This window comes from Hyla sarda, chromosome 11, assembly GCF_029499605.1.
Source record: "Hyla sarda isolate aHylSar1 chromosome 11, aHylSar1.hap1, whole genome shotgun sequence".
Classification (NCBI taxonomy): domain Eukaryota; kingdom Metazoa; phylum Chordata; class Amphibia; order Anura; family Hylidae; genus Hyla; species Hyla sarda.
The window spans coordinates 72,533,563-72,821,920 of record NC_079199.1 but is presented as its reverse complement, the minus strand read 5'-3'; the positions used below and the strand labels follow the sequence as shown (position 1 = coordinate 72,821,920).

Genomic DNA, 288,358 nt, shown 5'->3' with positions numbered 1-288,358 from the left:
CGGCCATCTTGGCGTGAGTGCTGGTCCTGAAGATATCCGGGATGGACGGCGATAATCCCTGTGATAGAGGCTATAGTTTCTTAGAGGATCGGGACATACTCATAATGATGCAGGTGAGTAATCCGCTGCTTTGGAGCCGTAAAACGGTGCTTAGAGTGGCTGAAGGCTGAAGCCGGCATGGAGCCCACATCAAGTGCGACTGTCCCGGTGAGCTGCGCGCATTCGCCTCCCCGGTGTGGCAGTTTTTCATCAAACATCCAGTGGAGGTTACCATGGCCACATGCAAGATGTGTCGGCAGAAGGGGAGGCATGACCAGGGTCCCAGTGTCAGCACCACGGCCCTGCATCAACATATGCAGCGTCATCATAAAGCGGCCTGGGAGAACCATGGCTCCAATGTGGTGGTCCAGCCTGCTACATCACCCAGTAGCACGCTGCTCCTTCTTTCAGCCAGCCAAGGCTCCACCACCTCAGCCAAAGGGAGATGTGTGTCATACCCATCTTTTGTCGTTCCAGATGCTCCTGCTCCTCCTACTTCGAATCAGTCATTCCACCATCAATCCATTGGCGAAGCCATGTCCAAGAGACAACAGTATGTGCCCACTCATCCAACGGCGCAGAAGCCGAATATGCTCCTGTCCAAGTTGCTGATGCTGCAGTCCCTCCCTTTTCAAGTGATGGACTTTGCACCTTTCAGAGAACTGATGGCTTGTGCTGAGCCGAGGTAGAGAGTCCAAAGCAGTCATTTATTTGCAAAGAAGGCAGTACCAGCCCTGCACAATTTCGTCTGTCCGTGTGTACCAAAGTGCACGGCAGCACTGACGTCGTGAGCTGTAACTATGGTCAGGGACAAAACATGTCTTTTACAGCCCTCTGGGTGAATGTGGTTCCTGCACAGCCACAACACCAACTTGGACATGTCACGCCGCTTCCTCCTCCATGTTCTAAGGCCGTTGGTCCTGTGACCTCCTCATCCTCCACCATGTCCTCAGCCTTCACTGCACGGACAAGTCTCAGTGCCCCTTCAGCATACCATGTGTGCAGGGCACAGAGGTGTCACTCTGTTCTTCATATGGTGTGCCTTGGCAAACGGAGTCACACAGGGGAGGAACTGCTGAAAGTCATTCTTAAAGAAATCGGAGCATGGCTTACTCCATGAAAACTGGAAATGGGAACCATGGTGACTGACAACGGGAAGAACATCTTGTCTGCGCTGCGACAAGGAAGGCTGAGCCGTGTGCCCTACATGGCACACGTGTTCAATCTGGTTGTTAAGGGGTTCCTGAAGTGTTCCCCACCCCATTTGCAAGACATCGTAACAATGGGAAGGAAACTGTGCATGCACTTCAGCCACTCGTAGACCACAAAGCACACCCTCCTTGAGCTGCAACGTCTGATTTGCGACGTTGCCACACGTTGGAATTCCACCCTCCATATGTTGGACCGACTATACGAATAGAGAAAAGCCATCACAGATTTCTTGATGATCCAAGCGGATAGGGGTACTCCCCTGTGTATCTTCAATGTCAACCAGTGGCAGCTCAGGCTCTTTGAGGAAGCCACGTTATTAGTCAGTCGTCAGGATTACGGGATTAAAAACGTCATTCCACTGCTTCATTTCCTACAACACGTATTGGAAACGATGGCTGGTCAGGGCACTGGAGACCTGGCGCCTACATCTCACGGCCACATAAGCCCTGTGGGGGCTGAAAAGGAGGAGGGGGAGGGGCACAATGGAGCACAGTTTAGGTTTCACGAAATGGGTGGTTTTTCTAGTCATTTGACAGGAGAGGAAGAGCAATAGCTGCCAGAGGAGCCAGAGGGTTATGAGGAAGACGAGACAGAAGACCCAGACACACCAAGGCAGTATGCAGTGTAGATGGAGGCAGGGAGTCCCTCTGAGTCACTTGCACAAATGGCACTATGCATGCTCAGTTGCTTGAGTAGTGATCGCCGAATTGTCACCATTCGGCAGCGGGATGACTTCTGGCTCTCCACCTTATTGGACCCTCGCTTCCGGCTCAGAATGGGGGCCTTTTTTACACCCACTGAGCTGCAGGACAAACTGACTTACTACAGAGACATCCTTTGTATTCAGTTGGCCGATGCCTATCAGCACCATAGCCCCTTCCTCTCGCAGGTCTGACTCGGGGGGCACTCTGCGCTCACCTTCCACTGCCATGGCTACTGAGGAGAGGTGGTGTGGCAGGAGCAGTACCAGTACCATCAATAGCAGCCTGAGTCTACAGTCGCTGATGAGTACCTTTCTTCACCCGCATAGTGAAGCAACTCATCAGCAGCAGGTAGACCTGAAGCAGGACCTGAACCAGCAGGTGGTGGCATACTTTGACATGCCAACACACATTGAAGATCCATTGGACTTCTGGGCAGTCAAACTTGATTTGTGGCCGCAACTAGCAGAGTTTGCCCTGGAAAAGCTGTCCTGCCCGGCCAGTAGTGTGCAATCAGAGCGGGTGTTTAGTGCGGCAGGGGCGATAGTCACTCCAAGGAGAACTCGTCTGTCCTCGATAAATGTGGAGAGACTGACCTTTGTGAAGATGAATCAGGCATGGATCAGCCAGGATTTCCACCCACCAATGCCTGATGCATAGGCTGACCATGGTGCCACACCAACACTTCATAAATATGGATAGTGCCAAACAGATTTAAGACGCTGCTCCCCAGTTACAAACATTCCTCAGCATCAGACCTTTTTTCACCCACGTTCGTCACCGGGTCACTTTCAGGACTCCTGATGCTGCTGCTGCTGCTGCCACCTCAAGGCTGTCTCATTCTGTCACCATATGTTCTCCTCATGCTGCCGCCACCTCCAGGCTGTGCCATTCAGCCACTATATGGTCTCCTCATGCTGCCGCCCCCTCTACGATGTGTCTTTCTACCACCATATGGTCTCCTCTTGCTGCCGTAAACTCCAGGCTGTGCCATTCAGCCACTACATGTTCTCCTCATGCTGACGCCAACTCCAGGCTGTGTCATTCAGCCACTATATGGCCGTCTCTTTCTGCTCCCAATTCCAGGCTTTGTCATTTTGCCAGATTATGGTCGCCTCATGCTGCTGCCACCTCTAGGCTCTGTCATTGTGCCGCCATGTGACTCCTTGTTAGATTGGGTTTTGTGGTCATACAGTATTAGTTCAAAGTAAACGTTGGGACATTAAACTTGGGAATTTAATATTAATCTTAAATTTAACTGTTAAAAAAATCTATGTAATCTTTCCAAGACTGAGGCCCTATTTTCATCGACTTCATATTACCTGTGGAATTATCACAAGAATCCAATGAAACCGCTTGGAGCAATAACAATGAACCATAACTGATTAAATGAAACATTTGCACTTTCACAGTCAGGGGGGCGCTGAGAGCCAGGTATCTCGCGTGGTTGGGGACCGCCAGCTTGATGCTCACCAGAATGTGTAATCAAAAATGTTTAATTAATTCAAATTAAATAAAATAAAAATTACATAAAAAATCTGCCACATCCAGATGTGGTCCCCACTCCACTGATGCCAATTTGGAGTGTTTAAAACTGTTTCAGTTCCATTATGTATCTATATGCCTTCAAATCTGACAAAGAGGCTCCTAACCAATGAAACGCTTAATGTTAAGTTAATAAAGATATTTGTGAAGATACTACACTTTTCTTTGACTTGTGGATCGCACCATAGACCTGTTTTTTTTCTACTCTATATCCATGGCTGAAAATCTCCTAGTGCCTAGCTCACCGAGTGCACAGAAGTAATTATTGATGGCCGCGCTGTCTGTACAGTAGACAGCACACGCCGTACACAGTACAGAAGCCGGAACTACCATTACTTTACTGACATGTGTCTCTGCTCCGAGTGGGGCTGAGCTTTGCCCAGGCAACATTGTATACCTCTTGCTCAGTCAGTAGATTTATCATCCACAAACTCGGGTATTCCACAAGGCAAAAAGGTGTTTATTCATGCAGGTAAATACAAGGGATAACGCATTTCGAGGGGCGGAGACCCCCTCTTCGTCAGATCCAATACTGATCAGGGATAGGCTCAATTCTTATTTATACAAAAAAAGCCTGTGAGATTACCTCAACGGATCGTGTTACAAAACTACCATATACAACATAATAAAATTCTATTGGGTTTGTTACACATGTTAGGACTCAGAAATACAGATAAAAGATACCTGTTACAGACCTTACTATAAAAAAGAAAAACACTTATTTAATTTATTTAATTCACTTTGTAAAAGGAGTTTCAGGTGGCTCACATGTTGGGCCACCTAGGACTATAACTGAGCTCAGTGGTCTAGTAAAATAGTTCCTGGGGAGGTGAGAAAAGCGCAGCAGGTATCAGCCGGCCGTGCGGGAGATGGGAGACTTGTCCCACTTGCAAATATGCCTCAGGCAGACATCTGTTGGCTGCACCGGCAGTTTGCTGTCAAACATGTATACCACAGCGGGAGCTATGCATTTCGGTCATTTGAGTCTCTTGCTCAGTCAGGAAAGACTTAAAGGTGTACTCTGGTGGAAAACTATTTTCTTTAAAAGTTACAGGTGCCAGAAAGGTAACAGATTTGTAAATTACTTTGATTTAAAAATCTTAATAATTCCAGTACTTTTCAGCTGCTTTATGCTTCAGAGAAAGTTATTTTCTTTTTGATTGAACGTCTTTTCTGTCTGACCACAGTGCTCACTGCTGACACCTCTGTCCATGTCAGGAACTGTCCAGAGTAGAAGCAAATCCCCATAGCAAACCTCTCCTTCTCCAGACAGTTCCTGACATGGACAGAGGTGTCAGCAGAGAGCAATGTGGTCAGACATAAAATAAATTAAAAAAGAAAAGAGCTTCTTCTGTGGTATACATCAACTGATAAGTACTGAAAGGATTAAGGTTTTTAAATAGACTTTTTTTTTTAGATATGTAAATGCTTTGGACTACATTGGATTTGATAGATTACATCGATGGCCAGCGTTTTTTTGTTATCTTTTTTCAATAAAATGGTTAACAAGTGTTTTGGGGGAGACCATTACTAAGTGAGCCAGAAATACAGCTAGCAATAATCTCACATTTTTACCCCTGTATTCACTGATGCTCCAGGGCCTGGGTGGTAGCATGCTGGCGTTATTTAGCCTGGAGAGGGCAAAAAATGGCTCTTGACCACCCTGGTAATGTCAAACTGCTGCTTGTTTTCTATCATGCTTTTAAAATTCATTTATTTATTTTTGAAAAATAAAAAAAGCTGTTAATCCTATAGAAATCCATGGAAGAAAAAAAGCCAAGTATCTATGGAAGAAAAAAAAAAAAGTACCCCATGCAACCATTTTTGAAAACTGTTAAAAAAAAATGCCACAAAGGGTGAAAAATCTGGCAAAGGAAAAAAACATGTCATGTTTCCCTATTGATTCCCAGCTAACATCTGTCCATGACATTTTGCCAATAAAAATGTCACGTGGCCTATTTGGCTTTTTTTGGTGTTTTAACCGCATTGCCTCAAGCTGATTTTATATTACATTATCAAACCATTTAGGCTAGGTTTCCACACAGGGTTTTTTCTGGCATTTTTTTGAATACTGCCACTGCAATTTATGAGCTTAAGCCAGAAGTGTATGCAAAAGGAATGAGAAATATAATTGAAGGAGGCTAGGTCTCCACACAGGTTTTCTCTGGCGTGTTTTTGGAAAACTCCCACTGCAGTTTTTGAGCCAAAGTCAGAAGTAGATCCAGTAGGAAGTAGAAGTATGAACACTTCAGAGAAAACCTGTGTGGAAACCTAGCCTCCTTCATTTATATTTCCCATTCCTTTTGCATACACTTCTGTCGAAATTTGTCACATGAAAAGTTGCAGGCTTGCCCATTTTTGGCGACATTTCATTTTGAATGTTTAAATTTCATTACCAAGAAGTGTTCTTATTTAGAGAACTTTGTGCAGTGGTCACTGATTTATCATGTGCAACTTTTTGTGAGATGTTGCACAGGACAGATTTAGAAGTTATCACAGGGCAGGTAAACCCTGCCCTATAGAACTACTGAAAAGGCTCAATGTGACAATTGTTATAAGGTCTGTACGCCATTTGATACAAATGTCACATGGCCACCACTTCTCTTCAACATTTACCAAAATGATGTAGAACAGTTTAATGGGGAATCAAAGTAAGTGTGGCATTTGCTGAGACATCTGTGCTCTTAACAAGTCCAAAGCTGATACCAGGCTTCCTATATGGCCCATTTGGGGACAGCCTAGAGGTGGCAGCCGATTTTAACCACATTGCCTCAAGCAGATTTTCTATTACAAGAGTAAGTACATGGGGAGATTTATCAAAACCTGTGCAGTGGAAAAGCTGACCAGTTGCCCTTAGCAACCAATCAGATCACTTCTTATTTTTCACAGGCCTCTTTAAAAATGAAAGAAGTAATCTGATTGGTTGCTATGGTCAACTGGTCAACTTTTCCTCTGCACAGGTTTTGATAAAATCTCCCTCATATTACTTCAATTACTAATCTGTATATTGTTTCTAAACATATTCTCTGGGCTGTGCAAGAAGTAATGATAGTCTTCTCTAATACTTCTTACATCATGTTGTTATCTTGTTCTTCCCTGGGTCTTTTTTACTTTAGAGTGTCACAGCTGAAACAAATCTTTAGCTGACTTGTGTGGGAGTGAAGAACGTATGGCATGCAGTAAGGACTGAAAAAGACAGCTGCACGAACATAGAGCATCATTATGAATACATAACATTCCCCTCACTCATTCTCTTCCACTGTACTGCTTAGGACTCTTCTGGGCCAAACACGTAGGAAGGACTTTGGGGCAATTTAATAACAGGTTTAGAGCTTTTTTTTTTTCGCTTTTTTTTTTTTTTGAAAAAAAAAAGTTACAGAAATGTCTCTGTTTTTGCTAAATTGCTTTTAACAAAAATAATTTTAGTACATACTTTTGATTTCTCACTTTGCAGTGGTTGTGAATCATGAAGTGTGACTTTTCTTTAAATTCGCAAGTTTGTCTTAAAACTATTAATTTGTTGAAAATCAGCGTACAACACCTGGCAACACTGGCTGTTGAGAGCATTTAAAAAAAAGTTGCACATTTATTGTACAACGGGGTTAAAAAGTCACATAAAAGTCACAAAGAAAGCATACAAAGTGGTTTTCTGAAGTGTTATATTGTTACACATAAACCATCAAAAAACAGCAAAACATTAAAAAAATTTAAATATAAATAAAAAGGCTGTGAAGTGGCTACACACAGACACATTTATAAATATAGATGTAATGTGAATGTGTTTGTATCTGTGTAATGTGTATGATGTGTGTATGCAAGTACATACAATATACAGTAAAATCTCCCTTAGTGGACACTTCCCATTAAGGGACACCTCCCAATAGCGGACAGTTTATAACTCACCGGCAGAGTCCCATAAGACTTAATGTATTTGCACCCTCCGAATAAGAGGCATTCCCAATAGGGATCGTGGACACACTCAATAGGGGGCAAAACATTCCCAATAGGGAAAAAAAATACACCCAATAGGGGACAAAACACTCCCAATAGGGGACAACCAGGCTTATGTGCCGCCCTACCTTGTACATAGGGCTGCCGTCAGGGAGGTACAGCCAATACCCCAGTAAGTGGCTTGGGTTCCCAGGGGGGCCTGCTCCCTGCTGGACCCCCCTGTAGCAGCCCAAGCACACCCCTTGTGCCAAATCATTCCCCCTGTGCCAAATCATTCCCTCATCCCCATGCCAAATCACCCCCCCCCCCCCATGCCAAATCATTCCTCCATTCCCTCATCCCCTTGTTCTTCTTACTTCTTACCTGGCCAGCAGGCAGTGATGAGTGACACTCCTCTGTGCTTCTCTTAGTGAGGACAGTAACGGCCGTGAGCGGTGGCGGCGGCTGTCCAAAAGTGACGAGTGACGCTCCTCTGCATATCACTCACTGAAATGACGAGTGACATATGGAGCATCACTTGTCACTGCTGGCAGCCGCCGCTGCCCTCATTGAGTGAAGTGCAGAGGAGTGTCAGTCGTCACTTCGGGCAGATGCCACTGATCACGGCCGTCACTGTCCTCACTGAGTGAAGCGCAAAGGAGCGTCACTCATCACTGCCTGCTGGCCACGTAAGAAGTAAGAAGAACAGGGTCATGAGGGAATGATTTGGCATTGCGAGGGGAATGATTTGGCGTTACTTTTCCTAATTAATTACCGTATTTATCGGTGTATAACACACACTTTTTAGGCTAACATTTTTAGCCTAAAGTCTATGTGCATGTTATACGCCGATACACCCCCAGGAAAGGCAGGGGGAGAGAGGCCGTCGCTGCCGGGCAGCGGCGCCGATAGCCAGGGGGAGAGAAGGGCCGGCAGCAGGGCTCTAGACCCCAGGAAAGGCAGGGGGAGAGAAGCAGGCAGCGACGGCCTCTCTCCCCCTGCCTTTCCTGGGGGTGTATCGGGGTGTACACACACACGCACCCTCATTTTACCATGGATATTTGGGTAAAAAACTTTGTTTGCCCAAATATCCTTGGTAAAATGAGGGTGCGTGTTATAGGCCGGTGCGTGGTATACCCCGATAAATACGGTATATTGCTGAGATTTTTTTAAAGTCTTATTACAGAGCAAAATTATTTATTAATATTTAGCTTTTTATCGTGTTTTGTAGGTAATTAAATTCTGGAGTGAGTACAAAACAGTATTCTGTCATTTACAAAGATGTTTAAGCCTTTTTTTCCCCAATAGGGGACCTCTCCCAATAGTGGTCACTCTTTTATTCCCCTATTGGGAGATTCTACTGTATATTGTGTGTGTGTGTGTGTGGATATATATATATATATATATAGCAAAAAAGTGAAGAAGCGGCACTCCAGAATCAAATGAAGGTTGTGTTTATTCACCAATCATGTGCAGAGATGCGACGTTTCAGCCTCACAATGAGGCTTTTCTCAAGCAATTATCATGTGTTACATCACTTCCTTTTATATCAAAAAACAGTGTGACATCATTGTCTCATATACATATAATAACAAAACAATTGCAGTGCAAATATTCGCCATCAGTGGCAATACCTTTCCATATAAATAAATCCAGTGCACAGTGACATTATAAAACAACATATTCCAATATATATCGTGCTATATAAAGCATCATCGCATATAAATCATACATCGTTATTGTATAATTTCACCTCAGTACTGCAGTAATGTTTTTATTGGACAGCAGTGGCTTCCTCTGTTGTATCCTCCCACGAAATCCATTCTTGTTTAGTGTTTTACATATCGTAGATTAGCTAACAAGGATGTTAGCCTATGCCAGAGACTTTTTTGTAAGTCCTTAGCAGACACTCTAGGATTCTTCTTCACATCATTGAGCAGTCTGCGCTGTGCTCTTGCAGTCGTCTTTACAGGACGGCCACTCCTAGGGAGAGTAGCAGCAGTGCTGAACTTTCTCCATTCATAGACAATTTGTCTTACCGTGGACTTATGAACAGCAAGACTTTTGGAGATACTTTTATAATCCTTTACAGCTTTATGCAAGTCATCAATTCCTAATCAAAGGTCTTCTGAGAGCTCTTTTGTGCGAGGCATCATTCACATCAGGCAATGCTTCTTGTGAAAAGAAAACCCAGAACTGGTGGGGTTTTTTTTATAGGGCAGGGCAGCTGTAACAAACACCTCCAATGTCATCTCATTGATTGGACTCCAGTTGGATGACACCTCACTCCAATTAGTTCTTGGAGATGTCATTAGTCTAGGGGTTCACATACTTTTCCCTCCTGCACTGTGAATGTTCACATGGTGTGTTCAATAAAAACTTGGTAAGATTTAATTCTATGTGTGTTATTAGTTTAAGCAAACTGTGATTGTCTATGGTTGTGACTTAGATAAAGCTCACATTTTATGACCAATTTATATATATACAAATTCCAAAAATAAGCAGCACATCAAAAAAAATGAAGGTCTGTAGGCAGGGTGCACGCATGCTGGAGCCATGGTCCTCTGGTTCCTTAGTAATAACAGTAGTAATATGCAGCACACCGAAATGTCATGCAAAGTGCTTTATTCCATGTGGTACAAAAGCGACGTTTCGCCGGCCTCACGCCAGCATTCTCAAGTGAGGCCGGCGTGAGGCCGGCGAAACGTCGCTTTTGTACCACATGGAATAAAGCACTTTGCATGACATTTCGGTCTGCTGCATATTACTACTGTTATATATATATATATATATATATATATATATATATATATATATTTGTGTGTGTGGGCACTCAGTGATTATAATTTAGAAAGCCTCAGGGCTCCTAGGGTCCTAAAGCCACACAAAATGTTCTGCTGTAGCCCCTACTCTAAGATCCCTGGGCAATTCCCATTTTCCAGTGGCATAGCATAAAGACGCCAGCTCCCTGTTCTTACTCTCCCTTGTAGCCACAGGTCGCATCAGGTCTAGCTGGCAACATATACAGCTCATGTTATGGATAATAAATACAAAATGAAGATCATTCTTCTAATATGGTGGTTGAATCCTGTACTACGCGCTGTATGACCATCCCCTTTTGGCACAGAGAAAATATGATGAAATGCTTATGTAAAGTAGCCTGCTAACCAATTAGAATGCTTACACAATGTGCTACGCCCTACTGAAGGATATATCTTGTGTGCACGCTATACAATAAATCCGGGAACCATTTTGACTCAATTGTGTGTCAATGTGTTGTTCCCCATGCACGTATTATCTTATTTGGCTCAGGACATCAACCTGGAGCAGTAACTTGGAACGCATCCAAAACAGTTGGTGCCCAACGTGGGGCTCGAGGTGGTCACTTCTGACCGAGCAACCCTGCATGCCGGAGGACAGGATAATCAACAAACATTGGCACTGCAGCCAGTAAATCAGGGTAAAAGTGATAGTTAGTCTGACGTCTGGTGTGGGAGTCACGGTCAGCTCAGCAGAGTGCATCCTCGAGGAGCTTGAGTGAGAACCCTGGTCTGAGAGCAGGTTGATATTCTGTTAATTTATCGGTGGAATCTTACTCCTGTGTGATATTGAAACTTCTGAAGTGTGAGGTACTTCTCAAAATCCTGTATTGAAAGCAGCCCAGTGTCTGATTCAAGGACAGAAGGGGAAAAGGCAGCAGAAGAGGCAGTCAAAGGTGTATGTATATATATATATATATATATATATATATATATATATATATATATATAGGTGTATATATTATAAATCACATTTACAATACACATAGGGAGCTGAGAGAGAAGTCCCCAGTAGGTACGAGAGATGGGCAATAAATTAATTGTGCCAAAGAGATTTACTGTTCTTCTGTGCAGTATGTAGCAGACAAATTCTTAAGTTGGAAAAGTGTTATGAAATAATTAAAGACAAAAAAGGAGTGCTCCATGGTGTAATAACGCCAAATCATGCAAGACGCTCAATGTAAATGTGTGCTTACCAGAGGAGGTTGTGCAAGGGCCAGCACAACATGGGTAAAGGTATGTAGTAATGATCCACTGCTGCCGCTCCACAAATAGGGCACAGAAAAAACAATCACCTCCAAGGAAGGGTGGAACTCAGGCACTGAAGGACCAGGCAATTCTCAGGACAACATAACATTTATAACATTTATTCCCAGTATGCAACCCGTTTCGCGCATAAACGCTTCATCAGGCATATGGACAGGGGAACAGGAAACACTATTTATACACTCCAAACAAGATTAACCCCTCATTGTCAGACACAATCATCCAATGGGGGAGTGACAACATACAACAAAAATTAACCATTCACTGTGTCTGGTTAACCATTAATCAACCATAGCAGCAGAACATAAAGGTGCACTCAAATTTAAAGTGCCAACATGCGCTAATAGTAAACCCCAAATATTTACAGGGTCCATAAGGGGCATACAATATGATAAAAATATGTATTATATTATAATATAATACAATACATAAATGTGAGTGCACCTTTATGTTCTGCTGCTCTGGTTGATTAATGGTTAACCAGACACAGTGAATGGTTAATTTTTGTTGTATGTTGTCACTCCCCCATTGGATGATTGTGTCTGACAATGAGGGGTTAATCTTGTTTGGAGTGTATAAATAGTGTTTCCTGTTCCCCTGCCCATGTGCCTGATGAAGCGATTATGCGCGAAACGCGTTGCATACTGGGAATAAATGTTATGTTGTCCTGAGAATTGCCTGGTCCTTCAGCGCTGGAGTTCCACCCTTCCTTGGAGGTGATTGTTTTTTCTATGAAATAATTAAGGGAGGAATACTTAATTTAGTGACGTGGCAGAGTCTCCTCTGAGAGAAGCAAGGCAAACTGGAGGATTATGATTTAGAGACACGGTCTGTGTGTGGCTGAACTGTAGTATAGAATTTGAAAAGACAGGGGGCAGCAAATTTATGATGGGCTGCCACAGCCCTATAATGGCACGGAAAAAAAGAGGAGGGATGGGTGTGTAGTGTATGTGATCAACAGAAACCCTCCGAGAGACTTGTTTCTTTTGTGGAGCTTGACACCCACACTGCCACACTATCATGAGTACCGCCCCTGTCCCTGGCGCAGCACCATCTATTCCCCAGCCGAGGGGGGCCGCGAGTAGGTTTTAATATACAGTGTATGTTCTTCCCTTACTGTGTGCACACTGCAGGTGCACACAGACAGATTGAGAATGGGTGATGCCAGAGTGGCATTAGAATGACTAATACTATGGGAAGAGAGACACACTGATACTTTTAACCCTTTGTTTCTTTTGGTGTTTTGAATTACTAATAAAGATTACAGTTTTAAATATATGGGAAATTTAGGGGATTAGTGGATCATCTCTTTGGTGATCTTTTGGGAAATTGGTTTAAAGCAACCCTCCATATATTGGTCCTTGATTGGATTATCTATTCCCCAGCCAGCGCCTCAGGCTGGTCTCTTAATTTCCCTTGGGCCAAACCCTTGTGTCAATCCAATCTCTCTCTTCCCAGTTATAAATCCTGACTACTTGCCGCCCTGAACAGAGAATGCTAGATATGCAAGCCCTGGTTCAGATAGCAAAGGGATTGGAAGTCTCCACTAAGAGGCAAAAGACAGCTGTGCTGGCAGCCATGACTGGAAGTCCTGAGGATCTGCCCCCAACCAGACGCTGTTTTTGGTGCTGCAAACCTGGTCACATAAAGAGGAACTGCTGCAATCTTTACCTATGGGCCGTCCACAAAGCTGCACAAGATGAGTCCAACATCTCCCTCCACAACAGCATAGGAAGTCAGCAAGCCAGTGACATTAAGGGAAACTGTGTGTATGGCCCTAAAAACTCCCCCACAAGTAACACTCACAGTGGGAGGGTGGGAACTTCCCTTCCTGGTCAACACTGGTGCAGCATGCAGTGTTCTACATAATCAGGCCATACCTCGCTCCTGGTTTACTGATATGCATCTTCCTTGTACAGGGCTTGAGGGGACTGTTCAGCACAACTCTATTACGCACCCTCTCCCGCTTACCTCGCTGCAGCTTCACAACTTACAGCCATCTCTAAGCAAGTCATGTCTCTACTTGAAAGTGGAGCAATCACACTGACAACGTCCCCATGTAATACACCTTTTTACCCAGTTCAGAAGAAGCATGAGAAAGGAAGACTTGTAGAATACCGCATGGTGCAAGACCTACAGACAGTAAATGAGGTTACTGTGATGGCATCCCTCCTCCCGCTATCTTCACTGTGATCGATTTGGCCAACGCTTACTTCTAAATCTTTCTGGCAAAGACTGCCAGTTTCAGTTTGCCTTCACCCATGATGGAGGCCAATACACTTGGACAGTGATGTCACAAGGGGCCCAAAATAGCCCTTCATCCTTCAGCAAAGCCATGGTCTCTGTACTCGAACCTTGGCAAGCCCAACAACCAGAAGTTGGAGGTCCTACAATACGTGGATGACCTGCTACTCTGTGCTCCTGACCAGGCAGTCGGCCTCCACACCACCACTTCACTCTTGACTTTCCTGGCGGATTCAGGCTGAAACTCCAACTTAGTCTTCCTAAATTGGTTTTCCTAGGCCACTGCATCAGCCAAGGAGCCAAACACCTTACGGACTAAGGGTGTAAGGCCATCTCTGATATCCATGAACCGGGAACTTCACACCAGCTTCAAACTTTCTTGGGCCTTGTCTCCTATTGTCGCACATGGATACAGGGTGCCTCCCTCCTCATGCAACCAGTGTGTGGCTGCATTCTCAGGGATCCTCGAACACCCTTCTTACTCACTGCAGCTGCTGTCCACTCCTTTCACTCACTCAAGGCCTCCATTTCCTCTGAACCAGCACTGGGTATCCCCAATTATGCCCTTCCATTCCGGCTCTATGTTACGGAAAGACAAGGCCACGCCTGTCCTCACCCAAGCTCACGGAGGCCAGAATCTACTTGGGATACTACATTTGTACACTGTAACCTTAGTGGCCCCTTCTTGTGTTGGAGCTGTGCACTCAGCCAGTTCCCCCCTGGATGCAACCTCTTACATAGTGCTTGGACACCCTCTTACAGTTCTGGCTCCTCATGACATCTCAGCCATTCTTCAGCAAATTCACCCACGGCACCTCACAGCTACCCGTCACCTATGACTCCAGTGCAATCTACTGCTACCGGACAACATTAAAATTCAGCGCTGTCACATTCTTAACCCAGCTGCTCTTCTTCCTCTACCAAGGGGGTAGTGTGAGCAGAAGGATGAAGTAAACAAAATTGACCTCACAGGCAGAAGAAGTACTTCAAGAACAAGATCTCTGGGCTTCCACAGAATCCCTTTATGGTGGGGAACCACATGACTGCCTCACATTGATGGACGATGAAGTTGGACCACCTCCTACTGTGCAAGATACACCCTTGGACCACCCAGACCACGTGTGGTTCATGGATATCTCCTGGTTTGCGGATGACAAGGGCAGGCACCATTCTGGCTTTGCAGTAACATCTGAGCACCAAGTGTTGCACATGGAACAGTTATGGCCAGATCAGTCTGCCCATCAGGCTGAATTACGGGCTTTGACACAAGCTTGCAAGATGGCGTAGGATGCATGCAATGGAATTGTCAGCAGTACTACTGCCAAAACAGGTGGCAAGAGGGAATGCACTGGTGGATCAAGTGGCAAAGAAGGCGGAAGTGGGAGAGAAAAAAGTGGGAGGCAAAGGAAAGGAAGAGACTGCTGTCTGCTTAATGGAAACCAAACAAGAGGATCCATAGCAAGTCTCATGGGGACCTATTACAGAAGATGCAAGAGCATGAAAATCAGGATGAGAAGGAAATGTGGAAGAAGAGAGGAGCATCTCAGGAAGGATCTGGACTATGGACTCGAGAAGAAAGTGTGCTTACCCCGAGGATTGTATCCATTGATTGCAGCTCTGGCTCATGTACCCACTCATCCATCCAAAACCACCATGAAGGATCTGATGAGCAAATTGTGGATTGCTCCAGGAATCACAACAGCCCTGGTCAAGTACTGTCAATCCTGTCTTATCTGTGCAGAAGGCAATCCAGCAAGGTATGAGCCAACTCCCACCATATGGAAAATACTAGGGTCTCACTTAGCCTTCCACACACCCTACTACAGACCTCAGAGCAGTAGCAAGGTGGAAAGACTAAATGGAATTCTAAAATCAAAACTGCTTAAAATGATGAGAAAAACGGGCATGAATTGGGTGCAGAATCTACCAATAGCCCTGTTTAGTTTAAGGCACACCCTAAAGTCCCCACACAAGTTAACTCCATATGAGATACTGTTTGGGTCCAGTCCTAGATTTGGGGTTTATTACCCACAACAAATGCAGTTGAAATATTAGTCAATGGCCAAATATGTTGCTGAAATTAACAAACAACTGTCTAACATAGATGGTTGAGTGTTTGCTTCACTTCCAGATCCTGATCTTATAAAAAGGCACACATTCTCTCAAGCCTGGCAACTGGGTCTTGACAAAGAAACACATTAGCAACACTCTTGTACCCAGATATGATGGTCCGTACTAGGTTCTATTAACCACGCCAACCTCAGCCAAAATAGAAGGGAAGCCCACCTGGGGCTTCCCTTCCAGTTCCTGATCTTATTAAAAGGCACACATTCCCTCAAGCCTGGTGACTGGGTCTTGACAAAGAAACACATTAGCAGCACTCTTGTACCCAGATATGATGGTCTGTACTAGGTTCTGTTTACCACGTCTGACAAGTTGATTAAAGTGATTCTGACTGCCGATCAATATATATTAATACTTATATATTTATATGACATATATAATACTGAAAAAAGATATTTGTTATCTACTTTTAACCTCTATATCCAGCTTGCTCTTTGCTTCCAACTAAGATTGAGACCTTGGAATGACGCCAGGAGGCCCAAGATGAGCCGTCAGAAGACAAAACATTTGAAGCAGATACAGCTTGTATGGAAGGACAAAGATCTGAGTTTATCCAGTCTGAGTGAAAAGAGCTGCATAAATGAACTTTGGCCAAGAAATAAATAAATGCTTAAATATGCTAATATATAGAGATAAGCTCAACTAACCAATCAAAATGTAACATGATGATTTTGATGTCATAACTAATCTCCCTCTTTTGTCAAATGTAAAAACTAATGTGCTTCCATAAAATAAAGGCAGAACTTTCTTTGAGAACTCTCTCAGCAAGAAAACTCAGAGTCCCCAAGTGTTATCAGAAAGAGTTTTATACCAACATATTGTCTGCTGTATATTTCTTTATGTCGACACTCAGCACTATACAGCTGCAGTCACGCACATTTTAAGGCCTCTTCCGCAACCATCCTTGACAGTTGGTGTCAGAAGTGGGATTCTGTTCCCTGGACCACACTCGAGGGAAGAGCCAAGTCTGGTGGACCGACACCTCTAACCGTCCAGGGCGATCTAGGGCTGTTCGACCAGGGCCTGATCAACTCCACGGAACGCTGTAAGTCTACTGATTTCTTTATAAATTTGTAGCTTATCTGTGTTCATCGAACGGCTCTACAAGCCTGGGGGATGGTTTTTCTCGACCTACGAGGTCTAGCCCAAACGACGGATGATCTCCCTGCTGTGTGTGGTCTCAAGAGTTCTGAGAGTTTTTTGTCGTAAGTGACTGACTGCAGCTGTTAAAATCTAAATTCGAAGCCAGAGGACAGGGAAAATTTCTGTCAAATTTTTTTGCAGCCTCGTGTAAACAACCCCCCCTTTCTCTGGCTTACTGTGAACACATCAGTTTTGCAAGGCAAAGCATTCCTAAACAAAGTGAAATGCACTGTTTAATAAGATTTCTTTGGATTTTTGAGCTTTAGGATATCTAACAGACATTCTAGATTTGGAGAATATCTTGTTTGGATTTTGGTTTGTTACATTTTTAGATCTACTCAGTAGATATGGTCAAGGGACTTAAAAAGTGCCATACTTCATGCGCTATTGCTAAAGAAAGATATTTGGAGGAGGAATGCAGAGATAAAAAGGGGAAAGTGACTATGTTTTTGTACTACAAAGATAAAGAGCTATCACTGCCCTATAATGATGGTGATCCTAACTGTTGGGTATGTCTCCATTGTGGTCAGCAAAACCTGCCCTCAGCAAAAACCTGTGTTTCCTGTGGCCAAGCCCGACCTTTAAATGCTGCTCCTTGTACTGCCACAGCCCCTCCCTATACTGCAAAAATGGACCTCCCCAAAATGCACTCGCCCAGCTATATCCCATTCTACCTCCTTCTAGTGGTGGCCATGTTGCTACACCCACTTTCTCTGCTGGCAGCCACCTTGGTCTACTAGGAAGTACTGCTGCACTCACTTCCTCTGCTGTCAGCCATCTTGGCTCAGCCAATCTACCTACTCCCTGTAATGGTCTCTCCTCCTGTACACCCAAACAGGATGCCCAAGCACTTGATCTCTTTCCCGCTATGACTCAAGATGGGGGTTACTTTGTACCCAATGACCAGATCACTGGCCTATACCCAAATCAAACCCAAACACTCTGCGCCCAGCCCCCACCAGAAAACCCTGAACTTGATTCTGCTAATAATTGCTGGGCCTCACCAAGAAGTCATACCTCTCTTCCTAGTGAAGACAATCCTCCAGCCCAAGAAGAACCTCATGCACTGTTTCATTCTCCTACCAATGATGATCATCTTCAGCCCCCAGGAAAGATACCACTTTCACCTGTTAATACAATCACACCTACTGTGATGCAATTTCACGAGCCTCGTAATACCTCCAACAGTAACATGTACCAAACCATTAGACCAAGTATGGTGTCTGAAAATTTTCAACCGGCTCATGAAACAAAGATCTGGAATAACACTTTACTCCGGATTGGCATGGGTTCCATAGAAACCCAGCGAGTGCAAGCTATAGTTAACCCTGCAAATTCACATCTTCAGCATAATGATGGCCTTGCTGCTGACCTAGTGCATGCAGGGGGGCCTCGCATACAGCATGACTCTGATCTGTTGGTAATGTATAAAGGGCCCATTGCAACCTCCCAACTGGCCATTACAGGTTCTGGGACACTGTCTTGCTACATGATAATACATGATGTGGGTCCCAGATATTCCTCTGCCCAACTTGATGCCTGCATGAAACATAGAAACATAGAATGTGTCGGCAGATAAGAACCATTTGGCCCATCTAGTCTTCCCAATAATCTGAATACTATGAATAGTCCCTGGCCCTATCTTATATGAAGGAAAGCCTTATGCTTATCCCATGCATGTTTAACCCCTTAAGGACCAAGGGGGTTTTCCGTTTTTGCATTTTCGCTTTTTGCTCCTTGCCTTTAAAAAGTCATAACTCTTTCAATTTTGCACCTAAAAATCCATATTATGGCTTATTTTTTGCGCCACCAATTCTAATTTGTAATGACAGTCATTGTGGCCAAAAATCTATGGTGAAACGGAAAAAAAAATCATTGTGAGACAAAATTGAAAAAAAAACCGCTGTTTTGTAACTTTTGGGGGCTTCCGTTTCTACGTAGTACATTTTTTGGTAAAAATGACACCTGATATTTATTCTGTAGGTCCAAATGGTTAAAATGATACCCTACTTATATAGGTTTAATTTTGTTGTACTTCTGGAAAAAATCATAACTTCATGCAGGAAAATTAATACGTTTAAAATTGTCATTTCTGACCCCTATAACTTTTTTATTTTTCCGTGTATGGGGTGTGTTGAGGGCTCATTTTTTGCGCCGTGATCTGAACTTTTTAACGGTACCATTTTTGCATTGATAGGACTTATTGAATTTTTTTGCGCGCACGCCATTGACCGTGCGGTTTAATTAACTATATATTTTTATAATTCCGACATTTCCGCACGCGGCGATACCATATATGTTTATTTTTATTTACACTGTGTTTTTTTTTTTATAGGGAAGGGGTTAAATGATATTTATTCACTTTTTTTCCCCACTTTTTTGCAGTGTTATAGCTCCCATAGGGAGCTATATCACACTGATCTTTATCATTGATCACTGGTTTCTCATAAGAAACCAGTGATCGATGATTCTGCCGCTTGACTGCTCCTGCCTGGATCTCAGGCACTGAGCAGTCATTCGGTGATCGGACAGCGAGGAGGCAGGGCCCTCCCGCTGTCCTGTAAGCTGTTCGGGATGCCGCGATTTTGCCGCGGCTATCCCGAACAGCCCACTGAGCTAACCGGCATGGTTTCAGTTTCACTTTAGATGCGGCATTCAACTTTGAACGCCGCGTCTAAAGGGTTAATAGCGTGCGGCACAGCGATCAATGCCGCGCGCTATTAGCCACGAGTCCCGACTGTTGTTAGAGGCCGGGCCCAACCCGCTATGACGTGGGGCCACGCCGTGGCCCCGTGTTATAGATCGGGAGTGGACACATGACGTTCCAGTACATCATGTGTCCTTAAGGGGTTAAACTCCTTCACTGTATTTGCAGCAACCACTTCTGCAGGAAGGCTATTCCATGCATCCACTACTCTCTCAGTAAAATAATACTTTCTGATATTACTTTTAAACCTTTGCCCCTCTAATTTAAGACTATGTCCTCTAGTGGTAGTTTTTCTTCTTTTAAATATGCTCTCCTCCTCATATCCCCTCTGTCGCTTCTTTCTTCCAAGCTATACATGTTAAGGTCCTTTAACCTTTCCTGGTAAGTTTTATCCGGCAATCCATGTACTAGGTTAGTAGCTCTTCTCTGAACTCTCTCTAGAGTATCTATATCCTTTTGAAGATGCGGCCTCCAGTACTGCGCACAATACTCTATGTGAGGTCTCACCAGTGCTCTGTACAGCGGCATGAGCACTTCTCTCTTTCTACTGCTTATACCTCTCCCTATAAATCCTAGCATTCTGCTAGCGTTTCCTGCTGCTCTATTACATTGTCTTCCTACCTTTAAGTCTTCTGAAATAATTACTCCTAAATCCCTCTCCTCAGATACTGAGGTCAGGGCTGTGTCAAATATTCTATATTCTGCCCGAGGATTTTTACGCCCCAGGTGCATTATTTTTCACTTATCCACATAAAATTTCAGTTGCCAGAGTTCTGACCATTCTTCTAGTTTGCCTAAATCCTTTTCCATTTGGCGGATCCCTCCAGGAACATCAACCCTGTTACATATCTTTGTGTCAGCAAAAAGACATACCTTACCATCGAGACCTTCTGTAATATCACTAATGAAGATGAGGCAGCTTGAGGCAGCAATACACCGCATTCTTGATTTAGCTATAAAGAAGGATATTTCCACTCTGGCCATTCCACCCATCAATTCTGGTCTCTTTGTATTTTTCCCTGATATCTGTGCCAAGGTAATGGCGTCCAGTATTAAGGATTACAAGCCAGTACCAACATTGCAAGAAATCAGGCTTAATCTCTAAAACATACGAAACAGTCCAAGCTCTGGTGAGTGCTGTCAACTTGCTCAATCAACCCAACCTCTTGGGTAAATACCCAATGCCACATGATGATTCAGAAAACCGACAACATGTCTTACCCAGATCCACGTCACCTAAACTCTTGCCCATGCAGCCTAATGATTCCAGAGATCTCCTGCATGGTTTTGGTGAACCCAGTCCACCGCAAACTATGGCAATACAACTTACCTATAGTGGTGGAAATAATGGGTCTGAAAAAGCTCTTTCAGAGACTCTTTATAAATATGTTCCCTTTACCCCAGTGCAAGTAAATAATCTCCTAACCCAATTCCCGAACCCAGAAAAACAGCCAATGCCTTTATACAGAAGAATCAAGCAAATCCAACAAACCTATTCATCAGTATGGAAGGATTTATCTAATCTAGTCTCTATCAGAACTGAAGATGCCTTCTGGCCTATCATTTCCACCAGCCTTGATAGCTCTGCTATTATAGAGGAGAAAACATACTCTTCTGGAATGGAATTCTGCTGACAACTACAAGCCTGGGCCAGAGACAGACTAGCTTTAAGCTCCCCCAATTTCTGTGATGCCTCTTAGGAACCTACGGAATCAGCTGAAAAGTTTTTCTCCAGACTACTTAATCTGTTCTAGTATCAAGGTTATGACCTGGGAAGCAAATTCCATAAGAAACTTCTCATTAGCACCTTTGTTACTGGCCTCCATGATGCTACCAAGAAAAGAAAATTTGACCGTGTAGTAGGAGATGTCGGCGCTGGATAGAGGAACCAGGAGGAGTGCAGCATAAAATCAAGTTGGGTTTATTAGATGCAACGCGTTTCGCTGCGCATGCGCAGCTTCATCAGGCATGGCAAGGTTGGGTTCACAGGAGGTATAAATACCTCCAAGTGTTAACCCTTTATGTTACATGAAATTATACATATCAAAAAGGTATAACAATCAGAATATATAAACACCACATGAGATACATATCACTATTCATATCATATGTTTAAACAACAATTAAAACATTATAACATAAGTATTGTAAATAAAATGTCACAAATCATTGTATATGTACATAAAAATTGTTTGTAGGGGGTTAATATCCTCCAGGTACACCGGCCGCAAACCTCGTAAATCAATTTCAGGAACCTGGATCTCAAGGCGAGGTTACGGAGTGTGAATGGTGAGCTTAGAAAAAGGCAATAGAAAAACAATAAAAATCTTTTATATACACAAATTTGTGGATTATAGAACTGAAATATACAAGTCCGTCAAGTCAGATCCACAACATGCTGCCCCCACAGGAGTTTCCAAACCACCGTCCGAAGGCGCGTGGATTATGGAACCCCACATGGTGAGAAGGCAGTGTGTGAATACCGGCCGATGAACCAATAGATCCTCAAATTATCTAAAGACACGCCTCACACCGAGACGATCTTGGTAGGGATGGAAAAAGGGAAAAGGGGAAGGAGGGGCCGTGAACACAAGGCGCAGATGGTAATACCGTAGCGTGTGTATATAGAGCGACTAAATTTATATAGAAAAAGCTTTTTTTTTATAAAAATGTACATATACAATATTTGTTGTACAGATAACTTCATAGATTACAAAAAAATAGAAAAAGAAATAAGTGCATATAATGTGGACAAGCACCGATGGAACAAATTAGGTTTTATCCTACCTAACTGTCTCTATACATTCATTAAATCCGTAAGGGGTTAAAGTTTGAAGTTTGTGGATCCAAAAGGATTCCCTATTGATTAGTTTTTGATATCTATTGGGTGTATTGGGTAAGATAGATTCTAAAATGATTAATTTTAATGATTCTGTATTTTTATTGTGTACAGTGAGTAACTTTAACCCCTTACGGATTTAATGAATGTATAGAGACAGGTAGGATAAAAACTAATTTGTTCCATTGGTGCTTGTCCACATTATATGCACTTATTTCTTTTTCTATTTTTTTGTAATCTATGAAGTTATCTGTACAACAAATATTGTAAATGTACATTTTTATAAAAAAAAAAGCTTTTTCTATATAAATTTAGTCGCTCTATATACACACGCTACGGTATTACCATCTGCGCCTTGTGTTCACGGCCCCTCCTTCCCCTTTTCCTTCCCTACCAAGATCGTCTCGGTGTGAGGCGTGTCTGTAGATAATTTGAGGATCTATTGGTTCATCGGCCGGTATTCACACACTGCCTTCTCACCATGTGGGGTTCCATAATCCACGCGCCTTCGGACGGTGGTTTGGAAACTCCTGTGGGGGCGGCATGTTGTGGATCTGACTTGACGGACTTGTATATTTCAGTTCTATAATCCACAAATTTGTGTATATAAAAGATTTTTATTGTTTCTCTATTGCCTTTTTCTAAGCTCACCATTCACACTCCGTAACCTCGCCTTGAGATCCAGGTTCCTGAAATTGATTTACGAGGTTTCCGGCCGGTGTACCTGGAGGATATTAACCCCCTACAAACTATTTTTATGTACATATACAATGATTTGTGACATTTTATTTACAATACTAATGTTATAATGTTTTAATTGCTGTTTAAACATATGATATGAATAGTGATATGTATCTCATGTGGTGTTTATATATTCTGATTGTTATACCTTTTTGATATGTATATTTTCATGTAACATAAAGGGTTAACACTTGGAGGTATTTATACCTCCTGTGAACCCAACCTTGCCATGCCTGATGAAGCTGCGCATGCGCAGCGAAGCGCGTTGCATCTAATAAACCCAACTTGATTTTATGCTGCACTCCTCCTGGTTCCTCTATCCAGCGCCGACATCTCCTACTACACGGTCAAATTTGCTTATCTACTGCCTCTTAGGAGGGCTGCGGATGAGGACACAAGCATTTACAGGCGCTTCCCATTGTTGTGTGTGTGCACACAACCAACTCTGGTAAGCGGCGTGGGATAGATCGTTTCCCTTCCCTATAGGCCTGACCTGCTGATCCCGCACATGGAGCGCCTTCTGCTTTCCTTTTAGATTAGCTACCAAGAAAAGGAATACGGACACGGGGCCTGAATATGTAGAACTTGAACCAAAACAGCTTTTACTCATTGTCAAAGCTATTGAAAAGCAAACTGAAGTGGCACCTACTAAGAAACGCTCAGATGTGGCAGTCTATCAAGATGCACCTATGATGCTTAATGCTACAGAGCAATACCCAGTTCAGAATTATGTCCCTCAGTTCCAAACCGTTCCTGCTCAGTACAGTGTTACAAATTATGCCCCTCGAAGACCACCACATGCTACAGATGTGGTAAACTCGGACATGTCGAGTGAAACTGCAGAACCAGACTTCCTCCTACCAACTATCGAATGGATTCAGCCACTGCAAAACCAATGATGTCACAAATTTTTTTTTTTTTAACTTGTTTTATTGAAGATTGAATAAAGCATATACAATAGCTCCACACAGTGGTCAATTGCATGACAGTATAAAGGAATATATAGAAAAAAGAAAGTTTACAATCACACAGGATCACAGAGACTCACCATCCCGTCAGTGTAGAGCAACAGCAGCACAAAAAAACCCAACCAATTAACACAGAACAAAACTAAAAGCACTAGCACATAATGAAACAAATCATGAGCAGGGACTCATTGCATAGATCAGCTGTCACGCCGAGCGCTCCGGGTGCCGCTGCCTTCCCGGAGCGCTCACGGCGTTCCTCTGGCTGCATCGCTCCGGTCGGCATTGCTGACCGCGAGCGCTGCTCTCTGGTCCCCGGAGGGGACGCGATCCGAGGTACGGCTCGTGTCCGCCCTCGGATTGCGCCCCGTCTCTCTCACCTCTCGCTCCTGTCTGCTTCCTCCTAGCGCGCGTGGTCCCGCTCCCTAGGGCGCACGCGCGCCGACTTGCTTAAATTTAAAGGGCCAGTGCACCACTAATTGGTGCCTGGCCCAATCACGCCCTAATGTATAAAAACCCACTTCCCCTTCCTCTCCTCGCCGGATCTTGTTGCCTTGTGCACTGAGAAAGCGTTATACTGTGTCCCAAGCCTGTGTACCTAGACCTTCTGCTGTTGCCCCTGACTACGAACCTTGCTGCCTGCCCTGACCTTCTGCTTCGTCTGACCTCGCCTCTGTTTAGTCCTTGTGTACCGCGCCAGTCTCAGCTGCCAGAGAGGTCGAGTCGCTACTGGGGAACACGACCTGGTAGTTACTGCCGCAGCAAGTCCATCCTGCTTTGCGGCGGGCTCTGGTGAACACCAGTAACTGCTTAGAACCGATTCCCCAGTACGGCCCGCATCATCGCCTCTCTGGTACAGGGGATCCACCTCCAGTGTCATCACCAGCCGCTAGCCCGGATCCTGACAGTAGATCCGGCCATGGATCCCGCTGAGGTACCGCTGCCAAGCCTCACTGATCTCACCTCCGTGGTTGCCCAGCAGTCCCAGCAAATTGCTCAACAAGGACAACAGCTGTCGCAGTTGACTGCCATGATTCAACAGCTCCTGCCTCCACAGCCTCAACCGCCAGCTCCAGCATCTCCTCCTCTCCCAGCTGCTGCTTCTTCCACTAGAGTCCGCCTGTCTCTCCCAGATAAGTTTGACGGGGACTCTAAAAATTGCCGGGGATTCCTGTCTCAATGCTCCCTGAACTTGGAGATGTTGTCTGACCAATTCCCCACTGAACGGTCTAAGGTGGCGTTCGTCGTCAGTCTACTTTCCGGGAAGGCCTTGGCCTGGGCCACGCCGCTTTGGGACCGCAATGATCCTGCCACTGCCTCAGTCCAGTCCTTCTTTTCTGAAGTCTGCAGTGTCTTTGAGGAACCTGCCCGTGCCTCATCCGCAGAAACTGCTTTACTGAACCTTGTCCAAGGATACTCAACCGTGGGCGAATATGCCATACAGTTCCGGACTTTGGCCGCTGAGTTGGCCTGGAACAATGAAGCTCTCTGCGCGACCTTTAAAAAAGGTTTATCCAGCCATATCAAGGATTGTCTGGCCGCACGAGAGATACCCTCCTCCCTGACTGAACTAATCCACCTGGCTACCCGCATTGATATGCGCTACATTGATAGACGTCAGGAGCTCCGCCAGGAGAAAGATCTCGTTCGCACCAGGCGATACCCGCGCCTGGCTCCTCTCTTCCAGCATCCTTTGCAGCCTGTTACTGTGCCTCCCGCTGAGGAGGCCATGCAAGTGGACCGGTCTCGCCTGACCCAGCAAGAGAGGACTCGCCGGAGGAACGAGAACTTATGCCTATACTGTGCAAGCTCTGAACATTTCCTAAAGGACTGTCCCATTCGTCCTCAGCGTCAGGGAAACGCTCGCACCTAGTGATCGTGGGAGAGGCGTCACTGGGTGTAAATTCTTCCTCTCCACGCCTGACTATTCCAGTGCGGATTTCTCCAGCTGATAAAGCCTCCTTCTCTGCGGAGGCATTCTTGGACTCTGGTTCAACTGGAAATTTCATAAAAGCCTCCTTCATTAACCGGTTTAACATCCCTGTTATCCGTCTAGTCAAGCCCTTCTACATTTCCTCAGTTAACGGAGAACACCTGAATTCTACCGTGCGTTACCGCACGGCCCCCGTACGCATGACCGTGGTGGTTCTCCATCAAGAAAGGATTGAGTTCTTTGTCCTGCCTAATTGCACCTCAGACATCCTCCTTGGCTTACCCTGGCTCCAGCGGCATTCTCCTACCCTCGACTGGACCACGGGGGACATACAATCCTGGGGTTCTTCCTGCCACTCTCGCTGCCTTCAGTCGCTTCCCACCAGCCAAGTCTCTGTTGCTTCTCCTTTGCTCGGTCTTCCAAAGGCCTATCAAGACTTTTCTGACGTCTTTTGCAAAAAGCAGGCAGAGGTCCTACCACCAGATAGGCCCTACGACTGCCCTATTGACTTGCTCCCTGGGACCACGCCGCCCCGTGGCAGGATTTACCCTCTCTCCGCTCCTGAAACGGAGGCCATGACGGAATATATTCAGGAGAATCTCAAAAAAGGTTTCATCAGGGAGTCTTCTTCTCCTGCTGGAGCAGGATTCTTCTTTGTTGCCAAGAAGGATGGATCGCTACGCCCTTGTATTGACTACCACGGGCTCAATAAGATCACCATAAAGAACCGCTACCCTCTGCCACTCATCTCGTAACTCTTTGACCGGCTGCGCGGAGCAAAGATTTTTACCAAGCTTGACCTCAGGGGCGCGTACAATCTCATCAGAATTCGTGAAGGAGATGAGTGGAAAACTGCTTTTAACACTAGAGATGGTCACTTCGAATACCTGGTCATGCCATTCGGTCTTTGCAACGCCCCCGCAGTCTTCCAAGACTTTGTCAATGAGATCTTCCGGGACTTGTTGTATACCTGCGTGGTGGTCTATCTCGATGACATTCTAATCTTCTCCTCCAACCTAGAGGAACATCGCCTCCATGTTCGCCAAGTGCTCCAGCGCCTCCGAGTTAACCATCTCTATGCCAAAATTGAGAAATGCCCCTTTGAACGTACCTGTCTTCCTTTCCTAGGATATCTGGTCTCTGGACAGGGTCTTCAAATGGACCCTGATAAGCTCTCCGCAGTCTTGGATTGGCCACGCCCCTCTGGACTTCGCTCTATCCAGCGCTTCCTCGGATTCGCTAATTACTACCGTCAGTTTATCCCCCACTTCTCCACTATCGTGGCCCCCATAGTGGCCTTGACCAAGAAAGATGCGAATCCGAGATCCTGGCCTTCCCAAGCAGAAGCAGCTTTTACTCGCCTTAAGGCCGCCTTCGCCTGCGCACCAGTCTTGACCAGGCCTGATCCTCTGAAGCCATTCTTCCTCGAGGTGGATGCCTCTTCAGTTGGAGCCGGAGCGGTTCTTCTTCAGAAAAGTGTTAAAGGGAAAAACGTCACCTGCGTTTTTTTCTCTAAAACATTTTCCCCTCCTGAAAAAAATTACGCTATTGGTGACCGAGAATTGCTGGCCATTAAAATGGCACTCGAGGAGTGAAGGCATCTCCTGGAAGGGTCTCTCCACCCGATCACCATCTACACTGACCACAAAATCTGTCATACCTGAAGTCCGTCCAGCGTTTAAATCCTCACCAGGCCAGGTGGTCATTGTTCTTCGCTCGCTTTAATTTCCAGATACATTTTCGTCCTGCAGACAAGAATGTCAGGGCGGATGCCCTTTCTCGTTCCACTGATGCCACGGAGGCAGAAACCGCTCCTCAACACATCGTTTCCCCTGAGTGTCTGATCTCTGCTGCTCCGGCTTCCCTGGCACCAGTTCCTCCAGGAAAAACCTTTGTCCCTCCACGTCTTCGCCTCCGGATTCTCAAATGGGGTCACTCCTCCCACCTGGCAGGTCATGCTGGAGTCAAAAAATCCACTCAGTTGATTGCCAGACACTATTGGTGGCCTTCCCTTGAAAAAGATGTAACTGACTTCGTACGCTCCTGTACTGTCTGCGCACGTGATAAAATTCCTCGCCAAAGACCCACGGGTCTTCTTCTTCCTCTGCCAGTTCCTGAACAGCCTTGGTCACACATAGCGATGGACTTCGTCACTGACCTTCCTGTATCCCATGGCAACACTGTCATCTGGGTGGTCGTTGATCGATTCTCCAAAATGGCCCATTTCGTTCCTCTCCCTGGCCTTCCTTCTGCGCCACAATTGGCAAAGCATTTTTTTTGCTCATTTTTCGTCTCCACGGACTGCCTACACATATCGTCTCCGATAGAGGCGTTCAATTCGTCTCGAAATTCTGGAGAGCACTCTGCACCCAATTAAAGATTAAATTGAATTTTTCCTCCGCCTACCACCCGCAATCTAATGGACAAGTGGAGAGAGTAAACCAAATTCTTGGTGACTACCTGCAACATTTTGTCTCCTCCCGCTAAGATGATTGGGTTGACCTGTTACCCTGGGCCCAATTTTCGTACAATTTCAAAGACTCTGAGTCATTCGCCAAGTCTCCATTCTTTGTGGTGTACGGCCGTCACCCACTTCCCCCCCTCCCTATCCCCACTTTGTCTGGAGTCCCTGCCGTAGATGATTTGACCCGGGACTTTTCCTCTATCTTGAAGGAGACTCAGAGGTCGCTCTCGCTGGCCTCCTCTCATATGAAGAAACACGCGGACAAGAAGAGAAGAATTCCTCCTGTCTTTGCCCCTGGTGACAAAGTGTGGCTCTCTGCCAAATATATTCGGTTCCGTGTCCCTAGCTACAAGCTGGGTCCACGTTACCTCGGGCCAATCAGGGTCAAAAGTCAAATCAACCCTGTCTCTTACAAGCTTCATCTTCCTCCTTCTCTTCGTATTCCTAACTCCTTTCATGTTTCCCTCCTCAAGCCTCTCATTCTTAACCGCTTTTCTCCCAAGGTCACCGTTCCTGCTCCTGTCTCGGGCTCCTCTGACGTCTTCTCGGTTAAAGAGATTCTCGCTTCAAAGTTTGTCAGAGGTAAAAAAAAAATTCTTGTTGATTGGGAGAATTGTGGCCCCGAGGAGAGGTCTTGGGAGCCAGAGGACAATATTCTAGACAAAGAACTCATCTACAGATTCCTCGGCTCCAAGAAGAGGGGGAGACCCAAGGGGGGGGGTACTGTCACGCCGAGCGCTCCAGGTGCCGCTGCCTTCCCGGAGCGCTCACGGCGTTCCTCTGGCTGCAGCGCTCCGGTCGGCATTGCTGACCGCGAGCGCTGCTCTCTGGTCCCCGGAGGGGACGCGATCCGAGGTACGGCTCGTGTCCGCCCTCGGATTGCGCCCCGTCTCTCTCACCTCTCACTCCCGTCTGCTTCCTCCCGGCGCGCGGGCCCGCTCCATAGGGCGCGCGGCGCGCCGACTTGCTTAAATTTAAAGGGCCAGTGCACCACTAATTGGTGCCTGGCCCAATCACGCCCTAATGTATAAAAACCCACTTCCCCTTCCTCTCCTCGCCGGATCTTGTTGCCTTGTGCCCTGAGAAAGCGTTATACTGTGTCCCAAGCCTGTGTACCTAGACCTTCTGCTGTTGCCCCTGACTACGAACCTCGCTGCCTGCCCTGACCTTCTGCTTCGTCTGACCTCGCCTCTGTTTAGTCCTTGTGTACCGCGCCAGTCTCAGCTGCCAGAGAGGTCGAGTCGCTACTGGGGAACACGACCTGGTAGTTACTGCCGCAACAAGTCCATTCTGCTTTGCGGCGGGCTCTGGTGAACACCAGTAACTGCTTAGAACCGATTCCCCAGTACGGCCCGCATCATCGCCTCTCTGGTACAGGGGATCAACCTCCAGTGTCATCACCAGCCGCTAGCCCGGATCCTGACATCAGCTACTGTAAAAACTAAGGGTCCGGGAAGGAACCTCAAAAACCTGCTGATCTCCCATAGCAATGGAGATCAGAGAGGCAGGAAGAAAGCAGAGTTACAGAAAGGGGAGGAGAACAGAGATATAGAAAGGAGGAAAAGGGGAACCAAGAGCACTAGAGGACAGTAAAGAAGTGAATGCTGAGGGGGAGTATCTGGCAAGGGGAGAGTTACACCAGGAGTCCCATACCTTGAGGAACTTGTCAGGGCATTTCCTATGCTTAAAGACCAACTTCCCATCCTTCCCATTTTATGTAAACGTATCAGAGTAAGATAACAATGGTGGATGATATAATGTTGAATCAATTTATTATTAGCAGCTGGAGAAACCGTTAAGTGAGAGGATAAAACCTCCGACCAGTCCTCCGCCGTGAGTGAAGGGACGCATGCCTTCCAATAGGCCTTCGCAAAGTCAGTAATGTTCGCAATTTTGAACCTAGTGAGATGCGTGTAAAGCATGGAAATTAACCCTAGCGGTCCCTGGGACCGGAGAATGCAAATAAGGGGATATGTCGATATGGGAGGTCTCGGGGAGGGGAATTGAGCAGTCAAGGCGTTTCTCAGCTGTAGGTATCTCTAAAAGGCCTCCCGAGGGACCCTATTGTCAGTTTGGAGTTGATACAATACAGGAATTTAGGTGCACTACTTTGGTAGATGTATAGAATGACATTGGCTATCCCTCAACACTGATGTTAAAATTGAGACATTCGCCAGTATATCCTTATATGAAGGACATATCAGAGCCCGCAAACCAATGCCAAGGTTTGGGACCTAACCCCAAATGCGGTTGTGCATTTATACTGGGGGATCAGATCCTGGCCTTGTATTCCGTTGATAGGGGCGATTCCCAGCATAAAAATGCATACAATGGAGGATGCCTGCAGCCGACTACAAGTGCCACAATAGAATCCTACACCAGATAGACGGTGTGGATGTGTAACAAATAGAATAATACAATACAGGAATTTAACATCAGTGTTGAAGGATAGCCAATGTCATTGTATACATCTACCACAGTACATATGGTAAGTGTGGCACAGCTCACTCGGTCGCCCCTCCCACGTCCTGGACAGAACCGAACCTTGGTTCACGTGTAAATGCAAAGAAACAGATGTCCAGCACGGATGTCAAGCAATACGAAATTTCTTTATTCAGCCATAACGCAAAGTGATGACAGGTGATGCGTTTCGGCCGCAATCAATGGCCTTAGTCTTACAAACATGGAGTGCAAATGGATCTCTTTTATGGAGGGGAAGAGTGGGCATCCGCCCATGGGAAGCCATCCCAGGGTTTAACCCACTGTTTCCCTGCATATAACACACATTATAAAAACGCATGAAAATGTGAACAGTGACCAAAGAAAAGATTTTTTAAAACATGAAAAACATGTAAAAAAAGGAGGAGTTGTTTGTATACAAAATTATTAAAATTTGTAGTTACTCCAAATTATGTCGGACTCCTATACATAAATATGTGTGTAGCAGCACAAGACAATTTTTAATTTTTCATTAATAAAATTAACTTGTGAATGCCAACTATTTCTCTTTAGATTTATATATATTATAGGGCAGGTGCCGCAACACACATAAAGAAAACCTTCTTACTTTATCTTAAGTCCTGCATATACAATCAATAGAATGATATTTCAATATTTATCAATCATAGTATATTGAACAATCGACCAAACTTGATTATATGAGTATCATTAAAAGGGGGTATGTAAATTTATAAATAAAGAAATCCTAATGTGAGGTGACGGAAGGGAAGAAAATTTAATAGTACAGAATTACATTGTCTTAAATTAAGACCGGATGGATTTCTGGTTTGCAATTTTATAATCCAAAATACTTCCCTATCTAATAATTTTTGTTTGATGTTACCTCCTCTCACATTTTGGGTAACCCTTTCAATACCCTGAAGGCTGAGACCAGAAAAATTACACTCATGGCTTTCGGCAAAATGCCTACTTACCATGGAAAGATGTCTGGATTGGAAGTGGGGTATATCCGACAGGTGTTTTCTGATCCTAGCCTTCAGGGGATTGGTGGTACATCCTACATATTGTAACTGGCAAATCTCACATGTCATAAGATACACTACATTATTCGTATTGCAATTTATGTATTCTGACGTATTGTAAGTTTCTTTAGTTACAGTAGAAAAAAATGTTCTGCTGTTTTTCATGATCTTGCAGCATATACACTTAAGATGTCCACATTTAAAGTTCCCTTTAGTATTCAACCAAGTGGGTTTCTTGATTTCTCTGGAACTTAATAAACTGGGGGATACACATTGACCTATGGTTTTCGCCCTACGTGACACACATTTGTATCCATGTTCAAATGTTTTGATATAATGATTATCATTAGCTACCATGGGAATATATTTTTCCACAATTTTGCAGATTTGTTCAAAATTCTGACTATATGTTGTTGAAAAGATCAATGGTTTGATTTCTTTATTTTTAGTTTGGTTTCTGGAAGTATTTTTGCCATAAATCAAATCTGTACTGTTTTTTTTCCTGGCAATACTTCGTGCTCTGTCCAAAGACCATTTTTGGTACCCTATTTGTTTTAACCTTTCTGATACATCTTGAGCCTCCCGTTCAAATATTTCAGGTGTAGAACTATTCCTTCTGGCCCTAATCATTTCTCCCACCGGTAGGTTTTTAACCACATGGGGGGATGGCATGATCCTGCCTGAAAAATAGAATTGGTGGCCAAATCCTTGTGATAGGTAGACGTGACGACTTCATGGCCCTCCACGTCTCCCTTCAGCCTTAAATCTAGGAAGCTGACCTCAGACTCATCACAATAAAGTGTGAATCCGAGGTTGCAAGGATTCAGATTGAGATATTGGCCAAACTGGTGTATGGTCGGCATAGACGACTCCCCGATAAACAGGAGGTCGTCTGTGTACCGACCATACCATAGGATGTGCTCCTTGTGTGGATTCTGCTCAGAAAACAAAAACATTTTCTCCCACCAGCACATGTAAATATTTGCCAGGGAAGGCGAGAATTTTGCACCCATAGACGCTCCGGTGATCTGCAGAAAATATTCACCATCAAACATAAAAAAATTGTGGGTTAGTAAATAATCTACCACCGAAATTATAAAATTCTGCAGATCACCGAAGTATGGGGCATAAACAGACAAAAACCATTTCAAGGCAATCAATGCCTCTCTATGCGGAATTACTGAATGTAGGGCTGTGACATCAGCCATTATCCATCTCATCCTGGGTTCCCATCAGATGTTGTCCATAGCAACCAGGATGTCCCTGGTATCTTGAAGGAAACCCGGGATGAGAGGGACCAACGGCTGAAGTCTGGAGTCAACCCACTCACACAATCTCTCGTTGAGTGAGCCGATTCCGGCCACAATTGGCCACATTGGAGGGGGAAATTTGTTCTTGTGGACCTTTGGGAGTGAGTGAAATATGGCCATGACCGGGTTAATTACCTTGATATAATCTGCCTCCTTAGAGGTCAAATGGCCTTCACTCACTCCCAAGTCCACAAGAGTGTATAACTGAGTTTTGAATTGTGGTGTCGGATCAGCTTTTAATGATCTATAAGTATTAGAATCGGATAGAATATCCATATTTAATTGTTTATATAATTTGCTGTCCAACACCACAATTCCCCCACCTTTGTCCGCTCCACGAATCACTATCTCCCTAATTTCAGTCAGTTCTTGTAAAGCTTTTTTCTCTTCTTTATTTAAGTTATTCTTGACATGTGGTATATTAACTGCTGAAGTTCCGAAAGAGTAGAGAGCTCTGCAAAAGTGAGACCCTCAACTCTACCGGAAAACTCAGCCGAACCTGCTGGGGGCTGAAGATTAGCAAAAATGACATTATGTTCAATATTAACTGCTGATGTATCATTTATATTCAAATTATCATATCCAACAACAGGCTCGACCACAGAAAAATCACCGACAGTGCCCTGACCCTCGTTCCCTCCCTCCGCCCCCCTCCCCAAGTTCAAAATTAGTCCATCTACCACAGTAATGCACCTAAATTCCTGTATTGTATTATTCTAATTGTTACACATCCACACCATCTATCTGGTGTAGTATTCTATTCTGGCACTTGTAGTCCGCTGCAGGCATCCTCCATTGTATGCATTTTTATGCTGGGGATCGCCCCTAGCAACGGACTACAAGGGCAGGATCTGCTCCCCCAGTATAAATGCTCAACCGCATTTGGGGTTGAGCATCTCCAGCCATTTGAGACCACGTTTTTTGTTGCAGTTTGGAGTTGAGTAAACAATTTCAAAATGTCCTGCTGATACAGATCCCCCACCAGGGCCACCCCATGAGTCAACCAAAATTGAGGATCCAAAGCCTCCGTCAGGTGGGGGAAATGATGGTTGTGCCAGAGGGGCAGGTCGCCTTTTATGTCAGTGAATGAGGTAAGTGTTTGCGCCTGACGCCAGAACCTGCACCGCCAACTTATGTAGGGGAAGGAGTTTACGTTTGCATGGGGGCCACCTTCCAAAAAGGAGCGCATGGAAGTGAGCCCCAAAAAGGAAGCAAGGTGGAGCTTGCGGGGTGTCCGAAGAGACCCAATGCCAAAGATAACGCAGTTGGCCTGCCAAGTAATTCGATTTGAAGTCAGGGAGTGCAGACCCTCCGAGATCCTTAGGTCTCTGCATGGTGGAAAGTTTAAGTTTGGACCTGCCTGAACCCAAAATGAAAGAGGGAAGTAGAGAGTCAAGAGATTTAAAAAAGGATATAGGGACAGGATTGGAAGAGTGTTCCAGAAAATATAGTATTTTGGGGAGGACAATCATCTTTACTAAGTTCACCCTACCCGGGACCGCCAGAGGGAGAGCCCCCCAAACCTGAAACTTACATTTAACATAATTCAGAAGGGGCATAACATTAACCCGAAGATCCTGAAGAGGGTCCCTGTTCATGACAATACCCAAATATTTAAATTGGGACATAACAGGCAAACCACATAGAGTCAAGGGCATATAAGTAGATTTCGCCCAATTAATGCGGAGGCCTGAAAAAGTCCAAAATCTATCAATCCCAGAAATAGCATAAGGGAGTGTGTCACTAGGCCTAGACATAAACAGAACCATATCGTTGGCATATAAGCCGAGGCGGTCCTCCCTCCCGTCTATAGTAATGTCATGGTGAAACGGATCCTGGCAAAGGAGAAGGGCCAAGGGCTCCACCGCCACCGCAAAAAGAAGCGACGACAGCGGACACCCCTGTCGAGTTCCCCTACTCAAGGTAAACTGTTCCAAAAGAAGGCCATTAACAAGTACACGAGCCCAGGGAGAGGAATACAAAATGGACACCCATTTGATGAAACGGGGACCAAAGCCAAAACGTGCTAGGACTTCCGCAACATAAACCCATTCTACAGGATCAAAGACCTTGGCAGCATCAAGAGAGGCCAAGGCCTAAACCTCATTCAGCGCTCCCCCAATTTGGATCCTGGACCCTCTGGATATTCTCCGAGGTAGATTTACCGGGTATAAAGCCCGTCTGGTCCCCATGTATAATAGAAAATATAACTTTGTTCAGCCTATTTGCAAGAATTTTCGTGAGAATCTTATTATCAACATTGACCAAAGAGATGGGTCTATAAGAACTACACTCAAGGGGGTCCTTATCCGATTTCAAAAGTACCACCACATTAGCATCATATAAAGAAGATGGAAGGCTTTTGGTCTCAAAGGCATAATCATACATGGCATTTAAAGGCAATCGTAAAAGAGAAACGTACCGGGAATAAACCTCTACCAGCAAGCCATCAGGGCCGGGCGCCTTACCATTCTGCATATCACCAAAAGCATCAGATATCTCTTCCACCGTAATAGGAGATTCTAAGAGGGAGACAAATCTGCAGCCAACACCGGGAACTGAATGGTGTCTAGAAAGCAGGTCAATTCCTCTGAAGAGTATGGCACCTGAGAGGCATATAGGGTGGAATAGAATCGGGCAAAGCGCTGAGTGATCAGTGAGTTATCTACTAATACTTGACCAGTCTCAGAAGTTATCCTAAGGATCGGGGGGTTGCCGGGTTCTGTTTAACCAGGTGGGCTAACAGTTTACTGGACTGGTTACCGTGCTCAAAATAGAATTGTTTAGAAAAAAATTATTTACGATTCATTTTTTCATTAAGATGAAGCATATTCTGGCGACCAGTAGTAAGCCAGGCATGCTTATTGGCCTCTGTAGGATCAGCTACATATGCAGCTTCTATCACAAAACCATTTTAAAGGGGTTCTCCGGTGCTTACACATCTTTTCCCCTATCCAAAGATAGGGGATAAGATGCCTGATCACGGGAGTCCCGCCGCTGGGGACCCCCGGGATCATGCACGCGGCACCCCATTTGTAATCAGTCCCCGGAGTGTGTTCACTCCGGGACTGATTACAGGCGACCACCGGGCTGGCGGTGTGTGACATCATGCCTCCGCCCTGTGTGATGTCACGCTCCGCCCCTCAATGCAAGCCTACGGGAGGGGGCGTGACAGCTACGGGGTGCCGCGTGCATGATCTCGGGGGTCCCCAGCGGCGGGACTCTCGCGATCAGGCATCTTATCCCCTGTCCTTTGGATAGGAGAAAAGATGTGTAAGCACCGGAGAACCCCTTTAATATGGACCAACAACAATCTGGACCTCTCCCTGGACACCCAAACCACTCCAGGATGAATCAACAATGGACACCTGACAACAGAATGACTCCACAGAATCCGGCTAATCATGTTTCATCTGGAAATTATCAACAATCTGGATGTGAGAATAATCCTCACTCCTCCTACTATTCAGACTTCCAGCAACTATCTTATCGTCCTCTATTGGACAATAGTGTTGAGCGGCATAGGCCATATTCGAATTCGCGAATATTCGCGAATATATGGACGAATATTCGTCATATATTCGCGAATATTCGCATATTCGTAATATCCCGTTTTATTTTCGCATGTACAAAAAATTTGCGTATGCGAAAATTAAAGCATAGGTAAAAATTCGTATATGCGAAAATTAGCATATGCAAATTTTCTTATATGCGAAAATTCGCACACCAGTCTCACACTGTAGTATTAGAGACTCCTTTACACCACACAAGCTGAAAGCAGAGAGGGATGATCACTGTGATGTGTACTGTGAAAAAAAAAAACGAATATTCGTAATTACGAATATATGGCGCTATATTCGGGAATTCGCGAATAAAATTTGCATTGCGAATATTCGCGAGCAACACTATAGGACAAAGGAAAGTCTTTCCCCACACTTATCTCTCAAGTACATACTTATACCGACTTTACTAAATCAGGACCAACCTCTTTTGTGAATCTTTCAGTCAGTGGCAAAACTCTTCCTTTTCTAGTTGACACAGGTGCAGACAGATCTGTAATACGCTCTAAAGACCTACCGTGTACTTCCCTTATCTCTTCTGATCGCCTTTCTTGTGTGGGCATAGATGGCACACCTGTTGCTACAAACCTCACCCACCCTATACCTATTGGAGCACAGCAGGACATCCATTTATGACTGCTTATATCATATACTTGTCCACTCAATCTTTTAGGCACTGATTTACTCCTAAATCTCAAAGTCACAATAATATATGAGGATGATGGCATGCACCTTGAATTATCCCAACCACTCACACCTGAAGAACTTAGTGTTCTGCAAGCCTCTCCACTGATGGTCATGAACATTCCAACAAAGACTATACCCGATATCTGCAACAAATTCCTGACCGTGCCTGGTCCAAAGGCCCAGATGATATTGGACTCTTGCCTGTTCCACCTGTTAAGGTATTTTTGAAACCTGGTGCCAAGATTCCAAAAGTACCCCAATATCCACTAAGAGCCAATGAAGAAGCTTCTCTATCTGAACAAGTTACAACTCTTCTCAAGAAGGGAGCGTTAATCAAATGTTTCACCAGCAAACACCCCTTTGTTTCCAGTCAAGAAGAAGACCCAAAAAGGATAACCTGAGAAGTTCCGCATGGTACATGATCTTCGTGTCGTTAATGCTGCCACAATTCTAGCTACTCCCATTGTTCCCAACGCACATACTCAGAACTCCCCCAATCACTTTTCTCAACCCTTATCCACTTGTCTGGGTCCATGGGTACGCACCCATCATAATGTGACTTTACTTCAATACGTGGATGACCTTCTACTCTGTGCCACATCGCACGGTGAGTGTGCCACCACTTCAGTTGATCTACTATCTTTCCTTGCTTCAATCAACTGCAAGGTGTCCCTTGAAAAATTTCAGTGGGCACAACAAAAAGTAGTCTCCTAGGACATTGTATCTCTCAAAGTGTTAAACACCTGGCAGAAGACAATGGATTCCGGATGCCTCAGCACTGATGCAACCTCTGTATGATGCCATTCCAGCTATATCTCAGAAGCAACCACTTTCATGGGAAGCCATACAGTGTTTGAACCGTCTAAAAGAACTTATCATGTCCGCTCCAGCACTTGGAATCCCAAACTATGAACTACTGTTTTATCTGTTTCTCTCTGAAACCAAGGGCCATGCCTCTGGAGTCCTTTGCACAAAAACAGGGAGACAAATTGAGACCTTTGGGATACTACTCATGCAGACTAGAGCCTGTTGCATGAACTGCACCAACCTGCTTTCCAGCTGTGATAGCAGCAAAAGACCCTTTGAACAAGACCTCAGACATCATTCTTGGACATTCTATCATTATCCTCGCTCCACATGATCTGAAAGTTCTTTTAACTCAATGCCAAAGAAATCCACTTTCTCTGCAAAGACAAGTGAGGCTTCAATGCTCGCTCTTACTCCCGGATAATGTCTCTCTTCAAAGATGCACAATCCTGGGAGGGTGGGGGGTGTAGATGGATAAGAAAAAGAAACCGAACAAAATGATGAAGACCATGGTGACCCTGAGCACAATTGTTTAGAGGTTATGGAAATGGAGACAGCACATTTACCAACGGTCCAAGAAACACCATTGGACAATGCAACCTAATAACATGCATGCGTCATATGTCTTAGGGGGGATTAAACTGACAGAGTCACTTGTAGTGAAGGATCTGGGTGTACTTGTAGATCACAGACTACAGAATAGCATGCAATGTCAGGCTGCTGCTTCCAAGGCCGGCAGGATATTGTCATGTATAAAAAGAGGCATGGATTCGAGGGACAGGGACATAATACTAATTGGGGCCTGGCCCAATCTTCCTAATTAGCTCCCACCTGCTCTATGTGAATAAAAACTCACTTCCCCTTCCTGTCCTTGCCGGATCTTGTTGCCTTAGAGCCCTGTGAAAGCGTTTAGTGTGTTCCCAAGCCTGTGTACCCAGACCTTCTGCTGTTGCCCCTGACTACGACTCTTGCTGCCTGCCCTGACCTTCTGCTACGTCCGACCTTGCTCTTGCCTTGTCCCTGTGTACCGCGCCTGTCTCAGCTGTCAGTTGGGGTTGAGTCGCTATCGGGTGGAACGACCTGGGGGTTACCTGCCGCTGCAAGTCCATCCCGCTTTGCGGCAGGCTTTGGTGAAAACCAGTAACCCCTTAGACTCCGTTCCCCTGGTACGGCCCACGCCATCACCCCACTAACACAGAGGATACACCTCCAGTGTCCTCGCTGCATACCAGTCCGGATCCTGACATGTATATTTCTTTGTCTACATTCAGAATTAAGCAGAAGCAGTCACGCACATTTTAAGGGCTTTTCCGCAACCATCTTTGACACGCCCACCTCTGCCAAGATAGAAGAGAAGCCCACCTGGATCTCTTTGCATCACATTGCAAGAAGTTCAAAAGTAGTCTGTTCAAAAGTAGTCTGGTTACAGAACAAAAAATTCACCATGTTATTTGTGTGGTTATTGGGGTTACAGCGGGTAGCCATAGTACAGTCCTCACCCCAGGTGTTCTGGGTAAATACCTCCTCTCCCATAGCCACTTGAGATTTTGATGTATGTCAGGTCATGACCTGTCTTAAGGGTACCACTATATATAAGGGGGTCTGTGTACTATATGTGTGTCCCTAACTCACGCCATAAATGGTGTGAGTACTGGTCCCTGGCAGCATGGGACACGGGAGATGATTGGGGATGTTTATTTTGTATATGGGGATTTCAAACTTAGAACCAGGCTGGAATCCAGCTGGACAGGTCAATGTGTCCTGACAAAAGCAGTCATGCCCTTCCACATCATCTCAGCTCGTGACCTTGTCAATCCTTGGACATACAGTATACCAAGCACCGGGCCAAGAGGTCAGTTCCAGGTTCTTTCGATACACACACACACACACACACACATATATATATATATTAGAGATGAGCAAACTTTTCCAAAATTCGATTCAGCCGATTCGCCGAATTTTCCGAAAAAGTTTGTTTCGATCTGAAATTATTTGCTGCGAATCTATATTAAAAAAGGCTATTTCTAGCCTACAGACCGCCTCAATAGGGGTATAGAACACTTTGCTGTGTTCTAACACGCATATGGAGTGTGATGGGGTAGTGAAATAATACTGTTATTCAGAATAACATGCAGATTACCGGCATCGCTTTTAGAATCACTGCCACAGAGCGGCACAATGACAGAGCCTGGAGGTGGTATCAGTGTGAGGAGACCATATAGTGGCTGAATGACACAGCGTGGAGGTGTTGGCAGCATGAGGACACCATATAGTGGCTGAATGACACAGCGTGGAGGTGTTGGCAGCATGAGGAGACCATATAGTGGCTGAATGGCACAGCTTGGATGAGGCTGAAGCATGAGGACACCATATAGTGGCTGAATGACACAGAGTGGAGGTGTTGGCAGCATGAGAACACCATATAGTGGCTGAATGACACAGCGTGGAGGTGTTGGCAGCATGAGGACACCATATAGTGGATGAATGGCACAGCCCGGAGTTGCCAGCAGCATGAGTAGGCACTAGGCCTTCACAATCCCTAAGATTAAAAGATGAATTTAGAAATTTAAACCAAAGATATTGGATAGCGGGTGCTACCTATGATAAAATTTTATTTCCCAGACCCAGGCCCAGTAGCGGCATCAGTAAACCATATATTGCCTGATAGACACAGCCTGGAGTTGGCTGATGCATGAGTACACACCAGGGCTTCACAATCCCCCCCCCCCCCCAAAAACACCACAATTTTAGAAATTTTTGAAGAAGATTTTGGATAGTGGGTGCTACCTATGATAAAATTTTAATTCCCAGACCCAGGCCCAGCAGCGGCATCATTAAACCATATATTGCCTGGAGTTGGTTGAAGCATGAGGAGACCATTGAAATGTGTGATTTTTTAATTTGAAATTTAAATCAAAGTTTGAGTGTCCTGGACCCCGGCGTGTGGGTACAAAGGACCAAATCTAACAAGCCCCCACAGGGCTCATGTGGCCGTGAGATGTAGGCGCAACGTCTCCATTGGCCTTACCTGCCATTATTTCCAAGACTTTTCGCCAAGGCAAACCATGTGAAGAATGTGACACCGCCGTGCCCTGCACACATGGAATGCTGAAGGGCCACTGAGACTTGTTCGGGCAGTGGAGGCTTAGGACACAGTGGAGGATGTGGAGGCAGAGTTGCACACTGTCCAACGGGCTGACAGAGTGGAGCAGGAAGCAGCATGAGTACACAAGAGGGGTACACAACCCCTAAAATTAAAAGGTGAACATTAAAATATCTATTGAAGGTGCATGTTAGATAGTGCTACCATCCAAAAATGTAAGGCCCAAGCCCAGAAGCATCAGGAAGCCAAGTAATTCCTGAAACACAAAGGAGCAGTCAGGAGCAGTACACCCGAGGGTTTCACAACCCCTTGCATTAAGCATGTATTTAGCTACTGCTAAACTTCCAAAAATTAAAGGCACAAGGCCAGAAGCATCAGTGTGGCAAGTAGTCCCTGAAAGAGACACAGGATGAGTCAGGAGCAGGCATTCGTAGTATCCAAGAGGGTTTCATAACCCTAATTGATAACCCAAGAGGGTTTCATAACCATAATTGTGAAGTGTTGGTGTAGCAGCATGGTCAATCTAGTCTGAGGCATCTGGCATTGATGGCTGGAAATCCTGGCTGATCCTCCCTGATTCATCTTAACAAAGGTCAGTCTCTCCACATTTTTCGTGGACAGACGCCTTGGGGTGACTATGGCCCCAGCCGCACTAAACACCCACTCTGATGGCACACTACTGGCCGGGCAGGACAGCTTTTCCATGGCAAGCTCTGCTAGTTGCGGCCATAAATCAAGTTTGGCTGTTCAGAAGTCCAGTGGATCTTCAATGTTTGTTGGCATGGCCATGTCAAGGTATGCCACTACCTGCTGGTTCAGGTCCTGCTCCATGTCTACCTGCTACTGATGAGTTGCTTCACTATGCGGGTGAAGAAAGCTACTCATCAGCAACTGTAGTCTCGGGCTGCTCCTGATGGAGCTGGTACTGCTTCTGCCACCTCTCCCCTCCCATGCAGCCATGGCAGTGGAAGGTGAGCTCAGAGGGCACCCCGAGTCAGACCTGCGAGTGGATGGACCATGTCGCCCATAGGCATCGGCCAACTGACTACGTAGGATCTCTCTGTAGTAGGTCAGTTTGTCCTCCCTCTCAGTTGGGTGTAATAAAAGGCCCCCATTCTGGGACGGTAGCGAGGGTCCAATAAAGTGGAGAGCCAGAAGTCATCCCGCTGCCTCCACCTCCACTGCATACTGCCACGGTGTGTCTGGGTCCTCTGTCTTGCCTTCCTCATAATCCTCTAGCTCCTCTGGCTGCTTCTGCTCCTCCTCTCCTGTCCGATGACTAGAAACACCGGCCATCTCATCCAACCTAAACTGTGTTCCAATCTGTCCCCTCATCCTCCTCCTCCAGTTCAGCCCCCACCGGGCTCATGTAGCTTTGAGATGTAGGCGCAACGTCTCCATTGCCGTGACCAGCCATCGTTCCAATCATTTGTTGTAGGAAATGTAGGAGTGGAATTACGTAGTTCATGCCGTAATCCAGCCAATTTACAAATAATGTGGCTTCCTCAAAGGGCCTCAGCAAACGGCAGGTGTCACGTAGGAGCTGCCACTGGTTCACATTAAAGTTACACAGGGGGTTACTCCTATCTTCTTGGATCATCAAGAAATCAGTGATGGCTTTTCTTTGTTCGTATAGTCTGTCCAACATATGGAGGATGGAATTCCAATGTGTGGCAACGTTCTAACACTGCAGCTCAAGGAGGGTGTGCTTTGCGGTGTACGAGTGGCTGAAGTGCATGCACAGTTTCCTTGCCATTTTCAGGATGTTTTGCAAATGGGGTGAAGACTTGAGGAAGTGCTTGACAACCAGATTTAACACATGTGCCATGCAGGGCACATGTTTCAAACTTCCTTGTCGCAGCGCGGACACGGTGTTCTTCCCGTTGTCGGTCACCATGGTTCCCATTTCCAGATTTCATGGATTAAGCCATACTCAGATTTCTTGACGAGTTAATTTTATCAGTTCCACCCCTGTCTGACTCCGTTCGCCAAGGCAAACCATGTGAAGAACAGCGTGACACCTGGTACACATGGTACGATGAAGGGCCACCGAGATTTGTATGTGCAGTGGTGGCCGAGGACACAGTGGAGGATTAGGAGACGGAGTCGCACACTGTAACAGGACCAACTGCCTGAGAGCGAGAGCGTGGAGGAGGAAGCGGCGTGACCTGTCCTAGTTGCTGTTGTGGCTGTGCAGGAACCACATTTACCCAGTGGGCCGTTAAAGACAAGTATTGTCCCTGCCCGAAGTTACAGCTCCACACGTCGGCACTGCCGTGCACTTTTGAACACACCAACAGGCTCAAGCACTGGCCCACCTTCTCTTGTACAAACTTCTGCAGGGCTGGTACTGCCTTATTCGCAAAGAAATGATGGCTTGGGACTCTCCACCTCGGCTCGGCACAAGCCATCAATTCTCTGAAAGGTGCAGAGTCCACCACTTGAAAAGGGAGGGACTGCAGCACCAGCAACTTATACAGGAGCACATTCAACTTCTGCACCGTTGGATGAGTGGGGCGCATACTGTTGTCTCTTGGACATGGCTTCACCGATGGATTGTTGGTGGAATGGCTGACTAAAAGCGGGAAAAGCAGGAGCATCTGGAGCGACAGAAGGAGGGTTTGACACACAGCTCCCTTCGGCTGAGGTGGTGGAGCCTTGGCTGGATGAAGGAGGGACCTTATGGCCACTGGGTGATGCAGCAGCCTGGACCACTACATCGGAGCCACAGTTCTCCCAGGCCGCTTTATGGTGGCAAAGCATGTGTTGACGCAGGGCCGTGGTGCCGACATTGGGACCCTGGCCACGCTTCACCTTCTGCCGACATATCTTGCATGTGGCTACGTGAAGCTCCTCCGGATGCCTGATGAAAAACTGCTACACCGCCGAGTAGCAAATTTTCCCAACTACAGACCGCACTAATTGACTGCTACTGGCGCCGTCTCCAGGAACCCCTGTTCCACTACCTCCCGGAAAGGTAGGCTGCTGCGATACAGGTGGTCTCCCCTGGGCACGTTTGGCCCCAGAATTTCCACTCCTGTCACCATGCTGAATGCCAACCGTGCTACCGTTTTGCTGTCTCAGCTGCTGCCTCAAGGGCAACCTGCAACTCTCTTCTCCTGATGATGATGAAGCCCCTTTTGCCCCCGGCTCCCAATTGCGATCGGCTTCATCATCATCAACAGGTGTATGCACGTTACTGATGTCCTCCTCAGGTTCCCCAACAGTGTCTGCTTCAGGACCCTGAACCCTGGCAACACCGCCTCCCATGTCACTCTCCGCATCACTACTTGGCCGCCTAGCGGAGCAAATGGCGCATGTTTCATCCCCTTCTTGGCTGGGCAGTAGCTGCTGACTGTCCTCTATTAGATCATCCTCAGTAAATAGTGGAGCTGAACTCACAGCATAAGATAATTCTCTAGAAGAGGGAACAGCATAGGACAAAGGCAATGGGAGGACAGGGACTGCCATGCCAACTGAGGGTTTTGTCTGAGGAACCCACCGACTGTTGACTGGGGGTGTCAGATGTCACTTGTGATGAAGTGGATGAGCGTGTTAACCAATCGACAACGGCAGATGGGTTGCTGGTCGAGACACGACCGCTGGCTGATAATGGGAGCTCAGGCCTCTCGCTGTGACTCCTGCTGCCACTCACCCCTAGTCTGCTGCCTCCTCTGCCTGAAGTATTTAGGCCTCTGCAACTCATCTGTTCATGTCCTAGCACTTCTCTGCCTGACATACTTAGTGCGTATATGAGGGTATTACAATACGCTTCACTACTCTTTAAACAGTATTTGTCTAGAACAGCAGCAGGTGATTTTTTTTTGGCTGTCCTTTCACAGTATGTAGGCCCTTGACAGATTAACAGGTACAAAATGGTACACTAATTATATGTACGTATGCGGTATGCACTGATGAGGGCAGAAAAATGCACAACAATACGCAGAAAAAAATCCGTATTTTTGTAAAACACCAGCCTGTGAGTACTATTGTTTGGACTTTCACAGTTTGTAGGCCCTTGACAGATTAACAGGTACAAAATGGTAGACTACTTGGATGTACGTATGTGGTATGCACTGATGAAGGCCGAAAAATTTGCAACAATATGCAGAAAAAAATCTGTATTTTTGGAAAACACCAGCAGGACTTTTCCTGTATCTAGACTTGTTACAGATACAAAATAGTAGACTGCTTTGATGTAGGTATGTGGTATGCACGGATGAGGGCAGACAAATGCACTACAGTCCACTGAAAAAATGTATTTGTGAACAGCAGCAGGACACAACAGTGCAGCACCACAAAAAACAAACAAACAGGGATTAAACCCTAAATTGCACTCTGTCACAGAGTGTTAAGAATGGTGTGCAGTCTACAAACAATTCTAAGCAGCAGATGATTTGTGGAGCAAAAAAAAGCACAGAATTGCGCTGAAAAATAAGGTGATGAGATGGTTCATAAAGTTCAGGCAGCTTGTTGATATGTATGAGGCAACAAAAAGCTGTCTGCCCCTCTCTGATGAAATGCTCAATAACGTGAATAGGAGGTTTATATATCGTAAGATCCTTCTCAGTGAGAACACCAAAGCACTGCACTCCTGTCTGTCTACAATGCTGATGTGACTAGCAGTTGCAGTGGTACGCTCTGGTATAAGCAATTCACACACACTCAGTCCGTCCTCTCTCTCTGAGTGCATGGATGAAATGAGCAGCAGCAAGATGGCTGCCGATTATATAGGGCTGTGACATCATAGGGGTCAATGAATGCTGATAGGCTGCATCTCGCATGTGATTCAGGGTCATCCCGCCTACCTCCCTTCCCGCCGTACTTTCCCGCCCTCCCATAATCCCCTGCATAGGCGTGCGCACGGGGTGTGCCGGGTGTGCCCAGGCACACCCTAATCCAGTGGCGTTGCGACCCGGGTGCGGCCCGCACCGGGTGACAACAAGATGCCCCGCAGCACCCCCCATCTGTGCCCGACCGTCCTTCACCAGCCCAGACCCCCCCCCCGCTGTGCGGTGCGCCTGTCCGTCAGGCGCACCGCACAGCGCTGCCTCCTGCTCCTTTTTGTGCCCGGCTCCGCTCTGGCTCACCTTCAGTTGGTCCGGGATTTGTATTTCCGCGCGTTATTGCCGTCACATGACCATCAGGACGTCACGCTGTATTCAAGGACGCCGGCCCCAGAGCGTGACGTGACGGTACGTGGCTCGCAGGATTACCGCGCAGAGTGAGTGAATGTTATTTCAACCTGCCTACTGGGTCTGGGGGGAGCGGGTTAATCTGGGGCACCGTACTATCTTCCTACAGGGGGGGTCATCAGGGGGGTACTACCTTCTAACAGGGTGGGGGGATAGGGTTAATCTGGGGGGTACTGCATTCCTACAGGGGGGGAGAGGGGGTTAAACTGGGGGGTACTACCATCCTACTGGGGGGGGTCATCAGGGGGAGTACTACCTTCTAACAGGGTGGCGGGATAGGGTTAATCTGGGGTTACTGCATTCCTACAGGGGGGAGAGGGGGTTAAACTGGGGGGTACTACCATCCTACTGGGGGGGGGGGGTCATCAGGGGGGGTACTACCTTCTAACAGGGTGGGGGGATAGGGTTAATATGGGGGGTACTGCATTCCTACAGGGGGGGGGAGAGGGGGGTAAACTGGGGGGTACTACCATCCTACTGGGGGGGGATCATCAGGGGGGTACTACCTTCTAACAGGGTGGGGGGATAGGGTTAATCTGGGGGGTACTGCATTCCTACAGGGGGGAGAGGGGGTTAAACTGGGGGGTACTACCATCCTACTGGGGGGGGGGTCATCAGGGGGGGTACTACCTTCTAACAGGGTGGGGGGATAGGGTTAATCTGGGGGGTACTGCATTCCTACAGGGGGGGAGAGGGGGTTAAACTGGGGGGTACTACCATCCTACTGGGGGGGGGTCATCAAAGGGGTACTACTTTCTAACAGGGTGGGGGGATAGGGTTAATCTGGGGGTACTGCATTCCTACAGGGGGAGAGGGTGTTAAACTGGGGGGGTACTACCATCCTACTGGGGGGGGGTCATCAGGGGGGGTACTACCTTCTAACAGGGTGGGGGGATAGGGTTAATGTGGGGGTACTGCATTCCTACAGGGGGGAGAGGGGGTTAAACTGGGGGGTACTACCATCCTACTGGGGGGGGGGTCATCAGGGGGGTACTACCTTCTAACAGGGTGGGGGGATAGGGTTAATCTGGGGGGTACTGCATTCCTACAGGGGGGGAGAGGGGGTTAAACTGGGGGGGTACTACCATCCTACTGGGGGGGGGGGTCATCAGGGGGGGTACTACCTTCTAACAGGGTGGGGGGATAGGGTTAATCTGGGGGGTACTGCATTCCTACAGGGGGGGAGAGGGGGTTAAACTGGGGGGTACTACCATCCTACTGGGGGGGGGGTCATCAGGGGGGGTACTACCTTCTAACAGGGTGGGGGGATAGGGTTAATCTGGGGGGTACTGCATTCCTACAGGGGGGAGAGGAGGTTAAACTGGGGGGTACTACCATCCTACTGGGGGGGGGGGTCATCAGGAGGGTACTACCTTCTAACAGGGTGGGGGATAGGGTTAATCTGGGGGGTACTGCATTCCTACAGGGGGGAGAGGGGGTTAAACTGTGGGGTACTACCATCCTACTGGGGGGGAGGGTCATCAGGGGGGTACTACCTTCTAACAGGGTAGGGGGATAGGGATAATCTGGGGGGTACTGCATTCCTACAGGGGGGGAGAGGGGGTTAAACTGTGGGGTACTACTATCCTACTGGGGGAAGGGTCATCAGGGGGGTACTACCTTCTAACAGGGTAGGGGGATAGGGTTAATCTGGGGGGTACTGCATTCCTACAGGGGGGAGAGGGGGTTAAACTGGGGGGGTACTACCATCCTACTGTGGGGGGTTAATCTGGGGGTACTACCTGCCTGCTGGAGGGAGGGGGTTAATCTGGGGGTTACTACCTGCCTGCTGAGGGGAGAGGGTTAATCTGGGGGTACTACCTGCCTGCTGGGGGGAGGGGGTTAATCTTGGGTACTACCGGCCTACCGGGGGGGGGGGGAGGGGGTTAATCTGGGGCCTGAGTAGGCAGGTAGTACCCCCAGATTAACCCCCTCCCCCCAGTAGGATGGTAGTACTAGTACCCCAAGATTAACCCCCCCCCAGTAAGAAGGTAGTACCCTCAAATTAACCCCCTCTTCCTGCCAGTAGGAAGGTAGCACCCCCAGATGCTGGTGGCCTCCATGTCAATTTTGCTTTTGTAGGGAACTGTACTGCACCTAGTGTGGGTAATTATACCGCACCTAATGTGGGGGAACATACTGCACCTAATGTGGGAACTATACTGCACCTAATGTGGGGAGCTATACTGCACCTAATGTTGGGGAACATACTGCACCTAATGTGGGAACTATACTGCACCTAATGTGGGGAACTATACTGCACCTAATGTGGGGGAACATACTGCACCTAATGTGGGAACTATACTGCACCTAATGTGGGAACTATACTGCCAACCTAATGTGGGGGAACTATACTGCACCTAATGTGGGGGAAACTATATTGCACCTAATGTGGGGGAACTGTACTGCACCTAATGTGGGGGAACTATACTGCACCTAATGTGGGGGAACTGTACTGTACCTAATGTGGGGAACTGTACTGCACCTAATGTGGGGAACTGTACTGCACCTAATGTGGGGAACTGCACTGCACCCAATGTTGGGGAACTATACTGCACCTAATGTGGGGGAACTATACTGCACCTAATGTAGGGGAACTGTACTGCACATAATGTGAGGAACTATACTACACCCAATGTGGGGGAACTGTACTGCACTTAATGTAGGGGAACTGTACTGGTGCAGTACAGTTCCCCCACATTAGGTGCAGTACAGTTCCCCCTCATTAGATGCAGTACAGTTCCCCTTCATTAGGTGCAGTACAGTTCCCCCACATTAGGTGGCACCTAATGTGGGGAAACTGTACTGCCAACCTAATGTGGGGGAACTGTACTGCCAACCTAATGTGGGGGAACTGTACTGCAAACCTAATGTGGGGGAACTGTACTGCCAACCTAATGTGCGGGGACTTATACTGCCAACCTAATGTGGGGAACTATACTGCCAACCTAATGTGGGGAACTATACTGCACCTAATGTGGGAGAACTATACTGCACCTAATGTGGGGAACTATACTGCACCTAATCTGGGGGAACTATACTGCACCTAATGTAGGGGAACTGTACTGCACATAATGTAGGGGAACTGTACTGCACATAATGTGGGGGAACTGTACTGCACTTAATGTAGGGGAACTGTACTGGTGCAGTACAGTTCCCCCACATTAGGTGCAGTACAGTTCCCCCACATTAGGTGCAGTACAGTTCCCCCACATTAGGTGCAGTACAGTTCCCCCACATTAGGTGCAGTACAGTTCCCCCACATTAGGTGCAGTACAGTTCCCCCACATTAGGTGCAGTACAGTTCCCCCACATTAGGTGCAGTACAGTTCCCCCACATTAGGTGCAGTACAGTTACCCCACATTAGGTGGCACCTAATGTGGGGGAACTGTACTGCCAACCTAATGTGGGGGAACTGTACTGCCAACCTAATGTGGGGGAACTGTACTGCCAACCTAATGTGGGGGAACTGTACTGCCAACCTAATGTGCGGGGACTTATACTGCCAACCTAATGTGGTGGGACTTATACTGCCAACCTAATGTGGGGAACTATACTGCCAACCTAATGTGGGGAACTATACTGCACCTAATGTGGGGGAACTATACTGCACCTAATGTGGGGGAACTATACTGCACCTAATGTGGGGGAACTATACTGCACCTAATGTAGGGGAACTGTACTGCACATAATGTAGGGGAACTGTACTGCACATAATGTGGGAGAACTGTGCTGCACTTAATGTAGGGGAACTGTACTGGTGCAGTACAGTTCCCCCACATTAGGTGCAGTACAGTTCCCCCACATTAGGTGCAGTACAGTTCCCCCACATTAGGTGCAGTACAGTTCCCCCACATTAGGTGCAGTACAGTTCCCCTTCATTAGGTGCAGTACAGTTCCCCCACATTAGGTGCAGTACAGTTCCCCCACATTAGGTGCAGTACAGTTCCCCCACATTAGGTGGCACCTAATGTGGGGGAACTGAACTGCACCTAATGTGGGGGAACTGTACTGCCAACCTAATGTGGGGGAACTGTACTGCCAACCTAATGTGGGGGAACTGTACTGCAAACCTAATGTGGGGGGACTTATACTGCCAACCTAATGTGGTGGGACTTATACTACACCTAATGTGGGGGAACTATACTGCACCTAATGTGGGGGAACTATACTGCACCTAATGTGGGGGAACTATACTAACTGTGTGCGTATATATATATATATATATATATATATATATATATATATTTGCACGCGCGCGGCGTGAGTTTGTGCTTTAGGGTGCCCACCCTAATGCAATAGGCTGCGCACGCCTATGATCCCCTGCCCCATGTACTCACATGTGGATCCGCCATTTTAGGTCTCCTTTAGCCGAGAACGCTGTAAAATGGAATTTAATGAAGCGATTTGCGCGATAGAATCGCAGCGATATTCACATCGAATATTTCATGAAATTCGGGTTCGCCAGCTTCGATTAAGTAAATATTTCGGTAAAATTGACACCTTATCTTTATTCTGTAGGTCCATATGATTAAAATGATACCCTACTTATATAGGTTTGATTTTGTCGGACTTCTGGAAAAAATCATAACTACATGCAGGAAAATTAATACGTTTAAAATTGTCATCTTCTGACCCCTATAACTTTTTTATTTTTCCGTGTATGGGGCGGTATGAGGGCTCATTTTTTGCGCCGTGATCTGAAGTTTTTAACGGTACAATTTTTGCATTGATAGGACTTATTGATCGCTTTTTATTCATTTTTAAATGATATAAAAAGTGACCAAAAATGCACTATTTTGGACTTTGGAATTTTTTTGCCATTGACCGAGCGGTTTAATTAATGATATATTTTTATCATTCAGAAATTTTCGCACGCGGTGATACCATATATGTTTATTTTTATTTACACTGTGTTTTTTTTAATGGGAAAAGGGGGGTGATTCAAACTTTTAATAGGGGAGGGGTTAAATGATATTCATTCACTTTTTTTTTTCACTTTTTTTTTGCAGTGTTATAGCTCCCATAGGGACCTATAACACTGCACAAACTGATCTTTATCATTAATCACTGGTTTCTCATAGGAAACCAGTGATCAATGATTCTGCCGCATGACTGCTCATGCCTGGATCTCAGGCACTGAGCAGTCATTCGGAGATCGGACAGCGAGGAGCGAGCTATCTCGAACAGCCCACTGAGTTAACCGGCATGGTTTCACTTTCCCTTTTAGCCGCGCGGCTCAGCTCTAAGCGCGCGGCTAAAGGGTTAATAGCGCGCGGCGGGTCCCGGCTTCACTATGACGCCAGGCCCGCCGTGATATGATGCGGGGTTACCGTGTAACCCCGCGTTATATCACGGGAGCAGGACCAAGGACGTACAGGTACGTCCTTGGTCCTTAAGGGGTTAAGTAATATAAATGTAAGCAAATCTCCAGGGCCGGATGGATTGCACCCAAGAGTTCTTAGAGAACTGAGTTCAGTAATATCTGTACCCCTGTTCATGATATTTAGAGATTCACTGGTGTCTGGTATATTGCCAAGGGACTGGCGCAAGGCGAATGTGGTGCCAATCTTCAAAAAGGGCTCTAGGTCTTCCCCAGGAAACTATAGACCGGTAAGTTTAACGTGCATTGTGGGTAAATTGTTTGAAGGACTTATAAGGGATTACATACAGGAATACATAGGGGATAATTGTATTATAAGTGATAGTCAGCATGGGTTTACTAAGGATAGAAGTTGTCAAACCAATCTAATTTGCTTTTATGAAGAGGTGAGTAGAAGCCTTGACAGAGGAATGGCTGTGGATATAGTGTTTCTGGATTTTGATAAAGCATTTGATACTGTCCCTCATAGACGTCTGACAGGTAAGTTAAGGTCTTTGGGTTTGGAAACTTTAGTTTGTAACTGGATTGAACACTGGCTCATGGATCGTACCCAGAGAGTAGTGGTCAATGATTCGTACTCTGATTGGTCCCCGGTAATTAGTGGTGTACCCCAAGGTTCTGTACTGGGACCGCTGTTGTTTAATTTATTTATCAATGATATAGAGGATGGTATTAACAGCTCTGTTTCTATCTTTGCAGATGACACCAAGCTTTGTAGCACGGTACAGTCTATAGAGGATATGTATAGGTTACAAGATGACTTGGATAGACTAAGTGTCTGGGCATCCACTTGGCAAATGAGGTTTAATGTGGATAAATGTAAAATTATGCATCTGGGTACTAATAACATGCATGCGTCGTATGTCTTAAACTGGCAGAGTCACTGGTAGAGAAGGATCTGGGTGTACTTGTAGATCACAGACTACAGAATAGCATGCAATGTCAGGCTGCTGCTTCCAAAGCCGGCAGGATATTGTCATGTATAAAAAGAGGACACTGTGGAGCTGGAAAGGGTGCAGAGACACGCGACTAAACTAATATGGGGCATGGAACATCTTAGTTATGAGGAGCGATTAAAGGAGTTACAATTGTTTAGTCTTGAGAAGAGACGATTAAGGGGGGGATATGATAAATGTATATAAGTATATTAATGGCCCATACAAAAAATATGGAGAAAAACTGTTCCAGGTTAAACCCCCCCAAAGGATGAGGGTGCACTACCTCTGTCTGGAGAAGAAAAGGTTTAGTCTCAAGGGGCGACACGCCTTCTTTACCATAAGAACTGTGAACTTATGGAACAGTCTACCTCAGGAACTGGTCACAGCAGGAAAATTTAACAGCTTTAAAACAGGGTTAGATACATTTCTGTAACAAAATAACATTAATGCTTATGAAGAAATATAAAATCCCATCCCTTCTCCAATACCTTCCCCTACCCTTCAATTCCCTGGTTGAACTTGATGGACGTATGTCTTTTTTCAACCGTACTAACTATGTAACTATGTAAAGATGTCCCATTTACCTTCTGTATCAGTGTTTGACAACACCTCCCCCAGTCTATGTCCTGTAGTGCAGCTCTCAGCCCAGGGAAATTTGCCTTTTTAACCCCTTAAGGACGCAGGACGTAAATGTACGTCCTGGTGAGGTGGTACTTAACGCACCAGGACGTACATTTACGTCCTAAGCATAACCGCGGGCATCGGAGCGATGCCCGTGTCATGCGCGGCTGATCCCGGCTGCTGATCGCAGCCAGGGACCCGCCGGCAATGGCCGACGCCCGCGATCTCGCGGGCGTCCGCCATTTACCCCTCAGGTGCCGGGATCAATACAGATCCCGGCATCTGCGGCAGTTCGCGATTAAAATGAACGATCGGATCGCCCGCAGCGCTGCTGCGGGGATCCGATCATTCATAACGCCGCACGGAGGTCCCCTCTCCTTCCTCCGTGCGGCTCCCGGCGTCTCCTGCTCTGGTCTGAGATCGAGCAGACCAGAGCAGGAGATGACCGATAATACTGATCTGTTCTATGTCCTATACATAGAACAGATCAGTATTAGCAATCATGGTATTGCTATGAAGGGACTATGGGGACTATTCAAGTGTAAAAAAAAATGTAAAAAAATGTAAAAGTAAAAGTAAAAAAAAAGTGAAAAATAAAGTAAAACGTCCGTTTTTTCCTATTTTACCCCCAAAAAGCGTATAGACATATTTGGTATCGCCGTGTGCGTAAATGTCCGAACTATTAAAATAAAATGTTAATGATCCCGTACGGTGAACGGCGTGAACGAAAAAAAATTAAAAAAGTCCAAAATTCCTACTTTTTTAATACATTTTATTTAAAAAAAAATTATAAAAAATGTATTAAAAGTTTTTTTTATGCAAATGTGGTATCAAAAAAAAGTAAAGATCATGGCGCAAAAAATGAGCCCCGATACCGCCGCTTATACGGAAAAATAAAAAAGTTATAGGGCATCAAAATAAAGGGATTATAAACGTACTAATTTGGTTAAAAAGTTTGTGATTTTTTTTAAGCGCAACAATAATATAAAAGTATATAATAATGGGTATCATTTTAATCGTATTGACCCTCAGAATAAAGAACACATGTCAGTTTTACCAGAAATTGTACGGCGTGAAAACAAAACCTTCCAAAATTAGCAAAATTGCGTTTTTCGTTTTAATTTCCCCACAAAAATAGTGTTTTTTGGTTGCGCCATACATTTTATGATATAATGAGTGATGTCATTACAAAGGACAACTGGTCACGCAAAAAACAAGCCCTCATACTAGTCTGTGGATGAAAATATAAAAGAGTTATGATTTTTAGAAGGCGAGGAGGAAAAAATGAAAACGTAAAAATTCAATTTTCTGAGTCCTTAAGGCCAAAATGGGCTGAGTCCTTAAGGGGTTAAAGTTATATGTTTTTGCCTTCCCCGTCTGTCTTTGTTTTCTAAATTTTAGGTCAAAAGTAACTATATTATGGTCGCTATTACCAAGGTTTTCCCTCACAGTTACATTACCAACCAGCTCTGCGTTGTTGGAAATGATCAGATCCAACAAGGCATCACTTCTTGTTGGGTCCTCCACAAACTGGCCCATAAAATGATCCTGCAATAAATTTAGGAATTGTCGCCCCTTTGTAGTTTTAGCCAACCCCGGACCCCAATCTATATCTGGATATTTAAAATCTCCCATTATTACCACTGTACCTGCCCGGGCGGCCCTCTCTATTTGTTTATGCAGCCAACCTTCTATCTCTTCAGTGATATTAGGGGGTCTGTAGATTACACCAAAAATTATTTTTTCAGTATTTCCCTCCTTTTGTAATTCTACCCACAGTGATTCCACATACTCAGAATCATCACACACTATGGCATCGTTCACACTGACTTTCATACCACTTCTTACATACAGACAGACTCCACCACCTTTTCTGTTCATTCTATCCTTGCAAAACAATGTAAACCCCTGCAGATTGACAGCCCAGTCATGCGAGGAGTCCAGCCATGTCTCAGTGACCCCAACTATATCAATATGTTCCTCCAGTATCAAGGCCTCAAGCTCCCCAATTTTATTTGCTAGGCTTCTGGCATTTGTAAACATACACTTTACATTTCCATCCTTTATGTTATTGGGGTTAATGTGATTCAAGGGTGTAAGTTTTATTTTCCTATGAAGCCTATTCCTATTAACTATTCCAACCCCTCCCTCCGCTCCACCCCCAGGTATATTATTAAGTCCCCCCTCTCTATCTACACTATCTTCCCCCTCTTTGCTGTAGGTTCCCTCCCCCCAAGCCCCTAGTTTAAACACTTCCTCCACCCTTCTAGCCATCTTCGCTCCACGCACAGCTGCACCCTCCCCATTGAGGTGCAGCCCGTCCCTACGGTAGAGCCGGTAGCCGACAGTGAAGTCGGCCCAGTTCTCCATGAACCCAAACCCCTCCTTCCTACACCAGCTTCTGAGCCACAAGGTTAAAAAATGTATTCAGTTTTTATAGAAATCATGAGAGAATATGCAGAAAAAGAAGGAAAGAAATGGCGCTATATATTGCCGATTATCCAATATTAAAGCATATAGTGGTGCAAAGGGGTGTAAATGGACCTTCTCACCTTCGTCGGTTGCGCAAAGCAGGCACAACACTGATAAACGTTTTAGCAGGTCTCTGATGCGATGTGTCGGGAGCAGCCGGCCGTCTGTCCCATCCAGGACGGTGTAGAAAACAGGAAAGGCAGATGTTGGAAAGATGAAATACCCGGCAAGGGTTCTTTTTCTTCCAACGAAGATCTTGACTTTAGCTGGTTGCGCTTCCATGACGAGATGACACAGGAGTCAAGGTGTAGGATTAGGGTACTTTTTATTGATAGTCAGAAAAAGTACAGGTAGAAACATACAACGCGTTTCGGAGGGGCTCCTTCCTTCGACAGGTCTTTGCACAGTTTGCAGGTAGCGTGTCTTATATCTATATATATAAAACTCAATGTTTGTATGTGTGTATGTATATGTTCCAGCCTCACGTCCAAACGGCTAAAGATATAAGCATGAAACTTGGCACACATGTTACTTATATGTCAACAACAAACATTGGATAGGTGATTTAACCCTTACTCAACCCCATTTGCCAAGGGCGGGGTTTTTGTTTAAAGTCCCATACAAGTTTAAGAGAACTATATGTTACTGCATAACTTCCAAACGGCTGGAGATATTTCGATAATACTTGGTCATATGTTACTTATATGTTCTCTTAAAATATAGGATAGTTAATTGAACCCTTAACTACCCCCATTTTTAAGGGTCAGGGTTCTTGTTTAAAGTCCCATGCAAATCAATGGGAAATGTATGTTCCCACATAACTTCCATACGGCTAGAGATATTTCAATAATACCCTGGTACACATATTACTTATATATCAAATAAAAATATATGATAGTTAAATTAACCCTTACCTACACCCTTATATATGTATATGTATATATGTATAGGTTAATATAAAAGCTATAGGTAAGGGTTAATATAAAAGATGGGTTTTTGTTTCATGTCCCTTGCAAGTATATGGGACTTCCAGTGCTTTACTCCACAAGCTCCCCTCTGCATCTCCTGGTGAATGTGTCAGTCCGGCTTGCAAGCCACACCTCATCTCACAAAGACACGCCCACATTGTAAGCCCCACCCTTTTAGTATCTACCCTTTTGTGCATCGGTCTGGCTTGCAAATCATGCCCAGTCCCACAAAGCAATGTCCCCTTCTATTTTCAGCTTACAATATCTTCATCACAAAGGATATGAGGATGGGACATAAGGACGGATTATGAGGTCAGGAAATGAGGAAGGGATATGAGGTTGAGAAAGGAGGACGGGAAATGAGGTCGAGATAGGATGTCGGGATATGAGGATGGGATATGAGGTCGAGATAGGAGGAAGGAAAATTAGGTCTAGTTAGGAGGTCGGGATATGAGGACGGGATAGGAGATCGAGATAGGCGGACGGGATAGGGTGTCGGGTTAGGAGGTCAGGATAGGAGGTTGAGATAGAAGGACAGGAGAGGAGGTCGAGATAGGAGGACGGGAAATGAGGTCGAGATAGGAGGTCAGGATATGAGGTTGGCATATAAGGACGGGATATGAGGATGGGATATGAGGTTAAGATATGAGGTCGAGATAAGAGGACAGGATACGAGGTCGGGATAGGAGGACGATATAGAAGGTTGGGATAGGAAGTCGAGATAGGAGGTCGGTATAAGAGGTGGAGATAGGAGGTGGCGATAGGAGGTGGAGATAGGAGGTCGGGATAGGAGGTCGGGATATGAGGACGGGAAATGAGGTCGAGATATGAGGAACGGGATAGGAGGTCAAGATAGGAGGACAGGATAGGAGGTAGAGACAGAAGGACAGGATAGGAGGTCGGGATATGAGGATGGGATATGGTATTGGGAGATGAAAACAATATTATATGAGGACGGGATATGAAGTCAAAAGCTTCCTCCTTTGTTGATTTTCCTCCCAAACAAGAATTAGGAAGGAAAAAACGGGCAACGCCGGGTACTCAGCTAGAAAATATATATAGCCCACGAAGAGAATACCTTTTCAAATTTTGGCAGGACCAGGGGGATAATGGAGGCTGAGTGTGACGTCAGCCCCCATGGTCCGTTACTCTGGTTCTGCTGGTGTATAGGAGTGAGTGGGTTTGACCTATAACACTGTGAAATTTGGCCCATTCAAACCAATAGGCCCATTGTGGGACCAGTGGGACCAGAGTAACAGACCATGGGGGCTGACGTCACACTCAGCCCCCATTGGCCCTCTGGTCCTGCCAAAATGTGAAAATTTGAAAAGGTATTCTCTGTGTGTATATATAAGACACGCTACCCGCAAAATTGTAACAAAGACCTGACGAAGGAGGGAGCCCCTCTGAAACGCGTTGTCTGTTTCTACCTGTACTTTTAATGACTATTAATAAAAAGTATCTTACACCTTGACTCTCATGTCATCTCGTTGTGGAAGCGCCACCAGTCGGATCATCGTTGAATGAAAAGGAACCTCTGCCGGGTATTCCATCTTTCAAACATTTGCCTTTCCTTTATAGAAATCATGGCCCATAAAAACACCAATGGGGGTCCCCATAGCATTCAGAACATAATTTTACCCTGCTGCAGCATTTTTACCAGCTAAAACACAGCCTGAGACAACATACAATAAGTGAGGGTGAGACTAGCACTCTTCTGTGCTCATTCCTGTCCTGTCTTTCAGAATGCTGTCTAAAAACTAAGAGGTGGGTGTTACAGAGCAGCCTGCAGTGATTGGATGAAGAAACCCAGCACAGCACAGCAGATTTAGGGAGAAAGTGCATGCATGGTATATGGTGAGAAAGGGAAAGCTCAGAGCTAGCAGTGGATTTCAGAATGTGTGTGCAGCAGATCAGAGGGATTTGTGAGTCTAAGGCCATGTTCACACATTGGAATTTCCATGCTGGATTCCACATTGGAATTCAGCATTGAGATTCTGCTGCAGTTCAACAGGATTCTGCTGTGGAATCTCTGCGAGATGTTTCTGTCACAGAAATTTTGTTTTCTGGGTCCGCAGAAAGAAGGAATACGTTCATTCTTTCTGCGGACTCTGCACGGTATGCATAGTCGTCTATGAGTCGGTGGATTCCTTGTGGTCCTAGTCTGCAGTTTGCTGCATTTTGCTGAATGCGCAGTTTGAGGAATGTCCGCACAGAGATCCTCCATGCGGACATTCCATAGTCACACATAGCCTCATACAGAAGCTAGACACATAAAAAGACATGTCAAGCATATGCATGCCCTAGTGAGTTACATATGAAAGCATAATTTTTTTTCCTGTCATATGACAGGTACGCTTTAACATATTCTGTCATGTGGAGAGGTTTGGTAGTGTGCTTCCCTCCCTGTCTCACAGTAATCCCCATGCTGCGGACCCAATAAACCTTTGAGGCTGTCCTGTAAAGCAGGAGGCAGATCATTGTGAGCCAAAGAGGGCAGTACACTAAGACCCTGACCGATACAAACATTTGGTATGTCTCTATGACATGTTAGTTTTTTTTTTAAATGACAAGGACACAAAGGCACATCTGGAATATGGCATATAATATGAATAATCATGTGTTATTGTTGCGGCAGTGATCATGCTAGGACACAGAGGGCAATTGCTTAGGCAGGAGTGCAATATGGATAGAGGATGACTTGCTGACATGAGAATATCCCTTTAAATAGCTATGAGCTGCAATCTAATCTTGTACTACAACCCTTTTAAAGCCTCCTGGGCTATGTTACAAATCCTTCTCAGCCATTTATTTCTAGGTGGGTCTTAAATATGTCTTATATATATGTATGTGTTTATATTCTATAAATTACCAACAACATTACTACCAAATTCAAAATGAGGATAATGTAATTTACGGTATTCATTTGTAGAAAGTAACATAGAAACAGAATGTGTCGGCAGATAAGAATCATTTGGCCCACCAAGTCTGCCCAATATTCTTAATACTATTAATAGTCCTTGACCCAATCTTATATGAAGGATAGCCTTATGCCTATCTCATGTATTCTTAAAAGTGAAGTCTTATACCTGGAAGGACAGAAAAACATTCCCCCTATCCACAGGCCCCCCTGCGATTTCCTGTACGCAGCCCCGCTCTCCCCGAGCGGCGCATCACGACCCCCACCCGAAGCGGCAATCTTTGGCTCTCCCATTGAGATATATGGAGGGGTTATGGCGTGCCGCTCTGAGGGAGACCCGGGGCTCTAAGTTTTCTGTACTTCCAGGTATGATACTTCTCCTTTAAACTCCTCCGGTACCTACTATATTTGCAGTTACCACTTTTGCAGGAAGGCTATCCCATGCATCCACTACTATCTCAGTAAAGTAACATTTCCTGATATTACTTTTAATTCTTTGCTCCTCTAATTTAAAACTATGTCCTCTGGTAGCTAGACACTTAAGAAAGACAAGTAAACTGGACAAAATAACCTTAAAGGTGTATTGTTTTCAGACCTCAATTAATGAAAAGAAAACAAATTAATATTGATTTTTTAGCAACAAATCACTAATGTTTTAACTTTGGAAATTTTCAGAAATCAGTATAGTGTTTTGGCCTACACTTCAATTTTCACATTGCTGTTGGGTGATGTTATAAACAAATTGAAGTAGCTTAGCTTTGTTTGATGGCTTGTAACTACTCAACTTTCTTGATCAAATTCTAGAGGTTTTTAATGAGGTTCAGGTCTGGAGAATGGGCTGGCAATGACAGGGTCTTTATCAGGTGGTCCTCTATCCTTGTTTTATCTGGTTTCATGGTATGTACCATTGTCCTGCTGGAAAAATCAATGTTCAGAGTTAGGGAACATTGTCAAAACAAAAGGAACTCTTCTTCTTCAAGGATAACCTTGTACTTGGCTTGCTTTATGGGTCCTAAACAAAGATTCAGCCTTGCTAAAGCATCCTCAGATCATGACTGATCCTCCACCAAATTTCACAGTAAGTGTGAGGCACTGGGACTTGTAGGCCTCTCCATGACTCTGTCTAATCATTACATGATCAGGTGTTGGGTAATGCTAAAACTTTGACCTGTCAAAGAAGATGACTTTACTCCATTCCTCTGTGGTCTCTTTGCTTCTCATTGAATTTGCACTTCACCAAGCTGCTGTTTGCAATTCTTTTGTAGGTATCACTTGATGTTATCCTACAGTTGTTGAGTGACATTCCAGTTGACAATCATCTTGGTCAGTGGATTGTTTATACCCTCTGCCCATCTTAAGCTTTGTTGTTCCCAATGTCTATTGCTTGATCTTTCATTTCAGTCCTCTTTATGGGACGCCTGAAAATTTTCCATAGTGAAGACTAAATATTGCCTGCTGAAACATGAAGAAATAACTCCTTTTTTCATTTGATATTTTTGAGTGCTATGACAATCTGGTTCTATATTTACGTAATTAAACAGCCAATCATTCTACAAAGTATGCATTGCATAGATATGTACAGAATGTTAAATTTTATGATTTTTAGTGTCAAACCAAGCAAGTTTATTGAAAATAATGCAATACAGATTTATGCATTAGATACTATACTGGTCAGGAAGCACCCCAGGCAAGAAAACAGTCAAGAATTAAATAACAAAATCAGAAAAAAACACAATAAACATACCATCAGATTATAGCAAGGTAAATATAACAATAAAAAATAATCACATCAATACAGCAATATGTCAGATCAGGACAATAAGAAGATGAGAGGCACAGTTCCCACACTATACAAAAACAGTCTGTGCAATCTTTTCTCATGGCTGAGAGTTTCTCCAAAAGAGCAATAGAATTCATCCCCACTATCATGGCTACAAATAAAAGGTCAGATTGTTTCCATTTGGAAGCTATAAGGATACGGGCCACTAGCTGTACATAATTAGAAAGTTTGAACAATCTAAAAGGCATTTGGAAGGGCTTATCACTCAGGAGACAGAGAGAGGGGGTGAGCTCCCGTAGAAGTCCAACAATCCTGTTCCAAAAACAGTAGACTATGGGGCAACTCTTCCATGTACGATGCATATTTCCTATGTGAGAGGAGCCCCAAAAACAATAGGGAGAGGAAGAGGGGAACATAGCACGTAGTAGGGAGGGAACGTAATAAGCTTTGTGCAATACTTTTAAATATGTCTCCATAAGGGAGACCTGCGAACTCCCCTTACTTAACACCTCAGAACAGTCCTGCCATCTAGGTAAAACTATGTTCACGCAAGAGAATGTCCACACGGAAAATTTCCGTGTGGACATTCACCCGGCAACGGAGTGCTGACAGAACATACTGATGCTAGGACCGCTCGGAAATACACCATCACATAGACTGCACTGCATTTCCATGCAGACTCTGCAGAAAGAATACACGTCTTTTCTTTCTACGGACACTGAAATATGAATTTCCATGCCAGAAACATCTCACACGGAAATTCTGCCATGTGAACAGTGCAGCAGAATCCCATTGATATCGATGAGACTCTGACGCTGCGGAATCTCCATACGGCATTTTGCATGGAAATTTCATCATGTGAACATACCCTAAGGCTGATACGGTCAGCAGGATCGAGGATGCATTTGAGCGCGCTATGATGTCAAGCCTCTTCAGGACATTATCCAGAGCCTGCCTACCAGGAATAAAACCCACTGGGTCAGGGTGGACCAGCTGGGGTAAAAATAAACATTCATTAAATAAAAAAAAATATATATATAAATACTATAGGGATTTACTTGTTCAATTATAACATGCTGTAAAGAGTTAAGTATGTCTTGGTGTAGATGACCTAGGCACCGTGCAGCTGTCAGTACAGCATGTGTGCTATGAGCATGAGCAGGGCATTGAGTGGCTGACTGCCTGCCTTCTCCAATAACCCACCCTCTTCTGAACTATATTACACTTGTGGATCATCAGGCTATCCTTTCTTTAGCTTTCTAACTCTTCTCTTAACTTGTCCTTAAATTGTTACTCTCCACATTTAACTTCTGCGCTTCTGCTCTTCTTTTCTGGTTGTTTGTGCTCATCTTTACCACAGTTGTCTGGCACTCTGCCCTCCACATCATTTACTGAAGTTTTTGGCAAGTTTGGACATAAGCCCCGGATACTCAAAGCTCTACAAAGGCCAGCATGGTAAGCAATTCAACAAAAATATATTGCACATATTTTATTTTTTTCTAATAATGTTTTGGAATTAAAATCCCACTGGCAAGAGGATAATTTACTCACCTTCATTCTGTTTCAGTTTGGAGAAGTGCTGAATAATTTGTTGAGTGACCAAAAGTCACTCAAATGTGATGTAAAATGCTTTTATTTTGCTGTTGCAGGGTTTAGCTTCATGCCTTTCTTTTATATTCTCCTTAAAAGTTTACATTTTCCAGACCCCCCCCCCCACATGAGCTACATAGCTATATACATAAGATTTCTTATTTGATTCAATTGCATTAATACAACTATTTTTTTTTATGATTATACATTTAAACCAAAGGTTTTTATGAGCAGATATTAGTTTCTGATGTATACATACTCTGAATGCATATGGCCAGCTTTAATAATTCCGTGAGTAGCAAAATAATATTTAAAGCAGACTTTCATAAGCGTTACTCTCACAATGCCTATAGCATATGCAAGATTGCCTTAAATGGTCAGGTTATGGAATATAATCCTTACCATGGTTATTGTTTGACAGGTGGTGTAGACATGAAGCGAGATGGAGAGGAGAGAGCCAAATGTATTTAGATAGACAGACATAAATATGCTGTGTATGTGAGTGCTGTATATTGTCTGTATTTAAATTATCTTAGCCAAGAGCAAAGCTTATTTTGTTGCTTTCTTACTGTAGTAAATACATTTTAATGTGTTGAATTTATATCTGCATGGAGTATTCTGGAATATTATTATTTTTTTTCATTTTGTTGTTGGGGGCTGCTAAAAATAAAGGACCCATTGCCTTTTTTGTCGCAGCTCCACTCTTTCTGTTACAGTATATTTAGCTTTGCTATACTCTATATTAGTAAACTATGCTATTGTATACGCCCAAAAAAAGTTTGTTACCTATCCATTTTTTGTTTTAATATGTAAGTCAGTAGGAAATGAATGTCGCTGTATGTCATGCAGCAGTATCTGTTTTATGCATCTGTTTTTTGCATACATTTGTTCCATTTCAAGTGTATTAAACATATATGTTAAATGAAAACAAAAACAGTGTGAACCTACCCTAAACAATACTTACCTACCCACTGCCCCACATCTCTTGGTCCTGGCTACTTCCGTTCCCCTGCTGTTTTTTGCTTGTAGCTGTTTCTGAGACAACATGTTAAAGCAGGATCTGCCCACTCAGTCAATCGTTGACTACAGAGGTTTCCCGTCTTGGTTAGTAATGGAATAAGTGGGCAGGCCCTGCTTTGACACCATCTATGAAGTAGCTACAAGCGGGGAACAGTAGGGGTCCCAAAGTAGCTGACTCAGAAGCTGTGGGAGACTGGGGCAGTTATGGATCATTTATTATTTATTTTTAGCTGCCGGAGCAACATATAAAATACATTTTATATCCCAGAATGTAAGTATGTAAAAAGAGATAGGATGGTAGTCTGCAATGGCCTAGTGGATTTAACATTTTCTGTACAGCACTGCAGGATTATGATTTACAGATACATAACTGTATAATTATTTCATTGCAATTAGCTAGTAATAGTAAACAAACCTAGCAATATACTGTAGTACCTATGAGTCTAAGAATTAAAAAATGTATCTTGTTTAAACAGTTGTGGAGCAGTGGTCTAGGTCTAAGCCTGTATATCTTCATCCCCCCCTCTCTCACACTTACATCACTGTACTAGCCATGTTTTTTTTTCAAAATGGAGGTCAGAATTTATCTTAGGTTTAAAAACTGACTTGCATTAATTTCTGCAGTACTTACTTGGAAGTTTACAAGAAGGTGCAAGGGAGGGGGAGTATTATTTGACTGCAAGATGTGGAGTGATGGGATTCTGGTGCACAGTGCACACAACAGGATTTCAGCGGTGGAAATTCATCTGAATTCTGTAGTCTGAATCTAGTCTTTGGGTACCATAACATGTGCGTATTTTTGCTGCTGCAGATTTTGCTGCACACTGACTTCAATTGACAGATAAAGCTGCTGCAGCAGATCTGCAGTAGAAACTACACATGTGGAATGTGGCATTTGGCAATATTCACACGACGGAATGTCCACACGGAGATTCTCCGTGCGGACATTCCACAAACTGCGGGCACAGTCACAAAGCCGGTGCAAGGACCTCACAGGAATGCACCATCTCATAGACAGCTGTGCATTCTGTGGGGAGTCCGCAGAAAGAATAAACGTGTACATTTTTCCTGTGGACTTTGAAATCAGAATTTCTGTGCCAGAAACATGTGGCATGAAAATTCCGCCATGTACACAGCGCGGAAGAATCCAGTTGACTTCAATGGGGCTCTGCTGCAGCAGAATGTCCATGCCAGATTCCAATGCAAAATCCGTCACGGAAATTCCAACTTGTAAACATGGCCTTAGGGTTATGTTTGTAGTTTATGAATCAGCAGCTGTGTTTATCCAGGGCACATCGTTTTTAATTTTTTTATTGGACCTGTATACACAAAAGGTAAAGTATTTTTTATTTACATTTGCTGCATTTCTGCTTTATTTTTCAATTGTTCTAAAGGTACATTTATAACCAAGTCTTTTCAATATTTTATGAATTTATTTTCTTCATTGTTAAAAATACATCTCCTAGAAATGCAGTATACAAAACAATAGGTCACGAGAATGAAGTATGTTCACATATTATGGACATCTGTCTGGATAACTTACGCTTTGGAGATCTCAGTCCCTCAGCTATAAATAGAGTCCTATATTTACTCATAGGTTATGTTCACACAGGAGAAACTGCACATAATCTTGTTGCATTGGCTGTATGTGCAATGTAAGTCAATCACTCATTGCATTAGTTTAGTAACCTGAGTCTTTGATTTTATTTTATACCCATCATACACTTGACTAAAGGAAAAACACATTAATAAAACTTTCTTTGGTTGAACTTCATGGACGTGTTCTTAACAGTACTATGTAACTAGATGAAAACGAGTAAACACATGCAGTTTTATAAGGAACTTTTCTAGGACACAGTTGATGTGAAGACCATGTACAAACATGATTTTTGTTATGGTTAGGCTGGAAGAATGTTTTTGGTGAAGGTTTTTTTTCTTCTTTTAGTCAAACACAGGAGTGGATACAGAAAAGAGAAAAAATGGTCTTTCTTGTTTACTTATTCTTCATTTTGAATCTATTAATGACTTTGGCTCAAATGAATATATAAAAATGTCTACAAACACAGTCAAATTCCATTTTTGCGGTTTTTGTGGGGGGAGGGGGGAGGGGGAGGTTGTGATGTGCAAACAAAAAGCAATTTTGCAACATTTCTGGGGTTCCATTCTTACTCAATGTATATAACGGTAAAAAATGTTTTCTTTATTTTTGTAAATATTGTATTATATCATTTAATGCAACAGCACTAAAGAAATGGCACTCTGCTGAAAGTAGTGCACAGCCTATATAATAATCATCAATGCAAAGGAAGAGATAATGGTCCGGCACTGGTATGTAGCATGGACGGATGAACAGGTGCGGCAACACCTTGTGCAATGAAAGAGCTAGGAGGTATATGTCCTGGTGCAGGTGGTGCTCACAAAAAAGGTACAGTCCAACAAGTAAATGCAATGAAAGAAGAAAAAGACGAGAGCAACTCACCCAGGACCCACGAGGTTTCAGCAAGATAGCTCTTTATCGCAGAAAGTGCAGGTGCATACCACGGGAGGCAAAGATGGTATAGTGGGGGAGCAGTAGACAGCGGCGGGCCACGGTCCGTATCGTACTTTCAAAGCACTTCGTCAGGCCCCTGCCGCGTCTGATGTCAGATCCTGTTTTATCTGTTTCTTGTTGCCATGGTAATATAAACAAAAATTAACAAACGTGCAAACAAGTGAGTTAAAAACAATAATACAGAAAGAAACTTATTCTAATTGCGAGCAGTTCTATATAAGAGATGTAGATGGAATTACAGTAGAACATTCAATTCGTTTTTATCATTTAACCCTATTGCGCCGGTGGCCTCAAGCCGGAGGATCCAGCTCGCTTCTTTAATCAAAAGGGTCTGATCTTTGTTCTTCCCCTTAAAATTAAATTCAACTTTCTCAATGCCTGAGAATTTAAATTTATTCGGATCAGAATTGTGACACTCGGCCATATGTACTATAAATCTCGGGGCCCCCTTGCCTGTACGTAGCGACCTAACATGTTCATGAATCCTGTGAAAAAGTGGGCGGATGGTTTTACCTACATAGTAGAACCCACTATTACATAATAAGCAGTATACTACATGTTTGGATCTACATGTAATCGGTTGTTTTATTTGTATTGTGGAGGCACCAAATTTGAGGGTTTTCCCTTTAATGCACATATAGCAAAAGGAGCAGCTCCCGCAATGGAACATACCTATTGGTCTAGTATCTGTCAGACAGAGTTTTTTGTTATTATTTTGTTGTCATTTGTTTTTTTAAAACATCTCCAATGGTTCTATTACGTTTAAATGTTACAATTGGTTTATCTGTAACAAATTCTCTCAAATCTGTATCTTTTTGCAAGATATACCAATTGTTCTGTATGACCTTATTTATAACATCATTCATAGGAGTGTTTGTAAATGGGAAACAGAATCTGCCACTAGACTTGTTATCCTGTTTCGATTTTGAAATTAGAAGGGAGTTACGGGAGTCTGGTCAATTCTATGACGAGCCTGACTTATAACCTGCAATGGATAACCACGTTCGATGAATCTCTGACAAAGATCTTCTATTTGTTTTTCATATATAGTAAGATCACTATTAATCCACTTCAACCATGCCATTTGGCTAAATGGTATACTATCTTTCATTTTTTTAGGGTGAGATGAACCATAATGAAAGAGGGCATTTTTTGAGGTTGGTTTTCTGAAGCCTGATGTTATTATAGAATTGTTGACAATGGTAATAGATATTCGGAGGAATCCCAGATAATGAATATATCATCCACATATTGGAACATTAATTTAATGTGACCGATATATGGATTGAGGGGGGCAAAGATATAATATTGCTCGAACATGGCTAAGAACACATTGGCATATAAACAGGAGACAGGTGTCCCCATCGCGGTTCCAAACCGCTGTTTAAACCACTGGCCCTTATACTGAAAAAAGTTGTTATTCAAAATGAATTCCACAGCTTCCGTGATAAATGATATAAATGTTTGAGATTTCTCAGTAAGTTGGAGAAAATCTTGTAAAGCCTGTACACCCGCGACATGGGGAATCCGGGTGTACAGGCTTTCCACGTCTATACTGGCTAGTTGGAAATTCTCTTGCCAGTCGAAATTTTGTCCTAATCAATTCTCCTGAATCCTTTAAAAAGGTAGGGATGGAGGAGAGGAGAGGTGACAGAAGCCAATCGATGTAGCTGGATAGGTAGGCCGTATGGTCTCCTATTCCAGCCACAATCGGACGGCCTGGGGGGGGGGGGTAGTGTCTTTTTATGGGTTTTGGGGAGAATGTAAATATATGATTTCCAGGGATTATTAGGTAGAAGTTTTTCTGCTGCAGATTATGAAAGAATATTATTCTGAACAGATCTGCGCAGAAAATTCCTCACTACATCCATTACTTTATTTGTGGGATCGTAGGCTATTTTTTCATAGACTAGGACATCTCCTAACTGCCTATTAATTTCCCTTTCATAATCCGCTGTATTCCACACAACCACCCCTCCCCCTTTGTCTGCTTGTGACACTTGCATGTCACTTCTAGATTCTAACCAACATAATGCCTCCCATTTCTCCTTTGTAAGGTTAGGAACTGCTTTTGGATATAGTAACGATTTAACCTCCTTCATTATCGTACTATAAAACAGATCAAGGGGAGTGCCTGGAGAGATGGGAGGACTGAAGGAGGAAGGATTACCACCTGTAAAAAATGTAGAGGTGTTCGATATAGAATAAATCACATTCTCCTCCCAGTCCATCGCACCGCCAGACAATTCCAAAAGATCGTGTATTGCTGTATAGTCAGTGGTATTAAACCGGTGGTTTTGTTCCAAGACCAGTGCTTGAAGATTTAAAGAATGTTGCAAATGTAATGTGTTCCATTTATTAATAAATTCTGATTTGTCAGTAAATTGAGAGGGTGCTTTATAGGGGCGAAGTCCTCTAGGTGTTCTATTATTATCCTTGTATGCTTGCAGCGAATTAACCGTCCAGAATAAACGGGTCTTGGAACAAAACCGTCTGGAATATACAGAAGTCAAGTCTGAATTGGACCGAGCTTGCACGGAGTTGCGCAATAGATTACCAGCAGAGAAATATACAGCTTTTGAAAATAACATCACAAAGAAACTTACCATTTTACAAACCTCATTTAAGGAGACAAAGTGGGACAAACTGCTTAGAGATAAGCAGGACTTTGAATCTGGTCAAATCTTCAACTGGAACAAAAATAAAATGCACCAGAAAGTGCATCTGCAATATAAAAACAAGGATAAACGGAATCCGAAGCGTAAACAATGCTCTACCGATTATTTAACAACAGAATCAGAGTCTAGCCCAGACGAGTCAGATTCCAGCAAAAATCAGGTGTCTCATCCTTCCCCTTTAGGAAGCGGACGCGGAGAGGCAGACGCCGCGGCCGACATAAGAACAAAGAAATCAGTCAAGAAACGGACAGTCACTTGGAGAGACCCTCCCCACAGAACCTGATTATTAACCTAACGGACATCACCTTAACAACTGCATGTGAATCGGCCCTGAATAAGGGTTTAAACTATGGACTTACTAAGGACTTTAGTTTAGCCAAATTTGAGGAAGAATTGTTTGGAGCAATTAGAAAATTTATTAAAAAAATACTTTATAACAATGAAAAATCAAAACTCTAATAAATATATGAGCATGACTACAAAACCACAATTGGAGGGTGAACAACCTTGTAAAATTGGCCCATTAGGTTTCACAGTAATTCCGGGGTTCAATACCACAGACTATACAGCAATACACAATCTTTTGGAATTGTCTGGCGGTGCGATGGACTGGGAGGAGAATGTGATTTATTCTATATCGAACACCTCTACATTTTTTACAGGTGGTAATCCTTCCTCCTTCAGTCCTCCCATCTCTCCAGGCACTCCCCTTGATCTGTTTTATAGTACGATAATGAAGGAGATTAAATCGTTACTATATCTGAAAGCAGTTCCTAACCTTACAAAGGATGAATGGGAGGCATTATGTTGGTTAGGATCTAGAAGTGACATGCAAGTGTCATGAGCAGACAAAGGGGGAGGGGAGGGGTGGTTGTGTGGAATACAGCAGATTATGAAAGGGAAATTAATAGGCAGTTAGGAGATGTCCTAGTCTATGAAAAATTAGCCTACGATCCCACAAATAAAGTAATGGATGTAGTGAGGAATTTTCTGCGCAGATCTGTTCAGAATAATATTCTTTCATAATCTGCAGCAGAAAAACTTCTACCTAATAATCCCGGGAAACCACATATTTACATTCTCCCCAAAACCCATAGAAAGAAACTACCCCCCCCCCAGGCCGTCCGATTGTGGCTGGAATAGCGGCGTACCTATCCAGCTACATCGATTGGCTTCTGTCACCTCTCCTCTCCTCCATCCCTACCTTTTTAAAGGATTCAGGAGAATTGATTAGGACTCTGCAAAATTTCGACTGGCAAGAGAATTTCCAACTAGCCAGTATAGACGTGGAAAGCCTGTACACCCAGATTCCCCATGTCGCGGGTGTACAGGCTTTACAAGATTTTCTCCAACTTACTGAGAAATCTCAAACATTTATATCATTTATCACGGAAGCTGTGGAATTAATTTTGAATAACAACTTTTTTCAGTATAAGGGCCAGTGGTTTAAACAGCGGTTTGGAACCGCGATGGGGACACCTGTCTCCTGTTTATATGCCAATGTGTTCTTAGCCTTATTCGAGCAATATTATATCTTTGCCCCCCTCAATCCATATATCGGTCACATTAAATTAATGTTCCGATATGTGGATGATATATTCATTATGTGGGATTCCTCCGAACTACTCTTTAATGAATTCATATCATATTTGAATGACGTTAATAATATGAACATGCTATTCACTTCTGTGGTTGGAGGCAAACAACTTGATTTTTTGGATATATCTATTACCATTGTCAACAATTCTATAATAACATCAGGCTTCAGAAAACCCACCTCAAAAAATGCCCTCCCTCATTATGGTTCATCTCACCCTAAAAAAATGAAAGATAGTACACCATTTAGCCAAATGGCACGGTTGAAGCGGATTAATAGTGATCTTACTATATATGAAAAACAAATAGAAGATCTTTGTCAGAGATTCATCGAACGTGGTTATCCATTGCAGGTTATAAGTCAGGCTCGTCATAGAATTGACCAGACTCCCGTAACTCCCTTCTAATTTCAAAATCGAAACAGGATAACAAGTCTAGTGGCAGATTCTGTTTCCCATTTACAAATACTCCTATGAATGATGTTATAAATAATGTCATACAGAACAATTGGTATACCTTGCAAAAAGATACAGATTTGAGAGAATTTGTTACAGATAAACCAATTGTAACATTTAAACGTAATAGAACCATTGGAGATGTTTTAAAAAACAAACGACAACAAAATAATAGCAAAAAACTCTGTCTGACAGATACTAGACCAATAGGTATGTTCCATTGCGGGAGCTGCTCCTTTTGCAATATGTGCATTAAAGGGAAAACCCTCAAATTAGTTGCCTCCACAATACAAATAAAACAACCGATTACATGTAGATCCAAACATGTAGTATACTGCTTATTATGTGATTGTGGGTTCTACTATGTAGGTAAAACGATCCGCCCACTTTTTTACAGGATTCGTGAACATGTTAGGTCACTACGTACAGGCAAGGGGCCCCGAGATTTATAGTACATATGGCCGAGTGTCACAATTCTGATCCGAATAAATTTAAATTCTCAGGCATTGAGAGAGTTGAATTAAATTTTAAGGGGAAGAACAAAGATCAGACCCTTTTGATTAAAGAAGCGAGCTGGATCCTCCGGCTGGAGGCCACCGGCGCAATAGGGTTAAATGATAAAAACGAATTGAATGTTCTACTGTAATTCCATCTACATCTCTTATATAGAACTGCTCGCAATTAGAATAAGTTTCTTTCTGTATTATTGTTTTTAACTCACTTGTTTGCACGTTTGTAATTTTTTGTTTATATTATAATGGCAACAAGAAACAGATAAAACAGGATCTGACGTCAGACGCGGCAGGGGCCTGACGAAGTGCTTTGAAAGCACGATACGGACCGTGGCTCGCCACTGTCTGCTGCTCCCCCACTATACCATCTTTGCTTACCGTGGTATGCACCTGCACTTTCTGCAATAAAGAGCTATCTTGCTGAAACCTCGTGGGTCCTGGGTGAGTTGCTCCCGTCTTTTCCTTCTTTCATTGCATTTGCCTATATAATAATGTTTAATGTTGCTGTCCCCTCAAAACAACTCAACACACATTGATGTCTAAACCTTGGCAAGAAAAGTTAGTACACCCGAAGCGGAAATGTCCAAATTAGGCCCAATAATCCATTTTCCCTCCTTTGTGTCATATGACTCTTTAGTTTGAAGGTTCTGCTCTCACAATTTCTAATGCTGGTCACTGGAAGTTCAACATGACATCTTATGGCAATGAACTTTCTAGGGATCTGTAAACTAATAATTGCTGCTTTATAAAGTTACATAGTTAGTACAGTTAAAAAAAATACAGATGACCTAGGCTGTAGAGAGGAAAATTACTCAGACCCTAAAACTGAGCAAGGTAGGCAAGTCCATATAGCAGCTTCACAGGACAAGAGCCACTCAGAACAGGACTCATCATGGTTGACCAAAGAAGTTGAGTGCACATTCTCAGCATCATATCCAGAGGTTATCTTTGGGTAATACATATTAGTGCTGCTAGCATTGCTGCAAAAGTTGAAGGGGCGGGGGTCAGCCTGTCAGTGCTCAGACCACACATCGCACACTGCATCAAATTGGTCTGCTTGGCTGTCATCCCATAAGAAAGCTTCTTTATTAGGACAGGGGACTTTTTTTTTACATTATTAACTTGTGATGCACTAGAAAGCCTTTAAACAATTTGGTGAAGACAAGCAAACTAAGGCCATGGATTACAAGACTGTGCCTAGCGGTCCAATGAAACCAAAGATAAACGTATCTTATATAGTTGGTATGAAGCCTTTGTTGCGGCAATCAGATGAGGAATACAAAGACAAGATAGTCTTGCTTCCAGTCAAGTATGGTGGTGGGAGTTTCATGGCCTGGGGCTGTATAAGTGCTGCTGGCACTGGGGAGCTTTAACTTCAGTAAGGGAACCATGAATGCCAGCATACTGTGACACACTGAAGCAGAGCATGATCCCTTCCCTTTGATGACTGGACCACAGGGCAGTATTCCAACATTATAATGACCCCAAACACACCTAGATGGACTCTTGTTTTTTTTCAACCTTACAAACTATGTCACCATGTTACCTCCAAGACCACCTCTGCCTTGCTAAAGAAGCTGACGATAAAGGTGATTAACTGGCCACCTAGACCCCCATCTGGGGAGCATCCTCAAATTGAAGGCGGGGGATTACAAGGTCTTTAGCATCCACCAGCCTCATTCTAACGTAATGACTAGCAAGTAAGGGTGAAGAATAATGAATATGTATAAGATGGGTGGGCATAGCACAGCATACAACACAGAGGAAACAGCACAGCATGGTGGCTCCCACCTCCATTGCGTACTAAACCTAATTAGCATTCTTGCAACTGGGGCTGTATCTTGAACACACGTAGACCAATTTAAGTAAGTAATACATCCTTTTACTCCTGTTAACCCAGTGTACTGCATTAGGTTTGCGTGAACAGCCCGTCAGTTTCCCTTTAAGGCAGTGCTGGACAATAATGGTGGCCACACAAAATATTGACTCTTAGGGCCTAATCAGGACATTTCCACTGACTGGTGTACTCACATTTGTTGCCAAGGTTTAGACATTGATTGCTATGTTATTTTAAGGAGGCCACACCATTAAACACTTGTTATAGAGGCTGTGCATTCAGAGTGTCATTTCCTCAGTCAACCAACTGGTGCCAGAAAGTTGAACAGATTTATAAATTGCTTCTATTAAAAAATCTTAATCCTTACAGAACTTATTAGCTGCTGAATACTACAGAGGAAATTCTTTTCTTTTTGGAACACAGACCTCTCTGCTGACATCATGACCACAGTGCTCTCTGCTGACACCTCTGTCCATTTTAAGAACTGTCCAGAGTAGGAGAAAATCCCCATAAAAAATACATGCTGCTCTGGACAGTTCCTAAAATGGACAGAGATGATGTCAGCAAAGAGCACTGTGTTCCAAAAAGAAAATAATTTCCTCTGTAGTATTCAGCAGCTAATAAGTACTGGAAGGATTAAGATTTTTTAATAGAAGTAATTTACAAATCTGTTTATCTTTCTGGCACCAGTTGATTTAAAAAAAAAAGTTTTTCACCGGAGTATCCCTTTAAGTCCCCTTAAGGCCATGTTTCCACTTGGTTTTGTCCAAAAAAAATGCCAAAATTGCCCCATGGTCACTTCCGACAACCATTGCGATCCTCCTATATTATCTATAGAAGCAGGCGGCGCGGCCGCTACTCTGTTCCTCTGCACTGTATTCTGAGATGTGAAATTATCTTCATATCCCGCATTCTTATATGCCGTGGAGATTTGTGATTGGGTGGAACCATCCAGCAAATCACAGCTCTCTGTGGGAAACATGAATCTGTGATGTGAAGAGAACTTCACATTGCGGAATACAGTGCAGGGGACCAGAGAAGAGCGCCCATGTCACCCACTTCTATACATTATATAGGAGGATCGCAACGGGTGTCAGAAGTGACACCCGGGTGATCTGTACAGGTACTACTACTCCCATCCTGGAACGGTCTGTTCCATGCTGGGAGTAGTAGTAGTACTACCTAAAAATTGTAAAAAAATAAGTGAAAAAAGTTTCAAACACACACATACTTTATTAGACATTATTAAAATACATTACTAATAAAAAGTTTAACAAAATTAATTATAAAAGATATATTATTTTTACGTTTAAATGGCCCTTTTCTACATTTTTATTTTTGTTGGCTACATATTTACCATGCCCGTCAACATAAATTGGTCCCTGTTTAAAAATGTTGTTATACAAATATAAGTGAGAAGCCTATCTGGCTGTATTTGTGGGAGGGGCGTTGTATGTTCATCGCACGCCCCCCGTCACACAGGTGCGTGCATATTGATGGGAGGGACATTCCATATTTAACGCACACCCCCGTCACTCAGGTGCGTTCGTTGCTTCGGCGAAAGGTTCGGTTTTTACTGTGCACCGTGCTAGCTCGTACGTCCCCCTTACAGGATTGAGTAGTTTTTCGGTATTTCGTGTCATTGGTGGGTAAGTGCCTGTGTCCAGCGAGGGGTTACGTGATTGCATGTTTTCCTTAGCCCGTGCAAGTTTCGGTGGGATGGCAACGGGTCTCCAGCACTGCTGACGAGTGCAGCATCGGCCCCGGCCTTCCGCTTAGGGGCTTGTATGGACAGCTAATGCGGCATGTTCGCAAGATCGCCGGGGAACTTATCGGGGCAGCAGCTCGTTCGGGTCCCGGCTTAGTTCTGTTCCGGCAGCTCATCTGACTGCAGTGCACGGACGCCGTCGCTAGGTAGCCCTGCGCACGCATGTGTACTGCATGTCACTGACCGCACTGAATAAAGTTGAAAAAAAAATAATTAAATGAAGGAAATTAGATAGGACAACTAAGGACCAGTCCTCAAGGTATATCAGAAATAAGAAATTAGAGATATAATTAAAGTATGATCCAGATAATGATAATAGTGGTCATTTATTAGTATAGGTCACAAATGTATATTGTTCACTAATAATCGCTGTCCCTGCAGGGCCCTTCTACTGAGGAAAAGGCCAGAGGCCTTGAAACGCGTCTAGAATTAATTACAGACTTGCATCTATCTAAATCTATGTGAATCCATCTTCAATTTAGCGATATTCCAATCTTCATTTGCAACTGCTGGAAGTCCCCGGTATCGGGACTACTGCTTCACTACGCGCGCACAGCGCCTAGTTCACACGAGGCACGCCGCACCTACTCCCACCGCTGCTACTATACCGCCATTTGCTGCTATTACACCGCCATTGCTGCTGTCTCCCTGGACTAACCAACGATCCACGGCATACCTGTTAGGCCGGTGCCACCCGTGCCAGCCGAGGACCACAGGAGGAGACCTGCGCTGCTACCAAAGACACCGGGCACCTCTGGAGACCTGACATCTCGGCATCAGCCCATTCAACTAGCCTCACTGACGGCTTCAGGAGTGGTGAGTGGTGCCGTGCACCAGACCTCATATCTACCTCATTGAATCGTTTGAACTTTCATTCATAGCAGGAATCCATAATTGTGATACAGGTTGCAGCACTGTACCACCAACGATTGTTACCATATATTATACACAAGGATCGTAATTCATTGAACTTTGTTGCTAGCACTTTATCTAGTTACTGGAACTGTATTACGAGAACATTGCACTTTTGCTAGCACATTATACCTAGCCAATGGAACATTGAACCTTTTCTCTATTAGCGGTATGTTGATTTATGGATGCAAGTTCTTATTATATTTTATTTTATTTTATGAATATATTTGTTTTTATTTATTCTATATGTTTACACTGAGTTATATGCACTGATTTCTATGTCCCTTGCAAGGGCCCTGCAAGGACAGCGATTATTAGTGAACAATATACATTTGTGACCTGTACTAATAAATTACCACTATTATCATTATCTGGATCATACTTTAATTATATCTCTTATTTCTGATATACCGTATTTATCGGGGTATACCACGCACCGGCCTATAACACGCACCCTCATTTTACCAAGGATATTTGGGTAAAAAAAGTTTTTTACCCAAATATCCATGGTAAAATGAGGGTGCGTGTGTCCGCGTGTATACCCCGATACACCCCCTGGAAAGGCAGGGGGAGAGAGCTGCCGTCGCTGCCCGCTTCTCTCCCCCTGCCTTTCCTGGGGTCTAGAGCCCTGCTGCCAGCCCTTCTTTTCCCCTGGCTATCGGCGCCGCTGCCCGTTCTGTCCCCCTGACTATCGGTGCCGGCGCCGATAGCCAGGGGGAGAGAAGCGGCGCCTACAGCCAGGGGGAGAGAAGGGGCAGCGGCACCCATTGCCGGCGCAGTTGCCCCGTTGCCTCTCCCCATCCCCGGTGGCATAATTACCTGGGTCGGGTCCGCGCTGCTGCAGGCCTCCGGCGTGCGTCCCCTATGTGCTGCACGTCGCGGCGCATGAAGTCAGTGAGCCGCACAGTGCGCCGCGCAGTGCATAGCAACGACACAGGGGACGCGCGCCGGAGGCCTGCAGCAGCCCGGACCCGACCCAGGTAATTATGCCACCGGGGATGGGGGGAGGCAACGGGGCAGCGGCGCCGGCAATGGGTGCCGCTGCCCCTTCTCTCCCCCTGGCTATAGGTGCCAGGGGGAGAGAAGGGCCGGCAGCAGCGCTCTAGACCCCAGGAAAGGCAGGGGGAGAGAAGCGGGCAGCGACGGCCTCTCTTCCCCTGCCTTTCCTGGGGTGTATCGGCGTATAACACGCACATAGACTTTAGGCTAAAAATGTTAGCCTAAAAAGTGCGTGTTATACGCCGATAAATACGGTACCTTGAGGACTGGTCCTTAGTTGTTCTATCAACTATACCTATACACAATTATCTCCATAGACCCCTGGGAGAGGGTAACACCAGTTAACCTCAGGTATAGCTATCTTCATTTCTGAGTGAGCTACACAATTTTTTCTATTCGAAATTAGATAGGAGTTCACAAAAGTATGGTATGTCCACAGTGGTTACATAGGTTATGGTCATTATTCAAATACATTCTAAATACATACAGTCATTGTGTTGTGGGCAGTACAGGTGCTCAGTATTATATGTAGAGGGTACGGTTATAGGTATGTATTCAGTTCATACGTTCGTAGCACATACGGTTCACACGTTACAATATTACAAACGGCAAATACAGTATTGTTTTGTTAGTAATCACAGGTTTTAGTGTTTACGGTGTTTTTACCTTGGTAGTTACATCATGGTATTACAGGGCATAAGTTGTAACTTTGAGGCAAACGTTCATTACTTCAGTAACTTACTTACGTCTGTTACGAAAAAACAGACCCACAGAGCGCTCCGTAGTGCAATAAATTTAGGGTGAGTAGATCGTTAGATAGGAAGTAAAAGACTTGCTCACCCCGGTGGTTGTGCTGACAATCAGGCACAACGCTGGTAATGACATGTAATGGATTCTCCTCGATGCAGCAGATCCCTCCACCAAGATATATATAGTTACATAGTTAGTACGGTCGAAAAAAGACATATGTCCGTCAAGTTCAACCATGGTGTTTCAGATACAGAACAATTCCTCCAACCACAGCGAGATTCAAACAGGCGCAAGCATGAATAGCAGCAATAGTAGCAAGAGCACTTAGGTAGTAAGGTGCGGTAAAATAAAGTTATTTAATAAAGAACAACCCATTTCAATGCCAGAGCCGGCGTCTTCCTCAGGTTCTCAAACAAAATGAAAATACACTACATATAAATAGTAAAAACACCCAGCATACATAATAGAATAATTGACTCACATCTCGCTCCCGGGATGCGCGATCAGCCGAACAAGCGGAAGTGATGCACAAGTCACGGAGCGAGGCGGAAGTCATCACAGGTAAATAACGATAATCATGTTATCCAATGACAATAATAATGTAAATATTTACTGAATGAAAGATGAATGGTTGTAAAGAACATCTGAAAATCTGATTATAACAGTTCAACTAGTATTCTCAATGGTCTCATTGAGCCCGTCCGGGTATAAACATTTAAGCTTGTAGATCCAGTAGGATTCCTTATTGACAAGCTTACGAAAACGGTCTCTTTTATCTACTGGGATCAAATCTATAATTGTTCATTTAAGGAGTTCCAGATTTTTATCATGGAATTGCAGAAAGTGGCGAGATATACTATGGAGAAGGAAGCCCTTTCTAATGTTAAATCTATGCGTATTCATGCGGGACCGCACCGTCTGAACGGTGCGGCCCACATACTGCAAATTACACGGGCATTCCAAGAGATACACCCCATAACTGGACTCACAATTATAATTATGTTTAATGTCAAATGTCAAATGTCTCCTTCGTGGTGTTAGATACAAATGTATTGCGGTCGTTCTGTATAATCATACAACAAAGATAACGTGTTTTATTGCATTTTTATCCAATTTTTTATCATATGCTGAATCAGATGCATTCCAGAGAGAGTGTGCATGGATGACTCCACCTGGTTCTGACACCTTTTTCAATTTACTGGGTGCCAGAAGGTTATGTAATTGTTACATAACCGCTCCGTGACTTGTGCATCACTTCCGCTTGTATGGCTGATCGCGCGTCCCGGGAGCGAGATGTGAGTCAATTATTCTATTCTATGTATGCTGGGTGTTTTTACTATTTACATGTAGTGTATTTTCATTTTGTTTGAGAACCTGAGGAAGACGCCGGCTCTGGCGTTGAAACGCGTTGTTCTTTATTACATAACTTTATTTTACCGCACCTTACTGCCTAAGTCCTCTTGCTACTATTGCTGCTATTCATGCTTGCGCCTGTTTGAATCTCGCTGTGGTTGGAGGAATTGTTCTGTTACGTCTGCTACGGTCATTGCTTTTGCGTTGGCATAGCTGTGGTAGCATGTAACTTGTCAGCGTTTTCTGTGGGTTTGCATATTGAGTCTACAATAGAATTGTTAATGTATAGGTAACACCTTTTTGTTTAGAGGCTCCACGGTATTATGTCATAGCTGTTACATTATGCCTCAGGGCATGCGATTCTCAGTATATGCGTTGTGGCAGTGATGTCGATCGATACGCCCATGACATTGTGTCGTGCATATGTCTTTGGCATTATACTGTTCATGGTCGCTTGTGATGTTATTCGGTCAGTACTCCCATGGCATTGGACACATTAGGGGATTCTTGTGCATACACGTGGGACAGTCATACTGTTCTCAGGCTTATTGAGTGACACTGTCATGCCCTCTGGGCATTGGTACTGCTCACATGCTTGTACATATTGGGCACATGCTCAGGGCAGGAATGCAGCCATACTCCATAGCAATCGTATTGTCTGTACGCTCTCGATATATTTACTGTTTACAGGTTTAGGGTATGTACACTTTTCACACGCTTATGGCATCTATACTATTCATTCACTCAGGGCCGCATTTCTGGTACACTGGTGTTGGTCATACCATTAAACTCACTGCATTTATTACTTTTCATATGCTCCTGGTAGGTACTTGTTTATGGCTGATCGGGCCGTTGATCTAGTCACAAGCATGGCAGTTTTATTATTCAGGCAATCCGGTGTTTACACGGTTATTTGTGGTCATGATACCCATTCTCGTTGTCATTTACACCGTTATACATTTATTGACGTTGTCACTGTCCATACGCTTGTGGCATTTATAATGCCCTTATGCTCGTGGCCAATTCACAGATCATATCTTCACGACATTCATTCCTCATACGATATTGTTCAGATGTTCGTAGCATCTATACGGTACATACTTTCTCAACAGTTACTGGCAATTAACTCCGCCGCCGGAGGCTTAGGAGCATGCTTATCGTGGCGCGCGGTATCCATCGTAGATACAAGGCGGGCATGAGATAGTGTTTTTCTATGGGGATGCAGTGCAATAGACTGTCCATAGCTTATCGGTCATGAGAGTGGTGTCAATCAAGTGATGGCACCTGCTGCATCAGAGACAATTTAAAAGCACCAGAGACAAGTTAATCTTTCTGACTGATGATTGTATCCTATTAGTTCCTTGAGAAACCCCACAAGTTGGGGGGAAACGCGTCAGAACGGATACCAAACTGTAACATTTTTATCTTATCACCTTTCTCACGTGGTGTGGGGAGAGGTCCTTAATTATTAATAGCACCATGGAGTATATATGAGAATGCCTTATGAGTGGAGGATTATTAATTGTGCCACCGATTTAACCGCAGTGACTGATAATTGTGGTAAGAGGTACATTATCTCTCTCCTAGGGTGCTGTCTATCTAACAAAGGACCTTTGTCTCGTTATTTGATATGATTTTTCACCTTTAGGTCACAAATTATAGTTTATTTTGCCTAAATAATACTTATTTTAAAGCATATCATTAAAGTATATATATTTTAGAAAAAGGTGGTGTATACCCCTCATATCTGCCACGACTGCAGAGGGATTCATTGCATAGTTGTTGCTACTGGCACGTTTCAGAGTGACAACATCACAACACATAGGCGGTTGTATACCCAGTATACCTGCCACGTCTGTAGGGGGATACATTGCACAGTAGTTTGTTACTGACTCGTTTTTCAGAACAACAGCATCACGTCACATAGGCGGTGGTATACCCATTATTCCTGCCACGTCTGCAGGGGGATCTATTGCATAATTGTTGTTACTGACATGTATTCAGAGCAACATCACGACCCATAGGCGGTGGTATTCCCATTATACCTGCCATGTCTGCAGGGGGACCCTTTGCATAGTGTTTATTACTGACACATTTTTCAGAGCAACAACATCACAACACATAGGCGGTTGTATACCCAGTATACCTGCCACATCTGCAGGAGGATACATTGCATAGTTGCTGGTTACTAATTTGGAAAAAGAAAAAGGATTCACTGATTCAATAGCACACCAAAATTCCTTAATTCAATTTTTATTTGAAAAAACGACAATAAATGCACAAAAAAGCCAATTTGCACACATAATGGCCAATAGTACATGACACAAACACATAAAAAACACTTAAAATTCTGGCTACACATGCCAGTACACAACTTAGGGGAGGGGCCATGAACCCCCTCACCTACACAGACCCCCGTACTCCTATACAATAAATAAGATCAGTAATCCCTAGCCCTAGTATAAACACCAGTCTGAGTAAGAGTATACAATATAATATTAAGAGACACAATTCATGAAATACAAATTAACAATGCAAAAATTATATATCCAAAGTGACCAGTGCTTGTGCAAACAGATTATATTTCAAATAAAGCTATGATCATATAATAATGTTACCAAGATAAAATGCAACAAGTAAGTGAAAGCTAAATCACAATAGAAATTTTTTTAACTAATGAATGTGCTCTGATACTTAGCAAAAAGTGTTCGTAAACAGAAGCGAGTGTCCCAGACTGGAATAGAGCCAATGTGTAAGATCGTAAATTGAAGAAGACTCTTTTTCTTGTAGTTGCTGGTTACTGAGGTTTTTCAGAACAACAGCATCACGTCACATAGGCGGTTGTATACCCTTTTTTACCTGCCACGTCTGCAGGGGGATGCACCACGCTGTTGTTGTGTACTGACGTGTTTTCAGAGCAACAATATTTCGACACATAGGGCGTGTATCTTTCGTACCTGCCACATCCGCAGGGGGATACCTTGCATAGTTGTTGGTACTGACACATATTTGGGACATCAACATCAGGACACATAGGTGATGATGATCCTTCGTACTTGTCACCTCTGCAGGGGGATGCACTGTGCAGTTGTTGTTACTTACACGTCTTCAGAGCGTCAACTGCATGACAATTATGCGGTTGTATACCTATTATACCTGCCACATCTGCAGGGGGATCCATTGCATAATTGTTGTTACTGACACGTGTTCAGAGCAACATCATGACACATAGGCGGTGGTATTCCCATCATATCTGCCACGTCTGCAGGGGGACCCGCTGCATAGTGGACGTTACTGACACATTTTTCAGAGCAACAACATCATCACACATAGGCGTTGTGTATTGAATTCGCTGAGCAGTTATTGTTATGGTCGTCTGCAGTTCAAGAACATAACGACACATAGGCGGTGGTATTCCCACCATACCTGCCACGTTGCAGGGGGATAAGTTGCTGTCACTGACAAGTTCAGAGTGACTACACCAACGCACATAGGCGGTTGTATATCGATCATACGTGAACCGGTTGCAGGGTTAATTCATGGAGCAGTTATTGTCTTGGTCGTATCTCGGAGCAATAACATCACGACATATAGGCGGGGTATTCCCATCATACCTGCCACGTCTGCAGGGGATACACTGCATAAACATTGGTACCAATACGTTTTTCATAGCAACAATATCACGACTCATAGACGGTAGACATAGATGGTACACACATCTCACCTGTCACGCCCGCAGAGGATTACACTGTGCAGTTGTTGTCACTGTCACATCTGCAGGGCAACAACAACAGAACATGCAGATGACTGTATACTCTTTTTATCGAACACAGCTGGAGGAGGATGCACTACAAGGTTGCTGTTGATGTCACGCTCTCTGAGTAACAACGGCATGGCACATTAGGGTTGTAGTCCCTGCATACCTGTCACTCCGGATGTGGGATACACTGGGTAGTTACTGTTACCAATACACTTCCATAGTTATAGCTCCATGATAAAAAATAAAAAAAAAGGGAAAAACTATGGTTATGCTGGACCTGTCACGTATACAGGCTCGAGGGTGTGCCAGGAACTATCACACAGGTACGATGATCACAAAAAGACCTGTCTCGTCTACAGTCACGTCGGTTACGAATAGACCTGGTAAAGGTTCAGGTATGGTGGTTCTCGAATATTGTATTATTATCTGCCATTGTGCAGCCATGTGACATGTGAGTCCTTGTTAAATTTGGTCCTTTGTACTCACACGTCGGGGCACAGGGCACTAAAACTTGAGAGGTAAAATTTCAATTTCAAAATCCTCAATTTCAGTTTCAAAATCTTACATTTCAATAGTCTCCTCAAGCTTCTGCCAACTCCAGGCTGTGCCATTCAAACACTATATGGTATCCACATGCTTCAGCCACCTCCAGGCTGTGCCATTCTGCCACTGTATACGGTAGTCTCCTCATGCTTCAGCCACCTCTAGGCTGTGCCATTCAGCCACTATAGGGTCTTTTCCATGATTCAGCCACATCCAGGCTGTGTAATTTAGCCAATATATGGTTTACTGATGCTGCTGGGCCTGGGCCTAAAAGATTTTATGGTAGCACTAGCTACCACACATCTTTAATTTAAATTTCAAAATTAATCTTTTAATCTTAGGGATTGTGAAGCCCTAGTGTCTACTCATGCTGCTGCCAGTTCCAGGCTGTGTCATTCAGCAACTATATGGTCTCATCATGCTGCCAACACCTCCACGCTGTGTCATTCAGCAACTATATGGTCTCCTCATGCTTCAGCCAACTCCAGGCTGTGTCATTCAGCCAATATATGGTTTACTGATGCTGCTGGGCCTGGGCCTAAAAGATTTTATGGTAGCACTAGCTACCATAAATCTTAAATTTAAATGTAAAAATTCATCTTTTAATATTAGGGATTGTGAAGCCCTAGTGTCTAATCATGCTACTGCCAACTCCTGGCTGTGCCATTCACACACTATATGGTCTCCTCATGCTTCAGCCAACTCCAGGCTGTGCCATTCAGACACTATGGGGGACATTTATCAAAGCATTTAGTAGGTTTTTTTTTGCTTAAAATTGTCGCAAAAAAGTCGCACGTGCGCCTACACTCTTTTTTTCTGCGACTTTTTGCTTGTTCAGTGTCCTAAGCAAAAAAAAAATATTGCTTACCAAAGCAAAAAGGGATTTTTGACTTGCAGTGGTCAGAGATTTATCAAGTGCGAAAGTCGCAAAAAAGTCGCATCGCATGAAAAAAGCTACAAAATTTACTCCAGCTCAGACATGGAGCAGAAAATGCCACTACCAAAACAAAAATAGAAAAATTGCTTACATGAAATAAAATTATCAACAGACTGAAAGCAGTTGATAAATAAGTCGCACATAAGCAAAAAAAATGTAAGAATAAAATTACTAAAAAAGGAATACATGAGCAAACATTGATAAATGTCCCCCTATATGGTCTCCCCATGCTGCCATAAACTTCAGGCAGTCATTAAGCCACTAAATGGTTTCCTCATACTGATGCCACCTCCAGGCTCTGTCATTGTGCTGCCATGTGACTCCTTGTTATTTTTGGTCCTTTCCACCCACACACCAGGGCCCAGGACACTAAAACTTGGGAGTTAAACTTTCAATTTCAAAATCTAAAATTTCAATTTCTAAATCTTCAATTTCAATTGTCTCCTCATGCTTCTGCCAACTCCAGGCTGTGTCATTCAGCTACTATATGGTCTCCTCATGCTTCTGCCAACTCCAGGCTGTGTCATTCAGCCACTATATGGTCTCCTCATATTTCAGCCTCCTCCAGGCTGTGTCATTCAGCCAATGTGTGGTTTACTAATGCTGCTGGGCCTCAACATTTTTATAATAGCACTAGCTACCATAAATCTTCAATTTAAATTACAAAATTCATAATTTAACCTCTTGAGGACGGCGGGCGTATCCATACGACCCCGTTTTAAAGTACCTGTATGCCCTCCGCCCACTCCCTTTCCGTCATAGCGGGTCGGGCCCGGCCTCTAACAATGACCGGGACCCATGGCTAATAGCGCGTGGCACAAATCGCAGTGCCGCACACTATTAACCCTTTGGATGTTGAACGCCGTGTCTAATGTGAAAGTAAAACATTGCCAGTTAGCTCAGGGGGCTGTTCAGTATCCTAAACAGCTGAAGGACAGCCGAATGACTGCTCAGTGCCTGAGATCCAGGCATGAGCAGTCAAGCGGCTGAATCATTCATCAATGGTTTCCTATGAGAAACCATTGATCAATGTAAAAGATCAGTGTGTGCAGTGTTATAGCCCCATATGGGAGCTATAACACTGCAAAAAAAGTGGAAAAAAAAGTTAATAGAGAACATTTAAAAAAAACGGTGTACATAAAAATAAACATATGTGATATCGCCGCATGCGGAAATGTCTGAATTACAAAAATATATCGTTAATTAAACCGCACGGTCAATGGGATACGCGCAAAAAAGGTGTAATTTTTACCGAAATATGCACTGCGTAGAAACAGAAGCCCCCAAAAGCTACAAAATGGCGTTTTTTTTCTTCGATTTTGTCGCACAATTATTTTTTTTCCCGTTTCGCCGTGAATTTTTGGGTAAAATGACTAATGTCACTGCAAAGTAGAATTGGCGACGCAAAAAATAAGCCATAATATGGATTTTTAGGTGGAAAATTTTAAGGGTTATGATTTTTAAAAGATAAGGAGGAAAAAACTAAAGTGCAAAAAAGGAAAAACCCTGAGTCCTTAAGGGGTTAATACTACAATATGCAAGATGATGAATTTTGAGTTTTGTTGGGCAGCCAAGACCAGATGTTTGTCAAAATTCCATGCAATTTGGGATAAGTGGATTAAAGGCATGAATGAGAGAGAGATTGGGGTTAGTCGAGAGTTTTAGATAGGAAAAATGTTATAATTTTTTTCTCCCTTCTGCCATGGGGTGGGGTGGGGGGGGGGGGGGGGAGGGGTTGTAAGTTACATATAGTTAGTATGGTTGAAAAAAGACATACGTCCATCAAGTCCAACCAGGGAATTGAAGGGAAGGGTGTAAGGAGATAAGGGAAAGCATAAGCATTAATCTTATTTTGTTCCAGGAATGTATCTAACCCTGTTTTAAAGCTGTTAATTGTTCCTGCTGTGACCAGTTCCTGAGGTAGACTGTTCCATAAATTCACAGTCCTCACGGTAAAGAAGGCGTGTCGCCCCTTTAGACTAAACCTTTTCTTCTCCAGACGGAGGGAGTGCCCCCTCGTCCTTTGGGGGGGTTTAACCTGGAACAGTTTTTCTCCATATTTTTTGTATGGGCCATTTATATACTTATATACGTTTATCATATCCCCCCTTAAACATCTCTTCTCAAGACTAAACAATTGTAACTCCTTTAATCGCTCCTCATAGCTAAGATGTTCCATGCCCCATATTAGTTTAGTCGCGCGTCTCTGCACCCTTTCCAACTCCGCAGTGTCCCTTTTATGAACAGGCGACCAAAACTGAACAGCATATTCCAGGTGAGGCCGTACCAATGCTTTATAAAGGGGGAGTATTATGTCCCTGTCCCTCGAGTCCATGCCTCTTTTTATACATGACAATATCCTGCCGGCTTTGGAAGCAGCAGCCTGACATTGCATGCTATTCTGTAGTCTGTGATCTACAAGTACACCCAGATCCTTCTCTACAAGTGACTCTGCCAGTTTAATCCCCCCTAAGACATACGACGCATGCAGGTTATTAGTACCCAGATGCATAACTTTACACTTATCCACATTGAACCTCATTTGCCAAGTGGATGCCCAGACACTTAGTCTATCCAAGTCATCTTGTAACTTATGCACATCCTCTGTAGACTGTACCGTGCTACAAAGCTTGGTGTCATCTGCAAAGATAGAAACAGAGCTGTTAATACCATCCTCTATATCATTGATAAATAAATTAAACAACAGCGGGCCCAGTACAGAACCTTGGGGTACACCACTAATAACCGGGGACCAATCAGAGTACGAATCATTGACCACCACTCTCTGGGTACGATCCATGAGCCAGTGTTCAATCCAGTTACAAACTAAAGTTTCCAAGCCCAAGGACCTTAACTTACCTGTCAGACGTCTGTGAGGGACAGTATCAAACGCTTTGGCAAAATCCAGAAACACTATATCCACAGCCATTCCTCTGTCAAGGCTTCTACTCACATCTTCATAAAAGCAAATTAGATTGGTTTGACAACTTCTATCCTTAGTAAACCCATGCTGGCTATCACTTATAATACTATTATCCCCTATGTATTCCTGTATGTAATCCCTTATAAGTCCTTCAAACAATTTACCCACAATGCACGTTAGACTTACCGGTCTATAATTGCCTGGCGAAGACCTAGAGCCCTTCTTGAAGATTGGTACCACATTAGCCTTGCGCCAGTCCCTTGGCACAATACCAGACACCAGAGAGTCTCTAAATATCATGAACAAGGGTACAGATATTACTGAACTTACCTCTCTAAGAACTCTTGGGTGTAGTCCATCCGTCCCTGGAGATTTGCTTACATTTACTTTACTTAACTTACCTTGTACCATCTCTAAATTAAGCCAGTTCAGTACATTACATGATGTGTTACCAGCACTGACCTGGCCAATGTCAGCTCCTTTTTCCATAGTGTATACAGAACTAAAGAACCCATGCAGTAGCTCCGCCTTCTCTTGATCACCCGTGACATCCTCCCCATTATCATTATTAAGGGGTCCTACATGCTCTGTCCTTGTTTTTTTTTTTGTATTTATATATCTAAAAAAATATTTAGGATTAGTTTTGCTTTCTTTGGCCACCTGTCTCTCATTTTGAATTTTTGCTGTTTTTATTACATTTTTACAGATTTTATTAAACTCCTTGTACTGTTTAAATGCTATAGCTGACCCATCAGATTTGAATTTTTTGAAGGCTATTGTTGTTTATTGCTCTTTTAACCTCATTTGTCAGCCATGTAGGATTTAGTTTTAATCGTTTATATTTGTTCCCCTTTGGTATATATTTAGCTGTATAGTTATTAAGAGTTGATTTAAAGATGTCCCATTTCCCTTCTGTATCAGTATTTGAGAACACCTCCCCCCAGTCTATGTCCTGTAGTGCAGCTCTCAGCCCAGGGAAATTTGCCTTTTTAAAGTTATATGTTTTTGCTTTCCCCGTCTGTCTTTGTTTTCTACATTTTAAGTCAAAAGTAACTATATTGTGGTCGCTATAACCAATAGTGTTGAGCGGCATAGGCCATATTCGAATTCGCGAATATTCGCGAATATATGGACGAATATTCATCATATATTCGCGAATATTCGCATATTCGTTATCTCCTCGTTTTATTTTCGTATATGCGAAAATTCGCGTATGCGAAATTTAGTGTATGTTAAGTTTCGCATATGCGAATTTTCGAGCGCCAGTCTCACACAGTAGTATTACAGCCTTCTTTACACAACACAAGCTGGAAGCAGAGAGGGATGATCACTGTGATGTGTACTGTGAAGAAAAAAAACAAAAAAAAAAAACGAATATTCGTAATTACGAATATATAGCGCTATATTCGCGAAATTCGCGAATTCGCGAATATGCGATATTCACGAATAATATTCGAATTGCGAATATTCGCGAGCAACACTAATAACCAAGGTTTTCCCGCACAGTTACATTACCAATCAGCTCTGCGTTGTTGGAAATTATGAGATCCAACAAGGCATCACTTCTTGTTGGGTCCTCCACAAACTGGCCCATAATATTATCCTGCAATAAATTTAGGAATTTTCTCCCCTTTGTAGTTTTAGCCAGCCCCCGGCCCCAATCTATAGCTGGATAGTTAAAATCTCCCATTATTACCACTGTACCTGCCCGGGCGGCCCTCTCTATTTGTTTATACTGCCGACCTTCTATCTCTTCAGTGATATTAGGGGGTCTGTAGATTACACCAAATATAATTTTTTCAATATTTCCCTCCTTTTGTAATTCTACCCACAGTGATTCCACATCCTCAGAATCATCACACACTATGGCATCGTTCACACTGGCTTTCATACCACTTCTAACATACAGACAGACTCCACCACCTTTTCTGTTCATTCTATCCTTGCAAAACAATGTAAACCCCTGCAGATTAACAGCCCAGTCATTCGAGGAGTCCAGCCATGTCTCAGTGACCCCAACTATATCAATATGTTTGTTACGATTCGGCAGGCTGGATGTGGATCCTCTGTGTCAGCGAGGGATTGGCGTGGACCGTGTCGGTGGACCGGTTCTAAGTTGCTACTGGTATTCACCAGAGCGGGATGTTCTTGCTGCGGCGGTAGCAACCAGGTCGTATCCACCGGCAACGGCTCAAACTCGCTGACTGCTGAGAAGGCGTGGGACAGAAGGACTAGGCAGAGGCAAGGTCAGACGTAGCAGAAGGTCGGGGCAGGCGGCAAGGTTCGTAATCAAATAGGAATAGCAGAAGGTCTGGAACACAGGCTTTGGACAACACTAAACGCTTTCACAGGCACAAGGCAAAAAGATCCGGCAAGGAAGTGCAGGGGAAGTGAGGTAATATAGCCAGGGAGCAGGTGGAAGCTAATTAGACTGATTGGGCCAGGCACCAATCATTGGTGCACTGGCCCTTTAAATCTCAGAGAGTTGGCGCGCGCGCGCCCTAGAGAGCGGAGCCGCACGCGCCAGAACATGACAGCCGGGGACCGGGACGGGTAAGTGACTTGGGATGCGATTCGCGAGCGGGCGCGTCCCTCTATGCGAATCACATCCCCGCCGGCAATGTCAGTGCAGCGCTCCCGGTCAGCGGGTCTGACCAGGGCGCTGCAGAGAGAGAGAGACGCCGCGAGCGCTCCGGGGAGGAGCAGGGACCCGGAGCGCTCAGCGTAACAGTACCCCCCCCCTTAGGTCTCCCCCTCTTTTTGTCTCCTTGTCCCTTCAAAAGAGACGAGAACATAGGGGACGCCTCTTGAGTCTCCTTCTGAAAAAAAAAGTCCTGGGTAGCTATACCAGCGGCAGGTAGTTCAGAAGAAGTGGGAATGGGAAGGGGGGGGAGAGGGTGAAGCATGTCACGGGGCAGAGTGTCACCAGGACGGGGGCTATGAGGAGGCACGGCACAGTCCAGATAGGCCTTGGGGAGACCAGGCACAGGAGGAGACACTGAGGCCCGACAGACGGGACTGGGAGCAGATGTGAGGCATTTCTTACGGCAAGCAGAACCCCAATTCTTGATCTCCTCGGTGGTCCAGTCAAGGGTGGGAGAATGATGCTGGAGCCATGGCAGACCGAGGAGGACTTCAGAGGTGCAGTTGGGAAGGACAAAAAATTCAATCTTTTCGTGATGGGGTCCAATGCACATTAAGAGGGGTTCTGTGGGTAACACACAGTACAGTTCAACTTCACTCCGTTGACCGAAGAAATGTAGAGCGGCTTGACGAGATGGGTCACCAGGATGCAGAACTTATTCACCAAAGAGTCCAGAATAAAATTTCCAGAAGCACCAGAGTCCAAGCAGGCCACGGCTGAGAGGGAGGAGTTGGCAGAAGGAGAAATCCGCACGGTCACAGTGAGAAGTGGAGAAGCAGACTTCGTACCAAGGGACGCCACACCCACGTGAGCTGGGTGCGTGCGTGCGTTTCCTAGACGTGGAGGACGAATAGGGCAATCCACCAAGAAATGTTCGGTACTAGCGCAGTACAGACAAAGATTTTTTTCCCTACGGCGAGTCCTCTATTCATGGGTCAGGCGAGACCGATCCACTTGCATAGCCTCCTCGGTGGGAGGCACAGGGGTAGATTGCAAAGGATACTGTGGGAGAGGTGCCCAGAGATCAAGGTCTTTTTCCTGGCGGAGCTCCTGGTGTCTCTCAGAAAAACGCATGTCAATGCGGGTGGCCAAATGGATAAGTTCTTGCAGGTTGGCAGGAATCTCTCGTGCGGCCAGCACATCCTTGATGTTACTGGATAGGCCTTTTTTAAAGGTCGCGCAGAGAGCCTCGTTATTCCAAGATAATTCGGAAGCGAGAGTACGAAATCGGATGGCTTACGCGCCTACTGAAGAATTACCCTGGACCAGGTTCAGCAGGGCAGTCTCAGCAGAAGAAGCTCGGGCTGGTTCCTCGAAGACACTACGGACTTCAGCGAAGAAGGACTGGACTGTAGCTGTGGCAGGATCATTGCAGTCCCAGAGCGGTGTGGCCCAAGACAAGGCCTTTACAGACAGAAGACTCACTACGAACGCCACCTTAGACCATTCTGTAGGAAATTGGTCCGACAACATCTCCACATGTAGGGAACATTGAGACAGAAAGCCACGGCAGAGTCTAGAGTCCCCATCAAATTTGTCCGGTGAGGGACAAGCGGAGGCTAGGAGCGGCCACTCGCTGCGGAGAAGGTGCAGGAGCTGGCGGAGGAGATGGTTGCTGCTGTAGCAGTGGCAGAAGTTACTGTAACGTGGCGGTCAACTGCGACAGCTGCTGTCCTTGTTGGGCGATTTGATGCGATTGCTGAGCGAGCACCGTGGATAGGTCAGCGAGACTTGGCAGCGGCACCTCAGCGGGATCCATGGCCGGATCTACTGTTACGATTCGGCAGGCTGGATGTGGATCCTCTTTGTCAGCGAGGGATTGGCGTGGACCGTGTTCTGACTGCTGAGAAGGCGTGGGACAGGAGGACTAGGCAGAGGCAAGGTCAGACGTAGCAGAAGGTCGGGGCAGGCGGCAAGGTTCGTAGTCAAATAGGAATAGCCTAAGGTCTGGAACACAGGCTTTGGACAACACTAAACGCTTTCAAAGGCACAAGGCAACAAGATCCGGCAAGGAAGTGCAGGGGAAGTGAGGTAATATAGCCAGGGAGAAGGTGGAAGCTAATTAGACTGATTGGGCCAGGCACCAATCATTGGTGCACTGGCCCTTTAAATCTCAGAGAGTTGGCGCACGCGCGCCCTAGAGAGCGGAGCCGCGCGCGCCAGAACATGACAGCCGGGGACCGGGACGGGTAAGTGACTTGGGATGAGATTCGCGAGCGGGTGCGTCCCTCTATGCGAATCGCATCCCCGCCGGCAATGTCAGTGCAGCGCTCCCGGTCAGCGGGTCTGACCGGAGCGCTGCAGAGAGAGAGACGCCGCGAGCGCTCCGGGGAGGAGCAGGGACCCGGAGCGCTCGGCGTAACAATGTTCCTCCAGTATCAAGGCCTCAAGCTCCCCCATTTTATTTGCTAGGCTTCTGGCATTTGTGAACATACACTTTACATTTCCATTAAGTTTTACACATATAGTCTCACTAATGGGATTTTTTGAGTTATTGGGTCTAACGTTATTATTTAAGTTATTGGGGCTAATGGGATTTTTTGCGTTATTGCGTCTAACGTTGTTATTTAAGTTATTGGGGCTAATGGAATTTTTTGAATTATTGGGATTACAATTTTTCGGGCTACATTTATTTTTACAGCTGGTTTGTAACCCATGGATCTCCTTATCCACTGCTCTTAACCTCCCCCCACAGGACTCCTCTCCACCCACCATTATGTCCTGATCCCTCTCTAACCTATCCATCCCACTGTCTGCTTTCTTTGCTTTATTATCCTCCCCCCACTCACCTAGTTTAAATACTCAGCCACCCCTTCCAGGATTCTCTCCCCCAGCACAGCAGACCCCCTTCCATTCAGGTGCAAATTATCCGTAGAGTTTGTACCCCAATGAAAAGTCAGCCCAGTGCTCTAAAAACCCAAACCCTTCCCCCTCACACCACGACTTAAGCCATGCATTTAACTCCCTAAGCTCCCGCTGTCGTTCCTGCGATGCGCATGGTACAGGAAGTATTCCAGAGAACACAACCTTAGAGGTCCTTCCCTTCAGCTTGGCACCTAGTTCCTTGTAATTATTCTTCAAGGACCTCCACCTACCATGTATTCTGTCGTTGGTTCCCACATGGACCACAACAGCTGGGTCATCCCTAGCCCCCCCTAGTAATTTGTCCACCCTTTCCACCACATGCCGAACCCTGGCACCAGGGAGACAGCAAACCATTCGGTTGAGGTGATCTTGGCGACAAATTATTCTATCCGTGTTCCTGATTATAGAATCCCCTACCACAACTAACTGTCTTGGCCTACCTGCGTTACCATCCCCCACACTACTAGTTGAGCTGTTCCCCCGGCTGTTAGGGAGACCAGTATCCACTAGGGTTGCCATCTCTGATACTGAGGCCCTCGCATCATTGCCCAACTTGGCAATTTTACTTGGGAGATCAGAAGCAGAAGTGACCTTCCTTTTCCTTGCCCCTTTTCCAGTCCCTCTAACTACATTAACCCAGCTCCCTACTTGGGCCTCCTGGCTAGTTTCTCCAACCTCCATTTCTACCCCAGAGATTATGTCTCTGTAAGGGGAGGTGCTCTGTCCGACCAAAATCAGAAATAATCCTAATGATATGATATAGTGGAATAGAGAGGTTGTGAGATGGGATCGGGAGGGACTATTATAAGTTTTTCTTTTCCTTAAAAATATTTTTTTCTTCTTTTTTCATTTTGCTCTTTCCTCTCTCTTCTTTCTTCTTTTTCTTAGTTTTCTCTTCCTATAGATGTATGGTGTTCTTTAAAAAATGTTTAACCAGTGAGTGGGGGTGGGATGTGGGAGGGGGAGGAGAGAGGAAGGATTATTGAAATTAATAATAAGAATAGATGGGTTATGTGGGTCGGACAGGGTACTGGAACCAGACTTGAGAAGTGTATAGGGGTGAGGGGTTTAAAATTTTGTAATATTGATAATAAGTGAAGAAAATGGAATTGTAATTTTATGGAGAATGTATAACTATTGTTATTGGAATGGAATAATAAATTAAAAAGAAAAAAAAAAGTAGGATATCATTTTTATCATATGGCCTTACAGAATAAAGATAAGGTGGCATTTTACCGAAAAATGTACTGTGTAGAAACGGAAGCCTCCAAAAATTACAAAATGACGTTTTTTCTTCAATTTTGTCGCACAATGATTTTTTTTCCTGTTTCGCAAAAAATAAACCATCATATGGATTTTTAGGTGCAAAATTGAAAGGGTTATGATTTTTAAAATGTAAGGAGGAAAAAATGGAAATGCAAAAATGAAAAACGCTTTGTCCCAAAGGGGTTAAGGATTGAGGGCACCCATGGGAATTTCGGTCCCCACTGCTAGCCGGACAGGGACCGGACCAGGATGCCTGCTGAAATCATTCAGCAGGCATCCCAGCACATCGCCGAGGGGGGTCCTGAGACCCCCCCATGTCGGCAATCACCGCAAATCTGTCGCGATTCTGGGTCATACGGGTCTCCAGTGACCTAGAAAATAAGGGGGATCGGTGGTGTCCAAGACACCCACGATCCCCCTGAAGGGATAGGAATGAGGTGGCAGGGGTGCCACCATTCCTATCCCTGCTATTGTTCGGTCAGAAGCAACCGATCAATAGCAGATCGGGGGCGGGGAGGTTAAAGTTCAGTTCCTCCGTTCTGCCCACCCACAGTAGTCTGGGCAGAACGGGGGAACCGACAGTGACCGGTGCTGGAGGTCACTTACCAACAGCGGCGGCAGCGGGTGGCGATCGGCGGTGGCGGGCAGTGATGACTTGCGGCGATGACGTGCAGCTGGCTCCCTAGTGCAGACTATGGAAGCTGGTGAGTTGCCTAGCAACATCTGGAGGGCTACAGTATTGGAGACCACTATACAGTGGTCTCTAAACTGTAGCCCTCCAGATGTTGCAAAACTACAACTCCCAGCATGCCCAGACAACTGTTTTGGCATCCTGGGATTTGTAGTTTTGCTACAGTTTGGAGATCACTGTTCAGTGGTCTCTAAACTGTGGCCCTCTAGATCTTGCAAAACTACAACTCCCAGCATACCCACACAGCAGTTTGCTGTCTGGACATGCTGGGATTTGTAGTTTTGCAACATCTGGAGGGCCAAAGTTTGGAGATCACTGTGCGGTGGTTTCTAAACCGTGGCCCTCTAAATGTTGCAAAATTACAACTCCCAGCATGCACGAACAGCAAACTGCTGTCTCGGCATGCTGGGAATTGTAGTTGCGAACCTCCAGCTGTTGTATAACTACATCTCCCAGCATGCCCTTCGGCGATCAGTACATGCTGGGAGTTGTATTTTTGCAACAGCTGGAGGCACACTGGTTGGAAAATACTGAGTTGGATAACAGAACCTAACTGAAGGTTTTCCAACCAGTGTGCCTCCAGCTGTTGCAAAAGTAGAACTCCCAGCATGCACAGTCTGTCAGTGCATGCTGTAAGTTGTAGTTTTGAAACAGCTTGAGGTTTGCCCGACCCCCCCCCCCCCCCCCCATGTGAATGTACAGGGTACATTCACACGGGCGGGTTTACAGAGGGTTTCCTGATTTGAGTTTGAGCTGCGGCAAATTTTCCACTGCAGCGCAAACTCCTAGCGGAAAAATCACCATAAACCTCTGCCAGTGTAAATGTACCCTAAAAACCCTACACTACACTAACACATAATAAAGGGTAAAACACTACATATACACCATACTTCTAGGCAAGAGAAAAGACGGGGTGGCACCACTACTGAGCAAATCATGCGTGTCAAGGATGTTAAAAAATGGTGTTCAGGTGGAGGCTATGGTGTGCATAAAACCAGAAAATAACAATGTCCAAAACTGTGCAAAGGTAGAAAAAGGTTTTTGCACTCACCATAGATGCTTCTGTTCAGATATCACCGGCTCCCGGCATAGAAGAGAAAAATGAACCGCACAGCAAAAGCTGAGTGGAGTGACGGCATATACACCCCCTTACACTGTCCCCAACCCCCAATAAAAATGAAAAGTGTATCGTACGGCAGTGTTTCCAAAATTGAGCCTCCAGCTGTTGCAAAACAACAACTCCCAGCATTTCCGGACAGCCACTGACTGTCCAGGCATGATGGGATTTTAGCAACAGCTGAGGCACCCTGTTTGGGAATCACTGGCAAAGAATACCCTATGTCCACCACCATGCAATCCCTAATATAGTCCTCAAATGTGCATGACGCTCTCTCACTTCGGAGCCCTGTCGTATTTCAAGGAAACAGTTTAGGGCCACATATGGGGTATTTCCATACTCTGGAGCAATTGCGTTGCAAATTCTGGGGGGCTTTTACCCCTTATGAAAAGGAAAAGTTGGGGTCTACACCAGCCTGTTAGTGTAACAATTTTTATATTTTTACACTAACATGCTGGTGTTGCCCCATACTTTTTTATTTTCACAAGAGGTAAAAGGAAAAAAAGACCCCCAAAATTGTAACACAATTTCTCCTGAGTATGGAAATACCCCATATGTGTGCGTAAAATGCTTTGCGGACGCAAAGCAAGGATTAGGAGTAAGAGCGCACCATGTACATTTGAGGCTTCAATTGGTGATTTGAAAAGGGTTCAGACATAAACGCTAAAAAATAAATACCCACATGTGACCCCATTTTGGAAATGACACCCCTCACGGAACATGACAAGGGGTATAATGAGCCTTAACACCCCAAGAAGTGTTTGACGAATTTTCTTTAAAGTTGGATGGGAAAATGAAAATTTTTTATTTTTTTTTAGCTAAAATGCTGGTGTTACCCTAAATTTTTCATTTTCACAAAACAGGATGAAAAGCCCCCCAAAATTTGTAACCCCATTTCTTCTGAGTAAGAACATACCCCATATGTGGATGTAAAGTGCGGGCGAACTACAATGCTCAGAAGAGAAGGAGCGCCCTTGGGCTTTTGGAGGGAAAATTTGTTGGAAATTGAAGGCCATCTGTGTTTACATAGCCCCCATAGTGCCAGAACAATGGAACCCCATATATGTGATCCCATTTTGGAAACTACACCCCTCACGGAATACAATGAGGGGTGCAGTGAGCATTTACGCCCCACAGGTGTCTGACAGATTTTGTCATACGCCAGTGGGGTGTAAATGCTCACTGCACCCCTTATTAAATTCTGTGAGGGGTGTTATTTCCAAAATAGGATCACATGTGCGGGGTTCCACTGTTCTGGCACCATAGGGGCTTCCAAAATGCGACATGCCCCCCAAAAGCCATTTCAGCAAAATTTGCTTTCCAAAAGCCAAATGTGACTCCTTCTCTTCTGAGCATTGTGGTGCGCCAGCAGAGCACTTGATGTCCACACATGGGGTTACAAATTTTGGGGGTCATTTTCTCCTATTACCCCTTGTAAAAAATGTGAAATTTGGGGAAACAAACAGCATTTTAGTGAAATTTTTTTTTCCATTTACACATCCAACTTTAACGAAAAGTCGTCAAACACCTGTGGGGTGTTAACGCTCACTGTACCCCTATTTATATTTCTTGAGGGGTGTAGTTTTCAAAATAGTATGCCATGAGTTTTTTTTTTGCTTTTCTGGCAACATAGGGGCTTCTTAAATGCGACATGCCCCCCCCCCCCCCACCAACCAAACCATTTCAGCAAAATTTGCTTTCCAAAAGCCAAATGTAACTCATTCTCTTCTGAGCATTGTAGTGCGCCTGCAGAGCACTTGACGTCCACACATGGAGTACTTCCATACTCAGAAGAAATGGGGTTACAAATTTTGGGGGGGCATTTTCTCCTATTACCCCTTGTAAAAATGTGAAATTTGGGGAAACAAACAGCATTTCAGTGAAATTTTTTTTTTAATTTACACATCCGACTTTAACGAAAAGTCGTCAAACATCTGTGGGTTGTTAACGCTCACTGTACCTCTTTTTAAGTTCCTTGAAGGGTGTAGTTTCCAAAATAGTATGCCATGTGTTTTTATTTTTGCTTTTCTGGCACCATAGGGGCTTCCTAAATGCGACATGCCCCCCAAAAACAATTTCAGCAAAATTCACTCTTCAAAATCCTATTGTCGCTCCTCCCCTTCTGAGCCCTCTAGTGCACCCATGGAGCACTTTACATCCACATATGAGGTATTTCCTTACTAAAGAGAAATGGGGTTAAACATTTTGGGGTGATTTCTCTCTTTCAAAAGTTCAAAAATTGGCTCTGCAAGAACATGAGAGTGTAAAGAATGAAGATTTTGAATTTTCTCCTTCAATTTGCTGCTATTCCTGTGAAACACCTAAAGGGTTAACAAACTTTCTGAATGTCATCTTGCATACTTTGAGGGGTGCAGTTTTTATAATGGGGTAATTTATGGGGTATTTCTAACAAGAAAGCCCTTCAAATCCACTTCAAAACTGAACTGGTCCCTGAAAAATTCAGATTATAAAATTTTCGTGAAAAATGCAAAAATTGCTGCTAAACTTTGAAGCCCTCTAATGTCTTCCAAAAGTAAAAACATCTCAACTTTAACATGCCAACATAAAGTAGACATATTGTATATGTGAATCAATATATCATTTATTTGGAATATCCATTTTCCTTAAAAGCAGAGAGTTTCAAAGTTATATTTAAAAGCAAAAGCAGAGAGTTGTATGTTAGAGTTGTTGTTAGATTTGGTCCTTTATACCCACATGCTGGGGCCCGGGATGCTAAAACTTGGGAGTTAAAATTTCAATTTCAAAATCCTCAATTTCAATTTCAAAATCTTAAATTTATATTTAAAATCTTACATTTCAATGGTCTCCTCATGCTTCTGCCAACTCCAGGCTGTGCCATTCAGACACCATATGGTCTCCTCATACTTCAGCTAACTCCAGGCTGTGTCACTCAGTCGCTATATGGTCTCCTCATGCTACAGCCAACTCCAGGCTGTATCATTCAGCCACTATATGGTCTCCTCATGCTGCTAACACCACCACACTGTGTCATTCAGCCACTATGTGGTCTCCTCATGCTGCCAACACCTCCAATCTGTGTCATTTAGCCACTCTATGGCCTCTTCATGCTGACAACACATCCATGCTGTGTCATTCAGCCACCAAATGGACTCCTCATGCTGCCAACACCTCCATGCTGTGTCATTCAGCCACTATATTGTCTCCTCATACTGATGCTACCTCAAGGCTCTGTCATTGTGCCGCTCTGCGTCAGTGATTCTAAAAGCGATGCCTGTAATCTGCATGTCATACTGAATAACAGTATTATTTTACTACCCCAGCACACTCCATTTGCGTGTTAGAACAAAGCAAAGTGTTCTACACCCCTATTGAGGCTCTCTGTAGGCCATAAATAGCTGTTTTTAATAAAGATTCGCTGCAAATAAATTTGTATCGGACCAAATTTTTTGGGAAAGTTCGGCGAATCGGCCGAATCAAATCTTTCTAACGTTTGCTCATCTTTATATACTAACCAGTTGGAAGTGCCTTCTAGGTCTTGGTAATTCACTGGGGCTTGAGAGAGATACACTTCCTTTTAAACTTTAGGTTTCCCATCCCTGGGGGAGGAGTCCTTCTCTCGGGTGGTGCTGTCGTGACTACGAAGAAACAGAATTAAAGGTGAGTAATTCCCAGCTTTCTCTGAAAATGCTGGTCAGAATAATGTGAAAATTAGCACACATGTTTGTGATCACTTTCTGTACCACCATTGATCACATGGGTTGGCCACTTTATTGGATTGGGCAATATTCTGCAAACATAGTTTTCTCTTAAATTACTGGTAAGAACAATGTGAAAATTAGTACAGATGTCCACGATCACCTTCTTTCAAAGCAATCATGTGCTGACTGTGCAGCTTGGCCACCTGTATTGCTGCTTGCAGCTATGTTTTTTTAAATGATTTTTACAGCACTTTGGCTGACTTACTGAATAAGATAACACAAAACTGCCTGTAGTATGATCTGGTACTAAACCACTTATGAGTCTAATAAGTTCACTAGCAGCCTGAATAGATGCAACGATGAAACTCCCCAACCAAAGCAAAAGGATTCATGGGAAATATAGGCTTCATTACACAACCAGTCCAGTGAAGGATTTACACTCAATATGGAGCTTATCCCATGAATGTAATCAGATAAAATGTAAGCAGAATGCTTGCACCTCTACATTATTCTCTAAAAGTAGCCTATGCTATACTATGTAAGAAAAAAAAATCCTGGAATGCTTTTTTAAGGTGACCCTATTCACTAAGATGCTGTAGACTGCTGCTGGTACACTGGTGTCACTGTACAATAGTGGCTTTAAGGGGCCCTCTTGGGAATGGGGGCCCTGGTCATTTGCCTAGTTCGGCCCACCCTAACGCGGGCCCTGCCTCAAGTACATAAAGATCACAGGCACTTGCAGAGAAGAAAGGTACCCTGAAGAGCAGTCTTGGCACAATTGACCCCCTACATTCCCATTGGAAATGCTGGGCTGGTGGCTAGTAGGCTAGCGTGTAGAGATGCAGTAGCAAGGCTCTCAATGGTATAGCAGAGGTTTGGAATATAGAGTCCATTGTTATGTACATGGAGTTCTAAGCATGCTTGGTAGCTCTCAAATTAAAGCTGTGGAGGAGGGTTATCATTTGAGAAGAGCAAATGGTCCATCAGGGCACTTTTATAGAGGAAACCACTAAAACTGGGAACTAGAAGGGGGCTAGACTCAGCCCCCTAATTGTACTTTTTAGGGCTCATTCACGTCTGGCTCCGCTACATGAAAGTCTGTCTGCAAGACCATTGCAACAATGAAAGTTTTTAGAGGGTGAGTATAGATTCACTGGTGGGATTGATGTAGGTAAAAAAAACATAATTCATTGGAAGCTTTATGGGAAAATTTGGCAAGAGGTGAAAAGATTGTGCGGTAGTAAAGGAAGCCTTCCATGTATGCCATAGTGGCATAATGATAGACTAATGGAATTCGCTAAAGGATTAGATATAACATTTTGGGGAAAAATAGGAATCAAATAGGTTAATCACATTTTCAATCAAGGGAAAATATTTCCCTTCATAGATCTTTAACAAACACTAGGAATCAAATAGTACATGTATTTATGGTACATGCAGTTATTGGAGGCTTATAGGAACATAGAGAAGTTTTTTTATGGTAGAGAATCACGGCTGTATTTGTGGGAGGGGCATTGAATATTTAACGCACAACCCCCGTCACTCAGGTGCGTACGTTGCGTTTGGTGGCTGTTTCATTTTACTGGGCACCTCGGTTAGCCCATACGTCCCCTCTAGCGGTGTGCAGAGTTTTCGGTGGCAGAGGTTTCGGTTGAGAATCTGGTCCACGGGTGGTAAGTGCCGGTGTCTGGTGTTGCAATACGGATTCGCCTATGTTTTGTTTCACGGTGAGCCGCGGCCGGGGGTCTACAGTGCTGCTGAGCAGCATTACGGGGGTCCCGGGGCGGCTGTGCGATTTGTGGGGCTCATGCTTGTATTTATATGCGCATATCAAACGTTTGCCGGGAACTTACCGGGTTCAGCAGCTTTGATGGGGTCCCGGGGATCAGGGCTGCGCATCTCGGCGAGGTGTCTTTCCGGCTGCCTGGCTGACTGCAGTACACGGACACCGTCGCTAGGTGGCGCTGGGTATGCACGTGTACTGTCAGTCATCTGCTGCACATAAAAAAGGGAGGGTGATTGTGGATTCTATAGTTAGAGATTATACGGGTTGGGGAGTTCATTGGATTATAGTGTCAGATATTGGTGCAGTGTCAAGTTTTCAGGTAGAAACAAACAATAAAAATATTTAAAAAGTATATATTTGACCGCCGGCGGAGACAAATTTGCGAGCTAAGTGCCTCACTATTTCATAGTTTCACATTTGCATCTATTACACCATAGCTGTATAGCTCTCCATGTTTTAACTGCATATTCATGTTTCACCTATATCTTTGTGCTGGCAGTGTGCTGCTGCATTCTTCTGTTGCTGTGTATATATATATATATATATCTATATATATATATATATATATATATATATATATTTAAATTAGCTCACCACACCACCTTATATATAATAAATATATACAGTAATTAATAATGTGTGTGCATTATGGTGGTGAGTTTAAATAGGTATAAAAAAAATAATGTTAATTGTCAATTGTAGGGTCTGCTTCCTGCAGTTCTAGCCAGGATGATATAAAGACTTTAACATACATTTTTTTTTTAAAGCGGGTATCGTTGGCACGCTCTCAGTGACGCCATTTTTGGCAGGTGGTGTGTGGTGCGATATCACGTTCAATATCATATACTGCGCATAGTCATAGTGTTTAAAGTACATTATTTTCCGTATCATGTGCAGTAGGTTCAGTCATGGCTTGTGTACGGTACATATACTCGTAATGGATTGTGCAGCGGGTATGGTTGCAGCGTAGCATATAGTTCATACTATCACGGTATTTGCCAGTATAGTGTCGTATACAGTACAGGCGCTCAGTATTATATGCAGAGGGTACGGTCATAAGTTTGTGTTCAGTACATACGTTTCAAAGCCAAATTCTGTGTTGTAGTTGTTAATTGCAGTATATCTGGTTATTTATAGGTGTTATAGATATGTGGCATAACCATTTTAGCAGTCATGAGGTGTGTGTGTTTTTTTTTTTCATGGTAGCAATCACAGTGCATAGATTTCTTCCATGTAGTTTCTCACGGTATGGTGTTGACAGTGCATTTACGTTTGTATATATTATAGTTTGGCAATGCATACACGTTTGTAGCATTGGGGCACACACGTTTTCTTCTCATTAGTACCATACGTCTGGTACCGGCGTTGTGTATGCGTTTGAATAGTTTTGGTAGCATGTAGTTTTGTCAGCTTTTCTGTGGGTATATGTATTGAGTCTACAATAGAGCTGTCAATGTATAGGTGACAATGTTTTTATTGGCAGATTTACAGTATTATGGCAGAGCCATTGTATCAATGCCTTATGGTATTAGATACTCGGCATACACGTTTGTGGCAGCTATGCTGATCGGTACACCCATGGCATTTCATGTCACGCACACGCCTATGGCATTATTCTGTTGATTTTTTATAGTTTGGACTTTTATGGCATCTATTTTCTCCACATTATCAGCAGTTACTGTCAGATACGCATGGCTTTAGCGCTGGTTACTTTCATGGCGGTCATACGGTGTTGCGATCAGGGCATTCCCACTGTTCATACACTCCTGTTTCATACACCCATAGCATTCATGCGGTTAGTGTACATGGGTTTCATGCTGCACATGCGCTTGGGCGTTTGATTCAAGAACTCAGGGCATTTTATTGCGCACTGTATTATACAGTTATACGCTCATAGTATTACGGTTGTTTCCCATCACATCTGCCACTTCTGCAAGGGATCGTTCGACATGGTTGTTCATTTCTGACACATATTTGGAGCATTAGCGTAATGACACAAAGGTGGGTATACCCTTCATACCTGCCACGACTGCAGAGGGATACATTACATAGTCGTTGCCACTGACACGTTTTCAGAGTGATTACATCACGACACATAGGCGTTTGTATACCCAGCATACCTGCCACGTCTGCAGGGGGATACATTGCATAGTTGTTGTTACTGTCACATTCTTTTTCAGATCAACAACATTATGTAACATAGGCAGTTGTGTACCCTTTGTACCTGCCACGCCTGCAGAGGGATGCATCATGCTGTTGTTGTTACTGACATGTCTTCAGAAACAACATTTCAACACATAAGTGGTGTATCCTTCGTACCTGCCACTTCTGCAGGGGGATACTTTGCATAGTCATTGGTACTGACGCATTTTCAGAGCAGCAACAGCACGACACATAGGTGGTGGTGATCCTTCGTACTTGACACCTCTGCAGGGGGATGCATTGTGCAGTTGTTGTTACTGACACATCTTCAGAGCATCAACTTCATGACACATAGGCAGTGGTATACCCATCATACCTGCCACGTCTGCAGGGGGGTCCATTGCATAGTTGTTTTTACTGACACGTTTTCAGAGCAACAACATCACGACACATAGGCGGTGGTACACCCATTATACCTGCCATGTCTGCAGGGGGTTCCATTGCATAGTTGTTGTTACTGACACGTCTTCAGAGTGACAACATCACCTCACGTGAGCGGTTGTATACCAATCATACGCGACACGGCTGCAGGGAAATTCACAGAAATATTGTCATAGTCACGTCTCCAGTACATTAACATCATGACACATAGGCGGTGGTATACCCATTATACCTGCCATGTCTGCAGGGGAATCCATTGCATAGTTGTTGCTACTGACATGTTTTCAGAGCACATAGGCGGTTGTACACCGATTATACGTGACTCGGCTGCAGGGGAATTCACTGAGCAATTGTTGTTATGGTTACGTCTCAGTACAATAACATCACAACACATAGGGGGTGGGATTCCCATTGTACCTGCCCCGTCTGCAGGGCACGCACCACATAGTTTGTTGTTATCAATACGTTTTCAGAGAGCCAACATCACGACTTGTAGACAGTAGACATAGATGGTATACATATCATACCTGCCACATGTGCAGAGGAATACACTGCACAGTTGTTGTCACTGTCACACCTTCAGGGCAACAACATCACGATACAGGTGGCGGGATACTCGTTGTTGATGTTGATGACACACTTTCAGATCAACAACGGCATGGCGCATAAGGGTGGTAGTCCCTTCATACTGGCCACACCTGAAGTGGGATACACAATGTAGTTATTGTCACTAACCCGCTTTCTGAGTTATAGTTTCACGACACATAAAAAAAAAAAGTGATGGTTATGCCAGACCTGTCATGTGTATGGGCACGAGGCTTGCATAGAGAACGGTCATGTCTGCAGGTACTGTGATCACAAATGGACCTGTCAGGTCTACAGGCACGGCTATTTCGAAGAGACCTGGTACTAGATTTATAGGGACAGAAGGTTGATCCAGGGATTTATTCTTACTGCCATATTTGGAGTGGGGAAGGAATTTTTACCTCTAGTATGAGTTTTTTTTGCCTTCCTCTGGATCAACTCAACTCAATAGGAACTTATTAGGGTTATAGGTTGAACTTGATGGACTCTGGTCTTTTTTCAACCTTATAAACTATGTTACTATGTAACTACAGGTTCGAGGGTTATGCAAGGCACTGTTACGGTCATATAAAGCTATATGTCAATCCCGGCAGGACGTTACCCCGGAGTTTAGTTTTGAGGCAGAAGTCCAGCGGTTTTAAGGTTGGGTCAGGATTCAGGTTGGGGGTATTTGAGTGTAGTCAAGGGCACGTAAGACCTCTGAGGTGGATAGGCACATTGTCTACGCATAGTCCTGGCCGTCTACAGGTACAATGGCAACACAAGTTTCGCCTACCCACAGCAGGCCAATACTTCGGAGTACAGTGGATGGGTAGTTCATGGTACGTCAGTACAGTTTGGGTAGTCTTCAGAGAAGTTTCTCAAGTTTAGTTCTGGGTACAGGTGAACATGCATATCATGGTCAAGGTCTGTCATGGGGGGCAGGTTACTTGTGTGTAAATTGGCTAACGATTCATGTTTGGCCTCTAAAAAAGAGATCAAATAGTGTAGTTTAGGCCTGACAGGCAGTTATCAGCTTCTCTCGATTAATGACAGTCATCAGTATGTTTAGCTTATACGCTAACGTGGTCTAGAGTCAGTGCTTATTCTTCAGAGTGGGTACAGTGGATATAGTTATCCATCACAAGGTAGAGCATTCGTTCATAATTGGTTGGTTGATTCTACTGTTATAGGGTCTGTATTAGGGTTTTCAGGGGGAGGGAAGTTAGGTGGTGGTCTTGTAATGAGGTTTTAGCATCCTTCTATTTAATCTACTAGGTCAGGTGTTTTGCCCTTTAAAGGCCTACCTTCGGTTGTGGCTTTGGCAACAGTTAAGCCATTGTTGTTAGGTTAAACTTTCAGGTAGGAACGCTTGTGACATGAATACGAGGGGAAGTTGCTCTGCCCACGTCACAGTTCGTTTCTCACACAAGGTCATCGATCACCACTTTTGGAGGTAATCATCGGGTATTATCAGGTCACTCTTTTTTGCATGGGGGCAGCATCTACAGCATCACGAAACAAGGTTTTCCTCTGCACGTTATTTAAAAGTTAGGCAGATGGAAGTCAGGCTAATTATGTTCCAAATCTTCACAACGAAATGGCTGATACTTGGTATGGTACTTCCAATAAATTATTTTTATTCTTGCACGGTTTTGTGTTTTTGCCCTCTAAAGGCTAACCCTTGGTCTCAGTTTTTGACCACTGTTCAGCCGCTTTACTATATAGTGTTATGCATATGTGTTATTAGTTTCTTTACAGGAACCACCGAAGAAGTATTATCTACTGGCGTAGGTAAGACTTTCCGCTCCCGTGTGGAGCCCTGACCACATATTTGTGGGAGGGGTGTTGAATATTTAACACATGGCCCCCCCCCGGTCACACATGTGCGTGCATATTTGTGGGAGGGGTGTTGCATATTTAACGCACGCCCCCCGTCACTCAGGTGTGTACCTCACATTTGGCGAAACCCACCCTCCCTCCCTTCTTTTCTTATCAATTAATAGGGTATGCCCTCTAAAGGATAACCCTCGGTCGTGGTTTGTGGGCACAGTTCAACCACTTTACTATATAGTGTTATGCATATGTGTTATTAGTTTCTTTACAGGAATCACCAAAGAAGTATTATCTACTGGCGTAGATAAGTCTTGCTGGTCACGTGTGGAGCCCTGACCACAAAAGAAATTTCACCAGTTAGATTGAGGATAGGTTATTTTTATAAATGAATTCTCACTCTCGGGCCTAAAATTATCAATAAAAAATTAAGGGAAAGTGTGCTACATAAATTGGAGAATTACCATATTTTTCGTCCTATAGGACGCACCAAATCTAAAAAAATAGGTGCCAAATCTAAAAAAATAAAGATTCTGAACCCAACAGTGGTCTTTCAGATGTTGCAAAACTACAACTCCCAGCCGTTGGCTGTCCGGGCATGCTGGGAGTTGTAGTTTTGCAACATCTGAAGGTCCGCAGGTTGAAGACCACTGGTATAGGAGGTATTACTCACGTGTCCCCGCGGCTCCGGACCCGTCACCGGTGCCCTGGATGTCGCTCCATCGCTGTTGCCGCGTCCCCGTGGTGTCCCCGACGCTCCGGACTTCTTCTTCCCCGGGATCCACGCTTTCCGTCGCCGTCATCACGTCGCCATCATCACGCCGCTATGTACACTGCTCCCATTGGATGACGGCGTGCACGACGATGTGATGACGTCGAAGGAGAGCGCAGGGGATCCTGGCACGGAGAAGACACCGAGGAGGCAGGTAAGGTCCCTCCCGGTGTCCTGTAAGCTGTTCGGGATGCCCCGATTTCACCGCGGCGGTCCCGAACAGCCCCACTGAGCAGCCGGGTTAGTGTTATTTTCGCTTCAGACGCGGCAGGCAGCTTTGATCGCCACTTCTGAAGGGTTAATACAGGGCATCATCGGTGATGTCCTGTATTAGCGGCGGGTCCCGGCCATTGATGGCCGCAGGTATCAGCCGTATAAGATGCTCCAACTTCTCCCCCCCCCCCCCAGTTTTGGGGAAGAAAAAGTGCGTCTTATACAGCGAAAAATACGGTAAATGATTGCACATGGAAGTGGGTATTTGAAAATGTGACACCTTGCTCAGAGAATAAAGCACATCAAATACTGCACTTAAAAATTATATTTCATTTGTATCATTCCCCAATGGCATTGTGGAAATGTAAATATCAGGATAATTCTTATAGGCCCAAATGCAACAAGGAGAACACTGATTTATTTTATTTAGTGTTGGGGTGCTGCAAAGTCTGACATTTTTGGTTTGAAATAGCTGAATTCTTGGAAAAAGTTTTTGAGGAAAATTTTTTGTCAGTTAGGGTGGCAATTTTGGGCAAAGTAGTGGAATTTGGGGATTTGAAATTATGTCTAAAACTCTTTTTGGTGGCTATGGTGTTAATCATGAGGACCTGGTTTATTGAGAAACTGACAGTGCTGGATCACTGGAAACATCTTGTAAATAAAATTAGGGGGTACGAAGATATTTTGGCCAAATCCTCGAAAAAAGCTGGTAAAAAATGTAAATTGACTTGGAGACGGTGATGTGTCCAAGATTTAGGAGGATTGGGTGGGGGAGTCCAATTAAGATATGTTTCTGTGGTGCCTATATTGAGGTGCTGGGTTGGTTGGGATTTGTATTGGTATATTGTATGCAATTTTTGTATATCCATGTAAATTGTTTTTTTTTTTTTGTATAAACAAAATAATAATTTAAAAAAAGATGAAGTTTAGCAAAGAAAAAATTGATTCATGCTCTGTTTTTTTCCCCTCTGATAAATGGCTGGGTCCTCGATTGACACCATTGAAGTCTATGAGATTTGTCAGAACCCGGTGATGTCAATTGTGCTCCAACCCATTTTGGGTCTGTTCAGCAAAAAAAAAAGAATGGTACAGGAAAACTCTGCTCCCGCTGTATGAGGCATGCTTAGGAGCTGACAGCAGCTGGGACCAATGGCTATTGTCAAATATTACTGATAAGGCTGATGCCCGCATTGGATCAGTTAATCGTGGCATTTGGTAAGTTCAGGCGGCAGATATGGACTGCTGCTGCAAATTCTTGGGACCAGCTGATACCAGCTGGAGGTCCCCTATCTGTTTTCCTGGTGCTCCAAGAATACAAGCAACCTCAGCAGCATGTATTAGTTGAGCAATAATAACACTAAACAATGCTATGCAATTGCAAAGCATTGTTCAGTGTTTTCAACAATAGTGATTTATTTTAAGTGTCAGTTAAAGTAAATAAGCCTCTACCTTCCTAAGGACACATCCCATTTTGGCCTTAAGGACACAGCTAATTTTATTTTTGTGTTTTCGTTTTTTCCTCCTTGCCTTCTAAAAATCATAACTCTTTTTTTGCATGACCAATTGTCCTTCATAATTACATCAATCATTTTACCATAATATGTATGGCGCAACCAAAAAATATTTGTTGTGTAGAAAAATGTAAAAGAAAAACTGAATTTTTCAAATTTTGGAAGGTTTCTTTTTTATGCTGTAAACTATACGGTAAAAATGACATGGTTTTTATATATTCTGTAGGTCAAGACGATTAAAATGATACCCATATTATATGCTCTTTGTTACACCTAGCGCTCTGGCAGGACACGCTGGCCCATGTGTGCTCCCCTGCTTCGTCCGCTTCTCCTGGCAGGCTCGGGATTCGCATGTGAATCTCGGGCTGTCACTCACCTTCCCTATCTGCTGTTCCTCCTGTAGTCTTGCATCGCCTGCGCGCGTGTCTCGAGCCTGTGCGCCCTTGATTGTTGCTTTCACCTGTGCCTTGTCTATAAGTGTGATCACCTCCCACACCCCCTTACCGGATCTTTACGCCAGTGCCTCAGAGAAAGCAGTCATTGTGTTTGCCTTTCTGTGTTCCTGACTACCCCGCTTGTAATCTGACTATGCTCCTGTGCCGCCAGCCTACTGGCCTTGCTATGTCCTATCTATGATTCTGTACCACCTGTCCTGCCTTCCTGCCAGCCACTCTACATGTCATCTCTGCTAAGTACAGACACACCTAGCAGCCTGTGTGGTCAAATCGTGCCAGGGGTAGCGACCAGGGTGCCGCCTGTCGCATCAAGATCATCCCGCTTTGCGGCGGGCTTGGCGGAAAACCAGTGGCACCTTATACTCCGCTCCCTGGTATGGTTCATGTCATCTTCCACACAGGTCCAGAGGATCCATTACCACTGCTGTAACGGCCATGGATCCTGCTGGGGTGCCTCTGCCAGATATTATGGATCTTTCCACTGTTGTGGCTCAACAATCACAGCAGTTAGCTCGTCAGGCACAACAACTGAATCAATTGTCTGCCATGATGCAACAGCTTCTTGCCGCTCAGCAGCAACATCAGCAACAGCAGCCGCAACCTGCTCCTGTGTCACCCCCTGTACCTGCAGCTCCATCCGGATCCAAGCTTTGTTTATCCTTGTCCGAAGTTGTGTACAGGTTCCATGACTCAGTGTTCTATGCATTTGGAGCTCATAGTTGATCAGTTTCCTATGAAGCGAGCTAAAGGGGCCTTTGTGGTCCGTTTATTATCCGGTAAAGCCCTGGCCTGGGCTACTTCTCTCTGGGATCGTAATGATCCGGTGTCTTCAAACCTAACATAGTAACATAGTTCATGAGGTTGAAAAAAGACCAGAGTCCATCAAGTTCAACCTGAGTTCTAATGAGTCCCTATGAGTTGATCCAGAGGAAGGCAAAAAACCCTCATACTAGAGGTAAAAATTCCTACCCGACTCCAAATATGGCAGTCTTTGGTCTTTGAACCCTTAGTGATTTGTACAGCGGTAGAATTATTTCCTTGTCGTGGACATCTGTGCCCCTATTGATGCACCCCATGATTTTATTCGCCTTGGCAGCAGCTGCCCGACACTGGTCACTACAGCTACATTTACTGTTAACTAAGACTCCTAAGTCCTTTTCCATGTCAGTCGTCCCAAGTGTTCTCCCATTTAATACATAACCCAAGCCCGGATTTTTCCTCCCCATGTGCATTACCTTACATTTATCAGTGTTGAACCTCATTTGCCACTTCCCAGCCCAAACCTCCAACCTACCCAGATCCATTTGTAACAGTGCACTGTCCTCTATAGTGTTTACCGCTTTACAGAGTTTAGTATCATCTGCAAAGATTGTTACTTTACTATTCAACCCCTCTACAAGGTCATTAATAAATATAATAAACAGAACAGGACCAAAGACGGACCCCTGCGGTACCCCACTAGTAACAGTCACCCAATCAGAATAAGTACCATTAATAACAACCCTCTGTTTTCTATCACTGAGCCAGTTACTTACCCACTTACACACATTCTCCCTTAGCCCCATCCTTCTCATTTTATGCACCAACCTTTTATGAGGCACCGTATCAAATGCTTTGGAAAAATCCAGATATACGACATCCAGCGATTGCCTCTGGTCCAGTCTGGAGTTCACCTCCTCATAGAAGCTGATCAGGTTAGTTTGACAGGATCGATCCCTCATAAAGCCATCCTGATATGGGGTCATACGTTTATTTTTATTAACCCCTTTAGGACCAAGCCCATTTTGGCCTTAAGGACCGGAGCGTTTTTTGCACATCTGACCACTGTCACTTTAAACATTAATAACTCTGGAATGCTTTTAGTTATCATTCTGATTCCGAGAATGTTTTTTTGTGACATATTCTACTTTAACATAGTGGTAAATTTTTGTCGATACTTGCATCCTTTCTTGGTGAAAAATCCGTAAATTTGATGAAAAATTTGAAAATTTTGCATTTTTCTAATTTTGAAGCTTTCTGCTTGTAAGGAAAATGGATATTATGAATACATTTTTTTTGGTTTACATATGCAATATGTCTACTTTATGTTTGCATCATAAAATTGATGAGTTTTTACTTTTGGAAGACACCAGAGGGCTTCAAAGTTCAGCATCAATTTTCCGATTTTTCACAAAATTTTCAAACTCGATATTTTTCAGGGACCAGTTCAGGTTTGAAGTGGATTTGAAGGGCCTTCATATTAGAAATACCCCATTATAAAAACTACACCCCCCAAAGTATTGAAAATGACATTCAGTCAGCGTTTTAACCCTTTAGGTGTTTCCCACGACCACGAATAGCCGCAAAGTGAAGGAGAAAATTCACAATCTTCATTTTTTACACTCACATGTTCTTGTAGCCCAATTTCTCTCGAGTAAGCACATACCTCATATGTCTATGTAAAGTGTTCGGTGGGCGCAGTAGAGGGCTCAGAAGGGAAGGAGCGGCAAGGGGATTTTGGAGAGTATGTTTTTCTGAAATGGTTTTTGGGGGGCATGTTGCATTTAGGAAGCCCTTATGGTGCCAGAACAGCAAAAAAAAAAACACATGGCATACCATTTTGGAAACTAGACCCCTCGGGGAATGTAACATGGGATAAAGTGAGCCTTTATACCCCACAGGTGTTTCATGAATAATTTTTACCTAAAATGCTTGTTTTCCCAAAAATTTTACATTTTTCAAAAGGGTAATAGCAGAAAATACCCCTAAAAATTTGAAGCCAAATTTCTCCCGATTCAGAAAACACCCCATATGGGGGTGAAAAGTGCTCTGCTGGCGCACTACAGGTCTCATAAAAGAAGGAGTCACATTTGGCTTTTTGAAAGCAAATTTTGCTCTGGGGGCATGCCGCATTTAGGAAGCCCCTATGGTGCCAGGACAGCAAACCCCCCCCCCCATATGGCATACCATTTTGGAAACTAGACCCCTCGGGGAACGTAACAAGGGGTTGCATGCTGGGAGCTGTTGCTAAGCAACAGCAGGAGGCTGTCACTCACCTCCAACGATCCACGTCGCGCAGGTTAGTCCCTCGTCGTCGCCGCCGCCGCTGCTCCTGGGGCCCTGATCACGTCCTCCGGGAAGAGGGGCGGAGTGGGTTGCGGGAGTGACACCCGCAGCAGGCGCCCTGATTGGTCGGCCGGTAATCCGGCCGACGAATCAGGGCGATCGTGAGGTGGCACCAGTGCCACCTCACCCCTGCAGGCTCTGGCTGTTCGGGGCCGTCAGAGACGGCCCCGATAGGCTAGTAATTCCGGGTCACTGGAGACCCGATTGACCCGGAATTGCCGCAGATCGCTGGACTGAATTGTCCAGCGATCTGCGGCCATCGCCGACATGGGGGGGCATAATGACCCCCCTGGGCGATATGCTGGGATGCCTGCTGAACGATTTCAGCAGGCATCCGGCTCCGGTCCCCAACCGGCTAGCGATGGGGACCAGAATTACCACGGGTGTATGGATACGCCCTCGGTCCTTAAGGACTCGGAATGCAGGGCATATCCATACGCCCTATGTCCTGAAGAGGTTAAGATACTCCAAAATAGCATCTCTCAGAAAACCCTCAAACAATTTACATACAACGGAGGTAAAACTAACAGGCCTATAATTCCCTGGGTCACCTTTTGTTCCCTTTTTAAATATTGGTACCACATTTGCTATGCGCCAGTCCTGGGGAACAGTCCCTGTTACTATAGAGTCCCGGAAAATTTAAAATAGGGGTCTGTCTATTACATTACTTAATTCCTTTAGAACACAGGGGTGAATGCCATCTGGACCTAGTGATTTGTCTATTTAGATTTTTTGTAGGTAGCACTGTACTTCTTCCTGGATTAGACAGGTGACCTGTACTGGGGAGTTTACCTTATCTCGTTGCATTTCACCTGGCATTTCAGTTTCCTCGGTGAACACAGTGGAGAAGAATTTGTTTAATATATTAGCTTTTTCCTTTATAATTTCTTCTTCATCATTTTTTAAGGGGCCCACACTTTCATTTTTGCCCTTTTTGCTACTTATATAGTTAAAGAACATTTTGGGGTTAGTTTTACTCTCTTTGGCAATGAGTCTTTCTGTCTCTATTTTTGCGGCTTTTATCTGTTTTTTACATAGTTGACATTTTTCTCTATAGCTTTTTAATGCTTCTTCACTGCTGTCCTGTTTTAGTATTTTAAATGCTTTATTTTTGTCCATTATTGCCCTTTTAATGTTTTTATTCATCCATATTGGTTTTATTTTATTTCTGACCCTTTTATTCCCATAAGGTATATATTTATTACAGTGATAATTTAAGATATCTTTAAAAGTCTCCCATTTAGTGTCAGTATTCTTGTTTTTGAGGACAATATCCCATTTTATATTGTTAAGGGCTTCTCTGAGCTTATCAAACTTTGCCTTCCTAAAGTTCATTGTTTTTGTGGCCCCTCGAGAGATCCCCTTATTGAAAAATAAGTTATAATGTATTATATTATGATCACTATTTCCCAGGTGTCCTTTTACCTGCACATTAGTTACTCTGACAGGTCTGTTGGTTAATATTAAGTCTAGTAGGGCGCCCCCTCTGGTCGGGCCCTGCACCATTTGGGACAGATAATTGTCTTTAGCTATAGTCAGAAACCTGTTTCCTTTATGAGATTCACAGGACTCAGTCTCCCAGTTTATATCAGGATAGATAAGTCCCCCATTATTATCACCTCATTTTGATTTGCTGCTTTGTTAATTTGCCTCATTAATTAATCTTCGGCTTCTTCCATTATGTTTGGTGGCTTATAACAAATCCCTATCAGAATTTTTTTTTTATCTCCATATATTTCTACCCATAATGACTCCACATTATCGTTTCCCTCCCATATATCCTCCCACAGTGCGGCCTTCAGATTTGATTTCACATAAAGACAAACTCCTCCCCCTTTCCGTTTTGTCCGATCCTTCCTGAATAGACTATAACCCTGTATGTTGACCGCCCAGTCACAGCTATCATCCAACCAAGTCTCTGTTATACCCGCTATGTCATAATTTTCCTCAGACATAAACCACTCCAGTTCGTCAGTTTTATTGGACAGACTTCTGGCATTAGTCATCATGCAATTCAGTGGTGTATGTTTTTTCTTCCTACGAAGCCTATCCCTATTAACTATTCTAACCCATCCCTCCGTTCCACTTCCAGGTACATTACTAAGTCCCCCCTCTCTATCTACACTGGCTTCCCCCTCTATGTTATAGGTTCCCACCCTTCTAGCCTGCAGGCCTTTCTCTCAGAATTCCGCAATGTCTTTGAAGAACTCGCACGGACCTCCTCAGCCGAGACGGCTCTTCTAAACCTCAGCCAAGGGAATTCCTCTGTTGGTGACTACGTGGTTCAATTCTATCTTGCCTCTGAACTGGCTTGGAACGAAGAGGCATTGTGTGCTACATTTAAAAAAGGACTGTCTAGTAGAATCAAGGATACCCTCTCTGCTTGTGATCCTCCGTCTACCCTGAGTGAGCTCATCCATTTGGCCACTCGAATTGATGTGCGTTGTGCAGAGAGGCAGGAGAAACTTCTTCTGGAAAGAGAACCTGTCCAAACACAGCAATTTCCTCGTCTGGCACCCGTGTTTCAACTTCCACTTCTACCGTCTCCTTTGCCTCCTGCCGAAGAGGCAATGCAGGTGGATCGGTCTCGCTTAACGCAGCAGGAAAGATCCTGTCGACGCAATGAGAATTTTTGCCTATATTGTGCTAGTCCGGAGCACTTTCTCAAAGACTTTTTTATATGTCCTCAGCGTCCGGGGAAACGCTCGCACCTAGGACACGTGGGAGAGGCATTCCTGGATGTGAATACTACCTCTCCTCATTTGACCATGCCAGCTAGTTTATACTCCTGCCATCCTGCCAAGACATCTTTCTCCGCTTCTGCCTTTTTGGACTCTGGTTCTGCTGGAGATTTTATTGATGCTTCCCTGGTCCATAAACATTGTCTCCCAGTGACTTGGCTTCCTAAGCCTTTGTACATTTCTTCTGTCAATGGAGAAAACCTAAACTGTAAGGTGCTATTCCGCACTGAACCTCTCATTATGCAAGTGGGTGTGCTACATAAGGAAAAGATGGAGTTCTATGTGCTATCTCACTGTACTTCGGAGCTTCTTCTCGGTCTTCCTTGGCTTCAACGTCACACTCCACTTCTTGACTGGAAATCTGGTGAGGTCACCCGCTGGGGACCTTTCTGCCAAAATCACTGTCTTGTGTCTACCCAGCCTAACTCTGTCTCTTCACTTTCTTCTATGCCGGGTCTGCCTCTTCCATATCAATATGTGTAAAAGAAGAACCTCCAACAGGGCGACGGGATAAGGGCTTGTCCAGCGCCCTTATCCCGTCGCCCTGTTGGAGGTACTTCTTTTACACATATCGTATTGGACGTAGAGTGGCTGCAGGCATATATACCTTGGCGGTTTTCCATAGTTACACTTGGTTGAGTGTAACTCGTTGTGGCAAGCGCCACTATACTATCTCTTGTCCAGTTTCCAACAGTAATACACTACGGAGCGCTGTCTGTCTTTTGTCTTCCATATCAAGACTCTTCCACCACTAGTGTTGAGCGGCAAAGGCCATATTCGGATTTGCGATATTTTGCGAATATATGGATGAATATTTGTCATATATTCGCAAAATTTGCATATTCGCAATATTCGTGGCCTTTTTTACTATGCGCCATAAAATTTGCATGCGCATTCGTCATAAAATTTGCATGCGCATGTGCAATATCGCGTGATAAAAGAGCTAAAAGAAAGGAGGGATCAATATGCGCAAAAATTTGCATATCCGAATTTTCGGGCGCCCGCCAGTCTGACACAGTGACTAGTATTGGCCTTGTTTACACCACAAGCTGGAAGCAGGGAGACATGATCACTGTGATGTGTACTGTGAAAAAAAAGCGTATGTGTACTGTGAAAAAAATATTCATAATTGAGAATATATAGCGCTATATTCGCAAATTTGCGAATATGCAATATTCGCGATAAATGTTCGCATTGCGAATATTCGCGCCCAACACTATCCACCACATCGTCCCTATGACTGTCCTATTGACCTACAGCCGGGGACTACTCCTCCTCAGAGAAGAACTTATCCTTTGTCTGTTCCAGAGACACAAGCTATGGCAAAATACATTCAAGAGAATCTCCAAAAGGTACTTTGTTCGTAAGTCCACATCTCCTGCTGGAGCTGGTTTCTTCTTTGTCGGGAAGAAGGATGGTTCTCTTCGTCCTTGTATTGACTACTGGGTATTAAGCAAGATCACGATCATGAATCGCTATCCTCTTCCTTTAATTTCTGAACTTTTTCATCGTCTACGTGGTGCCAAGGTCTTCTCTAAGCTGTATTTGCAGGGAGCATATAATCTTGTTTGAATCCGCGAGGGAGACGAATGGAAGGCGGCCTTTAATACCCGGGATGGACACTTTGAGTACCTCATGATGCCTTTCGGCCTCTGTAATGCCCCGGCTGTCTTCCAAGAATTTGTCAACGACATCTTCCTAGATCTGCTCTACACGTGTGTTGTGGTGTACCTAGACGATATTCTGATCTTCTTGCCCAATTTGGGGGTTCAGCGCTCTCATGTCCGCCAAGTTCTACGGTGCCTCCGAGAGAACCATCTTTATGCCAAACTCGAAAAATGCATATTCGAGAAATCCAGTCTTCCATTTCTGGGTTACATTGTTTCTAAACAAGGTCTACAGATGGATCCTAACAAGTTGTCTGCAGTTTTGGACTTGCCACGTCCTACTGGCTTACAAGCTATTCAACGCTTTCTTGGGTTTGCCAACTATTATCGACAGTTCATTCCTGTAACCCCAGGTCTTTGACTCCTGAGGCCGAAGAGGCCTTCTCTCGATTAAAATCTGTATTTGCCTCTGCTTCTGTCCTCTCTAGACCTGATCCTTAGAAATCCTTCTTTTTGGAGGTAGATGCTTCATCTGTAGGAGTTCGGCCGTCCTTACTCAAAAACGCCCAAGGTCAAAACTGTAACCTATGGCTGTTTTTCCAAGACCTTTACGTCAGCAGAGAGGCATTACTCTTTTAGAAATTGGGAACTCCTGGCTATGAAACTTGCCTTGGGAGAGTGGTGACATCTACTGGAGGATTCATTTCATCTTCACAGATCATATAAATCTATTATACCTCCAGTCTGCTCAGCGCTTGAACCCCCGGCAGGCCAGATGGTCCCTTTTCTTTTCCAGGTTTAATTTCTTTATTCATTTCCGTCCTGCAGACAAGAATGTCAGAGCCGATGCTCTTTCTAGATCTTCTGATGTGGTTGGTCTTGACTCCACTCCTAGACACATTGCTCCACCTGAGCGATTGGTTACTTCTACGCCTGTCAATCTTCTGCAAGTTCCTCCTGGAAAATCTTTTGTGCTTTCTCAACTGAGAAGAATAGTCTTGAATTGGGGACATTTTTCCTTGCTGTCGGGTCATTCTTGAGTACGGAAGTCCGTCCAACTTATTTCTCGGCATTACTGGTGGCCAAACCTTGAACATGATGTCACAGATTTTGTCTGTTCCTGTGCTTTCTGTGCTCGCGACAAGACTCCCAGGCAGAGACCAGCGGGCCTTCTACAACCTTTTCCGGAAACTCCATGGTCTCACATACCTATGGACTTTATTACTGATTTGCCAGCTTTCAGCAACAATACGATCATATGGGTTTTAGTTGATCATTTTTCCAAAATGGTTCATTTTATTCCTTTGCCATGTCTTCTATCTGCTCCGCAACTGGCGAAACATTTTCTTCATTATATCTTCCGCTTTAATGGCCTTCCATCTCACATCGTCTCTGATCGAGGAGTCCAATTTGTTTCCAAGATCTGGCGGCTCTCTGCTCTCGCTTTAAAATCAAGCTGGACTTATCTGCTGCCTACCACCCACAAACCAACTGCCAGGTAGAGAGAGTTAATCAAATCCTGGGAGACAATCTCCGTCATTTTAAGAATATCGAAGGAAAAATTAGGACTTTTTTCCATATGACGCCTATTCCCAGGAAACCAACAAGCCAAAATAAATTGGCGTTTATTGGTACAGAGGGGTGCAACACAAAGGTTTTGAACCCGGGCCAGGTTCTTCGTCAGCCTGACTTCAATGGGTAGCAAAATCTACCACAGCAAATCTGCAGCAGAAAATGTATTGAATCTGTGGGGGGAGGGGGGGGGGCAATTTGTGGGCTGCACACGTTCAGCCATCCTGAATAATGGTATCTGCTTGTTCATGAGGTGATCATAGAATTTGGGGTCCGGAGGCAGCGTGTGTATGTATGTGTATGTACTGTATGTATGATGTATGAATGATGTATGTGTATAAATGATGTGTGTATGTACTGTATGTATGATGTATGAATGATGTGTGTGTATAAATGATGTGTGTGTATGTACTGTATGTATGATGTATGAATGATGTGTGTGTATGAATGATAGATGTGTGTAAACAAGATGTATGTATGATGTGTGGAGGTGTATTATGCGGGGGGGATCTGGAAGCGGCGGGTGTATGTATGATATGTGTATGTATGTATTATGCATGTGTGGAGTGGGGGACGGAGGCGGCGTGTCTATGATGTGTGTGTATGTACTATATGTATGAAGGGTGTGTGTGTGTGTCTGTACTGTATGTGGCAGTATTATATTCAGGGGGTACATTGGGTGGCAGGATTATATTCAGGGGGTACATTGGGTGGCAAGATTATATTCAGGGGGTACAGTAGGTGGCAGGATTAAATTCAGGGGGTACAGTGGGTGGCAGGATTATATTCAGGGGGTACAGTAGGTGGCAGTATTATATTCAGGGGGTACAGTAGGAGGCAGTATTATATTCAGGGGGTACAGTGGGTGGCAGTATTATATTTGGGGGGTATAGTGGGTGGTAGTATATGCCGGGGGTACAGTGGATGGTAGTTTTATATTCAGGGGGTACAGTATTTAGCAGAATAATAATGATTATTGTCTTCATACAGAGGATGAGGAGCCTATGATGTCCGGGCGTCAGACTCTACAGAGAAGATGGAGCTGGAAGACGTCCTGAAGTCTGAACCAGATGAAGAAGAAAAGAAAAGACAACAGAGAAGATGTCACTCAGGTCACTGATATCACTGTGTATTCTCCTGACTGTCCTATCAGCTGGAGTCACTTGTCAGTTCCACAGTGATGATGGGTGATGCTGTACCCTAATCTGGGGCTCTCCAGCTGTTGCAAAACTACAACTCCCATAATGCTGGAGGCTCTCCAGACATGATGGGAGTTATAGCTTTATAACAGCTGGAGAGCAACTGGAACCAGGGTGATTGGGTGATTGGTGGGGGTTCCAGCAGTTGGACCCCCACTAGAAAAATGGGCTGCTTATTCTTAAATGCCTGGGCATATGTTTTGTCTTTCTGGCCCTGCCTGTCAGTCACTTATATAGGTGTGTACTCTCCTGACTGTGTCCCATCAGTGCTGTAGTCACTGATATGTTTGTGCGGCCGAGGTCGTCCGAGATTGGGGAAGCGGGTCGTCAGGTGGTAGGGGGGCCCAAGGCAATTTTTCACACCGGGCCCTTGGGTTTCTAGCTACGCCCCTGGGGAGGAGTCCTGCATATACCCCGGGGGTCAACTTGGTGGGAATCTGGTCCTATGGAAAAGATTTATTGATGATGTGGTTTTTATCTGGAAGGGGGATACCACAAGTTTATCTACGTTTTTAAATGATATTAATAAAAATGAATACTTTTTAAATTTTAGAGCAGATTTTAGCTAGACATCGGTAAATTTTTTAGATCTTAATATTACCATTGAAAATAATAAAATTACCACTAGCACATACAATAAACCTACTGATAGCAATAGCTTTATCCACATGAAAAGTTGCCACTTGCCAATTTGGTTGGAAAATATCCCACGTAGCCAGTTCCTTCATTTACATCGTAATTGCACAGAAATAGAACAATATAACAGGGAAGCAGCAGAGCTAGAAAAGAAGTTCACCACTAAAGGGTTCACAATAGAGAATTTGCAAAACACGCAAAAAGAAGTGGAAAAAATAGATAGAACCAAATTGATTAGAAAGGAACCAGATGAACAAATACACATAAGGGAAACTCAAATAACCGAAAATCAAAGATAAAAAATCCCCATCATTACTAATTACAATAAGCAAAGCAATTTGTTTAAAAAAATAGTGAATAAACATTGGGGCATTCTCCTAAACGATAAAATATTAGAACACATGATAGAAAAACCATCATTTACTTATAGGAAAGCACAGAATATTGGGAATAACATTGCCCCTACCGTAAAATTGTTTAGAAAAAATTGTGTATTAAAAAAATCAGCCAACAACATTCTTACCACTAAAGGAGGGTGTCTTCCCGTGTAAAAACTGTAAAATGTGCAGATCCAGCACATGTACAAAACCTATATATATTATAACTAACCCGAAAGAAGAAATAAACTATAAGATAAAGGATCATATAAACTGCGACACATCTGGGATCATTTACGGAATTCAATGCCCCTGTGATAAAACATATATTGGTCGAACAAACAGACAGTTGAAAACCCGTCTAGGAGAACATGTATGTAATATTAAGAGAGGACACAAAGGCCACCCTTTGTCTCTTCACTATTGAGAAAAGCACAATCAACAACTGAAATATACATTATTTTTCGGCATAGAGAAAATAATACCTAACAAATGGGGAGGAAACTATACAGCTCAATTATCTAGGGCTGAATCCAGATGGATTTTTAATATGAATACCATAATCCCCCATGGTTTGAACTCTGAACTTGAAATTTTCGGATTCCTGTAGTCAACCGTACATTTACAATACAACTACATACAATATTTATGAAGGAACTATCAATATATCAGGAATGTCCAAATCACCCGCAGGTTATATAAGGAATGAAGATCCAACACTTACCATCTCCGATGAAGGAAACAGCGTGAGAGTTTCCAAAACGCGTTGGAGAGAAGTGTGGACCTCCACGGTAGTACTAGTGACATCACCACTCACATCCCATACCACCGGATTAACCGTGAAGTGAGAGCTAACGAAACGGTAGAGACGTCAACGGCCGGGGCATGCTCCCATTGGACTCACAGAATTTCCTCATATCTAGCTCCTCCTGAGCCCTACCATTCAAGAAGTGAGCCATTCGATACAGGATTTACAACAGTAATACCGAACCGCACCCAAACACGCAAGTACATTTAAACTTTTAAAAAAATAGTACAACCCAGCGACAGTTTATTCATTATATAGCATCCATATAATTGCTATTTTTATCTGTAGATATCGAAGGAATTCGAAAAAGTGTGCAACAAATAATATCCATTAGAACACTGCCTACAGCATACACTGCTACTATATATATACACATCAGGTATGTTATTTATAGAGATATAATTAAGTCCCATAGCGCTGACCATAACAAATTACTGTTATCTTTTCAATAAACGTGTATGTTCTGGTGGGATTACATACGTTTGGTCCAGCAGCTCCATAGGACGTATTCATTTCCATAATTGTAGCGCTTCTGTCATTTTTTGATTATTACAAATTTATTAAATGTTCACAGATCATTTGATAAATTTTGTGCAGGTAAACATTTTCTCAAATTTCTCTCTTCACATACACTAAAAAGCTATGCCAGGTCTGGGATGGTGTAGTTTTAAAGACTTTTCAGTGGCTTTGCACCTTTTTATAAAAAGGCACAGTTCATAAATCCCTTCTATATCATGTGTGTCACGATTCGGCTAGCTGGATGTGGATCCTCTGTGTCAGCGAGAGATTGGCGTGGACCGTGTCGGTGGACCGGTTCTAAGATGCTACTGGTATTCACCAGAGCCCGCCGCAAAGCGGGATCGTCTTGCTGCGGCGGTAGCAACCAGGTCGTATCCACCGGCAATGGCTCAACCTCGCTGACTGCTGAGAAGGCGTGGGACAGAAGGACTAGGCAGAGGCAAGGTCAGACGTAGCAGAAGGTCGGGGCAGGCGGCAAGGTTCGTAGTCAATGTGGATAGCAGAAGATCTGGAAACACAGGCTTTGGACAACACTAAACGCTTTCACTGGCACAAGGCAACAAGATCCGGCAAGGAAGTGCAGGGGAAGTGAGGTAATATAGCCAGGGAGCAGGTGGAAGCTAATTAGGCTAATTGGGCCAGGCACCAATCATTGGTGCACTGGCCCTTTAAATCTTAGAGAGCTGGCGCGCGCGCGCCCTGAGGAGCGGAGCCACGCGTGCCAGGACATGACAGCCGGGGGCCGGGACAGGTAAGTGACTTGGGATGCGATTCGCGAGCGGGCGCGTCCAGCTATGCGAATCGCATCCCCGCCGGCAATGTCAGTGCAGCGCTCAGTCAGCGGGTCTGACCGGGGCGCTGCAGAGAGAGGAACGCCGCGAGGGCTCCGGGGAGGAGCAGGGACCCGGAGCGCTCGGCGTAACAATGTGTATTGCCAAAATCAGTGGATTGCAACTCAAAATCAGCAGAAATGTGTAAACAAAAAAGGCGCAAATAAACCCTGCTTGCGCCTTTGTGTGCCTTTTGTAGACACAAAAAACAGTCTAAAGATAATCATAAATGTCGGCCATCGTCTCTACTCCTGTGTCTGGGTGTATCTGTATCTCCATCATTTTGTCTCAGCTCTACAGGATGATTGGGTCGATCTTTTACCTTGTATAGAAAGGAGAGAGAAAAGCAACGGGAGGTGCGCTCCTAGTGAGGACCGTTTTGCAGGGAAATCAGGATGAAAAGAAAGATGGGTGTTGCGCTAAAGATATGTGCAAAGATATTTCCATGTGCAATCCCGTATACTGAAAAAACTATTAAAATCAATAAAATACCCAGCTCAGATCATTAATGACGCCTTTGAAAAAGCTAAATTTATGGATCAGAAAAGCTGCCTAGTACCTAAAAAGAAAACAAGCGATGGGGAACAGACTAATACATTTTCTGCTAATTTTATTACCACTTTTAACAACAGCACCACGGTTATTAAAAAGATTTTAAAATCCCACTGGCATGTATTGCATTAAGATATTCATCAAATTTAACTGTCACCCCACAATTGACATACCGGAGGGCACCTAATTTTAAGAGCCTTTTAGCCCCCAGTCAATTGCGGCAACACCGTCATAATACAATAAAGAAGGATCTTTTAACAAAACCTGGGGGTACAAATGCAATAAATGAATGTATTTGCTGCAAAGAAATTACCCATGGCCAGACAACAATAATTTCCAAAAAACCTGGTGAAGTTTTTAATATCAAAACTAGATTAACATGCAAGTTAGACTACGCGATTTATGTACTACAATGTATATGTTCCCTTCAATACGTTGGGCGTACTACACTGGCTTTGCATAATAGATTAAACAAACACCATCATAATATTTGAAATAAATTTCAATTACATGGGGTCTAGACACTGTGCTCAATTCCACCCCGACATTGAACATCCTGTCAAAATCACACCATTGGAATCAGTTCCACAGCATCTTTCAAACAGATTTGAACAACTCAAACGAAAAGAAGTCTACTGGATCTATCAAATGGGAACATTGGTGCCTGATGGCCTTAATGAACTTTTGGAAGTAATCCTTTGAATCCACCTATTGCAGTCAATACATTATTTACTCTTTTAAAGTATCTGTATTTTTGCTGGTTTCACTACTCCTTTTAACACTACAATTTACCGTATTTTTTGTCCAATAGGACGCACCGGCGTATAAGACGCACCCAATTTTTAGGGGCAAAATCTAAAAAAATTAAGATTTTGAACCCAATAGTGGTCTTCAACCTGCGGACCTCCAGATGTTGCAAAACTACAACTCCCAGCATGCTGGGAGTTGTAGTTTTGCAACATCTGGAGGTCCACAGATTGAAGACCACTGCAAGAGGAGGTAATACTCACGTGTCCCCGGCGCTCCGGACCCGTCACCGCTGCCCTGGATGTCGCTCCATCGCTCTCGCCATGTCCCCGTCGCTCCGGAACGTCTCTGCTGCCGGACGGGTATCCTCGCTCTCGCGACGTGATGACGAGGAAGGTGAGCGCCGGCCATACAGGGGATCCCTGAACGGAGAAGACACCGCGGAGGCAGGTAAGGTCCCTCCCAGTGTCCTGTGAGCACTAACCCGGCTATTCAGTCAGGCTGTTCGGGACCGCCGCGGTGAAATCGCGGCGGTCCCGAACAGCCCGACTGAACAGCCGGGTTAGTGTAATTTTTCCTTCAGACGCGACGGTCAGCTTTGATCGCCTCATCTGAAGGGTTAATACAGTGCATCACCGCGATCGGTGATGTCCTGTATTAGCCGCGGGTCCCAGCCGTTGATGGCCGCAGGGACCGCCGCGATAGGGGTGTATTCGCCGTATAAAACACACCAACTTTTTCCCCCCAGTTTTGGGGAAGAAAAAGTGCGTTTTATACAGCGAAAAATACGGTAGTTCTTATTGTAACTTATTGTTCTTACATAAGCATAATTTTCTACTCGCAACATTCAACACACTCAGCTTCACAATATCTCCTTTAAAACTTGGCCACTCTACTTTTCTGCAAAATGACATCAACACATTATATAGTTACATAGTTAGTATGGTTGAAAAAAGACATACGTCCATCAAGTTCAACCAGGGAATTGAAGGGAAGGGTGTAAGGGGATAAGGGGAAGGGATGTTGTTTTATAATTCTGCATAAGCATTAATGTTATTTCCAGGAATGTATCTAACCCGGTTTTAAAGCTATTAATTGTTCCTGCTGTGACCAGTTCCTGAGGTAGACTGTTCCATAAATTCACATTTCTTATGGTAAAGAAGGTGTGTCGCCCCTTTAGACTAAACCTTTTCTTCTCCAGACGGAGGGAGTGCCCCCTCGTCCTTTGGGCGGGTTTAACCTGGAACAGTTTTTCTCCATATTTTTTGTATGAGCCATTTATATACTTATATACATTTATCATATCCCCCCTTAAACGTCTCTTCTCAAGACTAAACAATTGTAACTCCTTTAATCGTTCCTCGTAGCTAAAATGTTCCATGCCCCATATTAGTTTAGTCGCACGTCTCTGCACGTCCCTTTTATGGACGGGCGACCAAAACTGAACAGCATATTCCAGTGAGGCCGTACCAATGCTTTATAAAGGGGGAGTATTATGTCCCTGTCCCTTGAGTCCATGCCTCTTTTGATACATGACAATATTCTGCCGGCTTTGGAAGCAGCAGCCTGACATTGCATGCTATTCTGTAGTCTGTGATCTACAAGTACACCCAGATCCTTCTCTACCAGTGACTCTTCCAATTTTATCCCCCCTAAGACATACGACGCATGCATGTTATTTGTACCCAGATGCACAACTTTACATTTATCCACATTGAACCTCATTTGCCAAGTGGATGCCCAGACACTTAGTCTATCCAAGTTATCTTGTAACCTATACACATCCTCTATAGACTGTACTGTGATACAAAGCTTGGTGTCATCTGCAAAGAGAGAAACAGAGCTGTTAATACCATCCTCTATATCATTGATAAATAAATTGAACAACAGCGGGCCCAGTACTGAACCTTGGGGTACACCACTAATAACCGGGGACCAATCAGAGTACGAATCATTGACCACCACTCTCTGGGTACGATCCATGAGCCAGTGTTCAATCCAGTTACAAACTAAAGTTTCCAAGCCCAAAGACCTTAAAGGGGTACTCCGGTGAAAACCTTTTTTCTTTTAAATCAACTGGTGGCAGAAAGTTAAACATATTTGTAAATTACTTCTATTAAAAAATCTTAATCCTTCCAGTACTTATTAGCTGCTGAATGCTACAGAGGAAATTCCTTTCTTTTTGGAACACTGATGACATCACGAGCATAGTGCTCTCTGCTGACATCTCTGTCCATTTTAGCAACCATGCATAGCAGATGTATGCTAAGGGCAGCATGGTGGCTCAGTGGTTAGCACTGCTGCCTTGCAGTGCTGGGGACTTGGGTTCAAATCCCACCAAGGACAACAATAAATAAAGCGTTATTATTATTATAATAACGTCAGCAGAGAGAACTGTGCTCGTGATGTCATCAGAGAGCATTCCAAAAATAAAATAATTTCCTCTGTAGTATTCAGCAGCTAATAAGTACAGGAAGGATTAAGATTTTTTTAATAAAAGTAATTTACAAATATGTTTAACTTTCTGCCACCAGTTGATTTAAAAGAAAAAAAGGTTTTCACCGGAGTACCCCTTTAACTTACCTGTCAGACAACTATGAGGGACAGTATCAAATGCTTTAGCAAAATCCAGAAACACTATATCCACAGCAATTCCTCTGTCAAGGCTTCTACTCACCTCTTCATAAAAGCAAATTAGATTGGTTTGACAACTTCTATCCTTAGTAAACCCATGCTGGCTATCACTTATAATACAATTATCCCCTATGTATTCCTGTATGTAATCCCGTATAAGTCCTTCAAACAATTTACCCACAATGCATGTTAAACTTACCGGTCTATAGTTTCATGGGGAAGACCTAGAGCCCTTTTTGAAGAGTGGTACCACATTAGCCTTGCGCCAGTCCCTTGGCACAATACCAGACACCAGAGAATCTCTAAATATCATGAACAAGGGTACAGATATTACTGAACTTACCTCTCTAAGAACTCTTGGGTGTAGTCCCTCCGGCCCTGGAGATTTGCTTACATTTACTTTACTTAACTTACCTTGTACCATCTCTACATTAAGCCAGTTCAGTACATTACATGATGTATTACCAGCACTGACCTGGCCAATGTGAGCTTCTTTTTCCATAGTGTATACAGAACCAAAGAACCCATTCAGTAGCTCCGCCTTCTCTTTATCGCCCGTGACAACCTCCCCATTATCATTATTAAGGGGTCCTACATGCTCTGTCCTTGTTTTTTTTGTATTTATATATCTAAAAAAAAAAATTAGGATTAGTTTTGCTTTCTTTGGCCACCTGTCTCTCATTTAGAATTTTTGCTGTTTTTATAACATTTTTACAGATTTTATTAAGCTCTTTGTACTGTTTAAATGTTATCGCTGACCCATCAGATTTGTATTTTTTGAAGGCTATTTTTTTGTTGTTTATTGCTCTTTTAACATCATTTGTCAGCCATGTAGGATTTAGTTTTAATCGTTTAGATTTGTTCCCCTTTGGTATATATTTAGATGTATAGTTATTTAGAGTTGATTTAAACATTTCCCATTTACCTTCTGTATCAGTATTTGAGAACACCTCCCCCCAGTCTATGTCCTGTAGTGCAGATCTCAGCCCAGGGAAATTTGCCTTTTTAAAGTTATATGTTTTTGCCTTCCCCGTCTGTCTTTGTTTTCTACATTTTAAATCAAAAGTAACTATATTGTGGTCGCCATTACCAAGGTTTACCCTTACCCTTCTCCATGTAATAAACGCATTTCTTCAGTTTTTATCAACATTTTACTTACCTTTGCCGAATCAAATGTATTTTCTGAATGAATTTTGGTCTTCCAGTCTCTTCTGGTGTGCCAGCGGGGGATGAACAACTATGGGATTTCATGACCATTTGGCAAGAAACCGTGCATGCTTTGTAGCACGCCTCTTCCCGCATGAATTCTCAGGCGGATAAGTAGAGAAGGTCTCCTCCGACTTTCTTCCCTGGTGACAGGGTCTGGCTTTCTTCTAAGTATATCCGTTTCAGGATCCCCAGTTACAAGTTGGATCCTCACTACCTTGGACCGTTCGAGGTCTTGCAAAAAATGTATCCGGTCTCCTACAAGCTCCGTTTGCCATCTTCTCTACGCATCCCTAATTCTTTCCACGTCTCCCTTCTCAAGCCATTTATCATCGTCTCTACTCCTGTGTCTGGGTCTTCTTGGTCAAGAAGATCCTGGCGACTAAGACCGTGTGAGGGAGATGTTATTTTTTGGTCGAAAGGTTTTGGTCCTGAGGAAAAGTCCTGGTAGCCAAAGGAGAATATCCTAGACCACGATTTAGTAAAAAAGAGAGCCAAAAAGAGGGGGAGACCCAAGAGGGGGTACTGTTACACCTAGCGCTCCTGCCGTACACGCTGGCCGAGAGCGCTCCCCTGCTCCGTCCGCTTCTGCTGAGCCCGGGATTTGCATCGCGGGATGCGCCTGTATGCGAACCTCGGGCCGTCACTCACCTTCCCTATCTAGTAGTGTGATAGGGGGATTGTGCAGCTCGACTAGGTAGAAAATTAGATAACCGAGGTTAACTGTATAGCACCTAATACCCAAGGTGCTTGGTTAAAAACATCAAGTGTGAAAAATAAGGTAACAGTCCTCAAGTGATCTAGTGAGAGGGGAGGGGGAGGGGAGGGGGAGGGTGCGAAGAGGAGGAGGGAGAGGAGAGGGGAAATAGGATGAGGTGGAATCAGTTAATAGAGGTGAACAAAACAGTGAGATTAGACCATAGAGTGAAAAATATATGAATTTAATGAAGAGATAAAATACAAAAAGGGTAGATGTGAGCTGGAGGGGGGGGGGGGGGGGTAACGCAGGGTATTTTGACCACCTATAACTCGGTAATACTTTTTATTGGTGCTACTTTTTCATTTTTGTAACTTTTTAATTGCTTCTTAATAATTTTTTTGTAATGGGATGTCTCAAAAAGGCAGTAATTTTGTCCCTTTTTTATGTTTACGCCGTTCACTGTACATGATTATTAACATTATATTTTGATAAATCGGACATTTACACCCTCGGCGATAGCAAATATGTTTAAAAAAATGTTTACGCTTCTTGGGCTAAAATGGGAAAAAGAGGCCATTTAAAGGGGCTTTTTCACATAAAAAAAATGTATCCTTTTTTTTTTTTTTTTACTTTTTATGTCCCCATATCGGACTATTGTAACAAAGCTGGATGTGGATCCTCTAACCTGTGTGGCTGATGACTCAGACCGTATCGGGGAGCGGAGTCTAAGGTACCGCTGGTCTTTACCAGAGCCTGCTGCAAGGCAGGATATGCTTGCTGCAGCAGGTGACACCCAGGTCGCTACCCCCAATACGGCTTATCCACACAGGTAGCTGGGCTAGGTGAGGATAAGGCAGTAGCGTAGGCGAAGGCAGTAGCGTAGTCAAACGTAGCAGAAGGTCAAGGTAGGCGGCAAAGGTGCGAAGTCTAATAACGTAGCGACAAGGTCTGGATACACGAGTAAGGCAAACAGGCAATATGGAATGCTTAATCTCAGGCTAGGGGCACTGAAGATCCAGCAGGGAAGTGTGGAAGGTGCATGGACTTTATAGAATGGGGTCAGGGGTACACAATAATTTTGGGCGTACTGGCCCTTTAAATTTTAGAGCTCCGGCGTGCGTGCGCCCTAAGGGACGGGGATGCGTGCGCTGGAGCTAAGACACAGCGGAGGCAGCAGGGGAGAGAGGTGAGTGACGGCTGGGATACACATGCGGGAGCGTCCCGTGATGGGAATCCCAGCCCTGCCGGGGACAAGGGAACAATGCGCTTGCGGCTGGTGCATGCGGCCGGAGCATGGAGTGTGACAGTACAAGGATAAGAACTAGTGGATAAGGTCATGGTTTAGAATGTTGTCCTGCAGCTCCCAAGATCTTTGCTCTGGGCTAAATCCTTCCCAATCCACAAGGAAAAAAACTTTTCCTCTGACAAACTTGGAATCTAGAATTTCTTTGATAACATAAACATCGGAGGTACCAGCGAAGGGAGTAGGAGTGATGACTTTTTTAGAGAAGCGGTTATGGATAACAGGTTTTAAGAGGGATACATGAAAAGAATTCGAGATCCGGAGAGAGGAAGACAGATGGAGGGAATAAGCTACAGGGTTTAAAAGTTTTTTGATTTTGTAAGGACCCAAATAGCGAAGACCCAGCTTATAACATGGTACCTTAAAGCGGATAAACTTGGAAGACAACCACACTTTGTCCCTTGGAGAGAATTCGGGAGGAGGGCGTCTTTTCTTGTCCACTTGCGATTTCATATGAGTGGCGGCATGTAGAAGTGAGTAATGTGTCTTCTGACAGATGGAAACGAAATTCCGCACTTTTTCGGCCATGGGAACTCTGGAGGAAGTGGAAAAGGGTAGAGAAGGACTAGGATGAAGTCCATAGACCACAAAGAAGGGTGAAGACCCAGAGGATTCAGAATCCTTATGTTTGTACGAAAATTTGGCCCAGAGTAGCAGATCTGCCCAGTCGTCTTGGCAGGCAGAAACAAAATGGCGGAGTTAGTCTCCCAAGACCTTTTTCACCCTTTCAACCTGTTCATTGGATTGTGGGTGGTAACCTGAAGAAAAATCAAATTTAACTTGTAGACATGAACAGAGAGCCCTCCAAAACTTAGAGACAAATTGGACTCCTCGGTCGGAGACAATATGGGAGGGCAAACCATGCAGGCGGAAGATATGACAGAGGAAAAACTTGGCAAGCTGTGGTGCAGAAGGTAATCCTGGTAGAGGCACAAAATGAGCCATTTTAGAGAATCCAAAACAACCCAAATGACCGTATTTCCACCAGAAGAGGGAAGGTCAGTAATAAAGTCCATTTCAATATCTGTTTAGGGCTGCTCAGGAACTGGCAAAGAATGAAGTAGACCAGAAGTCTTGTCCCAGGCACAAATTGAACAAGATCGGACATAATCAACAACATCCTGTTTTAGAGTGGACCACCAATACTGTGGGGCAAGAGAGTAAGTTTTTGTGGTCAGAATAGATAGTAAGCGGGTGTAGAGAGCCTTCCAAGAGGTGACACCATTCTTCTAAAGCCAATTTAATGGCCAAGAGCTCGCGATCTCCGATGGTATAATTTCTCTCTGCAGGGGAGAAGGTTTTGGAGAAATATCCACAGGTTAAAGTTCTCCCCTTAGAAGACTTTTGTGTTAACACTGCCCCTGCTCCAACTGAAGAATCATCCACTTCCAAGATGAATGGCTTGCTAGGATCTGGTCTAGATAGAACAGGAGCAGAAGCGAAGGCAAACTTAACTGTTTGAAAGCTTCTTCAGCCTCAGGAGTCCAAACTTTTGGATTAGCAGTCTTCTTGGTAAGTAAGACGATGGGGGCTACCAGAGTGGAGTAATGAGGAATAAATTGCCGATAGTAATTGGCAAAGCCGAGGAAGCACTGAATTGCTTTCAAACCCGAAGGTCGAGGCCAGTCCAGTACTGCCGACAGCTTGTTGGGATCCATTTGTAGATTAAAAAAAAATAATAATAATTTCACTGCAAATTCACAGATATACAGATGTATGCCGAGCCAATGGACAAAAATTCACAGAAGAGTAAGATTAGCTCACTAAAACTTAGCATTTAATAATAACAGCATAAAATAGTAGTCCTCAAGAAAATATTAATCAACACCAAAAATACACAATGGGTGTAATGCCAGGGCCATTAGCCAATGGCCCCAGTCAAATAGCGTGTTTCCTATAATCACAATAAGTGTCAGTAATCAATCTGCATTATTTGTGTCTTATCTGGTGACACTTATTGTGATTATAGGAAACGCGCTATTTTATGCTGTTATTATTAAATGCTAAGTTTTAGTGAGCTGATCCATTTGTAGACCTTGACTGGTAATAATATACCCCATAAATGGAAGGCTGTTTTTTTCAGAAGTACATTTCTCTAGTTTAGCATAGAGATGATTTTCACGGAGACGCTGTAACACTTGGTGGAGGTAAGAGCGATGTGACTGGATATTGGGCGAGTATATGAGTATGTCATCCAAATAGACAACAACACAGGAGTACAGGAGGTCACGGAAAATATCATTTATGAACTCCTGGAAGACTGCTGGAGCATTACAGAATCCGAATGGCATCACAAGATATTCAAAATGTCCGTCACGAGTATTAAATGCAGTCTTCCATTCGTCCCCTTCTCGAATACAAATCAAATTATAGGCCCCACGAAGATCCAATTTAGAGAAGATTTTGGCACCACGCAATTGATAAAACAACTCAGAGATTAAAGGAAGTAGGTAGCGGTTCTTTACTGTAATTTTATTCCAGCCTCGGTAGTCGATGCAAGGTCGCATAGACCTTCCCCTGGCAGGGGAAGAGGACTTCCTGATAAATCCGTCTGAAGATTCTCCTGGATGTAACTAGACATGGCCAGAGCTTCAGGAAAAGACAAAGGGTAGATTCTGCCACTGGGAGGTGTGGTGCCAGGTAGCAAGTCAATAGGACAATCGTGGGGACGATGTGGTGGTAACACTTCAGCTTGCTTTTCACTGAAGACATCAGCATACTCCTGAAGGAACGAAGGCAAACCAGGTAGAGGACAAGATGATGGTTCCAATTTAGTCATACGTTGCTGCAATGCGGACCCCAGCAAAGAACTTCAGTTTTCCAATCCAGCTGCGGAGCATGGAGTTACAACCAAGGTAGGCCAAGCAAGAGAGGAGAAGTACAATGAGGGAGAACATAAAAGGCAAGTTCTCCTTATGCAGGACTCTGATCTGCATAGACAACGGTTCTGTGCGATACAGCACAGTACAGTCCAGTCTTTTACCATTGACCGTAGAGATGTACAAAGGCTTAAACAGGCGGGACACTAGCAGACAATACCTATGTACTAGGGAGGCATCAATAAAGTTTCCCGCAGAGCCAGAGTCCAGAATGGCAAGAACGGAGATGATCTCTTTGGAGGGTAGGAAAAACTGGACCGTCAAATTTAAGCGTGGAGAGGTGGTATTCACACCTAGGGAGGCCCCTCCCACAAACCCTAGGTGCGAGCATTTCCCTGTGATTGAGGACGCAGAGGACAATCTTTGAGGAAGTGATCTGCACTGGCACAACATAGATAGATAGCCTAGATTCTCTGTTCGTCGGCGAGTTCTTTCCTGCAGGGTCAGGCGAGACCAATCCACTTGCATAGCCTCCACTGCGGGAGGCAAGGAAGAAGGTTGCGGTGGTTGCTGGAAGACAGGTGCCCGACAAGGAATGCGCTGAGAATGTGCAGACTCCCTTTATTGGCGTAGTTCCTCACATCGCTTTGAGAAACGGATATCAATCCGGGATGCCAACTGTATAAGTTCATTCAGGTTAGATGGCAATTCCGGGCAGCAAGGACATCCTTGATATGATAACTCCAATACCAGGGTACGAAATCGAATGGCATACTTGCCCACAGAGGAGTTGCCCTGAGATAGACTTAGCAATGCCATCTCAGCAGAGGAAGCTTGAGCAGGTTCTTCGAAGACACCCCGAAATTCTGTCAGAAACACCTGGAGATTAGTTGTGAGAGCATCACTGCGATCCCAAAGTGGAGTTGCCCAGGCCAAAGCCCTTCCAGTTAAAAGACTGAGAATGAAGGCCACCTTTGCTCGTTCCGTAGGGAACTGATCCGCCATGATTTCAATGTGCATGGAGCACTGATTCACAAAACCATGACAGGACTTGGGATCCCCCTCATATTTCTCGGGAAGAGACAGGCGAAGTTTGGATCCGGAGATGACTGCAGGAACGGGAGGAAAGACCGAAGCAGGAGGAGGCTGTGGCGGTTGTTGTTGTGCATTGAGTAATTGCTGCATCATGGCGGATAACTGCTGTGCCTGCTGGGCCAACTTCTGTGACTGGAGCGCCACAATGGAAGCGAGATCTGGGCTATCAGGCTGAGGAACCTAGCGGGATCCATGGCCGGATCTTGCAGTAACGAAGCTGGATGTGGATCCTCTAACCTGTGTGGCTGATGACTCAGACCCTATCGAGGAGCGGAGTCTAAGGTGGCACTAGTCTTCACCAGAGCCCGCCGCAACGCAGGATGGGCTTGCTGTGGCAGGCGACACCCAGGGCGCTACCCCCGACACGGCTCGACCACACAGGTAGCTGGGCTAGGCGAGGCACCGAAGGCTAAGGCAGCAGCATAGTCAAACATAGCAGAAGGTCTAGGCAGGCGGCAAAGGTGCGAAGTCTAATAATGTAGCGGGAAGGTCTGGATACATGGGTAAGGCAAACAGGCAATATGGAATGCTTAATCTCATGCTAGGGGCATTGAAGATCCAGGGGGGGAAGTGTGGGAGGTGCATGGACTTTATAGAATGGTGTCAGGTGTACACAATAATTATGGGCGTACTATCCCTTTACATTTTAGAGCTCCGCCGTGCACGCACCCTAAGGGACGGGGATGCGCGCTCCGGAGCTGAGACACAGCGTAAGCAGCAGGGGAGAGAGGTGAGTGACGGGCTGGGATTCGCATACAGTAGTGTCCCGCTATGCGAAACCCAGCCCCGCCGGCAGCCGGGAACAAGGGAACAATGCGCTGGAGGCTGGTGCATGCGACCGCAGTGCGGAGCGTGGCAACTTTTTATAACAATCAATAAATTGCAGATACTGAATAGTGCTATGCATGGCAATGATCAGTATTAGGCTGGGTTCACATCACGTTTTCTCCCATACGGGAGCGCATATGGCAGGGGGGAGCAAAAACCTTGTGCTCCCGTATGCCTTCGTATGCGCTCCCGTATGTAATTCATTTCAATGAGCCGACCGCAGTGAAACGTTCGGTCCGGTCGGCTCATTTTTGTGCCGTATGCACTTTTACAACCGGTCCTAAAACCTTGGCTGACCACAGTTTTAGGTCCGGGGAAAAAGCTCATACAGCGCAAAAATGAGCCGACCGGACTGAACGTTTCACTGCGGTCGGCTCATTGAAATGAATTACATACGGGAGCCCATACAAAGGCATACAGGAGCGCGAGGTTTTAGCTCCCCCCTGCCGTATGCGCTCCCGTATGGGAGAAAACGTGATGTGAACCCAGCCTTAGGCTGGATTCACATCATGTTTTTGCCATACTGTTTTCAATCTGTTTTTCTAAAGAAAACCGTATGGCAAAAAAAATGGATGGATCAGTATGGGAAAAACTAAACCGTATGCGTTTTTAAACTGTATACTGTTTTTAAAAGTGCATACAATTCCGTCCGTTTAAAAAAAAAAAAACATATGTTTTTGATAGTTTTGTCCATTTTTAATGGGAGGAGTGTTGGGTGGGGATTATAGGATGCAAATGCGCATGTTCAAAGTAAAAACCATATACGGTTTCCCGTATGGAACTGTATACATGTGCGTTTCCCATTGATGTCCATGTTAAAAAAAACATATGCGGTTGCAGTACGGTTTTTAAAGCGGAGTCAAAACCGTGTTTTTTTGTTTTTTATTTAGATTGTACATTTTAATGACATCACTATTTTACCACAAAATTTAAATTCTATTTGGTGGAGCAAAAAAACAAGCCCTGATATGAGTCTTTAGGTGGATAGTACACTGCCCCTAGACATCTTATCCCCTATCCAAAGGATAGGGGATAAGATGCCTGATCTCGTGGTGTCTGGACGCAGGGACCCCCACCGCGATCTCTGGCTGGCACCTCAGTAATCCGGTGCACGGAGCTAACTCTACTCCATGCTGGATGACGGGCGACCACAGCCACCTCTGACCAGTAATTAAAATCAAGTATTTAAAGGGGTACTCTGCCCCTAGACATGTTATCCCCTATTCAAAGGATAGAGGATAACATGTCTGATCATAGGGGGGTCCGGACTCTGGGTCCCCCCCCCCCCCATAGGATGCCGGGGGCTGTCTCGCAATGCCCCCTCCACAGCCATCACACCCCCTCCCATAGAAATGAATGACATCACGAACACGGAAGCCCCAGACCGGCATTCTGTACATGAGTGTTCAAAACACTGGGGTGCCAGCCTGGAGATCGCAGGGGTTCCTGCAGCTAGTCTAGGGGTGGAGTATCCCTTTAAGGGGCTTTACCAAATGTATAGTGTTTTTGTTCCATTTACTATTTCATTTTTTAAGCAAAGAAAATTGCTTTCCATTCTGACCGCTATAACTTTATTTTCAGCCAACAGAGTTGTGAGGATTATTTTGTGTGCCGTGATCTGCAGTTGCGGTGATAATGCTGTATAACAAAATGTGAAATAGAGTGAGAGAGTCTAAATACTGTACATATGCACTGTATATATCAATCTGCTCAGCATTTCCTGAGATAGCATTTTCATGGTGCCAAGCTGATTTTCTCCAAATACCCAGGTTAGGCGTGGTATTACATCTCAGTCCCATTGAAGTGAGTGGAGCTCAGCTTTTCTATTCCTGGATAACCCTTTTAAAGAAGAAGTCCAGTGATAAGAAATTTATGGGATAAGCCTATCAGGCTGCATTTGTGGGAGGGGCGTTGGATATTTAATGCACGCCCCACCCCCCACCCCCACACACACGTGCATTGCGTTTGGCGGTGTTTCAGTTACTGTGCACCACTGTGAGCTCATATGTCCCCTCTCTGAAGTTTAATTGGAGTTAGGGTGGCAGAGCTTATGTGGAATAACAAGTGTCCCTGGTCGGCGGTCGGTAAGTGCCGGTGTCCGGCTATGCGATTGTCAATTCATATTTTCGGGTATTGCGATACTGGAGTAATAGTACTGCAGCGATGCCGACGGCGTGGCAGGGCATGATTAGGGCATTGGCATGACAAGGCTGTAAAACTTATGGGCCCTATTGGTGTTTGGCAAACTTAACGGGTCAACAGCGTGTTCGGGGTCCCGGGGAATGGGGGGCTGCGGGTCCCGGCAAGGTTCACCTGCTCATCGTGCGGCTGCCTGTAGTACAGGGACGCCATCGCTAGGTGGCACTGCCTGTGCATGGTGTTATGGCAGGACATGCTGTCAATGTTTAAATAAAAAAATTAAAAAAGGTGTTGCGTATGTGCTATATGAATGTATGTATTCAGGGGCATGCATGTATACATAAAGATGTATACATGCATCAAAATGGTTTTCTTGTTGCAAGTTTGCAACTGATATACCTATTAGTAGAAGAAGAAAAAAAGGGGATAAGCAGTTTCAATACATATTATAGTTGGTATGTATTACTGAAAAAAACTAAATGATATATATATATATATATATATATATATATATATATACAGTGGTCCTTCAACATACGATGGTAATTTGTTCCAAATGAACCATCGTTAGTTGAAACCATCGTATGTTGAGGGATCCATGCAATGCAAAGTATAGGAAGTTATACTGTCACGATTCGGCTTCCAGGTAGTGGATCCTCTGTGTCAGCGAGGGATTGGCGTGGACCGTGCTAGCGGACCGGTTCTAAGAGGCTACTGGTTTTCACCAGAGCCCGCCGCAAAGCGGGATGGTCTTGCTGCGGCAGTAGCAACCAGGTCGTATCCACTAGCAACGGCTCTACCTCGCTGACTGCTGAGAAGGCGTGGGACAGAAGGACTAGGCAGAGGCAAGGTCAGACGTAGCAGAAGGTCGGGGGCAGGCGGCAAGGTTCGTAGTCAGGATGGGTAGCAGAAGTTCAGGTACACAGGCTTTGGACACACTAAACGCTTTCACTGGCACAAGGCAACAAGATCCGGCAAGGGAGTGCATGGGAGGAGGTCAGATATAGTCAGGGACCAGGTGGAAGCCAATTAGGCTAATTGGGCCAGGCACCAATCATTGGTGCACTGGCCCTTTAAGTCTCAGAGAGCTGGCGCGCGCGCGCCCTAGAGAGCGGAGCCGCGCGCGCCAGCACATGACAGCAGGGGACCGGGACGGGTAAGTGACCTGGGATGCGATTCGCGAGCGGGCGCGTCCCGCTGTGCGAATCGCATCCCCAACGGCCATGACAGTGCAGCGCTCCCGGTCAGCGGGACTGACCGGGGCGCTGCAGGGAGAAAGACGCCGTGAGCGCTCCGGGGAGGAGCGGGGACCCGGAGCGCTAGGCGTAACAGTACCCCCCCCCCTTAGGTCTCCCCTTTTTTTTGTCCGGTAACTGCCTCCCCTGGAATAAGGACACCGGGAAAGAATGCGGGGCTTCCTCAACGGGAGGCAGTACAGCAGGAGTTGGAATGGGGAGGGAGGGCAGAGGGTGAAGTTTGGCACGGGGCAGGGAGACACAAGGACGGGAGCCATGAGGGGACACAGAGGCTTGCCTGATGGGACTGGGAGGGGGAGAGAGGCACTTCCTGTGGCAGGCAGAGTCCCAGTTCTTTATCTCCCCGGTGGTCCAATCAAGGGTGGGGGAATGAAGCCGGAGCCATGGCAGACCGAGGAGGACCTCAGAGGTACAGTTGGGGAGAATGAAGAACTCAATCTTTTCGTGGTGGGGTCCGATAGACATCAGGAGGGGTTCTGTGCGGTAACGCACGGTGCAGTCCAATCTGGCTCCGTTGACCGCGGAAATGTAGAGCGGCTTGACGAGACGGGTCACCGGGATGCTGAATTTATTAACAAAGGACTCCAAAATAAAATTCCCGGAGGCACCAGAGTCCAAGCAGGCCACGGCTGAGATGGAGGAGTTGACTGTAGGGGAAATCCGCACGGGCACCGTGAGACGTGGAGAAGAAGACTTAGAACCAAAAGATGCCACACCCACGTGAGCTGGGTGCGTGCGTGCGTTTCCCAGGCGTGGAGGACGGATAGGGCAATCCACCAAGAAATGCTCAGTACTGGCACAGTACAGACAGAGATTTTCTTCTCTACGGCGATTCCTCTCTTCCTGGGTCAGGCGAGACCGATCCACTTGCATGGCCTCCTCGGCGGGAGGCCCAGGCGAAGACTGCAAAGGATGCTGTGGGAGAGGTGCCCAGAGATCTAAGTCTTTTTCCTGGCGGAGCTCTTGGTGTCGCTCAGAAAAACGCATGTCAATGCGGGTAGCCAAATGGATGAGTTCTTGGAGGTTGGCAGGAATCTCTCGTGCGGCCAGCACATCCTTGATGCGACTGGATAGGCCTTTTTTAAAGGTCGCGCAGAGAGCCTCATTATTCCAGGATAGTTCAGAAGCAAAAGTACGGAATTGTATGGCGTACTCGCCAACGGAAGAATTACCCTGGACCAGGTTCAGCAAGGCAGTCTCAGCAGAAGAGGCTCGGGCAGGTTCCTCAAAGACACTTCGGACTTCAGCAAAGAAGGACTGGACTGTGGCTGTGGCAGGATCATTGCGGTCCCAGAGCGGTGTGGCCCAAGACAAGGCCTTTCCTGAAAGAAGGCTTACTACGAACGCCACCTTAGACCGTTCTGTAGGAAACAAGTCTGACAACATCTCCATATGCAGGGAACACTGAGACAAAAATCCACGGCAGAGTCTGGAGTCCCCATCAAATTTGTCCGGCAGGGACAAGCGGAGGTTAGGAGCGGCCACTCGCTGCGGAGGAGGTGCAGGAGCTGGCGGAGGAGATGGTTGCTGCTGTAGCAGAGGCAGAATTTGCTGTAACATGGCGGTCAACTGCGACAGCTGCTGTCCTTGTTGGGCAATCTGCTGCGATTGCTGAGCGACCACCGTGGGAAGATCAGCGAGACTTGGCAGCGGCACCTCAGCGGGATCCATGGCCGGATCTACTGTCACGATTCGGCTTCCAGGTAGTGGATCCTCTGTGTCAGCGAGGGATTGGCGTGGACCGTGCTAGCGGACCGGTTCTAAGAGGCTACTGGTTTTCACCAGAGCCCGCCGCAAAGCGGGATGGTCTTGCTGCGGCAGTAGCAACCAGGTCGTATCCACTAGCAACGGCTCTACCTCGCTGACTGCTGAGAAGGCGTGGGACAGAAGGACTAGGCAGAGGCAAGGTCAGACGTAGCAGAAGGTCGGGGGCAGGCGGCAAGGTTCGTAGTCAGGATGGGTAGCAGAAGTTCAGGTACACAGGCTTTGGACACACTAAACGCTTTCACTGGCACAAGGCAACAAGATCCGGCAAGGGAGTGCATGGGAGGAGGTCAGATATAGTCAGGGACCAGGTGGAAGCCAATTAGGCTAATTGGGCCAGGCACCAATCATTGGTGCACTGGCCCTTTAAGTCTCAGAGAGCTGGCGCGCGCGCGCCCTAGAGAGCGGAGCCGCGCGCGCCAGCACATGACAGCAGGGGACCGGGACGGGTAAGTGACCTGGGATGCGATTCGCGAGCGGGCGCGTCCCGCTGAGCGAATCGCATCCCCAACGGCCATGACAGTGCAGCGCTCCCGGTCAGCGGGACTGACCGGGGCGCTGCAGGGAGAAAGACGCCGTGAGCGCTCCGGGGAGGAGCGGGGACCCGGAGCGCTAGGCGTAACATATACTCACCTGTCCCCGCCGCTCCGGACAGTCACCACTGCCCTGGATGTCACCCTCCATCGCTGTCGCCACGTCCCCGGGATGTCCCCGCCGCTCCGGACCATCTCTGCTGACCGGAATCATCGCTCTTCATCGCCGTCATCACGTCACTGCGCACGCCACTCCTATTGGATGACGAAACGGCATGCGTGGCGATGTGATGATGACGAAGGAGAGCAACGGCGATGCAGCGGAGCCCGAAGTGCATAGTCCAGAACATCGGGGACAGGTGAGTGACCATCACCGGATCACACGGGGCACCTTAAACGGCTATCCGGCGGCAGCTGAAGCAGTCTGCGCTGCCGGATAGCCGTTTATGCGATGGCCCTGACATACAAAAGCATTGTATGTTGATGCTGCCTTCAACATGCGATGGCCTCTGAGAGGCCATCGAATGTTGAAATTATCGTATGTCGGGGCTATCGTAGGTCGGGGGGGGTCACTGTATATATATATAGAAAGCAAGCATAGGGCAGCACTCCCAAAAGAAGATACGGTGGGTGTACGCAGTAAAGCGGCCGGGTCTCTAGGTAGCAAGGAGGACTGCAGCACACCAGATGAACGATGAAGAAACAAGGTGTTTATTCCTTCACAACAAATGCAGCGTTTCGGTCGCCCAATGCGGCCATTTCCAAGCATGGACGATGGTGCATTTGTTGTGATGGAATAAATATCTTGTTTCTTCATCGTTCATCTGGTGTGTTGCAGTCCTCCTTGCTACCTATATATATATATATATATATATATATATATATATATATATATATGTGTGTGTGTGTGTAGCTGAGGGCAAGTTTTCAGCTATGTTGTTTGCATTTGGCAGGTGGTGTGTGTTGTGATATTCCAGACGGTCATCGTTGATAGCTTTCATTTTTTCCTGGAAGGTTGGTTCAAAAAGATTTATGAAACGCATTATCTTTCACGTAGTTATGAATCACGTTACGAAGTTACGGTTACGTCACATTCCTGGCACGTGTCCAGCTACGTTACGGAGGGTGAGGGATATCAATCATGTCACAAATGCTTTAGTGAATTGTTAGGATGTAACAGTTTTTTATGGTCAGCAGAGGTTGTATGTCTGTCATGGTCAATTGGTCAAAACATGTACAATAATAAATTCATGACACATAGGTGGTGATTTCACTTTGTATCCTGACTCATCTTCAGGGGGGGATCACCACAGAGGATGATCACCGACATGTTTTTTCAGGACATCCTCATGCTAATAGCTGTTGGTTTGCCATCATACCTGACACGTTCTTCAGGGGCAGCCAAGGGCGCGCTGTTGTTCACCGTATCCATTATCAGAACAGTTACACACAGGCAATATATTTACAGTGAAACCTGACTCTTCTTCAGGGGGAATTATCACATTTGATGTTGCTGACACGTCTTCAGAGTATCATATCACTACTAGGCCTGGGTTACTGTTATCCTGACTTGTTTTTTTAGGGGTGACCTCTGCCTGCGGCTGTTACTGACTCGTTTTCAGAGCAGTTGCTCGTTGCTTACGTCATGTACTTTCTCATGTCATTTGGCGGAGGTGCAGATAACTGACCTGATCAGCTTGAATCAACACGTTTGGTTAAAACATGAATGCAAGATAAGGATTCGACCACTTCTGGAGTTGCCTAGGTCACTCAGGGTTCTGGGCACAGTATAACGGTATACTTACGTTACAGTAGTTCCCGTCATGTCCATTACGATTGGCTCAGCACATCACGTTCCTACGGCATAGTTCGCACTTGCTAGTTCCAGCTAGTTGTAGCCCGTTAATTTTGTGATTCAGTAGTTTCTTTCAGGTGGAGCTGTTCAGTTACACTCGGGCTTAGGTTGTTGACAGGTCAGTAGTTTACGTTTGGTTAGGGGGATTATTGTACTGAGTCTGTTCTCATGACTTGTTAATCTTTTCCCGGCACACATTTCTGGACCTGACAGGTTGGATCTTTATCAAAATGTCTCATGCATCAGACATTGAAGATTCACTGTCAGTTCCAGAAACTCCAGACAGGAGTTCTGAACGGCGAGCGACATCTTCTGCCTATCGCTTGTGGGCCATCCCTAAGTTGATGGATGAGTTGCGCAAAATGGGAGTTCCTTTTCAAGTTTTTACCCGCAAGGCTGAACTGTTCAAGTTGTTGATGGCTGAGCCTACAGCTGGAGGAAGTCAGGAAGAAGTATTGGGTCAAACCTCGATATCCCAACTTCATTCCATGATAACCACCATGATGGCCTCATTATCTGGAGTGCAGTCCAGACTGGAGGCTCTCGAGTCCAGGACATAGCGTCGCCTGTGACTCCAGTAGTGCCAGCTCCTTCACTACCCAGTACATCAGGTAGGCCGGCAATTCCAACTAAGATATCGCCCATCCCCTTTATCCCGGCAGGGTTATGTAAAGATATACTGGACGGCAAAGACATTAATCTAGCGTCCTTGCTCATTTCCTCTCAGGACTTAGTGGATACCAAGACTATAGCCTGTGGGAAACTGTCCGTCGTCCTCAAGAGCAAGGACGCTAGACTCAGTCGTAAGCTAAATATTCACGAGTTTGTCATAGCTTTCAGTAAGCTCAGAGAAGTTATCTGCTCGGTTAAGCCCGAGTGCAGAGATGTTATCTGCTTGGTTAAGCCCGAGTGCAGAGAAGAGTTTGATTTGTATCTTTTGCAAATCACAGAATTTTCCTACAAATATGGTGGCTCGCATTTCTACGATTACCATAATAGTTTCTCAGCCAAAGCGGCAGCAGCAGCATTTAGTCAGTATGCATAGGTAACCCATTGGAGCATAGTTGACACCAAACTTTTCTGCAATCATTTTGCGGGTTTAAAATCCCCTGCTTGCACTGTCTGCAATATCCCACATGGCAGCCTGGTGTGCAGGAATCAATCAGCCAATAGAGCCTGGTACCGGTAGAAGCCCTAGCCAGATACCAGCGCTTGGTCAGAAATTGACTCCTTCCGTGGACAAGTTAGGGCGCCCTGTCAGGTACCTCGGAAGGAGTCAGATTTGCAACAACTGTAATCTGTCGGCATGCAACTATAGTAATTGTAGGCTTCTACATGTCTGCTTTCTGTGCTATAGAGCACACCATAGCACGGTCTGCTCACAGAAAGGACAGGCGTGACTAGGTCCCTGCCCTGGTCAGAATCCTGTCAGGACACCCTGAAACTGGCTGGGTGCAGTGGCTGGTAGACAGGTTTGTTGAGGGTTTCCATACAAGTCTGATTGCATTACCTCAGTGCACCTACGAATGTAATAGCTTGTTGTCGGCAAGTAATGACCCCAACACCGTCTCCCAGCTATTGCAGAATGAATTAGAGAAGGGGTACATGATTGACCCATTCATGATGCCGCCATTTGATACTTGGAGAGTCATCCCCGTTGGGGTAGTATGTGGCAAATTCAACAATAAAAAGAGTTTAATTTATGATTTGTCAGCACCGTACTTGTCTGTGATACCCATATCAATTCTCTCATTCCATCCGAGGAATTCTCAATGCACTACGCTTCTATTGATGAGGCCATTCAAATTATAATCGACTCAGTCCTGGTACATGGTTGTCTAAGGCCGATATCATGGATGCGTTCAAGTTATTGCCTATACGTCCGGATCTTTGGAGGTGGTATGGGGTCAAGTGGAATGGTTTGTACTACTTAACAACTAAATTAATATTCGGTTCCAAAAGCAGTCCGTGGCTTTTCGACCAGCTTGCTCGGGCTCTGCATTGGTCTCTTGTCAATGTCGTCGGTGGCATACAACATTATTCACTAGAATCTAGACGACTTCCTTGTGTTGGAACTGCCTGATGGGGAACCCGAGGGGCTGGGAGAATTGTTGGGATTGTTTTCTGAAGTGGGGGTACGAATGTCTCCCAATAAAATGGAAGGTCCTGCTAGACAGATGACTTTTCTCGGAATCATTTTGGATACGGTCAGTATGCAGGCCCGACTACTGGTAGAGAAGTTAAGCAGACTAATGAGACAATTCACAGGTTTGCTTGCACACAGGTTACTACAAAGGTCGAGTTACAAAGCCTGCTGGGGATGTTGGCCTTCGCAATGCGAATAATTCCCCAGGGTAGGTCATTTGTCTCTCGGCTATTGATTCTACTGCACACGGTCCCTCATCAGGACAGTTGCATTTATTTGGACACCGAGGCCATGGCTGATCTTCTTATGTGGGATAAGTATATTGCCCAGTGGAATGGAGTTTCGATGTTTGTCCCAGAGCTCACCGAAAGTTCACCCACGATATTTACAGACTCTTCATCATCAGGGGTTTTTGGGGCTGTATGGGGGTCACACTGGTTAGCAGGGCATTGGTCAACCGAGGTTCAGAGTCTGGTAGGTTTTGATAGTACCTCAGCATTGTTTGAGGTCTACCCATTTGTAGCAGCCACTTGTGTTTGGGGGCATAATTGAGTCAGTCAGTGTTATTTTACTGCAACAATGAAGCTATGGAGGGGATTGTTAATAAAGGTAGATTCAAGAATGCTAGGGCAATGTCTTTCATCAGGAGATTGATGTTTTTGTCATCACTACAACATAAATTACATTTTGTCTGTCGGCACATACCTGGTATCATGAATGTAGCAGCAGGTGCCTTGTCTAGGGCTGATTTTAACCTCTTTTCTCAGGTCATGCCCCATGCGGAGCCCGTTGGCACTCCGATCTCACCTTTACAAGCTCTAATGATGGACTAAACTTTTATGCACAAGTGGCCTGCAATCTTATCAGACTCTCTAGCACCGAGCACTAGGAAAGCCTATGACACTGCCTTTCACGCTTATGCCACTTATCTTCATCACATTAATATTCCTTTTTCTTTTGACACTACTCTTATTCTGTCATTTATTGGGTTTTGCCACTTATCACTACACTTGTCACATAACACTATCAAAACGTATTTAGCTGGTTTGCAACACTTAATTTCATTATCTTTCCCGGACAGATCATCCATTCTTTCAGTGCAAGCTGTCAAATCGGCCCTTAGAGGTATTCAGGTGCATAGTATCCCCAAGGGGCCCTCAAGAAAACCAATCACAGGTGACATGTTCAGGTCCATGTTGGAAGCATTAGATAAACGGCCATTTGGGCACCTCCCCAGTCAAGTGATTAAAGCAGCTATGTACCTAGCCTTTTATGGATTCCTCAGGCCTGGGGCATTTTCATGTGCCAATGCCAAGTCCAGGCCTTTGCACAAGTCTCAGTTATGGTGGAGGGATAGTTTCTGCGAGCTTAGGGTCACCGTCGCGAAAACCTGCAGGTGGGGGTTTCAGTAAATTACCTTCCCTCACAGAATGCCTGGTGTCCGGTGCTGGTACTGTCTGAATTATTATCAGTTTTGAATGGCAAAGCTGATGACCACCCATTATTACCCTACGGTGCTTCTGCTCTAACCTCGTCACAGTTTGTTTCCTACATACGGTCATTGATCACCACTTTGGGAGGTAATGCTCGGGAATTCTCAGGTCACTCTTTTCGCATTGGGGCATTATCTGCAGCATCATGGCATAAGGTTCCTCCGCATATTATCCAGAAGTTAGGCAGGTGGAAGTCAGGCTGTTATGCTACTTATGTTCCAAACACATACAGTGAATTGGCTGATGTTTTTAGATATTTGGTATTATGAATTTCAATAAATAGGGTTAGGGGATACATTTCTTACAACTGGACTTCTTCTTTAAGTACATGGCTTCAACATGTCTAATTTTAACTTCATAACTTATAAGAGCAGTTCTGAAGCATCATGTAAACAGAAAAATTACTGCTTGCAGTTCTGTAGTTTATTACTTAATCAAAGAGGAACTTTAATTTTGTGATTATATTTTAAACAGGCATCTGGTGTGACAGTCAATGATGAAGTTATCAAAGTTTTCAATGAGATGAAGGTGAGAAAAGCACAGTCTTCTGAAGAGATAAAGAAAAGGAAGAAGGCTGTACTGTTCTGTCTGAGCCCTGATAAACGTGAAATAATTGTGGAGGACACCAAGCAAATATTGGTGGGAGATATTGGAAATACAGTTGAGGACCCTTATAGGACCTTTGTCAATCTTCTCCCACTTGACGACTGCCGATATGGACTCTATGATGCCACCTATGAGACCAAGGAATCCAAGAAAGAAGATCTTGTCTTCATCTTCTGGTAAATTTCTTAAAATGGTGTGGTAAATAACAGAGCTGATGCTCATTCATTTCTTGAATAGTGTAATAGCAATACTATAAAAAGAGGTACAGGGGCTGGCTGGCAAATTTAACATGGGGATTAAAGGAAAACTGTCAGCTTTCCCCCCCCCCCCCCCCCCCGCACTAACCAGTGGTACTGGCTGTCCTAATCTTCTTTTTTCTGGATATGCGAATGAGGTGCTAACTGGCACTCTGATGTCAGTGCCGCTGGCCGCGGCGCCGCCCAGCTCATCAATATTCCTCCCCTCTCTTTTCATTACAGAGTGGGAAGAAGAGGGAGAGACGGGGGGAGGGGAGGAATATTGGCGCTGTGGTCGGCGGCACTGATGTCAGAGTGCCAGTTAGCCCGTCCGGTGCCAGTTAGCACCTCATTAGCATATCCAGAAAATAGAAGATTAGGACCGAACGGCGGGGCGGATCCGGGCACGGTAACACACTAATCAGCGTCCCCCGCACTACCAGCCAGGACAGTTGGTTAGTGCGGGGGGAGAAAGCTGACAGTTTTCCTTTAAGCACGCAGCATTGGCCCACTTGTAACTCCACTTTCCCACTGCCCTCCGTATCATAATGTATACCTCCTAAGTCATACAGCTACCAGAAGTTTATATGAAGCAAATGTGATCATTCATATTACTGCCATACTGTTTTACAAGGGACAAATAATACTTCCACATTATGACAACATATTACTGTCACTGACTAACAAACTATACTGTTAGGCTAAGTTTCCACTTTTTTTTTTTCTGAAGTGGATCCATAAGGGAGAAGAAGTGTAAGTCCTTCCTTTATATGTCCTATTCCTTTTGAATATACTTCTGGCTTTGGCTCAATAACTGTAGTGGCAGTATTCCAAAAACTGCCAGAAAAAAAACCAAGTGGAAACTTAGCCTTACTGAGTAAAACCCCTGCACATAGACCAATAGTCCCCCAAACAGTGGCAATATACCGTATTTTTCATCATATTAGATGCTCCGGAATATAAGACGCACCTAACTTTATAGGATAAAAATCTAGAAAATAAAGATTCTGGACCAAATACAATGTAAACTAAAGGACAGTGATCTTCAACCTGCGGACCTTCAGCTTTTGCAAAACTACAACTCCCAGCATGCCCGGACAGCCGTTGGCTGTTGTAGTTTTGCAACATCTGGAGGTCCGCAGGTTGAAGACCACTGGTATAGGAGGTAGTACTCACGTGTCCCCGCCGCTCCGGACCCATCAACGCTGCCCTGGATGTCACCCTCCATTGCTGTTTCCGCATCCCCGGGGTGTCCCCGTCGCTCCAGAACGTCTCTGCTGCCCGGTATCCTCGCTCTCTGTCGCCGACATGACGTCACTACGCACGCCGCTCCTATTGGATGACGGGACGGCGTGCGCGACGACGTGATGACGACGAAGGAGAGCGCCGGCCATACAGGGGATCCTGGCATGGAGCAGACACCGAGGAGGCAGGTAAGGTCCCTCCCGGTGTCCTGTAAGCTGCTCGGGACACCGCGATTTCACCGCGGCGGTCCCGAACAGCCCGACTGATCGCCGCGTCTGAAGGGTTAATACAGGGCATCACCACGATCGGTGATGTCCTGTATTAGCCGCGGTTCCTGGCCGTTAATGGCCGCAGGGACGCACCAACTTTCCCCCCCCCCCCTAGTTTTGGGGAAGAAAAAGTGTGTCTTATACGGCGAAAAATACGGTAATAGTAGATACTAGCACTACACATGCTCTGCAGACATTGATTAAAGTGCAGTTATATCCAGTGACTCACAGATGATCTTCTCTCATCAGAGTTGATCACTTTTCCTTTTCTTTACTATCAATTCTGGACCATGTGAAGGCTTCTCCTGCCCACGACTTGTCTTTGCAGAATCTACCAGACAATCTGTTACAGCTATGTAATCCTCTCACCTGTTTTTCCCCACACAGTATTAGTGCCCCTCTGTGCCCAAACTACAGTGCAGGGTGGGTGCTGAAGCAGTACCATGGGTTTACAAGAGAAAGAATCTAAACATAACACAAGGGCAATTGTGTAGTATGCAAATATTTAATAAAACAATAAATATTAAACACAATAAAAATAATTGCACAGGACAACATGTTTCTAGTCAAGAACAGACTTCCTTACGCCAGTGCATAACAAACAGTATGAAATGCAAACCTTTACCCCTTAAGGACTCAGCGTTTTTGCGTTTTCATTTTTTCCTCATCACCTTCTAAAAACCATAACGCTTTCAATTTTACACCTAAAAATCCATGGGATGGCTTATTTTTTGCGCTACCAATTCTACTTTGCAGTGACATCAGTCATTTTACCAAAAAATCCACGGCGAAACGGAAAAAAAATCATTTTGTAACTTTTGGGGGCTTCCGTTTCTACGCAGTGCATATTTCGGTAAAAATTACACCTTATCTTTATTCTGTAGGTCCATACGGTTAAAATGATACCCTACTTATATAGGTTTGATTTTGTCGCACTTCTGAAAAAAATCATAACTACATGCAGGAAAATTTATACATTTAAAATTGTCATCTTCTGACCCCTGTAATTTTTTTATTTTTCCATGTATGGCCCGGTATGAGGGCTCATTTTTTGCACCATGTTCTGAAGGTTTTTTTTTGTACCATTTTTGTGTTGATCGGACTTTTTGATCGCTTTTTATTCATTTTTTATGATATAAAAAGTGACCAAAAATACACTATTTTGGATTTTGGAATATTTTTGCGCATACGTCATTGACCGTGCGGTTTAATTAATGATCTAATTTTATAGTTCAGACATTTACGCACGCGGCGATACCACATATGTTAATTTTTATTTACACTGTTTATTTTTTATGGGAAAAGGGGGGTGATTCAAACTTTTATTAGGGAAGGGGTTAAATGACCTTTGTTAACTTTTTTTTTCACTTTTTTTTTGTAGTGTTATAGCTCCCATAGGGAGCTATAGCACTGCACACACTGATCACTTATGTTGATCCCTGCAAAGCCATAGCTTTGCACGGATCAGAGAGATAGGGGCTCGATTGCTCAAGCCTGTAGCTCAGGCTTGGAGCAATCAAACCCCGATCGGACGCCGCAGAGAGAGGTAAGGAGACCTCCGCCTGCGTCCCAGCTGATTGGAACATCGCAATTTTATCGCGATGTCCCGACAGCCCGACTGAGCTGCCGGGAAGCGTTTACTTTCGTTTTCAGACACGGCGATCAACTTTGATCGCCGCGTCTGAAGGGTTAATATCGTGCGGCACAACGATCGGTGCAGCACGCTGTTAGCCCAGGGTCCCGCCTATCGTTAGCAGCCAGGACCGACCCGGTGTGATTCGGGGTCACGGCGTTTTTCACACCGGGACCGGGCTCAGAGCGTACAGGTACGCCCTGAGTCCTTAAGAGATTAAAAAGTACCTGTCACCATGACATGATTAGCATTTGAAATGCAGGATGTTCCATTAAATTTGCATGGAACTTCCGGCATTACTATTCCTGATCACATTATTTCGGCAAAGACTCTGACTAATACCTGGCCAGTTCAGACATATCCTGCCGCTGGATCTTTGTAACAGGTTACTTTTAAAGGGGTGATCTGCCCCTAGACATGTAATTCCCTAGTCAAAAAATAGGGGATAACATGTCTGATCGCAGGGGGTCCGGCTGCTGGGACCCCACCACAATCTCTAAGCTGGCGCTGCGGTGTTCAAGAATACAGAAGCCTGGGGTGACTGTGTACTAGCCGTCACACCCCCTCCAATAGACATGAATGAAGGGGGCGTGGCATGATGTCATGAACACAGAAGCCCTAGGTTTCCACGTTCATGAACACCCCAGTACCGTCCCAGTGATCGCAGGGAACCCCCAGTGATCCGAGATGTTATATGTTAGATGTTTGGATAGGTGATAACATGTCTATGGAAGGAGGACCCCGTTAAATATATGATTTTAATTACAGCCTGGTCAGAGGTTGATCAAGCACTTGTGGTGTTGTAAAAAATGGCCATGATAGAATTAACCACATTATTAGTAATGATCATAATATATGAAGAACTCAAGAACTCAACCAGTGTTGGAACAATAGTAAGAGAGTGTTGCCAGAGAAATAGACAAAGATGAATGACTATGCTTAAAGATGAAAACGTAGTGAGTGATGGAGACATAGTTACATAGTTAGTACGGTCGAAAAAAGACATACGTCCATCAAGTTCAACAAGGGAATTGAAGGGTAGAGGTGTGGTGGGATATTGGGGGAAGGGATGGGATTTCATATTTCTGCATAAGCATTAATGTTATTTTGTTCCAGGAATGTATCTAACCCTGTTTAAAATGTATTAATAGTTCCTACTGTGACTAGTTCCTGAGGTAGAATGTTCCATAAATTCACAGTTTTTATGGTAAAGAAGGTGTGTCGCCCCTTGAGACTAAACCCTTTCTTCTCCAAACGGAGGGAGTGCCCCCTTGTCCTTTGAGGGGGCTTAACCTGGAACAGTTTTTCTCCATATGTTTTGTATGGGCCATTAATATATTTATATACGTTTATCATATCCCCCCCTTAACCCCTTAAGGACTCAGCCCATTTTGGCCTTAAGGACTCAGACAATTAAATTTTTACGTTTTCATTTTTTCCTCCTTGCCTTCTAAAAATCATAACTCTTTTATATTTTCATCCACGGACTAGTCTGAGGGCTTGTTTTTTGCGCGACCAGTTGTCCTTTGTAATGACATCACTCATTATATCATAAAATGTATGGCGCAACCAAAAAACACTATTTTTGTGGGGAAATTAAAACGAAAAACGCAATTTTGCTAATTTTGGAAGGTTTTGTTTTCACGCCGTACAATTTCTGGTAAAAATGACGTGTGTTCTTTATTCTGAGGGTCAATATGATTAAAATGATACCCATTATTATATACTTTTATATTATTGTTGCGCTTAAAAAAAATCCCAAACTTTTTAACCAAATTAGTACGTTTATAATCCCTTTATTTTGATGACCTATAACTTTTTTATTTTTCCGTATAAGCGGCGGGATGGGGGCTCATTTTTTGCGCCATGATCTTTACTTTTTTTTGATACCACATTTGTATATAAAAAACTTTTAATACATTTTTTATAATTTTTTTTTTAATAAAATGTATTAAAAAAGTAGGAATTTTGGACTTTTTTATTTTTTTTTCGTTCACGCCGTTCACCGTACAGGATCATTAACATTTTATTTTAATAGTTCGGACATTTACGCACGCGGCGATACCAAATATGTCTATAAAAAATGTTTTTTACGCTTTTTGGGGGTAAAATAGGAAAAAACGGACGTTTTACTTTTTTATTGGGGGAGGGGATTTTTCACTTTTTTTTTACTTTTACTTTTACATTTTTTTTTACACTTGAATAGTCCCCATAGGGGACTATTCATAGCAATACCATGATTGCTAATACTGATCTGTTCTATGTATAGGACATAGAACAGATCAGTATTATCGGTCATCTCCTGCTCTGGTCTGCTCGATCACAGACCAGAGCAGGAGACGCCGGGAGCCGCACGGAGGAAGGTGAGGGGACCTCCGTCCGGCGTTATGAATGATCGGATCCCCGCAGCAGCGCTGCGGGCGATCCGATCGTTCATTTTAATCGCGAACTGCCGCAGATGCCGGGATCTGTATTGATCCCGGCACCTGAGGGGTTAATGGCGGACGCCCGCGAGATCGCGGGCGTCGGCCATTGCCGGCGGGTCCCTGGCTGCGATCAGCAGCCGGGATCAGCCGCGCATGACACGGGCATCGCTCCGATGCCCGCGGTTATGCTTAGGACGTAAATGTACGTCCTGGTGCGTTAAGTACCACCTCACCAGGACGTACATTTACGTCCTGCGTCCTTAAGGGGTTAAACGTCTCTTCTCAAGACTAAACAATTGTAACTCCTTTAATCGCTCTTCATAGCTAAGATGTTCTATGCCCCATATTAGTTTAGACGCACGTCTATGCACCCTTTCCAGCGACACAGTGTCCCTTTTATGGACAGGTGACCAAAACTGAACAGCATAATCCAGGTGAGGCCGTACCAATGCTTTATAAAGGGGGAGTATTGTGTCTCTGTCCCTCGAGTCCATGCCTCTTTTGATACATTACATAACCAACATAAAAAAAATATGTGGTGATGCCGTGGTAATAGTGTATCATGGGGGAAAAACCCTGGTATATATAACATTGCTGTATTGTAGCCTTCCTGATTAGACAGCAGGTGCCATATGAAACAGATGATGTAGTTGTAGCGTTTCGGAAATTATGATTTCCTTCCTCAGAGATCTCTGAGGAAGAAATCGTCATTTCCGAAACACATTAGAACTTTCCTGACCCACATAGGGAACTGTAGTGACGTCACTTACAGCCGTAGGCCATTCCACTCTATCCATCGTATCATCAGGGGCCGAAGCAGTGTCCCAGCGCATGATAATTCTACAAAACAGGAGACCGCACAGATCACACTGATAGCGGGAAGTATCGGGAGAAGGAATACGTCGCCCTCGCTATTAGGGGATGTCTGATACAGCATACAATAGTAAGCGGCAATACACGTGGATATTTATATGCATATTGTAGGGAACTGCTCACACAGTGGGGTCGGCAATGACAGTATTCATACAGGCAGTAGGTTGCAAACGTCCAAGAGGATGTTTATTTAAATGAATTTTAGGCACAAAGCATAGTGCAAACAAAACATCAAAACCTAAGCCTGTCCAGCTCTAACTAAACATCAGGATACCTCTCTATCCTACTGTGCGCCTAAAGTCTGGCCCCAAGCAAACTCACACAAATGTCCATAGAGGAAGGTTCCGACCTGGTAGGTTTTAGCTGCAGCTCTGGCTGTGGCTGTTTCTCTGTCTCTCCAGCAACCAGCAGCGACCCAACCTCACTGTCACGATGCCGGCTGGCAGGTAGTGGATCCTCTGTGCCAGAGAGGGATGGCGAGGACCACGCTAGTGGACCGGTTCTAAGCCACTACAGGTTTTCACCAGAGCCCGCCGCAAAGCGGGATGGTCTTGCTGCGGCGGTAGTGACCAGGTCGTATCCACTAGCAACGGCTCACCTCTCTGAGTGCTGAAGATAGGCGAGGTACAAGGGAGTAGGCAGAAGCAAGGTCGGACGTAGCAGAAGGTCGGGGGCAGGCGGCAAGGATCGTAGTCAGGGGCAACGGCAGGAGGTCAGGAACACGGGCTAGGAACAAACAAGGGAACGCTTTCACTAGGCACAAGTGCAACAAGATCCGGCAAGGGAGTGCAGGGGAAGTGAGGTGATATAGGGAAGTGCACAGGTGGAAACTAATTAAGCTAATTGGAAGATTGGGCCAGGCACCATCATAGGTGCACTGGCCCTTTAAATCGCAGAGACCCGGCGCGCGCGCGCCCTAGGGAGCGGGGCCGCGCGCGCCGGGACAGGACCGACGGAGAGCGAGTCAGGTACGGGGACCGGGGTGCGCATCGCGAGCGGGCGCCACCCGCATCGCGAATCGCATCCCGGCTGGAGGCGGGACCGCAGCGCACCCGGTCAGTGGATCTGACCGGGGCGCTGCAGCAACGAGGATGAGGCGAGCGCTCCGGGGAGGAACGGGGACCCGGAGCGCTCGGCGTAACAGTACCCCCCCCCTTGGGTCTCCCCCTCTTCTTGGGGCCAAAGAACCTGAGGAAAAAAAAGTCAATTTTTCCGTGATGAGGTCCGATGCACATTAGGAGGGGTTCTGTGCGGAAACGCATGAGACAGTCCAATCTTTCATTGTTAATACAATAGATGTAGAGGGGTCTGGCGAGACTGGTCACAGGGACGTAGAACCTGTTGATAAGAGAGGCCAAAAAAAATTTTCCTGCAGATCCGGAATCCAAGAAGACCATAGTAGAGAAGGAGAAGGTAGAGGCAGATATCCGCACAGGCGCAGTAAGGCGTGGAGAAGCAGAGTTGACATCAAGAACTGTGTCACCTTTGTGCGGAGTAAGCGTACGTCTTTCCAGGCGGGGAGGACGGATAGGACAATCCTTCAGGAAGTGTTCGGTACCGGCATAGTACAGGCAAAGATTCTCCATGCGGCGTCGTGTCCTCTCTTGAGGTGTCAAGCGAGACCGGTCAACTTGCATAGCCTCCGCGGCGGGAAGCACAGGAACGGATTGCAGAGGACCAGAGGAGAGAGGAGCCGGGGAGAAAAAACGCCTCGTGCGAACAAAGTCCATATCCAGGCGGAGCTCCAGACGCCATCCGGAAGAACGCATGTCAATGCGAGTGGCAAGATGAATGAGTTCATGCAGGTTAGCAGGAGTTTCTCGTGCGGCCAGAACATCTTTAATGTTGCTGGATAGGCCTTTTTTAAAGGTCGCGCAGAGAATCTCACTATTCCAGGACAACTCGGAAGCAAGAGCACGGAACTGAATGGCGTACTCGCCAACGGAAGAAACACCCTGGACCAGGTTCAGCAGGGCAGTCTTGGCAGAAGAGGCTCGGGCAGGCTCCTCGAAGACACCACGGACCTCAGCGAAGTAGGACTGGACTGTGGCTGTGGCAGGATCATTGCGGACCCCATCAAATTTGTCCGGCAGGGACAAGCAGGGGTTAGGAGCGGCCGGTTGCTGCGGAGGAGTTGCAGGAGCCGGCGGAGGAGATGGTTGTTGCAGCTGTAGCTGTGACTGAATTTGCTGTATCTGTGACTGAAGATGCAGTGTCACGGAGGTCAAGTATGCCAGCTGTTGATTTCGTTGGGCGATCTTTAGGGCTTGCTGGGCGACCAGTGTAGGGAGGTCGGTGACAACTGGCAGAGGAACTTCAGCGGGATCCATGGCCGGATCTACTGTCACGATGCCGGCTGGCAGGTAGTGGATCCTCTGTGCCAGAGAGGGATGGCGAGGACCGCGCTAGTGGACCGGTTCTAAGCCACTACAGGTTTTCACCAGAGCCCGCCGCAAAGCGGGATGGTCTTGCTGCGGCGGTAGTGACCAGGTCGTATCCACTAGCAACGGCTCACCTCTCTGAGTGCTGAAGATAGGCGAGGTACAAGGGAGTAGGCAGAAGCAAGGTCGGACGTAGCAGAAGGTCGGGGGCAGGCGGCAAGGATCGTAGTCAGGGGCAACGGCAGGAGGTCAGGAACACGGGCTAGGAACAAACAAGGGAACGCTTTCACTAGGCACAAGTGCAACAAGATCCGGCAAGGGAGTGCAGGGGAAGTGAGGTGATATAGGGAAGTGCACAGGTGGAAACTAATTAAGCTAATTGGAAGATTGGGCCAGGCACCATCATAGGTGCACTGGCCCTTTAAATCGCAGAGACCCGGCGCGCGCGCGCCCTAGGGAGCGGGGCCGCGCGCGCCGGGACAGGACCGACGGAGAGCGAGTCAGGTACGGGGACCGGGGTGCGCATCGCGAGCGGGCGCCACCCGCATCGCGAATCGCATCCCGGCTGGAGGCGGGACCGCAGCGCACCCGGTCAGTGGATCTGACCGGGGCGCTGCAGCAACGAGGATGAGGCGAGCGCTCCGGGGAGGAACGGGGACCCGGAGCGCTCGGCGTAACACTCACCTAAGGACACCTTGAAATAGAGAAACCCATAGTGGACTAGGGGTATGGACTGGAGCACTCCCACATGCAAAATGTCCTCCAGTCAAGGAATTCCAGCCCAGACTAGCTCTGCTAAAGCAGCATGTCCTTCTGGATTTCCTTTATTGTGCCTGGCTGAGGAAACCAGGTGAAATGTACACCCCATTCACCACTTTCCCATACACTTTACCACAATATATATATAGATGTGACACATCAAACTTATTGGGAATTTCACAAGAAAAACAATGATGTGCTTGGTTTTAACGTGACTTTATTCTTTCATGAGTTATTTACAAGTTTCTGACCACTTATAAAATGTGTGCAATGTGCTGCCCATTGTGTTGGATTGTCAATGCAACCCTCTTCTCCCACTCTTCACACACTGATAGCAACACCGCAGGAGAAATGCTAGCACAGGCTTCCAGTATCAGTAGTTTCAGGTGCTTCACATCTCGTATCTTAACAGCATAGACAATTGCCTTCAGATGACCCAAAAGATAAAAGTCTAAGGGGGTCAGATCGGGAGACCTTGGGGGCCATTCAACTGGCCCACGACGACCAATCCACTTTCCAGGAAACTGTTCATCTAGGAATGCTCGGACCTTACACCCATAATGTGGTGGTGCACCATTTTGCTGGAAAAACTCAGGGAACGTGCCAGCTTCAGTGCATAAAGAGGGAAACACATCATCATGTAGCAATTTTGCATATCCAGTGGCCTTGAGGTTTCCATTGATGAAGATTGGCCCCACTATCTTTGTACCCCATATACCACACCATACCATCAATTTTTGTGTTCCAACAGTCTTGGAGGGATCTATCCAATGTGGGTTAGTGTCAGACCAATAGCGGTGGTTTTGTTTGTTACCTTCACCATTCACATAAAAGTTTGCCTCATCACTGAACAAAATCTTATGCGTAAACTGAGGGTCCTGTTCCAATTTTTGTTTTGCCCATTCTGCAGCACCTGAAACTACGGATACTGTAAGCCTGTGCTAGCATTTCTCCTGCGGTGTTGCTATCAGTGTGTGAAGAGTGGGAGAAGAGGGTTGCATCCAACACAATGGGCAGCACATTGAACACATTTTATAAGTGGTCAGAAATTTGTAAATAACTCATGAAAGAATAAAGTTAATTTAAAACCAAGCAAATCATTGTTTTTCTTGGGAAATTCCCAACAAGTTTGATGTGTCACATGACCCTCTTCCTATTGAAAAAACAAAAGTTGAATTCAAAATGGCCAACTTCAAAATGGCCGCCATGGTCACCACCCATCTTGAAAAGTTTCCCCCCTCACATATACTAATGTGCCACAAACAGGAAGTTAATATCACCAACCATTCCCATTTTTATTAAGGTGTATCCATATAAATGGCCCACCCTGTATATACATATATATATATATATATATATATATATATATAGATAGATAGATAGATAGATATTTTAAATATACAAGGTAACATAGTAACATAGTTCATAAGGTTGAAAAAAGACCAGAGTCCATTAAGTTCAACCTATAACCCAAATGAGTCCCTGTTGAATTGATCCAGAGGAAGGCAAAAATCCCTCATGCTAGAGGTAAAAATTTCTTCCCGACTCCAAATATGGCAGTCAGAATAAATCCCTGGATCAACGTTCTGTTCCTATAAATCTAATATACATAACCAGCAGTTCCTACTCTCCAAAAATGCATCCAGACCCCTATTAAATTATTTTACAGAGTTCCCCATGACCACCTCCTCCGGGAGAGAATTCCACAGTCTCACTGCTCTTACAGTGAAGAACCCCCGTCTTTGCTGGTGTAGAAACCTTCTTTCCTCTAAACCTAGAGGATGCCCCCTTGTTATAGATACAGTCCTGAGTATAAATAAATAATGGGAGAGATCTCTGTACTGTCCCCTGATATATTTATACATAGTTATTAGGTCGTCCCTAAGCCTAATAAGATGAATTCTGAAATTTAAACCGAAGATTTTGGGTAGCTAGTGCTACCATAACAACATTTTTATTCCCAGACCAAGGCCCAGCAGCATCAGTAAACTATATATTGCTTGAATGGCACAGCCTGGAGTTGGCTGAAGCATGAGGAGGCCATATAGTGTCTGAATGGCACGGCCAGGAGTTGGCAGCAGCATGAGTAGACATCAGGGCTTCACAATCCCTAAGAAAAAAAGACGAAGATTGAATTTTAAACCGAAGATTTTGGGTAGCTAGTCCTACCATAACAAATGTTTTATTCCCAGACCCAGGCCCAGCAGCATCAGTAAACCATATATTGCCTGAATGACACAGCCTGGAGTTGGCAAAAGCATGAGGAGACCATTGAAATATAAGAATTTTAAATAGAAATCTAAGATTTTGAAATTTAAATTGAGGATTTCGAAATGGAACTTTTAACTCCCAAGTATTAGTGCCCCGGGCCTCGGCGAGTTGGGACAAAGGACCTAATCTAACAAGGAGTCACATGTCACATGGCAGCACTATGACAGAGCCTGGAGATGGCATCAGAAGGAGGAGACCATATAGTGTCTGAATGACACAGCCTGGAGTTGGCTGAAGCATGAGGAGACCCAGGGGCTTCACAATCCCTAAGAAAAAAAGACAACGTTTGACATTTAAACTGAAGCTAGTGCTACCATAACAAACATTTTTATGCCCAGGCCCAGCAGCATCAGTAAACCATATATTGCCGGAATGACACAGCCTGAAGCTAGTGCTACCATAACAATCATTTTTATGCCCAGGCCCAGCAGCATCAGTAAACCATATATTGCCTGAATGACACAGCCTGGAGTTGGCTGAAGCTTGAGGAGACCCCAGGGCTTCACAATCCCTAAGAAAAAAAGACGAAGTTTGAAATTTAACCCTTTAACTGCCAGGACCCGTGGTTAATAGCGCGCAACACTGATCGCGGTGCCACATGCTATTAACCCTTTAGACGCGGCGTTCAAAGTTGAACGCCGCATCTAAAGTGAAAGTGAACTAATGCCGGTTAGCTCAGGGAACTGTTCGGGATCGCCACGGTGAAATTTCACCGCAGCATCCCGAACAGCTTACAGGACAGCCGGAGGGTCCATACCTGCCTCCATGCTGTCCGCTCGCCAAATGACTGCTCAGTGCCTGAGATCCAGGCATGAGCAGTCAAGCGGCAGAATCATTGATCACTAGTTTCCTATGAGAAACCAGTGATCAATGCAAAAGATCAGTGTGTGCAGTGTTATAGCCCCCTATGGGAGCTATAACATTGCAAAAATAAAAGTGAAAAGAAAAAAGGGAAAAAAGATCATTTAACCCCTTCCCTAATAAAAGTTTGAATCACCCCCCTTTTACAATAAAAAAAAACTGTGTAAATAAAAATAAACGTGTGGCATCGCCGCGTGCGGAAATGTCCGAATTATAAAAATAGATAGTTAATTAAACCGCACGTTCAATGGCGCCCCAAAGTCCAAAATAGCGTATTTTTGGTCACTTGTTATATCATGAAAAAATGAATAAAAAGTGATCAAAAAGTCCGATCATTACAAAAATGGTACCTCTAAAAACTTCAGATCACAATGCAAAAAATGAGCCCTCATACCGCCCCATACGCAGAAAATGTTCCTGCATGTAGTTATGATTTTTTCCAGAAGTACGACAAAATCAAACCTATATAAGTAGGGTATCATTTTAACCGTATGAACCTACAGAATAAAGAGAAGGTGTAATTTTTACCGAAAAATTTACTGCGTAGAAACGGAAGCCCCCAAAAGTTACAAAATGGTGTTTTTTCTTCAATTTTGTCGCACAATAATTTTTTTTTTCGTTTCGCTATAGATTTTTGGGTAAAATGATTGATGCATTACAAAGTAGAATTGGTGGCGCAAAAAATAAGCCATCATATGGATTTTTAGGTGCAAAATTGAAAGAGTTATGGTTTTTTAAAGGTAAGGAGGAAAAAAACGAAAGTGCAAAAACGGAAAAACCCCAGGTCATGAAGGGGTTAAAATGAACATTTTGGGTAGCTAGTGCTAGCATAACAAAAGTTTTTTATTCCCAGGCCCAGGCCCACCATCAGTAAACCATATATTGGCTGAATGACACAGGCTGGAGTTGGCTGAGGCATGAGGAGACCATATAGTGTCTGAATGGCACAGCCTGGAGTTAGCAGCAGCATGAACAGACCATTGATATTTATGATTTTTAAATTTAAGATTTTTAAATTGATATTATGGATTTTGTAATTGAAATTTCACTACTCCGCCTGACATACTTATTGCGTATATTAGGGGACTACAATACGCTTTACTTCGCTTAAATGATGAAATCTCTATTGAAGATGCATGTTAGCTAGTGCTACTAGAGATGAGCGAATCGAAGCTGACGAACCAGCATTCGTTACGAATTTCATGAAATATTCGATTTGCAATGAATGCGAATATCGCCACGATTCTATCGCGCGAATCGCTTCACTAAATTCCATTTTACAGCGTTCCAGGCTAAAGGAGACCTAAAATGGCGGATCCACATATCACTACATGGGGCAGGGGATTATAGGAGGGTGGGAAAATATGGCAGGAAGGGAGATAGGTGGGATGACCCTGAATCACATGCGAGATGAAGCCTATCAGCATTCATTGACCCCTGTGATGTCACAGCCCGATATAATCGGCAGCCATCTTGTGGCTGCTCATTTTATGCCATATACGCTGCATACATAGGACATACTCCTTGTCTGTGCGCTGAAGCCACAGCGTTCCACTGCCAACTGCTATTTCCATCAGCCTTGTGGACAGAGAGAAGTGAATTGCATTGCTTGTTCTGAATGAGAGGGATTTTTACGCCATACCTTCTGGTCACGTTCTTTAGTCCAAACAATAGTACTCACCGGCTGGTGTTTTACAAAAATACTGAGTTTTTTGGCGTATTGTTGCACATTTTTCTGCCCTCATCAGTGTATACCGCATACGTACATCTAATTAGTGTACCATTTTGTATGTGTTAATCTGTGAAAGGCCTACATACTGTGAAAGTCCAAGCAACAGTACTCACCGGCTGGTGTTGTACAAAAATACTGAGTTTTTTGGCGTATTGTTGTGCATTTTTTTGCCCTCATACGTGCATACCACATACGTACATCTAATAAGTGTACCATTGTGTACCTGTTAATCTGTCAAGGGCCTACATACTGTAAAAGTCCAAACAATAGTACTCACCGGTTGGTGTTTTACAAAAATTACAGAGTTTTTAGGCTCATTGTAGCGCATTTTTCTGCCCTCATCAGTGCATACCACATACGTACATCTAATTAGTGTACCATTTTGTACCTGTTAATCTGTGAAAGGCCAACATACTGTGAAAGTCCAAACAACAGTACTCACCGGCTGGTGTTTTACAAAAATACTGAGTTTTTTGGCGTATTGTTGCGCATTTTTTTGCCCTCATACGTGCATACCACATACGTAATCTAATTAGTGTACCATCTTGTACCTGTTAATCTGTCAAGGGCCTACATACTGTGAAAGTCCAAGTAAAATTACTCACCGGCTGGTGTTTTAAAAAAAGTGCATTTTTCTACCTTCAAAAATGCATACCACATACCTACATCTAAGTAGTGTACTATTTTATATCTGTGAATCTGTAACAAGTCTAAATACTGGGAAAGTCAAGGCAAAAGTAATCAACGGCTGGTGTTTTATGAAAGCACGTTATCCAAGTGTACTGTAGCGCATTTTTTTCCCTCATACGTGCTCACCACATACGTACATCTTAGTAAGGTACCATTTTGTACCTGTTAATCTGTCAACGGCCTACATACTGTGAAAGGACAGCAGCCTACCTTTCCGGGAGGTAGTGGAACAGGGGTTCCTGGAGACGGCGCCAGTAGCAGTCAATTAGTGTAGGTGGGAAAATCAGCTACTCAGCGGTGTGGCATTTTTTTCATCCGGCATCCGGAGGAGGTTCACGTAGCCACATGCAAGATCTGTCGGCAGAAGGTGAAGCGTGGCCAGGGTCCCAATGTCGGCACCACGGCCCCTGCATCAACACTTGCTTCGCCACCATAAAGCGGCCTGGGAGAACCGTGGCTCCGATGTAGTGGTCCAGCCTGCTGCATCACCCAGTGGCCAGCCGCTCCCTCCTTCATCCAGCCAAGGCTCCACCACCTCAGCCGAAGGGAGCTGTGTGTCAAACCTTCCTTCTGTTGCTCAAGATGTTCCTGCTTCTCCTGCTTTTAGTCAGCCATTCCGCCAACAATCCATTGGCGAAGCCATGTCCAAGAGACAACAGTATGCGCCAAATCATCCAACGGCGCAGAAGTTAAATGTGCTCCTGTCCAAGTTCCTTTCAGAGAATTGATGGCTTGTGCCGAGCCGAGGTGGAGAGTCCCAAGACGTCATTTCTTTACGAAGAAGGAAGTACCAGCCCTGCATAAGTTTTTACAAGAGAAGGTGGGCCAGTCCTTGAGCCTGTTGGTGTGTTCAAAAGTGCACGTCAGCGCCAATGTGTGGAGCTGTAACTACGGGCAGGGACAATGCATGTCTTTTACGGCCCACTGGGTAAATGTGGTTCCTGCACAGCCACAACAGCAACTTGGACAGGTCACACCGCCTCCTCTTCCACGCTCTCGCTCTCAGGCAGTTGGTCCTGTTACAATGTGCGACGCTGCCTCTTCATCCTCCACTGTGTCCTCGGCCTCCACTGCACGTCCAAATCTCGGTGGTCCTTCATCGTACCATGTGTGTAGGGCACGGCGTTGTCAAGCTGTTCTTCACATGGTTTGCCTTGGCGAACGGAGTCACACAGGGGAGGAACTGCTAAAATTCATTTGTAAAGAAATCCGAGTATGGCTTACTCCACGAAATCTGGAAATGGGAACCATGGTGACCGACAACTGGAAGAACATCATGTCCGCTCCGCGCTGTGACAAGGAAGTGTGAAACATGCGCCCTGCAAGGCACACGTGTTGAATCTGGTTGTCAAGCACTTCCTCAAGTCTTCACCCCATTTGCAAAACATCATGAAAATGTCAAGGAAACTGTGCATGCACTTCAGCTACTAGTACACCTCCAAGCACACTGTCACGATGCCGGCTGGCAGGAGGTGGATCCTCTGTGCCAGAGAGGGATAGCGAGAACCGTGCTAGTGGACCGGTTCTAAGACACTACTGGTATTCACCAGAGCCCGCCGCAAAGCGGGATGGTCTTGCTGCGGCGGTAGTGACCAGGTCGTATCCACTAGCAACGGCTCACCTCTCTGGCTGCTGAAGATAGGCGAGGTACAAGGGAGTAGGCAGAAGCAAAGTCGGACGTAGCAGAAGGTCGGGGGCAGGCGGCAAGGTTCGTAGTCAGGGGAGATAGCAGAAGTTCTGGTACACAGGCTTTAAACACACAAAACGCTTTCACTAGGCACAAGGGCAACAAGATCCGGCAAGGAAGTGCATGGGAGGAGGATAGATATAGTCAGGGACCAGGTGGAAGCCAATTAAGCTAATTGGGCCAGGCACCAATCATTGGTGCACTGGCCCTTTAAGTCTCAGGGAGCTGGCGCGCGCGCGCCCTAGAGAGCGGAGCCGCGCGCGCCAGCACATGACAGCAGGGGACGGGAACGGGTAAGTGACCTGGGATGCGATTCGCGAGCGGGCGCGTCCCGCTGTGCGAATCGCATCCCCAACGGCCATGACAGAGCAGCGCTCCCGGTCAGCGGGACTGACCGGGGAGCTGCAGGGAGAAAGACGCCGTGAGCGCTCCGGGGAGGAGCGGGGACCCGGAGCGCTAGGCGTAACAGTACCCCCCCCCCCTTAAGTCTCCCCTTCTCTTTATCCGGTAACTGCCTCCCCTGGGATGAGGACACCGGGAAGGGATGGAGGGATTCCTCAACGGCAGGCAGAACAGCAGGAGTAGGAATGGGGAGAGAGGGCAGAGGGCGAGACCTGGCACGGGGCAGTGTGACACCAGGACGAGGGCCATGCGGGGACACAGGGGCTTGCCTGATGGGACTGGGAGGGGGGGAGAGGCATTTCCTGTGGCAGGCAGAGTCCTTAATGACCTTAGGGGGACCGGATACAGGAGGAACCACAGGGTCACGGCAGGGAGTACTGGGAACCGGTTGAAGGCAGTCCTTGGAACAAGAGGGGCCCCAACTCTTGATCTCCCCAGTGGACCAATCCAGGGTTGGGGAATGGTGTTGAAGCCAGGGTAGTCCAAGGAGAACTTCAGAAGTGCAATTAGGAAGGACCAAAAATACAATTTCCTCGTGATGAGGTCCGATGCACATTAGGAGGGGCTCCGTGCGGAAACGCACGGTGCAATCCAACCTGGCTCCGTTGACCGCGGAAACGTGGAGTGGCTTGACAAGACGGGTCACCGGAATGCGGAATTTATTCACTAAGGACTCCCGAATAAAATTCCCAGAAGCTCCAGAGTCCAGGCAGGCCACGGCTGAGAGGGAAGAGCTGGCTGAAGTAGAAATCCGAACAGGCACCGTGAGACGTGGAGAAGCCGACTTAGCATCAAGAGACGCCACACCCACGAGAGCTGGGTGCGAGCGTGCGTTTCCCAGACGTGGAGGACGGATTGGGCAATCCACCAAAAAATGTTCAGTACTGGCACAGTACAGACAAAGATTCTCTTCCTTACGGCGATTCCTCTCTTCCAGGGTCAGGCGAGACCGATCCACTTGCATGGCCTCCTCGGCGGGAGGCCTAGGCGCAGATTGCAGTGGAGACTGTGGGAGAGGTGTCCAGAGATCTAAGTCTTTTTCCTGGCGGAGCTCTTGATGCCTCTCAGAAAAACGCATGTCAATGCGAGTGGCTAGATGAATGAGTTCATGCAGGTTAGCAGGAGTCTCTCGTGCGGCCAGAACATCTTTAATGTTGCTGGATAGGCCTTTTTTAAAGGTCGCGCAGAGAGCCTCATTATTCCAGGATAGTTCAGAGGCAAGAGTACGGAATTGTATGGCGTACTCGCCAACGGAGGAATTACCCTGGACCAGGTTCAGCAGGGCAGTCTCAGCAGAAGAGGCTCGGGCAGGTTCCTCAAAGACACTTCGAATTTCCAAGAAGAAGGAGTGTACAGAGGCAGTGACGGGGTCATTGCGGTCCCAGAGCGGTGTGGCCCATGACAGAGCTTTTCCAGACAGAAGGCTGACTACGAAAGCCACCTTAGACCTTTCAGTAGGAAACTGGTCCGACATCATCTCCATGTGCAGGGAACATTGCGAAAGAAAGCCACGGCAAAACTTAGAGTCCCCATTAAATTTGTCCGGCAAGGACAGGCGGAGGCTAGGAGTGGCCACTCGCTGCGGAAGGGGTGCAGGAGCTGGCGGAGGAGATGGTTGTTGCTGCTGTAGCTGTGACTGTACTTGCTGTAGTTGTGACTGGAGTTGCTGTGTCATGGTGGTCAAGTACGACAGCTGGTGATCTTGTTGGGCGATCTGACGAGCTTGCTGGGCGACCAGCGTAGGGAGGTCAGCGACAACTGGCAGAGGAACTTCAGCGGGATCCATGGCCGGATCTACTGTCACGATGCCGGCTGGCAGGAGGTGGATCCTCTGTGCCAGAGAGGGATAGCGAGAACCGTGCTAGTGGACCGGTTCTAAGACACTACTGGTATTCACCAGAGCCCGCCGCAAAGCGGGATGGTCTTGCTGCGGCGGTAGTGACCAGGTCGTATCCACTAGCAACGGCTCACCTCTCTGGCTGCTGAAGATAGGCGAGGTACAAGGGAGTAGGCAGAAGCAAAGTCGGACGTAGCAGAAGGTCGGGGGCAGGCGGCAAGGTTCGTAGTCAGGGGAGATAGCAGAAGTTCTGGTGCACAGGCTTTAAACACACAAAACGCTTTCACTAGGCACAAGGGCAACAAGATCCGGCAAAGAAGTGCATGGGAGGAGGATAGATATAGTCAGGGACCAGGTGGAAGCCAATTAAGCTAATTGGGCCAGGCACCAATCATTGGTGCACTGGCCCTTTAAGTCTCAGGGAGCTGGCGCGCGCGCGCCCTAGAGAGCGGAGCCGCGCGCGCCAGCACATGACAGCAGGGGACGGGAACGGGTAAGTGACCTGGGATGCGATTCGCGAGTGGGCGCGTCCCGCTGTGCGAATCGCATCCCCAACGGCCATGACAGAGCAGCGCTCCCGGTCAGCGGGACTGACCGGGGAGCTGCAGGGAGAAAGACGCCGTGAGCGCTCCGGGGAGGAGCGGGGACCCGGAGCGCTAGGCGTAACACACACCTTCCTTGAGCTGCAGTGTCAGAACAGTATCCCACAACATAGTCTTATTTGTGATGTTGCCACACGTTGGAATTCCACCCTCCATATGTTGGACAGATTATACGAACAAAGAAAAGCCATCATCGATTTCTTGATGATCCAAGCAGATAGGACTACTCCCCTGTGTAACTTCAATGTGAACCAGTGGCAGCTCATACGTGACCCCTGCCGTTTGCTGAGGCCCTTTGAGGAAGCCACATTATTTGTAAGTCGCCTGGATTACGCCATGAATGATGTAATTCCACTCCTACATTTCCTACAACAAATGACTGAAACGATGGCTGGTCACGGCAATGGAGACGTCACGCCTACATTTCAAGACTACATGAGCCCTGTGGGGGCTGAACTGGAGGAGGAGGATGAGGGGCAGAGCAGAGCACAGTTTAGGTTGGATGAGATGGCTGGTGTTTCTAGTCATCGGACAGGAGAGGAGGAGCAGGAGCAGCCAGAGGAGCTGGAGGGTTATGAGGAAGGCGAGAAAGAGGACCCAGACACACCGTGGCAGTATGCAGTGGAGATGGAGGCAGGTAGTCCCTCCGAGTCACTGGTGCAAATGGCACGATGCATGTTGCTTGCGTAGTGACCCCCCGAATTGTCAAAATTCGTCAGCGGGATGACTTCTGGATCTCCACCTTATTAGACCCTCACTACCGTCCCAGAATGGGGGCCTTTTTTACACCCACTGAGAGGGAGGACAAACTGATCTACTACAGAGAGATTCTACGTAGTCAGTTGGCCGATGTCTATCAGCCACATGGTCCATCCACTCGCAGGTCTGACTCGGGGGGCCCTCTGTGCTCACCACCTGGCTGCTGGGGAGGGGAGAGGTGGCAGGAGCAGTACCAGCTCAATCAGCAGGAGCCTGAGTATACAGTCACTGATGAGTAGCATTCTTCACCTACATAGTAAAGCAACTCATCAGCAGCAGGTAGACATGGAGCAGGACCTGAACCAGCAGGTTGTGGCATACCTTGACATGGCCATGCCAACAACCATTGAAGATCCGCTGGACTTCTGGGCAGCCAAACTTGATTTATGGCCGCATCTAGCAGAGTTTGCCCTGGAAAAGCTGTCCTGTCAAGCTAGTAGTGTGCCATCAGAGCGGGTGTTTAGTGTAGCCGGGGCCATAGTCACCCCAAGGCGAACTCGTCTGTCAACTAAAAATATGGAGAGACTGACGTTTGTCAAGATGAATCAGGGATGGATCAGCCAGGATTTCCAGCCACCAATGCCAGATGCCTCAGAGTAGATTGACCATGCTTCTACACCAACACTTCCCAATTATGGTTATGAAACCCTCTTGGGTTATCAATTAGGGTTATGAAACCCTCTTTAGTACTTCGATTGCCTGCTCCTGGCTCATCCTGTGTCTTTCAGGAACCACTTGCCTCACAGATGCTTCAGGCCTTGGCCCTTTAATTTTTGGATGTTTAGCAGTAGCTATATACATGCCTAATGCAAATGTCAACATTGATCTTTAAATGTAAGGAGTTATGAAACCCTCTTGGGTACTGCGAATGCCTGCTCCTGGCTCATCCTGTGTCATTCAGGAACTACTTGGCTCACAGAGGCTTAGGGCCTTGGCCCTTTAACTTTTAGATGTTTAGCAGTAGCTAAATACATGCTTAATGCATATTTCAACATTGATCTTTAAATGTAAGGGGTTATGAAACCCTCTTGGGTACTGCGAATGCCTGCTCCTGGCTCATCCTGTGTCTTTCAGGAACTACTTGCCTCACAGATGTTTCTGGCCTTGGGCCTTTAATTTTCGGAAGTTTAGCAGTAGCTAATACATGCTTAATGCTAATTTCAACAATGATCTTTAAATTCTCAGCGCTCTGCCAGGGCCGTCACCTACCCCGCCGTGGCCAATCCGAGCACCTCACTAAACCATCCAATCGGTAGTAGAGACAGGCAGTGTGTACAAAGGCCAGGGACTTAATGAACCTGAGCTTATGAACCCGCACTTAATTGGAATTCTTCTTTCATGGCAAATAATTGCAATCCCTATCATGAACGGGGTTGAGCAGGTTACCCGCACTTGTCGGTGAAGGATAGACACACGCTGGTCCATTCAGTGTAGTGCGCGTGCAGCCCCGGACATCTGAGGGCATCACACACCTGCTATTGCTCGATCTCGCGATTGATCGTGCAATGTAAGGGGTTATGAAAGCCTCTTGTATACTGCTGATGTCTACTCCTGACTGCTCCTGTGTCTTTCAGGAACTACTTGCCTTCATGATGCTTCTGGGCTTGGGCCTTTAATTTTACGGTTGGTGAAATAGATACATACATGCTTAATTAAAATTTCAACATTTATGGTTCAATGTATGAGGTTATTAAACCCTATTGGGTAAAATTTTTTTCAAATTTTATGATAATTTTCTCAGTAATAAACTTGAATTTTCAAGCATAATAACCATTACACCATTGAATGCTTGTTGTGTGTGATTCTTTAATTAAAATTGTCAAAAATAATACGGAGATGGATGAACTCTGCTTCTTAATTTCAGAAAACATTACTTTAGAGAAGAATGTCTTTTTGTGGTCCACTGTCCTGCATTATAGAGTCTTCTGGACTCTTGGATATGCACTTCTTCTTAAATAAGGGTAAAAAAAAAAAAAAAAGGGCTGGTCAGGGCAATGGAGACGTTGCGCCTACATCTCATGGCCACATGAGCCCTGTGGGGGCTTGTTGGATTTGGTCCTTTGTACCCACACGCTGAGGTCCGGGACCCTCAAAGTTTGATTTAAATTTCAAATAAAAAAATCAGGCATTTCAATGGTCTCCTCATGCATCAACCAACTCCAGGCTGTGTCATTCAGGCAATATATGTTTTACTGATGGCGCTGCTGGGCCTGGGTCTGGGAATTTCAAATTTTCTCATAGGTAGCACCCGCTATCCAAAAGTCTTCTTCATAAATTTCTACAATTGTTGTGTTTTTTGGGGGGGATTGTGAAGCCCTGGTGTGTACTCATGCATGAGCTAACTCCAGGCTGTGTAATTCAGACAATATATGGTTTACTGATGGCGCTGCTGGGCCTGGGTCTGGGAATTTCAAATTTTCTCATAGGTAGCACCCGCTATCCAAAAGTCTTCTTCATAAATTTCTACAATTGTTGTGTTTTTTGGGGGGGATTGTGAAACCCTGGTGTGTACTCATGCATCAGCCAACTCCAGGCTGTGTCATTCAGGCAATATATGGTTTACTGATGCCGCTGCTTGGCCTGGGTCTGGGAATTAAAATTTTCTCATAGGTAGCACCCGCTATCCAAAAGTCTTCTTCATAAATTTCTACAATTGTTGTGTTTTTTTGGGGTGATTGCGAAGCCCTGGTGTGTACTCATGCATCAGTCAACTCCAGGCTGTGTCATTCAGGCAATATATGTTTTACTGATGGCGCTGCTGGGCCTGGGTCTGGGAATTTCAAATTTTCTCATAGGTAGCACCTGCTATCCAAAATCTTCTTCAAAAAATTCTAAAATGGTTGCTTTTTCTTCGGGATTGTGAAGCCCTGGTATGTACTCATGCATCAGCCAAATCCAGGCTGTGTCATTCAGGCAATATATAGGTAGCACCTGCTGTCCTAAATCTTCTTCAAAAATTAAAATCTTCCAAAATTTCTAAAATTTTGTTTTTTGGGGGGGATTGTGAAGCCCTGATGTGTACTCATGCATCAGCCAACTCCAGGCTGTGTCATTCAGGCAATATATGGTTTACTGATGGTGCTGCTGGGCCTGGGTCTGGGAATTTCAAAATTTCTCATAGGTAGCACCCGCTATCCCAAAATGTTTTTCAAAAATTTCTAAAATTGTGGTGTTTTTGGGGGGGATTGTGAAGCCCTGCTGTGTGCTCATGCATCAGCCAACTCCAGGCTGTGTTATTCAGGCAATATAGGGTTTACTGATGCCGCTGTGGGGCCTGGGTCTGGGAATTTCAAAATTTCTCATAGGTAGCACCTGCTATCCAAAAGTCTTCTTCATAAATTTCTTAAATTGTTGTGTTTTTTTGGGGGGGTGGAGTGGATTGTGAAGTCCTGGTGTGTACTCATGCATCAGCCAACTCCAGGCTGTGTCATTCAGTCAATATATGGTTTACTGATGCCGCTGTGGGGCCTGGGTCTGGGAATTTCAAATTTTTTCGTAGGTAGCACCCGCTATCCAAAAGTCTTCTTCATAAATTTCTTAAATTGTTGTGTTTTTTGGGAGGGATTGTGAAGCCCTGGTGTGTACTCATGCATCAGCCAAATCCAGGCTGTGTCATTCAGGCAATATATAGGTAGCACCCGCTGTCCTAAATCTTCTTCAAAAATTAAAAAAATTGTTGTTTTTTCTTAGGGATTGTGAAGCCCTGGTGTGTACTCCATGCTGCTTCCTGCTACATTCTGTCAGCCCGTTGGTCCTGTGACAGTGTGCTACTCCGCCTCCACATCCTCCACTGTGTCCTAAGCCTCCACTGCCCGGACAAGTCTCAGTGGCCCTTCAGCATACCATGTGTGCTGGGCACGGCGGTGTCACGCTGTTCCTCACATGGTTTGCCTTGGTGAAAAGTCTTGGAAACAATGGCCGGTCAGGGCAATGGAGACGTTGCGCCTACATGTCGCCTACATGTCACGGCCACATGAGCCCGCAGCGCTGCCGCGGCGATCCTATCATCTGGCATGGCGGCCGGAGGTCCCCTCACATGGCTCTGGCTGTCTCCCAGGGTCTTCTGCTCTGGTCTGAGATCGATAATACTGAGCAGTGCTATGCCCTATACATAGCACTGAACAGTATTAGCAATCAACTGATTGCTATGAATAGTCCCCTATGGGGGTATAAGTGTTTAAAAAAAAAAGTAAAAAAATAAAAATAAAAAAGTAAAAAAATTTGAAAAATCCCCTCCCCCAATAAAAAAGTAAAACGTAAGTTTTTCCAATTTTACCCCCAAAAAAGTGTAAAAAAAATATTTTATACACATATTTGGTATCCCCGCATGCATAAAAGTCTGAACTATTAAAATATATTGTTAATTATCCCGTACGGTGAACGGTGTAAACGTTAAAAAAAAAAAAAAAAAGGCCAAAAATTAAAACTTATAAAAAGTAAAACTTAAGCAAAAGTGGTATTGATAAAAACTAAAGATCATGGCGCAAAAAATTAGCCCTCATATCGCCCCATATATGGAAAAATTAGAAAGTTAATACAAATTTTGTTAAAATGGTTTGAGATTTTTTTTTTAAGTGGTACAATTATAGAAAAGCATATAACATGGATATCATTTTAATTGTATTGACCTACAGAATAAAGAAAACATGTTATTTTTACCGGAAAGTGTACAGCGTGAAAACAAAACCTTCCAAAATTTGCTAAATTGCTTTTTTCTTTTCAATTTTCCCACAGAAATAATATTTGTTTAGTTGCGCCGTATATTTATGGTTAAATAAGGGATGTAATTAAAAAGTACCATTGGTGACACAAAAAACAAGCCCTCATATGGGTCTGTGGATGGAAATATAAGAGAGTTATGATTTTTAGAAGGCGAGGAGGAAAAAACGAAAATGCAAAAATAAAATTGGTCTGGTCCTTAAGGCCAAAATGGGCCTGGTCCTTAAGGGGTTAAATGGTCTTTAGCGCCTGTGTAGAACCGGGGTCCACTATATAGGCATTGTATGGGGCTGATTAGCCTGTGTACAGTGCTTTTTATTCAGTATCAGTATGTTGGTATTATCCCATCACTATATGGTGGTAATGGTAGTCATAATGTGGTGCACAAATTTTTACCTTGTATAATGGTGTTATTGATGATTCCGATCTGTGAATAGTGGTTTTACTAGTGATACTGGTCTGTGCATATGATTTTAATGGTGTTACTGGTCTTTGTGTAGTGGGGTTATTGGTGATACTGGTCTGTGTACAATGGCTTTATTCAGTATCCATATGGAAGTATTATCCAGTCACTATATGGTGGTAAAGGGAAGTCATGGCATGGTGTAATTATTTGTCCCTTGTATAGTGGTCTCTGTATAGGGGTATTTATATTATAATATTACGATGGTATTAGTCACTGCATTAGTAATATGTTGTCCAAGTGTGGAGGTATTGTATTAGGTTTCTAAACCCTAACCTGTGAAAAAATCCTGTCTGCGCCCCTGATGAGTGGCGATGCATACACCACCAATCTCTTACATTCACAGGCCAAAGGAAAGACACACAATAGTCTGCCTTGCCCCAGGTGCTTCCATGCTTCCAACCCACGACGCAACATCTTGTCAATGGGGAGGGGGGATGGGGTGTCACCAAAATGCACCTTCACCTGTGTCATCAAAAATCCTTGCACTGGCCCTGCATGTATACATTCCTAGCAGTTATGCATAGCATTTATATCATACACAAATTGATAGCATTAATATCATACACACGTTTGTAGCATTTAAATCATGTATATGTTCTTAGCATTGAAATCAGGTATAGGTTGCTAGCATTTAAATCATACATACGTTCATAGCATGTTTATCATAGCATTATCATGCGCAGCTATATCCTCCCTTGTTACTGCCCTTACTCTGTGTATAGACAGTAGCAGGGCATAACAGAGCATGCTTGCCTGTACCCAGTGCTCTCTCTTTCATTCATTCACACAATCAATCAATTGTGTATCCTAGCACTATGACATACTTTATTCGATGGAAATACCTCATTAACATTCGTTTTTCTATAATTGTTCATTAACTGCTGACTAATTGTTAATATAATTTGAGACAATGCAACTCAGATTACTTATGAGTCATATGTTGTATTTTGCCTCAACTTAGTCTAGCAATACCAGGAGCTTTCTCAGTGGAGGTTCCCCGTGTATCAACAGCAGCAATGGCATTGCTGATTCTGAAAAGGCTGAAACTGAAAAAGGGAAAAGCACATTCATTGACAAAAAAAAACTAAAATTTAAAAAAATATTGCATTCAGATAGAAATGTTGAATTGCTGCAAAACTGATTACAGGTGTGGTCTGATCTTGCTACAAGAGGGCATAAACATTTATCTCTCACTGCCTCAGAGGCTACTTTTGGGTAGTTTACCTCTTGGTGAAAAAAATCATTGACTGCTAGACATGACTCTGCAATGCACTCTATTTGCCCAGATAAGAGACTTTGAGAGGAGGCATATCATTGGACTGAAAGGAGCAGGTCGTTTTGATGAATTGCATGCCATCTAGGCTGTTCTTATCAAGCTTACAGTAGCTGTTGGGAGCAGTTAGGACATGCACACAAGGTGAACAGACTTCAGACAACCCAAAAAGACCACCAATAGAGAGGATTGCTTGTTCTACTGACAAACTTGAGCAGCTCCCACATATTCCTTATACACCATCAAGACACAGGTGACACCTTTCTTACACACTTCTGTCTGTTCCCGAACCATTTCCAACACATAAAATAAGGTAATTTGGCGTCATAGCACCCCTTGCAAGCTAACCACCACTGCCTTCATTTACAGTGGTGTGGTGAATGAGAAATCTTGACTGGTATTGACTATTTCTTCTTAATCAACAATTCCAGGTTCTGTTTGAATGACCTGACAGGCTTTGTGGTGAGCACTTCAATCCTGCCTTTGCTATGGAGTGAACCACTGCCCTAGTTGCTGGTGTGATGATCTAAGGTGCCATCGCAAATGGCAGTTGGCAAAACCTAGAAGTGATACAAAGCTCTAACAGCTCATCAATGTGTGCAGGACATCCTGTGGTCATGTGTGTGGCTTCTCATTGCCGGCTTACAACTGCCATTTTGTAGCAGGCTAATGCTCTACCATTTACAGCAAAGTTTTCCCTAAAATGTCCCTGCCAGATTACAACACTTCTTTGATTACTTAAAGGGTACCTCTCATCAAATAAACTTTTGATATATTTTAGATTAATGAATGTTGAATAACTTTCCAATAGCATGTTAATGAAAAATATGCTTCTTTCTATTGTATTTTTCCCGATCAGTCCTGTCAGCAAGCATTTCTGACTCATGCTGGAGTCCTAAACACTCAGAGCTGCCAGCCTGCTTTGTTCACAGCCAAACAGGCTGTGAACAAAGCAGGCTGGCAGCTCTGAGTGTTCTCCTTTGTGAACAAAGCAGACTGGCAGCTCGTAGTGTTTAGGACTCCAGCATGAGTCTGAAATGCTTGCTGCCAGGACTGGTAGGGAGACCCCTAGTGGTCATTTCTTCAAAGTGGAAAATTAAATAGAAAGAAGCATATTTTTTAATAACATGCAATTGTAAAGTTATTCTGCACACATTAATCTATAATATATCAAAAGTTTTTTTGATGAGAGGTACCCTTTAATTAAGCATTTATAGAAAGCCAGCTTTGGCAATTTCCGAGTGTGCAGGATCTATGTTTTCAACATCTATGTGCCACAGGATACCATACAGAACTATAAGGGAACTAGAGCTTCTCTTCTTTATTATTCTAAATGCTAGATATATGAAAGCATAATTATATTCAAACATATGACATTTCATTCGATTCCCAAAACTCCTTTGCGCATTATTTTTTACACGTACGTTAAAACAGCATACAGCAAGTTAACAGTATGAGTTCCCATAACTATTTAGCAATGAATCAATGACAGCGGCTCCAACTGGCTTAGAGGAAAAGCATACAAAATAGTGGCTCATCCAACTTACCATCTGGTATTGGAATGTAAGAGTAAAGTTACTTCAGGTGAGATATTGAAATACATCTGATCTAATGTAAGCTCCTTGAATGTTGCTGGATCTTGACCTCTCCCATTAACAGAGCCTTAGAAACAGCCATATATTTTGTGTTTCTATGTTATACTATCATTGATTTAATGTTTTTTCTTTTGATTATGTTGTTTTTTTTAGGGCACCTGACAATGCACCTCTAAAAAGCAAGATGATATATGCCAGTTCAAAAGATGCAATTAAGAAGAAGTTCACAGGTGTGTGCTATAGTACCTAGATCTGTGTAAGCCTAGTAAGTTTATGTAGTGAACATTTTTACATCTATGCTATTTTAAAGGGGTAGCTTTAAAGGGGTACTCCACTGGCCAGCATGAAACTAAATGTTGTGAATGCTGTTTTCATGCTGTGGGGGTCAGCCAGTGGAATACCCCTTTAACACAGTTTGCTCACCTAACCAATTCTCAAGTATAAAATGATATTTATCTCTAACATAAAAATAACAGCACTAAATATCCTTCAGTGTGAAGCTAAGAAAAACATCTCCAGTTGACTCAATTGCAAACATTTAATTTGGAATTTCTTTTTATAGCCAAATTTGAAGGTAGAATCAAACGAATCTTTAACTTTTTCCCTAAGGCTAAAAATATGCACTGAATTATCACTGCATTAAAAAATACCTACACAATAAGGAGTTAGACCTTTATGGACCATCATGGTGTTCAAATGTTGAGAACAGGTTTCAAGGCAGTGTGGAAAATATATAATTTTGTTCTTAAAATAGTTAAAAATAAATGGGAGCTCAACATAAAACGTGATTGCCCAAGCTGAGGATACTGTGTTGCACAAAAAAAACCAATGTGCCAAAAAATGCAAGTGGAGACAAAAAATGGGTAACAGTCCTACTAGGCTAGGGGTGAGAGATAGGAGAAAGTACAGAAGAAAAAAGTGCAAAGAGTAATAAAATAAAGAAAAAAGAAAAGAGAATGAGAGAAGAGTTTCCAAATTAAAATAGCATTTATTTAAATAAACTTAGTAGAGTGAGGTCTTTAGCAGGGCCCTTGCTTCGGACTATTCACGAGATATAAAATATAGATAAACTATGAAAACTGTACTGAAGGTATATATAAAAACACTGGATAATAATACCTCTATTAAATATAATTTGAACTGGACATGGAAATTGGAAAGACTTTGCGCTATATTAGGCGCTACAAGTGCTGCAAATATGAATATTTCCTCCGCAACTGGCATGGTGCCGTCCCTGCCAAACTATTGACTATACACTATTGACTATACTATTGACTATACTATTGACTATACACAATACATCTGTATTGTGTATAGTCAATAGTTTGGCAGGGACGGCACCATGCCGAAATAAATTAGTCAGCAGTTGATAATATTTTGCCATAGCATTTGGCAGCGCTGAATGCCCCCTGTTATGAGCCCACTCTACCCTGACTGCCCAGGGCTACAGTATGAGTGGCTTCAAACTCAGCGGGGGTTGTAGCTGATTGTCCACAGTTATTCCAATCCTCCGTTTCGGGACCTCGCTATCACCCGGCGGCACGGGGACAGATATGCGAGGCTCCGAGCGCAATGTGAGTTTGACACTGTGTGCCTCTTACCGGCTATGCCGATCATGGGCTGGAAGCAGTAGTCCTAGCTGCGGCTGGCCAGCGGAGCAGAAAGAGTTCCTGAAGGAGCGGGTTTCTCTAATCAGAGGCTCCTAGGGTATAAGTCCTTCCATGTGTCCACAGTAGGGGTTTTGGTAGGTGACTTCTCGGGCTAGACGCGTTTCGGGGAGCCACGTTCCATTTTTTGATAGCAGTGAGAGTGAATGACTGAGTGAGAATGACCGGGAATTGCAGTGTTTTATAACATGTCCAATTACAGTGTTTTATAACATGTCCAGAAGTTAGATGATCTAGGTGATAGGTAAACTCTGGATAGGATTTCCACAGAGTCTGTCTCACCTGGTAAATACTATCACTGGACAAAACATGGACAACATAGGGAACTATAGTATACAAGAAAAATATAAGGGAATATTAGTTTGTGACAGTCGAAAAGTTATTAGGATATATAGTCTGAGAGTATAAATGTAAAAAAATATATAGTAGAAAAGAAAAGAAAATATATAAAGTGATTGCTGTGTTATCTGACAGAGGAATTAGTGAATGTGTTCAGTGGGAAGTGATGCAAGAATGATACATTTGAAATATTAAAAATATGAAAAATGTTAAAAATACTACAAAGGTTGCGAAAAATGCAAAATGTTAAAAATATATATGTATAAAAAATTTATAAAAATATATTTAAAAAAGCACTAACATTTTATTTATCTATTTTTTTCTTTGTTCTATTTAAAAAAAAAATATATATATATATTATATATATATATATATATATACATATATGTATATATATATATATATATATATATATATATATATATATATATATATATATATAAAAAATATAGAAGATTTAAAATGTGGAAAAGATTTCGCCAAGAGAGCTCATCTTATAAGAAACCGAATAATTCTAGTTCGGCATTCAGTCCTCTGGGTTCGAGGCTGCTGAATTCATGTATTTTTCTAGTCTCTGCTCTGGACATTTGTGATAGATAGTTGCCTCCTCTCCAATTTTTCTTGATTGACTGTATAGCTGCAAACATGAGTCCAGATGGGTCTGAGTTATGGTGCATGTAAAAATTAGCTGATAAAGGGTGTTTGTTATTGCTTTTTTATGTTATACATATGTTCAGCTATTCTGTTTTTTAATGGACGTTTGGTTCTTCCGATGTATTGCTTATGGCAGGGGCATGTTATGATGTAGATGACACCTTTAGAATTACAGGTAAGTAATTGTTTAATTTCCCATTGGAAAGTATTGGATGTAGATGAGATTTTTTCAGTTTTTTGGGGGAATTTTGTGGATTTGCAGCGGGAACAAAGTCCACATCGATGGAATCCCTTGGTGGATAGCCATGTGTTTGAGTTTTCTTGAGTTTAGTCGGTGCTTTGGTGAACACAATCGGTGGTCTATTCGGTAATAATGTCCCTAAATATCTATCCTGTAACAATAAATGCCAATTTTTTTTAACATATTTGTCTCAATTTTTTATGGTCCTGATTGAAAGGAAGGATTAAGGTTTAACCCCATAAGGACGCAGGTTTTTTCAGTTTTTGCATTTTCGTTTTTTCCTCCTTACCTTTTATAAATCATAACCCTTTCAATTTTCCACCTAAAAATCCATATTATGGCTTAGTCATTTTACCCAAAAAATACACAGCGAAAGAGGAAAAAAATAATTGTGCGACAAAATCAAAGAAAAAACACCATTTTGTAACTTTTGGGGGCTTCCGTTTCTACGCTGTGCATATTTTGGTAAAAATGACACCTTATCATTTTTCTGTAGGTCCATATGGTTAAAATGGTACCCTACTTATATAGGTTTGATTTTGTCGTACTTCTGGAAAAAATCATAACTACATGCAGGAAAATGTATACGTTTAAAAATGTCCACTTCTGACCCCTATAACTTTTTTATTTTTCCACGTACAGGGCGGTGTGAGGGCTCATGTTTTGCGCCATGATCTGTAGTTTTCATCGGTACCATTTTTGTTTTGATCACTTTTTATTCATTTTTTAATGGTATAAAAAGTGACCAAAATACGCTTTTTTTGGACTTTGGAATTTTTTTGAGCGTACGCCATTGACCGTGCGGTTTAATTAACTATATATTTTTATATTTCGGACATTTGGCGATACCACATATGTTTATTTTTATTTACACTGTTTTATTTTTTTTTTATGGGAAAAGGGAGGTGATTCAAACTTTTATTAGGGAAGGGGTTAAATGATCTTTATTAACACTTTTTTTTAAACTTTTTTTTTGCAGTTTTATAGCTCCCATAAGGACCTATAACACTGCCACACTGATCTTTTACACAGATCACTGGCGTGTATTAACATGCCTGTGATCAGTGTTATCAGCACTTGACTGCTCCTGCCTGGATCTCCGGCACGGAGCAGTCATTTGCCGATCCGACACCGAGGAGGCAGATAAGGGCCCTCCCGGGGGGGAGGGATTTCACCGCGGCGGTCCTGAACAGCCCGACTGAGCAGCCGGGATACTTTCACTTTTGCTTCAAACGCGGCAGTCAGCTTTGATCGCCGTGTCTGAAGGGTTAATACAGGGCATCACCGTGATCAGTGATGTCCTGTATTAGCCACGGGTCCCGGCCATTGATGGCCACCGGGACAGTCCCGATATGACGCAGGGACACTGCGCGACCCCGCGACATATCGCAGGAGTCGGCGGAGGACGTAAATATACGTCCTTCGTCGTTAAGGGGTTAATTACTTACCTGTAATTCTAAAGGTGCCATCTACATCATAACATGCCCCTGCCATAAGCAATACATCGGAAGAACCAAACGTCCATTAAAAACCAGAATAGCTGAATATACAGTGGGGATTAAAAGTTTGGGCACCCCAGGTAAAAATTTGCATTAATGTGCATAAAGAAGCCAAGGAAAGATGGAAAAATCTCCAAAAGGCATCAAAACACAGATTAGACATTCTTATAATATGTCAACAAAAGTTAGATTTTATTTCCATCATTTACACTTTCAAAATAACAGAAAACAAAAAAATGGCCTCTGCAAAAGTTTGGGCACCTTGCAGAGTTAATATTTTGTACTGCCCCCTTTGGCAAGTATCACAGCTTGTAAACGCTTTTTGTAGCCAGACAAGAGGCTTTCAATTCTTGTTTGAGGTATCTTTGCCCATTCTTCAAGAATCACATCTTCAAGAGGTGGGACTTATTAATGTACTTGGGGTGGAGCGGAGGGAGGGATTAGAATAGTTAATAGGGATAGGCTTCAAAGGGAAAAAAAACATACACCTCTGAATTGCATGTTGACTAATGCCAGAAGTCTAACGAATAAAACTGATGAACTGGAGTTGATAATGTCTGAGGAGAATAATTGTAACGTACTGGTCAAGAGACAGGAGGTGGATCCACTGAACCAGAGGGGCGAAGACGTGGGCCGTACCAGGGGAACGGAGTCTAAGGGACTACTGGTCTTCACCAGGGCCCGCCGCAAAGCGGGATGGTCTTGCTGCGGCAGGTAGCCCCCAGGTAGTTCCACCCGATAACGACTCGACCCCTCTGGTAGCTGAGAATGGCGCGGTACAGGAGGAGCAGGCAGAAGCGTAGTCGGACGTAGCAGAGGTCAGGGCAGGCGGCACAGGTTCACAGGCGATAGTCAGGCAACAGGTCAGGGCAGGCAGCACAGGTTCACTAGCGGTAGTCACGGGCAACGGTTTGACAACAGGCAACACAGAACAAAGGGAACGTTTTCACTAGGCACAAGGCACTAAAGATCCGGCGAGGGCAGGAAAGGGCAGGAGACATTTATAGAACAGTGAGGGCCAGGCACCAATCAATGGTGCGCTGGCCCTTTAAATTTCATGAAGCCGGCACGCGCGCCCTAAGGAGCGGGGCCGCGCGCTGGGGAACAGAGGCAGCACACGAGGACGGAGCTGCAGGTGTGGAGGAACAGGATGCGGCGCGTGTGCGGTGATCAGCCGCCACGCTAGCCGCAACCCCGCCGGAGAAATCCCCGCGCTCTCGGTCAGCGTGTCTGACCGGGACGCGCCGGGGAACAGCAGGCAGATGCCGAGGCAGCGAGCGCTCCGGTACAGAGGAGGGGACCGGAGCGCTCACTGTTACAGTACTCCCCCCCCTTAGGTCTCCCCCTCCTTTTGGTACCAAGGAAACTGAGGATGAGGCTGCGGTCCAAGATGGTCTCTTCAGGTTCCCAAGATCTCTCCTCAGGACCGCAGCCTTCCCAGTCGACCAGAAAAAATCTTCTCCCCCGGATGAACTTCGATGCCAAAATCTCCTTGACAGAGAATACATCAGTAGTGCCGGTCACAGGGGTAGGAGTAGAAACCTTGGGGGAGAAGCGATTAAAGATGGCAGGTTTTAGGAGGTAGACATGAAAAGAGTTGGGAATCCTGAGGGAGGAAGGAAGCTGGAGTTGGTAGGATACTGGATTAATTCGCTTCTTGATCTTATAGGGTCCCAGGTAGCGGGGACCCAACTTGTAGCTTGGAGCCCGGAATCGGATATATTTGGAGGAGAGCCAGACTTTGTCACCAGGAGAAAATTCTGGAGGAACTCTGCGTTTCTTGTCGGCCTGGGACTTCATGTGGGCAGAGACTTTGAGGAGGGCAGTGCGGGTTTCTCGCCAGATGGAAGAGAAATCTCGGACAAGGTCGTCAACAGCCGATACGGGAGAAGAGGAGGACAGCAGCAGAGGTGGAAGAGGATGGCGACCAAAGACTACAAAAAATGGAGACTTGTTAGAGGCAGAGGAGTGTTTGTAATTATAAGAAAATTCTGCCCAGGGAAGCAGATCAGACCAGTCACTGTGGCGTGAGGACACGAAATGACGTAGATAGTCTCCCAAAATTTGATTCACCCGTTCCACCTGTCTATTGGACTGAGGGTGATGGGAAGATGAGAAGTCCAACTTGACCCCGAGCTGACCACATAGAGCCCTCCAAAATTTGGAGACAAATTGTACCCTACGGTCAGAGACAATGTGCTTGGGAAGACCGTGGAGGCGAAAAATATGCTGAAAAAACTGTTTGGCTAACACAGGTGCAGACGGAAGACCAGGCAGAGGTACGAAGTGGGCCATCTTCGAGAAGCGGTCAACTATGACCCAAATGACCGTCATTCCATGGGAGGAGGGGAGATCGGTAACAAAGACCATGGGGATGTGAGACCACGGAATCTCAGGAATAGGGAGAGGCAAGAGGAGACCAGCAGGCTTCAGACGAGGCGACTTGTCCCGAGCACAAATCATGCAAGCTTGGACGTAATCCGAGACATCTTTCTCCATAGTAGGCCACCAGTATCTTTGGGAGATGAGCTGGAGAGTCTTCTGTACCCTTGGATGACCTGCGAATAAAGAGGCATGGCCCCACTTGAGGACTCGTAGGCGCTGACGTGGAGGCACATAGGACTTGCCTGCGGGGAGAGAGCGCAGTTCCACTGGAGCAGCGGCAATTAGGCGGAATTATATGCTGGTGAGTTAACTCGTCTCCCAGCACGTTGGAAGAGCGGGAAATTGCATCAGCCCTGATGTTCTTGCTCGCAGGACGAAAATGGATCACAAAATTAAAGCGAGCAAAGAACAAGGACCAGCGAGCCTGATGTGGATTCAGCCTTTGTGCGGATTGGAGATAGGCAAGGTTTTTGTGGTCCGTGAAGATACTCACAGGGTGGATGGAGCCCTCGAGAAGATGCCTCCACTCCTCAAGTGTCAATTTTATGGCCAATAGTTCCCTATCGCCAATAGAGTAATTTCTCTCAGCGGGAGTGAAGGTCTTGGAGTAGAATCCGCAAGAAAGAGTCTTGCCCCTTGGTGACTTCTGAGTAAGTATGGCTCCGGCTCCCACGGAGGAGGCATCCACTTCCAGGGAAAATGGCTTAGTGGGGTCAGGTCTGGAGAGTACTGGTGCGGAGGCAAAAGAGGCTTTCAATGACCGGAAGGCCTCTTCTGCTTGAGAAGGCCAAGATTTGGGATTAGCCCCCTTTTTAGTCAGAGCTACAATGGGTGACACCAGAGTGGAATAATGGGGAATAAATTGCCTATAATAATTGGCGAAACCCAAAAATCTCTGAATAGCACGGAGTCCAGAGGGGCATGGCCAGTCCAGTACCGCTGAATAGCTTGGCTGGGTCCAGCTGTAGACCCTGGGCTGAAATGATGTACCCAAGGAAGGGCAGGCTGGACCGCTCGAACTGACACTTCTCGATCTTGGCATACAGGCGATTCCTTCTAAGACGTGAAAGAACTTGACAGACATGGACCCGGTGTTGGTCCAGGTTGGAGGAGAAGATGAGGATGTCGTCAAGGTATACGACCACGCAGGTGTAAAGCAAATCTCTGAAAATATCATTGAAAAACTCTTGGAATACAGCAGGTGCGTTGCAAAGACCGAATGGCATCACCAGGTATTCAAAATGGCCATCCCGTGTGTTGAAGGCGGTCTTCCACTCGTCGCCCTCTCGGATTCGGATCAGATTGTAAGCTCCTCGCAGATCCAGCTTGGAGAAGATCCTAGCCCCACGGAAAAGGTCAAATAGCTCAGAGATCAAGGGAAGAGGGTAACGATTCTTGACAGTTATCTTGTTTAGGCCTCTGTAGTCTATGCAAGGACGGAGGGAGCTGTCTTTCTTGGTAACAAAGAAAAAAACGGCCCCAGCAGGAGAGGAAGATTTCCTTATGAAACCTTTCTGCAGATTTTCACGAATGTACTCTGACATGGCGAGAGTCTCTGGTGGTGAGAGTGGGTAGATTCTACCCCGGGGTGGAGTAGAACCGGGCACCAAATCGATTGGACAATCGCAAGGTCTATGAGGCAGAAGAACTTCGGCTTGCTTCTTGCAGAAGACGTCAGCAAAGCAGTGGTAAGGCTCCGGAAGACCCATGGCGGAGAAACAACGGGGTCACGTTTGACGAGCACAAACTTGAGACAACGACCGGAGCAGGAGGGACCCCACTTCAGGATCTCTCCGGAGGTCCAATCCAGGATGAGACACTGGCGCTGAAGCCAGGGCAACCCCAAGAGGAGTTCTTAAAAATCTTACGCAATGCCTCTCCTACATTTACTAGGTGCGAGCGTTTCCCGAATGCGGTGGATGAAGAGATAAGTCTCTGAGGAAGTGCTCGGTACTAGCACAGTACAGACACAGGTTCTCGTCTCTGCGACGGCTCCGTTCCTACGTGGTCAGGCGAGACCGGTCCACCTGCATGGCTTCCACAGCGTGAGGCCCCGAGATGGGTTGCGGTGGACGCTGAAAAACGGGAGCCAGACGAGAATAGCGTCTAGGACAAGCTCTCTCTTTCTCCTGAAGAAGTTCCTCTTGTCTTTTGGTGAATTGCTTATCAATCCTAGTGGCCAGCAGAATAAGGTCACTGAGGGTAGACGGTATTTCCCTTGCAGCTAAGATGTCCTTAACTTCACTACTTAGTCCCTTCTTGAAAGTGGCACAGAGGGCATCATTGTTCCAATTCAACTCGGAGACGAGGGTACGGAATTAGATGGCATATTCACCCACGGTAGAGCCTCCTTGGGTCAGGTACAGTAAAGCAGATTCTGCGGAGCTAACCCGGGCAGGTTCCTCGAAAACACTCCGGAACTCTTGACAGAAGCTCTGGACGGAGGTAGTGGCTGGATCAAAGTGGTCCCATAAAGGTGTAGCCCAGGCCAGGGCCTTCCCGGAGAGCTAGCTAAGTATGAAAGCCACCTTGGCTCATTCGGACGGGAACTGGTTTGCCAGTAACTCGAGATGGAGTGAGCACTGTGATAGGAACCCACGGCACTGCTTCGGATCACCGTCGTACTTGTCCGGCAAGGACAAACGGACTCTGGCACTGAAGACTGCAGGCTGTGATGGAGCAGCAGGTGCAGGTGGAGGTGACGGCTGTTGCTGGGTAGACAGGAGTGGCAGCATCATGGCGGCCAACTGAGCCAACTGTTGACCTTGCTGGGCTATCTGCTGATTCTGTTTAGCTACTACGGTGGTAAGATCTGCAAGGCTAGGAAGAGGCGTCTCAGTGGGATCCATGGCCGGATCTTACTGTAACGTACCGGTCAGGAGACAGGAGGTGGATCCACTGAACCAGAGGGGCGAAGACGTGGGCCGTACCAGGGGAACGGAGTCTAAGGGACTACTGGTCTTCACCAGGGCCCGACGCAAAGCGGGATGGTCTTGCTGCGGCAGGTAGCCCCCAGGTCGTTCTACCCGATAGCGACTCGACCCCTCTGGTAGCTGAGAATGGCGCGGTACAGGAGGAGCAGGCAGAAGTGTAGTCGGACGTAGCAGAGGTCAGGGCAGGCGGCACAGGTTCACAGGCGATAGTCAGGCAACAGGTCAGGGCAGGCAGCACAGGTTCACTAGCGGTAGTCACGGGCAATGGTTTGGCAACAGGCAACACAGAACAAAGGGAACGCTTTCACTAGGCACAAGGCATTAAAGATCCGGCGAGGGCAGGAAGGGGCAGGAGACATTTATAGAACAGTGAGGGCCAGGCACCAATCAATGGTGCGCTGGCCCTTTAAATTTCATGAAGCCGGCGCGCGCGCCCTAAGGGGCGGGGCCGCGCGTGCCGGGGAACAGAGGCAGCACATGAGGACGGAGCTGCAGGTGAGGAGGAACGGGATGCGGCGTGTGTGCGCTGATCAGCCGCCACGCTAGCCGCAACCGCGCCGGAGGAATCCCCGCGCTCTCGGTCAGCGTGTCTGACCGGGACGCGCTGAGGAACAGCAGGCAGAGGCCGAGGCAGCGAGCGCTCCAGTACAGAGGAGGAGACCGGAGCACTCACTGTTACAATAATGACATATTGGGTATAATAGAGACATGGTTGGATGATAGCTGTGACTGGGTGGGCCAACATACAGGGTTATGGCCTATTCAGGAAGGATCTGACAAAACAGAAAGGGGGAGGAGTTTGTCTTTATGTAAAGTCCAGTCTGAAGGCCGCACTGCGGGAGGGTATATGGGAGGGAAACGATAATGTGGAGTCATTATGGGTAGAAATATATGGAGATTAATAAACATTCTGATGGGAGTTTGTTATGGAAGAGGCAGAAGATCAATTACTGAGGCAAATAAACAAGGCAGCAAATCAAAATGATGTGATGATAATAATAGGGGACTTCCTGATATAAACTGGGAGACTGAGTCCTGTGAATCTCATAAAGGAAACAGGTTTCTGACTATAGCTAAAGACAATTATCTGTACCAAATGGTGCAGGGCCCGACCAGAGGGGGCACCCTAGACTTAATATTAACCAACAGACTTGACAGAGCAACTAATGTGCAAGTAGGACACCTAGGAAATAGTGATCATAATATAATACATTATAACTTGTCTCGAGGGGCCACAAAAACAATGAACTTTAGGATGGCAAAGTTTGATCAACTCAGAGAAGCCCTTAACAATATAAATTGGGAGAATGTCCTGAAAAACAAGAATACTGACACAAAATGGGAGACTTTTAAAAATATCTTACAGTGTACCTGTTGTCAATAAAAACTTTTTATATAATGTAGATAATACAATTATATGTATATTTGTAATGTACATTGGTTAAAAAATGTGTATATTTATGGGTGAAAAAGTGCTGTCCCTGCAGCTATTGCCTGTGAGGAGTTCAAATACAGGAAGTGAGAACAGGACAAGCAGGGCTCTGTGCAGGCTCCTTGCTTGTCAATCATCCTCATGTGTGAGCCCATAGCATGTCACAGAGTCTCAGTGCACAGAGCCGTGCTTGTCCACTCTCACTTCCTGTATTTGAACTCCTCATAGAGACACATAAGCAATAGCTGCAGGGACAAATATATACATATTTTTTAACCAATGTTTATTACAGATATACATATAATGGTTTTATCTACATTATATAAAAAGTTTTTGTTGATGACAGGTACACTTTAAATTCTCACTGTAAGAGGTATATATCTTATGGGAATAGAAAAAAAACAATGAGGATGAATAAAAATGTTAAGGGGGCAATAAACAAAAATAAAGCATTTAAATTAACAGGACAGCAGCGAACAAGCATTAAAAGCTACAGAGAAAAATGTAGAATATGTAAAACACAGATAAAAACTGCAAAAGGAGAGACAGAAAGACTCATTGCCAAAGAGAGTAAAACTAACCCCAACATTTACTTTAACTATATAAATAGCAAAAAGTTTAAAAATAAAAGTGCTGGCCCATTTAAAAATGATGAGGAAAAAATTATAGACGGGGATCAGGAAAAAGCAAATACATTAAACACATTATTTTCCACTGTATTCATAGAGGAAAATGAAATGCCAGTTAAACTACAGCAAGATAAGGTAACCTCCCCTGTACAGGTCACCTGTCTATTTTTAATATTCAAGGTCTCTATAGTGACAGGGTCTGTTCCCCAGAACTGGCGCATGGCAAATGTGCTGCCAATATTTAAAAAGGGGTCAAAAGGTGACCCTGGGAATTATAGGGCCTGTTAGTTTCACCACCGTTGTATGTGAATTGTTTGAGGGTTTTCTAAGAGATGCTATTTTGGAGTATTTTTATAAAAATAAATGTATGACCCCATATCAGCATGGCTTCATGAGGGATCGGTCCTGTCAAACTAACCTGATCAGCTTTTATGAGGAGGTGAGCTCCAGACTGGACCAGGGGCAATCGCTGTATGTCGAATATCTGGATTTTTCCAAAGCATTTGATACGGTGCCACATAAAAGATTGGTGCATAAAATGAGAAGGATGGGGCTGGGGGAGAATATGTGTAAGTGGGTAAGTAACTGGCTCAGTGATAGGAAACAGGAGGTGGTTATTAATGGTAGTTATTCTGATTGGGTGACTGTTACTAGTGGGGTACCACAGGGGTCAGTCTTTGGTTCTATTCTATTTAATATAATTAGTAATGACCTTGTAGAGGGGTTGAATTAGCAATATTTGCAGATGATACTAAACTCTGTAAAGTGGTTAAACTGGTGCCCTTCTTATAGTAAATGAAAAATATTTGTAATATACTTTGATTTAAAAAAAATGTTTTCTATGTTTTATTTGTGCTTAACCCCTTCGTTTTTTCCTCCTTACCTTTTAAAAATCATAACCGTTTCAATTTTCCACCTAAAAATCCATATTATGGCTTATTTTTTGCATCACCAATTCTACTTTGCAGTGACATCAGTCATTTTGCCCAAAAATTCACGACGAAACGGGAAAAAAAATCATTGTGCGACAAAATCGAAGAAAAAACGCCATTCTGTAACTTTTGGGGGCTTCCGTTTCTACGCAGTGCATATTTCGGTAAAAATGACACCTTATCATTATTCTGTAGGTCCATACGGTTAAAATGATACCCTACTTATATAGGTTTGATTTTGTCGCACTTCTGGAAAAAATCATAACTACATGCAGGAAAATTTATACGTTTAAAAATGTCCTCTTCTGACCCCTATAACTTTTTTATTTTTACACGTACAGGGCGGTATGAGGGCTAATTTTTTGCGCCGTGATCTGAAGTTTTTGTCGGTATGATTTTTGTTTTGATCAGACTTTTTGATCACTTTTTATTCATTTTTTAATGGTAAAAAAAAGTGACCAAAATACGCTTTTTTGGACTTTTGAATTTTTTCGCGCGTACGCCATTGACAGTGCGTTTTAATTAATGATATATTTTTATAGTTCGGACATTTACGCACACGGCGATACCACATATGTTTATTTTTATTTACACTGTTTTATTTTTTTATGGGAAAAGGGGGGTGATTCAAACTTTTATTAGGGAAGGGGTTAAATGACCTTTATTAACACTTTTTTTTACTTTTTTTTTGCAGTATTATAGGTCCCATAGGGACCTATAACACTGCACACACTGATCTCTCATCCTGATCACAGGCCTGTGATCAGTGTTATCGGTGCTTGACTGCTCCTGCCTGGATCTAAGGCACGGAGCAGTCATTCGTCGATCGGACACCGAGGAGGCAGGTAAGGGCCCTCCCGATGTCCTGCAAGCTGTTCGGGACGCCACGATTTCACCGTGGCGGTCCCGAACAGCCCGACTGACTAGCCGGGATACTTTCACTTTCGCTTTAGAAGCAGTGGTCAGCTTTGACCGCCGCTTCTAAAGGGTTAATACCGCACATCGCCGCGATTGGCGATGTGTGGTATTAGCCGCGGGTCCCGGCTTCTTATCGCGGGAGCCGGCGCAGGACGTAAATATACGTCCTGCGTCATTAAAAGGTTAAAAAAGCTCAAGAGCACATTTTCCTCCATCTTATACACAGACTTAGGACCGAAGCCCAAACACAGAAAGTGCAGCCTGGTGTGCTGAGGGGGGGGATGTCCAACCGACAGCATATGGCAGTTAAGTGTGAGAGGAGCTATGATTGGATTAGGTTGGACACACCCCCCTCAGCACTCCAGATGGCACTTTCTGTGTTTGGACTTCAGTCCTAAGTCTGTGTATAAGATGGGGGGAAATGTGCTCTTGAGCTTTTTTAAGAACAAATAAAACATAGAAAACTTCGGGGTTTTTTTACGCAAAGTTTATTAGAAATATTTTTTACTTACCATAAGGAGTGCAATAGCAAAAATGTATTTTAATGAGAGTTACCATTTAACACAATAAGTTGGAGGTTTGGACTGGGAAGTGGCAGATGAGGTTATGAACATGGGGAGCAAAAATCCAGGCTGGGATTATGTATTCAAGGGGAGCACACTTGAAAAGGACTTGGGAGTCATAGTTGACAATAAATTTAGCTGTATTGACCAGTGTTTGGCAGCTGCTGCAGAGGCAAATAAAATCATGGGGTGCATCAATAGGGGCATAGATGCCCACAACAAGAAAATAATTCTACCGCTGTACAAATCACTAGTCAGACCACACATGGAATACTGTGTACAGTACTGGGCACCAGTGTACAAGAAAGATATAGTGGAGCTGGAGAGGGTTCAAAGACGGGCAACCAGAGTAATACAGGGAATGGGAGAACTACAGTATCCAGAAAGATTATCAAAATTAGGGTTATAACAAGGGGGCATTCTCTGCATTTAGAGGAAAGAAGGTTTCTACACCAGCACAGATGGGGGTTCTTTACTGTAAGAGCAGTGAGACTGTGGAACTCTCTCCCAGAGGAGGTGGTCATGTTAAGGATGGATTAATGTAATCTGTGAGTGACTACTGCTGTACTATTTTGCCAAGTGTTGACGTAAGAAAATTCACACCATGCAAGGTTGGTATGTGTTCCCTCCTCTGTACGGACTCCAGGGAGTTCTGTTTATTATCCGGAAATCACATTAGGTTTTTACAATCTGACAAAAAGGGGAAGGGTAAAGGGTAAAACTGTGCATCGTTCTATATGCTGATTGGTCGATTGAGCGTGGTGTAGCATAAGTCATTAATGTTGCAAGCCCTCTAGCTTGAGATTTCTCCATCTTTCCACAAAGCCCAATGTTTAGAATTCTTGTATCCATAGTCTCCATCTCAAGGTTCTAGTCTTGATTACGGGCAAAGAGCAGCTGAAATGTTTTGAATTAAGGAAAGCAAAGTTCTTCTGCAATATTTAGCAATAGCATTTTAGCAAAGGCATATGAGTATAGATATAGCGATCAATATATCAAAATATACATCAGAACAGTCATGGGGAACTCTGTAAAAGAGGTCAAAAGGAGCCTGGATGCATTTTTGGAGAGTAATAACATTACAGGTTATGGATACTAGATTTATAGGGACAGAACGTTGATCCATGGATTTATTTTGACTTCCATATTTGGAGTCGGGAAGGAATTTTTACCTCTAGTATGGGGTTTTTTTGCCTTCCTCTTGGTCAACTCAGCAGGGACTCATTAGGGTTATAGGTTGAACTTGATAGACTCTGGTCTGTTTTCAACCTAATGAACTATGTTACTATGTGACATGCCCAACCATATCTCATCAGCCCAGTCAGGGTACTAGATGCTCCTTTCAATTGTACAGTTTTCCCCCAATCAGTATATCTTTTAACTGTAATATTATCATTTGTATATATCCTCATTACATTCACACACATGAAGTTTCATTTGATTCCAAAAACTCCTTCTTGGTTCATTTTGTTTTTGCTGATTAGTGTATTTATCATGTGGATGTTTTTATCACATTTTTTTTTCTACTTTTAGGTATCAAACATGAGTGGCAAGTGAATGGCATGGATGACATTAGAGACCGATCCACCCTAGCAGATAAACTAGGAGGAAATGTAGTTACTTCATTGGAAGGTGTTCCATTAAAATGAAGGCAATACCTGTAGTTTGGAAGCATACAAAACTCAAGTAGCAATTCCTGTTTTGACCCTTGGAAGTGTTCATTTCTCACATTTCCTTTTACCTCTATAAACTGAGTAAACCATTTTGGTGCTTGAGTAATTAAAAACTAACAAATGAACAAAAGGTTTTATTACAATAGTTAAACTAGATGGAACAACAATAAGTGTTTGTTGATACAGCCTTGAAATTTATCCTAGTTAAGGATAATATTGTCCATTCATTTGGTATCAAAATATTTGAACTGTAAGATAGAAGTATAAATTAAACCTATGTCTGATGTAAAGTACATTTCTGTGCCTTAAAGTTAATGTTGTTTTTTAAAATTGAATTTGTCTGCTCCATTTACCACTAGATAGCTGTTAGGTTATACAAACAAACTATTGCTAGTTGGTTGCCCAACTTATAAAATCTCTTTTTTACTTGCTATCCAAGTGTCAAGAAGACAGAGCTTTGGTACCACAGCCTGGCATTCCTCTTCATTCTTCCTCCCTTCCCACCCCTCCTTGACTTATATAGGGAGCCTGGTCAGTCAGTCAAGGAGGAGTTCAAACAAGTGAGACGGTATGTCAGGATGTAAAACTTGAGAAGCTCAGCTTTGACTCTTTGATACTTGGCTGAGAAATAAACAGTTTATAAATTTGGCAGCTACTATCAGCTCCAGGAAAGGTACGGCTTGCTTTTATATTCTAACAGCTATCCAACAGAGTCTGCAGCTGGCAGGTTCCATTTAACACCATGTAATTTTCAAGTCTAACATACTTCTCTGAATTAAAATATAAAACTCTTGCTTCCTGCAACAATCATATCTCTGAGGGAAAACAATTGTGGCTGCAGGCATTTAGAGAACTGTTATATTTAAAATCTCATGATGATAACCCTGATCATTGGCCCTATTGCCTTATTAGCCCATAGTCAGGCCAAGCATTATAGTAATAGAAAGCTACAAGACATTGGCTTGTTATCTGTCCTAATCTGGGAAAAATGTTAGCATGTATAGCTGCTGTGGCCAATCAGCAACTCTAAGGCTATGTTCACACAATGGAATGTCTGTAAGGAGAATCTCAGTGCAGACATTCTGCAAACTGCAGGGCGCCGGCATAATATGCCTGCGCTAGGACTGCACTGGAATGCGCTGTCTCATAGACAGCTATGCATTCCATGTGGACTCCGCACAAAGAATGAACATGTTGGTTCTTTGTGTGGTCATGGAAAATGGAATTTCCATGCTGGAAGCATCTGGCAAGGAAATTCTGCCGTGTGCACAGCGCAACAGAACCCCATTGAATTCAATGGGACTCGGCTGCAGCGGAATCTCCATGCCGGATTCCAATGCCGAATCAGGGACAGAAATTCTGACATGCGATCATGGCCTCAGTAAGCAAAAAAAAAAAATCTCATTCAGGCCACGTTCACATGGACGGATCTGGAGAGTATTTTACTCTGAGGATCCACCGACGATGGACCCATTCATTGTGCTTCCATCTTTGCCTGCTCATAGTGGCAATCTGCCACTACGAGCAGACATGCGAGTCACCATGTGCATGCGCAGCATACTTGCACACATCGCGGCTGCTCTTGGAGCAAGGGAGCGGCCACGATGTGTGCGAGTACACTGCGCATGAGAGCGGCAACTCGCACATCATGTCTGCTCATAGTGGCGGATTACTGCTATAAGCAGGCACAGATGGAAGCACAATGTAGAGGTCCATCGTCGGGAGATCTGCAGAGTAAAATACGATGCAGATCCGTCTGTGTGAACGCAGCGGTATACGCCTGGATTTTTTTTTTGCTTTAGACTTTGAGCCCATCATGTCAAGGTAAAATACTGTATAATATGCTTCTATTACCTAGGTGCACCTCCCTATTTCATGCACATGAATCACACCTGCAAATGCTGTGGTGCAAGTTTTTTTTTATTTTAATGTCGTCTCTGACCTTTTCCAGCTTTTCATGAGGCCAGAGACAAAATGTCATAATTCATATGGTCTTCGGGGGAGCATGGCTATGCTATAGTGGATGGATGGACAGCATTACTTCAGTAGATTCCTAGAGACACCCAGCTGACAACTCCTTGCCGCCGCATGAAAAGGATATCAATCCAGAAGTGATTTACACAGACAGCCTATACAGTGGGGATCAAAAGTTTAGGCACCCCAGGTAAAAATGTGTATTAATGTGCATAAAGAAGCCAAGGTAAAATGGAAAAATCTCCAAAAGGCATCAAATTCCAGATTAGACATTCTTATAATATGTCAACAAAAGTTAGATTTTATTTCCATTATTTACACTTTCAAAATAACAGAAAACAAAAAAATGGTGTCTGCAAAAGTTTGGGCACCCTGCAGAGTTAATATCTTGTACTGCCCCCTTTGGCAAGTATCACAGCTTGTAAACACTTTTTGTAGCCAGCCAAGAGTCTTTCAATTCTTGTTTGAGGTATCTTTGCCCATTCTACAAAAGTCTTCCAGTTCTTTGAGATTTCTGGGCTGTCTGTATTTTAAGGTCTATCCATAGATTTTCAATTATGTTGAGGTCAGGAGATTGTGAAGGCCATAGCAAAACCTTCAGTTTACGCCTCTTGATGTAATTCCCCGTGGATTTCGAGGTGTGTTTAGAATCATTATCCATTTGTAGAAGCCATCCTCTCTTTAACTTCAGCTTTTTCACAGATGGCATCAAGTTAGCATCCAAAATTTGCTGAAATTTTATTGAATCCATTTTTCCTTCTACTCCTGAGATGTTCCCTGTGCCACTGGCTGCAATACAACCCCAAAGCATGATTGATCCACCCCCATGCTTAACAGTTGGACAGAGGTTCTTTTCATTAAATTCTGTTCCTTTTCTTCTCCAAAGGTACCTTTGCTCATTCAGGCCAAAAAATTCAATTTTAACCTCATCGGTCCACAGAACTTGTTTCCAAAATGCATCAGGCTTGTCTATATGTTCATTTGCAAAGTTCAAACGCTGATTTTTGTGGTGAGGACATAGAAGAGGTTTTCTTCTGATGACTCTTCCATGAAGACCATATTTGTACAAGTATCTCTTTATAGTGGAATAGTGTACCACAACTCCAGTGTCTGCCAGATCTTTCTGGAGGGATTGGTCAGTCAAACATGGGTTTTGAATAGTTTTTCTCTCAATCCTGCAAGCTGTTCTGTCTGATATTTTTCTTGGTCTTCCAGATCTTGCTTTAACTTCCACTGTTCCTGATGACTGCCATTTCTTAATTACATTCCGAACAGAGGATATTGACATCTGAAAACATTTTGCTATCTTCTTATAGCCTTCTCCAGCTTTGTGAGCGTCAACTATTTTCAGTTTCAGATTTCTAGGCAACTGCTTAGAAAAACCCATGGTGCTGATTGTTGGGGCAAGGTGAGATGAGTCTGGGCATTTAAAACCTTTGAGATTGACATCACTTGGTCTTCCCAGATGATGATTGAGAGCAATCCATGACACTGGCAGGTCTCAGCTTTGCAAAGGGGGCAGTGCATGCTGTAAATTCTGCAGGGTGCCCAAACTTTTGCAGACGCCATTTTTTGGTTTTCTGTTATTTTGAAAGTGAAAATGATGGAAATAAAATTTAACTTTTGTTGACATATTATAAGAATGTCTAATCTGTAATGTGATGCCTTTTGGAGATTTTTCCATCTTTCCTTGGTTTATTTATGCACATTAATACAAATTTTATCCTGGGGTGCCCAAACTTTTGATCCCCACTGTATCAGAAAAATGTAGTTCTGACACCAATGAAGATAATTAGACAGAATGGATGGAGTCACTCGCCACTGATTTTTGAACTTAAGAGTTATATTCAGGTTTAAACTTAAAAGGGACTGTTTGGTTAAAAAACCTGTTTACAAATAGCATATTACTTTATTCAGAGTTATCAAAAACTGTGCAGAGAAAGAATGGTGCAGTTCCCCATGGCAACCAATCAGCTTGCCTCTTTCATTTTTATTGCTTGCCATGGGAAACTGCACCACTCCATCCATCAACCTATCTTAGATTACATAAAGATATATTTAGCTTGTTGCAATTTCCCTGTGGTTGGTGATAGTTTGTCAGAAAACCTAATTTAACCTATACAAGAAGCTGAAGTCATTAAAGTAATTAAAGAATTAAAATTGAGAAAGTCACCTGGTCCAGACGTTTTTTCAGCGGAATATTACCAACTATATGGAGATTCATTAGTGCCTCTCTTGACATGATCTTTTAATCATGCATTTTCCACAGGTTAATTTCCTAATGACATGTTAGCCGCTACCATCATCCCAATCCCAGAACCTGGTAAAATCCAGGATACCCCATCAGATTTTCACCCCATTTCACTGCTAAATGGGGATTTAAAAATCTTTGCAAAAATTATTTCTACTCGATTACAAAATGTTATACCTGATTGGCACACCCTGACCAGGTGGGTTTTACATTGGGCAGACAGGCCTACGACGGGACTCGAAAAGTTATGAATCTATTTTCATTGGATAACTGCTCAAAAACGCCTTCTTTGCTCCTCTCCTTGGATGCAGAAAAGGCGTTTGACAGAGCCCACTTGGGGTACTTGAGGGAGGTTCTGAAGAAATTTGGAATCCCTGAGAAGTTCATATCTGCCATCTTTTCATTATACACTGGCCCTTCAGCAACAATTTCTATAAATTGATTACTCTCTGAATCATTTCCTATTTCTAATGCGACAAGGCAGGGGTGCCCACTCCCCCCCCCCCCCCCTCTTATTTGTTTTGGCTATTGAGCCCCTAGCTGCAAAAAATTGACAGCATATCAAAATTAAAGGATTTGAAAACCCATCTGGCCACTATAAATTAAGCTTATTTGTGGATGACATTTTACTTACAGTTACCAATCCTGATTCCTCCATGCCTGTAATTCAGCATGAGCTGGAAGAATTTAGTAAAATCTCCTACCATAAAGTAAATTCTGCCAAATCCAATATACTTAACATAAATATTAATAAAACAAAAAGTCAGGTTCTTCAAAATAAATTCCTGTTTAACTGGGAGTCCTCTCACATAACTTTTTTGGGAGTTAACATATCCAATAATCTCTCCACAATTTCAAGAGTAAACTTTCCCAAACTAATTGAAGATATTCAAATAGATCTAAACCGCTTTTCAAAACAACAATGGGGATGGTTCGGGAGAATAAATCTATTTAAGATGTTTAGATACCCCAGGATAACCTACCTCCTCCGCACTATACTATCTTACATACCCTTATTTTACTTGAAAAAACTTCTGCAACAGATGACACCATTTATTTGTAACAATTCCAAAGTTAGAATAGCTACTGACACTCTAACTAAGAAAACAGCACATAGGGGTCTGGGCATTCTGAACATATTTGCATATAGAACCACCACCCTTCTAAAACAATCTTTGGAATGGCTAAAGTCAGAAGGGAATAAAAAAAAAAAAAAAAAAACAATGTGCGAACCTAAAGCAAAATCTACTTATAGAATCAAATTGAAAAAACATAGTACTGGACACTCATAAACATAAAACAAGCAAAACTAGACTAAACCCGATAGTCTTTACGACAATCCAGGCTTGGAGCAATAGTTTTAATGTCAATTACTTTGGGGAGAACTATATAGAAGAAGACACTCCCCTCACATCAATCCAACCTTTTTGTAAAATGCACAATTTACAGACGTGGCAAGACCATGGCATTCATTACCTGTCAGACCTAATTTTAGATGGTTCATTGATGTCTTTTGAGACAATCTGTTCCAGATTTGATGTGCCCATAAACAAAATTTCCACTTATAAGAGTATAGCCTCACATCAAGCAACACACTATTATGTTAAAAGGAAAGTGCCACAGTTCTTACATGATATTTTAAACTGTTCCTCCTCACAAATCGACAATATACATTTAAGATCTATCTATGACTTCATAAATAAGTATACACAAATCAGACAATTTCACAAAAAATGGGAACTTGTCTTGAATAAAACTTTTACAGAAAAAGATTGGTCCACTGCTATAGGCCTATTAAGATGATACACAGCATGTGCAAATATAGGGAAGAGTATTAAAAATCATTAACCTGTTGGTATACGGGTTGGTACACTCCCGCAAAACTGCATACCTTTTTAATGACTTCCCTAAGACATGTTGGAGAGCATGTGGAGGCAATGGCTCTATATTCCATATCTTATGGGATTGGCCTAAGCTATATAAACTTAGAAAAGACCTGCATTTAATTACAACTACACTTTCCCAAAACTCTCATATACTCATTCCTGAGCTTTTTATCTTGAACATTTTCCTAGATAAGTTTAGAAAAGAAGTACAAGCCCTCTTTGCCATGTATACAGTGCAGCCAGACTATGTCTTGTCAAAAGATGGAAAACAGCAGAAGTACTGTCGATTGCAGAAATCATTGAAATGGTCTCCTCGGTGAAGATTTATGAAGAAACGTTTTCATGGCAATGCGGCAGAGCTAATAAAATAAAGAATTGGTGGAAGTGTTGGGACTTATATTATCCCCAAAAAATGTTGATTTCATTAATCTTATACCTAATTCATTTTGTTCTACACCTGTTATCCTACATATGTGGTTCTCCTGTACCTAATGCAATGCTCTGTACATTACTGATACTTTATGTACGTAAGATTGTAAACTGCATCTATGAGGGAGGAGAAAGAAGCGCCTAAGGTGAAATACAACTCCAAAAAATGATTCCGGTAAGTCACTACGACACACAGATATAGAAATTAACAACATAGCTCAAATATCATATGTTTAACCTCTTAAGGACTCGGGGGGGGGGGGGGGCATGGCTAATAGCGCGCAGCACTGATCGTGATGCCGCGTGCTATTAACCCTTTAGATGCGGCATTCAAAGTTGATTGCCGCGTCTAAAGTGAAAGTAAACTACGTATGGCTAGCTCAGCACACAAGGAGGGCCCCTACCTTCCTCCAGTGTGTCTCCGATCACCAAATGACTGCTCCGTGCCTGAGATCCAGGCATGAGCAGTCAAGTGGCAGAATCAATGTTAGCCTATGGGATAACAATGATCAATGTAAAAGATCAGTGTGTGCCCCCTATGGGGGCTATAGCATTGCAAAAAATAAGTGAAAAAATAATTTTTGGTCAATTTTAAAAATGTGAAAATCATGAAAAAATGTATAAAAAGCGATCAGAAAGTCTGATCAATACAAAAATGGCACTGCTAAAAACTTCAGATCACGGCGCAAAAAATGAGCCCTGGACGCGGAAAAATAAAAAGTTACAGGGGGTCAAAAGATGATAATTTTAAATGTATTATTTTTCGTGCATGTAGTTATGATTTTTTCCTGAAGTACAGTAAAATCAAACCTATATAAGTAGGGTACCATTTTAAGTGTATGGATCTACAGAATAAAGAGAAGGTGTCCTTTTTACCGAAAACTGTACTGCATAGAAACAGAAGCCCCCTAAAGTTGTCGCAATTTTTTTTTTTTCCATTCCACCATAGATTTTTGGGTAAAATGACTGATGTCATTACATAGTAGAATTGGTGGTGCAACAAATAAGCCATCATATGGATTTTTAGGTGCAAAATTGAAAGAATTATGATTTTTTAAAGGTAAGGAGGAAAAAACGAAAGTGCAAAAACGGAAAAACCCTGAGTCCTTAAGGGGTTAATAAAGCCTTCAGCCTTTCATAACTATGAATTAACATCAGTTAATTTTATGTTAAACTGTTAGTATCCTAAGGCTAAATGATCATATGTTTACATATAATGCTACTTTTTTTTTTTTTTACAACACATGCATTATTAATTACATTGTCTTTATATGGACATATATATGTTAATTTGTTCTATATTACATTCCAAAGTCATTGTTGAAATGTTCCTTTTGTTTAATTCTTATGAAAAAAACCAATAAAAATCATGTTAAACTGAAACTGCAACACTCTTCCTCTGCACGGGGTTCGATAAATCTCCCCCAGAATGTCTCCCATATCAAGACATGTCCATGTAATAGACAAACAGGCCATTAAATTCAAAGATTATTTTATTGCCCCTATGGTGAAGCTGCATGAAAATTTGCTGCCACTTTCTCCCACAGTTAAGATCTGATTCCTAGGGGTTGGGCACAGATTTGCTTTGTTGTTGGGGGACACTTGAAAGGACTTGAACAGCCTGTCCAAAGCCCTTTAGGTTCTCCTTTAAAGTGCAACCTTGATGTTTTAAACAACATCTTACATATTGATAGAATATACCGTATTTATCGGCGTATAACACGCACTGGCGTATAACACGCACCCCCATTTTAACAGGGAACTTTAAGTAAAAAAAATAAAATGTAAAATAAATGACTTGGACTAAATGCCACATCATCCCCCCAACTTCGTTTTCTTCTGCACCTCAGTTTGGTCCCGTCCCCTCCAGTGCCACATGATTCCTTCCCTTTTATCGGTCCCTGTGCCACATTTACCCCTCTCATCGCCACCCCCCATGTCTCATCATCTCCCCATGTCTCATCATTTCCCCCTGTCATAGACCACCACTAGCCATACAGACATTAAGCATTTAGTGCCTCCCCCACCATCATTTCCCCCTCATCATCCCCCCCACCCTGTCTCATCATGTCCCTCATCATTCCCCCCTCATCATCCCCCCACCCTGTCTCATCATCCCCCCACCCTGTCTCATCATGTCCCCCATCATTCCCCCTCATCATCCCCCCTCACCATCCCCCCACCCTGTCTCATCATGTCCCCTATCATTCCCCCCCCATTATCCCCCCACCCTGTCTCATCATGTCCCTCATCATTCCCCCTCATCATCCCCCACCCTGTCTCATCATGTCCCCCATCATTCCCCCCTCATCATCCCCCCCACCCTGTCTCATCATGTCCCTCATCATTCCCCCCTCATCATCCCCCACCCTGTCTCATCATGTCCCCCATCATTCCCCCTCATCATCCCCCCCACCCTGTCTCATCATGTCCCTCATCATTCCCCCTCATCATCCCCCACCCTGTCTCATCATGTCCCCCATCATTCCCCCCCATCATCCCCCCACCCTGTCTCATCATGTCCCTTATCATTCCCCCTCATCATCCCCCACCCTGTCTCATCATGTCCCCCATCATTCCCCCCTCATCATCCCCCCCACCCTGTCTCATCATGTCCCTCATCATTCCCCCCTCATCATCCCCCACCCTGTCTCATCATGTCCCCCATCATTCCCCCTCATCATCCCCCCACCCTGTCTCATCATGTCCCTCATCATTCCCCCTCATCATCCCCCACCCTGTCTCATCATGTCCCCCATCATTCCCCCCTCATTATCCCCCCACCCTGTCTCATCATGTCCCTCATCATTCCCCCCTCATCATCCCCCACCCTGTCTCATCATGTCTGCCATCATTCCCCCCTCATCATCCCGCCCACCCTGTCTCATCATGTCCCTCAACATTCCCCCCTCATCATCCCCCACCCTGTCTCATCATGTCCCGCATCATTCCCCCTCATCATCCCCCCCACCCTGTCTCATCATGTCCCCCATCATTCCCCCCTCATTATCCCCCCACCCTGTCTCATCATGTCCCTCATCATTCCCCCCTCATCATCCCCCACCCTGTCTCATCATGTCTGCCATCATTCCCCCCTCATCATCCCGCCCACCCTGTCTCATCATGTCCCTCAACATTCCCCCCTCATCATCCCCCACCCTGTCTCATCATGTCCCGCATCATTCCCCCTCATCATCCCCCCACCCTGTCTCATCATGTCCCTCATCATTCCCCCCTCATCATCCCCCACCCTGTCTCATCATGTCTGCCATCATTCCCCCCTCATCATCCCGCCCACCCTGTCTCATCATGTCCCTCAACATTCCCCCTTCATCATCCCCCACCCTGTCTCATCATGTCCCCCATCATTTCCCCCTCATCATCCCCCACCCTGTCTCATCATGTCCCCCATCATTCCCCCTCAACATTCCCCCACCCTGTCTCATCATGTCCCCCATCATTCCCCCCTCATCATCCCCCCACCCTGTCTCATCATGTCCCTCATCATTCCCCCCTCATCATCCCCCCACCCTGTCTCATCATCCCCCCATCCTGTCTCATCATGTCCCCCATCATTCCCCCTCATCATCCCCCCACCCTGTCTCATCATGTCCCCTATCATTCCCCCCCATCATCCCCCACCCTGTCTCATCATGTCCCTCATCATTCCCCCTCATCATCCCCCACCCTGTCTCATCATGTCCCCCATCATTCCCCCCTCATCATCCCCCCCACCCTGTCTCATCATGTCCCTCATCATTCCCCCCTCATCATCCCCCACCCTGTATCATCATGTCCCCCATCATTCCCCCTCATCATCCCCCCACCCTGTCTCATCATGTCCCTCATCATTCCCCCTCATCATCCTCCACCCTGTCTCATCATGTCCCCCATCATTCCCCCCTCATCATCCCCCCCACCCTGTCTCATCATGTCCCTCATCATTCCCCCCTCATCATCCCCCACCTTGTCTCATCATGTCCCCCATCATTCCCCCTCATCATCCCCCCCACCCTGTCTCATCATGTCCCCCATCATTCCCCCTCATCATCCCCCCACCCTGTCTCATCATGTCCCCCCATCATTCCCCCCTCATCATCCCCCCACCCTGTCTCATCATGTCCCCCATCATTCCCCCTCATCATCCCCCCACCTTGTCTCATCATGTCCCCCATCATTCCCTCCTCATCATCCCCCCCACCCTGTCTCATCATTCCCCCCTCATCATCCCCCCACCCTGTCTCATCATGTCCCTCATCATTCCCCCTCATCATCCCCCCATCCTGTCTCATCATGTCCCTCATCATCCCCCCACCCTGTCTCATCATCCCCCCCACCCTGTCTCATCATGTCCCTCATCATTCCCCCCTCATCATCCCCCACCCTGTCTCATCATGTCCCCCATCATTCCCCCTCATCATCCCCCCCACCCTGTCTCATCATGTCCCCCCATCATTCCCCCCTCATCATCCCCCCACCCTGTCTCATCATGTCCCCCATCATTCCCCCTCATCATCCCCCCACCCTGTCTCATCATGTCCCCCATCATTCCCCCCTCATCATCCCCCCCACCCTGTCTCATCATGTCCCTCATCATTCCCCCCTCATCATCCCCCCACCCTGTCTCATCATGTCCCTCATCATTCCCCCTCATCATCCCCCACCCTGTCTCATCATCCCCCCATCCTGTCTCATCATTCCCCCTCATCCCCCCCCCTGTCTCATCATGTCCCCTATCATTCCCCCCCATCATCCCCCCACCCTGTCTCATCATGTCCCTCATCATTCCCCCTCATCATTCCCCACCCTGTCTCATCATGTCCCCCATCATTCCCCCCTCATCATCCCCCCCACCCTGTCTCATCATGTCCCTCATCATTCCCCCCTCATCATCCCCCACTCTGTATCATCATGTCCCCCATCATTCCCCCTCATCATCCCCCCACCTTGTCTCATCATGTCCCTCATCATTCCCCCTCATCATCCCCCACCCTGTCTCATCATGTCCCCCATCATTCCCCCCCTCATCATCCCCCCCACCCTGTCTCATCATGTCCCTCATCATTCCCCCCTCATCATCCCCCACCTTGTCTCATCATGTCCCCCATCATTCCCCCTCATCATCCCCCCCACCCTGTCTCATCATGTCCCCCATCATTCCCCCTCATCATCCCCCCACCCTGTCTCATCATGTCCCCCCATCATTCCCCCCTAATCATCCCCCCACCCTGTCTCATCATGTCCCCCATCATTCCCCCTCATCATTCCCCCACCCTGTCTCATCATGTCCGTCATCATTCCCCCCTCATCATCCCCCCCACCCTGTCTCATCATGTCCCTCATAATTCCCCCCTCATCATCCCCCCACCCTGTCTCATCATGCCCCTCATCATGTCCCTCATCATTCCCCCTCATCCTCCCCCCATCCTGTCTCATCATGTCCCTCATCATTCCCCCCCCCCTCATAATTTCCCCCTGTCTCATCCCCCATCATCATTTCCCCCTGTCTCATCCCCCCCTCATCATTTCCCCCGGTCCGGGCAAGCTGGGAGTTGTAGTTTTGCAACATCTGGAGGTCCGCAGGTTGAAGACCACTCTTCCCCTTTCCTTACTTGTCTGCGCTTTGGCTGTCTTGCGTGGTCAGTGAAGCAGATGAGTTACGTCCTCTCCCGGCTTCTCTGTGCTGCATCACGGGTGTCACTTTTCGGCAGCGACTACAGGAAATGAAGTGATGCCGCACAGAGAAGCCAGCAGAGGACGTAACTCATCTGCTTCACTGACCCCACAAGACCCTCCGCCTGACCTGACCTGCCGAAGCGCAGACAGGTAAGGAAAATAAACAAAACTATAAAAAGCTGGGAAAGGGGGAATGATGAGGGAGGGGGGAGGGAAAATGAAAAGTGAAACTCACTTGTCTCCCGCACGGTCCACAGGTACTGGTGGATTGTGCGGGAGATGCTGATTAAAAGGTAGCGCAGATCCGGGCAAGGTAGGGCTCATTTTAATCAGCGTCTCCTGCACTATCCACCACACCAGTATCTGTGAATAGTGTGGAAGAAAACAAGTGACAGAGCGGGGAGGAGACGCCGCTGGTCACTGATTTAACCCCTTAAGGACGCAGGACGTAAATGTACGTCCTGGTGAGGTGGTACTTAACGCACCAGGACGTACATTTACGTCCTAAGCATAACCGCGGGCATCGGAGCGATGCCCATGTCATGCGCGGCTGATCCCGGCTGCTGATCGCAGCCAGGGACCCGCCGGCAATGGCCGACGCCCGCGATCTCGCGGGCGACCGCCATTAACCCCTCAGGTGCCGGGATCAATACAGATCCCGGCATCTGCGGCAGTTCGCGATTTAAATGAACGATCGGATCGCCCGCAGCGCTGCTGCGGGGATCCGATCATTCATAACGCCGCACGGAGGTCCCCTCACCTTCCTCCGTGCGGCTCCCGGCGTCTCCTGCTCTGGTCTGTGATCGAGCAGACCAGAGCAGGAGATGACCGATAATACTGATCTGTTCTATGTCTTATACATAGAACAGATCAGTATTAGCAATCATGGTATTGCTATGAATAGTCCCCTATGGGGACTATTCAAGTGTAAAAAAAAATGTAAAAAAATGTAAAAGTAAAAAAAAAGTGAAAAATCCCCTCCCCCAATAAAAAAGTAAAACGTCCGTTTTTTCCTATTTTACCCCCAAAAAGCGTAAAAAACATTTTTTATAGACATATTTGGTATCGCCGCGTGCGTAAATGTCCGAACTATTAAAATAAAATGTTAATGATCCCGTACGGTGAACGGCGTGAACGAAAAAAAATAAAAAAAAGTCCAAAATTCCTACTTTTTTTATACATTTTATTAAAAAAAAAATTATAAAAAATGTATTAAAAGTTTTTTATATGCAAATGTGGTATAAAAAAAAAGTACAGATCATGGCGCAAAAAATGAGCCCCCATACCGCCACTTATACGGAAAAATAAAAAAGTAAGAGGTCATCAAAATAAAGGGATTATAAACGTACTAATTTGGTTAAAAAGTTTGTGATTTTTTTTAAGCGCAACAATAATATAAAAGTATGTAATAATGGGTATCATTTTAATTGTATTGACCCTCAGAATAAAGAACACATGTCATTTTTACCATAAATTGTACGGCATGAAAACAAAACCTTCCAAAATTAGCAAAATTGCGTTTTTCGTTTTAATTTCCCCACAAAAATAGTGTTTTTTGGTTGCGCCATACATTTTATGATATAATGAGTGATGTCATTACAAAGGACAACTGGTCGCGCAAAAAACAAGCTCTGACACTAGTCTGTGGATGAAAATATAAAAGAGATATGATTTTTAGAAGGCGAGGAGGAAAAAATGAAAACGTAAAAATTAAATTGTCTGAGTCCTTAAGGCCAAAATGGGCTGAGTCCTTAAGGGGTTAAAGTGGCCGCGGCCGTGCTGTTAATACTTAACAAGCAGACGCTGCTGCGGCCACTTTAAATCAGTGACCAGAAGACTTATCGGTGTATAACGCGCAGGCAGACTTTTTGCCTTAAATTTAAGTTTTAAAAGTGCGTGTTATACGCCGATAAATACGATACATGAAAAGTTGAGTAAATTTGTAAGAACATCTTATTCTAATTCTTAATTACAGATAATTATAGATGAGAGCCTCATTCACAATTATGTTTCTATTGGAAACAGTTGACATTTGTTTGGCATCCTAGCTAATCTTCTTTTACAGTGTGGATTTAACACTGCATATTTTAAGCTGTAGATTTGATTCTTTGGATTTCAGCTATTTAACTATATTGATAAAATATGCAGCGTGAAATACGCAGCAGTATGTGTGAACGTATCCTGAAAGGATCTTGAAGGCAAACTTGATGCAGACAATGGAAAAGCAAAGAAATGCTGGATCACATTAACTCTAAATTATTGGGAACTCACTATTATAATATAGTCTAAAATTTTGGATTAGAACAGGTACTGCAATGTATTTAATGCATTTACCTTTGTACTTTCTCTGTAAAATGGTATTCAAAGGTCATAATTCTACATTAAAAATATTTAAAAGCATTTTAGCCTTTCTGATATGTATTTTAACATGGGAAACAGCTAAGTTATTTTAAACACGTACAGATATGTGGGGGGAGAGGGCAAATAAAAAGGTACAAGACATAGTGACACAACTTGTACATCCAACTTGTACATCCTGTTCAATGTATGTAATCCTTGAACAACAGGGTGCATATTGTTGTGCGAGATGTGTGATAGTTGTCCGTTTGGAAGGCCAGATCCTGCATCTAGAGGGGCGACTGGCAACAATGAGAAGCATTAACAACATAGAGAGGAGTCTCCTGCTCACTGAGCAGGCACTCTCGGGAGTAGAGGTGGGGGAGATCAGTGGGACGGAGTTGCAGGACAGTCAGGCAGTTAGCTGGGTTACAGTTAGAAAGCGGGGTAGGGGAAAAAGTGTCAGGGAGGCTAGTCCTGAACTGGCACACCCCAACAAGTTTGCCCGCTTGGCAGATGAGGGGGATGCCATTACAGAGCTAGCAGAACTGCAGCAGGATACTGCCTCTGACCGCCAGGGTGGTGTCTGCTCCAGTAAGGAGGGAGGGAGGAGTACAGGGCAGGCCAGACAGGTACTAGTGGTGGGGGACTCAATTATTAGGGGGACAGACAGGGCGATCTGTCACAAAGACCGGGATCACCGAACAGTGTGTTGTCTGCCTGGCGCACGAGTTCGGCACATCGCGGATCGGGTTGACAGGTTGCTGGGCGGGGCTGGAGAGGACCCAGCAGTCATGGTACATATTGGCACCAATGACAAAGTAAGAGGTAGGTGGAGTGTCCTTAAAAATGATTTCAGGGACTTAGGCCGCAAGCTTAAGGCAAGGACCTCCAAGGTAGTATTTTCTGAAATACTACCAGTACCACGAGCCACACCAGAGAGGCAGCGGGAGATCAGGGAGGTAAACAAGTGGCTCAGAAGCTGGTGTAGGAAGGAAGGGTTTGGGTTCATGGAGAACTGGGCTGACTTCGCTGTCGGTTACCGGCTCTACCGTAGGGACGGGCTGCACCTCAATGGGGAGGGTGCAGCTGTGCTTGGGGAGAAGATGGCTAGAAGGGTGGAGGAGTGTTTAAACTAGGGACTTGGGGAGAGGGAACCTACAGCAAAGAGGGGGAAGATAGTGTAGATAGAGAGGTGGGAATTATAAAGGTACCTGGGGGTGGAGCAGAGGGAGGGGTTAGAATAGTTAATAGGAATAGGCTTCATAGGAAAATAAAACTTACACTCTTGAATCCCATTAACCCCAATAACATAATGGATGGAAATGTAAAGTGTATGTTCACAAATGCCAGAAGCCTAGTAAATAAAATTTGGGAGCTTGAGGCCTTGATACTGGAGGAACATATTGATATAGTTGGGGGTCACTGAGACATGGCTGGACTCCTCGCATGACTGGGCTGTCAATCTGCAGGGGTTTACATTGTTTCGCAAAGATAGAATGAACAGAAAAGGTGGTGGAGTCTGTCTGTATGTTAGAAGTGGTATGAAAGTCAGTGTGAACGATGCCATAGTGTGTGATGATTCTGAGGATGTGGAATCATTGTGGGTAGAATTACAAAAGGAGGGAAATAATGAAAAAATAATACTTGGTGTAATCTACAGACCCCCCTAATATCACTGAAGAGATAGAAGGTCGGCTGCATAAACATATAGAGAGGGCCACCCGGGCAGGTACAGTGGTAATAATGGGAGATTTTAACTATCCAGATATAGATTGGGGTCCGGGGTTGGCTAAAACTACAAAGGGGCGACAATTCCTAAATTTATTGCAGGATAATTTTATGGGCCAGTTTGTGGAGGACCCAACAAGAAGTCGTGCTTTGTTGGATCTGATCATTTCCAACAACGCAGAGCTGGTTGGTCATGTAACTGTGCGGGAAAACCTTGGTAATAGCGACCACAATATAGTTACTTTTGACTTAAAATGTAGAAAACAAAGACAGACGGGGAAGGCAAAAACATATAACTTTAAAAAGGCAAACTTCGCTGGGCTGAGAGCTGCACTACAGGACATAGACTGGGGGGAGGTGTTGTCAAATGCTGATACAGAAGGTAAATGGGACATCTTTAAATCAACTCTAAATAACTATACAGCTAAATATATACCAAAGGGGAACAAAAATAAACGATTAAAACTAAATCCTACATGGCTGACAAATGATGTTAAAAGAGCAATAAACAACAAAAAAATTGCCTTCAAAAAATACAAATCTGATGGGTCAGCTATAACATTTAAACAGTACAAAGAGCTTAATAAAATCTGTAAAAATGTAATAAAAACAGCAAAAATTCTAAATGAGAGTGGCCAAAGAAAGCAAAACTAATCCTAAATATTTTTTTAGATATATAAATGCAAAAAAACCAAGAACAGAGCATGTAGGACCCCTTAATAATGATAATGGGGAGGTTGTCACAGGCAATAAAGAGAAAGCGGAGCTACTGAATGGGTTCTTTAGTTCTGTATACACTAAGGAAGAAGGTGCTGACATTGGACAGGTCAGTGCTGGTAACACATCATGTAATGTACTGAACTGGTTTAATGTAGAGATGGTACAAGGTAAGTTAAGTAATATAAATGTAAGCAAATCTCCAGGGCCAGATGGATTGCACCCAAGAGTTCTTAGAGAACTAAGTTCAGTAATATCTGTACCCCGGTTCATGATATTTAGAGATTCACTGGTGTATGGTATTGTGCCAAGGGACTGGCGCAAGGCTAATGTGGTACCAATCTTCAAAAAGGGCTCTAGGTCTTCCCCAGGAAACTATAGACCGGTAAGTCTAACGTGCATTGTGGGTAAATTATTTGAAGGACTTATAAGGGATTACATACAGGAATACATAGGGGATAATAGTATTATAAGTGATAGCCAGCATGGGTTTACTAAGGATAGAAGTTGTCAAACTAATCTAATTTGCTTTTATGAAGAGGTGAGTAGAAGCCTTGACAGAGGAATGGCTGTGGATATATGTTTCTGGATTTTGCTAAAGCGTTTGATACTGTCCCTCATAGACGTCTTACAGGTAAGTTAAGGTCTTTGGGTTTGGAAACTTTGGTTTGTAACTGGAATGAACACTGGCTCATGGATTGTACCCAAAGAGTGGTGGTCAATGATTCGTACTCTGATTGGTCCCTGGTTATTAGTGGTGTGCCCCAAGGTTCAGTACTGGGCCCGCTGTTGTTTAATTTATTTATCAATGATATAGAGGATGGCATTAACAGCTCTGTTTCTATCTTTGCAGATGACACCAAGCTTTGTAGCACGGTACAGTCTATAGAGGATGTGTATAGGTTACAAGATGACTTGGATAGACTAAGTGTCTGGGCATCCACTTGGCAAATGAGGTTCAATGTGGATAAATGTAAAGTTATGCATCTGGGTACTAATAACATGCATGCGTCGTATGTCTTAGGGGGGATTAAACTGGCAGAGCCACTGGTAGAGAAGGATCTGGGTGTACTTGTAGATCACAGACTACAGAATAGCATGCAATGTCAGGCTGCTGCTTCCAAGGCCGGCAGGATATTGTTATGTATAAAAAGAGGCATGGACTCGAGGGACAGGGACATAATACTCCCCCTTTATAAAGCATTGGTACGGCCTCACCTGGAATATGCTGTTCAGTTTTGGGCACCAGTCCATAAAAGGGACACTGTGGAGCTGGAAATTGTGCAGAGACGCGCGACTAAACTAATATGGGGCATGGAACATCTTAGTTATGAGGAGCGATTAAAGGAGTTACAATTGTTTAGTTTCGAGAAGAGACGTTTAAGGGGGGATATGATAAATGTATATAAGTATATTAATGGCCCATACAAAAAATCTGGACGAGGGGGCACTCCCTCCGTCTGGAGAAGAAAAGATTTAGTCTCAAGGGGTGACACGCCTTCTTTATCATAAGAACTGTGAACTTATGGAACAGTCTACCTCAGGAACTGGTCACAGCAGGAAAAATTAACAGCTTTAAAACAGGGTTAGATACATTCCTGTAACAAAATAACATTAATGCTTATGAAGAAATATAAAATCCCATCCTTTCCCCAATATCGCGCCACACCCCTACCCTTCAATTCCCTGGTTGAACTTGATGGACGTATGTCTTTTTTCAACCGTAATAACTATGTAACTATGTAACAGGCGCAACAGGCAAGAGTCCAATATCATCTGGGCCTTTACCAGACACAGTCAGGAATTTGTTGTAGATAGACATCGGGCATAGTCTTCGTTTCAATATTCATGACCATCAGTGGAGAGGCCTGCAGAACACAAAAGTTCTTCAGGTGTAGGTGGTTGAGATAATTCAAGGTGCATCCCATCATCCTCATATTTATTGGTGGCTTTGAGTTTAAGGAGTAAATGTCAGATCCAGATTTTTGATAATTTCTGTATGAGACATGATTAGCTGGATTCTCTTGAGTTATTCTGTTGCAGGGTCTTCATTGTTGATTCATCCTGGAGTGGTTTGGGTGTCCATAGAGAGGTCCAGATTGTTGTTGGCCCATATTATGATGGTTTTGTGACATCATTGACTTCCATTCGGTAGTTGCAAGGAGAAAGTCTGGTTCTGCAGTTTCGCTTGACATGTCCGAGTTTACCACATCTGTAGCAGATGATCGTTCTGACGGATGGTCTTCGTTGTGCATCATTCCAACCACGGTTCTGAGGAGAAACAGTTCGGTCCTGAGGGACATAATTCTGAACCGGGTATTGTACTGTAGCATTAAGCATCATCTGTGCATCTTCACACACTGACACATCCGAGCTCTTCTTAGTAGGTGCCACTCCAGTTTGTTTTTCAATAGCTTTGACAATGAGTAAAAGCTGTTTTGGTTCAAGTGTCACATATTCAGGCCTAGTGTCCGTAAGCCTTTTCTTAGCATCATGGAGGCCAGTAACAAAGGTGCTAATGAAGAGTTTCTTATGGAATTTGCTTGCTAGGTCATAACCTTGATCCTGGAACAGATTTAGTAGTCTGGAGAAAAACTTTTCAGCTGATTCCGTAGGTTCCTGAGAGGCATCAGAGAAATTGGTGGAGCTTGAAGCTAGTCTTTCTCTGGCCCAGGCTTGTAGTTGTCGGCAGAATTCTATTCCAGAAGAGTATGTCTCCTCGTCCACAATAGTAGAACTATCAAGGCTGGCGGAAATGATAATCCTTCCATACTGATGAATAGGTTTGTTGGATTTGCTTGATTCTTCTGTAGAAAGGCATTGGCTGTTTCTCTGGGTCAGGGAGTTGGGTTAGGAGATTCTTTACTTGCAACGAGGTAAACAGAACATATTTATAAAGAGTTTCTGAAAGAGGTTTCTCAGACCCTTTATTTCCACCACTATAGGTAAGTGGTATTGGCATAGTTTGCGGTGGACTGGATTCACCAAAACTATGCAGGAGATCTCTGGAATCATCAGGCTGTATGGGCAAAAGTTTAGATGGCGTGGATCTGGGTAATCCATGTTGTAGGTTATCTGAATCATCATGTGGCATTGACAGTCGACAGCATTCACCAGAGCTTGGACTGTTTTGTATGTTTTAGAGAGAAGCCTGATTTCCTGCAATGTTGGTATTGGCTAGTAATGTTTAATACTGGACACTATTGCATTGGCACAGATATTAGGAGAAAATCCAAAGAGTCCAGAACTGATGGGTGGAATGGCCAGAGAGGAAATTTCCTTCTCTTCAGCTAGATCAAGAATGTGGTGTATTGCGGACTTAAGCTGCCTTATGCCGCATGACTCTGATCTGTTGGTACTACAGCAAGGGCCCATTTCAACCTCCCAACTGGCCATTACAGGCTCTGGGACAGTGCCTTGCAACATGATAATACTGTACATGTTGTTGGTCCTAGATATTCCTCTGCCCAACAACATGGCATTAAGAAACAAATTTGACCTTGCTTCGGTACACTGTATTCAGCGTTGCTGATAAGGAATTCCCATGTAGTTAAGAAAAAAAAATAGTTTTTTATAAGCCTACAAAAGGAAAAAAAAATCTCCCCTGCTTTTACGCCTTCTGAGCTTATTTAAAGCGGCAGTCAATCACAAGCGACTAAAAACTCCTCCGTGAACAAGAGAACAACAAAGCGGGAATATCTCTGTCGCTAAGAGTTAAATCCCAGGGGGACGACTTAGGCCTTCCAGACTCCCACAAAACTGCCCAAAAACACAAATAAGACTACAGATTCGTAAAAATCGGCAGACTTACCATGTTTTCATGGGGTTGATCAGGCCCCTAGTTTGGGCAATAATGGGTTGCCTCGGGCGGCTCAAAGTGTTGCTCCCCCGGATCTGTATCTTTCCTCGAGTGTGGTCCAGGCCATCCCACCGCTGCCACCAAATGTAGTTGTCGGCAGCTACCCATTCAAAGTTCTGCAAGCGAGACTACTCCCTCCCCGTGTTTCAGCACAAGAGGCGGAACTCATTGCCTTAGCTGAAGCCTGACACATTTTGGAAGGACAAACCGCCAACATCTACACAGACTCTGCCTATGGGCATGGAGTGGTGCTGGACTTCGGATTAAAATGGGTCTTGAGGGGGTACATGACTGCAAGTGGAACACCTATAAAGAACTTTGAAGCTGTCAGGACCCTGATTGAAGTCTTAAAATTAACTGAACAAGTGGCATTTATCAAAGTCAAAGCGCATGGAAGATTGAACTCTGAAGAGGCCAAAGGAAATTTCTTGGCAGACCAGGCAGCTAAAGAAACTGCAATACTGCCCCTTGCTCAAGAGAAATCAGGGGTATACGTGGCGACAAGAAGACAGAAGAAAGGATCAGAAGAACCAGAAGAGGAAAAGGAAAACCCCGGACTCAAGACACTGAAACAGTTCCAGACTCAAGCCTTGGACAAGGAAAAGTGTATTTGGGAGAAAAAGGGAGCTGAACTCAGTGAATCGGACAGCCTATGGAGAAAAGCAAACAAGATTTGTCTTCCCCCAAGCCCTTTACCCGGGGGGTGACTCAATGCGCTCATGGAGTCACCCACAGAGGAAAAAATCAAATGATCACTTCTATCAATAAAATCTACCTTGCACCAGGAATAACACCACCAGTTGAACAATATGTCAAGGGATGTGACATTTGCAACACCTGCAACCCTGGAAGAACAGAAGTTCCTCCGAAGAAACCTTTGGCCGAAACTTGCTACAAACTTGCTTCAGAGAATGCAGATTGACCACATGCAAATGCCCAAAAGTGGAAAGTTGAGTATGTGCTAGTAGCAGTGGATATGTCCTCAGGATGGCCAGAAGCCCACCCAGTCACTAATATTACATCAAAGACTACTGTAAGGAAACTACTTACAGAGCTGGTATGCATATTTGGAGTCCCTGAAGTAATTGAAAGCAACCAAAGACCGGCTGTCATTGCGGATATTACAAGAGAAACTTCGAAAAATGGTGGGAGCAGACCTCGGACTCCATACCCCATATCAGCCCGGAGCAGTGGGAAAGTTAAAAGACTGAATGACACCCTAAAGAACAAAATCCTAAAAGCCAGTAAAGAACTGTCCCTTCCATGGCCAGAAGTGCTGCCCATAGCTTTGTATTCTGTTATAAACACACCCTGACAGCCAACAGGCCTAACCCCATATGAGACCCTCTTGGGGGGGGGGGGGGGTCCCTAAGCTAGAATGTTACTACCCTCAGTATCCTCAGTGCATTAAATGATAGTTTAATAAAGTTTGTTATTACACTGTGTAATGAGCTAAAAGTAACATGTTGCAGTTTTATTCTTCCATTCCAGATCCAGACGCTGAACCAGGAAGTCACAATCTGCAGCCCGGAGACTTTGACCTCATGGAAAGACACGTGAGGGGGCCGCAGGAACCCAGATTTGAAGGTCCTTTTCAGGTTCTACTGACAACTCTGACTTCGGTGAAGCTGGAAGGAAAAAGAACATGGATATGCTTTTCACTGCAAGAGGGTTCCTACACCATGCTCCTGATACATATCCTTTTTCGTATAAGTGGAGTGCAAACCCAGCAACTCAATCCGACTCCACTACACTACTGGGCAGACTGGACAATGACCCAAGAGTTGTATCCCACATTTTGATAACTCTTCCAGTGCCCAAGAGACTACCTTTAAATTTGACTACTGTGACATTGTGAATTGTCCCGAGGTGCCAAAACAATATCTTATGTATGGGGATGACAATTCAATATACACATGTGTGAAGGATGACTACTGGGGGAACTGTGACTATTGGAGAGCAGTGGGATGGAACACAGGGGCTGACTGGAACTATAGACCACAGAGTGCCAATAGAAGAAAAAACAATACTGGCAAATCACTACTACGAAGAATGACAATTGGGTGTTGCGTAGTCCTCTGTGTACAGAAAACAATCTCCACTGTAGAGGCCACATTTCAAACAAGGACAATGTTTGTGGATATTGAACCTACTATTTCAGCTTATCTGAACCGAATTGATACATCAGACCCAAGCAGGACCGAGAGAATTCCCCCCATGAGAACAACCATCCTGTATGCCAATGGTGGAAGTGCAAACCCAACAGAGTAGGGCTAATATAGGAGTCTCAGGTGAAGGATCAGTCTGGGTACAAAGGGGGGTGGTTCACAATGAGCCTCTCGTCTCAAACCAGTGAAGCATCCCATACCCGTTTTTTATTTTTTTCCCACCTGAACCTGAAAATATTCTGGGGAAAGATGTCGTGTACGGTAACAAATATCTTTTAGGGGGGAATTGATAGGGATGACCTTTGTGTTTCTAATGACTGATCAATATACTAATACTAATATGCCATTGCTGCTGGAAAAATATATTTGTTCCCTAGCCCTTAACCCATATACATCAGCTTGCAATATGCTCGTGACTACGATTGAGGCCTTGGGATGACTCCATGCAGGAATAGAAAGACAAAATATCTGACGAACAGATGGACACTAGATATGCTAATATATACGGACACAATAATCAAAACAACCAATCAAAAAGTAACATTTTAATTCTGATGTCATAACTAAACCTCCTTCTTCTTCCAATGTAAAAACGAAATGTACTTCCAGGATTAAACAGAACTCTTTGGGGAAGCTACCAGTATGCTAAGAAAGAGTGTATACCAACATCCTATGTGGTGTATGTCCACACTTGGCAATATAAGGCAACACAGTCAATCACATTTGAAAGCCTCCCCTTGGACCATCCGTAACAATACCAGTATGAAACAGGGTTTAACAATTCCTAGATATAATAACTCCTTTCAGCAAGGTTACCCAACCAGGGTTCCAAAACAGACCAGACAGTCAAAACAGCTCATAGAGCAAAGTCACCAGATTATATAGTGTCACCTAGTACTCCGGTCCTCATGTCCGATCACTCCAGCACATCAGACCCCTCCTGCGTCCTTCAGCAGCATGCCTGCACAATAGACACAGTAACAAGCTCTTCCGAAGCACAGCCTCCCAAAGCCACTGGCTGCGGCAGTGTGGTCACGTGGGCCCGGCCGTGGCACAGCGTCTCTATAAGACTGACAGCCGGAGCGGCCAATTACAGCAGCACAGTGTCTCCGAGCAACCGACAGTGAGGGCAGCCAACAGAGCGTCCCCAGATCACCAGACCTCCTCACAATGCACCCGCAGACCGACAGAAGGCCACGGGAGCACAGAAGCAGACAAAGTGCAGGGCGAGTCAGAACCACAAACCGACCGCAGCACCAAATAAGGGGTATAGTCCAGGGTGTAGATACCAGGACAAGAGGCAATATAATCCAGGGGGCAGTATAATCTGAGGGATAGGTACAAGCAAAAGGGATCACCACAGAGAATCTATAATTGCAGGATCATGAGGCAGAGGCAGCTCCAGCGTCCTACATCATCTCTGGCCAAGCTCCTCCCCCCGGTGACTTCTTAAATTCTTCTAAAAAAGCTGTGCGACCTTTGATAAATTAAGCGCACAATAAACCGGCCTTAGACCAACTGTGAGTGAAACGTAAATTGCAAGAATTATCATTTAAATTCTGCATAAATGTACTAACCGGGGATTCGCGCCCCCCCTTCCACATAATTACAACATCATCAACGTATCTGCCAAACCATACGACATTGTCTCTGTATGGGTTATGATCAGAAAAAATTTACAAAATTCTCGCACCAAAAAACAAATAAATTAGCAAGGACAGGTGAACATTTGGCATCCATTGACACTCTGTTTTTTTTGCAAAAACAAACAAACCATTAAACAAAAAATAATTGTGCTGTAAAATATAAGCAGTAACAACCAAAATAAATTGCTTTAACTCTAAATCATAATTAGAAAATTTGTACATAATGTCTGTGAGCGCTGTTAATGCCAAATGATGAGGAATACATGAATAAAGAGATTAAATGTCGCATGTTAGCCATGAATACTGTTCACACCGCTGAAAAGAATCAAGAATTTCTAAAAGGTGTTTGGTGTCCTTTACATAACTTGGGCATTTATTTACCAGTGGCTGTAGAACAGAATCAAGCCACTGACAAATACGCTTATTCAAGGAACCAATGGTGGCGGGAATCGGTCCTTGTGTAGCTTTGGCAGTGTGTGAAATATGGGAATGACCGGTTTTTCTACATACATATAGCCGGCTTCTTTTTGGCTGATCGCAGACTTTGAAACAACTTCTTTTAATAATTCTGAGAGGGACTTTTGAAACACGCTGGTAGGGCCAGTTGATAAAGGCCGGTATGTATCATGGTCTGATAAGAACTGAACTGAATTTAATATTTAGATCTGTATTAATATACACACAACTGATCCGCCTTTGTGAGGTCAGGATTGTTGAGAAAATTAGATAATGCCTTTCTTTCCTGTTTGGAGAGATTATCTTTAATATCAGATGTTCCCTTGCTTTTTGAGGCAACAAGATCCTTCATGACTAAGTCCTGAAACCATGGATAGGATAAAAGTCCGGGTTGGACGTATAAAATTGATAAGACCTGTTAATTGCATCAGATGTGCCATCCATTTCAAGCATGTGTATATGCCGATAGGCAATTTGCTCCTCCAGAGATCTTAAAATTGGGTTTGGTATAACCGCAACATATGAATGGTGTTCCATGTGATCTGTTGTAATGTTTTGTACGTCCGAATCTTCAAGTAAAAAGTGTTTTTTTACGGTCAATAAACGCACAAATTTATTTACATCAAGGATGGTTTCAAAGTGAGCAGTGGTGGAAAATTCCAAGCCTTTAGTCATTTTATTGCAAGACAGGAGACTTCCATTATGCTATTCTTCTTTCCTGTCAAAATTAGCAGCAAAGTACAATAAAGCTTTTTTTTTTTTTTTTTTTTTTAATGAAAAAACAGGTAATATGCAAAGTAGGTATGTAATGACAACCAATCAGCAACCAACACAGGTGATATAAGGTGTCTGTAAGTAATAAACTTCCCCTTCTTTGCTGTTCTGCATCAAGGATAAGTACTATTTTGTTTCTCTGATAATTTCACTTGTAAAATTTCACAGAAAATAAACCCTACCCCGAAAGTAAGCCCTAGCAGGATTATCAGGGTGGGCTGCAATATAAGCCCTACCCCGAAAACAAGACCTAGGCCAGGGGTAATCAACTGGCAGACCGCGGTCCAGATCCGGACCGTGGCTGCCAGTAATGCCCGCAGACCACCACCCCCCCCCTGGCTGGTCCCGCGGCAAGTTACCGTAATTGAGCCGGGGGGGTGAAATGGGGGAAGGGGAGGATGGGGGGCTGTAGGAGTGTGGAGGATGGAGGGCTGTAGGAGTGTGGAGGATGGGGGGCTGTAGGAGTGTGGAAGATGGGGGGGGTGCGGCATCCTCCACACTGCTACAGCCCACCATCCTCCACACTACTACAGCCCCCCATGTTGTTCAAGGTACATACCGTAAATAAATGTGTTTTTTGTGACTAAAATTAATATAAGACCCGGTATTATTTTCGGAGAAACACAGTATATATATGTAAATATATATATTTAATTTATTCTCCATATTGTGTTGTTATATACATATACATACTATAGGTTAATTGTCCTTTCTCTTATCACCCCCAATAAATATTGTTTCCTTTATTTTCCATCTTATAACATTTAGTCCATTATATCTTCCTGCTCTTCACGCTATATATATTCGCATTTTTGTTTGTTTCATGGCGCCTCTGCCTTTAAACTTACTGCAACATCACCAACAGGGTTTTTTCTTCTCCTCGTGCTCCCTTCCCGTCTGCTTACTGTGTTCTGGCGATATCACCTGCCCAGTTGGCAATCAACTGTTCGACGTGCTTTTTCAGTTCCCTCACAGTCATGGGATTCCTGTCACAGTCCTGACGTCACACAAATATCTGCGCGTTAGAGTGGTATACTTGACTAGAATACATGTTTATAGGTGTAGTTATTCATTTCTTATCCTACAGCGCCACCTAGTGGTCCGTAGTGATATTTATCTAATTATTTTTATATTTTTTCCTTTTACAGCATTTCTTATCTATTACCCTTGACCCTATACCATATCCATTTGAACATTAAAGACTGTATTGTTTAACCCTTTCCTACTATAATAAATTAATATTTACTATATATATTTACAATAATTTACAATATACATATTTATTATGGTCAATGAGGAGACCATCACTCTGACTGACTCTCAACAATTTGAAATCATTGATGAATCTACCATACAGAATATGGTGGATCATTCAGTTACCAAATCTGTACAATCTGTGGTATGCTCCGCTATGTCAGCCATACCTTAAGTTATTGCAAAATCAGTTGCCTAATCCTAATATTCCCCCCAAAAAACAGACCCTCTACACCATCGGAGCATTTTTGGTCTCCTGAGGAGTCTGTCTCTAAACTAGCGGTTGGGTGGAAAAAGTCTGGGAAGGTCTCCCAAAAAATGCATCATATTACCATTCCTTCACATACACAAAAGAAAATTTTAAAAGTGATGGATTAGGATAATTCTGTGGCTTTTATAAAAAGCAAGACTACAGATGCCTCACAGATGCATCCTTTACCCTCCGCCTTTGAGGAGGTTGAAAAGAAACGGGCTTTTAGAGTCTTAAACAGGTCTAAACCGGACTCATTTATCAAATCCCCCAACCAATCCTCTTCTGAGGATATGGATTATAATACATCTGATGACAGTTCTGATTATGAGGACGCATCAGAGGAGGACGTGTCTATCGATCCTGATGATTAGACTTCTACCATCCTAGACAGTGCTGGAAACCCGTTCTTTGATCCGGCCAGCATGAAACATCCCAGGTAGGGAGAATGGGTTCCACACCCTCAGATTTCTAAATATATTAGCCTATGCCTTAAAAAGCCTATTGACAAAGCTACTAGAAGCAAACTCCATGCAGAATGTCCCAGACCCACTCTGCCTCACAAAATTGACAATACACCAGAGGTCGACCCTAACCTAGTAACATTTTTGAATAAATCGGGGAAAAATCCCAAAAAGGGATTTCATAGGTCTTTTAAGAGCATCCAAGATAGATTTTTAGATCTACTAGGTCCACTGACAAAAATCTTGGACCTTTCCAAAGAAGCCATAACCTCTGATATTCCTATTGACCTCTCCATTCTAAGAGGGTGGGCTCAAAGAGCCATTTGTATATTCGGTGAAATCAACTCCACAATTTGTACAGAAAGAAAGATATCAATTCTTCTAAATTGATCCATTTGGCTAATACTGAACCCGACGCCCATACTGAAGGACTCCTCTTTGGAGACTCCTTCATCAAGGAAATAAACAAATATGTTAGTTTATTTTCCTCATTGGCCAAGGCTCAATCCTCTCTGACAAAAGTCTTTCAGCCATGCGTTTTTGGTAGGGCTGGGAAGAGACGGGGCAAACTTCCCAGCCGCCCGTCCCAAGAAGGACATTACTCTCGTGCCCCTCCTCCCCGGTCGGTCAGATTTGCCATACCCTCCAATCCCTTCCAACCCACCCTTCTTTCCCACAAGAGGAACCACTTGGAGGACAAGAGGACATCGCGGATACCCAAGATCCAGACTTCCAACAGGTAAGCTCATATCTTCCATCTTTTTCCCATATACCACTAGGAGGAAGAATATCACATTTTTCCCCACTATGATTACTTCAGATGCCTGGATCCTAAATACAGTTTTGGGATTTCAAATTGATGTTGAATTAGTGGATGAACAAAATCTATTGCCCCAACCAATAATTTTTTCAAAATCTCATAGACAAAGAAGTCAGAGACCTACACTTAAAAAGGAGTAATTGCCCAAGTCCCTCTAAATGCTCCAGGTTATGTGAGAAATCTATTTTTTGGTAAAAAAAGAGAGACGGCAGTTTCCGTCCTGTCATAAATCTAAAGATTTTGAACAATCTTGTTTATTACCACCATTTCAAAATGGAAAGTATCCATCTCCTATTAGATCTCCTCCTACACAACGACTGGTTAGCCAAAATAGATCTCAAAGATGCTTACCTCATGGTACCCATGCATCAAAATTCTCAACCTTACCTCCAATTCATTTGGAAGGAACAAAAATGGCAGTTTACCAACCTACCATTCGGCCTATCATCAGCACCATGGTGCTTCACAAAATTACTATAACCAGTAATATCAATTCTGAGGTCCAGGGGTGTCCGATTAATCATTTATTTGGACGATATCCTCATTTTGGCTCAAACATTGCTCCTCATACATCTTCATATTCAATGGACGATATCCCTCCTTTCCAATCTGGGTTTCATCATCAATACATAAAAATCCATTCTTTCTGAGCTTTCTGAGTTTTGAACAAACAGAGGACATCCCTTCAAACCATAGCTCGAATTGTGGGCCTTCTCTCTTCATCCATTCAGGCCATCTTCTCAGCCCCTCTCCACTACAGGGCCTTACAACGTCTAAAGATCCGATATCTGAGAGATGGATTGGGTAACTTAGACGAAATATTTCTAACCTCGGAAACAAGAGAAGAACTCTTATGGTGGTTAGATCACATTCAATCTTGGAATGGTTAAACTATCTTCAATTCCGTTCCAGATCTAATAATAGAATCCGATGCCAGCCGCAACAGTTGGGGGGCAAGATGCGGTTTTTCCTCTACAGGAGGCAAATGGTCAACAGAAGAATCTTGTCACGATGCCGGCTGGCAGGTAGTGGATCCTCTGTGCCAGAGAGGGATTGGCGTGGACCGTGCTAGAGGATCGGTTCTAAGTCACTACTGGTTTTCACCAGAGCCCGCCGCAAAGCGGGATGGTCTTGCTGCGGCGGTAGTGACCAGGTCGTATCCCCTAGCAACGGCTCAACCTCTCTGGCTGCTGAAGATAGGCGCGGTACAAGGGAGTAGACAGAAGCAAGGTCGGACGTAGCAGAAGGTCGGGGCAGGCAGCAAGGTTCGTAGTCAGGGGCAACGGCAGAAGGTCTGGAATCACAGGCAAGGAACACACAAGGAACGCTTTCACTGGCACTAGGGCAACAAGATCCGGCGAGGGAGTGAAGGGGAAGTGAGGTGATATAGGGAAGTGCACAGGTGTAAACACTAATAGGAACCACTGCACCAATCAGCGGTGCAGTGGCCCTTTAAATCGCAAAGACCCGGCGCGCGCGCGCCCTAGGGAGCGGGGCCGCGCGCGCCGGGACAGAACTGACGGGGAGCGAGTAAGGTACGGGAGCCGGGGTGCGCATCGCGAGCGGGCGCTACCCGCATCGCGAATCGCATCCCGGCCGGAGGTAGTAACGCAGCGCCCCGGGTCCGTGGAACCGACCGGGGCGCTGCAGTGAGGGAAGTGTAGCGAGCGCTCCGGGGAGGAGCGGGGACCCGGAGCGCTCGGCGTAACAGTACCCCCCCCCTTGGGTCTCCCCCTCTTCTTGGGGCCTGAGAACCTGAGGATCAGACTTTTGTCCAGGATATTGTCCTCAGGTTCCCAGGACCTCTCTTCTGGACCACAACCCTCCCAATCCACTAAAAAAAAAGTTCTTCCCCTGACCTTTTTAGAGGCCAAAATCTCTTTGACAGAGAAGATGTCCGAGGAGCCGGAAACAGGAGTGGGAGGAACAGATTTAGGAGAAAAACGGTTGAGGATGAGAGGTTTAAGAAGAGAGACGTGAAAGGCATTAGGGATACGAAGAGAAGGAGGAAGAAGAAGTTTGTAAGAGACAGGATTAATTTGACACAAAACTTTAAAAGGACCAAGATAGCGTGGTCCCAACTTATAGCTCGGGACACGGAAACGGACATATTTAGCGGAGAGCCATACCTTGTCTCCAGGGGAAAAAATGGGAGGAGCCCTTCTTTTCTTATCTGCGAATCTCTTCATGCGAGAAGAAGCCTGTAAGAGAGAATTTTGGGTCTCTTTCCATATGGTGGAAAGATCACGAGAAATTTCATCCACAGCGGGCAGACCAGAGGGCAAGGGGGTAGGGAGGGGGGGAAGAGGGTGACGGCCGTACACCACGAAAAACGGAGATTTGGAGGAAGATTCAGAGATTCTGAAATTATACGAGAATTCGGCCCAAGGTAGAAGATCTGCCCAGTCATCCTGGCGGGAGGAAACAAAATGTCGTAAATAGACACCCAAGATCTGGTTAATTCTCTCTACTTGTCCATTGGATTGAGGATGGTATGCAGAAGAAAAATTTAATTTAATCTTGAGTTGTTTACAGAGAGCCCTCCAGAATTTAGACACAAATTGGACGCCTCTATCCGAGACGATCTGTGTAGGCAACCCGTGAAGACGAAAAATGTGTACAAAAAATTGTTTAGCCAACTGAGGCGCTGAAGGAAGACCAGGAAGAGGGATGAAATGTGCCATTTTGGAGAATCGATCAACGACCACCCAAATAACAGTGTTGCCATGGGATGGGGGTAAGTCAGTAATAAAATCCATACCAATCAGAGACCAAGGTTGTTCGGGGACAGGTAGAGGATGAAGAAAACCAGCGGGCTTCTGGCGAGGAGTCTTATCCCGGGCACAGATAGTGCAGGCTCGCACAAAGTCCACCACATCAGTCTCTAGAGTCGGCCACCAATAGAAGCGAGAGATGAGTTGCACAGATTTCTTGATGCCCGCATGACCTGCGAGATGGGAGGAGTGACCCCATTTGAGGATCCCAAGGCGTTGGCGTGGAGAAACAAAGGTCTTTCCTGGAGGAGTTTGCCTGATGGAGGCTGGAGAAGTGGAAATCAGGCAGTCAGGAGGAATGATGTGTTGAGGAGAGAGTTCAACTTCAGAGGCATCTGAGGAACGAGAGAGAGCATCGGCCCTAATGTTTTTATCAGCAGGCCGAAAGTGAATTTCAAAATTAAATCGGGCAAAGAACAGAGACCACCTGGCCTGACGAGGATTCAGCCGTTGGGCAGACTGGAGGTAGGAGAGGTTCTTGTGATCGGTGTAAATAATAACTGGAAATCTTGATCCCTCCAGCAGATGCCTCCATTCCTCAAGTGCTAATTTAATGGCTAGAAGCTCTCGATCCCCGATGGAGTAGTTCCTCTCCGCCGGAGAGAAGGTCCTGGAAAAAAAACCACAAGTAACAGCATGCCCGGAAGAGTTTTTTTGTAGAAGGACAGCTCCAGCTCCCACTGAGGAGGCATCAACCTCCAATAGGAAGGGTTTAGATGGGTCAGGTCTGGAGAGCACGGGAGCCGAAGAAAAGGCAGACTTGAGTCGTTTAAAGGCGTCTTCCGCTTGAGGAGGCCAAGACTTGGGATCGGCATTTTTTTTTGTTAAAGCCACAATAGGAGCCACAATGGTAGAAAAATGTGGAATAAATTGCCTGTAATAATTGGCGAACCCCAAAAAACGTTGGATGGCACGGAGTCCGGAGGGACGTGGCCAATCTAAGACGGCAGAGAGTTTATCTGGGTCCATTTGTAGTCCCTGGCCAGAGACCAAGTATCCTAGAAAAGGAAGAGATTGGCATTCAAACAGACATTTCTCTATTTTGGCATAGAGTTGATTATCACGAAGTCTCTGAAGAACCATACGGACATGCTGGCGGTGTTCTTCAAGATTGGCAGAAAAAATCAGGATATCGTCCAGATATACAACAACACAGGAGTATAGTAGATCACGAAAAATTTCATTAACAAAGTCTTGGAAGACGGCAGGGGCGTTGCATAGACCAAAGGGCATGACCAGATACTCAAAGTGTCCATCTCTGGTGTTAAATGCCGTTTTCCATTCATCCCCCTCTCTGATGCGGATGAGATTATAAGCACCTCTTAAGTCCAGTTTGGTAAAAATATGGGCACCTTGGAGACGATCAAAGAGTTCAGAGATGAGGGGTAGGGGGTAGCGGTTCTTAACCGTGATTTTATTAAGACCGCGGTAGTCAATGCAAGGACGTAGAGAGCCATCTTTTTTGGACACAAAGAAAAATCCGGCTCCGGCAGGAGAGGAGGATTTACGGATAAAGCCCTTTTTTAAATTTTCTTGGACGTATTCAGACATGGCAAGAGTCTCTGGGACGGACAGAGGATAGATTCTGCCCCGGGGTGGAGTAGTGCCCGGGAGGAGGTCAATGGGACAATCATAAGGCCTGTGAGGAGGTAGAGTCTCAGCTTGTTTTTTGCAAAAAACGTCCGCAAAGTCCATATAGGCCTTAGGGAGACCGGTTACATGAGGAAGCACAGGGACACGGCAAGGTTTACTGGGAACCGGTTTTAAGCAGTCCTTGGAACAAGAGGGCCCCCAACTCTTGATCTCCCCAGTGGACCAATCCAGGATTGGGGAATGGAGTTGAAGCCAGGGAAGTCCAAGAAGGATTTCAGAAGTGCAATTGGGGAGGACCAACAGTTCAATCCTCTCGTGATGAGATCCGATGCACATTAGAAGGGGCTCCGTGCGGAAACGTATAGTACAGTCCAATCTTTCATTGTTTACACAATTGATGTAGAGGGGTCTGGCGAGACTGGTCACCGGGATGTTGAACCTATTGACGAGAGAGGCTAAGATGAAATTTCCTGCAGATCCAGAGTCCAAGAAGGCCACAGCAGAGAAGGAGAAGGCAGAGGCAGACATCCGCACAGGCACAGTAAGACGTGGAGAAGCAGAGTAGACATCAAGGACTGTCTCACCTTTGTGCGGAGTCAGCGGACGTCTTTCCAGGCGGGGAGGACGGATAGGACAATCCTTCAGGAAGTGTTCGGTACCAGCACAGTACAGGCAGAGATTCTCCATGCGGCGTCGTGTCCTCTCTTGGGGTGTCAGGCGAGACCGGTCGACCTGCATAGCCTCCACGGCGGGAGGCACAGGAACAGATTGCAGGGGACCAGAGGAGAGAGGAGCCGGGGAGAAGAAACGCCTCGTGCGAACAGAGTCCATATCCTGGCGGAGCTCCTGACGCCGTTCGGAAAAACGCATGTCAATGCGAGTGGCAAGATGGATGAGTTCATGTAGGTTAGCAGGGATTTCTCGTGCGGCCAGAACATCTTTAATGTTGCTGGATAGGCCTTTTTTAAAGGTCGCGCAGAGTGCCTCATTATTCCAGGATAATTCTGAAGCAAGGGTACGGAACTGTACGGCATACTCGCCAACGGAAGAATTACCCTGGACCAGGTTCAACAGGGCAGTCTCAGCAGAAGAGGCTCGGGCAGGTTCCTCAAAGACACTTCGAATTTCCGAGAAGAAGGAGTGTACAGAGGCAGTGACGGGGTCATTGCGGTCCCAGAGCGGTGTGGCCCAGGCCAGGGCTTTTCCAGACAGCAGGCTGACTACGAAAGCCACCTTAGACCTTTCAGTGGGGAACTGGTCCGACATCATCTCCAAGTGTAATGAACATTGGGAAAGAAAGCCACGGCAAAACTTAGAGTCCCCATCAAATTTATCCGGCAAGGATAGTCGTATTCCAGAAGCGGCCACTCGCTGCGGAGGAGGTACAGGAGCTGGCGGAGGAGATGATTGCTGGAGCTGTGGTAGTAACTGTTGTAGCATAACAGTCAGTTGAGACAGCTGTTGGCCTTGTTGCGCAATCTGTTGTGACTGCTGGGCGACCACCGTGGTGAGGTCAGCGACAACTGGCAGAGGAACTTCAGCGGGATCCATGGCCGGATCTACTGTCACGATGCCGGCTGGCAGGTAGTGGATCCTCTGTGCCAGAGAGGGATTGGCGTGGACCGTGCTAGAGGATCGGTTCTAAGTCACTACTGGTTTTCACCAGAGCCCGCCGCAAAGCGGGATGGTCTTGCTGCGGCGGTAGTGACCAGGTCGTATCCCCTAGCAACGGCTCAACCTCTCTGGCTGCTGAAGATAGGCGCGGTACAAGGGAGTAGACAGAAGCAAGGTCGGACGTAGCAGAAGGTCGGGGCAGGCAGCAAGGTTCGTAGTCAGGGGCAACGGCAGAAGGTCTGGAATCACAGGCAAGGAACACACAAGGAACGCTTTCACTGGCACTAGGGCAACAAGATCCGGCGAGGGAGTGAAGGGGAAGTGAGGTGATATAGGGAAGTGCACAGGTGTAAACACTAATAGGAACCACTGCACCAATCAGCGGTGCAGTGGCCCTTTAAATCGCAAAGACCCGGCGCGCGCGCGCCCTAGGGAGCGGGGCCGCGCGCGCCGGGACAGAACTGACGGGGAGCGAGTAAGGTACGGGAGCCGGGGTGCGCATCGCGAGCGGGCGCTACCCGCATCGCGAATCGCATCCCGGCCGGAGGTAGTAACGCAGCGCCCCGGGTCCGTGGAACCGACCGGGGCGCTGCAGTGAGGGAAGTGTAGCGAGCGCTCCGGGGAGGAGCGGGGACCCGGAGCGCTCGGCGTAACAAATCTCTTCTCCATATAAATTGTTTAGAACTCCTAGCTGGATATTTTGCCATCAAGAGCTTTGTAAGTCACAGATCCCGTTGTTGCATTCTCTTACAAATGGACAACATTTCGGCGGTGCAATACATCAACCGCTTGGGTAGGACCAAATCGGAAACCTTGGCCAATATTGCCAAAGAATTTTGACATTTTTGTTTACACAAGAATATTGTTTTGAAGGCAGAATATCTGCCCGGTCTCTCCAACACGATTGCAGACTGGTACTCTCGTTTCTTAGTAGATTCCAGCAACTGGAAGCTGGATTCCAATCTATTCCAACATATCAACTCTCTTTGGGGACCCTTACATCTAGATCGCTATGCTTCAAGACTAAATTGTCAAACTCCACGATTTTTTAGTTGGCGCCCAGATCCGGAGGCAGAAGGCATAGATGCTCTTCTCCATTTATGGCGATCGTAAACTCTTTACGGGTTTCCTCCTTTCACTCTGATTCCGAGAGTACTCCAATTAGTCCGATCTCAGAAATCGACTCTGGTACTCATAACCAACTCAGTCTTGGTGGCCAACTCAGTCTTGGTTCCTCCAAATATTGGGAATGATTATAGATTACCCCAGGATTCTTCCATCTCATCCTTTGATTCTACAAGATCATTCAGGGAACCCTCATCCTCTGGTCATGTCAGAACTCTTAACTCTAGTAGCCTGGTTCATTTCAGGTTGTCAGAACCAAATTCAGAGATCAATATCAACTAGAGATCTTCTCGCAGACGCTTGGGCCCCAGGTACCAGATCTACTTACAGATCAGCCTGGAAAGTTTGGTCTAATTGGTGCTCACAACGGAATTTGGATCCCGTTCATGCTCCTTTAACCCAAGTTTTACATTTTTTAACAGATTATTTTGAAGCTGGAAAAGCATATCGCACCATTAAAGTTTATCGTTCTGCAATTTCCTTTTGTCATGCGCCCATCTATTCCATGTCCATCGGCAAACACCCAATAATTCACAATTTGTTGAAAGGCATTAAATTTAGACGTCCTCCGTTACCTAAATATCATTCTACTTGGGATGTCTCATAAATTCTTAATTTTCTTGATTCCTTGGGCGATAATGATCAGCTTTCACTTAAGTTATTATCTTTTAAACTCACTGTTTTGCTATGTCTCATATGTATTAAATGAGTATTGGATGTCAGAGCTCTTGACATCTCTTGTAGACAATTTTCTCCTAATGGAGTATGTTTTTTCTATCTACAGAAGGACTAAAACCCATCTTTTTTTCTGTTTTTTTTATCCTTCTTTTCCTCTTAATCCTAATCTTTGTGTAGTTTGTTGTCTTAAATCTTATGAATCCAGGGCTGCATCTTTAAGGGACATAAATTCTACTCAATTACTCATCTCATTTTGTAAACCCTTTAGTCCGGTTTCTTCTGCCACTTTAGCCAGATGGATAAAACAAATCATGTCCTTAGCTGGCATTGATATTTCTCTCTTTGGAGTTCACTCTACTAGAGGAGCTATGTCCGCTAAATTGTACCAATCCAGAGGTTCTTTGACAGATATTCTAAAAACCACAGATTGGTCTTCTGAATCCACCTTTAAGACTTTTTATTTTAGACCTCTTGTTTCTATGTCTATATTATAATGTTATTTCAAATATTTATTACTGTGTTTGCAACATTATATATTTATACAGCTGTTTTTGCATATTAGCTTTAAACTGGCATAGTGGAAGTCTCCTGTCGTGCGATTTTCCTAGTCTAGATAACGGAAAATATGGATTTTATTAACGACAGGAGACGAACAATATCCCTCCTTATTAACCTTTTAAGGACGCGGGGCGTATGCATACGCCCTGCATCCCGAGTCCTTAAGGACGTGGGGCGTATGCATATGCCCGTGGAAATTCCGGTCCACGCCGCTAGTCGGTTGGGGACCAGACCGGAATGCCTGCTGAAATCATTCAGCAGGCATCCTGGCACATCGCCGAGGGGGGTCCTGAGACCCCCCATGTCGGCGATCGCATAAAATCGCATGTCAATTCAGACATGCGATTTTCTGCTATTCCGGGCTGATCGGGTCTCTGGTGACCCGATCACCCAGAAAATAGGGATGATCGGAGGTGTCAGGGACAGCCCTGATCATCCTGAGGGATAGGAGCGAGGTCGCAGTGCTACGATCTCCTCCTATCCCCTGCCATTAGTCAGAACTGATTCTGACCAATGGCAGGGCAGGACAGTGGGTTGCCATGGCAACCCCCCGTTCTGCCCACCCCTGGATGTCGAGGGGAACGTGGGGTGAAGATGGAGGCCGGTACCTGGAGGAGATGATGCCTGGGGACCCCTGATCATCGCTGGAGACTGCTGGATCCTGGCTCAGGTAGGGAAACCACAGTGGGGTGGGGGGGGGGGGGGGGGGTGGGAAATGAAAGTGAAAGTAAAGTGATCTTTACTGTGGCAACCACTGGGAAGGCAAAACTGCAACTCCCAGCATGCCCAGGTCCCAGGCATGCTAGGAGTTGTAGTTTTGCAACATCTGGAGGGTCACAGTTTGGAGACCACTGTTACAGTGGTGCCCAAACGGTAGCCCTCCAGATGTTGCCAAACTACAACTCTCAGCATGCCTAGACTGCCCAGGCATGCTGGGAGTTGTAGTTCTGTAACATCTGTCCCTTCAGATTTCGCAATTTTCATGACATTTTTGAAAATTGCTGCTCTACTTTGAAGCCAACTAATTTTTTCCATTTTATGATGCCAACATAAAGTGGACATATTGTATTTGTGAAGAAAAATAAAATGTATTTGGAATATCCATTTTCCTTACAAGCAGAGAGCTTCAAAGTTAGAAAAATGCAAAATTTTCATGAAATTTTGCGATTTTTCACTAAAAAAAGGATGCAAGTAACGCTGAAAATTTACCACCAAAATAAAGTAGAATATGTCACGAAAAAACAATCTCAGAATCAGAATATTCGGTAAAAGCGTTTGAGTTATTAATTCGTAAAGCGACGGTGGTCAGAATTGCGAAAAAGGGCTCAGTCCTTAAGGTGAAAAAAAAGCTGCGTCCTTAAGGGGTTAATCCCTCCCTATACTACTCATGTTTCTTTCTTTCAGCTTAACTCCTCACCCCAGATGGGATTTCGGAGACCTAGAAATCTACTCCTGTTTCTTTGTGACAACTTTTTCCATAAAGGAGAGATTGACCTTCTACTGTTTTCCACAGACTGTTCTATTTAATTATTTTATTACATGATATTTTTCTCAATAGTTTAGTTTAACTATTATCTGTTCATATAGTTTTACTCTTCGCACCAAAGAAGAGAAAGTTTATTACCTGCAGACACCTTACATCACCTGAGTTGGTTGCTGATTGGTTGTTATTACATGCCTACTCTGCATATTACCATTTTTTTTCTTTTTTAAAAAAGCTTTATTGTACTTTGCTGCTAATTTTGACAGTAAAGAAGAATAGCATAATGTTCATCTCCTGTCAATAAAATCCATATTTTCCGTCATCTAGACTAGGAAAATCTCCAATTAGTAATATTATATGATGAAAGGTTGACGACTTGATAGTCAGGTTCTTTCATGTTTTCTTTTTGGTTTCGTTGCGTTCTGAAACTGTTATTTTTGTGCTTCCTCCCCGCTATGCTGACTCTTTTTTGACCATTTCTTTCGTTGATTCTTTGGGAGTATTCACATTGGATTTCTGATTCAGTGCCAGTGTCTGATTTTTATGATATGTCGGTAGTATTATCAGATGAGCTTTGATCTGTAGAGGTAAAGCTAACACGAGCATTTCTAAAAAATTTTTAAATAGTATTTGTTATGGCTTTTCTTCCGTATAGACTTGGTATTAGAAAAAATATTCTCCCATTGGCCCCAATTACATTCAATTTTTGTACAAAAATCCTGGGGGTCCTGCTGAAAAGTACAAATCTGTTTAACTTTCTGGCGCAAGTTCATATAAAAAATATATATATATATTTCCCAGTAGAGTACCCCTTTAAGTAATGTAATAGCCAGTCCCCTATTTCTAATGTTCAAGGACTTTATAGTGAAAGGGTCTGTTACCCAGGACTGACTCATAGCAAATGTGCTGCCAATGTTTAAAAAGGTAGATGTGTATATCTTGATTTTTACGAAGCATCTGATACAGTGCCACATAAAAAACAGGTACATGAAATGAAAATGCTTGGACTGACGGAAAATGTGTGTACATGGGTTGCTGGCTCATTGATAGGAAACAAAGGGTAGTTATTATTGGTACATATTTTGAGTGGGTGACTATTACTAGTGGGGGTACCACAGGGGTCAGTTTTGAGTCCTATTCTTTTTAATTAGAGATAAGCGAACTTCCAGTAATTCGATTCGTCACAAACTTCTTGGCTCTGCAGTTGCTGACTTTTGCCTGCATAAATTAGTTCAGCTTTCAGGAGCTCCGGTGGGCTGGAAAAGGTGGATACAGTCCTAGGAGAGAGTCTCTTAGGACTGTATCCAACTTTTCCAGACCACTTGAAAGCTGAACTAATTTATGGAGGCTAAAGTCAGCAACTGCCAAGAAGTTTGTGACGAAACTAATTACTGGAAGTTCGCTCATCTCTATTTTTAATATATTTATTCATGACCTTGTAGAGGCATTACATAGTAAAGTGTCAATATTTAAAAATTATACTAAGCTCTGTAAAGTGGTTAAAAGGGTATTCCAGTGAAAAACTATTTTTTTTCATAGTTGGCTCCAGAAAGTTACAGAATTGTAAATTACTTCTATTAAAAAAATCTTAAATACATGAAGGATTATCAGCTGCTGAAGTTGAGTTTTTTTCTGTCTGACAACAGTGCTCTCTGCTGACACCACTGTCTGTCTCAAGAACTGTCCAGAGTAGCAAACCTCTCCTTCTCTGGACAGTTCCCGAGACAGACAGAGGTGTCAGCAGAGAGCACTGTTGTCAGACAGAAAACAACAACTCACCTCCAGCAGTTGATAAAGAACATGCTGTATTAGTACTTGTATTGGATGTCTTATGTTAAATAAATTTTTACCTTGCATTAAAAAAAAACTTGTGAAAAACTCCGGTTGCTTCCGAAGTGAGAAGGATATGTGAGAGCTGTGTCAAGGGTGGATAATCAAAGGCCTGTAGGATTGAGGGGGGTTTAGGATGAAAAAAAAACCCTCTCGGTGACGTGTGAAGAAAAGACACTGTATGCACTGTAAAGTCGAATCTCCTAGGACTGTATCCACCCTTTCCAGCCCACCTGAAAACTAAACTAATTTACGCAGGCTAAAGTCAGCAACTGCCGAGCCGAGAAGTTCGGTATGAATCGAATTACTGTAACTTCGCTCATCTCTAGCTTCTAGCATCACGCACAACACAAGAACCGCTCCATAACAACGCGTCCCTCACTACCAGTGAGACAAACGTGGACTTTGTTTATACTCCATGGAGCGCACAGAGCTATGCATTTCTTCTGTTACAGCAACCAAGCCTCCCTTTCAGCATGCATCGGACGACGTTTAGTCTGCCAGTGAAATGTTATTTTAATACTGATGTCTCTCTTCTTCAAATTGTTTTATTGTTTATATTAAATACTGCTTTATTTATTGTTCTTGCCAAAACTAGGACCAGTTTATAAAAATACCGTATTTATCGGCGCATAACACGCATTTTTTAGGCTAAAATTTTTAGCCTAAAGTCTACCTGCGTGTTATACGCCGATAAGCCGCTGCAGTTCAATGATTGAAAGCAGGTGCTTTAAATCAATGAACTGCAGCGGCTTTTTCAGGTGTAGAGACCGCCAGCGCTGCCGGCTTTTCTGCCCCTGCCTGTCCTGGGGTCCCTGCTGCCGCCGCTTCTCTCCCCCTGTCTATCGGTGCCGCTGCCCCTTCTCTCCCCCCGGCAATGGGGCAGCGGCACCGACAGACAGGGGAGAAAAGGGGTAGAGGCACCCATTGCCGGCGCCGCTGCCTCCCCCATCCCCGGTTGTATAATTACCTGTTACCGGGGTCAGGTCCGCGCTGCTTCAGGCCTCCGGTGTGCGTCCCCTGCGTCGGTACTATGCGCTGCACGGCGCAATGACGAGTGACGTCACTCGTCATTGCATCTCGCAGCGCATAGCAACGATGCAGGGGACGCCACACCGGAGGCCTGAAGCAGTGCGGACCCGACCCTGGCAACAGGTAATTATACAACCGGCGATGGGGTAGGCAACGGGGCAGCGGCGCGGGCAATGGGTGCCTCTGCCCCTTCTCTCCCCCTGTCTGCCAGCGCCGCTGCCCCACTGCCGGCGCCGCTTCTCTTCCCCTGTCTATCGGTTCCGGCAATGGGGCAGCGACACCGATAGACAAGGGGAGAGAATGGGCAGCGACACCGATAGACAGGGGGAGAGAAGGGGCAGCGACACCGATAGACAGGGGGAGAGAAGCGGCGGTAGCAGGGCTCTAGACCCCAGGAAAGGCAGGGGGAGAGAAGTGGGCAGTGACGGCCTCTCTCCCCCTTCCTTTGCTGGGGGCTTCAGCAGGGTAAGAAACAGTGTATCGGGGTATACACACGCACACACCCTCATTTTACCAAGGATATTTAGGTAAAAAACTTTTTTTACCCAAATATCCTTGGTAAAATGAGGGTGCGTGTTATAGGCCGGTGCGTGGTATACCCCGATAAATACGGTACATTCAGAAACCTGCTTTTGTATTGTTATGTAACTAACCCCTGACCTTGCCACCATTTTGTGCCTCAATCAACCACCATATAAAAAGCCCACGTTTGTTATGTTGTATGCACTATCAATCTGAAGAAGGGGTTGCTACACCCCAAAAAGCATTATTGCCTTCACTTGTTTTATTGATTTAACAAACAAAACCTTTATTTGACTTTCTTTATCTGGTTGTGATATATTCCTTTTGGATACCTGATAAAAACAAGAGGATATCTCCAAACAACAAAGCGGAATGGATAGGAGCGCTGACACCAGGTAAAGACTTAAAAAGGTTTATTCCCACAATGCAATGCGTTTCGCGGTGACCCGCTTCCTCAGGCATGTTAGGTTCAGCAAATTACAAGGTATATATATAGGGAAAAGGGGTTAACCCCTTCAAGGAGGAAAATGTAATTAACCCCTTGAGGGGCAAAGCCGTTTTTACTAGAGATGAGCGAACTTACAGTAAATTCGATTCGTCACGAACTTCTCGGCTCGGCAGTTGATGGATTTTCCTGCATAAATTAGTTCAGCTTTCAGGTGCTCCGGTGGGATGGAAAAGGTGGATACAGTCCTAGGAGACTCTTTCCTAGGAATGTATCCACCTTTTCCAGCCCACCGGAGCACCTGAAGGCTGAACTAATTTACGCAGGATAAGTCATCAACTGCCGAGCCGAGAAGTTTGTGACAAATCGAATTTACTGTAAGTTCGCTCATCTCTAGTTTTTACCCTTAACAACAATATAGAAACACACAATATCATCACAAGAATAGTATCCAATAGAGCAAATACAACACAATTAAAAACCGGTATTATATTATAACAAATGATTAAAAAAAAAAATTATATATATATATATATATATATATATATATATATATATATATATAGAAAAAATGTATATGTAAAAAAATATATATTTTAGCGAGCATTTTCCAATGTCTCATTGAGACCATCTGGAAATAATGGGACTAAAGAAAAAATCCAAAAAGATTCCCTATTGTTTAATCGCTGTATACGATTATGACTAAAAACTGGAATGGTTTCCAGTATAGTCAATTTTAAACAGTTAATGCATCTATCATGCTTAAGGAGTAGGTGGCGTGAAACACTATAAGCCATTTTTAATGTTAGATCTGTGTGTATTCATACGTGACCGCACCGTCTGTATGGTGCGGCCAACGTATTGAAGCCTGCATGAACAGGTGAGTAAATAGATAGCAAACGAACTATCACAGGAATAGTGATTTTTTTTTATTTGAAAACTTTTTTTGGGATACTGTGGATTTGAATGAAACAGAAGTGGTGCGTAACACAGGCACCTTGGTTGTCCACATGGAAAAGTGCCGGGGCGGTTAGAACTCTACGTTGCTCCTTTCTAAGATTATCATAGTATCCAGTAAATGTGACAGTTTCATGTAAAGTGCATAGTTCTTTGGGAACTAGAGAATAAAAGGTTTCAACATGTGAGCCCCTATGTTGCAAGGGGTAAAATGAGGAAACCGGATTAACCTCAACGTGTCTCACAGGACAAATTGTGGGAACAGGTATTATAGACTCAGAATTTATAGAATCCACTGTAGGGGATGCAACAAGTGTATCACTCTGTATAGATGACACACCTACAGAATCCCCCACAGGGGACACAACAAATGTATCGCTCTGTATAGATGACATTCGGTAGACCACGTTTATCAATCAATGAAAAGTGGCATCCAAGAGTAAGCTTACGAATAAATTTGTGTAAATCAAGAATGTTGAAAATTATTAGGGAGTGCTGTCGGGCAAAAGGAAAGACCTTTGGCTAATAAATCAATTTCATTATGTTTTAGCATATAGAATGAAAGATTAAACGGTTTAATTTTATTTCCATTTTTATCTTCATTATCCTTAATACCATCATACTGGTTACACACAAATGGTCACCTTGTTCTTTTTTTGTACTTTGATCTATTTCTAAGTTTGTTTCCTCCTCGTGAGCATCTGGGGCGTTTTTTCTTTTTAAGGCTGTACTTTGTATCAGGGGAAAATATTGTGTAATCCGTTTTTTTTGAGGACTGGTGGTTGGAGGAGATAAGTGAACAATGTTCGCATGAGCAAGCTGGAAGTTTAAAAAAGCTGTGACTCATTTGACATAGAATTAGGTGTAGAATAGTTACTAAGGCCATCATTAGAGACCTCATGAACTGTTATATCCAGTGTTAGAATTTCTGGTATTTTAAATTCCTCTGATGAGGATACACTATTTGGTGTGTCCACTATGGATAAATCATTCATCGCTAAATTAGGCATATAAACTGGAATTTCAGTGTCCTGAATATAAAGATTACTACTAGGAGGAATACCTGTTAATATATCGCGCTTTACTGTAGTACGAACAGCTGAAGAGCAAGCGGTTTCACTGGAATTAATAGAGTGTGGTCTACTAGCTCCGGAATCAATCTGAGCACATCCAGACTGTGCGGTCAGATGTCGTGACTACAATCTGAGTAGATAAGCCATTAACGGGAGAAATACCAGAAAGTGCATCACGTTTCCCTGTGGTGTGAATCGCTAGGGGGTGAATGATTTCACCAAGGTTAATAGCAGGGTGCGGTCCGATAGCGTCAGAATTGGTAGGAGCGCACCTACACTGTGCGGTCAGATATTGCGATTCTGATATAGGACGCGCACACGCCGGGAGGCAGATACCAGACTCACCACTGGTAATAGAGGATTCCCTTATGTTGTGACTAGGTGAACCAGCCGGCAGGTAAGATTTTTGTGACATGAGATTTATTAGGATAATTTTTATTCTTATGGAAACTAGAATTATATATCATGCGGCCGCTGTGGGGAGACTGACGAACTTTGGGTCTAGCACCCCCCACTGCAGTCACAGTAGAATAAAAAGGTTTAGTATTCAGAGCAGGAGGCTCACCAGTATTATTTGGAATGGGCACATTCGGGAGACTGCTGCTGTTCCCAGGCTGATATACCCTGATCCATTGTTTTACTTTGACGTAGTACAACTTTATGTGGTAAGCGCAGTTCACACATAGCATTACCGATTGTACTTTGGTGTCACACTACGGAGCGCATCCCTTTGTGCTTTTTTATTTCAGTTTTGGATACCTGGGCACCTTTACTGAGGTCATTTTTCATTACCCATTGAGCTTCACATCAGGATTTCCTGGGACCTTGGCAATAATATATATATTATATATATATATATATATATATATATATTATATATATATATATATATATATACACATACATACACATATACACACACACACACACGCTTAACCCCTTATACACCAAGTATTTTGGGCAAACAGTGGAGCCAGGCTTTAGACGCAACCCAGACAAGAGGTGGGGGTCACTAGAGGCAACACCACCAGTAACAACTACCCGGGTACCAAAACGTCATGCCCCCAGCTTTTTAGCCACCTGATGCAGGGACTCCTGCCTTAGTCAGGCTTTCAAAGGGAAACCACTGAGACTGGAGGGGAGGGCTTCTCCATTTATCCCTTGGGGCGGAGTCCCTCAGGTGGTGCAGTCATGGCAAAAGGGAAATACTATATATGGTAAAAAGCTTAAAAAGTGTACATGTTTGGCTTTGTAAGGTGCTAAGCAGAAGTTAAGAAAGAAGCAGCGCAGCAAGGAAGGGGTTACAGTAAGCACTGGACATAAAGGAGTAGGTATACTACTATTTACACAACAGCTGCTCAAAAATGTATGGGTTGTCAGAGAGGAGAGGGAAGTTTTGTTTACCATTTAGGAACAATGTCACGAACAGCAGGCAGGCTCATATAGCAGGTACACAGGCCAGGCCTCTTTTGCACATACTAAGCCCTTCCTCACTTTGTGTGTTCCACCCTGATCTAGCTGTGGCTAGAGTCACATTCTCCCCCCCCCCCCCCCCCCCAACAGGCAGTGGATAGCAGACTGCAAGGTAGGAAGACCCTAACATCCAAAACTTTAGGACTAGGTTTCCACACAAGTTTTTTCTGGTGTTTTGTTTAGACAACTCCTGCTGCAGTTTATGAGCTAAAGACCGAAGTGGATCTAGCAGGATGGATAAATCCTTTCTTTACATTTCTCATTCCTTTTAAATGCACTTCTGGCTTTGGCTCAAAAACTGCAGTGGCAGTTTTCCTAAAAAACGCCAGAAAAGAAAGCTGTGTGAAACCTAGCCTAGAGCTGTTTTATTGACATAAGAAGTCATTAAATATATGTCAGGAATCACAAACGGAAAGAAGTTGTTTGAAACAGCGACCATTTAAGGAAATATTTGCATTTAAGGATTCTTTAATTAACCAAAAGCAGAAATATGAATACAGAACAGCTCATAATTGGACAAACTGTTTCAAACTGTTTTATTTTCTATTAAACAACTATCAATTAAAACAAAAGCAAACAAGATCAATTAAAGTGTAACTTATTTCATGAAGCTTTTGACTTGTCATAGTGACATGGCAAAGGTTTTAATAAGTAATGGTCCAGATGCTGAAACCCTGAACAACAGAAGCATGCAGTGCTGTGCCTTTTCATTCCGGACTCCACAAAAATGAGCCTGTGGTGTGTAGACTTCCAAGACTTTCTATGGATTTTTACAGTGCACACACTCAGCTCTCTATAGAAAGCAAAGCAGAGCCCACCGCTGCCCCCCCCCCCACCCAAAAAAAAAAAAAAAAGTTGACAAACTAAGGGGCAGAAGTGGACAAGTGTGCACGTTTTGGTTCGAGTGGACCGCCACAGATTAAAACTTCTGACGTCAATTTTTTGGTCATGACTGATCCCCTTTAAAGGGGTATTCCAGGCCAATTTTTTTTTTATATATCAACTGGCTCCGGAAAGTTAAACAGATTTGTAAATTACTTCTATTAAAAAATCTTAATCCTTCCAATAGTTATTAGCTTCTGAAGTTTTCTGTCTAACTGCTCAATGATGTCGTCCCGGGACGCGAGTCATCAGAGAGCAGTTGGACAGAAAATAGCAACTCAACTTCAGAAGCTAATAACTATTGGAAGGATTAAGATTTTTTAATAGAAGTAATTTACAAATCTGTTTAACTTTCCGGAGCCAGTTGATATATATAAAGAAAGGTTTTGCCTGGAATACCCCTTTAAGACATGTAGAAAAAAAAAACTATACTTACAAAAATTTTAAGAAAAAAAAAAACACCTGCCTTAGATAAAGTTAGAATAATCCAAATAACTGGAAATCGTACATTTTGTAGTTTTAAAGTAAGTTTCATCCTGCACACGCACATTAACTGATGAAGCCTATATAACAAGACAAATCAAAACATAGGCTTTGGCTGTAAATAAATGAACTCAAATTGTAACAATAACTACCTGATTTAACATGCACTTATGTACACTTATGATTTTTTTTATATATTTATTGAAACTTACATTTTCCTGGCAACAGTGTTATAAAGAATAGAACAATACAGAAGTATGTGATGTCAAAGACCAAATAAACTTAAAGCTACATACATATCTTAATTTAATATCTTTAAAAAAAAAAAGAAAAAAAGAAAAAAAAAAAAAAAAACACCAGACACGTCTCACTCATCTACTGTGTGAAACATGTCAAATTGGAAGGGTTACATTTAAATCCTGTCTATTTCATGGTCTAGCCAGAAGAACCAGATCACATTCACAAAAACAAAAGCATTAGGCCACCTTATTGTGCCAGATTATTTTACAGGCGCTTTGGTTACATAAAACAGTGAAAAACTTTCATCCCCAGCAATCTTCCTCTAGGGGGCACTTAACCTTCATTCATAGATTTAAACAGGTGTCATTAACCGCGGCTCTCTGCTGAACTTGATCGGGACTGGCGTTTGGGGGAGCTCTGGGAAGGTTCACCACTTGTAGATTTCTGACTATATTTCTTTTCAGGAGTACGGCTAGGGGAGCGGGATCTGCTTGCAGACCTGGAAGATCCACGAGACTTGGACTTACTGCGTGATCTAGAGTAACTTCTTGATCTGGACCTGCTTCTGAGGAGAAATAATACAGTGTCAGTACAAAATGCAGCGTGAGGTTACTCAGATTTACACAGAAAACAGGCGGACAATCATTCATGAAATTCAGTTGGAAACACCCTGCAAAAAATTAGCAGCCCAATGCTTTTAACGCTCCTTAGGACCTCCAATTCTCCCATAATTGCCTAAACCAGTAACCACTGTTCCATATGTAATGTTGAGTAGCTTTGCTTTACTTAACTCAAACTTCTGTAACAGCATGTGTAACAACTTAGGCAGCTGTTGACTTAAAACGGTACTCTGCCCCTAGACATCCTATCCCCTATCCAAAGGAGAATAAGATTTCTGATCACGGGGGAGCCGACTGCTGGCACACCGGCATCTGAATATTTATGTTCAGAACACCGGTATAGGGCTTTGTGATAATGACATCACTGCACACCCCCCTACATTCATGTCTACGGGAGGTGGCGTCACGGCTGTGGAGGAGAGGTACACAGCCGTAACATCACAAGGTCATCCAGAATGTTTTGCAGTCAAGTGCATTGCTTAAAGGTAATGAGATGCCTCTTATTTGCAAGTTAATTCAACTTTACATACAGAGCCTTATTCATCAATATGGTCTAAAAGAAGAACTGTATTTGTTGCTCCTACCAACCAGAGCTCAGCTTTTATTTCTTAAACATTTCTAGAAAACAAAAGCTTTGCTGTGATTGGTTACTATGGACAACAATGACAGTTGATAAGTTGATAAATATACCCCATAGTTCTTAGCCACATTTACGGGCAGGTTCACACAAGGTTGATTGTGCACTCGCTACACAACCCCCAGGATGATGTCATACAGGTGATACTCGAAAAATGTCAATATTGTGCAAAAGTTCATTTATTTCAGTAATGCAACTTAAAAGGTGAAACTAATATATGAGAGAGACTCATTACATGCAAAGCAAGATAGTTCAAGACGTGATTTGGCAAAACTGTGATCATGGCTTACAGCTCACGAAAAGCCCAAAACCACAATTAAAATATTACAAGCAATCAAGGATTGTACACAGAACAAGATCGGACCTCTGAAAAGTATAAGCATGCATATGTACGCTGTACTTGGTTTGGGCCCCTTTTGCAGCAATTACTGCCTCAATGCGGCATGGCATGGAAGCGATCAGCCTGTGGCACTGCTGAGGTGTTCTGGAAGACCAGGATGCTTCAATAGCGGCCTTCAGCTCTTCTGCATTGTTTGGTCTCATGTCTCATCTTTCTCTTGGCAATGCCCAATAGATTCCCTATGGAGTTCAGGTCAGGAGAGTTTACTGGCCAATCAAGCACAGTAATCCCATGGACAGGCATATATGAAGCAATTTAGTTAATTTTTCTTTACTAAAAATGTAGCAAAAATGTTGCACCTGCGACTACACGATTTTTCGTGCGACATTTTGACTGGAAAGCGAGAAAAGCAAGTTTTCAAAAACTTAACTACAAAGTAATAATTTTAAAATGGACTACGGGTAGTCAGGTATTTATTAACTGCGACAGTCGCAACTGTGCAAAAAAAAGTCACAACAGGGTTAAAAATTGACTAAATTTACTCCAGCTCAAACATGGAGCAGAAAAAGCTACTACCAAAGTAAAAAAAGAAATTGCTTACGTGAAAGAAAATTATCAACAGGCTGAAACCAGTTGATAAATAAGTCACACATAAGCAAAAAAAAAAAAAAAGTTAAGAAAAAAGTACTAAAGAAAAGGAATACATAAGCAAACATTGATAAATGTCCCTAATGGTCATTGAACCAGGTTTTGGTGCTTTTGGCAGTGTAGACAGGTGTCAAGTCCTGCTGGAAAATGAAGTCAGCATCCCCATAAACCTCATCTGCCAAAGGAAGCATGAAGTGCTCCAATATCTCCTGGAAGACGGATGCATTGACTCTGGACTCAATGAAGCACAGTGGACCAACACCAGCAGATGACATGACTCCCAAAATTCCACCAGACTGTGGAAACGTCACACTGGACTTCAAGCATCTTGCAGTGTGCACCTCTCCATTCTTCCTCCATACTCTGGGTCCTTTGTTTCCAAATGAGATGCAAAAGTTGCTCTCATCAAAAAAAATAAAAAAAGGGGACTTTGTACCACTGAGAAACAGACCAGGTCTTTTTTTCTTTAGCCCAGGTAAGACGCTTCTGACGTTTCTTATTGTTTAACCCCTCAGATGCCGTGATCAGTATACAGATCACAGCATCTGCAACAGTGCGCATGTTAAAATAGATGATCGGATCGCACCCAGCGCTGCCGCAGGGATCCGATCATCTGTAATGGCGGCCGGAGGTCCCCTCACCTGCCTCCGTCCGTCTCCTACTCTGGTCTAAGATCGAGCAGAGCAGAAGATAGCCAATAATACTGATCAGTGCTATGCCCTATGCATAGCACTGAACAGTATTAGCAATCAAATGATTACTATAGTCACCTATTGAGACATGAAAAATGTATAAAAATAAATAAAATCTCCTCCCCCAATAAAAATTGTCCGTTTCCCATTTTACCACCAAAAAGTGTAAATTATTATTATTTTTTTTTTTTAACATATTTGGTATTGCCACGTGCATAAATGGCCAAACTATCAAAATATGTTAATTATCCCGTACGGTGAATGGCATAAACTTAAAAAAAAAAAAAAAAAATAGTCCAAAAATGCTGCTTTTTAGTCCCATTTTATTCCGAAAAAAAATAAAAATTATCTAAAAAAGTTTTATAAATGCAAATGTGGTATCGATAAAAAGTACAGATGTCGGCGCAAAAAATGAGCCCTCATATTGACCTATATACAGAAAAATGAAAAAGTTATAGGTGGTCAACATAGAGAGATTTTAGATTACCGATTTTGTACAAAAAGTTTTAGATTTTTTTTTTTTTTTAAGCGGTACAAAAATATAAAAAATATCTAGCCATGGGTATCATTTTAATCGTATTGACCTACAAAATTAAAAAAAAAACTTCATTTTTACCGTTAAGTGTACAGTGTGAAAACGAAAGCCTCCAAAATGTGCAAAATTGTGGTTCTCATTAAAAATTTCCTCCCTATAAAAATAATTTTTGGGGTTTGATGTACATTTTATGGTGAAATTTGAGGTTTCATTACAACGTACAAATTGGTCACGCAAAAAACAAGCCCTTATATGGGTCTGTAGATGGAAATATAAAATTGGCCTGGTCCTTAATGTTAAAATGGGCTTGGTCCTTAAGGGGTTTAATAAAGCACTTTGGGAATGTCCCACTTCGTTTGCAATTACCTTTTGGGGCTTTTCCTCCTTATGGAGTGTGTCAATGATGGTTTTCTGCACGACTGTCAAGTAGGGATCGATCGATTATCGGTTTGGCCGATCGGCCAATATTCACGATTTTGGACGTTATCAGCAATTACCTTGCCGATAATCCGATAATGGCCGCCCGCCGCGGAACACCATGCAGACACAGTCCGACTATGTGGGAAAGGGACCGTGGCTACACCGGGACCTGCATACGGAAACACAGTGGAGGGAGATATCAGTCTGTAGTCAGAGTAGAAGGGTGGAGAGAGAGAGCAGCCTGTAGACAGAGTAGCAGGCATGCAGAGAGGGACCTGGCCAAGTAGGCAACCCTGAAAAACCAGCATGTGGGGCATTGCAGAGGGTTCACGGAGCAACCTGGGGTGACTCAAAGAAAAACTACATCATGGCAGAGAGAACCTGAACCACCGTCCACGGGGACAAGGCATGGTAGGGAACCCGAAGAAGCAGTCCGATTGAACAAGACCATCACCAGGTGGTCGGTGAAAAAGGGAGCAGTCAAGGGATAACTGTGCACCCTTGTCAAAGGTGGAAGGGCGGGAAGGCTGTGAAACCCCGCCCCCTATGAGAAAGAGGGAAGCAGAGACACCGTGGAATGCAACCCTGCATTCCATGTAGTGTCCGTGGGACCTACTGGGTCAGGTCTAAGGATACCGCACTACAACAGTAGGGAACTGGCACTCCAGTTGGTAAAAGCAGCTGTGCGACATGTGACAGACTGCAGAAGAAAACATGTCTGGCTCACTGTATGGGTCCACGGCGGACAGCAGGGCATTCCATCGGAAAACTTGACAGTAGGGAGGAAACGGAAGTCCAGTCGCAGATACACCAGCAATGCGATGTGAGACAGGTGGTGCAGGGAATCCTGCAGACCACCGCCTGGCCTACTGGTATGGGTCCATAGCAAGCAACAAGTCATTTCGTCGGCACCTCGCCAAAAGTGAGGTACCGTAACTCCAGCCGTACATACATCAGAAGTGTGATGTATGACAGGCGGTGTAGGTAACCATGCAGACTACTGTCCGGCATACTGATATGGGTCCACCGAAGACAACGATGCATCCCGTCAGCACCCTGCACAGCAGTGAGGAACATGAAATCCAGTCGCCCATACATCAGCCATGTGAAGTGTGGCAGGCGAAGTAGGGAACCAAGCAGACCACCGTCTGGCTTACTGGAATGGGGAACCAAGCAGACCACCACCATCTGGCTTACTGGTATGGGTCCGTAGGAGACAAAGACAGAGGGTCCTTGGACCCATGGGTCAGTTCTCCAAATACCGCACTAAGCAGTTGGGCATCGTAACTGCAGCCACAGAGACATCAGCCACGTGACAGGCGGCAGAGGAAACCATGCAGACCACTGTCTGGCTTACTGGGATGGGTCCAGAGCATACCACAAGTCATTCTATTGGACACTTCGCACAGTAGTGAGGTACCGGAACTCCAGCCGCAGATACATCAACCGGGTGATGTGGGACAGGCGGTGTATGAAACCATGTAGACCACCATCTGGCATACTGGTATGGGTCCATAGTTGACAACGAGTCATGGGGTCCATAGGACACATGGGTCAGTTCACCACATGCCACACTAGGCAGTGAGGTATCGGAACTGCAGCCACAGAGGCATCAGCCGTGTGACCGACGGCAGAGGAAACCATGCAGAACACTGCCTGACTAACTGGTATGGGTCCCTAGTAGACAACGAGGCACTCCTTCGGACACCGTGCACCAGCAGTGAGGTACCAGGATGAGTGAAAGGCGGGGCTACTGTGTGTCACAGTGATATCCGGCCAGGACAGGGACATTCCCATGGGTACCTTGCGCTGGATGTGAGGATCCGGAGCATTAGATGCCTAACCTGCAGAGAAGGGGTTATATAACATGACATGCCAACACCACCCCAGGATGGGCGGCCAGCAGACATGACAGATGAGGGACCTCCAAGGAGAGATCAACCAAAGAGCTTGCACAAGGTTAGGAGTAACAATGCAGAAGGACGCCAGAGGGATACCCATGAATAGCGTATGACAGGTCACCATCCAGGGTGACCCTAAAGCTGCACTAGAATAAAAGTGCAAGACAAAAAATAAACCATTGAATGTTGGGATCAGAACCAACCTGGTAATTGGTTCTAAAGGCACCAAAAAGTCATCCAAAAATGAGGAAATGGTGAAAATTAAAGAAAAAACAAAGATAAAGAAAGTTCCTACATATAAAAGTAAGAAGGATCTGCCGGGAGCTGTAAATCACTGGCTATGTCAGTGCATAAGCTTCAGCAATGCAGGCGTTGTACCAGTAAAATGCCCATTCTGAACAGTCGGATCACGCTGCCATAGACAGATTTCACTGTAGAAAGAAAGTTGAGGGATCACCGTATAAGGCATCTCGCCCCAGTTAGCGGGGTACTGGTACTGGGAACTGATTGTCTCAAAGAGACAATAGAATCAGACTGAAATACAGGTGTTGGCCACAAGAGGGTGGCAAACACCAACAAATGGTCTGAGTGACCAAGAAGAAATGCATGTGTGTATATAAATACATATATAAAACCATACCCCTACACACACACACCCCTTTTTTTTTTTTAAATGACTCAGTAAAGCAGACTCCGGCCCACACATGGGAGGGAGCAGGGCACTCTGCGAGAGCTGCCCATAAGCGCAGGGATTATCCATCGGAGGGGCGATGGCGAACAGCGGGCTATAATAGCCTGTCATGCGGCCGCTCCGGAGCTCCCGTCGGCAGCAGCCGCGGGAGCTAGGAAACAGTGTCCCGCACCGGTGTGAGGCGAGACTGCAGTTCGGTTTTTGCATGGGTTCGGAGATCTCACCTCACACCGGCCCCCGCAACAGAGAGAGAAAGAGAAGACAAGGGCGCAGTGATCAGCGCGCGAGGGGGGGGGGTGGGGGTTAGGGGGAGGTGGAGCTCAGGGACCCCGGCTTGCGCGCCAAACAGTAGATGAAGAAGGGCGGAGTTATCCGCCGCAATGCTGGGAGGCGGCCATGCGCAGCCAGGGAACATGGACCCCGGCGGCGGGATAAGCAGCGCCCGCTGTAAACCGCCGTCCATAGAAGAAGGTGAGCCGCATTAAGTCCTGTTGAGGGAGCCGCCACAAAATGCCCTCCACAGGACAAGAACGTATAAAAACAGTCCCCCAGAAGAACCCCCCCAACATGAGACCCCCCCCCAATAAGGACCCAGAATAAAAGGGTTAACCCCTCGTGGCCCGGACCCCAAAAATCCGTCCCAGTAGTAGGGACCCATGGTCACACACAGAGGAGGAGGGGGGGGGGGATACTCACCTCAACCGCCACATACTCACCCTCAAAGTCTTCGACCAGCTAGTGCCACCTGCCTTTTGCCGACATGGCGAACAGGGGCGAATGGGGGACCGGGACCCGGGGTACACCGCCAGGCGCTGGTTGTTGGCGAGGAGGGGTTAACGGGTCATTCTCATCCAATGCGCCGTGCCCCTAGCTCGCATGTAGGGGGATCAGGCAGCGCCATGCTCCTGTCACCCCACCATAGAAAAAATAAAAAAGGAGAGAAAAACTAAACTTTAGCCTAAAACTAGGAAAATAACAAAAGAGAAAAAAAGATAAGGTCTGGGGAGCTCCCCAAAACCATGTCTGGCCTCCTATGACACTAGAAAAAACTGGTTACCTCACTGCAAGAGGGCGGGTATATTCTGCCAGGGAGAAGCCAAGTTTTTTCCTAGTGTCAGAGCCTCCTAGTGGCAAGAGCATATACCCATCAGTAAGGTGTCCCCCAATTAAGAGTGACCGAGAAACAACAACTCCCAGTATTGCTGGACAGCCATTGACCGTCCAGGCACGCTGGTAGTTTTGCAACAGCTGGAGGCACTCTGTTTGGGGGAACACCCATGCTTGCATCTGGGTCCATCCCTATGAAAATCCCTAATTTAGGCCTCAAATGCACATGGTGCTCTCACTTCGGAGCCCTGTCCTATTTCAAGGCAACAGTTTAGTGCCACATATGGGGTATCAACGTACTCAGGAGAAATTGTGTTACAAATTTTGGTGGGCTTTTTCTCCTTTCACCTCTTAAGAAAAGAAATTGTGCTCTACAATTGTGTAAAATTATTTATTTTTATTTTTTAACACACACTAACATGCTGGTGTTGCCCCATAATTTTCATTTACATAAGAGGTAAAAGGTGACCCCATTTTGGAAACTGCATCCCTCACGGAACGTAACAAGGGGTATAGAGAAGCCTTAACACCCCACAGGTGTTTGACAAATTTTCGTTAAAGTTGGACATGAAAAAAAATAAAATTTTTTCACTAAAATGCTGGCGTTACTCTAAAGTTTTCATTTTCACAAGGAGTAATCGGAAAAAAGCCCCCAAAATTTGTAACCCCATTTCTTCTGAGGAAGGAAATACACCATATGTGGATGTAAAGTGCTCTGCGGGCGCACTACAGGGCTCAGAAGAGAATGAGCACCATTAGACTTTTGGAAAAAGAATTTTACTGGAATTGAAGACCATGTTAGTTTCCAAAGCCCCCATGGTGCCAGAACAGTAGACGCCCCCCCCCCCCCCCCATGTGACCCCATTTTGGAAACTAGACACCCTCAGGGAATGTAATGAGGGGTGCAGTGAGCATTTACACCCCACAGGTGTGCACAGATCTGCCAAAGATCTGTCAAACGCCAGTGGGGTGTAAATGCTCACTGCACCCCTTATTACATTCCGTGAGGAGTGTAGTTTCCAAAATGGGGTCGTGTGTGTGTGTGGCAATTTTCTGGCACCATGGGGGCTTTGTAAACACACATGGCCCCTGACTTCTATTCCAACCAAATTCCCTCTCCAAAAGCCCAATGGCACTCATTCTCTTCTGAGCCCTGTAGTGCGCCCGCAGAGCACTTTAGATCCACATATGAGATTTCCTTACTCGAGAGAAATGGGGTTACAAATTTTGGGGGACCTTACCTGTTGTGAAAATGAAAATTTTGTGGTAACACCAGCATTTTTTTTCATTTTCACGTCCCACTTTAACGAAAGTTTGTCAATCACCTGTGGGGTGTAGTTTCCCAAATAGTGTGCCATGTGTTTTCTGCGCGCTGTTCTGGCAGCATGGGGGTTTCCTAAAAGCAACATGCCCCCCCAAAACCCATTTCAGCAAAATTTGCTCTCCAAAATCCCATTGTTGCTCTGAGCCCTGTAGTGAGCCTGCAGAGCACTTTACATTCACATATGTGGTATTTCCATACTCGAGAGAAATTAGGTTACATATTTTGGTGGGCTTTATCTCCTTTTACCCCTTGTAAAAATGAAAGAAAAAAAAAAAATGAAGATTTAGAATTTTCACCTTCACTTTGCTGCTAATCCTAAAGGATTAAACTTTTGGAATGTCATTTTAAATACTTTGAGGGGCATTCAAATTCACTTTATAACTGAACTGGTCCCTGAAATTCAGATTTAGAAATTTTCGTGAACAATTGGAAGATTGCTGCTAAATTTTGAAGCCCTCTTAACGTCTTCAAAAAGTAAAGTTTCAACTTTATGATGCAAACAAAGCAGACATATTATATGTGAATATATAATTTTTGGCATGCCCATTTTCCTTACAAGCAGAAAGCTTCAAAGTTAGACAAATTCAACTTTTTAAAAAAGAATTTTGCTATTTTTTACCAAGAAATTATGCAAGTATCGGAGTTATTAATACTTAGTGACAGTGGTCAGATTAGCAAAAAATGCTCTGGTCCTTAAGGTCATAATGGGCTTGGTCCTTAAGGGGTTTATTCTGACGTGCTGCACAACTTGCTAAGTTGCTAGTGTGCATGTGATCATGCCCAGACACCCCCCTCATATGTACACAAAGCTGCATTTTGAATGGGTGATGTATTACATTTAAACTTTGACCTATCTAGAGGACAGCATCCAATGGACAAAGGCTTTGTAGCCAAAACATGTGTTGGGGTGGCGCCATCCCCGTTCTTCTCATCTCTTGTGCCTTGGGTTATCTTACAGGCTTGTAAAGATTATGGTTTTACCTAAGCATTCAAGTATTATAGATATTATGCTGTATGCAATTTTTGACTCTTTTGGGCTTACCAATGCCTTTTTTCAAGCCATAGTAAGTTTTTACTCATGTTATGAGAAGGGAAGAACGGGTGCTGCCCATTATTACTATACTATATTGTTATTGTATCTTGGTTTTTATATGCATCTAATAGCACAATATATGAACAAATAAAAATGTTAAAGAGTCTCCCTCAGTTAGTCTGCTGTTGCTTTTGGAGAACACAAATTGTTGCGACTACTTACATGCATACAATGTTTTATACATATAAGTACATAAACAGAGCACTTTGTGTCAGAGTTCTGGATCAGTGGGTCAGGAAAATATAAATGTAATTTTTACACTAACATCATGTTGGTTTAGCAACAAATTTGTCATTTTCACAAGGCCATAAAGGGAGAAAAGGCTCACCAAAACAATGTTGAAAGTAAAAGCATGCCAACGTAAATAACACCCTACATGATGCCCTGACCATTTGCCTGGAATTACGATGAGGCACTGTGCGCATTTAAGGCCTAACTTTGTTAGGCTGGGTTCACACTACGTTTTTCAACTAAGGTTCCCGCATACGTTTTCTATCAAAAACCGTATGGGGGAAAAAACGGATGGAACAGTATGGGGAAAAAGTAAACCGTATGGGTTTTTAAACAGTATACTGTTTTTAAAAGTGCATACTGTTCCGTCCGTTTTTGTAGAAAAAAAACCCATACGTTTTTGAAAATTTTGTCCATTTTTAATGGGAGGGGTCTTGGGTGGGGACTTTAGGATTCAAATGCGCATGTGCAAAGTAAAAACGTATACGTTTTTCCCGTATGGAACCGTATACATGTGCGTTTCCCATTGACGTCCATGTTAAAAAAACGTATGCGGTTGCAGTACGGTTTTTAAACCGGAGACAAAATCGTGGTCAACCACGGTTTTGACTCCGGTTTAAAAACCGTACTGCAACTGCATACGTTTTTTTTAACATGGACGTCAATGGGAAACGCACATGTATACGGTTCCATACGGGAAAAACGTATACGTTTTTACTTTGCACATGCGCATTTGAATCCTAAAGTCCCCACCCAAGACCCCTCCCATTAGAAATGGACAAAATTTTCAAAAACGTATGGGTTTTTTTTCTACAAAAACGGACGGAACAGTATGCACTTTTAAAAACAGTATACTGTTTAAAAACCCATACGGTTTACTTTTTCCCATACTGTTCCATCCGTTTTTTTCCCCATACGGTTTTTGATAGAAAACGTATGCGGGAACCTTAGTTGAAAAACGTAGTGTGAACCCAGCCTTACTGATATCAGTAGCTAACAGTTGCAGAAATTTAGGGGAAGATGTGAAAAAAAAAAGTGCCCCCATTACAGAAACTACACCCACTTTGATTGCTGTTCTGACTGGAAATGAATGGGTAGAGCTTGTTATTTTAGATTGCCTGCCTTAGCTGGGATTAGTCAGCTGGCACTGAGACCAATTATGGCTATGGTGCCACCTCCCCACAACGGTGATTGATGCAGTCTTGCGGGCCACTGAAGTGCATGTTTACAAAGTTAAAAAATCATCTTTACCTGATCAGTGTCAGGATACACAGTGATCCCTTAAACTCCACGTCAACAGCACAAAGAATGTACAGCGCTTATTGTCAAGTAGTTAAATGGAAATTATTAACTGAAAGATTATGCCATAAATGCAGATGTCAGAGACAAAAAACCTAGGGGATGCAACTCCCCTCAGGGTAAACCCTGAATAGAGACCCTCTCTGGTCTAAAACGTAACTTTTAATTTTACAAATAATAACTATATTAACGTGCTCAAAATTGCCCACTAGGTGGCAGTGTGTGATTTAAAATTACAATCCCGTATTCATTTGTTTTAGTTTTGTGGCATATTATGCTTGGATGTATCTGACCACGGGGCTCTGTATACAGTGCTCTGCTCAAATGCCGTCTATGGACTTAGCATCTCAGAGCTCCGTGGTCCATCCATATATTACTGCCTGGATTGAGCTAAAATCTGTTCTCCTCTATATCAACGTTTCGCCGGTGAGACCCGGCTTTTTCAAGAGTCTGAGAGTCTGAGTCTAAATGCAGATGTGACAATACATAAACCTCCGACAGACAGATATAATCTACCTGTGTTTTTTGCGATCTTCAACCAGCTTGATTTTACGACCACTAAGTTCCATGCCATCCAACTTATCTAAAGCACTCTTCATATCACTGTAGGATGCAAATTCCACAACCCTTAAAAATAAAAATACAACAAATGATCAACTGCTCTATACTGATTTGACAAATGAGAAATACAGACATGTTACAAGAAAAGTGTATGCCTCCTGCTCTGTCTCAGTGGCACCAGGGTATCCTGTCAAACGTAAGGAGTCCCTGTTCGTACAAGCTTGCAATGTTCTATGCATCACAGTTATTTTCCTAGTGGATTTGCTGGGACAGGCACACTGCCTTGCTTAGCATACATCTGTTGCTTGTCAGGGGTAAGTCAGTAATTATTTATTCATAACTCACAATCCATACATTAGCAGTGTATGCCTGGATGCAGTAGCCCCTGCTACTTTAAAGTAAACAAGGAACAAGATGGTTAGGGAGGGGATTACTTTGCGGTCACATGGCCCTGTGACAACAACCATTGGTGGCTCTGACGTGAGCCACTGGTGGTGGGTACCACAGACAACCAATGAAGAGCAGCTGCACCATGTGACTGGCTGCAACAGTCTGAAAGCTCAGCAGAATGACTCCCCTCTAGTGCCATGAAATCCCATATAGAAGAGTATGCACCTGACTATTTTAATGGTTATTCTGAAACCTTTAGAGGGCCCCAATTATTATCAGAACTTCCCTAATAAAATCATAAAGTAGGTAAGTACATACCCTTCATTTCTGTTACCCCTGTGTGCATCCACGTATGTCACCTCTCCAGCCTTTCTCATGAAATCCTTCAGATCCTGAAACAAGTGATGTTGGTTAGCTTTTAACTATTAAACCCCTTTACATTGACTTATTTGTGCATTAAGTATAAAATATTGATACTGCACTGAAAAAACCTGCGGTTTAGCTAAAAACTTACGATAAATCAGTGTTAGTGTCATGTATGAAAGCTGATCTACATAATATGCAGATACATTAAGTGAAGTGTAAACACAAGTAGCAGGTTAAACATTACACAAATTCTACTAATGTTGTTACAATAGGAACACAAGCATATATGGTTATTGGATGCAAAATGGTATTACTCTATATGTAACAACTTCACTGCTACATATACTTAACTATTCTGATTTTATTACTTGGTGTTATATTATTTCAAACCCAAATTACTTACCACAATATAAAACCAGTGGTTGGAGGTACCTTAAGCAAAGAGTCGCTTGTCCATAACCTAGATGACCTTGTGAGCTACTCACTTACATGAGAAGGGTGGAAGGCGGCAGGGGAGCACCAGAGTCTCAGTAAGTGAGTGATGTTAAACCTGAAACCATTGGATGCAATCACTGGAAGTGGCTAGAGAACCTGAGGCTGACCTGAGCTAGCCACTCTTGCTCAAATCTGGGCAAACCAAGATCTAGATCGGCAAAGCGGGAGGGTGATAGGAACCAAAAGGAAACTTCAGAACAGGCCCAGCCCTAGAATTTCAGCCATTAGCAAACCAAAAACTCTTGGGCTCTCCTCCACACAAGAGAAACGAGGCTTAACCCAAAGAAAGGCTGTTAAAAGAGGTTCAAAATGCACGTGGTTAGATATATGTCTGTGGAAAAAAATATTTACTACAACACAGGATGGAGCAATATCAGTTTAGTACTAATAACGTAGATGTGCAGCTTAAAAAGAAAAAAACGAAAAACAAAAAATAAAACAGACAAATCACCCACACTTAAGATGTGCAATATTTTTGCATGGTTCTAATACTGTGCCATCCACAGACCACAATTTCAGTGTTGTGATTTTCATTTGTCAAACATTGGCACATTTTACAGTGTGAAATAGAAAGGGCAACAGGAAATTCGATCAAATATCACAAAAATCCAGAACTTATTAACTGAACATTTCCAAACCTCAGTAGACTGACAGACGCTGTCACAATAAGACATCTACGATGTGTCCGGGTATGTTCAGAACACAATATAAGTAATTGTAAGGGATTTTACAAATGTGCACAATCCTGCAAATGAAACCAACAACTACACATGATATTAACTGTTAACCATACGGCCCAGGAAGTAGTAATGCCATTTTAGAACTCAGGAAGTATATTTTACCAATCTACTGCAAAAGAGCAACACTGTTCTGTGCCATCTGAATGACTGGTTCTGAATACAAACCAGCAATCTATTATTGCAGCTATACATTTTTGATCCCTAACTGATTTGACCTAACTGTTTAGGTTGACACCGCCACAAGTCATTAAAGCCGCCAATCCATGGATACAACAGTTATGCAGCCCTCATTTTGATACTACACAAAGTATATTCAAGTTACTGAAAATGCAGCAATTTGCAATACTATGCAACTGGAAAGTCCACAAAAAAGAAACCTACCTGGGGTTTTTAACAATATATCTACAAACATCCTAACTATAAGAGGTATGAAGCAATTGGTTGTTGGCTCCTTATTTGATACTCTAATTCTATAAGCCAACATATGCTATTTTAAGAGAGATTGTTTCCTCAATGACTGTACTGCTCAAAAAAAATAAAAAATAAAAAAAGCTATGAAACTAAGATAAAACAAAAATCATGATGATATGCTCACAAGCAAAGTCTATGGACAATGCAGTTATGTTATCATGCAAATAAGGCAAAAGACAGCAGCAGTGAATGGAAGACCTTGAGAGGAATGTATGTAGTTTACCGCATTCATGTTACACTGTACTCTTCACAGTGGCATCCATTCATTTGCAAACTCCTCAACAATATTGCTCCACACTACAAAAGGATTATCAAAGAATCTGTCAAGGAGGCAGACCATCTGAATGTACAGCATTGTTTATATATCCTAATAAATCCACATCTCTTACAGTCATTGGCCTTCATTTCAGCAACTTTTTGTAAAGAAGTTGTGGAAACTGTTACAAGTCACCATAATGCCTTAATCTAAAAGGTCCTTCTCTTTGACAGATTCTCAAAAAAAAAGTATCACGTAAACTATACATTCAAGCTCGACTGAGCCACGGAGATGAAAACCACTTAGTAGATAAAGCTTCAACCACAGCAAACATTAATACATCAAATAGGGAACAGTAAAAAGGGATTCTGTACTCTTTCGATACACCACCTGAATACCTTTCATGCTGTTTAGTTGGGTGCTATGGAACATGCAGCGCTTTTAAACTTAGAGAGTTCAATAAAAGCACTTGCATAGACCTTTGTCAAGAACTGTGTGTGTGTGTGAGTGAGAAAACAATCAGGTAAAAGAGCGACAGACCATTAGTGTTGTAAAAGTTTAACATTTAAAGCCTAGCCTTATGGCAATCTATGCACGAATTCACTTTAAAAATGTAACAATGCTCACCTGCCAGCTAACGCGCGAGGAAAGATTTTCCACGATGATTCTATGCTCGGTGCGTACTGGGGGTCCATACCTACTGACAAAGATTAACAAGTGACAACATGTATTAAAAACCAACAGTATTGCAGAAACAAAACTATGAAAGTTGCAATGTTAGATATACATTTGTTAAAACGTTAGTCATTATATAAAAAAAAAAAAAAAAAGACTTTACATGTCATACAGACATGTCTAAAGTTTTGATCGGTTAGGGTTTCAGTGCTAGATATAGGAATCAACTCTCTACCAACGGCATACCACCATGAAGTTTATTCTACAAAGTCATTTTGTTTAAGAACCCCTTTGTAGACCAAAATCTAATTCTTCATCTTACATGAACCACTGAAATTAGAAGAAAATGTTCACTTAATATACTGTAGTGGACAGTTCATGAGTATTATTACCTGGGTCCACCACTGTTTGACTGACGGTAGCCAAAGCGCATTGGATAGCGCCCTCCACCTCCACCCATCATTCCCCCTCTTCCTCTTCGATTTCTGGCATGCTCAATTGTGACTCTAAATTAAATAGAAAAAATACATTAGTCTGATTACTATTTTCATTAAATGAGAACTTAAAAACACCATAGTCTTAATTTGTAAGCACTTTGTAGGCTTAAATAGGCACTGTCATTTGAAACAAACTTTGCATAGATCAAGCACATGTAAGAAACTTTGTCAAAAATGCTTCTTTCTCCTGTTTTAAAGGGGTACTCCGGAGGAAAAAAATGTTTCTAAATCAACTGGTGTCAGAAAGTTGTACATATTTGTTAATTACTTCTATTTAAAAACTCTAAAGCCCCAAGTACTTATCTGCTTTATGCCCCAGAGGAAGTGGTGTAGTTTTCTCTAGTCTGACTTTCTGGGCACTATTTTTTTTTTCCTACCAGAGTACACCTTTTTCCCCTATTCCGCTGCTAAACTGTTCCACTTTAAAAATCAGCTCAGCTTTGTCCTGTGTCTGCAACAAGCAATACAAGTCTATGAAGGGAGGTGGGAGAAGTGCTGTGGACTGTGAACAAACACAGACTGCAGTTAGACTGCACAGACAGCTCTGCAAGTAACAGATTTCAGGGCTTTATAGACTGCTCGTGCTGTAGCTGCTGCTGTGTATAAAGACATAGAAGTGCAGGATCTTCTCTGTGTGTGTGCAGTGTATGGCAGACACAACAGATGTTAGGCTCCGCCACAAGCTCTGGGAGAACTGTTAATTATAGATGAAGCCTGCAGAGCAGAAATCGGATTAAAAATGCTATATACAAGTTATATAATGGCCAGAAATAGTACTGCTTCTCATGTACATTTTTAGGATCTATTGCTCCCTGTGATCAGTCGACTCCAGCCGTGTTGATTAGCAGACAGATTTAATTCATATGTATCGATTCAGATGGATGTTCTCTTACATGCAGAAAAAACAGCCCCGCAGAAGAAAATCATACCCCAAAATAGATTACAGCCCTTTTATATGGCAACACTGAGTGTGAGCTGATTGGCTAAGGAACCCCAGTGGATAATGGTGTATAACTATTACCAATCACAGGGTTCCTTTAACACTTTCTTCCTTATCATAGAAAAAGCTTGTTATCCAACAAAAGCCTTATTTACCAAGGTCATGTGAATAGTTTTCGAGCATCACTGGGCGCTGGCCACTAGATAAAAGTGGCCAACACATCCAATGTTATAGAGAGATATAACTAAATATATCTCTATATCTATACACAGACAACATAAATAGCAAAATATAATTTTTACAAACATACATACACTGGGCAGTTTATCCTGTCACTTGAAATGACAGGTAGACTTTAAGGCCTAATTCAAATGGACAATTTGTACCAGTGTTTAACTATCTGTATTACAGGCGTAACACTTAGGCCTCTAACCCCAGCAGTTCTGTTTAGCCAAACCTACAGTGCCATTTGAATGGGTTACAAGTTTAGCAGAATTGAAGGAAGGTTTCTGAAATAGGGATATGAATATGGGTACTAAAAACCCAACTGTTCTTCCAATCACTTTGCTTTTTGCAGTAAGTGTTTCACATAGGAAATATCCCAACGTGTCATTAAGCATCCCAGTCACTACCACTAACACTCTTTATGCCATGGAACATGTATGCATGCTCTGCTATATCTGCTATATTTATCTACAACAGAAAAGTGAATTTCAAATAAGTTATGAATTTATTTACTTTTTAGATTTCTGTCTCCCAGTTTTTTTTTTTTATACAGGTAATGAGCTGGGGTATGGGAATTTTTTTTAAAGGGAGTGCTCCTCCTCAGCTTCCAAACTTTACCATGGCAAAGACCAAATTGCTGTCTAAAGCTATGCTCCCACTGATTTCAATGGGATTCTGCTGCACTGTGTACATAGCGGAATTTCTGCACAAGATGTTTCTGCTGTGAAAATCACGATTCCGGAGTCCGCAGAAAGAATAGACATGTCTATTTTCTCTGCGAAGACCGCACATACAGAAGAATTCTCCGTGCAGACATTCGCACATGTGAAAATAGCCTAAGGATGTCAGGGACAAAAAATTATAGGCCTATGCAAAGATGGAATTGGCTACAAGACCATTGCCAAGCAGCTTGGCAAGAAGTTCACAACAGTAGGAATGATTATTTGCAAACAAAAAAAACACCACAAAATATCTTGCAGTCTCCCTCGTTTGGGGGCTTTATGCAGGATCTCACCTTGTGGAGTTTCAATGATCATAAGAACAGTAGCCCAGAACTACACAGGAGGACCTTGTCAATGATCTCAAGGCAGCTGGGACCATAGTCACTGAGAAAAAAAATTGGAAATGCACTGCCATAAATGACAAATCCTGCTGCGTCCGCAAGGTCCCCCTGCTCAAGAAAGCACATGTACAGGCCTGTCTGAAGTTCACCAATGAACATCTAAACACCTACCATTAAAATTATACACTGATCATTTCTTTGCCAGTGGGCAAATGTATGTAAATAGATTAGCCAACAAGAGTTGCTTTTAAAAGTTTTTTCTGGGACTTTTTTATTACAATAACCCAGCATGGCCACTACACAATGTATGCTTTAGGGGTCAATTGTGCAGTGACCATGCTGGGTTACTGCAGCTCAGATTCTATTGCAGTGAATGGGGCAGAGTTGCAATAACCCAGCATGGCCACTACACAATGAGTGGCGCCATCTATTTCCAGCACTGTTCACTGTGTATGCTGACACAATGGCTCTGGCAAACCGCTGCTTGGCAGGGGTACTGAATGTCCACTAATCAGATTTTGATTGCCTATCCTGAGCATGATCATCAATAAAAATAAATACTGGGAGATCCCTTCAAACAAGGACATTAAAAACTAAACTGTTGTGCCCCAAGTCTGTGTAAAAAATAAAAAAAATAAAAAAACAGTTGACATATACACCCATTTTTCCTTAATAACGTAAAGTTTACCTTTCATTACATAGCTCTTTTCCATTCAGTTCATACACTGCATCATCTGCATCTCTGTGGTCTTCAAATTCCTATTGAAACATTTTTTAATCTCGTCATAATTTGCAATTAGAACTGCTGCACCATTCTTTAGAAAACAGTATAGCACATCTTCCTATATCCAGAAAGCCACACAAATTCCTTTAATATTCTATTTTAATGATAGATCAGGAACAGAGGCGTTATAATAATATAGTACCAATACTTCTGTTCTGCCTCTGAATATGTTCACAGCTAAAATCTGTGGAAGAATTCCGCCAGAAACGCAGTGGTAATTTACTGCATATTGCTTTCAGTGGGATTCCGCAGTCACATGTAGACAGCAGACTCATTTTTCCACCTACAAACCCATATGAGGACTTTTTTTTTCCCCCGATCAACCGTACTTTGTAATGGCCTTTCATCTTACTATAAAATGTACAGGGGAAAAAAAATAAATAAATAAAAGTTGTTGGTGGAAATTTATAAGAAAACTTGCAACTTTTGGGAAGTTTGTTATTCTTATGGTAAAAATGATACATTACCTTTATTGTGTAGGTCAATACAATTAAAATACCCAATTTTTATACTTAGTTAAAAAAAAAATTTTTTACAAAAAAGTTAGCATTTTTAATTAGGGGGGTGGATTTTTAATTTGAGATTTTTTATTTTTATTTTACACTTTTCTAAGTCCACATAGTGGCCTTTTATATGCAATCACTAAATTGCATTCACGGTATAATGCTATCAGCCTAGCTAAGCCAGAGGCAGCAGGTAAGCGGAGGCACTGAGCCAACGGCAGCATTTACTTTCACTTTGTGATGCCGTGATTTGCACTGATCATGGCGTTTAAAGGGTTAAGGGGTACTCCACTGGAATTATTTTATTTTTTATTAGATCAACTGGTGCCAGAAAGTTAAGCAGATTTGTAAATTACTTCTATTAAAAAAATATCTTAATCTTTCCAGCACTTAGCTGCTGTTCTGATCCACTGGAAATTCTTTTCTTTTTGAATTTCCTTTCTGCCTGACCACCGTGTTCTCTGCTGACACCTCCAGAGTAGGAGCAAATCCCCATAGAAAACCTATCCTGCTCTTCACAGTTCCTAAAATGGACAGAGGTGTCAGCAGAGAGCATTGTGGTCAGGCAAAAAGGGAACTCAAAAATAAAAGAACTTCCTCATAACAACGGCTGATAAGTACTAGAAGGATTAAGATTGTTTAATAGAAGTAATTTACAAATATGATTAAAAAAAACAAAAAATGGTTTTCCAGTGGAGTACCCCTTTAAATGACGGGCAGAGGTGGGATAGTAGCTGTCTGTCATTAGCAGGGAGTATCTGGTTACTGTAGCTGACAGTCCCCCGTGCTCGCATCATAGTTACTTGAGGCTTCAGGACGTACAGGAATGCCCTTGGTCCATGAGTACCAGAGGACAAGGGAGTAGTATGTCCTTAACAGGTTAAAGTTTCCAACTTCCAACTCCTATGAAATCAGGCATGGAGAGATAAGACTGCATGCTGGGTATTACTGGTTGTTAGACAGTTGCCTCAGCAACTGTAGGTATCATGCACCTTAATTAGAATAGGACCTGTACACAATACACACCAGGCTTGTAAGGTACCAGCACGCAGCTGTGCCTCTCTACAATTGATACCAGATAAGGCAGATGTATATACCTGTAAGAAAACTTCAAGAACCATGGCTTTTCCAATCACAATGCTACTGTATAAGCTTGATGGAATGAATAGACTTGGATGGTGTCCAATTAAAATTCTGTGGCATGACAGACGCCAGCTAGAAACCCAATGGACTATGCACAAGGTGTCCGGCAAATGACTACATAAAACATGACAAATAATGGACTGTAAGGCTGGGTTTGCAAAGTATTTTGAGCAGCAATTTTTAACCAACACCAGGTGTTTAAACAACATAGAGAAAGGCTGTAACAGAACGATTTGTGACATTTTCTGTATTTCAGACTTCTAGTTTTGGCTAAAACACGGACCAAAATAATGTGTGAACCCAGCCTTAAAGTTCAGGAAAACATAAGTGGCAACGGAGGAGAGACTATTCTGCTAACAAGTCTATTTTTCCATATCTCCTGGGTGTGAGGTCTATTGGGGAGGGGGGACAATTATACAAGACATACACTTAAATAAAAACAAGTAAACATAATAGAAATGTGGATGATACAAAATGTGCTGTCACCCACAATAAATAACACTTACCACAAAGCCAAATCCACTTTTCAAGTTGATTTCTCTGATTCGTCCATATCCCTTGAAAAACTTTTCCACGTCTCTTTCACGAGCATGAGGACTAAGCCTTCCTATAAATACTCTGCAACCACTCATTTTATCTATTCAAATGCAGCAGGAAAAAAAAACATGTAAAATGTGCAACATTCTAGGAAAAAAAATTAATTCTTACACAATAAAGGACCAGCATATCCTATGAAACAGACCGGTTACTGGCACAATATCCTTGGCCTCCTCTTGAAGAGGAAAGATGCAGCATATTAAATCATCTACATCACTATCTTTAATGAGTGCGTATGATTAAGCTTGCCTGATAAAACCCTGTATAAATCCTTTGTATTTTATATACCTTGATACTGTGCAGGTCTCCAGCGCCAAGCAGAATATGCCATGCTTTCTCCTCTGTGTCAAGACCAGAAATAATACGGTGTACTCCCAGTCTTGCCACAAAGGGGCTGTTAAGGAGGAGACAAATCTCAGGAGCTTTACTTCTGTTCATACAGTGTTAAGTCAAGGAGTACATCTTACATGGCAGATTACAGGTAGTTTTATGTATTTTTACAGTTAGCAATTACTGTGGTTCTTTCTAAAAAGGTGTACAGATCGTTACATATTTCGTTTGGTTGACAAAAGACATGTCTATCAATTTCAACCAATAAGAGTGTTGAGTAAAGGTTGCCGTACCGATTAATTTCAGCACAACCGGCCTAAGTATAAAGTAGGGATCGACCGATTATCGTTTGGCCGATATCGGCCGAGAATCACGATTTTGGGCATTATCGGTATCGGCAATTACCTTGCTGATAATCCGCTAATGCCCTGCCCCCACTGCACCGCGACCACCACCTCACCAGCCCGCCCCAGCCCCATTGCCTCCCCCAGCCCCGGTTTTATAGTTACCTGTTCCCGGGGCCCACTCTAATTCTGGCTCCTGCTGCGTCCTGTGTTACACTGTGCGCAATGACGAGTGACGTGACACGACGTCACAGTCAGTGCGCACAGTGACAGCTCAGGAGGACGCCACCGGAGCCAGATGTAGAGTGGACCCCGGGAACAGGTAATTATAAAACTGGGGATGGGGGAGGCAATGAGGCCGGGGCGGTACAGTGGGGGGTGCGACGCGGTGCGGTAGGGGGCGCGAAGTGGTGCGGCGTAGGGGGGAGAATCACGGTGATAGGACTCAGGAGGACCCCCGGACAGGCAGGGGAGAGAAGCGGGTGGTGGCGGCGGTCTCTGGCACCGCAAAAGCCGCTGCAGTTCATTGATTTAAAGCACTCGCTTTAAATCAATGATCTGCAGCGGTGCTGCAGGGGTGGATAACTAGCCGATAACTTATACCGATATTCTGGTATAAGTTTTCGGCTATCGGCCCTTAAAAAAAAACGATATCGGTCGATCCCTAGTATAAAAAGGTGTCCCAACTTTTTCCTGATACTGGTGTCTGGCAGCTGCTTATTTTCCTTTCCCTATTCAGAACATATGCAATGGTTTGAATGACAACTATCTATAGTATATACAGTGGTCCCTCACGTTAAAATAATTGGTTCCAGGACGACCATTGTATGTTGAGACCAGAACTCTATGGAAACCTGGTAATTGGTTCTGAAGACCCAAAATATCGTCCAAATATAGGAAAAAGTGAAAATTAAAGAAAAATAAGTAGATAACTAATATAAATAAAGCAAATCCTTACATATAAAAAGTAAGAAAGATCTGCTGGGAGCTGTAATCACTGTCTATGTCAGTATTTCCAAAGCAGGGAGCCTCCAGCGGTTGCAAAATTACAACTCCCATCATGCCCGGACAGCCAAAGGCTGTCCGGGCATGATGGGAGTTGAATTTTTGCAACAGCTGGGGGCACCCTGCTTGGGAAACACTGGTCTATGTAGAGGACAAGAGCTTCTTCAGAGTCCTGTACAGTACACAGTGTCCTGAAAAAGTAACATGGAGTCGCCCTCACCTTGTGTCCAAAGGAGCAGGTAACCCTGGTACAGGTAAAGTGTACAGAACATGTAATACTTCCTGTACTGTAGGGGGCGCTACCAGACAGTCAGTGCATACGCTTCAGGAATACAAGGTTTTTTTCCCAGTAAAATGCCTATTCCGATTGGTCAGTTCTTCCGGCCATTGACACGTTTCACAGATCTGGACTGTCTGTAACATTGTATGTTGAGTCTGGTTTCAACTTACAATGGTCCAGAAAAGACCATTGTATGTTGAAACTATTGTATGTTGAGGCCATTGTAAGTTGAGGGATCACTGTAGTCAGCTAAAGGACACTTGTACATGTTAAATATTTACAAACTGAGGCACCATAAAAAATAACCTTTAATAATAACAGAATAAAATCAGCCAGACAAATGTATGGTAGATACTTCTATATAAATACAAGTATCTCCAATACATGTGATAGTTTTGGTGGACACTGCATCAGTCTTTCATATAGTTGATAAGAAGTGTGACTATTGTGCTTTTTATACAGAGACTCTGGGCCTGGTCACTTTTTATTAATTTCTTTCTGGTATATGAAGTGACCAAAAATTTGCAATCCTGGGATTTGCTTTTTTACGTTTACGCCATTGACCATGCTGTTTCAATAATGGTATGTTTTAACAGTTTGGCCATTAAACACACGTGGCAACACCACATATGTTTATTAACATTATTTTATGTAAAAATGGGGGGGGGGGGGGGGGGGGGAGGGAAAGGGATTGATTTAAAGGGGTACTCCGCCCCTAGACATCTTATCCCCTATCCAAAGGGAACCCCTGCGATCTCACCTGCAGCACCCTAGTCATCTGCTACACGGAGCGAAGATCGCTTCATGCCAGATGACGGGCCATATAGGGGTCAGGGTATCTTGATGTCTCGGCCCCGCCCCCTCGTGATGTCATGGCCTGCCCCCTCAATATAGAGGTAGCTGGAGGGCTTACCTCTGCTTCCCTGGTGTCTGTGGCTCTGTCATTGATAGAGCCTGGCTGGACTAGGCTCTATCAATGGATCACAGAGCACACAGATCAACGGAGTTCAATAGAACTCTAATGTTCTGTCTGAGTAATCTAATGATTTCTCCTAAAAGCCTAATAAAGTGTAAAACAAAAACAAAAAAAAGTTTTAATAAAAGTTTCAAAGGCACACATTAACCCCTTCCATGTTAAAAGTTCAAATCACCCCCTTTTCCTATATAAAAAACATGTAACAGATTATGGCGCCAAAAATTTACCCTCATACAGCCTGATATGCGTAAAAAAACATTTTTTAAACAGCTACAGGGGTGAAAAAAATGGCATATTTTTTTGAAAACGTTAAGAATTTTTTTTAAATTAATAAAACATGATGGAAACGATACAAATCTGGTATTGCTGTAATCAGGCGACCTAAAGTATCAAAACAACATGTTACCTCAACCACAAGGTAAATTGTGTAGAAAAGAAAACCACCAAATTTGCTAAATTATCTTTTACTATTTCAATTTCACTTCACTCATATATATATATATATATATATATATATATATATATATATATATATTTTTTTTTTTTTTTTTTTGGTTCGGAGAATGTTATTGAAAAATTAAAAGGTATTGTAGTAGTTAGTTATGGATATTATAGGGCGAGGAGGAAAAAATTTGAGTGTAAAAGCGAAAATTGGTCTGGACAAGTGGATCATCATGAGGGACAAGTAGATTTTGCTCCGTTTAAGTCCCGTGGACAAGTAGTTTTTTAATTAAGTTTCCACACCCCTGGATAAGACATCTAGGGGCAGAGTACCCCTTTAAATATTTATAAGGGGCTTCCCCCCCCCCCCACCACCCCCTTCTTTCTTAATATTTTTTAGTCCCCATCGGGCAGTGTTTTTTCCTAACAGTGCGTCTCCAGTTGTTGCAATACTACAACTCCCAGCATGCTCGGACAGACAAAGGCTGTCTAGGAATGCTGGGAGTTGTAGTTTTGCAACAGCTGGAGACACACCATTAGGAAAAAACTGCCATGGGGAATTTTATTTGCTATCTGGTGACTGCAGACACTAATCAATGCACAGTACTGATCAGTGTTAGGCTTCTTCCACACTTCCGTTGGGTTCAAACTCCTCGACCCCACCCCCCCGAGTTTGACAGCCGTCATTTTGATGGGGCACAAGAAACATCGGGTCCCAATGGACCTCACTAATATCAATGGGGTCCATCAGGCGCCGCTGTTTTTCAGTGGAGTAGCGGGAGAAAAAGGCAGCGTAAGCTGCAATTTTTTCCCTGTTATTTTCCCCGCCAGCCCCGAAGGCCGTCAAACTACCGTGTCACAATGGTATGGTGAAAGAGGCCCTTATCGGCGCGGCCAAGACCGAAGCCAGAACCTGCAGCTCCAGTGCTGCACAGCGAGGCCTGGTCCCTCCGGAGTGAGTCTCACTGTTTTTCCTCCCTGCCTAATTACAAAATTTTGCAAAGGGCTAAATTGTTATTAGGGATCGATCGATTATTGGATTGTCCGATATTATCGTCCGATTATCACAATTTTGTAAGTTATCGGTATCTAACCTTGTCGATAATGCCTTCAGCGCGTGCGACCCCCAATGAATATATTTGTGGCTCCAGGCATCCATGTGTCCCGAAAGATGTTTTCAGGACACAGGGATGACCCTGTCAACTCTCTGCGGCCCCGCGTTAAGTTTAAAAACACAGGGGCCGCCGGGAGATAGAGCACGCCAGGACGTCACTGACGTCCCGTGCGTGCACCCACAGCAACGGAGGCTGAAGACGCGCGCTGGCCAGCATGGTAAGTGACCAGCGGCACGTCAGCTTCGGTGCTCAGACCGCCGCTCCTCCGGTCCTGGAAAATACTGCTATGGCCGGAGCGGAGGAGCGGTGGTCAGAGCACTGAAGTGGGGCAGTACACAGGCATACAGCCTCCAGCCATACACTGTATATGGCTGGAGGCTGTATGTCTGTGGGGGTACATACTGCCAACCTAATGTGGGGGAACTATACTGCCAACCTAATGTGGGGGAACTATACTGCCAACCTAATGTGGGGGACCTATACTGCCAACGGAATATTGGTTATCGGCCTGAAAGTTCACAGGTTATTGGTATCGGCTCTAAAAACATCAATATCGATCGATCCCTAATTTTTATATCGCAATCTTCAATTAAATATATCGTGCAGTCCTACTAGACAGGTAAAAAAACAAAAACAAGTGGAAACTTAGGGTGCGTTCAAACTACGGAATCTCTGCTCGCTGAACTCCGCGAGCAGAGGTTCCGCCTGGCGGCCGCCGCCGAAGTTACTTCGGCCGCAGGGCACTGAGCCGTCACCATTGACGGCTATGCAGTGCTTGTGGAATCCGCGCAAAGAATGAACATGATCTTTCTTTGCGTGCAACAATTTCAGTGGCGGAATTGTCCGCCGCAGAAATTCCACAGCGTGAACATGTCCCGCGGAGACCCATTCACAATAATGTTAAGTTCACACCGCGGAATTCCGCTCGTGGAATTCCGAAGTGAACGCACCCTTAGCCTAGTTATAAGCCACCAAAACTCCAGCATGTCTTTATGCATCTTAGGTTTAAAGTCCCAAAACTGCCTGTATAATGCTCACTTTGTCAGGCCATAATATATAACTTCAGCTTTTACTTAGTCCCAGCCCCCCCATCTTCAAGCACACACATAATCCACTGACAAAGCAGAGAACAGAACACCTTGCTTTACTATGCATGTGTAACAAACAGATGGGGACACAGTCGGACTCCCTCTGCGATCAGATAGTTATGCTCTATACTATTGGGATATGATTATCACCTTCATTGGGGCTCAGGGACTAATGCAACAGGAGTTGTTTTCTCTTGCGAATGCCACAGGTACAGTGAAAAACTGCAAAAATAAATATAGTTTTAATAATTTTGTGTTTGCCAATAAGAATAAAAATTGTATTTTGATTTTTAAAGGGGTTCTCCGGTGCTTACACATCTTTTCCCCTATCCAAAGGAAAGGGGATAAGATGCCTGATCGCGGGATTCCCGCCGCTGGGGACCCCCGGGATCATGCACGTGGCACCGTTTGTAATCAGCCCCCCGAGCGTGTTCGCTCCGGGACTGATTACAGGCGACCACCGGGCCAGCGGCGTGTGACGTCACACTCCACTATCACACCCCCTCCCGTAGGCTTGCATTGAGGGGCAGAGCGTGACGTCACACGGGGGTGGAGGCGTGACGTCACACGACGCCGGCTCGGTGGTTGCCTGTAATCAGTCCCGGAGTGAACACGCTCAGGGGACTGATTACAAACGGGGTGCCGCGTGCATGATCCCGGGGGTCCCCAGCGGCGGGACTTCCGCATTCAGGCATCTTATCCCCTATCCTTTGGATAGGGGAAAAGATGTGTAAGCACCGGAGAACCCCTTTAAGCTTTTGTACACTGCCACTATTTAAACAAGAATTAAAAACTCTGTAAGGGCTCTTACATAAGGTGGTGTTGTGCCTGGTTGCCTTCTAGGTCCCTTATTTGCAATTGCCACGTGGAATGCCAGCTTCAAGCAACGGTCAGTCCATATACTGCCTGCAAGTGACAGTGAATCACAATTGATTGTGGCCGCAGGACCACTGCTTAAAGGGGTACTCCACGAAATGTTCTGAACGCTGCTTTCGCGCAGCGGGGGTCAGCCACGCCCCTCGTGACATCACGGCACCTCAATGCAAGTCTATGGGAAGGGGGCGTGATGACCGTCCATAGACTTGCATTGAGGGGGGTGTGACTGTGATGTCGCCGACCCCCGCAGTGTGAAAACAGCATTCAGAACATTTAGCTCCGATCGCTGGCCAGTGGAGTACCCCTTTAAAGCGTGAGTCCAGGTGCTGACTGCAATTGAGCCTTTGTTGAAGTGAAAGGGCACACTTCTTGATTTATTTTTTGTTTAATTAAAGGAGTAGTCCAGTGGTGAACAACTTATTCCCTATCTTAAGGATAGAGGATAAGTTTGAGATTGCGGGGGATCCGTCCGCTGGGGCCCCGTGCGATCTCCTGTACGGAGCCCCGACAGGCCGCGGGAAGGGGGCGTGTCGACCTCCGCACTAGGCGGCGGCCGACACGCCCCCTCAATACAACTCTATGGCAGAGCCGAAGCGCTGCCTTCGGCAATCTCCGGCTCTGCCATAGGGATGCATTGAGGGGGCGTGTCGGCCGCCGCTTCGTGCGGGGGTCGACACCCGCTATCTGGCCGGAGAGCCCGACTCCCGTACAGGAGATCGCAGGGGGCCCCAGCGGTCGGACCCCCCCACGATCTCAAACGTATCCCCTATCCTTAGGATAAGGGATAAGTTTTTCACCACTGGACTACCCCTTTAAGGGCAATGCGTGTATAAAAACTAAAATGAAACATTTTTATCAATTTACAGTTTTTTTTTATTTTAACTTACAAACCAACACTAAAATGAAAATGACAAGAAGTTTAGGTTTACTTTCATTTGCATTATTTCTTATTACATTGTATACAAATATAGTTTTGCTAAATCTATCCCCAAGAGACTATAAAATCTCTGATGGGCATACCATTTATTTTTTTATTTCCTGAAGTTTTTCATTGTAACTGTGGCATCCATAGGAGCCCCAATAATGCAAAAACAGAGCCCATTTGGTGACAATAGTCCCTGGCTGGGCCCCAGTAAACATGGTTAGAAAGAAAAGAAAGAGCGTTCCATATCGTAACACCGCAGGTTTAGGGTCCACAAATGTAATGGAAAATGCCCTTACCAAACGCGGTTGTGTAAGCTCACACACAATAGTGGTCAGAGTGAGAGGTAGATCCAGTCTGCAGCCTTCCCATCCAAGACAATAGCAAGAGGAGACTTCTGAAGGTGGTGGGATTCAACGGCGCTGACCAGGAGCAGACACGTCAGGTAGGTAGGAAGGTAGCTTGATTCAAACAATGCAACGCGTTTCACCACAGGTGCGGCTTCATCAGGCATCTTGAATGCCTGATGAAGCCGCATCTGCGGTGAAACACGCTGCATTGTTTTATTAAAGCTACCTTCTGCTCCTGGTCAGCGCCGTTGAATCCCACCACCTTCAGAAGTCTCCTCTTGCCAGTAAACATGGTGGCCTGGTTAATGCTTTTAATTACCACATAATCGAGATAGAAGACGGTTTTGTGAGCAGATTCTATCTTCTATGCAGGGTCTCAGCTCTTTGAAAACTGGGCCCCTAACCCGCCCCTGCTAGATGTAGTGAACAGGAACTTTTTTTTTTTTTTTTTTTGGGGGGGGGGGGGGGTCCATGTACACCAATGGTCCCCAATACTATCTATTAATTGAAAAACTACAACTCCCAGCATGTCCTGCCGGGCTAAAAGTTGTTGTTTTGCAACAGCCAAAGAGCTACAGCAGTGGTCTTCAACCTGCGGACCTCCAGATGTTGCAAAACTACAACTCCCAGCATGCCCGAACAGCCGTTGGCTGTCCGGGCATGCTGGGAGTTGTAGTTTTGCAACATCTGGAGGGCCACAGTTTGAAGACCGCTGAGCTACAGGTTGGTGAACACTAGTGTAATGAGCGCTGCACATTAATATCCTGTATACAGCCTTCACACTGCGCATGCTCACATACAATAAAACTATAGGGAGGGAATAGCTGCAGCCATTATGACTCACAGAACGTGCATCCTCAATCCTAGCGCCATATGGACCCGACTGTAGTCAGACTACAACTCCTAACGTACACCCCTCAGTATTCATGGGATTTGTACCACCGTTTCACACCCTATATTTTCCTAACACTGTCCGCGCCACCTCTTCCCCCACTTCCATGCTGTTCTGAAACACGGAGCGCGTCCATTACTATTCCTCGTGTTCAACTACGGGGGTGGGGGGAGTAGGAAGACTAATAGGCCATAACCCACACCCCGCTCTTCTGTGCAGAACCTCGTTAGTTCAGCGCTCCCACACACAACCAAAGGAACACATCTCCGTCAAATCCACTCACCAACGCCACCGCTGTTTCCCGAGAATGAAATGGCGACCGAGAATCTCCGGATATGACTCGCAACAAGATGGCGGCGCGGGGAGCGGCCTGTTGTCATGGAAACACACCCTCTAAAATCAGGGGAGCGGGTGGGGGAAGAGTGGTGGGCTTGCGCTCATTAGTTCACACTAGATTCCTGACCGCCCCTCCTCCCCTAAGTAATCATAGCTGTAGCCGAAAACGGGATGATAAGGTACTGTATACTGTAATGGGAGCAGCCGACCCCCACCCACTTCTCACACAGCCAATTTTATTTTTTGTTTTCCTTTTTTTCCTCCTCACCTTCTAAAAATCATAAACACTTTTATACTTTCATCCACAGACTCATGTGAGGGCTTGTTTTTTTGTATTTTTTGCGCCACCAATTGTTCTTTTTAACGACATCACTCATTTTACCATAAAATGTACAACAATCTGAAAAAAGGATTTGTGTGAGGTTTGAAAAGAAAACCGAAATTCAGCAAATTTTGGATGGTTTTGTTTTCACGCAGTGCACTTCATGATAAAGATGACTTGTTTCCTTTATTCTGTGGGTCAATGCGATTACGTTGATACCCATGGTTACATACTTTTCTATTGTACCGCTCTCACAAAATCTAACTTTTTTTTTTACAAACTAAATGGGGGAGATTTATCATCGTTGCTTTGGTAAGCGAGTTCTGTAGGCATTTTTTTCTTGCTTTTGGTTTTGTTTATGTGTGACATATTTATTATACTATCATGGTGGGTTGATAAATGTGGCTCACATAAGCAAAAACCAATAAATGACTTCAGAACACAAATTTGGAGCTTTGAAAAAAATGTGATATATATATATATATATATATATATATATATATATGTGTGTGTGTGTTTTTTTACCACTTTTTTCCCCTAAATGTACTAACTCATTTTTTTCTTCTCATTTCAGATCCGTGTATCTTGTGGATTACTTTAGATTCAGGGGAGTACAGTGATCAGCATTTTTTGGGTTTAATGTTAATAAAATGGTTAATGAGGACTTTTGGGGGAGTGTTTTTTGGGAATAAATTATTTTTTAAATGTGTTGTTCTTTTTATTTACTTGACAGGCTTAGTAGTGGAAGCTATATTATAGACAGGGTCCATTACTAAGCTGAGGCTTAGCGCTAACCCCCAATTATTACCCCGGTGTCGGGAGGAGATTGTACCAACAGGCCTGGAGTGTCAAATATGGTGCTCCTGGGCCTAGGCGGTAACAGGCTGGTGTTATTTTGGCTTGGGAGGGCCAGTAACAATGGTCCTGGCCCACCCTGGTAACATCAGGCTGTTGCTGCTTGGTTGGTATTTGGCTAAAAATAGGGGGAATCTTATCTTTGTTTTGCATAAATAATTAATTATTGAAAAAAAAAAAAAACGCATATGGTTCCCCCTATTTTTATTTTCAGCCCAAATACCAACCAAGCAGCAACAGCCTGATGTTACCAGGGTGGGCGAGGACCATTGTTACTGGCCCTCCTTAGCCTAAATAACGGCAGCCTGTTACCGCCTAGGCCCAGGAGCGCCATATTTGATGCTCGGGGCCTGTTGGTACCGGTTCCTCCCGGCCCCCCTGTGGTGGTGGGTACGGGGGTAATAATTGGGGGTTAGCGCTAGCTGTGTTGTGGGCTAACACTAAGCCCAGGCTTAGTAATGGAATCTGTCTATTAGACAGCTTCCACTACTAAGCCTGTCAAGTAAATAAATAAAAAAAACACAACACGTTTCAAAAAAATGTATTCCAAAAAACACTCCCCCACAAGCCCTCGTTAACCGTTTTATTAACATTAAACAGATTTTAAAAAAACGCTGGTCATCGAAGCAGTCCACCGAAGTAGTCCACAGGATACACGGATCTGAAATGAAAGAAAAAGCAAAATAGGTTAATACATTTATTGTCACCCGTCCGCGCATAACTACAACTCCCAGCATGCCCTTACAGTAAGAATATGCTGGGAGTTGTAGGGGAGGGGGGGTAACAATCTCCCGCACCACATGAATACAACTCCCAGCATATCCTTACTGTAAGGGCATGCTGGGAGTTGTAGGGGGCGGGTGGCAAGCCTGTCACCTACCCCCTGCCGCACAACTACAACTCCCAGCATGTCCTTACTGTAAGGGCATGCTAGGAGTTGTAGCCAGTGGTGTGGGAGATTGTCACCCCTCCCCCCCTCCTACAACTCCCAGCATGTCCTTACTGTAAGGGCATGCTGGGAGTTGTAGTCATCTGGTGTGGGAGATTGTCACCCCCCCCTACAACTTCCAGCATGTCTTTACTGTAAGGGCATGCTGGGAGTTGTAAAGGGGGGGGGGGGGTGACAAGCCTGTCACCTGCTGCACAACTACAACTCCCAGCATGCCCTTACAGTAAGGACATGCTGGGAGTTGTAGGGGGGGTGACAATCTCCCACACCACATGACTACAACTCCCAGCATGTCCTTACTGTAAGGGCATGCTGGGAGTTGTAGTTGTGCATCAGGGGGCAGGTAATAAGCTTGTCACCCGCCCCCCTACAACTCCCAGCATGCCCTTACAGTAAGGATATGCTGGGAGTTCTAGTCATGTGGTGCGGGAGATTGTTACCCCCCCTCCCCTACAACTTCCAGCATATTCTTACTGTAAGGGCATGCTGGGAGTTGTAGTTGTGCCAGCCAGGGAAGCGGGTGGTAATCAGCTCCCTGGCTGCAGTGATCAGAGAATCACTGTAATCTCATATTTCCTGCCGGGTCACATGACATGGGACCCAGCGGGAAATTTGAAATTACACTAAACTCCAGGGCGCTGTGGTAAGGAGCCCGGGCTGACATAATACTGCAGCCGTCCGGGACTCCTGCAGCCGGGCAGGGAGATGTGCAGAAGCCGTCCCTGCCATCTCTCGGCGTGTACCGCAGTGCTGAGGGATGGCAGGGACGGCACCTACACATCTCCCTGCCCGGCTGTGGGAGTCCCGGGCGGCTGCAGAGTTACGTGTGCCCGGACTCCTTACCAGGCGCTGCGGAGATGATAGTTGACGGAGCCCGGGCGGCTAAAGTGAGGCTAGCCCGGGCTCCTTACCAAGGCGCCGCAGGATATATGAGAAGCCTGTGCGGCTGAAGACTGATGCCAGCCCGGGCTCCTTTTAAAGGGGTATTCCAGGCAAAAACCTTTTTTTATATATCAACTGGCTCCGGAAAGTTAAACAGATTTGTAAATTACTTCTATTAAAAAATCTTAATCCTTCCAATAGTTATTAGCTTCTGAAGTTAAGTTGCTGTTTTCTATCTAACTGCTTTCTGATGACTCACGTCCCAGGAGCTATGCAGCTCCTATGGGGATATTTTCCCATCATGCACAGCTCGCTTTCCAGTCAAAATTTCGCACGAAAAATAGCGAAGTCGCAGGTGCGACATTTGTGCGACATTTTTAGTTAAAAAAATGTAACCAAATCGCTTGATAAATGTCTGTCAATATGTTTAAAATTGCCCTATTTTGACCGCCTATAACTTTCTAATTTTTCCATGTACGGACGGGGCTGTATGAGGGCAAATTTTTTGTGCATGATCTATAGTTTTTTTTGGTACCTCTTTTGCGTATATGTGACAATTTGATTCCATGTTATTTTTATTTTTTTTTTGGAATGTGATGTGACCAAAACCCAAGCAATTTTGGATTTTGTTTTCTTTTTGACGTTTACGCCAGTCACCGTACAGGATAATTTACATTGTATTTCGATAGTTTGGACATTTACGCATGTAGCAATAACAAATGTTTATTAATTATTTTGTTTATGCTTTTTGGGGGTAAAATGGGAAAATAGGGTGATTTACACTTTTTTGGGGGGAGTTTTTCTACTTTTTTTTTTTTTTTTTTACACTTTTTATGTCCCCAGAGGAGACTTCTTATAGCAATCAATAGATTGCTAATACTGTTGAGTGCTATGCATAGACATAGCACTGATCAGTATTATCGCCAATTTTCTCTAGTCTGCTCGATATCATGCCCCCGGGAGAGGCAGGTGACGGGACTTTAGTTCTGATCACCCATTCAAAGTGCCACATCAATACAGATCACAGCATCTGAGAGGTTAATGGCTGACATCAGCGCGATTAATGATGTCTGCCATTACCGGCGGGTCCCTGGCTGCTGATAGCAGCCGGGACCTACTGCGCATGATGCGAGCACCATTCCGGTGCTCGCGTTATGCACAGGAGGTAAATGTACCTAGCGGATCAGGACGTACATTTATGTCCAATGTCCTTAACCCCTTCAGGGCCAGGCCAATTTTGGCCTTAACCTGTTGAGGACCAAGGGTGCACAGGTATGCCCTTGCTCCCTGGTACTTGAGGATGCACTTGGCGTTTCCAGTCACTGGTGGTGATGATCGGAACGCGATGACTGCTGGTATCAGCAGCCATCCCAGGACATTGCCTAGGGCATCCTAAAACCCACCCTTGTTGGCGATCACTGTGATTCGCCAGTCAATTCTGACCGGCGAATCACAGCTTTATACAGCCGATCGGGTAACTGGTGACCCAATCGCCCGGAAAATAAGGGTGATCGGTGCTGTCAGAGACCACCAATGGAAGTCCGGGCTGAGCAGGGGTACCTTGGTGATGGCGGCGGGACATGGTGGTGGCAGTGACCGGCGGCGGGACGGTGGTTGTGACCGGCAGGGCCTTTGGCTGTCTGGGCATGCTGGGAGAAGTAGTATTGCAACATCTGGAGGGTCACAGTATGGAGACCACTATGGCCCTCCAGATGTTGCAGAACTACAACTTCCAGCATGCCTGGACAGTCTGGGCCTGCTGGGAGTTGAAGTTTTGCAACATCTGAAGGGCCACAGTTTAGAGAACACTAGACAGTGGTCTCCAAACTGTGGCCCTCCAGATGCTGCAAAACTACAATTCTCAGCATGCACAGACATAGAACAAGGAAAAAACAACACAGAACACTCCTTTGTGCAGAACTAATTAATTCAATACCAGTATTGTGCAGATACTGTTTACGCAAACCTTCTCAAGTTGTGAAGGACAAGGCGCAACACTCGTCACAGCAGGGATGAAGATCACAACGATAGAAGATCTGGCTGCCGCAGGCTTCCCACACGAAACTGGCGTGCAACTGATATACAAAGGACAAACAATGGAATCTGGAAGTGGATGTCTGCGCTATTATGAACATACAACACATTTCTAGGCCGGCATGGCCTTTTCGTCAGGCGGCAGACGAAAAGGCCATCCCGGCCTAGAAACGCATTGTGTGTTCATAATAAACAGTTACCTACCTCACCGTTGGTCAAGCTTCAATATACCGATCCACTGGCAGCGAGGACATCCACTTCCAGATTCCATTGTTTGTCCTTTGTATATCAGCATGCCCAGACAGTCAGGCATGCTGGGCGTTGTAGTTCTGCAACATCTGGCCCTTCAGATGTTGGCAAACTACAACTCCCAGCATGCCTTTACATAGGGCTGGGCGGTATACCGGTTCATACCGAATACCAAAAAATTTTCCCTGCACGATATGAATTTTTCCCCATACCGCAATACCGATTGGGCCCCTCCCCCCCCTCGAATGAATGAGTTATCAGTCACAGAGGACTTGCGGCGGTGCTTTAAATTAATGAGTTTGCGGCCACCGGCGCTTTAAATGAATGACTTGCGGGCCGCCGGCGCTTTAAATGAATAAGATGTGAGCCGCGGCAAGCTGTCACCTCCTTCTTCAAGTGCTAAAAGCCTGGCTTTTAGCGCTTGCAGGGAGGAGGTGACAGATTCCGGCTTGCAACTTAAAGGAAAACTGTCAGATATTTTCTCCCTATCCTTTTGGATAGTGCTGGAGACGCTGATTCCAATGAGCCCTACCTTGCCCGGATCCGCCCTGCCGTTCGCCCGCAATTGTACTTTTATTCTATGTGTATATCTTTCTGTAACTGGCACGGGCGGGGCTTCTGCAGGTTAACTGGCACTGACGTCAGCGCCGCTTATGAATATTCATCCCCCCTCCCTCCAGTTATGAGCGGCAAAGAGAGGGAGAACTGGAGGGAGAGGGGATGAATATTCCTAAGTGGCGCGGATGTCAGTGCCAGTTAACCTGCAGAAGCCCCGCCCGTGCCAGTTACAGCAAGATATACACATAGAACAAAACTACAATTAAGGGCGAACGGCCGGGTGGATCTGGGTAGGTAGGGCTCATTGAATCAGCATCTCCCGTACTATCCACCAGTACCTGTGGATAGTGCGGGAGAAAATATCTGGCAGTTTTCCTTTAATCGTTTCCAGCGGCCGCATCTTATTCATTTAAAGCACGGCCCGCAAGTCATTCATTTGAAGTGCTGCGGCCTGGAGGAGGGGGGGGGGGGGGGGGGTGTTAGAGAAATATAGCAGCCCCTGGGAGTCAAATATGATTAGTTCCTCAGGAGGGGGGGGGGGGGGGGGGATACCGTTAAATACCATGGAACTTGCAAAAATACCATGATACGCATTTTTTGTCATACCGCCCAGCTCTACCCGGACAGTCTGGGCATGCTGTGATTTGTAGTTTTGAAACATCTGGAGGACCACAGTTTGGAGACCACTACACAGTGGTCTCCAAACTGTGTCCCTCCAGCTGTTGCATAATTGCAACTCCCAGCATGCCCTTTGGCTGTCAATGCAAGCTGGTGGGGAAATACTGACTTCTGTTACTAGAGATGAGCGAACTTAAGAAAAATTAGATTCGGCCGATTCGCCAAATTTTTGGAAAAAATTAGGTTTGATCCGAATTTATTTGCGGTGAATCTATATTGAAAACGTCTGTTTATGGACTACAGAGAGCCTCAATTGGGGTGTAGAAAACTTTGCTTTGTTCTAACACGCATATGGCGTGTGCTGGGGTAGTGAAATAATACTGTTATTCAGTATGACATGCAGATTACAGGCATCGCTTTTAGAATCACTGCTGCAGAGCGATACAATGACAGAGCTTAGAGGTGGCATCAGTATGAGGAGACCATATTGTGGCTGAATGACACAGCATGGAGGTGTTGGCAGCATGAAGAGACCATATAGTGGCTAAATGACACTTCGTGGAGGTGTTGACAGCATGAGGAGACCATATAGTGGATGATTGACACAGCGTGGAGGTGTTGGCAGCATGAGGAGACCATATAGTGGCTAAATGACACAGCGTGGAGGTGTTGGCAGCATGAGGAGACCATATAGTGTCTTAATGACAAATCTTGGATGTGGCTGAAGCATGAGAAGACCATATAGTGGCTGAATGACACAGCGTGGAGGTGTTGGCAGCATGAGGAGACCATATAGTGGCTGAATGACACAGCTTGGATGGGCTGAAGCATGAGGAGACCATATAGTGTCTGAATGACACAGCTTGGAGTTGTTGGCAGCATGAGGAGACCATATAGTGGATGAATGACACAGCGTGGAGGTGTTGGCAGCATGAGGAGACCATATAGTGGCTGAATGACACAGATTGGATGTGGCTGAAGCATGAGGAGACCACATAGTGGCGAAATGACACAGCGTGGAGGTGTTGGCAGCATGAGGAGACCATATAGTGGATGAATGACACAGCGTGGAGGTGTTGGCAGCATGTGGAGACCATATAGTGGCTGAATGACACAGCATGGAGCTGGCAGCAGCATGAGTAGACACTAGGGCTTCACAATCCCTAAGATTAAAAGATGAATTTTGCAAGTGCTTGTGCTACCATAACATTTTTTAGGCTCAGGCCCAGCAGCATCAATAAACCATATATTGGCTGAATGACACAGCCTGGAGGTGGCTGAAGCCTGAGGAGACAATATTGTGGCTGAATGAAACAGCCTGGAGTTGACTGAAGCATGAGGAGACCATATAGTGTCTGAATGGCACAGCTTGGAGTTGGCAGAAGCACGAGGAGACCATTGAAATTTAAGATTTTTAAATAGAAATTTAAGATTTTTAAACTGAAATTGAGGATTTTTAAATAGAAATTTTAACTCCCAAGTTTTAGTCTTTGGCGTGTGGGTACAAAGGACCAAATCTAACAAGGAGTCACATGTCACATGGCAGCACAATGACAGAGCCTGGAGGTGGCATCCGTATGAGGAGACCATATAGTTGCTGAATGACACAGCCTGGAGCTGGCAGCAGCATGAGTAGACACTAGGGCTTCACAATCCCTAAGATTAAAAGATGAATATTTAAATTGAAGATTCATGGTAGCTACTGTAGAGCTGGGCGGTATGACCAAAAATGTGTATCACAGTATTTTTGTAAGTTATGGCGGTTCCAGGGTATTTAACGGTATTTTCAACCCCCCAATCATGTGACCCGTGGACGCTGCTTCTCCCCCATTCCCTCCCCACCCCCCGGTTTATCAGCCCAGCGCTGCGCTGTCCCCACATCGGGGGAACAAATCATATGTGACCCACAAGCGCTGCTTCTCTCGCTCCCCAAATAATTATCAGCCGCTGTGCTGTACTGTACTATCCTGTGCCCGGGCTGCAAAAATAAACAAAAAAAACTTTCACTCACCTTCCTACGTTCCCCTGGTACCGGCCTCATGGTCCTCTTGCTGCTTCCTGGGGATGGGAACATCATATAGCTGTCAGCCTATCACCGGCCGCAGCGATGTCCCGTCTCGGCAGGTGATCGGCTGAGCGCATTGTCATGTAAGAAGCCAACTGGCTCTTTACATGACAGTGGGCTCAGACTATCACCGGCCAAGTCGGGACATCGCTGCGGTCGGTGATACGCTGACGGCTCTCTGTGACGTTCCCATCCCCAGCATGTGGCCGGTACAGGAACAACGGGGGAACGTAGGAAGGTGAGATAAAGTTTATTTTGTTTATTTTTGCATCCCGGGCACAAGGATAGTACAGTACAATGCAGCAGCTGATTATTATTTGGTGGGGGGGAGAGAAGCAGCGCTCGCGGGTCACATATGATTAGTTCCCCAATGTGGGGGACAGCGAAGTGCTGGGCTGATAATTAATTGGGGGGAGAAGAGAAGCAGAACAGCGCCCGTGGGTCACATATGATTAGTTCTACAATGCGGGGACAGCGCGCTGCGGCTGATAATTCCTTAATTCGAGTGGGGGGGGGAGGGGCCCAACCGGTATTGCGGTATGGGAAAAATTCATATCATGCAGGAAAAAAGTTTCGGTATTCGGTATGAACCGGTATACCGCCCAGTACTAAGCTACTGCTACCATAAAAATATTTGGGCCCAGGCCCAGCAGCATCAGTAAACCCTATATTGGCTGAATGACACAGCCTGGAGATGGCTGAAGCATGAGGAGACCATATAGTGGCGGAATGACACAGCCTGAAGTTGGTATTTTGAAATAGAAATTTAAGATTTTGAAATTGAAATTTTAACTCCCAAGTTTTAGTGCCCCAGGGCCCGGCATGTGGGTACAAAAGACCAAATTTAACAAGGAGTCACATGGCGGCACAATGACAGAGCATTGGAGATGGCATCAGTATGAGGAGACCATATAGTGACTGCCTGGAATTTGTGGCAGCATGAGGAGACCATATATTGGCTGAATGACACAGGCTGGAGGTGGCTGAATCATGAGACCATATAGTGGCTGAATTGCACAAGTTTTAGTGTCCCGTGCCCCGGCATGTGGGTACAAGGAGTCACATGTCACATGGCAGCACAATGAGAGAGCCTTGAGGTGGCAGCAGCAGCATGAGGGCCATGCCAACTGAGGGTTGAGTCTGAGGAACCCACCGACTGTTGTCCCTGTATCGCCCGTCATTACGCACAGAGCGAACTCGCTCTGTGCAGTAATGATGGCGGGGTGCCGCAACGGCGATCCCCGGGGTCCCCAGCAGCGGGACCGCGGCGATCTAACATCTTATCCCTTATTCTTTGGATAGGGGATAAGATGCCAGGGGCGGAGTACCCCTTTAAAAGTTGATTCTGAAGACCAGTTGGCTGCTTCAAGGATATCTGATAAAGAACCTCCAGATTGCATTCATTTATTAGACAATGCTCCTCTGGTAGAATGAACGTTAACTGTTGAGATATCGATTCCAGCCATAGCCATAGATGAAACAGGTAAATAATGTTTTCAGTAGGAAATGAGGAGTTGAGAGGAAGATGGACGTCTAAGAGAAGCTGTTCTGGATTCTTAAAGGGGTACTACCGTGGAAAACTTTTTTTTTTTTTTTTTTTTTTTTTTTTTTTTTAATCAACTGGTGCCAGAAAGTTAAACAGATTTGTAAATTACTTCTATTTAAAAATCTTAATCCTTCCAGTACTTTTTAGGGGCTATATACTACAGAGGAAACGCTTATCTTTTTAGATATCTCTGATGTCATGACCACAGTGCTCTCTGCTGACCTCTGCTGTCTATTTTAGGTACTGTCCGGAGCAGCATATGTTTGCTATGAGGATTTTCTCCTGTTCTGGACAGTTCTTAAAATGGACAGCAGAGGTCAGCAGAGAGCACTGTGATCATGACATCAGAGAAATCTAAAAAGAAAAGCATTTCCTCTGTAGTATACAGCCCCTAAAAAGTACTGGAAGGATTAAGAATTTTTAAAGGAATTTACAAATCTGTGTAACTTTCTGGCACCAGTTGATTTAAAAAAAATAAAAAAAAGTGTTCCTTGTTAGTACCCCTTTAACCCCTTAAGGACACAGGGTTTTCCAGTTTTTGCACTTTCGTTTTTTCCTCCTTACCTTTTAAAAATCATAACCATTTCAATTTTCCACCTAAAAATCCATATTATGGCTTATTTTTTGCGTCACCAATTCTTCTTTGCAGGGACATTAGTCATTTTACCCCAAAATTCACGGCGAAATGGGAAAAAAAATCATTGTGCTACAAAATCGAAGAACAAACACCATTTTGTAACTTTTGGGGGCTTCAGTTTCTACGCAGTGCATACTTCAGTAAAAATGATACCTTATCATTATTCTGTAGGTCCATACGGTTAAAATGATACCCTACTTATATAGGTTTCATTTTGTCATACTTCTGGAAAAAATCATAGCTACATGCAGAAAAATGTATACGTTTAAAAATGTCCTCTTCTGACCCCTATAACTTTTTTATATTTCCACGTACAGGGCTCATTTTTTGCGCTGTGTTCTGTAGTTTTTATCGGTACCATTTTTTATTGGACTTTTTGATCACTTTTTATTAATTTTTTAATGGTATAAAAAGTGACCAAAAATACGCTCTTTTGGACTTTGGAATTTTTTTACGTGTACGCCATTGACCGTGCGGTTTAGTTAATGATATATTTTATAGTTCGGACATTTATGCATGCGGCGATACCACATATGTTTATTTTTATTTTCACGGTTTTATTTTTTTTATGGGAAAAGGGGGGTGATTCAAACTTTTATTAGGGAAGGGGTTAAATGACCTTTATTAACACTTTTTTTTAAACTTTTTTTTAAACTTTTTTTTGCAGTGTTATAGGTCCCATAGGGACCTATAACACTGCACACACTGATCTCTCATGCTGATCACTGGCGTGTATTAACACGCCTGTGATCAGTGTTATCGGCGCTTGACTGCTCCTGCCTGGATCTCAGGCACGGAGCAGTCATTCGTCGATTGGACACTGAGGAGGCAGGTAAGGGCCCTCCCGGTGTCCTGTAAGCTGTTCGGGACGCCGCGGCGGTCCCGAACAGCCCGACTGAGCAGCCGGGTCACTTTCTCTTTCACTTCAGACGCGGCGGTCAGCTTTGATCGCCGAGTCTGAAGGGTTAAGCCCTTAACGACGATCGGGTTGGTCCCGGCGGCTATCAACGGCCGGGACCCGCGGCTAATACGCGGCGATCAAAGCTGACCGCTGCGTCTGAAGTGAAAGTGACCCAGCTGCTCAGTCGGGCTGTTCAGGACCGCCGCGGTGAAATCGCGGCGTCCCGAACAGCTTACAGGACACCGGGAGGGCCTTTACCTGCCTCCTCGGTGTCCGATCGACTAATGACTGCTCCGTGCCTGAGATCCAGGCAGGAGCAGTCAAGCGCCGATAACACTGATCACAGGCGTGTTAATACACGCCAGTGATCTGTGTAAGAGATCAATGTGTGCAGTGTTATAGGTCCCTATGGGACCTATAACACTGCAAAAAAAAAAGTAAAAAAATATGTTAATAAAGGTCATTTAACCCCTTCCCTAATAAAAGTTTGAATCACCCCCCTTTTCCCATAAAAAAAAATATAAAACAGTGTAAATAAAAATAAACATATGTGGTATCGCCGCGTACGTAAATGTCCGAACTATAAAAATATATCATTAATTAAACCGCACGGTCAATGGCGTACACGTAAAAAAATTCCAAAGTCCAAAAAAGCGTATTTTGGTCACTTTTTATACCATTAAAAAATGAATAAAAAGTGATCAAAAAGTCAGATCAAAACAAAAATGGTACCAATAAAAACTTCAGATCACGGCACAAAAAATCCCCACCCTGTACGTGGAAAAATAAAAAAAAGTTATAGGGGTCAGAAGAGGACATTTTAAAACATCTAAATTTTCCTGCATGTAGTTATGATTTTTTCCAGAAGTACGACAAAATGAAACCTATATAAATAGGGTATCCTTTTAACCGTATGGACCTACAGAATAATGATAAGGTGTAATTTTTACCGAAATATGTACTGCGTAGAAACGGAAGCCCCCAAAAGTTACAAAATGGCGTTTTTTCTTCAATTTTGTCGCACAATTATTATTTTTTTTCTGTTTCGCCTTGAATTTTTGGATACTTTCCCTGCAAAGTAGAATTGGTGACACAAAAAATAAGCCATAATATGGATTTTTAGGTGGAAAATTGAAAGGGTTATGATTTTTAAAAGGTAAGGAGGAAAAAACAAAAGTGCAAAAACTAAAAAAAACCTGTGTCCTTAAAGGGTTAATACAGGGCATCACCGCGATCGGTGATGTCCTGTATTAGCCGCGGGTCCCGGCCGTTGATAGCCTCCGGGACCGACCCGATATGCCACGGGGACACCGCGTGACCCCACAGCATATCGCGGGAGCCGTCGGAGGACGTACATATACGTTCTTCGTCGTTAAGGGGTTAAACTTTCAAGCAACGTACTACACATAATTTATCATGATGTGTAAAAGAAGGATAAAAAGCGAAGATAGAAGCCTTAGTACGTCTTGAAATGGAAAATTGAACTTGAACTCTTAGGAAGATTGTCTGCGAGTTATATCTAATGCTTTAAGTTAGATCTAATGCTATCAGAAACTCCCTTGATAGGAATCAAACAGAAAACTACTGTAAGTTTGAAAGATAGAAATTGCAGAGATAAGGAATCATCACAAGTGGAGTGATGCCGAGGTAATGGAGGTCTTTTGAAATTAATACCTCTTAAAAGTTTGCAAACTAAAGGATGTTTGCCAACCGGAATATCATCAAATCTATATTGATCTGCTATATCTTTCAGTCATTGGTGAATGACTGAAAGATATAGCAGATCAATATAGATTTGTTGAACGGTAAGCCTTCCCAGCTGAAATGCCCCAATGGGTGTGGACCCACTGTGCCACTTGCCGGTTTAGATTTGGGCCAAACTTGGGAGTGGAATCTTAGTGTACCCCTGGTTTTCACCCTTTATCCCGCTCCAGGATGCGGAAGCTGGTCCTAGCTGCAGGGGATACACTGGTTGCTACCGCAAGATAAGTCCCAGTTAAGTGGCAGCTGGCCAAGCAGGCCAGAAAGCCCCAGTGCAAGCACAGAGGATGCAGGCAGGTAGGGCGAGCTGTCGCTGGATGGAAGATGTCAGATAAGGCCAAACGGACTTGGTGTTGAAGCAGAGCTGGTGCGGCAGGTGTTAATAGCTTGGTTCTAAAAACAGGAGAGAAGGCGCTCCATAGGGTAATACCACCGGAGATGGGGGGAGGGGAGAGTAAAAGCTAATTTTAAACTGCTCACCCTGGGTGGTTGTGTAGCCTCATACACAACAATGGAAATCGCTTGGATACAATGGTCCGTCTGCTGCCCTCCTGGTGTGGATTCCACAACGTATAGGTACAAGACAAGGCTTCAGTATAGGGTGCAGGAGAACATCGGCGCTGAACGGACCCAGGACACAGCAGGTAAGAAAGTAAAATCCAATTTATTTGATGCAACGCGTTTCCCTGCGCAAGCACAGATTCATCAGGCCTGATGAATCTGTGCTTGCGCAGGGAAACGCGTTGCATCAAATAAATTGGATTTTACTTTCTTACCTGCTGTGTCCTGGGTCCGTTCAGCGCCGATGTACTCCTGCACCCTATACTGAAGCCTTGTCTTGTACTTAATAGCTTGGTGGCAGACAGACGCGTGGTTGACAGTCCGAATCATACACTAGAGAGTAGCTGGGTAAAGGAGGATCAGGCACAGATGAAGTCAGGAATCAGGCAATTAGTCTGGATACACAGAATACAGCAGAAACAGCAGCAGAACCTTCGCTATGGTAAACCACCATGTTTCTCAGGCAAGGAAAGCAGGGCCGAGCGCCATTGAATAGATAATGCCTGTCACGAACCGAGACGTGCGGGTGGAAGGGTTATCTATAAAATCACTATTTGTCTACACTAGAACGAAAATAATGATAAAAAATCTCTCTTAAACCACCCAACTAAAAAGGTATCGCTGCCACCACCTGTCAATTTCAAGCCGACAGGAAGCTATCAATCCAATCTGGATATGCTACAATTCCCAAATATAGAATTAGGGGATAGCTGGGGCACTGGAGTACCCCTTTAAGCCTGAAGCATGTGGCGTAGTTTGCCTGACTAACACCCCATCCTTGGTTGTAAAGTTAGGGCCTTGTTTGTGCCCGAACAGTGAAGTTATGGTGCTAAGGAAGGTGATTGCCCTTTCTCCTTGACTTTTGGAGTTATTAATTACTGCCTTACTTTCAGGATTAGCAATGGAATGGAACTTACCTTAGTGATCTGTTCTTCTTTCTGCTGCTCCTCACTGCACTGGGGCGCACAGGCTGGACTCTGCTTTCCTCACCCTTTGCAAGATCCGCGTGTGTGATTGGTCGCTGTGTATTTGTTACTGTGATTGGTTCCTTTGTTGCGCCTTTTCCCACGCTCTTGCGACTGTCGCGGCGCCAACAAGTGTGTCACGTCGCACGGAGATCCATGAGTGAGGCTTGACACATACACCAAAGCAGGCAGAGGGAAACCGGGAAATACAAAAGGCAGCCCATTGCAACACAGAGGTAGGTCTCCCAATAACAACAGTTAATAAGTTAACAGGGTGTGTAGAACGTAAATACACATTGCTTTAACATTTTGCATGATAAGATAATGGCAAAATTCGGAGTTTTGTGAAATTTAGGAAAGGCAACATTTGCCAAATTTGGAAGGTACCTTGGGGGCTTTAAAATGCACATTTCAAAGGCACCCAACAATGAGGAGACAGTGAGTAAGAAGGGGACCGTGTTTAAAATTTAGGCCCAATTAGAAAACGCTACCCCCCATAAATTTACATAGAGAATGTTACCTGAATTTTTAACAAATATTTGAGGGAAAATACATTTCTTAATAAGAAAAATGATAAATAAATAAAAAACCCAGTTATATTAGTAAATAAACATTTGCAACAACCCAAGAACGTACATGGCTGGGGGGAGTGTGGGGGGGGGAGGAGAAGTGTGGTTTACGCCAAACCACTCTACCACACTTTTGCGAACACGTGAACCGTATCTCTTGCATGCATATGAGCCAAACATAAGGAACAGCGGCCTCTGGTCACCCCTTTATCTTCAAGTAATTGGGGCCCCAACCATTTGTATTTAGCAAATACTCTGCTCTTTCAATTAGTTAGGGAAACCATCATACAGGAGAAATGGATGCAAAGTGGTGGCCCCGGAGAACTCCGTTTGACACAGAGTCCATTAAAAAATCACGTTGCCATAGGCGACAGATTGTTGTGGCCGCAATTTGACACTTTACACCCCCACCCCACAATTCCACCTGCCACTAAGGTTAACGTTAAGGTCCAAACTTGCTTGCAAACCATGCAGAATTGCATAAGCTAACATGTACATGATTTACACACACAATCGGAGACCCAAACTTAAAGTTACAAAAAAAACTTTGTTAGCGTCTACTTTTTCCTCTCTCCTAAAGATAGGGGCTCAAATTTAGATCGAGGGTGGTCCGACCGCTGGGGCCCCCCTGTTTTCCCACACTGGGCCGCGGCTCACTGCTTAGAGAGGGCATGTCAACAAATGCACCAAGCCGCAGCCGAAACGCCCTCTCCATACGACGCTCTGGGGGAGCAGGAATGTGCGGAAGGCAGCGTTTCTGCTCTCCAATAGCAGCGTATGGAGGACGCTTGACTGCCTCCGCTTCTGGCGGGGGTCGACACGCTCTCTCTATGCCGAGAGCCGCGGCCCCATATGGGAGATCGCGGGGGGGCCCCAGCAGTTGGACCCCACGTAATCTGCAAAGTGTTCACTAATCCTTTAGATCGGTGCTACATTTTTCCATACCGTCGGTCTCCTTTTAACCTTCCTTAAAAACTTGAAAAACCCACCAAGGCCTCTCAAATTAAATAAAAAAACAGGTATGGTGAAGTGCCATACTTTGAAAACACAAACCCCACCTTGCTTGGGATTATTCCAGTTTTGCTTAGTTGCAAAGGTGTCTCCTTGCCAGTGCAAAACAAGACCATCCCTATTTACCCTCGCTTGTGGGTAAATTTGACACAACAGCTGTCATATTAAATGATTGCAACAGTCAGAAGGGAACAAATTAGCAAGGCTAATATTGCAGTACACTTGCCCCACATGTTTAAAAGCAAGTAAAGAGAGTATACTGCCCAAAGTGAAATTTTATGAAGTGAACTTTGTTAAAAAATCAAAGAACTAATATAATAATTGTTTGTCCATAGGAAAAGTTAATAAAGATGGCATTCCCAGTCTCCTTGGTGATAATGCGAGCACACAACATTGCCAACTCGGCCAATCCTTCAATTACTCCCCGTCAAACCAGAAGGCCAAGGCGGTTCCAAATTAGGCTTAACCTGAATTCATTTACAGATGAGGAAGTCCTTCAACATTTTAGACTATCAAAGGATTCCATTAGAATGCTTTATGAAGAAATCAAACTACACATTGACAGGCAGACAAGAAGAAGTCACGCTATTTGTGGAAGGTCTAAACTCCTGGCAGTACTTCATTACTTAGCTAGTGGATCTTTCCAGTACTGTATAGCCTCCAAAATAGGTTTCACCCAACCCACATTCAGCCGCTGTCTTCGTCAGGTTGTTAATGCTATTGTGAACATCAGCACCAATTACATTAGGTTCCCATACAGCATCTCAGAAAGGGAGGAAGTGAAGCTAAAGTTTTTCCAAAAATATGGTATGCCTTTAACAATCGGATTAATAGATTGTACGCATATCGCAATCATCCCACCCGCAGCAGAGGAACAAAGCTACCGAAACCGGAAGATGTTCTACTCTTTAAATGTTCAACTAATATGTGGCCCCTCGGGGAAAATTTTAGACGTTGTCGCCAGATATCCTGGAGGAACCCATGACTCATTCGTGTTAAGTGGAAGAGGAATTGGCCAACTATTTCAAAGTGGTTATTTTGGCGATGATTTATTATTAGGTAAGTTTGTAATTTGGGCATTTAAACTATGACTAATGGCCAGCAGTCTGGGCAAACCTACAGTGGCAAAGTGTGCACACTCATTGTTTGCAAAGGGCACAAGCAACTGCTGCGTTCTTGCAATCTTAAGACCTTGCAACATGAATGTTGTGCACATTTTCACCATAGGTGGTTATGCGTTTGGAAAAGGATACTGTATGTAGCGGTAGCTAAGACTCAGCCATGTTATTTTTTACTTGCCAGAGGATTGGCCTCTCAATGAGTCACTTGTAATGTGCCCAGTTTTGCAGGACTAACCACTCCAAGGTTCTTTTTACCTTTAAGCGAATGTCTTGTCCAATGTACCATCTTGACCTCGTGCCTTGGTCACACCGACTGGTGACTCATTGGGTAGCACTGAAAAATTACAAACAACTTGTTCCTGGGTCGCATTTTTGGATTCCCCCCTGTGGGTTTGACAATTGGATGACATAAATTTTTGTTAGTTGTTATTTTTCCGGCAACTAAAAGTACTGTCTTAAGTGGCCAACCCGTGACACGTGTTCATTTTTGGTAGAAAGTGGTTCTTTATAGAGTTGGGCTAGGCGAATATTTAGGACATAACAAGGAAAAGGTCTTTGACATTGTACCTTTCTTTTTGAACAGGTGATAACGGGTATCGCCTTACTCCATGGCTACTTACCCCCTATCTTTCGCCAACGAACAGACGCCCAGCATCGCTATAATCTAGCGCACCGAAGAACTCTGAGCCAAGTGGAAAGAGTTTTTGGACAGCTCAAGTCACGTTTTCGCTGCCTAGATGTAACAGGTGGTGCTATGTTATACAAACCAGTTCTAGTCGGCAAAATTATCTTGGCCTGTGCCGTGTTGCATAATATTGCACTACAATATCACATACCAATAGAGATTGCTGCTGATCTTCGCGAACCCATCGACTGCCCGCCTGTGATGGGTCATGAGAGTAGTCAGGCTGGAAACATGAAACGAAACGACATTTCTTACAATTTTTTTACACGATAGGCTTCATTCTGCCAAGCTGTTTATACGTTCATGCTTGTGTTTGAAGGTTGGGGTTACATGGGCCTTTAACCAAAATTCTTTTAAATTAATTATAGTTTACACCTGTTCCCCAGATTTTGCATTCATGTTTTTTGAGCTGGTTAACAATTAAATAAATCTTTGATTGCAAATGACTAGGCGTAGATGCTTATATTCATATTTATTTCAATACAACAACACCACAACATCGCTGTTAATAATTTGACTAAGAAAGGTTTGCCCAAGGTAATGTGTGCTTTCAACCAAACATATATACGTCTCTTAACTGAAAAATTGTCCAGCAATGTAATGATGCAGGTTAACCCACTAACTTTAAAAACTCACCATATAAAATGGTTAATGAGTAACGTTACCTTCTTTCTTAGTTTCCGCTTTTCAGCAAACTCTAAT

General features: G+C 44.5%; 3 protein-coding genes across 7 annotated transcripts; 2 read left to right on the top strand and 1 right to left on the bottom strand.

Annotated features, from left to right (window-relative positions):
• The first annotated feature begins 63,225 nt into the window (after positions 1-63,225).
• On the top strand, positions 63,226-192,062 carry CFL2 (cofilin 2). The gene is made up of 4 exons (XM_056545896.1): positions 63,226-63,354; positions 147,002-147,309; positions 176,003-176,079; positions 191,575-192,062. The coding sequence occupies exons 1-4, from the start codon at positions 63,352-63,354 to the stop codon at positions 191,688-191,690; spliced, it is 504 nt and encodes a 167-aa protein (XP_056401871.1). The 5' UTR covers positions 63,226-63,351; the 3' UTR covers positions 191,691-192,062.
• Positions 192,063-238,052: 45,990 nt separating this feature from the next.
• LOC130295907 (serine/arginine-rich splicing factor 5-like) lies at positions 238,053-269,472 on the bottom strand. Of its 5 annotated transcripts, XM_056547227.1 has the most exons (9): positions 269,315-269,394; positions 266,142-266,213; positions 260,322-260,452; positions 258,074-258,144; positions 255,053-255,166; positions 254,613-254,685; positions 251,976-252,049; positions 251,223-251,333; positions 238,053-239,733 (listed from the first exon to the last, which is right to left on the bottom strand). In XM_056547227.1, exons 3-9 carry the CDS (start codon positions 260,445-260,447, stop codon positions 239,535-239,537), a joined length of 768 nt encoding a protein of 255 aa, XP_056403202.1. In that variant the 5' UTR covers positions 260,448-260,452; positions 266,142-266,213; positions 269,315-269,394; the 3' UTR covers positions 238,053-239,534. The 5 variants fall into 5 exon arrangements, with proteins under 5 accessions (XP_056403202.1, XP_056403197.1, XP_056403198.1 ...); XM_056547222.1 differs by lacking the exon at positions 266,142-266,213 and having other exon boundaries at positions 269,315-269,472; XM_056547223.1 differs by lacking the exon at positions 266,142-266,213 and having other exon boundaries at positions 254,613-254,682; positions 269,315-269,472.
• On the top strand, positions 269,367-288,091 carry LOC130295909 (putative nuclease HARBI1). The gene is made up of 3 exons (XM_056547229.1): positions 269,367-269,546; positions 286,186-286,909; positions 287,555-288,091. Exons 1-3 carry the CDS (start codon positions 269,367-269,369, stop codon positions 287,632-287,634), a joined length of 984 nt encoding a protein of 327 aa, XP_056403204.1. The 3' UTR covers positions 287,635-288,091.
• The last annotated feature ends 267 nt before the right edge of the window (positions 288,092-288,358 follow it).

Bases quoted from the DNA above. Each gene is read 5' to 3' on its own strand.
- LOC130295909 (XM_056547229.1), top strand. From the start codon at position 269,367: ATGACTCGCAACAAGATGGCGGCGCGGGGAGCGGCCTGTTGTCATGGA. The intron at 269,547-286,185 runs GTACTGTATACT...GTTTGTCCATAG, and splicing joins GCCGAAAACGGGATGATAAG to GAAAAGTTAATAAAGATGGC. The intron at 286,910-287,554 runs GTAAGTTTGTAA...CTTTTTGAACAG, and splicing joins TGGCGATGATTTATTATTAG to GTGATAACGGGTATCGCCTT.
- CFL2 (XM_056545896.1), top strand. The intron at 147,310-176,002 runs GTAAATTTCTTA...TGTTTTTTTTAG, and splicing joins GATCTTGTCTTCATCTTCTG to GGCACCTGACAATGCACCTC. The intron at 176,080-191,574 runs GTGTGTGCTATA...TTCTACTTTTAG, and splicing joins AATTAAGAAGAAGTTCACAG to GTATCAAACATGAGTGGCAA.
- LOC130295907 (XM_056547222.1), bottom strand. From the start codon at position 269,411: ATGACAACAGGCCGCTCCCCGCGCCGCCATCTTGTTGCGAGTCATATC. The intron at 258,145-260,321 runs GTAAGTGTTATT...ATGTTTCAATAG, and splicing joins AAAGTGGATTTGGCTTTGTG to GAATTTGAAGACCACAGAGA. The intron at 252,050-254,612 runs GTGAGCATTGTT...CACTTGTTTCAG, and splicing joins CCTCGCGCGTTAGCTGGCAG to GATCTGAAGGATTTCATGAG.